Here is a 243793-nt window from a genome sequence, read left to right as displayed (position 1 = left end):
CCCGACCGACCTGTTGCGCTCGCCCCTTCCCCCCCACCCTTTCATCTCTCAGGGGTCTCTGCGCGTGTGTGTTTGCGCGGGGGGTGGGTGGGACCCCCGCAGGCTCCTGGCGAGCCCCGTTCCAGCCCACAGGCTGCGCGTTCGCTTTGGCTGCTGTTGCCCCGGCCTTTTCTCGTCCCCCTCTCAGACTGGAGGAGAAGAGGGAGCCCCACCGAGCCAGAGCTGGAGCCCCGCGAGCTGCCGGCCGGGTGTACTTTGTGCGCGGCTCAGAAAGCATTAGTGTAAACATAGCGCGTGTGCTGCAGGCAGGCAGGCAGGGTAGCGAGCCGCTCTGCGCTCCCAGGTCGGATTTGGAGCCTGTTCAGAGAATGACATCTCAAGACTAGGCTGGCTGGGAGCAGCCGTGGAGCTACTGGAGAAAGGGGGGGGGGGCTCTGTGTGTCGTCCCCCCCCCCCCCCAACTTGGTCTGTGCCTCCGGTTGCGGGATCCCTTTGAAGGGATGGATGGCGCGGGGGGAGGCGTGGCGCCCTGTTCTTGGCTGGCGCAGCTGGTTGCTTTTAACATGCTCTGACGGGACCGGGGCTTGGCCTTGCAGGAGTTCTTATTCAGAGGAGGACTTCCCGCTAAGCACAAATTTTGGATACCGCTGAACCGCCGGTTAGCTTTACATCTTCCCAAGATGGGGTAAATAGCAAAAGAGATGGAATCAGATTTCAGTTGATGGGGAAGCACTCTCTTTGAAGACCTTCTGTTCAAGCTTAAACGAGACAGAGCAAAAACTGTAGATGAAGAAAATGTTTCCCTCATTGTAACAGTGCGTGCATATTTTCTTCTAGGCACATCTTTGGCATGCTACAGTTAGTATTGCTTTCCCCGCATTCTGTTCAGGAAAGAACAGGATAGTGGAAGGAAGGATTTTTCTGTAGAATACTGTCCTACTTTGCAGGTTAAAACAAAGCCACAGTGAAATCTAGACTGTTGTTTTATAATATCTCAGCCTGCTGTTTGAATGTAGAGTGCATGCCAGCCAGAAATTAAGTTTTTATAAAACTCAATAATTTTTATGGGACCATTGCCTTTAAATCTCCACTGGTGACATTGCTGGGGTCTGAACACACTTTATTTGACTGCATCAAGCCCTTGAGTTTCATCTTCTGTAAGAGCAACTGTGGGGAAGGTCTCTTTTGAGTGCTAATTTTAAGATTACAGGCTAGAACCAAAGTTCAAATTGTGCAGTTGTGCATTCATGTGTGCTGGGTATGTGCATGGGCACACTTGGTCCAAAGGAGTTGCAGCACATTGTATTGCTTGTTCAAGACAAGAAAAAGGACATTGGTTTTATATACAGATTCAGGGGTCTGCAACCTGCGGCTCTCCAGATGTTCATGGAGTACAATTCCCATCAGCCCCTGCCACCATGGCCAATTGGGAATTGTAGTCCATGAACATCTGGAGAGCCGCAGGTTGCAGACCCCGGCAACCCAGTAGCGTCTTGGAGACCGACATCTTGGGATATAAGCTTGCAAGACTCAAAGCTCATTGTGTCAGACACTTCTACTGCACACTAGCACAGCCTCCTGAAACGATGCAGATTGTTTATCTCCCACTTACACAGATTTTAACTATTAAAATTGAAATACTTTTACCTGTTGGTATAAAAGTGGCACCATACTCCAGTCTATCTGCCTTCCATTTTTAAGGCTCACAAGATTTGTCCAGAGATTGCTTCTTTCCAAAACTACCAGGCCTGCGCTACCACCAGTGCTCCCTCCAGGCTAGATGTCAGTCAGCAGGAGGACCAGCTGGAATTGTGAAGCTAGTGCACTGGTCCTGCCCAAACAACCCCTATCAGGGCTGTGATGCGGGAGTAGGTTGAGCTGCTTTGCCCTGCCTTACAGTTATTTCAGAAGTTGGATTGTGCTCCACAAACCTTGTAGGAAGACTCGCAAGGAGCTGAGCCATTCCCTGAGTAACAGAGCCCCAGGGCAAGTTGGCTCAGTACCACTAGTATGGCTTGGAGTACAGGGCTTGCTAGAACAGTACTAGTCTCTGGTTGCAAAAGCTCATTCCTGAGCAGCAAAAACATTTCTCCGTGTGTAAAGGGGCAAGCTTACGGGTTCCGCTAACAAATAGAGAAGCAGCAGCTGACTCCTAGCTCAGCTCTTGGCTGAATCACAGTCCAGTTCCCCTGTATGCAGATGTGGACAGAATACACGGGGCTCTCCCTTTATCCTTATAACAACTCCGTGAAGTAAGTTTTGTAGGACAGGAACTGGACACAGACACTCGGTGAGCTCCATGGTTGAACAGGGATTTAAACTGAACATTTCCTGGCCCAGCAGTGACACTGTAGCCGGAATGCCTGCATTTTTTGTCTGCAACAATTCAGCTTTGATCTCAGGATTTTGAGACCAAGGAAGTCAGAGATTTAAAAAATGCTATGAAATTTTAAAAGTACAAAGTAAAAGTAGCAATAATAAACCAAAGATCTGCATTTGGATCATGGTACAAATTAGCAGAAAGCTGCAATAGTTTGGGTTTTTTTGCTTGTTTGTTTTTTTTCCAGTTTTTATTGAGTGAAAATGTCAAACCTTGCATCAGTCATGCAAAAAAATCAAATAAATAAAACACATATATTAAATTTCTAATAGCACTAAATTCAAGTGGAAAAATATTCAGTTCTTAATAACGTAGGTGCTGAGGAGACCAAATTCAAGTAAAATCAGAGCACACCGTCCTGTTTTAGGATTTTTTTTTTCACTTTCTGCATTATTTTTTTGTCTCAAAAACCTATATATAGCTATATATCTATACATATAGGGTATATACATATAGATATATACACACACATATATATGTGCATACATATTATTTTATATTTATATATATATATATACACATACATATTTATAAAACATTAAAAAGAGCATTGGTAATTCAAGCATCACTTTTTTTTTCTCTTCTCCCCACCCCTCATCCCCCACACAGAAAGAAAATAAAATAAAAACGAGAAGTAGACATTTAAAATTCAAAATGAGCTAGCAATGGCTTATAGTCCTAGTGTGCAATATGGATTTTACAGAAGGCTAGAATTCTCCCTCGTAAGTTGTCTCTGTTTGTGTGGTTTGTTTCTCTTTTCTAAATCTAGGGACTTAAAAAAAACTTTTGCTACCCTTTTAAAAATGTTCTTTTTTTCCCCTTTACAAAACCATTTCCTATTAACTTTATAACTTTTTGGGAGAGTGGCTAACTCCCCCCCCCTTTTTTTTTCAAGAGCAAGCAAATAGTTAGAGCAGGGGGTGTCAAACCTGCGGCCTGGGGGCTGGATCCAACCCCTTGAGTGCCCGCTGCGGGCTCACCAGGCCAGGCACCCCCCCCCCCCAGTGCTGTTCTAGGGCCAGCTGAGGCTGCCACGTGGCAGCCACTTTCCCGCCACATTTATGTCATATCTGGCCCTCATAACAAATGAGTTTGACACCCTTCAGTGGGCGGATCAGGCCGATGGTTTTGGTGGCTGGAAACGTTCTGCTCTCTTCCTGCCTCCCTTTTAAAGCCAGTGCGTTCCTCTGCAGTCCACTTATGCTTTGCAATCTCATCCTCCCACTCTATTGCCTTCGCCAGCATTGTAAATCTGCTGCTTGAAGGGTGGCCATTGGCGTGCGAGACCCCTGCTATGGCTGTTGCTTCTCCTGGCGTCCCTCCCAGATGCTGTGCCTTGGGATGTCATGCATCCAACCAGGTGACTGAGCAGCATGTTCACATGATGCCCCTCCCTTCTGATGGCACAGGATGGGTTTGTGGCCTGCGAAGTCAATCATGCTACGTTCTCTAGGGCCAAAGGACATGGGATGCAACACTGTGGGATGCAACTCCCGTGGGATGCAACTCCCGTGGGATGCAACACTGTGGCCAGGATGGGATGCAACACTGTGGCTTATTGCTTGACAACGTTAATCACCCTTAAATGCCTTGCTGTAATTGGTGGCCTGCTCCTCCTTTGCAGAGATCCATCACACTTGCTGCAGTTTTTAAGCATGTTCTTAATTTCACCCTCTGAGCCAAGGACTGTTAAGTGCTTCTTCCTAAATCAGGGCCCTTAGAGGGCAGTGGATCATATTTTTAGGTAGACTCTTAAAAACACTTCATTTCATTATTTTGGAAGCGCAGGGGGAAAAAACAAGCAGAAGATTTGGAAATGGGGGAGGAAACTACTGCATTTGTTTTGACCGTCAGGTGTTTTGGATGGGCAGAGTGGTTACTTGAGAGGAGAGGTTGAAAAAACCACATGGACCCCCCCCCCCCCCCCCGATCTATATGGGCCTCTGCTCTGCCCCTCTCCCTTTTGTTGCTAGCTGGGAGTGATTGGATCTGAGTGGGAGCTCCTAATGCCAAGGCTTATGGGTCTACTCGTCTGTTAAAGGTGCCAGAGAGTTGTCAAGTCCCACCTAAACACAAGTACAGCCAACTCTTTAGCCTTGTAGGTTGTCAGATGCTATCCAAGTGATGCCAGAACATCTACCAATATACACCCGAGGCTTAAGTACTGCCTCCTGCCCCCAATATTTCCCAAACTTATTACTGCAAGGTGGTGCAGTAGAGCCTGATAGCACCCCTATGCATGGTACCTAAGAAACATGGGATGAAATGTGCTTTGAAATCTTGCTTCGACTTCCTCCGCTGTTCATCCCTATCCTCTCCCAGTTTATTTTATTTATATTTATTACACTGTTTATAACAAGTCTTTCGTTTGGCTCCACTTTCAGCGAGACCAGGGTCCCTCTGAGAGATTAAGGACATGGAATAAAATCTCATTAACTGCCAATTCTCTCCACTGTTTTTGACATTGTGAAGTTGGTGACTTGATATTTACCCCCTACTTAACTGGCATGATGTCGAAACCTCAGTAGTTTCTATAAAATCGGAGGTTGCCATATGCTGGAAGAGAATGGCGGGACCTTTGCCAGACATCAGAAAACCACTTCCCAATGCCAAAATTGAGGAAAAAGTCAACTCTTGGTGAGTCTATTTAAACTTTTTTTTAAAATTCTGCCTTTTTGTGTGCACAAAGTGGTGGCTATTGATTCACCCGGTCAAAAATGATCTTGAGATTCATCCTTAGTTCACTTTTGTTTATTTGTTCTGTTTTCAGCTATGGAACTGGGAGTTCAGGACATTTCCAGCTGGTGCCAGAAAAATAGATGCCCCACCGCCCCAAAACAAAATTTAGAGCAAACAGAAATAGCACCCTGTGCACATAAAAAGCCACACGGACAAATCTATTTGGAATTTGGAGAGGGAGAAGGTCATGTGATTAAGTGGCCATCAGTGGCCATTTTTTTCTTTTCTTTTTTTCAAAAAAAGGGTCTACCTAATTAAAATCTGAATTCAAAATTGCTTGCTGCTCAATAGTGAGAGCTGTACCAAGTGGACTGGACAAGACCCCCATAGCTATTACTGCTTAACTGGCTTGGTTAGGCATTAACAACTCAAAACTGAAACCACCAAGTACTGGAAAGCAAAAGAACCTTTGGGGACCCAGGGAGTCAATTTCTCCACAACTACTTCTTTGGAGATCTAACACATTTCCTATTTAGGACGTGCCTGGATTCTGTTTGTGGCCGTGGGATTGAGCTTTCAGCCCAGGGATTCCTCTTTTGTTTGCCACACAGCTGTGTTTACAGAGGGCAACCAGGCCTCTCACTTTCCATGAACTGCAACTTGGGATAACCGCCGCCCCACAAGGGCAAAGGAGCATCTCCATCCTTGGATTCAGAATGGTATAGTGTTCAAGTCCCAATTCTAAAGAAAGAGGCCCAAGTATGCCCAAGGAGGGGATCTGGAAGGTTTGAACCCCCCCCCCCTGTTCCTGTTAAAACAGTGCAAGGTTTTGCTTGCTTTTTTGACTTCACAAAACATACTTAAGCGGTGTCCAAAAATTGAGACCGCAGCCAGAGACAGAAGGATTGCTTCCCTATCATAGCTACATAAAACCATCATCAGGGACAAGGGCCAGAAAAGCCCACTATGAGGTACTGCTGCTCTCTTTCCTCACCTTTCGTTAGCAGCAAGGCAGAGCATGAAATCCTGAGCACTCCGCCCCCCCGGCCCTCCCAATCCATATCCTGCCCCAAGTACAGAATTGGAGGGATTTGGCTCTGAAGCAGGGAGAGGAAAAACGAGAACATGCTCAGGGCAATGGTGTTTGGGCTGGGGTGGGTTAAATCCAAACCGCTCTGCAAGGAATCTTTTCACTGTTACCCCATACCCCTTCTGCCATTACCACTAGGTAGAATACTCCTCCACCCTGTCAAACCCCCCCCCCCCTCCGGACTGTTCCACATGGATGGGAGTCTGGCAATATAAATAGTTTTCTTTCTTTAAAAAAAGTTATTATTAATTATTATTATTATTTTCTTTAATAACAAAGAGGATCTGGAAGAACAGAGAAGTGTCCCCATTCCCAGCCCTGTTCAATTAATTAATGCTTTTTTTCTCTTTCTCTCTCTTTTTAAAGTTGATAATAAATACCCCTTCCCCAACCAACCCAAACTGCCTGAGACCCACATTTCTCCTGTTCATTTGATGCTGGAGAAAACAAAATAGAAGTATGAGTGATACTGACACCCACCCCAACCCTAATTTCCCCCCTCAGGTGGCAAAGAACTTAGCTCGTAGCTTCAGAGGAACCAAATCCTTATTTGCAAATATATATTATCATTATCCCTAATATTCACCATCGGATGCTAGCTGCCCCCTCTCCCTGAGAATGGGAGGAGTGTTAAAAGGTCAAATGAGAACAAGAAAATAAAATAGGAGTTGGAGGGAAATAAACAACTCTGCTCCCCCCACCCATACAAGCATTGGGAAGGGGGGGGGAACAGTTGCCCTTATGGTTAGCACATCAATCTTCTCTATGGCCCACCCTATCTGCATAATAGTAAAGTGATTTGCCGTCTGCCACCCTGTAAACACGTGCTGCGTCCCAACAGACGGCTCCTCTGCCCCCCTCCACCCCTCTCATGGGCACAAGGCTTTCTTCATCTGGTCCGAGGCTTTCTTTCCTCCCGCTCTTGTGCGTGTTCTGGGGTGACGTTGGGATGTCTCTTTTGCCATCCTAGCATTTGTTCTTGCCTCACATAGTGGGGTCCACTATCAAGTCAGGTGTTTTTTTTTTAAAAAAAGACCCAAATCCTGCTGTTGCTGCTGTAGGTTAGGTGGAGGCTTCAGGGGCAGCCAGCGTTGGGGCTTGCTCTCCAAGGGGCCTGGAAGAATCGCTGTGGTTTGCAGAAGGAGAAACGGCCTCTCCCAGTTCCCTAACGTCTTTAGCAGGCAAGCCCTCTGCGTCAGGAAGCGACTCTTCGGAATCTGTGTTCAGATCCTCCTCTTCATCATCATCTTCGTCGTCGTCGTCATCGTCGTCGTCTTCCTCCTCCTCATTCATTTCCTCCTCGTCATCTTCCTCGTCATGGGAAGACTCTTCCTCCTCCTCCATGTTGCCACAGCTAGCTGGTACCTGATCATGCTCTCCGGGGGCCATGCGCTCTCCTGTGGGAGAAGGCGTGCCGCTTCCTACCTCTGGTGGTTTCTGACTAAGGTCCAGGGAGTCATTGAGGCCCACACCAGCAGCATTCTGCAGGAAGAAGAGGGAGGTGTTTGCATCGGTGCTGAGGTTGAGAGAGCTGTCCAGGTTGACAGAAGAGTTCTGCGTGTCATACTCCAGCGTGGAGTGAGGGAGGCCCTCAGGGCCTGGAGAGATGGCCGGCAGCTCTCCTCGCTCCTGCTTCTCATGTTTGCGCTTGTGCGAGTCCATCTGTGACATGCCCACCACCGTGTGCTTGCAACCCGGGTAGGTACAGTGGAAGTGGGAACACTTGAGTTTGTATTTGCAGTCAGCCACCTCGCAGTCCACACTGGAACTGAACTGGCAGAAGCCAGCGGCGCTGATTACATCCTGCTTGCCATGATGCTTACGGTGGGCTGTCACTTTGGTGCTGTCGGTGCAGCGGAAGCCGCAGCGCAGGCAGTGGAAGTGCGTGCTGTTGCCCGAGAACTGGCAGTCGGGGTAGTTGCAACTGAGGGAGGACTTGAAGCGCTTGAAGTCGTCCAGCACCAGGTTGTCGACACGGTCGTGGTGCTGTGCGTGCTTGTACATGTGAGTACGGCCACAAAATTTGTAGCCACAGTTTTCCCGGGTGCAGTGGTAGTGGGTGACCTTCAGAGAGAACTGGCAGCTGGAATCCTTGCAGTCCTCATAGAGGTCATAACGCCGGAAGCCCTCCAGCATCATCCCTTCGTCCAGCATCTTGCGGGAGGATGCGGTTTTGCGTCGCTTGCCAAATGGCGACATGTCCTCAATGATCCAGAAGCGCTTCTTGGCCCCAGCTGCAGTTGGCATGGTGATGGTGTTCCCTGCAGAAATAAAGGGAGAGAGAGGAATTCAGGACTGAGCTGGATCAGGACCGTTTCTCTTTCCTGTTTGGCTGGATTCAGAGAAATGGTTCTCTCCTGACATACCTTGGTGGCTGCTGTTGGAATGAGATTGTCTCTCTGAAGGGGTCTGAAGTACAACAATCCACAGCTGAGCTATAGGAATCAAGTTGCATCCAAGGAGTAGTGCAATGGACCCCTTCAGACAAACTGATCTCATGTAATGCTTAGGATGTTACCATCACAAAGTCAAGGCATCCCTGAAGAGAAATGGACATTTGAACCCACACTGCTGTACCAATCAAGACTTTCAGTCATTTATCAGATCAGACCCAGTAGGTCTGCTCTGTGTATCCCATTGGCCTTCCTCCAATTCTGCATGTTGTGAATGGCACTGGAGATGAAGAAAGGGCTTTTTGCTAGCTGTATCACCCCCCCCCCACTTTTGGGAGCCTTTCGTGCTACCATAGCTAAATATTTGTACTCTAGTTAGAACAAAGGAGGAGGATAAAACAGGCCACCTCAATGAACTCCAGGCTCCACCAGGGAAGCGGACAGCCTGAGTCCAGAACACAATCTCATTTTCTAAATGTTTGCTCAGAACACCTGCCTTTGTGGAGCTTCCACACACACCCACTCTGTCTGATAATCGGTAATGTTTTATATGTACTCTCAACTCTTTCCCCATTTCCTGGTTAGTGCTTTACAGCCCAATTTGAGAGAAGGACTCTAATACTTTTTTTAAAGACTTGGCATATTAGAATTACAGCTGAATCCAAGCTGGAACCTCAGTGGTTCCCTTCTGCCTCCCAAGCACGGGTTGGCCACTGGTGGACACAGATATGAAAAGGGGCTCATTCAATTTGCAGAAAAAGTCCCAGACAAGGTATTTCTTCATTCTGTGCCCACATATGTACTTTTGAAGCCAGATTAACACACATCCCAAGTACCTCTGATTTATACCCACTCAGAATGTCATCCTGCATTAATCCCATCTCCACCCCAGTCCAAGACCATTATGGGGCACACCAGAAGAAGCACTTTGAAGCAGACAACATATTTATCCAGGTGCAGACAGTGTAAGTCAAGCTGACCGCTTATGTCTCAAACAAACTAGTACTCTTGAAAAGAGTTTGGATCTCAGTCAAATGAACACATGAAGCTGCCTTCGGTAGAAGTAAACCATTGGTCCAGTCTAGGTCGGCACTGTCTACTCCATAGGTGTCAAGTTCGTGGCCCTCCAGATGTTATGGACTACAGTTCCCATCATCCCTTGCCAGCATCATGTTGGCAGGGGATGATGGGAACTGTAGTCCATAACATCTGGAGGGCCACGAATTTGACACCTGTGGTCTACTCTGACTGGCAGCAACTTCCAGGGTCTCGGGTAGAGATTCTCCATATCACCTGGCCCTTTTAACCAGAGATGCCGGGGACATGCAAAGCAGAGGCTCTTCTGCTGGACCACAGCCCCTCCCGAGAAATGTAGCATCTTGATTTTAACAGGCCACATAAAAACTGCTTTATGAAGGGCTGAAGATCCCTTTGAGATTCCCAGGCAGATTTTGTCCTGGCTAGGCTAGTGTTTCCAGCTTACATTTTAAAGAAACTGGTCATTTTGCTAACTTTTCTGCCCTATATCCCCCATTATAGCAAACCATTTTAACTCCGGTGTGCCCTGACATGCTAGGGTGTATTCAGACATTTTGTTCACCACTTACTTATATGTAAATAATCTAATTACATGAATCTACTTTTCTGGAAACTCATTTCCTAGCATAATCTAAACTGACATCTGTCTTCTGTTAAAATCTATCCTCTACTTTTTAAAAGCCATCTAGTATTTTCGGTACATGTTGGAAATTCTGCAGTGGGAAGATGGAGACAGGGTGAATGGGGTGGGGGGAGTCAACTGCGAGAGAAAGCGTAGAACGGTTTACCTGCCGCATCCTGAACTAGAGGGACATCGCTTTTGACTGGAGCTGGAGTGGCCATGATGGGTGAGAACCCTGTCGAGCTGGTGGCAGGCATGACAATGCCCCTGCTGGATCCCAGAGTGGCACTTAGCAGAGAGTATGAGACGCAAGATGGAGAGAAGAGGTAGGGGAGGGAAGGGAGGGGAGACCTGAGCAGGGCTTGTGAGAAAGATGGAGGCAGAGGTGGTGGTGGTGGTGCATTGTGGCTAACGTCATCGCCAGCAGCGGCAGCAGCAGGAAGAGGAGCAGCCAGGCAGCCTGGAGAAATGTGGAAAGAAAAAATAGCAGGAAAAAAAGAACCCAAAACAAAATAAAAAGGGGAACAGAAAAACAAAAACAGAACCAAAATGAGAACCCAAGAGTGTAAGCGATACAATGAAAATGGAGAGCACGTTCACACATACGCAACAGAACCATAACACAGAAGAAGATGGAGGGTGCGTGATGTACAGCAGTGCCAGCGAAGTGAGCGTTACCAGAGAAAATAAGGAAGGAGTGAGGGGGGGGCACAGGGCCTTCTGCATTGAGGGCAGACATGACTCTTGTATGAGGGATGACTGTCATCTTATCCTCATGTTGTTGGTAGCTGCGGTCAAGCTAGGTCATCCTTGGAAGGTACTGCTGAAGAGAGGGCTGTGGGAGGGGCTGTTTATCTGAGCTTACTCGGATCAGGTCTCAGTTCCTATCTTTCCCATCAACTCTCCCTGTCTAGCATAAGGCAGGAGACGTTAACTAGAACGTCAACATTTTGGCTGCGTATGTCCCTCGGGCTTATCAAATTGGTTACAAACAACTGTTGTCAACTGTAACTGGACTAGGAGGGATTCTTATTTTTAAAAACTGCCATCATCCTCCCCGGAACATTATTAGGCCACATTACACGTTAATCAAATACCTCGTGGGACCATGTGGCTACCCTGGCCAGACTACTGGTCTTCTGGTCGTGGCAAGCTGTGCCAAAGAATTCATAAGATCTTATTGATGGCATGAAACAGTCTTCCAAAAAGAAAACATAAGAAGTAATTCAACTCTGAGAAGCAAATGCTGCTGTTCTGAACACCTCTTAGTCTCAGCACTTTGGTATCTGTAGTTCATACCTTACAGACAAGTAAATTCCATTTTGAGTTTTCATATGCAGTGGGGGAAAAGGGCCAGGACCATTTCAGCAGTGCTTCTTAGATAGTACAGACAGCACTTGCTCTGTATAAATGACAGAGGAGATCCAGAATGGCTGGAGAGGAGCTTGGCCCAGTTTTCAGTGGAAAGCATTGTGATTTCAGCCTCTCAGAAGCAAAGAACCTCCAATCACCCGGCTGCCCCACTGGGCCACTTACCTGCCGAAGTGCTTTCGTTGCCCACTGGAGTGCTGGAGCAGCTACGGTCCATGTTGGACGATTCAGAGGAAATGCCGCCGGGGCTGCATCCTGTGTAGTCAATGTACTCGTCCGTTTCTGCATCCATCACGCTTTGGGGTCCCTGAAAGGAAGCAGGAGTCCTTGACGATGCTAGGCTAGGTGCCATGTTACTGACTTGAGGGAGGTTTGCATTCCTTGGAGTGTGTCCAATAACCTGAAGCAAGAAAATCGATATAGGGGATTGGGGCGCAGTGGGAATGACTTCTGCACCATAGCATGGATGCCAGGTCCAAGTGGACATCTGTTTGCACCTGCTTCACTTGGCCTGGGACTGCTCCTAAGGGATGGCTGGGTTTTGTTGGCTAAGGTACCAAGGCTGGCATCATGAAAACCACCTGGCTTTGGACTCTGCGAGTGTTAATCTTGGCAGCGGGAATCCTGCTGTGTCAATACTGATGCCGTCAGAGCCTGGGAGCGTTAATCTTGGCACCAACATCAGGCTGTGTTGAACTTGCTGAATTTAGCAGCAGACAGTTTGAATTTTGGCACTGGCCCTACTCTGTGTGGATAAAGATGCACATGTGTGTGTGTCCATGGGTTCTATTGACTTTGCTGGCCCAGTAGATGCCCAGTATGTCCTGTTATAGTAAGAGAAGACTCTGGGGATCTGCCACCCAAACTCTGGGGATCTGCCACCCAAACTTCTGCCGTTTAGGACTAAATGCACGCACACACATACACACTCTGACACAATGCGGGGGCTGACATGGATTTATTGCTCTAACAGAAATGGTTTTAGAAGTGTGTTTCCATATCGTGTGAGGACTGAGAACCTCTGTGGATTTTATAAGAGTGATCTGCAAATGAAGAGCTTACTGGAATTTTGCATCACGCTTGAGAATCTCTTCCTGGAACATTCACATCGATCTTAAATTCTGAGGTAACATTTTCCATACAGTGCTTCATACGGAAATCTGGGTGGCTCAGCCTGCGCACCCATCCACATCCTTTTAAAGTGCATCAGCTGTTCTGATATGGACCATTATATCATGTACACTCAAAATGACATGTTACGTTACAGACCTGCCCCCCCCCGGGCCCCCCCCACCAGGACATTTATATGGCTGGACCAGGATCAGTTACCTGAGTGGGAACACGGTCAAAGTTCTTCCCCAGCATCCTCCTCATATGTTTCCTAGCATGGGACGTCATCTGATGCTTCAGTAGGAAAGAGAATTGGCAGCCTTCACGAATGCAATGGAAATGGCTGTTCACTTGGTTGTACTTGCAACCTGGAGAGGGAGAATGCAAAGCACTTTAGCATTGTCTAGCGCAGTTGGGGTTGCTGGTAACAAGTGAGCTCCAAGCACTGATTTCTGCAAAGGCTGGGGCAATTCTGGAAAAACTGCTGGTTTTTGCATATCCCCAAACCACCTTTATTAATTGCTTCCTGACGTTAGAGGGAAAGGAAGGATTCTTCTTTGTAAAGGGCAGAATACACAGCTTATTTAAAATTGCTGAAACAATCATTACAGACCAGAGTGTTTCACTGGTTTACTTAAGTTGAGGACAAACCCTGTTGGCTCTCCTCCCCTCATCCAGTGACTGTATTTACAGGTACAAAAGAGCCGTAAATGAGGAATAATACGAGTTTTTAAAACCAGAGAAACTTAAGAAAACTTTGTGAACTCTTCCTGCTTTGGAAACTTTGGAGAACCTGTCTCATACCAAGAAGAATGGGTAAGAATTTTCGGGGATGCCTGTATAACCTCCTAACAGACAGGGAGATCACACAAGCTACAGGGAAGACCCGGCTGGAAGGAAGCTCAGCACTGACCGCATCTTACTACAAGTGGTAAACACAGAAGCCTCAGCCAAAGGAGGTTTGTCAACTTAAGCAAACAAGACCCAGTTGTTGAGTGTGAGAAGATGTCATTTTTTGGATCGGGATGGCCTTGGGCTAATGACTCAGCCTCTGCTTATGAGCTGTAAGACTCAAATACATGTTGGCCTGCCACATGGGAATATGGTGGGATCCACAGAGACACAAAGAGCACTATGTGCTTTTCTATATAGCTGCTGCCGGAGGAGGAGGCTTGGACAGCGATCTGACACTTGCATTTCTTTTTGGGCCATCCACATTGTGGGTGTCAGTTGATTTGTTCCTGGAACAAACCTCTCTCCTCATAGTTGCTGAGGGTCTCCCTCCATTTGTAGCAACATGAAAAGGCAAAAGGGAGGAAGGAATTACCTTTTTAAAAAAAATAAAAAAGGTTGTCCAGTGTGGTTGCTAATAAGAGAGAAACATTAAGCCAGGAAGCTCCCAATTTCACTCCAGTTACAAGCTCACAAGGTGGGCTTAGACAAGTCCCTGTGTTTCTGCCTCAGCCCTTCCTCACTACCTGCAATGCAGCCTCTCTTATCAGACGTCATAAAGATCAGCAAGAGGATGGCTTGAAATACATATGGCAAAACTATTATTGTGGCTTCTCCATCTTTGGTGTTTTGGGGGATGCCACATATTGGAGATTTGGGGGATGCCACAAAGGGCTCAGGGCAATGAACAACAACAGCAAACATCAGTAGCCATAACTTCAAGCAACAAAACATCAATAAACATAGGATCAATAAACACAGCACTATAAACACAGAATTATAAACAACTGTTTTTTACTGTTTCCCCATGCAACGGAAGCATGACGGGAGGATGGACAACACACAAACCATGGATAAATTTGTGCGTTAGAAGGGTAATATTAACAGTCAACACCACTGAACAAAATAATGCCCATAAATTCAGGAGTGTTGTGAGCTAACTTTTCAATATGCCCAAGAATGTACCCCCACCCCCAATAAAAATTCCTGTCCTTGCCAAAAACCAGCTTGTGAATAGAACACTCTGTTGTTTTTTAAGGACAAAATGCAGTTTTATTTCCTCTGCCAAGTTTGTATTTGTTTAGATATTATTCTGCCCCCCCGAAGGAAACCTTCCTCCCCCGCAGCCCCACCTCATCTGCCCTCCCCGTCCCGCTGCCATTCTGTTCATCTTTCAGGAAGAAGAACAAACAGTGCTGGCGGGATTGAAACTTGATCGGCAAAAGGCAGGTGAAGGCTTGCCCGTTGCCGGGGCAGCCGAGTGTCACGTCTTGTAGGCTGCCTTTGTCTGGCCTCATCTATCCCCAAATATCACCAGTTGAGCAAACAACGGCCGCCTCCCAGCCTCTTGACGGTCAGTCGTAAGCCAAGAACCAGGTAGGGGGTGGTCTTACGGTGTTTCCCGTTGCCCAGGTTACCTCAGGCGGCTAGCTGCCACTCCGACATAAATTCTTTATGAAGTAAAAACAGAAGACTTCTGTCACCTCCTCACACCCTTTCAAATATTGGGTGGTTTTGTGTGTGAGCATGTCTTGCTTTTTTGTGCATATTCGCTATTTTTATCCTCCACAAACAGAATAGGTTGCAGGTGGGGGTGGAGGGAAACAATCTAGGAACATAAACGGTATCTACCCTTGTTCTTGGGTCTTCAGGAACCATAACAATATGGAGCGAATATGTTTCAAAGGGGCAAGAGGAATAGATCTGATTAATGGATGAAAGCAGGTGCTATTTTGCCCCCACCTCCCAACATCAGAGGGGATCCAAACTAGCTCGGATGGATGGTAATCTTTCCTTTTATTAACTCTCAGTTTGGCTCAGAAGCCTTTGCTGCCTGAAGAAATGACCTGAATGCTTGCTGTGGACAAAAACTGTTCGTCCAAAGCAAGCATATAATTTTTTTTAAAAGCATCAATCCACCTGTTTGAACTGGGCTGACATCCTGCATGCGGTTGGGCTTTCTGGGGTGCTTCTAGTTCTTGGCCTACCAGAAGCAAGGACAGCAGGCAGCAGCTGGCTTCTCACCACTGGTCCTCCCATTTTCAGCACCTCTCCCTTTCATGTTTTTCCAGCCTCCTTCCTGCTACTGCCCCCTCCTCCTACCTGGCCTTCATTCATGTTATATCTTCATCCAGTTAATTCTGAACATTGGTGCAGAAGCTCTCTTTTATCATGTTCCCTTTTCTCACACTTTTGGCTGCTTATCACACTCCACATCAAGTTCCATCTTCCAGTCCTCATGGTTAAAGGGGGCCAAAATAACCCACCCCAGTCTTCTTGCCAGCTTGATTTTGCAGAAGCACAATGCCACTATCTACTTCTCCTTATTTCATAAGTTGATCGTTGTCATAGGGGCCCAGTCCAGATTAAACTCAGGTTTTTAAACCCTCTCCCCCAGGGCTAAAAGTCCCTTGAAGCCACGCTTCATTCTGACACCTGAGATTAACAGGTTGATTCTTTATTTCGCCAACAGAGAAAAGTGCAGCTCTGAGGGGAGACTGAGTTAAGCCCGAGTGGTGTGGGAGGTGGGGGTGGGAGTGAGTTTGTTTTTTAAACTCTGTTTCCATATGTTGAACCCAACAGAAATCTAAGTCCTTATGTTAATGTTTACTGATAAAAAGTACTTGGTAGGTCCATTCACAAGTGTGTGTTTATTATTTTCTTTATACCTTGCTTTTCTTGGCAATGGGGACACAAAACCACTTGCAACCTTCTCAGTTTTATTCTCCCAACAACCCTGTGAGGTAGGTTAGGCTGAGAGTGTGACTGGCTCAAAACACACTTCCATAGCAGAGTGAAGATTCGAACTCAGTTATCCTAGTCCAACTCTAACCACTACACCATGCTGGTTGGTGCTCATAGGATTAGAAGTTGCCTTCTCTTCTTTCTGTGTGTTCCCAATCAGGCTGGCTTCTAAAATTTTGCAAAAACTGCAGCTGTGATTGTGCAATCTGGGGGCCTGTGCAGATTCCTTTCCATTGCAATTCCTCAGCTAAGTCCATGGGACCTCCTGACAGGCCGGATCTGCTCTGTGCTTTCAGAGAGGGGCTAAGAGACCGAGGCACTGTGTGTGGGTTTGGCCAGAGCAGACTCGTTTTGTTTGCCATTAACTGCTGGAGGCATTTGGGGTGGGGTGGGTTATGATTTCGTAATTGCTTTGGCACTGCAAAGATGTCTGATGAATAGTGCTGCCAACCACACACCTCTGCTCTCTGCCATCTATCAGGTGCTTTGATGTGCTGATGTTCGGCTGGGCTGCTGGCATTAGAAGAGGCAACGTAGTATTGGCCTCCAGCATAGAAGCGGCAATGGGTGCCAGGAGAAAGGTGGGGCAACCTGGAGAATGAGAGGATCCCCTCCCTCCAAGTGGGAAATATCGGCTTCTGCCATTCAAGCATGGCACTGCATATCAAAGGCCTGCCCCTCAAGGGAATCAGGAGGGGGGAAAATGGCTTGAAGATTTCTGGATTGGTTCTCACGCGTAAATATCCAATGATCAGGGTAGCAGAGGTTTGACTTCCCTGATTCTGCTCGACTCCAGATCATGGATATACATTCAGCCCTGCCCTGTCATGGTAATGCAGCAAACTTGTATCCATGATTCTCCATGTCTTCCTCACTTGAGCTCTGGCGACTTGGGGGCAGAACTCACCAGGCAGATGGAACCATTCAAATTGGTTAATGGAGTTTTTCCAAGGCAGATTGTTTGCCTTACAGAAAGTTTCAACAGAGAAGCGAGCTGGATTTTTGGTTGAGATGAGACTATACAGAGAAGCTCCATCAAAGCATTCTGGTGTGTTCTTCACACATTGTGCTCTGGGGAATCTGCCCGAGTACTAGTACTACCCGTATGATTGCTGCTGTATCTCTGTGAATAATGATTTAACCTGTAGATTTTGAGAAAGGAAGGGTCTCTGGTGTTAGCCCCCATCCCCACCCCAGAAGCTGATCCTCCAAAGGCTGGTCCTGCCTTCAGCCTGGCATGCCAAGTTACCCAAGAAGAAGGGATGGGAAGGGAGGCTTACCTAGCCTGCCACACTCCTCACGCTTTGTGAAGTACTTGAAGCCGTTGGCTGCTCTCCGCTCGGCCTTCTCGTGCTTCTTCACATGCCAGGGCAGCTTGGTGGTGATGTTGGTCACAAAAAAGCAGCCGGGACGAAGGCAGTGGTAATGCCCCCGCATTCGGAATTCACAGTGCTGCAAGGGGAAAGCGGTGACCCACAAGACAGGTCAGTGAAGGGCAACCCACTTCCTTCCTTCGAAAGCTTTGACTGTTTCAAACCCAATTACCCATCTATGCCGTCTAGTGACATGCATGCCTCACTCAAGCCTTTAGGGAGCCTATCTGGCAGCTGTGCAGCCCCAGTCCCTGACATCTCTGGTTGATCTCAAGGGGTAATGTTGGGAAAGACCTTGTGTGGTGGGGGTAGGTAAGGATGGGCCCTGCATACCCTGGTCTCGCGCTGCTGGCTCTGCCCTCGCCCTTCTGCCGCACTGGCACAAAAAGGGCAACCCAGTCGCAATCTTGCTGCTCCTCTCCATGGCCCAGTATTCCTCCTTACCCCTTCTCAGCTGAGCTGTGGCTCCGGTTAATTGGGTGAGGGGGAGAAACTCTTAAAAGGCTGAAGTGTGCGTGGGGGAGAAAAGGCATGCTTAGCTCTGCCATTTTGAAAGCAGATCTCATTTCTGCCCTGTCCACAGATTGGTTGCAGGTGGACCAGCCACAAGGAGACTCTGCCTGCAGCCATCCCACCTTTTCCCCTTCAACTGGAGGAAACGAGGTTTTTTCTTTTGCTTTGCCTTAAAGGGTAAATCCCTGAGACCCCCGTGTGACATGCTCAGAAAGACTTCCTACAAATGCAGGGTTATGTTGTGTCCCAGTGGGTTAAAATATCCTCTGGAAGGAGTCTCCCCTTTCACCTGTTCCCCCAACCTACAGCATCTCACTGCTCCATTCTGCTCTTACCTGGTTTGGACAGAGACACTGCAGGGAGTAATAAGCAAACTGGTCTCGCACATTCACCAGGTTGTTGTTGGGGTTGATGTGGTCCAAGCAGTGGGACTCCGCTTTCCCAGAGGTTTTGCACACGTATTTGCAATTCCCAAAGAGACAATGGAAGTGGAATTTGTTGGCATACTTGCAATCTGTTGCCAGACAAGGGTCACTGGGAAAGAAATGTTGACAGAATGAGTCTCTCTTGTCATCCTGCTAATTTCAAAGGCCACAGTTATCCTTTGGGAGACACATGTCCCTTGAGAGCCATGCTCTCAGCCTGTCTCCCACCACAACCTAAATTTGTTTGGGGTTCCTTTAAAATTAGGAAAGAGAGAGAAACTTCATGGATTTGCCAAAGATCTTTGGGTAGCAAATGCCCACTAAAATAGAGCTTTGTTGTTTCCTTAAGAGGTATCACCTGATTATATAACGATCAGTTGATCCATTATTCATTAGTTTTGGTAGGTTGATCAAATCTCTGAATGATACAAGCATTAGCTGTTGACTCAGATACTCTCTCTTCGTGTGAGAGGGCAGAAAGGATGCTTTTCCCAAGATGGGGTTACTTGGCAAGTCATATTAAAAATAATGTAAAATAAAAACTTGCTGCTCAGCAGGTGGGATAAATTGCTATAATAACGGGAGGGAAGAACTACTACATGGGACCAGTTTTGGAGAAGATGGACTCTGCGTTAAAACAGATGGCCTCTTCCAGACAACAAACCAGAGCCACTCACTTCTCCTGGAACTGGAGGAATCCGGGCTTGACCTGAGGCTTGGCATTCTCAAGGGAAGTGGTCGCCAAGGGTGACGTTGCCAGGTTAGGCACTGACGCTGGGATCTGAGACATGGTGGAAGCCAGCTGTTTCCAAGCAAGGAGTGTGGAAGCGGAGGGCACGGAAGCCGCATTTGGAGGGGCCACGTCCAGGGCAGAGGTATTTGCCATTGTGGCGGAAGTGGATGGCGACAAGGGGGCTAAGGAGGTCTTGGTCTCCACAGCAGATGGAAAGGACAACTCAGAGTTGACTTTCACAGCTCCGCCCTCTGTTCGGAAGTGGAAACTGTAGTAAGAGAAAAGAGTAGCATGGCTGTCTTGCATGGCTCACACCTAACCGCAAGCCTCCTCCTGATGATTGCTGCCCCACTAGTACCTCATTAATCAGATGCCAGCTTTATTGTGACGTGCTTTGTTTTTATTTGGACAACAGTCTTGCACCAACATATTCTTTGCACTATTCACCCCTCCTTCCTTACTATCAGGTCTTTTTAAATTAAAGAAATTGCAGGCAGATTTTGTGAAGGAGGCCGGCTCCTCTGCATTTGTGATTGAGGGACTTTATTCTTTGCTTTAGGACACCTTTCATAATCCCAAGAACTGCTTCCCTGAGACATCTATAATTAGTGCTGCTTCCCTGCCCCCATTTAAATAGAGTCACTGGCATGCATAAGGCTTGTCTGTGCACATCTTCATTTTATTTCCTTTCTAAATGTACCAAAACAAACCTAAAATTCTAAGAGGAGGATTTGTGGCTGCCCAGCAAAAGGTCAGGCAAGGACAGCAAGACCCAAACCAAAAATGGGAGACAATAACACCAGCATTTAGAGCCCATAGAGCACACTGACTTGGGATTTTCTTCTAAGGCACTGTATAAATAAATCCATTGCAAGAATTCAAAGCTCTTAGCATGCATCAGATTACAGCTAAATGTTCATCTTTGTGGCTTGTGCAAGCACACATAGAACTGTGTATGCACAGGCTGGACTGTGCATGCGCATGCCCATATGCCCCTGCACAGAAGACCACTCAAAGAACAACTCATTTGGATAAGCGCAACCCTGTTTTATTCCCATATTACAAATTAGGGGGAGGGGAGCTAGGCTGGGAGAAGCAATCTAGGTTGAGGTGAGATCCAAGCTAGGGCCATGTTGCTTTCTCAGCTGGTGAACATCTGAAGCTGTCTTGTACTGTCTCAGACAAATGGTCTGACCCACCAAATAACGGTCCGTTTCCTAATGTGGTGAAGGGTAAAAAATCATTAGCGAGGCCAAGCCAGCATAAATTTTCTTTTTGTGCACAAGGAGATTTCAAGATAGGCCTGGGGAAAGCTGCCCAAGTGATCACAGTAGTCTGACAGGCCTGCTGTGTAATAACGTCCATTGCTTTTAGATGGGCCAGAAGATGTGTCTGCCATTCCCTTGCATACACACGTGGGCTCTTGCATGGGCCTGAGAGCGCCTGTGTGGACTCACTATTGCTGATTTCAGTTTTACCTGTTTTTCATGGTTTGGCTTTATCCTGTTAAAAAAATTAAAGCCAGGGGGAAGGTCAGGCACCAGTGAGAGAGGGCCTGCTTTGTATCACTCGCTGGCCTCTAGCTGGAAGGAGCTCAAGAATCAGGTGTTGGGAAAGACCCCTCTCTGCCTGAGCTCCTGGTGATCCACTGCCAGTCAGAGGAGACAGTTCTCAGCTAGGTGGACCACTCATCCAAGGAGGCATGAACTGTCCCTCATAGATGTTTCCCTTGGGATTTTGTGTGGACAGACAGGGTAGCAGTTTCTTAAATATATAATATAGCAAGAAAGAAAACATGGGATGATCTGTTTGGAGGAACGGATGCCTTTGTCTGCGTAGCTCTGGCTGGAGAAAGTCTCTTTGGGTTTCAGTAACAGTTTCTGCTCCAGATTTTGGGAAGTCCTGGACAGACAGTTTTCAGAGGCTCCCCTTCAGAGGCCCTTACATACCGCTCTTCCCTTTCTCATGAGCTCTCCCACCTCCAGTGATCACAGCCACATGTTCATGCACTTTCCCATTGTGTGCAGCTGCTGTGACCATTAAGCTGAGTTGCCTCTGGGTGAAATGCATGTGGACATGTGGCAGGAGTAGTGAACGGGGGGGGGGGGGTCTGTGACATTGGGCCCTGAGCCACAGCAGCCTGAGGTTATGCTAACACCAGCCCATCCCTGCTTTGTAGCTGCAGCTGAAGAAGAGCACCAGAGAGAAAGGACCCTGCTGGCATCCATGGTCCTGCCATGTACTTACTTGGCATGCTTTATGGCGCCATCCAAGGTGCTGAAGAGGGCTCCGCATTCTTCCACCACACAATGGAAATGCACTTTGTGGAGAAAGTCGCAGTGTGCGTCACAGAAATCCTTTGTACCAAACCTGCCCAAAGGAGAGAATGGGGAGCGTTAGAGGGCGAGGCGGTGATTTGCGAGACAACAGTGACCTCTGATCCTTTTCTGATGCGCAGACCAGGGGGAATGATTCCAGCATCACAGGGCTGTACAGCCGCTAGTGAGTCTGTGGAGCAAAGAAAGTCCTTGGTCTCCTTTGGACCCCAAAGGACGAGGATAGACGCTTGCTTGTGCCAGAAAACAATGGCCTAGATAACTGATCAAACCAGTACGATACAAGAAAGGGAGGAGATCCACGAGAATGGGAGGAAATCAGAACATGATTCCCCAGGAATGTCATCGGGTTAGAGGGTTTTAATTAACTGCTTGACTTTGAAAGGATTAATGAATCAATTGAATTTAAATACATTTACATATTGAAAAACACTGATGAAGGTGTCTTTTTTTTCTTTTTTTGGAGGATCCTGGAGGAGGACAACTGTTTCACTTGTGAGATAACTTATAATCTTGCAAGAGAAAGTTGCTATGCAGAAAGAAAGGCCCTCCTTAATATATTCCGTCTCATCATATTTGGAAAGGTAGAATGTTCCCTGTTACTGCTTTGAATTGATTTTCAAGAAAAGCAAGGTCGAACTGTTTCAAATCAGTATTACGGTAACATACCAAAACGGCTTGAAATAGTTCAAGGCCGGTTCACTATTGGGCATGGTGAAGATTTAAAATGTCTCTCAATATATTGACATTGCTTTCTAAGAGCGCTGCCAGCATCTCATGCTAGAAGAAAAGCCAAGCTAGCTCCAAAGAATAATACATTGTTTGGATACCATTTGAAAAGAAAAGATAGTCAAATGTGGTGTCGTGTGATGGGAGCAGACCCATCTCTAGCCTCCACTGTGGTGGGATTTCAAGGACCTGAAAGTCCTGATTTTTTCCAGAACAATTCTGAAGGTCACAGAGCATTTTATCTTTTTATTTATTTAAAACACTTGTATGCCACCTTTGCGCCCAATTTGGGGTCCTTAAGGCACGGAAACAAGCAATAATATGTATTCATCATCAGTAACGAAAAAGCATAATTCAATATTAACAAGAGCAAAATGCCAGTGGCGGACAGTTCAGTCCTAAACAGAGTTACAGCCTTTCATGTCCATTGAAGTCTGTGGGCTTAGAAGCGTGTTGACTCTGTTTAGGACTCTGTAAGAAACAGCGTGGTTCTGCTGTGTGTGAGTGAGTGTGTGAGAGAGACAGTTCTACAGTATGTTCCTTGAGTTACTTTGAAAAATTGCATTACAAAATGAGTAGAAGAAGAGGTTTAGTATTTCAGTAAATATTTTCCCCAGAGTAGTCTGAATGGGCTTGGATGCAAGGGACACCATATGGACCTATCGAGAGCTGAGAAAAAATGAACAATCTAAACACCGGTATTGAACTGGGAGTGGGTGCCCAGCTTGGATTATTTCCTAATTCAAGAGAAATAGTGAACAGTCAGACCATGAAACCCACAGATTATCGTAGTCTGAAAGGAGCTCGGAATAGCTGAAGAGAGAAATGACAGCACAGAAGGAGCATGCAGGTAATAAAATGATAAACAACTTGGACACACTGTAGCCCACCCACTTAGGGAAGACAGAATGTGCAACAGGCCACCTCAGTGTGAAATATGTGCTTTTTTTATAACCAGAACAGTTTTCTATAACTTGAACATGAGCAGAACAACAGGAGTCAGGAGTGAGATGCTGGCTGGCACCCTGAGGAGCAAACAGCAAGTCGCAGGGACATGGAGCTCTGTTGTGAGACGCATGCTCTCTCCTTCCAAGCAGGTCTGCTCCTGCCCTCACCTGCGCAAGTACATCTTCCAGGGCTCAGAGAGCTTCTCTTGGACAAGGGCCTTGACTGCCTTGCCCAGGTACTGCGAGGCCTCCCCTGCTGCCCCTGGTTGGCTGCCGTCAGCTTCTGCCTTCAAGCCAAGAAGGCTGCCGAGGTTGGGATTAGTCTGAGACATCTGAAGAAGAAAACAAATGTTGCATTTTAGGGAAGGAGAGTGCCAACCCATCGGTGGTGGTGCTGGAGAGCAGAGTTAAACTGGAACACCTATTGCTTGTGGCCTGTTTGTGGGCTCCCTGGCTGGCCAAGTCTGGAAACAGGATTCTGGATGAAATGCACCTTTGGGGTGATCTAGCAGGGCAGCCAAGGAAGTCTGAACAGGGCTCAGGGTCAGATGGATGGATGGATGGATCTTTGGGCTTTCCATGGGTACTCTGAGATGTCAGTCTGGTTGACACAGCAGGTAAATACAACCCACTAAGTTCAATTTTCCTACTTCTGAAAAATCTATCCCCAAATGGCCAAAATCAATGATGGATTTAAATGGACAGCAGAAAAATGCTGCTGTCCATTAAGTGCTAAACAAAAAAAAAGTTAAAACCCAAATGCAGCGGAAAGCAAAAGACCCTGGTGGGACTGACAAGGGATGAGAGAGGTGGAGGAAGGGGGAGAGCATCAGACAAAGTCAATTTGCCTTTTCTGGAGGGGGCCGTGGCCTGGTTGGACTTCATGCGCTGAGCCCCCCAGGGAGGCATCAATGCCTCACAAGCCTGACATACAGCAGCATACTCAAACATGCGCTGACATAACGGATGAAGCCAAAGTTGCATTTATTGTTTAAAAGGACAAAAATCTTTGTTTCCACTGGGCATGTTATTTAAAAACAATCGACACCATCAGAAAGAATCAGAGCAATGAACTTGGCAAAGAAGACTTTGGCTCAAAACTTTTGAGTGTTTTTCCTCCTTCCAGTTTTCATATAAAAGACGCACAATATTCCAGCTCATTTTTTAAAACGTAGGTAAATAAATAGAATTAATATCAGGAAACAAAAGAGTCAGACATCTGAGGGGAAAAAATAGAGTTGTCAGGTTTGGAAATGAAGAACAAACCCTTTTGGAGGCCCTCCTCCTTCTGAAGGGATAGAGAAGAAAAAAACAGGGGATGTCAGAGGCTGCGATATATTTCTTCAGCCAGTTCATTAAATTAATTCATAAGCAGAGGCTCTGAAATTATACCCGATGAAAAATGGTCTCAAAATTTAAATGGTACAAACTCATCTTATTAGAGGCAAAACATTAAAAAACAAATGCATCGCCCCCTCCCTCCCCACCTCCCCACCACGGCTTTAATTTCTCTTGGTGGGGGGAATGAAAGGCCTTTGATGGATGGCTCTTACCTTATTCATAAGCGAGGATAAAAGAGATGAATTTGCCGAGACTGTGTGGCCATTTGATTCATTACTGGAACACACAAACCAACAGGGTTTCGTTAAGATGTGCATAGGGGGATTGCAATTAATTCTCCTTTCAAACTGCCCCCACCCCCACCCCCCCGGCCATTCTACCTGCGACAACAAAAGGACAACATGAAACCGACTTTTGCTCCAAGAGGTCTAGCCAATATAGAGAAGACTCAGTGGAGATCCAGTTGGAAGACTTTTAGTGGACCTGTTTGGTTCACCCAACAGCCAAGACAACTCCTCCTATTTCAGCCCTTGCTCACCCCTCCTGTTAGCCATGCACCAAAGTAATGAATGAAGAATGCTGGGGATCTTCCAACAGTTGAGGAAGCTTACTGGGAGACCTTTCCAGCCTTCTCATTGTCTATCAGCAGGATGCAAGCCAACTTCCAGACAAGGAGACCAGGAGATGAGTTTGGCTGAACCAAGATGCCAGCTTTGTTCACGTAGGAGAGCAAGGCAGGAGGTGGGTCCAGGTGAAGGAGTGTGACACTGAGATCAATTAAAAGCTTAGCAAACAGTGCCTGTTTCCTGGAGGGAGGACCTAGCTTCTGATGCCACAATTATAGCCTCCATTACCATTCCTGAGTGGATCCAGGTGGTTGTAACAATGGGCCTAATGCACGCACATCCCCACACCCACACAATGAGCTTTTCAGGGACTGTGCAGCTGCCATCTGAATGCACCAACACAACGCCTCTTTCTCTCGCTCCCTCTCTCTTACCCATGATCCTTCACGCTCAGGTCCAGGCTGTGCTCCTGCAAGGAATCCTGGGTCACGGTGGATGAAGACGGTGGACTTTCTGTGGTCTCTGGTTTTAGCTGAGCGGGGTTAAATCGGCCAGGGATGGTCAGCTGCCCGTTCCCTGTGTTGGAGAGAGTGGCACAGGTGGAGGTGGATAAATACACAGAGTGGGGGGAAAAAGTAAACCGACATCAAGAATAACAAATAATGGATAGGAAAAGTTTTTGAGAACCAAAAAAAAAAAAAAAAGGCAGTCGGGGATGGAAGGGAAAGGTCTGGGATTGCTGGTCAGCATTTATCACCGGCTTGATGTGATGGGTTCTGACGTCCACCCCAGCGTGGAAATTCTTCAAGTGATAATTATTGCAAAATTATGTCAAAGTTGTCCAGGCTGTGGGCCCTTTAAAGGAGAAGGGCGGAAGGAGCGAGGGGGAGCTCTGGAGCTCTGCACAAACTGTCATAACTAATTTGCGGGGCTGCCTCTTAAGCGTTTATTAAAGACTCTGTTAATGCTGAGGCAATGTGGCAGCTTTAGACTGCTAGTCAAGCCCCCTTTCCATTCCCCAATCTCGACGTTGCCTTGGCGACCGCTCCTGCCTTCTCACTGAGCATGCCCAAAAGGAACATCTGCTGTGTCAGGTCTATCGAAACTGACAACCAATCAGATTGGTTCAAACTGCATGACCTCTTGCCCATCATGTTGTCTGGACAAGAAAGTGCTTTTGGTCCCCCCCCTTCCCATTGGTGTGGGGAGGTGCAGTTTGGGCTTGCCCTGACTTTGATATTGGAAAATTCCCACCCAACCCGCCTTCCCCGCCCCCCACAGATGACCTCAAAGGGGGGGGGTACCTCCCAAAGTTAAAAAAAAACAGAAAATAATGTAACAGAGAGAAAAGGATGAAGAGGAAAAGTTGCTGACAAGAACATGTCCACTGAGCTTTTATCCACTATCCCCAAGTGACTAAAATATTAATTTACCCGGAGGCACTACAGCTGATGCTGAACTGTTTCACCGACAGCAAGTGGCATTTTATTAAAAAATAAAGGAGAAACCATTCCTCCAACGACCTTTCAGAATACCCCCTTAAAACAATCAAGGTAGAATGGAAAGGTCTTTTGAAAACTTCAGCAGGTTTCTCTTTTCCCTGCTTTGGGTCCACTTCCTTCATCCCGCTGAGTTTTTAAGGATGCAGAAGTAGCCAGCTGAGGTGCCCCAGTCAGATCACCATGTGTGAAGGGCATGCAAACCATCTATTGGGCTCTCTCTCTCTTGAACTCTTGGGAGCGCCGTGGGAGAAGGGAGCCGGCAACTTGGCAAGAAAAACAAGGGTCTCAACTGCTAGGATAGACAAGTAAATCTGAGGGAAATTCACTGCTTCCGCTGAATGCATGGATGCTCACAGTGTCAACAGAGCACTGAGAGAGGCCCAGCAGCTTGGCTGCATATGCCGGATTCAGGATAGAAGCTGGCAACGAAAGGAGCCCTCCGCCTTGGCAGGACAGCCTTTCATATTTTGCTGCTAAACCATCATGTCGCTGCAGCGTCGCTTCCCAAAGCTGCCAGGTGACGGAGTGGGGAGAGAGCCGCCTGCTTCTCAGATCGAGAAAGCCAGAGCAACTGAGGCGGCGGTTCCCAGCAGACTCAGTGGGGAGCTAATCTGGGAGAACCCACAACGGGATGGCAGCGGGCGAGAGATGAAGCCGTGGACTGAAATGGATGCTTACAAGGAGCTGGCAAGGAGCCAGGATTCATGCTGGTGTGTGGAAATAATAGAAGGGGTGAGCCAGGGCGTCATTTGATACAGTTCTACTCAGCAGAGGAAACAGGCATAACACCTGGTCTGAGAGGCCGCTAGATATAACCCTCTTGGCCATTCTCAACTTTATCCTTGAGATCTTACTTGCTCAACATTTTATAGCTCATCTTTTGGCCTTTTCACGTCAACCTATTGCTAACTAGTTGCATATTCATCAAATGCCCACAAACGGCAACTTGCAAAAGCCTCCAAAAAGAATGGTAGATTGAGAGCATCGGTGGACTGAAAGGAATTGGGGGCGCGGTTTCACCCTGCCGGTGCATTCAGCCCTGATGGGCTTTGCTGCGTCAAAGTTGAACTAAAAACAGCTGTGTGAATGTGTGTTCAATCCTATGCCAAATAACTGGTGTTGCCCTAGGTCTCTGCTCTTTGTTCTCACAGGTCCTTCATTCCTTACTGAATGTATCATTAACAAGGTGGAACTCTGGAGCTGGGTTTTGGGGTTGGGAAAAAGGATGGAAGAGGATTGGGAAAGACTTCATGTGTTTCCAAACCAAACCTGCTTTCTATCTTGGCAGCTGATCTGGAAGGCAGTCAACAGAACAGGAGGTTCTTTTCCTCCCCACTGCCTCGAACCAACATGTCTCCCTCCCAACTCTGTTCTGCACAGGAGCCTCAAACAATGCGCTGTTCCTGTTCCCAGTATCCAGTAGCTGCCTCCCTGAGGAGCACTACCCAGTCTCCTTCCCCATTCACAAATCTTGCACTCTGCAGGCTGAACGAATTCCCTGCCAATCAGAGCTTCCTCAATGGGAGATAATGCCGTTGTTCAACTTGAAGGAGAGGCAAGGAACTCACCTGCTTCCACGGCCACGGAGGGCTTAAGTGCTGCTGCAGCCAACCTGGCCATCATGGGTGAGATCAAGCCTTTGCTGGCAGAGATCCTCTCCGTTATGGATGCCCCTGGAGTCGGAAGAGAGGTGGCTGCTGCCTCGCTGGAACCTGAGATGGCCTGGGAAGGGGAGTTGGCAGAGGATGCTGAGTTGGTGTTTGACGGACCGGCAGCTATTAAGCTAGCGGAGCTGGTGGGCAGCGGTGTGGAAACGCGGCTAGGGATGATGGGAAAATAGGAGCCTGCCGATCCAGGAAGCGCTGCGTTGGAGAGTGCCAAGGCCAAGGGTATATTGCTAGGAAGGGTTTGGGACAGCAGACTAGATATTTTAGAGGCCGATGGCATGCTATTGGTGGGTTTGCTGGAGGCCTGAGAGGGGGCCAGTTCTGCCGCAGTGGAGGGGGCCCCTGGAACAATCAAAGAGACGGAAGACTGCTGACTGGTGGGGGAGGCACTCAGGCTGGAGTTCTTAGAGCTCATGGCTGAGAAGTCAATGAGGTCGTCGTTGCTGGAATCTTCCTGCTCATTATCCTTGGCCCCCAAGAGGGAGGCAGGGAGGCCGAGCACCCCCGAGCTGCGGATGTGCCGGCGCTCGTGCTTGCGCTTGTGCGAGGTCATCTGGCTGGTGGAGGTGAAAGTGAAACCGCAGCCCGGTCGGATGCAGTGGAAGTGGTTGGTGGCCTTGCTGTAGACGCAGCCCTCGTACTTGCACTCCTCGTACTTGTAGAACTTCTTGAAGCCGTCCTTGGCATAGGCGTCATCTTTGATGTGGTAGCTCTTGTGCTTCTCGATGTCGCACTTGTTCTTGAAGGTGAACGTGCAGCCAGGCCGCCTAGAGGGAGAAATACAGTAATTTAGAGAGAGGGCAACAAGCTACTTGCTTTTCCTGCAAAATGGCAGCGAGCTGGAAACCAGTGTACAAACACCCCCACCCCCACAGTAAAATTCTTGCTGGCAACACTGAGTGTGGGGTCATTCAGTCAAAACAAGCCAATAATAAAGGCATGCCAAAATCCTATGAACTGAAACATTCAGTTGTGCATTTTATTCCGTGTATTTCAGTGGACCTTGGGCTACTGAAATCTCTGAAGCTACAGCAGGATTGCGCAGGGTTTCCTGAAGTCAGGGGTGGAGCCATACTGCATGCTTTCTTGCCCTCTCCTATGGCTACTAGCCCCCCCCCACATATTTTGCGAGTCTCCCAGTCTCTTCTGTCTTTTCTTCCTCCTCCCCAAGTCCCTGCCAAAGCATACTCTTAGAGAACAAGGTAAACGTCACCCACAAAATACAAAGAAAAATATATACGGAGTAATTTGGACTCTTTCCCTGGATGGGGAGGAGAGAGAGAGAGATGCATAGGTCAACCTGCAATGGAAGTGGGTGGTCTTCTGTCCATAGAACTGACAGTCCACAGTGCCACAGTCTTCCGTGGCCCGGAACCGCTGGAATCCGTCATTAATGAGCTGCGTATTCTTCTTGTGAAAGTTTTCGTGGGTCATCACATCAGAGGTGCTGGTATAAACTTTGTTACAGCCCACCTGGCATAAGATTTGGGGGAGGAGGGGAGAGAGAATGGGATAAATAGAAAGAGAGAACATGTTGTGAGTCCATCTAAGAACAATGGCATCACTTTTGAAACTTCACTGCCAGGGTGCGGAGGGTGTATTTATTATTCGACACAGGAGAAAAGCGTCACTGAGAGGAAAACATCTGAAGTGGGAGGGTCAGGAAGAGCCTTACAATTATGGCGTTGGCCGCTCAAAGTGGACCTGTTGGCAAGTCAGGCTGCTAGCAGCCAGGTAAAGGTAGTCCCCCTGTGCAAGCACCAGCTCATTACTGACCCATGGGTGATGATGCCACTTTATGGTATTTACTAGGCAGGCTGTATTTACAGAGTGGTTTGTCACTGGTACCCCCAGTCATCTACATTTTACTGCTAATCAACCTTGAGCCAGCTACCTGAAACCAACTTCCCTTGGGATCAAACTCGGGTCATGAGCTGGGGTTTGAGTGCAGCACGGAAGCTGATCACTCTGTGCCACTGGGCAAACCAACATGGACATCCGAACACAGCCAATGGAGGAACTACCAAGGGCCTTGGAGGCGGGGGCATTCACAGTTTGTGCAGAAAAGTGATTTCTGCAAGGACAACCTTTCTCCCCAATGCCTGAAAGCCCACAGTAGCCAGCTGCTATGGCTTCTTCCCTTGCACAATAAGGAAACTGTCCTTTGTGTCTGGTCACAGGGATGCAATGTCCTTTCTCCCTGCTTCAGGTCTGTTGTTTGCTTTATTTTAAACCCATCTGCGTCCTGTACAACAAAAGCGGAATGCTGAAACTCACTTCTCAGCCCCCACCCCCGAGTAAAGAGGGTGAATTTGCCATATTGAGTAAAATTCCAGTGGAATCCGACAATGCCATCGTGCTGGCCGAGAGCGCTTTGTTCCTTCCTGCCGGCTTCTGTGCCTCGTGTGCCAACGCCTGCACCATCTCAGAAATGAAGCAAACCAAAACACCTCCTGTACCCCCCCCCCCCTTTGCCCGGTTCAACTTGGGCTGATTCAGAGGTAATAACAAAACATCTGACAAACACCCAGAAAAGGGAAAAAAAGGAGAGATGGGGAGAGAGCAGCGGGGAGAGATCTGCAGCTATTTCCAAAAGAAAAGGGCTTCTTTCCACCCTGACACCTTGAAAGAAGACAGACCCGGTGTGGTGTTAAAAGAAAAAATTAAACAAAAACCTTCTAGTGAATCATTTGCAATGGGGCTCTTTGTGTTAAAGTATGAAAAATGTCTATTTGTATAAACAACTAACTGAATTTTGTCCACACCAATTATGGACATAAAAGGTGGGGAAACACCACCACAATTCCTATGGCACAAATACCACTGTTTGAAAGATATTTTTCTTTAATTGGGAATTCATAATGTTCGGACGTTTTTCTTCTTAGCACAGTCACTGGGCTTGGCCCAGTGCTTTTCAACCTTTCTGCTCTCAAGGAATCCTTTCTGTTTCATTTATGAAAGCTGAGTGGAGGCTCCACATCTTGGGGCAGCATACCCAGGAAACAGGGGGGAAACCTGCTTCATGACCAGACTGTGGGTCTCCCAGGAACTTCTGGCTGGCCACTGGGTGAAACATTGTGCTGCATTATATGGGCATTTAGTCCCGTGGTGGCGAACCTTTGGCACTCCAGATGTTATGGACTACAATTCCCATCAGCCCCTGCCAGCATGCCCAATTGGCAGGGGCTGATGGGAATTGTAGTCCATAACATCTGGAGTGCCAAAGGTTCGCCACCACTGATTTAGTCTAATTAGTAGTGCTCTTCTTATGCTGTTCTGGCGGACCTGGCGGGCAGAAGGTCTGTTCTGAGAATGCACACTCAGCTCAAGGAGGATATGAGCTTGACCTTTCAGGTCTGCACAGCAACCTTGGCATCTGACGGGCCATCCCAGAACACACACAACTTCCTGGAGAGGAAGATCAGTAGTGGCAGGTAAATCTAGATGTTCTACTTCAGACTAACCCCGGCATTTTCTCATTGTAAAATCCCTAATCAGTTTCCAAGGAAAACCAGGGTCTGAAAAATCATTAACTTGGTGGAAATGAGTATACACAGGACCAAACTGTGACCTTTCCTACGTGAGCCAAGAGTTAGGGGGTTCTGTTTTCACAATTCAGGGTGCAGAAGTAAGTGGCTACAATTGTACCAGTGCTTTGAAGAGCACCAGCCTGGTCATTTCCAGGCACACCACGCCCAGAGACTTTCTGTCCCATCTAGCAGATCCTTAAAAGACCATCTCAGGGCTCCAGGGGATGGGGGGTTACAAGCTAGCTTGCTCCTGAAATTTCTGAAACCGCAAAGAGACACACCATAATTTTCAGAACCTTCCTTCTCCTATAACTAGCCTAAGAGAATTTATCCCTCTCTCTCTCTCTCTTTTGACACTGGGCCACGATTAATATTTGATTGACTTAGCAGCTGGCTACAAAGGGATAGACCCACTGCTAAAGGGCAGGCATTGCACAGAGAGGCTGCATATCAAGGGGGAAAACAGCAGTTCTGATGGACTTGAGGAAGGAGCATCCTGGAGAGAGACCTCTAGAGTTTGAGCCTGCCGCAACTCTACAAAGGATCTGCCCGGATGAGTCACTGAGGGGGGAGCCCGAAGCAGGAAATATCAGTTTTCTATTCCAAATCCCAGTTCTGCAGTTCTTGGGTGTTTCTACATGCAGAAAAGTTTGCCCAGATGTAAGAGAGGGTCTTGTCAGAGGAAAGACCCTCCAGGGACAATTTGCAGAGAAAGGAAGATTAGTGATTGCTGACTGCAGCGCTTATCTTCTTAACTTCCCAACGCTTTTAGGCTGGTTAGAGAGAAAATTATACCTAGAGTCTATCTCTGGGCTTCCTGGTTCAACAGATATCAGAACATGGGTCTCACACAGCCATGCCAATGATGTATGTTCAGCTGTGTTTCCGGATAATCCCCTGATCCCACTCTGAATTCTTTGCTCAAACATAGCCACAGTGCTATTCTTTGCTAGAAGAAGTCATCCTCTTAACACAGCTGATCTGCTGGAATCCCATTATAAATCCCCATTGCAACATATTAGCCCCACAGGGTTGTGCAGAGGACAGTGGCTCTCTGGTAGCACTTTGGATGTGTACCACACAGGAACACAATTCTATCAGCAGACACAAGTCGATGATGCAGCTCCTAGGCCCTTCTCCACAGTGGCAAAAAGGGGACTCCCTGGCTGGGTATTGTTACCTGCATGCAGTGGTAGTGTGTGCTTTTCCCATTCAGGTGGCAGCCATGATAGTAAACGCTGCAGTCATCCAGGGGGCTGAAACGCATGAAGCCATGCTGAAGGGAATTGTCGCGCTTCTTGTGCATGTTGTAATGCCGGATCACGTCTTGCTTACTTGTGAATCTCTGGTGGCAAGATGGAGATGCACAGTGTGAGAGGTGCCAGAACTAGGGGAGGGGGAGGGGTTGTCTCAGAGCAAATACTTCTTTGCACATACTCAGCAATGACATGATTTCACCCTGTTAAAGTAACCACTAAGAAAATTTTCACAAGTGTCAGAGGAGTGCTCCGTGGTATCTCGTGTTCTTTGTGTGCATTTGTGAACAGTGTAGATGAGATGAGAGCCAATTTCAGGTGAAATGAACTAATTTTGGTTGAAAAAGTCTTATGTTGCAAATTCCAGGCCTGGGAAGTTCCAGAAAGGTTGTGATTATTCTGTGTGAAAGCAGCCTAAGTTGGTAAAGTTGGCTTTTTTGAACTGCAAATTCCCATTCTTGGAGATCTCCCATGACGGTCTCCACATCTGGAGAGTCAATTCCCAATCAAATGTTTGGGTTTCCCAAGCCTGATCACAGGGGCTGCTGGCTGTTTTCAGCCTGGAATGGGAGTGGATCATCAGGACGGGAAGACTCTCCTCTGGACACCTTGGGGGAAATGGATAGATGAGTCTTTCTAAGATGAGAGTGCAGCTAGAAGGGAATGTGCTATGGCAAGAAATGACTGGAGGGTTTTCTCATCCTGCCGCCCCCACCCCCTTGTGCTGGCTTATAAAGTAGCTTCACTTACTGTGGCCAGTGAGAAAGGCAGGGCAGGAATGGGAATGGGCACATCTGGATGGGGCAGAAGGTCTCTGTCCTGCCTCCAAGGCAGGCTTGTCACATAACTGACCCACCTACAGTTCAAACTGAAATATGTCCACAACTCACTTTATGCTAATCCTCTCCTTCAGTTTCCCAAACAAGGGAACTATCACTGCCCATACAAAACAAAGTGTCGCAATGTTGACTTTGACAGAGAAAGGAGTGATAAACACAGTATGAAATCACTTTTTAAAATGGTGACCGTTTGTGAAACCCCATGTACAGAAATATTTAAATATTTCCGTAACAAAAGACAGATGACAGGTTGCCCCCCCCCCCCACACACATTTTGCTTTTCCGCTCAAAAAATAAATCCTGATTGCTTTTATTAAACTTCGGGATTTACATGGGAACTCCAAAGAAGACCGGAGCACTGATTTCCCTGAGGCGTTATATTATAGGAATTCCGTTGCCAATCACCCTTAATTTGCGGTCACTTATTACTGAACGCCGTTCATTATAAAAATATATCTCAACTGCAGGATAATTTGCATTTACAAAAAATCACCCTAAAGCTGTCTCCCCTCCTGGGATCAAGCATATTTCTTCCCCTCTTCCCAAGCCAGGACAGCTCCTCCCTTCATCGCCACAGAATCCTTTTTCTCTCTTCTTGTTTTACTTGTTCTTCAAGGCCTGCCGTGCTATTAGGGATTGACTCCTCAGACAGTGCATCTCCTTTCTAATACTGACTGGTCACTCCTCACATCCCTGATTTGATCAGTGGGAGCCAATGGCCTGCTATCTTTGGAAGAGCAGTCTGTTTCTGGCGCTGCGGTCCCATCGTTCCTTTGAGGCACATGGAAGGGCAGAAAACCAAGCTCAGCTGCAACAATTCCTGGGAATTCCTCTCCCCAATGAACTAACCACTGAATGAGTGGATTCACACTCTCAAATGTGAGGTGTTGGGTAAACAAACCCATCATGGGATCAGGATCTGGCTTGACAATTCTGTGCTGACAGCAGGTCTAGCCTGGCTTATGCTTTTTTCCTCCTCCTCCTCAGTCACCATTACAATCCAGCTATCCCTCCCCTGAATGAAAATGCAGGTCAAACACAGCTGCTCATCTGACTGAGTGTTTTTCTTTGGTAGCAGCCAAAACATCGCGTGGTTGGCCAGGCAAACGCTGAGGTGAATTAACTAACCACCCCATTTGTAAGTTCCTCACTACAGAAACAAAAATGCAGGCAGATGTCAGCTGGCTAAGGTTTCCCCCTGGCTATGCTGTGTGAAGCTGATTCTACCTGTATAAAAATGGCAGAACATCAAGAAATCAGCCCTTCCTTTTGTAAGAAACCATATATTAATGGGTAGGGTTATATGGTGACTTTCCCACAAGCTGGCATGGTGGGGGTATAGGTGGCTGGACTTGTGAACGCCCATGAGACGTGTGATGGGTGTTGGAAAAATGTTCAGAGCCCCTATGTATGTCACCTTCTGCTTGCTGCAGGAGACCATGTACAATCAATGCCATGTGCAAGATGCCACTGCAAATGGCACAAAATACTCAATGCTGCACATGGGTACGCTTGCAACAACCACGGGCAGACAATGCACAGAAAGTCCTAAGACTTTCTGGCAGCTACCAATGCTTATATGAATTAGTTCTTCAGCTTGAATTAGTTCTTGCTACCTGCACATTTTACAGATTTTCTCAGGACATGGAACAGTGATTCTAGAACACATTGCTGTATTCACAAGATCACGTCCTCAGTGCCAAAAGCCGCCAAGACAGACAACCAAAGATGGCTTCATGGCAGAACGTCTGCCTTAAAACATGTTCAGCATTTACTCTGGTTTTGAAAAGATCCTGCTGCCTGTGGGGAAATCATGTCAAGAGGAGTGTGCAGTTCAAGGTCTGCCCTGCATTCTCTTGGGCCACTTTTCTTTTACCTGATAGTTGCACTCCGGGTCAAGGCAGTGATAATGTTCCCGGTATTGGTACGCACAGTGAATGTGTCCGCAGTGCTGGCTTCCTGAAAACCTGAAGGGAAAAAAAGACAAGGAGGGAGGAAGTATGAATGGAAAGGGCAGCTCTTTAAGGACAGCAATCATAGCCATCTCCCCCCCCCCCCCCCCCCGCGTTCGGATTAGGTGGGCATTAACTTCAAGTCAGTCTCACTCTCAGCGAAGTTTCAGAGAGCAACTGTGTTGGTCTGCAGTAGAAGGATGAACAGAGTCCAGAAGCACCTCAGAGACCAACAAGATTCTCAGGAAATGAGTCAAAACTCCCTTTGTCAGATATGAAATACCTGATGAAGGACTCTTGACGGACTGGCCTCTAAAGGATGGTGCATAGGAAAGGACACCTCAATAAGAAGTGGCGGTGGAGTTTACAGGCATTTAACCTAACCTCTTGCCTGGCTTGTGATGGATGGGGCAGGGGCTACAGAATAGAAGAGGAGGAGTTTGGATTTATATCCCCCCTTATCTCCTGTAAAGAGACTCAAGGGGGCTTACAAACTCCTTCCCTTCCTCTCCCCACAACAGACACCTTGTGAGGTAGGTGGGGCTGAGAGAGTTCTGAAGAACTGTGACTAGGCCAAGGTCACCCAGCAGGAATGTAGGAGAGCAGAAGCCAATCTGGTCCACCAGATAAGACTCCACTGCTCATGTGGAGAAGTGGGGAATCAACTGCTCTTAACCATTACATCATGCTGGCTCTCCTACTTATACCAAATAAGCCAGGATGCAATCCTCTTTGCACTTGCTGAGAACATGGAGAGCAGCATGCTAGAAATTAGATGGTGTCATAATGAGAAAGAATCAATCTGAGTCCCTTGAGAGTTTAGGCTAAGGGATATGAACTCCTCAAGGCATCTCTCAGACAACTCTGCCAACATCTCTCATCACTGGGGAAGCTGAAGGAAACAAGCAAGGTACCATGTCCCCACTGAATCAAGAAGGTTCAAGGTTCTTGGCACAATCACTGTACACTCACCCTTTCTGGGACATACCCAATTAAGCTCAGACTAGGAAGCCCAAATTCTGAACTCAGAATACAATATGAAAATGAGACATGTGTACTACATACAATTTGTCCATCTATCTTGATTTAGATTGTCAAACAATGACAGTGTTTCCTTGTAATGCACAACATGAGCAGGTTCATGACCATGTGGGGTTCCTTTTGGGGTGCTGACAGTCACTGCGAGAAACAAAGGAAGGTGCAGGAGCAACAGAGATGGAAGGAGAGGCAGAGGGCAGTTCATGGTCCGTAGGCCTTTAGACAAGCAGAGAATGGAGATGTTCTACCGACAGTGGGGAAAGGCTTGGAGAAACCAAAATGGTTTGGAGCATATTGTCAAGTAATTTGGAAGAAATGGGAGACTGAAAGGGGGCTCTGAGGGGAAATGCTGAGAGCGCAATCACCATCTGCTGCAGGGTTCCAAATGCCATACTGCACTAGGGGCCGTGCGAGGGCCCTGAGAGATGGGCATCAAAGAGGAGAACATAAGAACATAAGAACAAGCCAGCTGGATCAGACCAAAGTCCATCTAGTCCAGCATTCTGCTACTTCCGTGAGTGGCCCTAGCCCTTAGGAGTGCCTTTTGGAGCTCACACTTTGCAGGATAGTGGGAACCTTGTAATGGCCTTCTCTGGGTGGCTAAGGTTGCTCCCGATCACCCTGGTCTACTAAAGGCATTTTAATCTCAGATCCAAGGAGGATCAAGATTGGTAGCCATAAATCGACTTCTCCTCCATAAATCTGTCCAAGCCCCTTTTAAAGCTATCCAGGTTAGTGGCCATCACCCCCCCTCCTGTGTCAGCATATTCCAAACACCAATCACCATCGTTAGCGTGAAGAAGTAGTTTCCCTTTTTATTGAGTCCCTAATTCTTCCCCAGCATTTCTCAATGAATGCCCCCTGGTTCTGAGAATATTGTGAGAAAGAGAGAAAATTTCTCTGTCAACATGTTTCTACCCCATGCATAATTTTTGTAGACTTCAATCCATATCCCCCCTCAATAGCCTCACCTCTCCAGAATCCTAAAGAGTCCCAAACGCTGCAGCCTCTCCTCATAGGGAAGGTGCTCCAGTCCCTCAATCATCCTTGTTGCCCTTCTCTGCACTTTTTCTATCTCTTCAATATCCTTTTTGAGATGCGGCGACCAGAACCCCCAGGAGCTAAGAACTGAGGAGGAAACCAAAGTTCAGGCCCTAGTCAGATGGCGGGAACAGAGGAGGATGAAAGAGGAGAATGGTGGCACTAGATAAGGCATGTGCAATATGTAACAAGGAAGAGAGAGGTCAATTGTGGAGACAGCCGGGTCTTCAGGAGAGCGAAAGGGGGGTTAATTGACAGAAGAGAGAGACATTGCTGAAAAATTAAATTGCTGCTTTGCCTTGGCATTCACAAAGAGAGAAGGGGACAGATGCCAGAAGCAGACATGCCTTTCCCAGGGGAGGACAGAGGAAAGGGGGTGGGGGAAGAGAAGTACTGCAAGAAATCAAGATCACACCAGAAAGGTGACTGAGAAACTTGAGCAGCAGCATAGAAACAAAGTGGGAAAGGAAAAGAAAGAGTCAACAGCAAGTCTCGGTGTTCAGGGGATGGGCTTGTCTGCATTCCAAAAGGATCAAGTCCCTCCAAAAGAATGCAAGCTCTGGAGAATGGGCACAAGCGCCCTGCTGCTCAGGCAACCGTTCCGCTTCAGCAGAGAAGTGGCACAAACCCTGGGCATCATAGTTCTGCCATGTGGCTGTTTTGCAGAGGGTGCCCTTGGAAAACTACAATTCCGTAAGGGACCTGGAAGGAAACCCAGCTGAAATCTGCATTTCAGCTGGCAATAACTTGTCTGCAATTGGAGTCAACACTCAGATGCTCCAACAACTTTTTATTTCTCCAGGTTCCAAGGAAGTCACAACAGATCAGAGGGCCCACGAGCTCTCCAGACAGAGCCAAGCACTTCTTCAAGCCCCCTTGATTTCAGGGAGACAGTAAAGCAGGCCCTGAAGTCTCTCTGGTTGCAATCAACGAGCCCTTAACTTGGAACAAACCATGCCTTTTCCTTCCAGGTTCAATGGTGCAGAAGACTGCAACTATTTTGGTGTGTCAAATCCCCGGGCACCATATGCCTGATGAGCTTTGGCTGGTTCCCCACCCATCTTTCTGGCTGATGGAGCATCAGGTTTTGCCAGACTTCAAGTGACAACGCTGGATAGCCTTTTCTCTTCCTATTGCATCCCTTCCTCAACCCAGAGGACAGGGCTGGATGCCCTGTTCTCCTGGCACCAGAGTGAGAACCATAAATACTTCCAAAGTTTGCCTTGGAACTCTGCCCTTGAGGCTCTTGGTTCTTGCCCCTCTTAGCCTGCCTGCCTGGTTCCTTTGGTCCCCCTCTCCCAGACCTCCAGGAGAGAGATCCTCGCTTTATCCAGGAGGAAACCCAATCTTGCACCCCTTTTATCCTTCTCTCGCAGGACTGATTTCAAGGGAGGTTGCAGGGCCTTCGTGGGCTGTTCACCTGCTTCCCGACCCAGGGAGAACATGCATGCTTTTTTCCCCACACCCTACTCATGAGCATGGGGAGGCCTAAAGGAATGCCTGAAGTTGGATGAATGAGCCACTTCCTAGGGGCTCTTATATAGCATTGGTCGCATGGTGTTTGTCATGAACAGAGAAGAGAGCTAGCAGAATTCTCATTGGAGTAGAAAAGCAACATTTCCATAGAGAAGGAACCCTTCTGCAACCTTACTGATTTACATTATCATTTATTAATAAATGGCTTGTTTATTATTTATGACATTGGTTGCCTTCCAGGGGCCAAAAAGGCAGGATGCAAACATGAAAATGCACAGGCAAGCCTCGTGAGCATCCAAAGAAGTCCGACTGCATGACCTCCATTGGCAAAAAGGATCCCAGCCTGCTCCAGTGAGAAGTTCATTCATTGTATGTGGCAGATACAGCTTTGCCAAGTCTTACACTAGATGTTGCTTGTAGGTGAGGAGGAACAAATTCATTCAGTTTGTGCACAGAGCTGGCAAGCAGATTCCATTCTCCCTCATAGGTGAATACCAGAAGATAAGAACTGCCTGATGTCCAATATTAAGAGGGTTGAGGGGATGTGTCCTGGGAGGGGGTCTTCAGGCCACGTGTTTAAAAGGTTCCTAAAGGATTATGTTTCTCTCTGGCTTTTCCTGACACTTGAAACAGTTCAAACTTATTAATTTTTAACGGCTAGCATCTGTTCAGATTCTTAAAACAGAAAAGCTCACACACCCCACACACTCGCTGACATGTGCACTCGGGCACACCTGCTAATTCTGCACAAATGCCCACCCCCTCCCTGCTCATTTACATGGAGCCAAAACACAGTGCTTGGGACACTGGCAGAGACCAATTAAATGCATATTTCAGGGTGATTCAGTCAACCACTTCCGGGTCCGATGTGGAAGCCATGAAGATGAAACATACAAATCAGACAGACAGTAAATGCCACTGTCTCAACTAGGCCAGGTCTCTCCTGCCATCGTGGCCATGGAAGGCCTCGCTCAGTTATCCAGGGAACCTAGCAGGAGGTGTATGGGGTTGCCAGATCTCGGGGTTTTCAACTCTTCCTTGTGGCATCTCTGTAGTAAAAGAACAGGGATAGGTGGGCCCTGGGACCCCACCTTCTCCCCTAGAAGAAGAAGAGGAGTTTGGATTTATATCCCCCCTTTCTCTCCTGCAGGAGACTCAAAGGGGCTGACAATCTCCTTGCCCTTCCCCCCTCACAACAAACACCCTGTGAGGTGGGTGGGGCTGAGAGAGCTCCAAGAAGCTGTGACCAGCCCAAGGTCACCCAGCTGGCGTGTGTGGGAGTGCACAGGCTAATCTGAATTCCCCAGATAAGCCTCCACAGCTCAGGCGGCAGAGCTGGGAATCAAACCCGGTTCCTCCAGATTAGATACACGAGCTCTTAACCTCCTACGCCACTGCTGCTCTAGTCTTAGAAATAAGGGTTGCACGAAGCCTTTGTGCCCTGAAAGGATATGAGCACTTCTGCAGAACCTGGATGCGGAAGTGTTGATGTAATGACGACTGAGCTCTGGTTCAGGTTCCTGCTCTGCTATAGCTTCCTGGTGGACCAGGAGCCCACAGCTATCTACCTATTTTATTGATTGATTGATTGATTGATTGATTGATTGATTGATTAAACTTATAGGCTGCCTCATCCCCGAAGGGCCTAACCAACCTCACAAGGTTATTGTAAGGATAAAATGCCGAGGGTCACAGGAGCTGACTTGGGGTCAGTGGAGGAAGGAGAGGATAGCACTTGGACAGATTATTTCATGTGTGAATGATAAAGCTTGGCCTGAGAACTTCCCCTGTTGCTTCTGCTGCCTCCTTCATCCCCCAACTCCTAGTCCAGGGTTGCTGGCCTCCAGGGGGTGGGCTAGAGCTCTCCTGTTCTCATAACTGATCTCCAGGTGACAGAGATCAGTTCACCTGGAGAAAGAAGCCGCTGTGGAAGGTGGACTTTATGGCATTATGCCACATTGAAGTTCCTCCCCTCCTCAGGCTCTTCGCCCCACATCTCTAGGAAATTACCAACCCAGAGCTGATAACCTTATTTCACTCCCCAATCTTCATCCTCCCCAGGCTCCATGCCTAGACTTCCAGAAATTCCCAGCCTGGAACTGGCAACCCTGTCCAAGTCTCTGCTTCTTGCCCTACTACCGTGTTTCCCCGAAAATAAGACAGTGTCTTATATTAATATTTGCTCCCAAAGATGCGCTATGTCTTATTTTCAGGGGATGTCTTATTTTTCTGTGTTCTGTTTGTCAGGCATGTTTCCAAACAAAAACTTTGCTACATCCTACTTTCAGGGGATGCCTTATATTTCGCAAAACTTCAGCAAAACCTCTACTACGTCTTATTTTCAGGGGATGTCTTATATTCGGGGAAACAGGGTAGGTGACCCCCAATCTGACAGGTATCACCCCTGAACTCCCAGGCTCTGCCTCCCTTGTCAAGGTTCCCTCCTCAGGTGACTGAAACTTGGGCTTACTCAATCTGGCAGCAGACATCACGGACTTTTGTATCATGGTCCTAAAAACAAAGGACCCACAGAAGGGGCCCCCCAACTCACACCACTTCCAGGACAGTCTGGGCCGTCCCACAATATCAGGCCTGAAAAGACACCCATCTTGCTGAGAGGGCCCCAAAACTAGGACAGCTCTGGCCCAAATATTAGTAGGCTGAGTCAGCTGGGATGGCCCCCTGATTATCTAATACCTAAACTGAGGGCATTTCAGTGACAGTTTGTTGCTTTTATCAGGATGGAATATGTCCTATTGATTTTTAAATGTTTGATCTCTTATATGTATTCTGCATTTAGGGACCTCGTTGTAAAGCTGCCTTCCGTGAGTTTTAGAGAACTGGGATGTAAATTATTAAATAAACAAAAATAAAGGCAGAAAAATGCACACGTCTGTGCAAAAAGAACATTTTTTAAAAAATGGAAGATTGATTTATTTATAACTTAACCTACTCAGAACAGATAACGGCTTTTTAAAACCAAGAATATCAATAGATTATATAAATATTGTATTATATTGATAATAAAGCCATTGGAAACTTTAAAGAAAGTTTATCTGCAGATCTAGGCAATCTTTGGCTCAGCATCCACCCCCCACCCCCGCACCACAGATCCAACCCACAGGAAAGTCACTACTGTGAGAAGGAAGCAGAGGGAAAGACCGGGCAGGCTGAATGTAGGCCCTGCACACTCTGCTCTGTCCTCTGGTAGAGCAAACACGCTGTCAGTGTTGAATTAGAAGATCTGAGTTCAACTCCCTTCTCAAACATGAAATCTCCTGAGTTCCCTTGGTTGAGTCGCTGTCTTAAGGCAGGCCTACTTCACAGGGTTGTTCTCAAGATAAATTCCACACGGGATTGAGACGGGCATTTATGGATGCACTATTATGTGACACAAATGTTAACAGTACCGAAAAAGACCTCAGCCACATCCCACTGCAATTTTTGCCTCCAGGAGTCGTACACATTTTGTCCTACGTGAACCATCGCAGTGTGTTACAAAAGTTAGCACCGAGCACAGTCAGGGGAGACCCAAGTTCAGATTCCCATTCAACATGACAAACTCATGCCAGTCATTCTGATTACGCCTAACCTGCCTCACAGGATTGGGAAGGACAGAAAGGAGGAGGAAATACCACACTTGCTCTCCTGAGCTCCTCGAAGGAAGCACATTTTACATTCTATCCTAACTAAACTTATCTTATTTACATGGTGAAGGCTTGTCGAAGGCTTTCACGGCTGGAATCCACTAGCTGTTGTGGGTCTACTGGGCTGGGGTGCTGTGGTCTGGTCATTTTTGCTCCTAATGTTTTGCCTGCATCTATGGCAGGCGTCTTCAGAGGCATGCCACAGTGAGATATGTTTCTCTCTGAGGCACAGTTTGGAGAGATTGTTTGGTGGAGTAGATGTTTTCTCCACCTCACAGAGGGGTGAGGCACATTTGCATGTGTCTGGGCGGAGTTCATTTACTGGTGCATTTTATTTATTTATTCATATCTTACAGCCACGGCATATGGACAGGCTACCAAGACTTTAAAATTAAAACTCAATGGCCGTGATCCAGCAAACCTATAAGGGATGCTTCCTTGGGGGTGGCAGAGGTATCCGTGCACAACGCTAGCCGGTTCTTCTAGCTCCTGCGTTAGTTGACGAAGAGGCAAACTAGCTTTCCAAGTGTATACACAAGGGGGACTCCAGAAACTTCCAAGAAACATGTGACTTTCCACCTTTCCCCTAGACTAGATGTCGTTTCAACATCCCCTGCTCTTGCATCTAACTACAGGTAGCATTTCAGGGCATGCTGGCCGGCAGGAGAGATTCTTGCCACAGGTCTTCTTACCATGCCGGGCACATTCCTTCCACCCACAAAGAGCACCTGAAAAGGGGTCAGAGATTTGCTCCCAAATTATTTGCCATCTAGTTTTTAAGTTCATTCTCTGCTGAATTATGAAAAGCTCATCTTGGTTAATGGTTTCGTGCTGACAGTGGTTCACAGTGCGCTTTATTGGGTTTTAAGTTGCTGCAAACCAGACATATTTAGTGTTTTTGAAGCTTTCTGGACTTTAAAGATTGAGGTTGCTGATGCTGTTTTTTTGAAATTTTGCAGTATATATTTTGTGTACTTTTAACTCATAAAGAGGCTACATTCACTCCCAGTGAACTCACTAAGTGCACGCTGCTAAATACACATGCAGCAAACGCTTATGGCATCTGACACAAGTGCGGCAATGTGCAAGATGCATGGTTTGCTTCATTCCTTTGAGCTGCCAGATCTGGCAAGCACCACTGAGAAACACCCAGATAAATAAATACTAATAAAAATAATAAATACAGAAGTCAGCATGCTTCGCAAGTGTTTACACACTCATTACTCTGTAACGATGAAGCGCGTGACGGGGGGGGAAAAACACACACACTTCAACCGTCCCAATTACAACTGAGGGGGGAGAGGGGAGCAAAACAACCCGTGTAAATAAATATTTAAGCAAGGTCTGAAGATGAACCATCTGCTAATTCACTAATAATAATAATTATTATTATAAAGGAGACTATAGTAGAAGTATAAATATACAGAGGGAAAAGTGAGGCCTCCTTCACCCTCAGCTCGCCACAGAAGCTCGGTTTCCTTGCAGGGGAAAAAAAGAGGCTCATCCCTGGGCAGCTTTTGGCAAGGCCTCTTAACGAACTCATTAAGCTAATTGTGCTGCACAGGCACAATCCCCCTCTCCCTCCCTCCCTTTAATTTAGGGCTTTAAAACAGGTTCTCTCTCTTTTTTTAAAAAAGCGCATGTAAATTAAAGCACATGTAAATTTGTCGTGGCTCCAGATGCCAGAGTAAGTTCCCGTCTTTCGGAAAGCGTCACTCGGCAGGCATCTCCCATCCGTTCGTGACTGGTTCAAGGGGCACCGGGGGGGGGGGGGGGGGGGAGCATAAAAAAATGTGCCCTGAACTTCCTTCCGCAGGCTTTCAAAAACAAATATAATGAAAAGTCACCTTGAGAGGCTGTGGTTTGAAGCGAAGGAGTGATGGAGGGAGGGAGAGGAGAGGAAGAAGGCGCTTAGCCCTTTTCCTGACTGTTACTCTTCCTCCTCAAATTCAGATCCTCCAAGCCCCTCAGGCTGCTTTTCAGTTCTGGGCAGAAACTATCCTCAACTAGCTTGCCAAAACCCCATTTGAAAGCCTTCTGAGCCACTGGCTATGACCGCTTCTTGTGGCAGTGATAGGGACAGAAGGACTGAAGTGCTGGATTCAAATCCAGTAGCACTTTAGAGACCAACAAGATTTTTTGGGCTCGAGCTTTTTCATCAGAACTGAAGTGTAATATCCGAAACAGCAGAGCTATCCAAGCCCAAAGCAGTGAGATGTCTCTGGTAGTGAAAACTGTCTACCTCGTGGTTTCTCGGCAGGGGCTGTGTGCTTCATGGCAGTCCAAGCCAATTTGAGGCCATGTATGGCTCTGAGCGTCTACTGCTACAAAACCTGCAGCCAAGTAGCCGCTACTCACCAAGTGGAGCTGACGCTTTCTGACTAGTGGTTTGAATCTAGCCAAGCAGGGCTATTCTCCTCTGAACTTCCCACCAACACAGCCCCCACTGCCTTCTGCCATTCCAGCTCTCCCTCCCTTGGATCTTGACAAAAGATAAGTTTAAATCTAGTGAGCTTATAACTTATAACCATGCGGGCCCATTGTGTGATTTAAGGTCCCTGAGGAGGAGACTTGGAAGAAGGAAAATGAGCACTAAGTAGGGAGAAGACACTCCCCTATACTCATGACGCACACATCCTTTGGCTTAAAGCAACAGTCGGCCTCTGACTGTGTTACTTATTAATGTGGATTACCACAATTTCTGGTCTCTCTAAAAAAAGAGAACATGCAAAAGTATGAACGAACCCCTTTTCCCTTCACTTTATGTCACCTTGTAGTCAGTACAGCCATAAGGACACAAAATGCTCCCGTCGGGCAGACCTGAGGCCCATCCGACCTCGCATCCTGTCTTCAATGGAGACCCAACCAGGTGTTTTTGGAGAGACCTTCCTATGAGGCATAAAGCCAGTGCTGTACCTTATACTTTCCCCCCTTTCCCTGTACTGGCTTCCAGAGATATGCTGCCATTATACCCAGAGGGCTCAGCTGAGCAGTCCCTGCTAATTGCCACAGTGGTGTCTGTCTGTTAAGGGGCAAAATAAATCTATGGCCAGAGAGAGATGGTGGAGGACTGAACAAGGGGTCGCTCTTTGCAGGGTGTTTACACTCAACCCACTCTTGCCACTGGGGAAGCCCCTTTTCTCAAGGAGTTTTCTTGTGTGTCATGAGAGTGGGATAAAGTGGGAGGTGGGCCCAGGCCTCCAGAGCCCCCTCTTTCTCTTCCTCCTAAGAAAGGGGAGGGGCTTCACAAAGGAAGGCAACATGGTGGCAGCCGTGGGAAGTTGGTGTGGATGTCAGAGAGAAATGGAAAGACTCAGTGCCTGTGACTGGTTTTTACATTTAACCCAGACAAATAGAAAGACCCCGCCCCCTCCTCCTGGGCATTTCTGTCCCGAGACCCCCTCCACACACCTTTCCCAAGAAACCCACGGAGGGGAGGGATCGGCCTACCTGGCAATATATTTCTGGTAAATATTTACATCTTCGGTGACAGCTGGTTTGTCAGTGGTTAATCCGTTCCTAATGAGAAACACACACACATGGCAGAGATGGTTAGCGAGGCGGTGTCATGACACAGTCCAAGCCCCTCTCTCTCGATCTGTCTCTCACACTGTCCTCTCAAGCATTGCTCTGTATCCCAGGGCAGCAGTTGGGTGCCCAGGAATTGGGTGACCCTCAATCCACCTGGTCAAAACCAGCCCCACAAGCCTCTGCTATCACACTGGGAAGCTTCCGCTGCTTCCATTGTTCACCAGTGTGCCCCCCCACCCCCCACTACTTCTTGGAATGGTTACTGGTAGCCCAGTTCTAGATGTCACACTCCCTTTTGGTTGTGTACATCTGCACAACATGGCCTGGTAAATGAATGCATTGGGTAGGACTGGAATGTTGCCAAGGAGTTACTATGTACAGGAGATGTTTGTGACAGTGAAAGTATTTGGGGAAGCAGGGAATGGGAACTTGCAGGTACGAAGAACAATTTACAAAAAGAAGGTAGTCTCCTCTGACTTGTGGGATTTCTATGAGGCAACAGCATAGCCTGTGCGACATACACCTTGCCCAGGAAGGCTGCCTGAAGGGAATGGCAGTGGGGATTGCACCCATCTTCTCTCTGCCATCTTCTCAGATACAACCCCCCCCCCCACGGCTGCTTCATTCCTACTCCAAGTACTAGGCTGAGTCCAGAGCAAAGAGCTATCAGCTTCCCCAAACCCTTAGAGGATTCTCGCATAAATGCACAGGCCGCAGAGGAAACTGCCCAAGCAATGCTCAACACAGAAGCCATCTCACTTCCCCCAGCCCAAGGAACTTTTGTGGGCAGAGAAGAAAGTGCACTTGAGGTTCCTCCTCAACCACGGTGGAGAAAGAGAGTGAGAGAATGAAAGGGGGGGGGGGGGAAGGAAACAGAGCTGGGATTGTGATTAACAGCAGAAAACCAAACATGTTGAGAGTCACGCAGCTGGCTTTCCTTGGTGTGCTTGGAGTGGATTCACACAACTGAAAATCATCCCTGCCAAATGGTGAGCTCCAAGTACGTTTCAACAGGTTGCAGGGATGAAGTGCTCGTTGCAATGGCCTGGCATGGGAACAACTGGATTTTTGCCCTGTAACAAATTGGGGGACGACAACATCGAGTTATGGGCTCAGAAGGAAACCACTGGGCTACTTGTGCTGGCATACTGAATGTAGCTGGGGCCATTCTTTTTGTTCATGCCAGTCAAACCTTCAATTGGCTTCAGTCCTACTGCCCACTGTATCTCAATGTCAGCTCTCTTCCCCTCTTCTGAGTTTCCTTTGCAGCACCCAGACTCTCCACGCTCCCAGCATCCATTCTGCGAGATGCCGAATATTTGGGAAGAAGAGCAGACTGTACCAGAAAGGCAGGAGCACGACTGGGACAGCAATGGTGGCCTGTGCCCCACCACCTACTTCTCTCCCCACACAGATAAGAGATAAAAGGCCTACTAACTCAGGGGGGGAATCTTGCGATATTGACATGCCTCACTGATGTCTTCACCTCTATGCAGACCAGTTGGACGAGTGGGGAAGGCTTTCCAGGCAGAGATAACAGGGTGGAACTTACCTGTAACTAGTGTTCATTGACAATCTTTTGTGCAGGTGAACATTGGGACTGCATAGAAGGCTGCAGATTAACTGAGCTTGCAAAGGGGACTCACAGACTGCCCCGAATTTGTGAAACTGCAATTGCCAAGTAGCTGCCAGCCAACTAAATGGGCCTTACTTCTCTCACTCGCTGCCTCTGTCTGCATACTTAGATGGGAACGTGGTGGGGGGAGGCTGAAAGAATGTTGTCAGTGGACCACCTATCCCGGTCACGCAAAATGTGTCCTCAGGATCTCTGAATCTGAGATTGCCCAATAAATATAAATATACACATGGCTGAGGATACACCAGAAATATTCTAAGCATGTACCCAATGCTCGACAGCTGGCTTCAGCCATCAGCTTGCATCTTAATTCAAGGAGCAGAGCCGAGAGGACAGCAATAGAATAACCATAAGTGTCACGGCTCTCTTTTTCCCTGCCCTTCCCCAGTGGAAGAGATGAGAGGAAGACTTACTTAACAGTAGAAACCGTTCCAGTTGTAATGGAGTCCGTCTTGGAGAAGGTAGACTTCAGGTACTCTGGAGTGTTGAAGGGCAACGAGGCTGGCTGCTCTGGTCCGGCCACTGAGGTGGTGCTGGGGGTAGCTGCCAAGGGAGTGGTGCCTAAGGTGGGTGTTGGAGCTTTGACCGGGGGGAGCTTCTGGATGTTCTTTACATCGTACTTGGAAGGACGGCCCACTTTGCCTGTCTTGAAGGCAATAGCCCCACCCATGTCCGGGCTTCCTTCCCCTGGTTTGAAAAGATGCAAGTACTTGACATTCTCCAGGTCGTACTTGGAGGTCTTCTTGTAGGTGTTGCCATTCTGAGGCCTGATGCTCTCACCCGTCTTCAGCTTTTGGATGAAGAAGTCGTACTTGGAGGCCCGGGACATCAGCCCTTGCATCTGGGAACTGCTGGGTGAGGGTAAGGGCAAAATGGTTGCTTTTGTCTCCGGCAGGAGCGAGGCTTCGGGAGCTGGTAACCGAATTGGTTGTCCTAGACCTGGGGGAGCTTCTTTGCCCAGTTTGCTGGTTATTTCCTCGGCCTTGGCTTGGTGGATTGGCCATGGGACTTGTTCCCCAGCCTTCAACTTGCGGATATACTCCTCGTACTTGGAGAAGCGGGCTCTCTTACTCATGGCGTCCTCGCCGGCAAGGGAGGCGGCGACGGAGGCAGTGGCGGCCTCGGAGGTAGAAGCATTCAGCTTGTTGAAGCTGATCTTGCGAGCCAGCTCATCCCGCATGTTCTGGTCATCGTAGCCAAACATGCCCAAGAACTCAGTCACGGTGTTGGCGGCAAACTCCCCCAGCGACGAAGCCTCCCCTGGAGGAATCAAAAGAAAGCAAGAGCTCGTCACTTGAGAGGGTGGGCTTCCCCTTCCTTCCTGTGCCAGCTTCCGGAGTGGGGAGAGGGGAGAGAAGGGAACATGATCTACTGACGTTTGGCTCACTTGTTCGGTTTTACGACTCTTAAATTAATTTGTTTTTTAAAAAAAGTAATTAATACTGGGGTAAAATAAAAAGAGTTCATCAATGCCAGGAAAATCAATTTCCTAAATGTTCTAGCCGATGGCTTTTCAGTACATTAAACAAAGTTTCATAAATGTCTCTGCACTCTCGCCTTGGCCTAATATGAAGAAGAAGTAATTTTACTGGAAGTGAGGCCACTGCCAAGATGCCACGGGCGTCACAGCTTCCCTTCTGTGTGTGAAGGTGGCAGCCAGGAGGCGGCTGGGGGGGACAGGAGCGTGGTGGGGAATGAGGAAGAAAGATGGCAGAAAAAGGCACAGGAGGAAGAGTAAAACACAGGTGAAGAAAAGGTTGACGGAGGATTGGCGGGGAGATGGATGTGTTTAAAGACATCATTGGCAGCACAGCGTGAGGAACAGTGAGAAAGGAGCGAAAAGGAGAAGGTGATGCAGTAAGGAGAGATAAAGCAAAAGCTGGAGACGGCAGTGAAAGGAAAAAGGGGAAGATCCCCTGTGAGGAATGGGGGAGGGGGAAGAGAAATATGAATGCTCTGTACGGGCAACCTTTTAAAGCTGCAATTTGAGCTTTCAGAATGACCGAGAACAATTTTGTACAAGTCTGGTATTAGTTTCTTTGCAGAATCCATCATTTTTCTTGGTGATGTGTGGTGGGCTTTTCCCCGAGTCATTTTGGCAAATGCTATGCCACACATCCCACTGGTGTATTGCAAAGTCATGCCTCCATGGTCTTGTGGGCCTCCAACTGACCTGGTGTTCCTACTCTGTGGCCACCTTTTGCAGTCTCTCACTGTGCACGTGAGTCCTTTAAGACTCACTCACTATCACAGCCAGTCATTCACTTTTTACTTTTGATAAAACTTTTTTCCCCCTTTTCTAAGTCAGAAGGGAAAGGGAACACGCGCAGAGATAAAACCTGAACCTAGGTCTCCTAGAACCAAGTCCTGCTCTCCATCATGGCACCAGTGATAATCTCAGACCATTTCTAATTGACCCTGTAGGGATGCAAAAGAAGAAGAAGAAGAAGAAGAAGAAGAAGAAGAAGAAGAAGAAGAAGAAGAAGAAGAGGAGGAGGAGGAGGAGGAGGAGGAGGAGGAGGAGTTTGCATTTATATCACCCCTTTCTCTCCTGTAGGAGACTCAAAGAGGCTTACAATCTCCTTGCTGTTCCCCCCTCACAACAAACACCCTGTGAGGCGGGTGGGACTGAGAGAGCTCTGAAAAGCTGTGACTAGCCCAAGGTCACCCAGCAGGCGTGTGTGGGAGTGCACAGGCTAATCTGAATTCCCCAGATAAGCCTCCACAGCTCAAGCAGCAGAGCGAGGAATCAAACCCGGTTCCTGCAGATTAGAATGCACCCGCTCTTAACCACTACGCCATTGCTGCTCCTATAGAGAGGTTCTGAAACTACAAATGCTGTCCCATGTTTTTACAGTATCCAAAGACACCTGCGGCATTGTGCAAAGTAAAAACGGGACAGATTCTCTTCTGGGGAAATTGCAAAGACCGGACTAGCATGGTGTAAGACTGACCGAAAGTAACAGGGACAGGTGAGGGCAGAGTGGAGGCCCGTGAGAAGTTGAAACACCTTTGCTGAAAGAGAGCAGGAGGGGGGCTGAGAGGCTGCTCCAAGAGGGAGAAGGTAAAGGGAGGGATAAAGAGCCTGACAGACTTCTGCCTCAAAGCTGGGCTGTCGGCCAAATGGTCGTGTGCCACCAGAAGAGCTTTTCAGTCCTGGTCCTTGTGCACATGTGAAAAAAAAGAGCCCGTTTTAAAGGCACTTGTCCCAGGTTTCTGGATCCATTAATGGCCATGCAGTAAGGCTGAGTGATGCTTCCACCTCTCCCCCCTGCTCCCAGTCATTCTGGCTGGGCTTACGATGTGTCAGGGTTTAGGAAGTCTGGCTCTGCTTGTGCCTGCTGGGGTCTCATAGTGCATTGCAACGGGAACTGTGCTGGGCGAGGAATATGGATTCACCTGCAGCACTTCCTCCCTGGTCACCCTGGTGTGCCGCAAGCGTTACGTTTCATGTTCCATGTGCCGCAGCACTAAAGCGTTTCCTCCCGCCTCAAAGCTTTTGCCCTTTCGCTGCCTTTCCCTGGTGTAACCCTAGAGCCTTCAACAAAAGCGATTAATCCCCTGCAATCCTGCCTCTCCCAGGTCTAAGATTTCCCTGTTCCTGCTAAATCCGTCTTCCCGCTTCTGCTTTTCATCTCTCCTCAGACCTGTAAAACAATCCTTTCCCGATCTCCCCCCCCCCCCCCCACACACACACATACTCTCCCAGTGTGGTGAAACCCCATCCAGGCTGGAGTCAAACCACACAGAGAGAAAAGGGGAATCTGAAAGGGGAATTACATTGAAGTCTCCTTTTAACAAGCACAGAAGACGAGTGGGGTGGGGAAGGAGAGGGGGACCCCCCCCCACCGCACATTCTGTCAGTCTCTTTCGCAGAGGAATCTTGCGGCAATTGTCAAGTCAGGCCATGCAAAGGTTAAGCAGCCGAAACAATAACAGAGACGGGAAGTAGGAAAGCTGTGAAGTACAGCATGGCCGGCCTGCGCAGAGGGCAAAACAGCTCTCTGCCTCTCCGGGCTTTCTGGACTCTTGCAGGAATCTCCTGCTGGGCTGTCCTCCTGGCTTCCTAATCCTCAACCTCTGCTGCAAGGTGCCAAAAGGGCTCCCCCCCACCCTTTGGATTTTGCTGCTGTCCATTTGTGGGCATTGCCAAAGAGCAGAGATCTGTGTACGGCTCGGAGCAGCTATCATATCACAAAGGGTTCAGAGTTAGCAAAGAGAGGAGAGAGAGAGAGAAACCCGAAGGGGGCTAAAAATAGCCGACAGCACCGCACTATATATGGAAGGGAAAGCAAATCAGCCCAAATGGAGCAGAAGGTCTGGACTCTGGGGGACAGGGAGAGGGTCCCAGTCAGAGTCTCATTTTCTACTCCAACCAGAAAAGCAAGGCGGGGGAGTAGGGAGGGGCTGGAAGAGGCAAGCAGCACTGATCGGGGACATGGCTGTGGGTCTCTGAGGCACACATGGGGCTAACAGGGATTCCTTGCGAGCTGTTCCACATTTCCTGGGTGCAACTCTTAGTAATAAGACCCAAGTGGGGGCAAGCCTGGCCATTCCTCACAGGGTGCTCAGGAAATCTGTTCTCCCCCCATCCAAGCCAAGGGGTGAGGGGACGGCTCTTCTTTTCAGAGAGCTGCGTGCATGCATTGGAGCTGCTCCCTCAGGCGGGCAAGACCCCGTTTTGCAAATGCAGTGACAACAGGCCTTCCATGTGGGGATCCCCCGCCATGCTCTGCTCTTGCACCACCACCACCACTCCCCCGTAGACTCTCTACCATTTTTAAAAAATAGCTGTAGGAATATCCAGGCTTTTTAAATAGCCTGCCAGGGTTGGAGGAAGTGGCAGGTTCTGGAGCGTGGTACTAGCTGTAAGCAGGGCATGAGAAGAAATCCTCAGTTGGAAAAGAGACATCCATCCATAGGGGTGCAGAGGGAAAACAGTGAGGCCCCAGGCCACGAGACACAGGAGGTGCAGAGGATGGAAGAAGAGAAGGAAGGCATTCCACACAACTCCGTTACTGGGAGCCAGACATTTTCAGCAAGAGCCCATTACTGCTACTTTGCTCCTGCTCCCTATGTGTGAGGCCAGGGGCTCACCCTGGGATCTGCAGGTAAGCAGTCCAATATGCACCTTTACAGGTCTGTCTCCCTCCCCAGGCATGGTTCAGAGCTGTGAGCCCCTAGTCTGCCAGTCAGAATACAAGCCTGAAGTTCTTCCTGGCTGAAATCAGGCAGGGGGAAGAAACTCAACTGACCCCTGGAAGAAGCCATAGCTTGGAAAAGCCATGGGTGGAGGCTGGCCACTCTCTTGCAGCCCCACTGGCATGTCCTGAAGACAAGCAGGTAGAAAAGGGCTTGGGGCCAGGGAACAGTCAGCTTTGCCCCCCCCCCCCCCCCCGCCATGTTGTCTGACTGTCGGCAGAGAGTGACTAGGGGTTTGACTGTTGCCACCACCAGCAGAGAGGAGTGCAGGGGCAGCAGAGTTGGAGGCAGGGAGAACTTGGCCCAGAAGGCCTTGGCATGGCTCACTGAGACCTACAGGCTACCTGGGGAGGGATGAGGATTTAAGAACTGTGTGCCTCTCCAGAGAATGGACTGAAAGCAAATGGTGCTGAACCTGTGCAGGGCTGGAAGGGAGGCTGCCTGGGAACCAGATGCAGGGCGCTTTGAGCCAGGGGGAGCAAAATGAACAAGCGAGCAAAAAGATGCAATGGCAAGTTGTTCCTGCTCTGGATGAAGCTGGTGCCTTCGGGGGTGGGCGGTTTATCAAATTCAATAAACAACAACAACAACAGCAACAACAGCAACATTATTAGTCTTCAAGATGCCAAAAGACCCTTTGCTATTTTGGTGTCAAGAGACTCACATGGCCACTCCGGCATTGACAGCTGTGTGCTTTACGCAAAATTGCCGTGGAACCCTCCCTTCAAGAGGCAGCGCCTTGGGCTAGCCATGCAGGAAAAGCCCAAAGGTACAGGGAGCCCAGGACTTCCGTGGGCAGATGAGTGTCTCCTGGTCTTTGCTCTCATCTTGAAGAGGGTCTGTTGCTCAGTGGCAGAGCATCTGCTTGGCCCACCGAAGGCTACAGGGTCAATTCTCCACATCTCCAGTTAAAAGGATCAAGGAGATGGTGTGAAAGACCTTCAGCCTGATGTTCTGGAGCACTGCTGCCAGTCTGAGCAGACAATACTAACAGTGAGGGACCAGTGGTCAAGTTCTGTATAAGGCAGCTTCATATGTGACGAGGGTGTGGAATCCAGAGGCTCCACGCTGAGTGCTCCCTCTTGACTGGCCCTTTGTGAATTTCCCTCCAGGCTCAACTCACCTGAAAACTGCCTCACCGTTTGGGTGGGATCCTCTGTCAATCTAGACTTGCAAAGAAAGCATGTTGCAAAAAAAAAGAGAGCCCTGCCATCTGGTGCTTGCTCACTCCCTGCAGACGGGCTCTCTGCTTTTAGTTCCTTCCAGACTTCCCCGCTCTTCTTAACTGTATATTTTGTGGGTGCAAATGCAGATTCCAACCGAGGAAGCTGAAACTAGGAGGGGAGGGGGCAATTAAAACAAACTTAAGCGGGGAGTCCGAGCTCAATCACCTTGTGCCAGTCAAAGACAAGGGCTTTTCTATCAAAGGAAGCTGAAGGTCACACTTTTCCTCATTGATCTTGCAATGTTTGTTAATTACTCTGTCACTGATGTGGCGAAGGATAATTAAACAGCTCTGTTTATATCTTATATGCATAATTATGTGCGTTGCCACTGAACTCACGAAGGCTGGAAAAGAGGGAAGGGACAGATGAACGGAGATGAGTTTCGGGTGCGTTATTAACGGCAAAGGGTGGGGGGGGGGAGGGAGAGAGGCTTGGCCCAAATGCACAAAAGGCAGAAATGTTGATGAAGCTTCAAGATATGGGGGGGAGGGGGGGCACTGACTTGTCAAAGATGGAGGGCCAAGGAGGGCCAAGTGTTGAGCAAAGTTATTAAACCTGAATGGAGTCATGACTTCGTTTGAAGATGCCCTTTCCTCTGGGGTTTCTGAGGAGTCAGTCCCGAATGGGAGCTGCCTGCCATCAAAAGCTTTCTGGCTCTCCTATACAGTTCCCTCTTGATCTTTCTTGCAGTGGGGAGGTGGGTCCCCACATCTCACTTCTAGTTTCCTCCCAGGTACTTCCCAGAAGAGTCCAAATTGCTGGACGCTCTCCCTCCTTCTGTGGTCCTCACTGGAGCCAGGTTCAAATTTCCCATTTTCAGCATGACAGCTGGAAGAACATAATTTTCAAGGAGTGCTCTGAAGTGTCTAGGAAGGACGAGCAACAGCGTGGGACTCAGTAGCACTGAAGTCCACTTTCCACGTATCCCAGTGGCTTGCAGAGGGCTTGGAGCAGGCTGGTTTCTCCCTCTTCCCCACCTGGCCTATTTACTTCCCACATAACACTTCAACCCCCCCCCCCCCAACACAGAGCCATCATAAACCAACCAAATTACCAGGCAAGTTAATGTTAACACCCCACTCCCCATCCTTGCAAACTGGGACCCTCGGCTTTCCCCATCTGTGAGTAGGCTCTGTCGGTGAGTTCAGAAAAGGAGGGCTTTTGGAAAGCCAGGGTATGGACTTGATAGCAGAGAGAATGGGACTGCCCTTAAAATAGAAGAGGTATGTGCTCACTGTTCCAAAACACAGAAATGGACAAGCAAGATCTGTAAATCAAAAGAGTGGGGAAATCAATGCAAGGGGGCTATAAAGAGAAAAGAAAATGGTTCCTAAAGTACATTCAAGGAAGGGAGGGAGGAGAAGGGAAGAAAGGAAGAAAGAAAGAAAGAAAGAAAGAAAGAAAGAAAGAAAGAAAGAAAGAAAGAAAGAAAGAAAGAAAGAAAGAAAGAAAGAAAGAAAGAAAGAAAGAAAGAAAGAAAGAAAGAAAGAAGCTTATTTGTTACAATACGTTTGCTTTGGCAAGGCCAACCCAGTTTGTCTACAGAGTCCAGCCAAAGCAGCGGCAGATCGAGGTGTTGCTATATGAGCTGCTGCTGTTTGTCAGGGAGGCAGTGGCAGGCAGCGGAATGTCTCCCCAGGGACAGAGGGGCAAACCACCCCCCATCTCCCACATGCCAGCTAATCTCTCCCCACCCACCATGTCACTCTCCCTTCTTCTTTCACCTTCAGCAGGGAGCACAAGCAGCCAAGGGGCCTGCAATGCAAATCTCTCTCTCACACACACACACACACACACACACACACACACACACACACACACACACACACAGAGAGAGAGAGAGAGAGAGAGAGAGAGAGAGAGAGAGAGAGAGAGAGAGAGAGAGTCTGCTTGCTGCTGTCTCCCCGGGCCTCAGGAGTTTGCACACATATGCACTGGCACACTAAGGCTGCACATATTGCACACACGTGACTAACTACTTTCTAGCCACTTGGATTTGTGACACACTTGTGGAAAGTCTAAGGGAGAAAGAAAAAAGATAATTTGATAATTTGGTTAAGTTGGTGTTGCACATGTTTGGTTATTTCTGTTTTATTTTATTTTGATATCTGTGTTGATTAATTGCAAAGATTTACATGCCACCTTTCTGCTTCAATAAAAAAGTTTCTATGGGATTTTTAATGCACTTGTCCTGTTGCACTAAATGTTATAGCTACAGTTATTTTTTTAAAATCAACTTAATTTTATTACTATATTATTCCTTCCTCTACTATCAGTGTAAGGAGCCTGCTATCATGTATCATACACATTGGAGGGGATATTTGTTGTTTTAATACTGGTTAGAGCATCAAACTAGAATCTGTGAGATTTAGATTTGAATCGCCTCTCTGCCTGGAAGGCTGGCTTGGGTGACCTTGGGCTCTCAGCCTAACCTACCTCACTGGGTTGTTGTGAGGATATAATGGAGAAGGCGTGAAGATTGTAAGCAACTTTGGGTCCCCACCAGGGCAAAAGGTGGGGTATATATGAAGTAAAATTTAAAATCCTACCCATTTTAAATATTTCTACACTCATGTGTGCTTTAAGTGAGCGCTACACAGTATACAATATGGGTTTCAATGTCGGTGTCATTATACTATCTAGTCCAGCCACCTGCTCCAAAGATCCGGATCAAAATGTGCTGAACATCTGGATCCACAGCCAAGGAAGCCAAGGCACTCAGTGCAGAGAAGGGGAAAGAGACACACCCCAGCTGGGTGATAGGCCAGCATTAACAGGGGTGGGGGAAACTGGAGTTCCTTCCTGATCCCAACTCTGTTGATCAGTTAGACCAGGGGTCTGCAACCTGCAGCTCTCCAGATGACCATGCTGGCAGGGGCTGATGGGATTTGTAGTCCATGAACATCTGGAGAGCTGCAGGTTGCAGACCCCTGAGTTAGACACAAACCCACCCATCAAGTCATCCCCTGAAAAATGGCATTGCCCAACATTCTTGCCCAATTATGGCACCTCTTGATGGCTCAAAAACAAATAAATAGAAGAGCCTACTGGATCAGAACAGAGCGGGTCCATCGAGTCCAGCATAGTGTCTCATACAGTGGCCAACCAGTTCCTCCAGAGGTGCAACAACAGGTTACAGAGGCCGAGGCCTTTCCCTGATGTTGCCTCTTGGCACTGATACTTGGAAGTTGATGGCCTCAGAATATGGAGAGTCTAACGCCCTGAACACCACTAGCAGTAGAAGGCAACTCCAGTCAACAGGGATCTCACCACATGCAGCCTTACCCAAGGGAGCTCCTCCACTGAGCTTGGCGGCCACCTCACTGCGGGAGGGGCGGAAGCCTTCATCCTTCAAGGGGGACCCGTCTGAATCCCGCTCATCCAGGAAGCTGCCATCTTGCGTGCTTCGCGGTGGTTCAGCCTCATCCCCGTTGTCCTCTTCGTCACTGCAGCCTTTGGGCTGCACCATGTACACGCCCTCGGGGGGCCCCTCAGCACCCTCTGAGACTTTGCCTTCCTTCCTCTCGATTCGCCCCAGCAAGGCCTCTTCGCTGTACTCCCCATTCACCCACTTCTCAATCACCTCCCTCCGCTTGTCCTCCTCAATCTTCTGCACGCGCTCAGCACCCTCCGGAAACTTGGCCCCCGGCTCCTTCCCCCCAGGTTGGGGGAGCTCCTTGCTGCTGCCACAGGTGCCACCCTGCCCCTGGGGAGCCTTGTCGGTTTGCGCTTGCTCAGGTCCTTTGTGGTCAACGACAACCTGGCGGCTGAGCTTGGCACAGATTGCGTTTAGCTTCAGGCCGCCTTTGCGCTTGGCAGCCATCTTGGTGTTTCCTGAGGTTGCGTCAGTGCATATAGTTCTTTCAGCTGAAGGTGACGGACATGCGGAAAAAAGAGAGAGGGGAAGAACTGATGTTAGGAAGACAATCCTGAACATGCAACAAAGTTTACACACAGTCCAGCTCAAACAGTTTTAAAGACAACTGGCTCTCTCCAGATTCACAGGATCAAAGCAGGGTACTGAAAACGTGGGCTGAGAAGATTCGTGGAGTGTTTGTTGGGAGTGGCCACAGAAGGGGCCCCCAAATGCTTTTGAGCCTGCGGTTAGCTATGCAATTCTGACACAGGCTGGTGGGTGCCACAACTAAAATGGCTGCCACAAGAGGCACGGTCACACACGCAGAGGAAGCTCAAATGCAGGTGGCAAGAGAAAAAGGGTGTGTGAGAGAATACAATCAACACCACAGGGGCAGCTGCCACCTAAAACAATGTTATTTCAATCTGCACATCCCATCAGTTTTTCAATGGCCAATCAGATATCTTGCTTGGCAAGAGGGCCACCTGGCCCCATCCGCTTTCTAAAAACATTTGGTGGGTGCCAGGAAAGGTGTCAGTAGGTACCATGATGCCCACAGGCACCACGTTGGGGGCCCTCTGCGTTTGATTAATAGGTCTGGGATGCAAGTCGCATCTCTGCCTAAGACCCCAAATCTGAGTGCCATGGCACTCACAAGACTGGATGAATTAATGTAAGAGGGACAAGCTCTCTAAACATCTGTTACCCATAACACATAAATAGAACCTGCATGCCCTGAGGCAGTATACCCCTAAGTTTCAAATGTTGGATGAAAGTCCAAGGAACAGAACCTTTTCAGAATTGTGGGCTAGATGAGCCTTAGGTCTGAACAACTAAGGCAACTTTCTAGTAATCCCTGCAGAGAGGGGCTGTGACCAGGTACCTCTCCTTTGATAAATAAACCACTCAGTGAAGGTAAGTGGAACATAAAGAGCCACCAATGTCACCTTCCACCATCTCCCTCCTTTTCCTCTTGAAAGTTCTATCCTCACAGGCTTTTTACAACTGTTCACAAGCGAGTGAATAGATTTCCAAGAGAAGTCAAGGAACAGCAGCCAGACAGACTTTTAATGTTAAGTGAACAGCTTAAGGCAGCAAAGGCTTCCAGCTTCCCACAATTCCAGCACCAAGAGAGCTTTAGAAAACGATTAATGTTCACAGTGGAGGCTGGGGCCTACCAGGTTCAACAGTTAAAAGCAGAACCTCCATCGCCAGAGGCAGGATACCTCCAATGACCAGATGCTGGGAACAAATAGCAGGGGAGGAATGAAAAAGAGGCCAGCCCCGCTTCGATTCAGCGTTAGCATGGATCCAGAGTGTCATGTGATGGAAGTGTGCCAATTGCAGCTGATTGCCACAAGAAGATCCTGGTTTCTGTCACATGGCACCTTGTGGCGAGACCTCTTTTTCTGCTCCTAACATGACATGCAATAAAACTCCCACACAACAAGGGCATCGGCATCACTGCCCAAGAGGAGACGCTGGCGGGCGGCGTGAGTCAACCCTCCGTCTGTCCTGGACCTGCTAGTTGCATATGTGAGCACCCCTCCCCCTTCATACTTGATCAGACCCCTGGCATTTGCTATGAATGCCCCCTCAAAACCCCCAATTGTTTACCCAGGTTAGCTGCAGAGGAAAAACAGATATGAGGAAAGGGGGGCAGTGAGAAAGGCGCCTTTGCCTTGCTCAAGAGAGGGTCTTAGTGCTGCTCTGGTAAAAAGGCTCCCCCCCCCTTGCAGTCCCTGCTGATCTTTCTGGCCTGGGCCCCGAGACATAGAAGCGGGTGGCTCTCCCTCAGACCCCCAGCAGTGCTCCCAGAAGCAATTGTGACAACCCCTAATCCTCTAACATGACAGCCCAATGCAAACAGCCTGAAACTTTAGACTTGCTGCTCAAAAGCCAGCGCAGGCTGCTCAGCATTAGCGGCTGACAGCTTCGGGCAGCTCTCCCGTCAAGAACTGCACAAGGAAACCAACCGGCTACATGCTGCCCACTGAATGCGGGCCAGCGAGGAACAAATGCCTCTCTCATCCCTTCCAGCCCAGCAGGAAAAGGGAGACGCTTAAAAGCTTTCTAGCCGACAGCCGCAATGCTTGCGAATCATGGCAGGTCCAGGTAGGGACGGCTGAGAATAAGCCTGGAATCATGTTTGAGATGCCGTTCTGTTGCTCTGGGCAATTCCTGAAGGTTGCTCTTCGTATCTGCGCTTGCTACGGAGACCCCAGTACTCAGGCAAGGAGCTGATTGATTGCAACACATTGTACATCTTCAAATCAAAGTTGACCAGAGCTGAGGCAGCTGAACAGCTTTGCCAAGTGACAGGGAGACAGATTCAAACCAACAACAAGTCCCACTCCAAGTGGGTGGTCTGCAATCTCTGTCAAACTGAAGCACCCACTTCCTTTTGTTCTTCTCACCCACAAACATCAGATGCCCAGATAAAGGCAAAACAAAAGCACAGACACCTGTGTTATTTACACACCCACCCATGTACTCACACAAGAGCACACGCCCAGCACACACCCAGGTTCCGCAGAGATGGGGACACACACACTCGCTCCCCAGCTCTCACACCTGCTCGCATCCTTGCCGACTTGGGGTAATCCAGGTCACAGTTTCGTCACCACTTTTCCCGGGCTGAATTGATGCAGAAGCTCAGCCAAGGCCTTTGAAACTCAGGAGTGCATCTTTCCCTCGGCTACAGCTGGGGAGGGGGGGTCAAGTGAGGTTAAGGTGGGTGGAAGCGAGAGCTAAAGCTGGTCCCGCCGGGCAGGCAGAGGGGGATACCCAGCCATGTGCTTTGGAGGAGGCCTGGCTCAGGGAGCCTAGGTGAAGGAGAACGGTTCGGACAGCGCCCTCCGAGGTAGCCAGCGGGCCCCTGATGATTCAGCACAGGGAGAAGAGAACACCACACACAGGCCTGCCGATCTCTTTTGCAGGCCTGGCCGTGCCCTGCTGGCCAGCGGCAGCTGCAGGCAAGAAGAAGGTGTCGGATCCTATCAGCAGCCCCTAAAGAAGGCGCCCTCTGGCCTCGGTGCAATCAGACATCTCTTGGCTCTGCCGCTTCTCCGTTTGCCAGCGCCGCATTCATTCCAATCCCTCTCCGCAGTTTCCCCGGGGAGAAGGCCAGGCCCTTCACTCCAAAGGGGATCAGCCAAGCACGTGTGTGTGTATGTGTGTGTGTGTGTGTGTGTGTGTGTGTGTGTGTGTACACACACACACACACACAAAATCCAGACAGCCAAGTGATTTTATAAATATTTACCAAAAGGAAGAGGGGACCGGACAACGGCAAAGCTCCACGTGCTGCTGAGGAAATGAATGGCCCTGCACAGCCCGTGTCTCGTCCCTACTCCCAGCCCAGCTTTCAGACTTGGGGGGTTTGCCCCCTTTCAAAGCCCTGTCTTGCAGCCAGAGTCTCTCACCCACACATAACCTCCTTCATGATCTGCTCCTCTAAAATGGGATTTCAAAAGGCGCTGCTTGGAGTTCCCAACCCTGTGACGGCCTATCCTTTTTTCCTCCTGCCAATGGTGATGATAATCTGATATTGTGCAGAAAACAACAGCAGGTCCCTGCCATGAAGAGCTTACAATCCAAACAGCTGGGTAGTCAGTCGGCAGAGGCCAGGGCGATGTGGAAAGATCACATGCGAGTGAAGTGAGGCAACACACACCGCAACTTAGCTCAAAGACAGCTGACTCAGCCTGCTCCTGTTTTCCAGCACCAAATTTTCTCATGGTCTGCCATGGTCCAAAGGAGGAAAGCCAGGGCTGATAAAGAACAAGATCCCTAAAAAAGCTACATGGGGGGTGGGGCAAGGAAAAATGCCTGCTCCCCTCCCCACAAGTCTCCACTGGGCATGAGGCTTCCTGGTGATGCCGTTTGGGTATGGGAAGCTGAAAGACTACAGCTCTCTATTTGCAAGGGGTGCCTTTTGCATTGGGGAGCATTTGGAGGTTCCGTGGCTCAGTGGCAGAGTATCTGCTTAGCTTAGAGTGCAGAAGGATCCTGGTTCGATTCCTGGCATCTCCAAGTACAGGACCTGTCAGCAGGTGACATGAAAGAACCTCTACCTGAGACTCTGGAGAGCTGCTGCCAGTCTGAGTATACGGTGCTAACTTTGATGGACCAAGGTCTGCCTTCAGTAGAAGGCAGGTTCAGATGTGTATCTGTGTGTACTCAAGGTTATAGTGACTCGGAACCTAGGAGCTCTACTTAGCTTAATGGCACATATTTTGGTGACAGAACAGCGCTTCCTACGTCCATGAGCACTCAAAAAAGGCTTCCCTGCCTGCAGCCTGAAGTGGTACCACACACACTGTCTGAAGACTGCCTTAAAGTACAGCCAGTGTAAAGCTGGGCATGGATTTTGGTTGAGGAGACCTCCTCCCTGGAACCTAAAAGCAGCAAACCCCCACCCCACCAGGTCAAACCCCCCTTCCCCCCTCCACCCTGGCCTTGATCTCCATTAAGCACTATGTAAAGATTCCAGGCTAAGTAAACATCCCCCTTGATTTTCTTCTCCCAAAAAGAAATGTTTTGATTTTCCATCAATCTAAGGAAGCCGTTTATAACCCAAGCTTGTCACGGAGGCTTTTTCATCTCTGCCCAGGACAAACTCTCCCACATGCTGTATTTACACTGAATGCTTCCTGTGAAAACAATACCACAGAACGTTTACAGCCCCACGGTAAGGAAGATGTTGGCTGCCCTGCCCTGTGTGGCCGCCACGGAGGCGAAGGGGAGTCCCAAAGAGCCTGTAATCCTGTGCGTGTGCAAAAGCCCCTGAAAACTTAAAGAACTCCCAGGTTCCTTTCTGTAAAAGTAACATCCTAGCTCTCATTGAGAAAAGGCAGGAAATGCCACGGTAGAAATTGCTGCCTGTGCCATAGAAGCTGAAATCAGTAGGGGAGGCATGTCCAGAGATAGCCCCTGGCATGCCTGAAGTTGCCAGAACAGATTGGATCATCTCCTCAGGTCAATTTATGTCCTGGGGTTGCTCCTTGCGAGGAAGAAGCACAGAATACAGCATTCAGAGAATCTCTGAGGGTTTTTTTTTTTAAAGCAAGTTTCTAGTCCCCAAGGCTTGCAAGCATGGAGTTAACAGCTACAGGAATGTCAAATACTTTGTGTGTGTATTTAGGTGTTGGGTGGGAATTCTGAGCAAGAGTTGTGAACAAACAGGTGACACAATTACTGGCAATTATGCAAATATGTGCAAATGTGTTCAATTTGCATAATCTATGCAGGTCACAAAATGCTGATTTCTTGGTGTGGAATTGTTATTGGAAGTGCAGAGCATAAACAGCCTGAAGCCCAGGGCTTCAACAATGCTGATCTCTCTGCCAGAGCACAGCTTGCTTGGTTACTTAAGAGCAAATGTGGTTTAGTGGTTTAGGTGTTGGACTGGTTTGGGAAACTCTGATTTGAATTCCTCCTCTCCCATGGAAGTTTGCTGGGTGACCTTGTATATTGGGTCCCCACTGGGCAGAAAGGCGGGTTATAAAGAAAGTAAATACAATAAACTAATACAGTACAATATCTAAGAACTTTGCTAGTATACAATGGAATGTTTAAAAAAAACTATTTCTGAAGGGATGGATAAGACCAAAGAGACAAACTGGAGCCGTGGGGATCTTTCTGAGGTGGGGATCACGAAGAGGTGCATTTTGGCTGGACGTCTGGGAAAGGAAGAAAAGCTCTTTGAGGGGCACAAGTAGGGTTGCCGGGTCCCCCATGGCCACTGGCAGGAAACTGGGGTGGGGGATTTGGGTTGCCATATTCAGGTTGGGAGACTCCTGGAGGTTTGGGAGTGGTGCCTGGGGAAGACAGAGACTTCAGTGAGGAGCAGTGGCCTGGAGTCCCCCCTCCAAAGAATCCACTTTCTGCAGACAAAATGATGTCAGTAGTCCTACCTGGCACAAACAGAAAACTTGCCCAGGGATTCTGGAGAAGGCTCTGTAACTCTAGCCTGGATGAATGGGACACTAGGGAGGGCGAAGGACACCCCAAGTATGGAGGGGGCCGGGGGGGGGGGAAGAGAGCTTACAAGGACTGTCACTTCAGAGGGCTGAGAAAAAAAAATACAACAACAAAAAACCCCTGAACAGATGGATCTTTCATATTCTTATTGAAGAATTTTATACCCAGCTGAGTAGCTCTGCTCTGGAGGGGGGCCTCCGTGCCAGCTTTCCAGGAGCTGCGAGGGTTTCATCCAATCAATTATTTACAACATTGTTTGGGGCGGATGAGGGAGGAAATGGCGAGGGGGTGGGGTGGGGGGAGAGAACCTGTATGCGTGTTTAGATTTGGAAGAGGTGCACATCTCTGCAGCTTCTGAGACGCCCTGAAAGAGGCTCCAGCATGACTCCTTTTTAAGAGGGAGGCAGGTTAAAAATGTTGTCAATAAATAAGTACAAATAAAAAATGCAGAGGTTGCTATTAGTCATCAAGACCAGAGGATCCAAAAGGCCACCTGGGCCACGCTGCATTTTGACTCCTGACGTCAGGATTCTCTGGCCACACTGTGCAACACACAGAATCTGAGGTCGAATCCCCACTACCGTCTTAGCCAGGTTTCAGAACACAAACTAACCAGGTTTGAGGGACGACCTCCCTGGTCGAATCCCCACTACCGTCTTAGCCAGGTTTCAGAACACAAACTAACCAAGGTTGAGGTCGTTTGTGTTCTGAAACCTGGCTAAGACGGTAGTGGGGATTCAACCTGAGAGTGCATTCAGAATATAGTACCCTGACAATTGCTGCTTTCAGATTTTGTAAACAATGCTTCTAGTCCTCAAAGCAGGGTGGAAATTATGTGGTCAGGTTTGAAAGCCCGGGCAACTGTTTAGTACTGACTGGGGGGCAGTTCTTTCTCTTCTTACCTCATTGCCCCCCCTGCCCCAGAGGAACAGAAAGGCCGACAATACTGAAAAATCAAGTGTATGTCCATCTGATTCACATCATTTATGGAAGTAACAGACTTCTCAAAATGAAAACGAACGTGATGGTCCTGCCATGAGAGAGGTGTGCTATCCATTCTTTTTTAAAAAAAATCTAAATCCTTGAATTCAAGCCCTGCTGGTGCTGAAAGGAAGAGCGAGGCAAGGAGGCGAGGGAAGAACAGGTGAAAATCTGACGCCACGAGAGAGGCCTGGCTTTCCATGAGACGTGTCGAATTCTGTTAAACCTTAAACATAACTCACACTTCCTAAAGTGAACCCTTTCCTTTCCGGAGGAGAGCAAAATCAGCTGGATTTTATACCTTTTGGTTTGGGCGGGGGTGGGTGGGTGGGAGGTGGCTCTCAGGAATGTCAGCTGTGACCGCTCAACAGCATTCAGGCCACAGCATGAGAGAGGACTCTGTATGTTTTACCCCCCCCCCACCCAGTTTATCAATAAAACATTTTATTGCTTTTAGCTCAAGAGATGACCTCGGCTTAGTGGAACACTGTCTCTTTCGACTGACCTTGGAGTGTTCCACAGTGGAGTCGCCAGCCGTCCCCTCTGCTCGAGTTGTTCTCATTTTCAAGGCTTTTTGAAAGGAGCAATGTGGACAGCAGACAGGAGAGTCCACAGCTCAAAAAGCACAAAAAAGCCTCTTGGCAGGAATGGGTCTATTCTACAATTCCACCAGATCCAAGGACCAAACTGGGCTCAGAGCCCAGTTCCATGAGAATGTCAGGTTCTTGCTTCTTTTTCAAAAAGCAGGCGGCTAACCTTTAAAGCAGGGAACACCAACCTTTTGGTGGCTTTTGAAAATTCTGAAAGACTTTGGTGACTTTTGAAATTCTGACAGAGTGGTAGGCACACCCACAAGATGGCAGCCACAGGAGGTGGAGCCCAGCACAAAATGTCAGGGATTGAGGTCATGCATAACTCTTAATAGCAACTTGTCAACATTTCAGGCAAAATCTCTGTTTAACAGGACACCTTTTAAAATGAACATATTGCTTACAATATTTCCTTGCATACAATATTCCTTGCAATATTTCCTTGCAGGACTGCAGTCATGCAGACAAGATCCTGGACTGTGGTGGCAGCTGCCGCCAATAAAATATCTCATGACCAATCAGAAAACTGCTGGGCAAAAGCTCTATCTGCCCCTGCCACTTTCTAAAAATACTTGGCCAACACCAAGAAAGGAGGCAGCGGGCAGCGTGGTGCCCCTGGGCCCTGCATCGGGGAGCCCTGCTTGAAGGCTACAAAGACACCCCCCGACAACAGGGCTGGGTAAAATGCAGGCAAAGGAATGACTGAGGAAGTTTTCCTGTGGTCTTGGAGGGGGGGGAGAGGGTCAGCTCCCCTTCCCCAGACTCACAGAAGTAGAAAACTATACAAATAAGCAGAGATGTACAAATGATGTATAATCTGTAAGCAGTTGCAAAATCCAGCATTTCTCAAGTGCACAATTTAACCTTGGTCATACATCCTTTATACCTGACACTAATGCAGCTAGACAAACAGCCTTCTGATTCCCTTTCGTCGCCTTCCCTAACAATTCTCCCAGCTTTCCCCAGTCACTTTTGCAAGAATCCCAAACGTACACAAAACACGGACACACGCTCACAGATGGAAACCCTCTTGCTACAGGTAATAGACATTAAATCAAGGGTCCTTTTGATGCTCTTTCCCGGCTGTGCAGCACAGAGTGGCAGTCCCTTCTTGGGCAACACCAATAGTCTATCCACACAAACACACACCTTCTCAGCATCTTCTCTTGCCCTTGCACAGCTCCCCCCAACCCCAATTGCCAAGCTGCAATCTGTCCGAGAGAGAGAGAGAGAGAGAGAGAGAGAGAGAGAACGAGAACGAGAACTCTAAAGTGTTAACGGCGATTGGCGAAATGGCACAGCAGATTGCTACAATAAATAATTTACTGATATTTATAAATATTCAAATCAGGAGGCTTCAGAAATTGAAAGGGGGAAGAGAGAGAGAACTAGTAAGTTTGTATGTGTGTATATGCATTGGGGGGGGGGGGGATTGACATTAATTCCCGACTCTCCAAATTCATTTGAGAACTGTTTCTCATTTCAAACAAATATTAAATCTTTTGGCGTCGGGGAAAAAAAGTGGAGTTGAGAAGGGGGAAGGATGGGGTTTCCCAGGTTGGCATTTTCCATCACCTGCCTGCCGCCTGGTAATCTTGGACTATTCAGCCGGGGGGAGGGGGTCCCCATCTCAGGTTCTGTTCAGGGGGAGGGGGGCTTATGCTTCCTGGATTCCTCAGAAGGAACCAAAGCTAGAGAGATCTCCTTTTGTAATATATACCTTGTGTGGGGGAGATGGGGTGGTGGTGAAATGCTGGCAAAGGTAACTTGGGGTAGAGAGGTGGAGTGGGCGTCTCTGCAAAGGTCTTTTTCAGAGAGATCTTCATCCTTCAGTAGGAGGTTCCATGTTCCTTGCAAGAAAAGGCCAGGTTCTGGGAAAGGAGGCCAGCAGGGCAGCCACTGATTCCTCCCCTCCCCCTCCTACTTCCTTGCCTACAGTCAATTGAGGGGCAGTCTTTGAGGACAGGTGAGGAAAGGCACATGGTACTTGAGTCCAGGACCACAAGGTCATTTTGGTGTTCAGAGTCTTTGCACGCAGCACCAGTGAAGCCCTGGCAGTACGGCACTGTTTTAGTGGTCTGGTCTGAGTAATTTATAACCCACCCACCCCCACTATGATTCGACTATGTGACAGTCAACTGCCCAAACTGTTTATTTCCTTACGTCTTATTCTGGCAGGGTTTGGGAATGCCTTGAAAAGGAGTACCTGGACAATGGTGGTAGAGGTGACCACTCTGCCAACTACTTCTACAAACTGGCATGTTTTAAGATAGCAGGTAGATGGGCCACTCAAGGATTACCCTTCATGGGTCAGAGCAAAGGATTCTGGGAGTCAGGCTTCTTAAGAATTACCTTTATGACCTATGAGTTGGAGCAGGGGAATCTGAGAGTCCTGTTCTGCTCTTGTCTCTGGAAGGCAGAGAGGCCAGGATTCTGACAAGGAGATCAAGACTACCAATGAGGTTGAGATGTTCTGTCCTTCCCTCTGCTCTTTTTAATTCCTTGATGCTCCCACTTCACTGCCTAGGCACAATAGGGGTGAAAATAAAGCTCTCTGGGGAGACTCTGTCCTCATCCCCATAAACGTTTCTGCACAAAATGAGACCAGAGGACCCCCTAAAGCTCAGTTATTTCCGAGCCATATCCTTGCTGACAGCGTGGCTTGTGGACCCCAGAGATTGTCTCTGATTGAGTTCCTGTTCCCAAGCTGGTCGCCAGGCCCAGAACACCCACTGGTAAACCCCAGGCTCTGGCGTGGGGCGAACTTCCACCCAGATGAAAAATGGTTTTTCTAATGCACGGGTAAACTGTCAGCTTCCTTACTCCCAATGTTTTATGAGCTTAACTGAACGGCTCTGAACTCCCTAGTAAGAAATAAAGTTATCCCTCAGCGTCCCTTCTAAACATTTCACTCAGTGCAAACGGTGTTTAAGAAAAATGAGGACATATTTCTTCTTAAGGATGCAGTATCCCCTTTCAGAGGCCTAATTTATGTCATATATCAACTGGCCAAGGGAGAAAGAGGCAGGCAGACTGCGCTGGGAGTCGGCTGGCCTGAACACAGACCAGTTCACTTTCGCTGCGTATTGCCCCGTGTGGCAAGTGCTCCCTCCCATGAGAATGGAGTGATGAGCAGCTAGTGAGGAAGAGGGCTGAGTAGGTGATGGGCAAACCTCTCATGTGCACTAAGCATCCCACATTGTCTGCACTGTCAAATCTGCCCTGAGTCTGACTTGCTGGGAAAGGCAGGGTATAAACCGAATAAACCAACAAACCAACAAGCAAGCAAGCAAGCAAGCAAGCAAGCAAGCAAGCAAGCAAGCAAGCAAGCAAGCAAGCAAGCAAGCAAGCAAGCAAGCAAGCAAGCAAGCAAGCAAGCAAGCAAGCAAGCAAGCAAGCAAGCAAGCAAGCAGCTTACAAACATCAGGTTCTGGGAGCCAGCCGGGGTGGGAAGTGCCTGTCAGGTTTTAAGGGGATTAGGGCCCCAGAGATGAGGTCTCTCTGGGCCACCACAGGGCAGAGGCCTGGTCATGATGCAACTCAGAGGCGTCCTTAGGGTCTGAAGGGCCAAGACCATGTAGATTTCTGAAGCTCTCCTGCTTTGTTTAGGGCTAACTCAGATAAAACTACAACCTGGTTATAAGCCAGGGGAAACAATAAGGGGAGGCCGAAGGTATCAGAAGCACTTCTTGAGTGGCAACTGCAGGGATGGAGGCAAACATGGAGAGTAAGTGCAGAACCAGCTCTGGGTGCCTTTACTTTTAGAAGCAAGGTGGGTGGCTGCTGGGAGCAGGGCCTTGTCTGAGTGCCTGCCCACCTGTGGGACTCCTTAGCCTACTTTGGCTAGAGTGGCCAGGCGAAAAGACTTCTTCTGACTGAATGTCTCAGTGGCCTCTGTTATTCAAAGAGTCTGTGCTGTTTTGATGCTTGGGTTTTCCCTCGATTTGTCTACTGTTTTCTTATGTCAACAGGTTTTCTGCAGCGTTGCTGTGAAGACCAGAGCCAAATGCTTGGAATGGGTGCTGAGTGGGGGCTGTTCATTCTCAGGAGGGAGCTTTCTGGGCCCAGGTTAGGGGTGTTTAGAAAGTGTAACACGTTCCAGCGATGGGAGGGAGGAATGGGGCAAAGGATAAAGGGGAGATATTAAGAGAGACCAAATGTCTGAGGCAAGACCAATTCTCTCGAAAGAAGGCTATCATGATGGCCACAGGCACAGATGGCTTTAAAGGGGCATTAGATCCAAGGAGGGGAGATCTAGAAGGAGTTACTAATCATGGTGACTAAAAGGAACCTCCACGGTCAACCTCTGAATTCAGTGCCAGAAGGTGACATCAGGGGAATACTTTGGCCTCTGTGCCCTGTCACTGGACTTCCAGACGAACTGTCTGGCCACTGTGCAAACTTGGATGCTGCTCTAGATGGACCCCTTGATCTGATCCAGCAGGGCTCTTCTGATGTTCTTCTCCCAAAATGCCACTGAGAGAGCTGGAGTCAGGAAGTCCGGTGCCCTACAACCCTAATTGCAAACCAGCCCATAATAAATAGGCTGGCCAAGGTCACTCCTCTGCCCTCCCTCTCCATCCTAGTGCCCCTGAAAAGCTCCTGCCAGATCATGCACACTTCAGTTGCCTATTCTATCAGGGTTTCCCAGGGCCCATGCAGAGGACCACAATCGAATTGGCTGGCATCTTCAGAGGATCTGCCAGCCACAGCTGGCGAAACGTCAGGAGAAAATGCTACTAGAACACGGCCATACAGCCCAGAAACCACATAACACCCCAGTGATTCTGGCCATGAAAGCCTTCAACAATAAATCAAATTATTGTTATTTATTATATTTATATCCTGCCCTGCTCAGGTGGTGTACAGTGTGAGAAGGCCTGCAGGGCTGTCCTGTTTCGAGGGATCTTCCTGTGAAAGTCTGCAGTATCAGGCCTTATGTAATGTTCGATCTTTTGATTAAGTTTTAGAATAGTTTTCTGTTGTATTTGTCTACCATTGGGTTTTTTAAAAATATAATCGTTATTATAAGCTGCCCAGAGCTTCCAGGAAAGGTGAAATACATTTTTTAAAAACAATAAATAGATTGGGAGGGAGTTTGCTTAGCAACCACTTGTGTTTGGCTGGCTTGCTGGCAAGGCCCCGCTCTGAAACGGAATTAAATGCTTAACGTCATTTTAAGAACATAAGAACATAAGAACAAGCCAGCTGGATCAGACCAGAGTCCATCTAGTCCAGCTCTCTGCTACTCGCAGTGGCCCACCAGGTGCCTTTGGGAGTTCACATGTAGGATGTGAAAGCAATGGCCTTCTGTGGCTGTTGCTCCCGAGCACCTGGACTGTTAAGGCATTTGCAATCTCAGATCAAAGAGGATCAAGATTGGTAGCCATAAATCGACTTCTCCTCCATAAATCTGTCCAGCCCCTTTTAAAGCTATCCAGGTTAGTGGCCATCACCACCTCCTGTGGCAGCATATTCCAAACACCAATCTGCGTTAGCGTGAAGAAGTGTTTTCCGCTTTATTAGTTAATTCTTCCCCAGCATTTCAATGAATGCCCCTGGTTCTAGTATTGTGAGAAAAGAGAAAAATTTCTCTCTGTCAACATTTTCTACCCCATGCATAATTTTATAGACTTCAATCATATCCCCCCTCAGACGTCTCCTCCAAACTAAAGAGTCCCAAACGCTGCAGCCTTTCCTCATAAGGAAGGTGCTGCAGTCCCTCAATCATCCTCGTCGCCCTTCTCTGCACTTTTTCTATCTCTTCAATATCCTTTTTGAGATGTGGCGACCAGAACTGAACACAGTACTCCAAGTGCGGTCGCACCACAGCTTTATATAAGGGCATGACAATCTTTGCAGTTTTATTCTCAATTCCTTTCCTAATTATCCCCAGCATAGAGTTTGCTAATTTTAATTTTAATAGCTCCTCCCACCCCCTTTCCTGGACGCTTTTGTTAACAGGAAATTTCATCCCAAACCAGGACTGTCTTGTAGGATGTCAGCGAATGCTGTTCAGTTTCCCCTGTGTGTTTGTGCTTGTGATGTGCATGAAATTGTGGCATCAACACCTGCCCACCCCCACAAGCCTGAATATCCCCCTTTCCATTCGCCAGGTTATCTTCCTCCTTCCTTTATTTATTATATTTTATCATATATTTTTTTATCCACGTTAAAAGGTTTACTATCCAAAACGAGTCTAAGTGGTCTCACTTCTAGGCTAAGTAACTCAATAAATCAGACGGGAGTGTTAACGTCTACACCACAACCCCAGCCATCAATCTCACCCCATTTTACTAGGGAAAACAAGGGTTGGAGAGAGCACTTGAAGCTGCCTTGCAGGAGCCTAGCAAGGTCAGCCTTGCCCACTCTGGCCGGCAGCAGCTCTTCCAGGATCTCAGGCAGAGCTCCTGCTCATCGTCTGCTCTCTGACCCTTTTAACCGGAAACACCTGACTGTTGCAGAGCTACAGTCCCACCACCCGGAGCTCCAGTGGTGCGTGTGTGGGAAGGGGGCCACGCAAAGGGCCAGAGGAGATGCAGCCACTGGTCTCTCAGGGACTGGCAGTTTCGGGGTGGGTCTTGGAAAGTTTTGCTGGCAGCCCAGCACGTTGCCAAGGGAAGAACACTTTCAAGTTTCTCCGTCTCAAATGCAAAGGCTCCAAAGAAAACAATGCAGGCCTTGAGAGCTGTGTGAGTTGAGAGCGCACGTGGGGCTCGCCTCCTGGGGTGATCCAGGGCACCGGGCAGGAAGGAAGTCCTTTCTAGGCAAGCAGAACCCTAAACTCCTTTCGGGCTTGATGTGGAAAGGGAAACCTGGCACGGGGACTTAAATCAAAGCTGACAACAGAGAGGTCACGGATAATCCTGCAAGAGGGGCCGGAGTTGGCCTCTTTGGTGATCCCTTAATCAAGCCCTTCCCAAATTCCTGTTTATCCAACTGCTGATGAGTTCCTTGGGCGCTGGGCTCCATCTTGCGGGATAACATGGTTCGTTTTAATTGCATGCCACCGTCAGACATGACATTTATACATGCTCAGGTGCATTTTGCCAGTAATCCATACAACATCCCTGCAAGGTAGGGCAGTACAATTATTTCCACACTGCAGATGAACAGAGTCTGTGAGATGTTTAAGGTCCCTGCGTGAGCTTGTGGCAGAGGTGAGACTCGAACCAGGAAATCATTCAGTTCCTGTGTTCACACACATCACAACCCAAACGCAGCAACTGAGACAACACGCGTGCAAGTGCATGGGACAAGGGGTGGGTCCCAATAGGCAGATCCCCCCAGTTTAGAAAGTGTGTACTCCAGTCCCCGCCTCCCCCATCTCCCCCCTCTCTTGGTGCATCTGCACTGGACAGGGGAATCTCTTTCTCGCTCCCCTCTCTCATCTTTTCATGAACTCTATTTCTCTTTCCTTTCTGAAAACAAGTGAGCTGTAAATACTGTTTAACCTTCTCCCCCCTTCCCCCCTCCCCTCTGCACTATAAAAACACAAATATGCCATAACTCAGCGGGCCCAGCCGCCGCGCCTCCAACATGCCCTGCTCCAGGCCTCTCAGGAAGGTCATAACAAACGACTTTCCGATTCAGTGCTCCTGAAATAATTTTGTGTATTAAAACCTGAATCTGCACTTTCTGGACCGAAAGCCGCTCTTAATTACACCCGGCGTCCTTGGGGTGGACAGCGATCCTTCACTGCAGCTCCGCCAACCAACCAAAGAGGTGGCAGGCCCCCCTCCCCGCTCAAAAACCCCACCAGGACCTCCTCCTCCTCCTCCTCCTGCCTGCTCCCCCCTCCAGCCCCAAACCGCCCCCCCAGTGCCTCCCCCCTTCCCTTTGCCCAATCTGTTTTCAAAGTGTGTCTGTCCTTTATTAAATTGTTTTCTTTTCCACATTATCAGTTGCCATGGAGACCTCATCTCTCGGATTATTTGAATTTCATTATATCTATTGATTTGGGAGCATTTCATCTTTTTTATTGTTTTTCTGTCAATTTTCAAAACGAATAACCATCTAATTTGCGTCAGCGCTGATTATGTTTGTCCCTCAATAGAGGTCGGCAGCTGCGTCGAGGAAACAAATCAATGGGAAACCATCATAAACCTCCCCAGTACGATCTCCAAGATGTGTGGGTGACATTCCGCACTGGCGAGAGACACTCATCACGGCCAAACTTCTTTCTTTACCCCCCTTTCCTTCACTCTCTCTCTTTTTAACAAACCCCGTTCTAATTTCTGGCTTGGAAAAGGTGTGTGTGTGTGTGTGTTTTAAAATTATTTCTGACATAGACCATCTCAAAGGAAAGTATGAGAAAATTTCTCCATGTAGGAAAAAAAGGTTTTTCCCCTTTTCTTTTTTGCTTAAAAAAAAAATTATATGAAGAGAAATTAGGGAAAGAAGGGAAAAAAGTAAAGTGCCATTTGCAAATTGCTTACTATGTTTTTTTAAATAATTTATGCAATTTTAAGCATTTACGTATAAATTTTTTAATAAGCCACCCCGGAGCAAAATGGCCATTAACATCCTAACGTCCTTCTGCCCGGTGGACTTGTCTGCAGGATCAATTTCCGAGAGTACTTCCCTCTTTTTTTATGACATGATAAAACCCTTTTAAAGCAACTTACACAAATATGGAATTTTCCCCCCCCCCCCCCCCGCTTTTGTAACAGCCTCTACTTATTCGCTAGGGAGGGAGCGGGGATGCATGCCTGTGTGTATGTGTGTTGCGCACTTGTGTGTGTGTGTGCAGGGGAGGGCAGCTGGCAGCAAGACAGGCCCAACCCTAACTGGAACGGACCTGGCTGTCCTTCTAACAAGGGCATAAACTTTCATTAGCGATGCACACAGTCAAAGGCAATTTAGGGAAACGCGCAGCACAGAAAAGGAAAACCTCAGCAAAAAAAAATCCCCCCCCCCCCCATACTGTGGCTCCTTGCCTTCCTTGGGGGCTCTATCCTTGAGGAAAGCTGGGCAGCCAAAGTGACTCCCACTGGATACAGGAAGGGGAGGAAAATAGAGGGCAGGAGAGGGTAAATGATGGTGGGCAGGGATAGGGGTGTCCTCCCCCCGCCAGATTCAGACAGTTCTTTGCCTTGTTCAGCTTTATCCATCTGGAATCCCTCCGGCAGATTCAGAAAGAAACAGTCAATATTCGTTTTCACAGGGAGCTCGGTGGCCCTCGGGCATCACGACCGAAGAGAGAGTTTCTCATTGAAAAGCAAAGGGTTCTCTATTTGCCACAGTGTCTAGGGGTGCCATCTGCCCCTCTTTTCCCTCAGTGTGGGATGGGACACGCACACACACACACACACATCTATAAGAATGTTTTGCCTAAGCCCATAATCAGACCTGAGAAGTGGCTGTGCAAAGAAAATTGGTTGCTGGTGCCCGGGGTCTCAAGTTCTTGTCCTAAGCTTAGTTGTTAATAAAAATCAAAAGAAAATTAAAGAGGAACCCCAGAAGTGGTCATGATCGTACAACCCATTCAAGGTAATCTCACAGAAAGGTTGTTCTCTCTCCAAACATGCTGTCCCACAGACCCCAGAGAAGACACCTTCCAATTCGCTCTCAAAGGGTCCACGGAGCCCTAGGGGGCCAAGGCTCCTTCTGCGAATGCATTTTTACTTCAGGTAAGCTACCAACTCAAAGTCTGTCAAAATCAGTAAAAGCGATTTCTGAAGGGGAATACGAGTTAATTTTCCTTCTCTGGCTAATGAAGAAATTAGTTTTGTGCCAGTCAAATATACATCAGAAGACACTGGCTTCCATGAACTTGGCTTCTCCATTGCAAAAGCTTTACACACCCCACTGGGTACATGTATGTATTTCCTCATATTGCAAACAACAGTGACACAGGAGGATACCAGAAGTGAAAGAAGAGCACCTGGGCAAGCAGCTAAAGAAGTCCACCCCCTTTGTAAGATTTCTATAAAAGCATATGGTTAGACTGCTGGGACCAATTGGGCCAACCAGAGTTCAGACGCCACTCAGTCACGAAGCTCGATGGGTAATCTTCAGTTCGTTACCCTCTATCAGTCTAATCTACTTTGCAGGGTCGCTGTAAAAACGAAATGGAAGAGGAACAAAATACCGATGCTTTCCTGAGCTCCTCAGAAGAAAGACAGGACGGAAAGGCCTCTCTGGCTCAGGATGCAAAGGGAATATGGGAGTCAGGCCATAGGACAGAGGTAGTCTTTTTTGGAAAGGTTGCTGTAGGGCAAGTCCACAAAAACTTCATGCCTCCTCCACCCCACCTAGTCTTACAGGTAAGGCTGTGAACCCCCATGTAGGGTTTGGAGTTCTCCCAGAATTACAACCAATCTCTAGAAAACAAAGACGAGTTCCTCTGGAGCAGGGGTCTGCAACCTGAGGCTCTCCAGATGTTCATGGACTACAAATCCCATCATCCCCTGCCAGCATGGCCTTCCCATGTCCCACCCCCAACTGGCCATGCTGGCAGGGGCCTCAGGTTGGAGAGCCTCAGGTTGCAGACCCCTGCTCTGGAGAAAACACCTGTTTTGGAAAGTGAACTCTACGCCATTACTCTACCCTGCTAATGCCCTTTGGCAGCCCTTCCCATGCCCCACCCCCAAACCTCCAGGAATGCCCCAACCTGCAACTGCCAACCCTCAGGGCGACATTGCTTCCTGGTCTACCGCTCTGGGCAACAAAGGAAGCCCAGAAGGAGCAGTTCAGAGGGAGGGCCCACCATGACCCGACCAAGCAACTCAACAGAAGCAACCACACTACAAAGGGCTGAACTTGTGTACTAATATGTGGGAAGTGTCTCTGTGTGTGTTGAGGGGGTTACCTGTGTCCTGCCCAGCGCCCCAAGTCTCCACTCCCCTCCACCCTCAATTCCAGATTTCTCTGATTCTGGCCAATTTGCTTCAGCGGCTCAGAAAGGTCAGCCAAAGTTGAAGGTTTTCAAATCATATATATCCATTGACTTTACTGCCTAACTATAGCCAGGGGCTAAAAATAGCCCAGCCCAGCATGGAGACAACCGCAGGGATGCTGGGAGCTCTGGAAGATCGCGAACAGTCACAAGAATCACTCAAGGAATAAGGTCTGGATTGACTTTGGGAGAGCTGGTCACCTTTTGGGGAGGCCCCACAGGTACGATCACCCACCCTGTTCGGCTTTTAAGTTTTCTGCAGATTACTTGGAAGGTGGGGGGAGGTGAGTGCTGCAGTCTCCTTAATTGGCTGGGGAAGCCATGCATGGCAAGCCAAAGAAGAGGAGGAAGGCACAAAGCAGCTGTTGCCCACTTAACCTGAAGGCAAGCCAGCCCACTTCCTGCCTTGATGGCCTGCATGTAGTGACAGCTACTCCTGCTTCTAGACCAAGGATTCCCAACCTCTTTGAGCCCATGGGCCCTTTTGGAATTCTGACACAGGGCGGAGATCACAATCACAAAATGGCTGCTGCAGGAGGTGGAGTCAGCCAATAAATGGCTGCCACAGGAGGCGGAGACACAAACACACAGGAAGACCAAGTGCAAGGAGGAGAAATGGGAGCTCAGGAACCCTGATATGACCAGCAAGCTGCATAGTGTGAAACTACTGGCAGGTTTTGTGCATAGTTGGAAAGCCAGAAACCTGTTTAGCTGGCACAGTATAGGGCCAGTGAGACTTAGGTGCTCATTCCCACTCTGCTGTGAAACTCAGGGGATGACCTGGGCCCAATGGTGCATTCTCAGCCTAACTGATCCCCTAGATAAAATGGAAAGCTGATGGTCAGACATGCCGTCCTGAGGTCCATGAAGGAAGATTGATGGGAGGGACAGACTCCCAGATCCTTTCTCCCACATCCAAAGTGCCAAGTGTGAAATGCAAGTGGTCCCATTTTCACAATTGTCTTTGGTCAAGGCAGAGACAAGCAAGTGACCATTGCAGAAGACATAGACTGCGCTAGGGTTGCCAACCTCCGGGAAGGGGGGGCCTGGAGGACTTTCAGAATTTCCACTGATCACCAGGCAACAAAGAGGGTGGACTCAGTTACGTTGCACGCTGCTGAGGTCCTTTCTCTCTCCAAACCTTGCCCTCCCCAGCCTCCACTCCCAAATCTCCAGGCATTTTCCAACCCAGAGTTGGCAACCCTAGGACTGCACAGATCCTGGATGCATCCAGCCTCCCCCCTTTTCTAACGAGGATGCACACAGGCAGCAATTTGTGCCATGGGAGGAAAGAAGACCCGTTTCAATCAATATCCGCCTCAGGATACAGGGAGCAAACCCCTTCCTGAGCAGCAAGCGGCTCGCTAAAGCCAGGGTGTGAAAGCGCCAAAGAGAGCGAGAGAACGAGATGAACCCATTCTCCCATCAAATCCACTTCCTCCTTTCGTTTGCCTTTCCCCCTCTTTGCTTTAACTGTCATTAAAATAACAAGTTTCTGTTCCAGTCTAAACATTCCCACATTGTATAAAGGGTTATGTTACACTAGAGTCACCGTTGGGCCCAGTGTTTGCACAGAGATCTCCCTGCAAGGCCCCCTCCCTTCATGACAAAGTGACTTATTAAAGTTTAAACAGTAATTAACAGAACAATAAAAATAAAGAGATGTTTGGGGAGTCGTAGAGCACACAGGGTTTTTTGGCAATCCCAGCAAAATTTTTGTTGTTGTTGTTGTTCCCAATGCCCTGAGCTGGCAAAAAAAAAATGGCAGCGAAACCAGAGGGGGCAGATCGAGGCCTGGCAGGAGAGAAGCCCCCCAGAGCACCTTTGGCTGCTTGGGCAAAGCACAGAGGAGGGAGGGGGTGGGAGGTATGAGACACCTTGTGTGGAGACCAATGGGAATGACAAACACCTGGGGGCACCGGTCCAGTAACCACAACAGTCCACTTCCAAACGTCCAAGGCTGAGCTGACCTTCAAGAAGTGATGAGACTTCCTGGCAGGGTGGGGATCCGGAAGTACAGATTATGGTGCCCCCAACAAAGTGCTTCAGCAGCTGTTTGCAGCAGTTCCAGGACAATCTTATTGCCGGTGGCAAGGAGAGAGCACACCGGCTGTCCAGAAGGGGCAAGGGGAAGGAACGCCACCTGAGCCACTGGCTTTTGCCAACAGACCACTTTGGGGAGCTGTCAGCTGAGCTTGTGGCCCCCTCCCCCCCTAATTCCTTCCTCTGAGTGCCCTTCCAGCAAAAAACAATTGCTGACCAAGGTAATTAGCACCACGCAGACAGCCAACCGCTGCTGGGGTTATTCTGCTATAAACTCCTGCAGGGAAGCAAATCCACAGCTAGTACCTCTTGATGATGACAACTCCTAACGTCCTCTGGAATTCTAAGCATGCTGACTTATTTCCCCGGAAGAGGTAACCTGAACCGCAACAAACAAAATGCCGCTATTCCGTCACAGCCTGGAGTAATGGGTTGTCTCCACGGCACAGCTCCAGGGCTCTGCGGGCCTCATTGGTTCCTATGTTATCAGAGGGGAGGAAAATGGACAAGGAGAGGAAGCACATGGGGTTCCCCTCTGCTGATGGGACCTGAGCAGCATGGAATGAGACTGCAGAGAAGAAGAAGGCGATCCTTCAGGCCCTTAAGAACAGCTTTCCAGAATTGTCTTATTTGTGCCCTTCAGCAGCAAGACAGATGCAAGTTTGACCATTCCCAAGTGACATCCAGATGAACCTCAATAAAACAGATTGTAAGAAGTGGGGAGGAGGATAAAGCAAAACCCATCCAAAGTAGACCACAACTTGTAGGTTAGCCTTTTTATCCACTAGCCAACGTTCCTGCAGGCCACAGATCACTGGCATGCGAATGATGCACACAAAGGATTGCCACATGAGACAAAACACTGACACGCATGGATGTAAATGCCCTGTTGTATGCCTCCTTGATTCGTACAATCTGGCCTTCAGACGGCCTGGAAACAGCCCTTGATCAAGCACAAAAGCTGGGTTGGTAGACCCAGGGATAGAAGCCATCCTCTTTAGACAAGGTCTGAGGAAAGGAGCTACATCACAAGGAAGCCCATTCTCTTCTGGGAGTGCTCACACACTCCTCCTCTCTCCCTGCAACCCCACATAGGGATTAAGAGAATTCTGTACACTGGAATGGCAAAGGGGCTGGTTTTTGCAGCTTCCATTTTGGAAATCAACCATTGCCTACCGTGAAGGAAGGACCACTGCAATTAAGCCTTGCAAAGTCTCCTTTTCAACCATGACGAAAAAAAGAGGGGATGCAAATTCTGACAATAAGATCTCGCAAGGTTTGCTGCATGTTTCTGTCCTGAGGCTGCGCTCTCATGAACAAAAAGTGGTATTTCCACTGTAGCAATTTAGGGCTAGAAATCCAAAAACCAGAAATGCCAAAACCAGGTAGGTGGAAAGACAGTCCACACAATCCTGACTGTACCAGAGCCAACGCCCCCCTTCCCTCCCCCCCCTCTCTCTCCCCCTCTCCCTCCCTCTCTCTCTCTCTCTCTCTCTCTCTCTTTATATCCCACTTTCCTCCCCTGCCGGAATTCAAAATTGTGTTTGGAACATTGTTTCCCCCTCCACTTGCCCACAACAACCACCCTGCGAAGTCAGCCAGGCTGAAAGTTTGTGATGGGCCCAAGGTCACCCGATGAGCTTCCATGGAAGAAGCAGGGATTTGACCCCAGGGGGACCAGAATCCTACATTCCTCTGTCCACTACACTAGACTGGCCCTCCAGTTTTTCTTCCACTTCACCTTATTACGTCCCCTTCCCTTTATGAAAACACCCTCATGAACAGGTCTGATTTACACACTCTGTGAAAGGACAGAAGCCGGAAGCCTTCCTGACCTGTTCAGGCAGAAAATGCTCGGGTAGGGAGAAAGAAGAAGGGGACTAAGAAGATCTTACACTACGTCTAGTGAGAAAGCAGGGACATTGGGCTCAAATTGAGCTCTGCCCCCCACCTTCCCGATAAATGCAACCTTTCTCCTTCTGAGACTTCATTCACTCCAGAGGAAACAGACTTGGGCTGGGAGTTGACAAGCAGCAAAGGAAAAGGGGAAAGTAACACACACAGCCTTGCAAGCAAGATTTTTTAGAGCCATCCAGCCCAAAAGATTGATTTCCTAGAGAACACATCCTTATCTTAGTCATTTGTAGCACACACACAAAAACCAACTGCCCCCCTCCCAACGGCAAATGTTTCTCTGCCAGTTAACTGGACGCAACTTTAGCTACCCCAGGAGACCTGATATGTGGCTAGTTAGAAGCTTGAAAATAAAAGTCTTTTTACTTAGATGGGGAAGTAACCAGAAGAAATTGTAAAACAGTATTAAAACGCTACTTCCTAGGCAATTACCAGTGGAGGTTTTCTTTAATAAGCTATCGCTCAACACAAGGGAGGGGGGGAGCGCAAATGTGGGGGGTGGAATTTGCTGTTATGAATCTGAATTCACCTCAAAGGTTCTGAAAGGTGCTGATTTAATAAGCCACAAGACAAGCCCATGCTAGCAAGACAGTCTGGAAACAAACCTTGGAAAGGGGAGGTGGCAGTGGGCGGGGGGGGGGGATGATGGCAGGAGGGGGGGGGAGATACATGTTTAGAATTAATGAAGCCGAGATCCTGGTCTTACACAGGCTGCCAGGTTCGTCTGATGCTCCTGTGGAAGCCAGATCCGAATGGGAAAGGGTTGTCTAATAAAAGCATAGGCTGGTGTTTCACTCTGCCCAAAAGTCTGAGGTGTGCGGCAGGAGGGGGATAACCTGCATTTCCAGTAGCATTTAGTGGAGCATTAGTTTTGCCACCCTGGAAGGTCAAAATCAACCCCGGCTCTCTTCATGGTCAGGGACAAACATCACCACACCTCAGTTGCCCCTCTGTACAGGCAAGAAGGAAGTAACCACCAGAGTCTTGGACTGGGATCTGAGAGAGTCAGGTTCAAACCCCGACTGAGCCATGGCAACTTACTGGGCGACCATGGGTATATGACACTCTCTCACCGCAACCTACCTTATAGGGTTGTTGTGAGGATAAAACGGAGGAGAGGAGAATGATACTTATTTCTCCCCATTGGGGAGAACGATACTTATTTCTCCCCGTTGGGGAGAAAGACGGGATACAAATAAATTAAACCAAAGTAAACCATTAGTTTGAAAAGCAAATCCTGCTTCCACGAAGAGGGATGCTGGTGACATGAGAATCCCTCTCACAGCCACCGCTCACGCACGAAATCACAGCTGTGTCCCCCTCCTCTTACTAAGAAGATCAGATCTCGAGAAGGCCCAGGGAGAAAAGCAAAACCTGGAAGAACTCACCCCAAACCACAACCCACAAGTCTTTGATCTGCAGCCCTGCCATCTAAAATGGAATTGTGGTTAGTGCAGGATTAGTATCTGGACAGTCCAGGTTTGAATGCCTCATGCTGCCACAGAAACTTGGACCAGGCACATGCTCATAACCTAGCCTACCTCACAGGATTGTTGTGAAGATAAAATGGAGAATGACTTATGCCATTTTGGATTATCATTGGGAGAGAAGGGCAGAATATAAATGTGCCCCTTCCTGATTAAAATTATTCTTTCCCCGATCCATTAGCTAAAATCTGATCAATCCACCAATAAAAAATGGAGCCCTACTTTTCTATTGACTTATCAGTTCTTTTAGAGTTAGGCCAATGCTGAATACTTCTGTGAAGGTGATGAAGCCACCAATTCAGGCTCCCCCACAGGGTAGACCCGCCCCACGGAGCTCCACCAGGGGACGTGGAAAAGGTGGCTGTGATGTTGCCGAGGCTGAAACAAACCAGGAAAAGAACATCTGGAGCTGCAGGGCTGACCTCTCCTTTGATAGGTTAATGGTTCAGAATGGTCCACTGAGGTTTCTTCATTTGGAGCTAATTGTTAGGGAATAGTCCCCAGACAGCTCAAGAGATTATCCATGACCCTTCCTGGCTGATGGGAGGAAACAGCAGGTTTAAGTTTGGGAGAGGCAGAGAGAAGCAGAGAGAGGCTGGTGTGAGCTGGCTGATTGGGTGGTCTTCTTTTAAGGGATTTGATGCAGGGCAGCAGATTTGCCACCCTCTAAAAGTACCTCTTTTGCACTTCCCCATGCTTTTTTGTGCCTGACCTTCAGGCCTCACCTGGAGGTTGGCAAGGCTTGAATCACATCTTAAAATTTTCGAAATGGGTCATCCACTTAAAGACTCAAATTAGCATTTTGCGGATGGGGTATTTGGAGACTTCTTTTTGAAGTTTCATAAAGGATCTGGGTCCTTTTTTGCTCCAAACAATAACGACCTCAACTACTCATCATTTCAGAAATATGGCTCCGTTTCTCCACCCTGTTCAGGCTCGCTGAAGAATTTCTGGGGTCTCCCCAGGGAGGCAGGGAAAAGATCATAGAGGGAGGGGTGGAACACCTTGCTGACTTCGGTGGGCCAGAACTGGAGACCCCTTGCTTCTGCAGCTGTTCAAGGAAGACTGTTCCCGCTCAGAGCCCGTAACAAAAGGAACTAATTTGGATGTCTTTTTAAAATAGAGATATTTGTGACAGTAGATTTAGCTGCCGTCGGCCATCTGGAATACAGAATTACAGTCCCCTCCCATAATCCTATATTCATTAAGCCCTAAAGCTGGTTATGGCCCAGGGATGAGGCAGGAGGTGAGGGCAGAGGGAGAGAGACAGAAGGGACTCGCAGGACTTCCTCAGTTTTTCTTTCTGCACATCGAAGTATTAATTTGTCAAGCTAAAAATGCAAAAAGAAAAGAGAGGCAAAGAGATGCCCTCGACTAGCACATGCCTGTGCAAGAGCACACATCCACGAGTGTGTGAGCACACCTCGCTCGCTCGCCGTCTCTCTCTTACAGGCATTCTGCCCCGCGCAGGGCTGTCAGGTAAATTAGATCTGAAAGCTGACAATTTCTGACCATATTTCCTTGATTATTTCAAACAAATGCACACCAGCCGCTGCAAGGAGATTACAGTGACATAAACGTCCCGAGCGAGAGGGAGGGAGGGCAGAGAATTCAGGTCACCCCCATCCGTCCCCCATTTGACAGCCGCTATATCGCTATCCAATCCAATAAAAAATCCCCCTTTTGCTTTAATTAATTTTACAGCTAGCTTGCTTAATTACTTTCAATCAAAATCCTCCTGCCATCGCAAAATTAGAGATGGTTGAGCTCCATTAGCCTAAATTCTTCATTTCCATATAGAAAGGGGCTCCCTCGGCAGAGCCAGCCAGGCTCTCCCGCCTTCCTGCGCTGCCAGCAGACGGACGGATGTCTGCCCCTTGGCGAGGCTGGAACCGGGTTGCCAGCACATCCCTGGAGACAGCAAGCCTCTCCCCAGCCGGCAGACAACAAGAGGCTGGCTGCCAGGGACACCGGAGAGTAGGTCATGGAGCTGATGTGTCCCCTTTGTTGCCCTGGACCTGGAAGCCCCCCCCCCCCCCCTGTCAAGGACGCTGCCTTTCCTGGCACGGGAGACTGACTGCTGGCAGTGTAGCCAGTACATGCTGTGTGATGCTGGCAATTCCGTCCTCATCTCTAAATCAGCTGAGAAGAGCTTGCAGGCAACCAAACAGCTCCTGTTAGGGGCACAGTTGGGCGAGTCACGGGACCAAAAGGTGGCTGTCCCAGTGCCAGCTTTGGTCGGCAGACTGGTAGGTTGCCCGCTGCTGGGAACCTCCTTGGCATTATGGACTGCCTGTGGCCAGGAATTCAGGAGACAAGAGACTTTCGGATGAGAGCTTGAAGAAGCGCTTCCCTTGTGCCTTCCACTATCTTTGGCAAAACTGGTGCCAAAATAAATACGCTGCCATTGTAGTTCTTCATCTACTTGGCCTCTGTAACTCAGGCCTTCTTGCATCGCCTTGAAAACAAGCACTAAAGTGAGATTCAAAGCTTTTGCTAGGTATTCCTGAGCTCCGCTTTGGTACCATCTGAACGGCCACTTGAGTGAGAATTCTACTCCTGCTAGTGGCTCTGCCTCCCAGCTGGAGAAGACCTAGCCAGAGGTTGCTTTGCATGGAGCACAGGGACACAGAAGATGTTGCCTTGGTCAAGGGCCACTCTCGCCAGTCCTTTTTGCCCAGGAGGGAAATGCTACTCTAAAACTGGCTATGGAGTTTCTTTCCAGAACCCTAGGAGGGCCAGGTGTGTAGGGGGGAAGCAACAGGCCCTACAGACTTGGGTCCTGATCCAGCTGAGAGTCCCTTTCCTCCAGTTTCCAACTGCCTCTGTTGGAGCCCTGAGTGGCAGGACAGAAAGCAGAGAGCTGAGAATCCTCTGCCTTTAGAACACTCCTGCTGAATCCTCACATTTATTCCGATTCCTGAGAGCTGATATTTGGCTGATAAAGGGGATAACAGCCTAAGAAACTATTAAGTATATATGGTTAAGCTTTTCAGCAGAAGTTTCAGCACCACCAACACAGGCCAGGAGAAAGCATAACCGCCATGGGAATGCACCTGTGTTTGCACTGAGTGTGTTTCCAAGTTTAAGTTGTTGTCTTTTTTAACTGAACCTGCATTTCACCTGCTATCCTGCTTTTGGCACTGCAATGTCTGCCAGGGAAGAAAAAACTTCCAACAGCTTGTTATACAGCCTTCTCTACTCCATCTCTTTTTCTTGGGCTCTTATTAACATGGAGGCGAAGCTGGATTGCAGAAGCACGTTGCCCTCTTGGTTTCATTTGCCCCACCACAACTACTGCTCAAATAAGAGTGGCAGGTTTTTGAAGCACTACAAGAAGGGGAGGAGCTGTGGCTCAGGGGTGGAGCATCTGCTTCGTGTGCAGAAGGTCCCGTGTTCAATCCCCAGCATTTCCAGTTAAAAGGACCAGGCAGTAGGCAATATGGAAGACCTCCAACTGAAAACCTGGAGAGCTGCTGCCAGTGATCTAAATGGCCCAAGTTTCATGTGTAAATCCTGCAAAAACCTCTTTAGTCAGAGATGACGAAGGGACAAGCAGGCACACCTCCAACGGAGCGAAGTCTCCAATAGGCTGCCTGCACAGATGCCTTGCAAGGAGGCCCAACTGTGGATTGTAACTTCTGAGGCGGAGCCTGGTGATGACAGAGATCATCTCATCTGGCCTCACGCTGAAATGCCCAACCAGTCACTGGGCCCTACATGGATTTACATAGACAACAGTGTCCCACCAATCAGAAAACGTCTGGACTTCAAAAACAGCAGATGACTCAGGCCAGTGAGCCAAACCACAAGGAAATGGGCAAAGCTGGACCTCTTTTCCCATTTCTCCCAGTCTACGGCTCATGTTCTAGACTTCAATTCTAGCACTTTTGCACATTTGGCATCTTGAAATCCTTGTTTGCCGCTGCTCAAGTAGAAGTAAAAAATGCCGCTAACTCTGCCCCATGCGTGCATGCTCCCCCACAACTAAAACCTTATCCACCAAATTCCTGTCTCCAACACTCTGAGAGGCTGAGACAATAGAACACAAGCAGCCTTAAATCCCCCAGTCTCTCCCTAAATAGCAACAGCCTATAATCACGCCTGACATTGGGAGCCTGTTGTTCTTTCCCCTCGTCGCCTGGCTGGAGCTGTTCAGACCCATCAGCGTTATTCTCCTGGTGGTAAACGGTGCCTGTGGGAGACGGCTGGAGGGGCCTAGCCAGGAAGGCCCACTGAATCACCTCTCCCTACTCTTTGCAGGGCCCAGAGGAGGCTCCGCATCAAGCGGCAGATTCTGGGTGCCTCTAACAGCAAGGGAGTGGCAGCTCAATGGATCGCTTGGAGCACAATCCACCAGAAAGTTATTTTGCACAAGCCCCACTTAAAAGGACTGGGGCAATTCCAAGACATCATTTCACAAATGAAAATGGTGTTGATGCAAAACCTTTGCTCTCACACCCAAGATCGCCTGAGTACTCCCCCTGCCCGTCCCCCCACCCACCCCAGTCACATACTGCTGATGGCTCTTCTCTTGCTGTGCAATGTGGCTCAGGCTATTGGTGCAGATAATAGTGTCCTTTTGTTTGTAAGGGAGGTTCGATCTCACAGCACATCTGACTGTCTGCCTTGAGTCCTTTCTGGGGTAAAGATGAGTTAAAATGCTTTAAATAAATTATAGAACAGTTGCAGTTCCGATGCAACAAGCAACAGTTATCATCTGGTCAGGTGGTTCTAGGTGGCCCGGGAAGAGAATCCAGGTGTGCATGCTTGTATTTTTTTTTTACAGCACCCCCAATATAAGGTTAGGATTTACCAGTGACAGATATCAGTAAATAGGGCCCATGTCTTTACTGTGATCTTTCACAGGAAGTAGGTATTCTCCAAAACAAGACCACAATCACTGTGGCTAAATTGTCTGGAATCCCCCAAAGTGACCTGTGCATTCAGGTACACCTCCTTGAAAAATAACATTGAAATTTTTCCACTGAATGTAGAATCTCTGCTTTTTGCAAGACAGAGGAACAGGTGCCAAGTTCCCAAGAGGAGGGAACTAGACTATAACTTTCAGCATAGAAGTCCCAACTAGAAAATGTAACCTCCTCATTTGGAGTCTCTTTCAAAAGCCCATGCTGAGCTGCAGAATACACGAAGGGGGAAAGGTACCTCTGAGCATGTAAAGACATCCTTCCCCACAACCTTGACTATCTACCTACCCCCTTCATGGCTTCTCAGAAACAGTCCCCTGTTCATATGTCTGAAATGTTTGCACTGACTTGTGAAGGTTTTATCCACCTCCCCGCCCCCCCCACACACACCAAAAGCCATCTCCAGCTGATTAAAGATTTCTAACAGGATGTGGAGATTTGCAGTAAGACCTGGCTCCGGATCAGCCAGGGCATGGAGCCAAAGGAGAGTATGTGTGAGGATTGCCCCTGTACCTCTGCTGCCAAACCAGCAGTTGCAGCTGCTGCTTTTTCAAGGAGGTTTCTGAATTCCCGGCCACAGCAGAACACTGACCTTTTCCAGCCAGCCGTGCCGGAGAACGGCCAAGCTGGGACACAGGAAGTCTCAGGCCGTTCCAGAGGTCTCCAAAGCCAACGGGAATCGCCAACTCAGTTATTTTGGGCACTACTGTGGCCCAACTCCAGCTGTGCAGAGTGAGCCATCTCTGCTGACATCACGCTTGCCACTGTTTATGGTGTGGCTGGGCCAGGACTTGGCAGTTCAGTTGAGCAGAGCCCTGCAAGAGGTCTGGCTCAGTTCAAGGGAGGAAGAAACACACTGGGCTGCGATCCTGGGGGCGGGGCTGAGCGGGGTCTTGCTGTTGGCAGCTTTGGAGTGGCCCAGGAAATGAGATGAAAGTTATAAGTCAGGTTTGGGGCACAGCTGGCTGTCAAATGTTTCCCGCAAATGCTGGATTCATCTCTGGGTCCAGCTCAAACAGGGGCGGCTCACAGGTTTCTGCAGCTCTGTGTGAATTAAAATTCCACATGTCTTTCGATGTATTAAACTGTTAAGAGTTGGCTGAGTTACTCTTGGTGTTTTCTCATTTTGATCCCCCCCCCCCCCCGGGGGGATCAAAAGTGCTTGTCCCCCAAGAGGTCAATGGAGACTGGAAAATGTCTGCCTTGTCCCCTGGACTGGATGCCACCCGGCCTTGAGTTACCAAGCCGCCTCTGTACAGTCCCTTAGAGGTGTGACCCACGGCTGTCTCTCTCTCCAAGGCAGCCACACAGCTGGGATTTGGCACCTGAGGTTTCTGTTTGGGCCAGCGCTGTGTTGGAGGAATGCACTGCCTTCTCTTCTTCCCCACCCTCCACCAAGGAGGGCCTCTGGTTCCCTGACTGGGGTTCTGCACAAGGGGCCAGTACCCATCCCAATCCTGGCGTTAATAAGACTGCAAAGCTGCTCTGAGCAGCCAGAGAAAAGGGGGTGGGCTGAGCTGGTGCAACTTGTCTGGCAGCAGCAGCGGCCCAGAGACACTTTAGAGCTGCCCAGCAGAGTAATCGTAGCAGGGAAAAGTCTGGAGTCAGCTCCTGCTGGCCCAGTGCTGAATGGGAAGAGGCAGGAGTGGATATTGCTGGCAGAGGCCACAGGGATGCCGTTGAAGGCTGCTAAATATGACCAGGTTAGCACTTTCATCTTTTAATGGCAGGTCACCATTAATAAGCCCTGGGCCCGAGGGTGCCATACACAACTTCCACTCGTCCTCCCACCCCCATCCCGAAATACTCATTTCATTAACTTTTACTGCAAGGAGAGGGATCGGCACCTGCTTAGAGAGCGGGAGAGGGGGCTAACAGGTTAATGGGGGGACTGGAGAATGGGCTGAGTTGGTAGAGAACAAAAGGCCGCGTCAAGTCCTATCCTCCCCACCCTCCGAATGCACTGCAAAATCAGTCACACCCCATTTTGGACTAAATGCCTGCAATCCGGACACAGCGCTTTGTCAGAATGTAGACCGTGCAAACCGAAAAGTGAGTTTCAATCCCAGGATCCTTTGCAATGCCTCTGAGGAAGCTGAGGCACAAATCCTGGATAACACATGGTGGTACAGGAGACCCAAAGAATAGCCAAGCCCTAAGGGACTCTAGTTAGGTTGGTGCTACTGCATAGCCATGGCGGGCGGGGGGGGGGGGGGCAGAATGAGGTCCCTCATCCACAAGTCAGTAGTATTTTGGCAAGTCCTAGGCTAGCCCAACGTTGTCAGATCTTGGAAGCTAAGCAGGGTTGGCCCTGATGGATACTTCCATGGGACACCACCAAAGTTGTCCAAGGTTGATCCCCAGACACAGGCCATGGCAAATGACCTCTGAACATCTCTTGCTTGAATACTAGAATACTAGAACCAGGGGGCATCCATTGAAAATGCTGGGGGGAAGAATTAGGACTAATAAAAGGAAACACTTCTTCACACAATGTGTGATTGGTGTTTGGAATATGCTGCCACAGGAGGGGGTGATGGCCACTAACCTGGATAGCTTTAAAAAGGACTGGGACAGATTTATGGAGGAGAAGTCGATCTATGGCTACCAATCTTGATCCTCCTTGATCTGAGATTGCAAATGCCTTAGCAGACCAGGTGCTCAGGAGCAGCAGCAGCAGGCGGCCATTCTTTCACATCCTGCATGTGAGCTCCCAAGGGCACCTGGTGGATCACTGCGAGTAGCAGAGAGCTGGACTAGATGGACTCTGATCTGATCCAGCTGGCTGGTTCTTATGTTTGAAAATCCTACTGGGTCACCATTCTGTCACCACTGAGTACAGGGATTCTTGCAAATAAGAGTAGACCAAGACTGAATAAGACGCTTCTGTTGTAAAGTGCGAGTGCAGGATCACTTAACGAAGGCTAACCGAGTCTTAAAGTGTTTAGACATCCTAAGAATTCTGTTGCTTTGGAATTTCAACACTGATGGACCCCAGTAATTCTAATTTTTCAAAATAGTGAGCCTTACTCTGGCCTGGGTAACTCAAGCAAGTGAGCAAAACCACAAGCTCTGAAGGGAAACATAAAGCTCCCTGGGGTGTTATCCATTTGGCTCAGCAGAAGAGTCCTTTCTGACAACATCAGGACTAGAAATTCATTTCATTTTTATTGTAATTTGTGGAGGGTGTCGGACAGGCAGGTGGACATACGAAGCTGCCTGGGACTGAATCAGACCGTGGGTCACCCAGGTCAGTGTTGTCTACACAGACTGGCAGCGGCTCTCCCAGACCTCAGGCAGAGGATGGAGTGGAAGGTTTGCAGTTTAATTTTAGAGGTGAAGGACACTGTTTTAAAGGCAGAGAACAGGAGAGGGTCTGAGAATGCCGTCCTCCAAGTCACAAGATGTTTGCAAACACGCACATCATTCTCATATACGTCTAAGACAGGGGTGGCCAACCTATGGCGCTCCAGGTGTTCATGGACTACAATTCCCACCAACTGGCCATGTTGGCAGGGGCTGGTGGGAATTGTAGTCCATGAACATCTGCAGCGCCATAGGTTGGCCACCCCGATCTAAGAAAACTGGAGTCCCGAGTCAAAGGTTCTAGTCACAACCTGAGAAATGAGTTTCAGGCTTGCTCCACTGTCAGGGAAAGAGCGGGAGGGGAAAAGAATGCCGATCAAATGAGATGTCCCAGCTGCCAAAACGCCCATCTCAAGACTCCTATTGATCTGACCTACTTGGCAGCTTGCAATACAGTCCCAGGATCAATGAGACCTAGTGGGTGGGAGGGAGGGAGACTTTGACTGGAGGGGCTTTGAGGGGCCTATGAGGAAAGGCTGGAGAAAAAGATAACCAAAGTCTGGACAGAAGCTGGACGGAAGTAATTTCCTTTCTTCTCCCATTTGGGGCTGTCGGATGTAACTGGGAGCAGACATGGCGGATCATCTACTAATGGCTATGCTTCTGATCAGGAATTTCCTGAGAAAACTGGTTTTATGTGGGAAAGGGGATCTCCTCCCAATTTATTCTTTCTTCAGTGTACATAAACATATGCAAGACCTCTTGGGGGGGGGGGGACACAGACTGGTTAGGAGTGGAGATAAGAAAACTCACATTGCTTTGGGAGATTATCTTCATCTGGATACACCCAGGCTACAAGTGGAGGTGATGAAGCCACTCCAGAGACCCAGAGGAAAGGGGCACCAAAGCATAAGTTAGTTTGGGAAGCAGGCTCAAGTAACAGAACTTGTTCCAGTCCTAACTCAGTATTTTTCTAGGGCCTTGCAACTTGTCTTCCAACAAAAGAGTCCGCTAAGGGGACATGCTGGTAAACAATTGTAGACATCCAGCTCAGAGTGGCCCATTCCGCACACGCAAAATAATGCGTTTTCAAACCACTTTCACAACTGTTTGCAAGTGGATTTTGCCATTCTGCACAGCTTCAAAGAGCACTGAAAGCAGTTTGAAAGTGCATTATTCTGCATGTGCGGAATGAGCCAGTGTTATTTATGTTGCAGACCAGGAAATGAGTCCTAGTCCATGCCTTCTTTAACTGCCAACATGGCAAAATGATCTGCTTGATTATTTCAAAGCAGAGTCTGCCTTACATTTTATTGACTTGTTCAAAATTCTTTGACCCCATTTTTAAAACAGTTTAAATAGTTCAAAAAGAAACCCCAGAAGTATTTCTGCTGATGTGTGTTTCTGACAGGTTCAACCACCACCTAGTTCCTGAAAAATCCCAGCCTGACACAGACGTTTTGCTCTGAAGCTCAGTTCAGACTGTCCAGTGGGGTTGCCAGCCTCCAGGTGGGGCCTGGAGATCTTCCAGAATCACAACTGATCTTCAAACTACAGAGACGAGTTCCCCCAGTGAAAATGGCTGTTTTGGAGGGTGGATTCTTCGGCATTATAATCCTCTGAGGTCCCTGATCTCCCCAGACTCCATCCCAAAATCTCCAGGAATTTCCCAATCCAAAGATGGCACCCCTACATGTCCAGGAAAAAAATCCCTATTTTCATGAATGTTGAAAATATTAAGAACATCATGACCCTTGCTGCTGCAACAGACAAACAAGCCATCACAGCCCAAGTCTGTTTCAACCACAAGATGATTCTGAGATGCCTGCCGGCTGAAGACCACAACCCACCCCCTTCTGCCTATCATCAGCAGCTAGTCCTCAGCATGCTGACTCTATACATGGAGGCTTTGTTGAATTTCCATGACTCATAGCTGCTAATAGACCCTTTTCTCATCGTTTATTTGCCTTCCACCCCAGTCTCCTCTCCTACATTCTACCCTCACAATAGTCTCGGCCAATTGGCCATGCTGGAAGGGGCTGATGGGATTTGTAGTCCATGAACATCTGGAGAGCCGCAGGTTGCAGACCCGTGTTAGGGTGAGACTGAGTAACTGGCCCAGGGTTACCTGGTGAGTTTCCATGGCAGAGGGGGGGATCAAACTTGCAGCTCCTAGAGCCTGAGCTGTCCCCATTCTAACCACTACATTCCACAACACTACACTGTCCCCTCTCTAACCACTCTGCTGACTACACTACACTAGAATTACCTGGATTCAGATATCTGCACCCGAAATCTACACCCCTCCTGTGCATGGGCTGTGCTTATGAGACGCTCATTCTATGCACAAACTGGATGTGGAATTTGAAAGGCAGCACAAAAGCCAGACCAGCTGCAAGACGGGGCTGCAGCAGCGACGGCCGTCACCTCCAATCGCCCTTCCCAGAGCTCTGGAGAGAATGAGAACAGCGCTCTGCAGTTGTCCGGCACCTCTCCACTGGCACAACTGTTGCCTTCTTTTCAGAATAAAGCCAACAACTGTTACTCAAAACTCGGCTGAACTTGAAAACAAGAAAGAAAGCTTTGAGAACACCGGTTTCTGAGTCAGTCCCAAAGACTGTACAATCCCCACACACCCCAAACCACCACCCCGCAGCGGCAGGAACCTGCTCCCTCGAAAACAGCTGTCTCAGCTACGGATGGTTCCGGCACGGCCATCAGGCCCCCAGGAAGAGACAAGAGCTGGCTCAGGGAAGGGGCAACCTGAGCAGGGACAGAGAAGGGAGATGGGAAAGAAGGGACTGAGAAAGGAGATGGGAAAGAGGGAGGACTAGCAAACAAGTGAAAGAGAAACGGTAAGAGAAAAGCTAGATTCAAATCTAGTAGCGCCTAGAAATCAACAAGATTTTCAGGTTAGGAGCTTTCAGAAGTCAGTGTTTTCTTTTTCAGATATGACTCTTGAAAGCTCATGCTCTGAAAATCTTGCCGGGGGGGGGGGGGGTGTCGTCTCTAAGATGCTACTGGAGTTGAATCTAGCTGCCCTGCTGCAGACCAACACAGCGCCTCTCTGAAACTATCTTCAAAAAAGAGAAAAAAGACAGCAGCTGGACCACGAAGCGAGTAAAAAAGAGTGGTCTGCTTGCTAGGGAGGGAGCGATTTTTCCCTCAACAGTGAGTGGCAGGAAGTTATCTTAGTAAGAGAATAGTACTTTTTGACCCAAATTCTGCCTCACTGACACATTTAAAAGGGCCTTCTTTTTGGAGAAGTGTCTGCACTTTGCCTTCTTTCCACAAACGTAACTCCTCTCTCAAGGAGAGCAATCAAGAGTTCCAACACCTTGAAAGGCTGCTTGTTCGGGGGCGAGGCAATTCTTTGGGTGTCGCTGAAACGGGTGGAGGGAGGCAAAACCCACTCAGGGTTGTGGCACAAAAAGGGACTGCAAAAACTATCCAAAGTATGGAAGGGGGGATGAAAGGGAAAAGACATGAAAAGGGAAACGAGGAGGAAGGGTCGAGGCATTTCAGTGAAGGTGACTGAGGAGTCAGAATCCAGAGGGAGAAGCAAGCGAAGGGACGGAGGAATGAGAAGGGAGAAAAAGGGGGCAGGTGGCGAGTGAAAGAGTGAAAGAAATAAACAGGGAGGAGGGGAGGGGAGGAGGGAAGGCTGTCTATTAAAAACCTCAGTGCATAACACAAAATGTCAGCCTTTATAGCTTCATTCTTGGCACTGCTGGTACAGAGAACCCCACACAGAAATGTCACTGCTTGTCATGTTTAATCACCTGCTATTAGTTAACACCTTTGCTGCAAGGAGTCTGCCCCCTCCCCCCTTCGGGCTCTCTACCACCACCCATTTAGATCACAAACCACACCCATTCCTCCTTCTCCCCCACCCCCACCCCAAACATTGATGGTGGAGGAGGTGAACAAAGCAGGACACCTGGGCCCCTGGAGCAGGAGACCTTTGCGCTGCCTGCCTTCCCAGAACAAACTCTGGGACAAGTTACTGGCTTTGACGGGGCGTACAGCTGATTGTGAGTTACACGCAAAAGCCTGCTGGGGTGGTCTACAATGCTAAATTGTGTGTGTGTGTTGCTGGGGGTGGGGTGGAGCATCTCCAAGGTCTGGTGAGACAAAACGAGTCCATTTATTATGGGATGGAGAAGACTTTGAGGGGAGGGTAAGCTCAGAGACAGGGGAGCACTGCCCATCCCGTGAGCTCAGTGGCAGCTTATCTAATTGGCCTGCAGATGGTTTGGCCGAGTGCCTGTCATCTGCAGGTAGTAAGTGATGGGGAAGTCCTCTGTGTGCAAACTTGCAGAGCGGCTGCCGGTCTGAGCAGACAATACTGACCTTGACGGACAAGGATCTGATTCGGTATAAGGCAGCTTCGTGTGCATGAGCAACTAAAAGGTATAAAAAGGAAGTCCTCCCCCCCCCCCCGGCAACATGTGCCTGAAACCCTCCAATCTGTTCACTTGAGCCACAACTGTCGCAGCAGAGACGCACGCATCCAAAGACATTAGCACAAGAGTTACGTTTCCCCGCTCTGGCATCTGCGCTGGTGACTTTGCTTCGGCTCCTCTCGCCTTTTGACTTTGATGCCAGACGTTTACGTTTAAATTAATGATGTACACACGGCGGATTTCGATCTTGTCCCACCAACCCCCACCAGAATACACTACACAGAAAAAAGGAAGTCTGCGCAAATTTACTTGATTTGCATGGTTACACAGGTCACCGAGCCTCTCTTTCCTCAGCAGAGATTTCTGACAATTGTTTTTTAAAGCTTGAAGCATATCTAGCCCTGCCAAGTAGCAACATGATCTTGATGCTCAGCAGAGAAATCTAAGGAAATAAGAAGCACTTGGCAAATCATGCCAAAGGATAGAGCCATGACAGCCGAAGGGATGTGGCTAAGTGGGAAATCCTTCAGTGGGGAGCCCAGTCCTTAATCTCCCCCTCCCCCTGCTTAGGACGACATGGATCTCAGATAGGGTTGCCAACCCCAGCTGGAGAAATTCCTGGAGATTTTGGAATGGTGCCTGGGGAGGGAGTTCTGAAGGGAAGTAATGCCATAGATTCTACCCTCTAGTGTGATCCAGGGGTTAAGAGCAGTGGGCTCTAATCTGTTGAACGGGGTTTGTTTCCCCACTCCTACACATGAACCTGGCTGGGTGATCTTGGGTTATTCACAGTTCTCTCCGAACTCTCTCGGCCTCACCTACTTAACGTGTCTTTTTGTGGGGAGAAGAAGGGAAGGAGTTTGTAAGCCTCGAGTCTCCTTAAAGGCTGAGAAAAGCAGGGTATAAAAACCAATTCTTCTTCTCCAAAACAGCCACTTTTGTGGAACTGATCTCTGCCAGCCTAGACTGAGCAGAGGAGGGTGTTTCCCCCAAACTGGTTTTCTTACGGCACCCCTAATCCCTGGGTGTTTCCCGCCTCACCCTGATCCCCCCTATGCCGCGCGCTGATCTCAGCACGCAGCATCCCAGGTGCGCGCCCAGGCGTCCCCACGACCCCGTGTTCTGTGTGGGGTCATCAAAAGGCGCCCTTTGCAAGAGCACCTGGGATGCCGCGCGCGGAGGGGGCGCGACAGCGGCAGCGTCGGGGCGGCTGCGCTGTTGCCGCCCCTGTCGTGGGGAGTGCCAGGGGACCCCACGCTACTCTCCTCAAGTAGCGTGGGGCTTAAAAGGTAAAAAATGAGAAAGGCCCTGATTCCCTACCAAGTGAATGGTAGAAGTGAAAAGAAAAAAAACCCGCTTCATTTGCATGGGGACCCTGGGTGAGAGGGAAGAGAAGGGAACAATCCATCCCTTGCCACAGATCATGTGATACCCCAGAAGAAGAAACAATACCCCCCCCCCGCCCCCATTGCTTTCCCCATTGCCTGGAGCTCAACAGGGTCTGTTTAGCTATCAAGGGACATGTCCTTCATGAATCTGTCCAATCCTTTTAGAAAGGCATCCTAGCTAGTGACAGTGACTACACCTTGTGCCAGTGAGTTCCATAAGCTCATTAAACCTTGTGTGAAGTCTTTTCTTTTACAAGACCTGAACCTACCAGCAAACAGGTTCAGCTGGGTAACCCTGAGCGTTATGTGGGGGGCATCCTTCACCCTCTGCTCTGGCTCCCTGAGGTTCACAAGCCAAGGTTCCAAGAGAATGAATGACAAGAGAACTCCAGCCATTTGGGGCTGCTAAAAATTGCCACTTGGGTAGTATTTTGCTAGCAGCACTAACACTGTATATGTATTTTAAAACCCTCTTTGACACAAGGCTCTGGCAGTGGATGAAACAAGCTGTACATCTGGAAGGGGCAAACCGGACAGGCCTTCTCCTGATCTTGGGAGCCTAATCCAAAACTGAGCCAGCAAGCATGATGAAACATTTCCACTTTGGTGAAATATGCCAAAAGCATTCCCTTGTGTCTGCCTTTGAACAACCACTGGGATTTTCTTTTGTTTGATTCATTTTCCAGGGTGACCAAACAAACTTTTACTCAGATTATTTTTTAAAAAAAGATTCCTCAGCCACTGAAAACTCTGAGGACGTTTCTTTAGCAAATTATATTGAGAGAAAAAAAATCAGAAGCATATTTTGTTTTTGCTGCTTACCTATGTATGCAGACAGATCATGAGGGTAAAAGACTGGAGCCCCTTTCAGAATGACTGTTCCAAACTGGATACCATCTACTGCTAGTCCAAATCTGAGCAAAACGACACAGGGACGGGCATCTCAGGCAGCACCCTTCAATCAATCTATGGCCCCTTCCGCACATGCAGAATAATGCATTTTCAAACCACTTTCACAACTGTTTGCAAGTGGATTTTGCTATTCCACACAGCTTCAAAGAGCATTGAAAGCAGTTTGAAAGTGCATTATTCTGCATGTGCGGAATGAGCCATAGAGCCATCTCTAAAATGCTGGGAAGCGCTCTGGCTGTTTCAAATACTGTCGCTATTTTCCCCCCACCTTTTTGCCCATGCCATTTTCTTTTCCAGCTTGTTCTATGTTCCAAGATTTGCCCAACAGCACTATAGTGCTAAAGCAGCACCGCTGACATGCCTGTAGCTACTGAAAAAGAATGTGGCACGGGAGAAGGCGAGGAAAAAATACCAGTCCTTTTGGAAGCACTTCAAACGGTTGAAACCACATACCAGAGCTATTCAGAAGCACAAGGAAAAACTGAAAATAGAAGAAAACAGTTTTCATTATAAAAAACAACAACTGCTGAGCCCTGGGATGCCAGCAGGGTGCTAGTGGCTGGGTCTGAACAGGTTAAAAAACAAAAAAAACAATCACAGCCGGGAGCCAAAACGGTTGTGTCTGAATTGACATTAAAAAATCTGTTAGCAACCGGTTGCTCAAACAGATTATAAGGGCAGTTTGAAAAGGGCCTGGAAGTGGGGAAAGCAGGTTTGAACGTATCTGCCGGTTTTTTTTTTTTTTAAAAAAATCCTTCCTGCCACTGACAGCTAGCAAGTGAGGAAGAAGACTAGGTCAAAACCTCACTGATCGGCCCCTTTTCTATCAAAGGGTAGAGTTTGACTTGGGGGGGGGGTGCATAGAGGTGAGTGTGTGTGCAGCCTGATAAAGTTGCTGGGAAGATCTTGGACAAAGGGGCCCCTCAGCCTCTGTCTTCCTGATTGTCCCGTGGGTCTGTGTGTGGCTTAGTCACACCAAGCAGCTGTGAGGATGGGAGAATGCAAAAGAAGGATCTCGATAATTACGAAGAGTATACCTTACAAATATAATACATATACAGCTCCTGACAAGTTACTGGTTCGGCCCTGCGAATTACCCTTCAATGAGTATTAATTTCAGCAAACAGTTTTTAAAAGCATTGTGCAGATCAGAGAACTCGATATACATGCAGAGAGTCTCTTCCAGACTTTGCCTCAACATTTCCTGGCCGATTCTCTGAATATTCCCCACCCCCAATGCCCACTGCAAACACAATCCCCCTTTTCTGCTTTTTTTTAAAAAACAAGTTTTCCTCTTCTTTCATATCTGTCCCTCTCTCCCTCTCAAGGTCATGGTGCTCATTTGCACGTTGAATATTTACTCGTGGCTCTGGCTCCTTTCTTCTGCACTTACCACAAATATGCTTTCTGATAAAGTCAGAAGAAAAAAAGCAGCTATAAAACCCCAAACAGCACAAGAAAATAAATAAATAAAAACTAACAAAAAACACCTGTAGCTTAACCGTCACCAAAATTAACTCAACAGGGACAGCTGGAAAAGGGAGCAAAGGGCGGAGGAATTCCTCCAAACCCATCTCCTCAATTCCTGCTAGGACGTTTTCCTCTCTCTGTTGTTTCCTCCAGACAGAGCGACACAGCCCAGAGTTTGGGAAGGAAGTTCTCTTTCCCTCTTTCTTCCTTCTGCCAAGGTCCCCTGGCTTCAACCAATGGGCCAGTCCTCTTTTGCCCTTGCCAAAGGTGTTTTCTCCCTCCCTCATCCTCCTTCTTACCCCAAAAGCAATTAATGAAACATCTAAGTATCTCAGTATCTTTTAATTAACCTCTCCTCGAGCCAACCCAGGGAAAATGGGAGACGTCATTCTTTCCATTTTACAGATAGGAAAGAGGTAAGTCGGTATCTGGGGCAAACTCCAGCTGGCATCGAAACATGAAACTAGAAAAACAAACACGTGGCCCCACCCTTGCTGGGATCAGAAGTAAAAGCACTCCCCAGGAACAGGGGTTGAACGAGGCTCCACCTTTCCCAGCCCATTTACACGTGGGCAGAATTATTGCATTTGACCTGCACTGGCTATCCGCAGCTGCTGAGAGTGTGAAAGAATCCCCCACCATGCCCCCCAAAAGTGCAAGACAGTTTTTCCGTCAGGCAGAGTGAAGAGTTCTCGCGTAACTCTGAATCCTGCACATTCTGATGCACACAAAAAACATGGGCCAAATTGATACTACAAAGTGGAGAGCATGGGATAGGAAGCAATTTAAAAAATAGCCAATCCCACACCGAAGACATGTAGAATAATAGAATCACAGAGTTGGAATGGGCCGTACAGGCCATCTAGTTCAACCCTCTGCTGGTTGCAGGATCAGGCTGGAGCACAGGTGTCAAACTTGCAGCCCTCCAGATGTTATGGACTACAGTTCCCATCATCCCGTGCCAGCATGATGCTAGCAGGGGATGATGGGAACTGTAGTCCACAACATCTGGCTGTTCGAAGACTCCCAGTAAAGAGACGTTCACCACCTCCCTTGGCAGCTGATTCCACTGCTGAACCACTCTGACTGCAATTCCTGCCCCCCCCCCCCATGCTCTCTTCCCCGCATCCACAACGTTTTAATTTTCCCCACGAGAATGTATGGCACCTATTAATTTACCTATGAGTAAACAGAGATCTGAAGCTTGAGGATTCCTCTGGGACAGGGACTAAACTTTTCACCCACCCCAAGGGCTACTGGATCAGGGGTCAGCAGCTATCTTGTGCTGTCTACCAGATGGCAGCTTATTTATTTTATCCTATGAAACGTCAGTTGCTTCCACACGATGTTTCCCTGCAGAGCTCTCATTGCCACTGCGAAGTGCAATTTCCACTTAGCTCGATTCACCCCCACGGCTGCCTCCGCCCCCCCCCACACCACCAGAGGGCTTTTTTCAGGTTTTTAAACAAAAATCAGTAATTGACATATTGCAAAACATTAAACTACAACAATATGTCAGTTACTGATTTTAAGCTACAGTGATATATCAAATTACCAATTTTTTAAAAAAACCCTCCAATGGCTCAAGGGTGGGGAAACAGCAGCTGCAGGGGCTGAGGCAAGGAAAATGGCACCAGTGTGACTGAAACTTGCAAAAAATGTGCACCTTCACAATCACAGGGCCAGGCAAACATACTATGCCATCTTTCCGAAAAGGCAGCATCACACTCAGTATCACACAAAGACTGGAGCAGAGCAAAAGAAAGCCTAGGCAGTAGACAATGTGTTGTGTGCGGATACTTGAAAGAAAACTCCTTGCTCCAGGCTGAATTTCAACCCACAGCAAAACCTACATGTGGAGGGAAACTGCCAAAAGTCGCTTAACGGGAACCAAGCTTGCTGCTATTTGCATAGCCCCACCCACACCTCCACACAGGCTGTCTTCTTTTTCTTGACCACATCACACCACCACAACCCAACTTTGTGGGCCGGATGGACACCGCAGTATTCTGCTTCTGTAAAACTTTTCCAGAGTTTACTGAAGTTGTCCTCCTCATTGCTCCCCGCTCCCAGTGCCCCCTCCCCAGTTCTGACCCCACTGTCTCCCCGGTGTGGGTCCGTCGCGTCTCACCGCACGCCCTCCCCTCCCTGCCGATACGCACATGGCTTTAATGTTTTTATTACCTGTTTGACTCGCTGCCTTATTGCTTCTCCCCTTAATGGGGCCGTAACCGTGGTAACGAGGAATAAACGGCCACCAGAAAATGAGATGATTAAACAGGTCACCCTGGCAAAACAAACTGCTCTTCTCAAGGCGGGATGCAGCTGGGGGGGGGGGGGCATATAGAACTGGCTGGAGGGGGGGGGGAGAAATGACCCCATCCATTCATGGCTCAGCCAGATTGCATATATGACTGGTTACACACACCAAGGCCTACTGAAGTTATCTGGCCACGGAACTGCAGCCATGTTGGATCCTTCGATGTGGCAGTTTTGCATGGGATAACCTGCAGGCTGGGCATTTCCAGACATTCCTCGACATGTGGGGCCAGCCGAACAACCAGCTTTCTTGGGCATAATAGCTTCCACAGCTGCTTTGACTTATTTAGGCAACAGGTGGGGAAATCATCACCCTAGAGCACAAGTGTCAAACCTGCAGCACTCCACATGTTATGGACCACAGTTCCCATCATTCCCTGCCAGAACGATGCTGGCAGGGGATGATGGGAACTGTAGTCCATAACATGTGGAGTGCTGCAAGTTTGACACCTATGCCCTAGAGTAAGAGAGAGGGCACATCTGGCCTGCTGGAACTTCTTATCAAGTCTTTGAGCTGCTTATCGATTTGTTTGGTGAGCTAGACCTGCTGGACCACAGCATTTAGAGGACTAATGCTCCTGACCAAAAAAGGAAGAGATGCTCTAGTACTGATGATGTGTTCCTGCATTACAGGGGGTTGGACATGATGGCCCTTGTGGTCTCTCCCAACTCTATGATTCTATGATTCGACTGAGCTACACCTGCTTCCCAAAGCAGCTTGGCACGATCCCAGGGAAAGATGATGGGGGAAGCAACATGATGGCTATAGATCAGTGATGGCGAACCTATGGCACAGGTGCCAGAGGTGGCACTCGGAGCCCTCTCTGTGGGCACGCGCACACAGAGTTCCTCATGTGGGGGGCGGAAAATCACCCCCCCCACGCACACACATCTAGGCTGGCCTGGGCCACTGAGCATGACGTGCGCACACCGCGGTGAGCAGAGGGACTCGGCTGGTGGGCCTGGTGCTTGTGCTCTGGGTGGCTGCTGCCCAAGGTGGGTACACAGAGGAGGCAGAGATGCTAGAGAGGCACAGAGCGGTGCGCGCGGGGCTTGTGGAGGCTAGAGCAGGCTGGCCCCTGCTCGAGCAGGTGAGGCGGAGGAAGAGGGAGCATACCGTTTTTTTCTAAACTAAAACCTCAGCATTCAGGTTAAATTGCTGGGTTGGCACTTTGCAATAAATAAGTGGGGTTTGGGTTGCAATTTGGGCACGCTGTCTCAAAAAGGTTCGCCATCACTGCTATAGATCTTGGTGCAAGAGAAGGATTGTTTAATTGATGGGCAAAAATAAAGCACTACTCAATTTACGAAACTTGCATACATTGGCTTAGATGACTTTCAGCTAGGCAGATTCATGGAGGATAGATGTGATAACTAATTGGTACCTCCATGTCCAAATGCAGTGTATCTCAGGATATCTGTGGGAATCAAATAGCAAGGGAAAGCCTTCTGCTTTCTAATCTGGAGGAACTGGGTTTGATTCCCCGCTCTGCCGCTTGAGCTGTGGAGGCTTATCTGGGGAATTCAGATTAGCCTGTGCACTGCTACATGCCAGCTGGGTGACCTTGGGCTAGCCACAGTTCTTCGGAGCTCTCTCAGCCCCACCCACCTCACAGGGTGTTTGTTGTGAGGGGGGAAGGGCAAGGAGATTGTAAGCCCCATTGAGTCTCCTACAGGAGAGAAAGGGGGGATATAAATCCAAACTCCTACTCCTCCTCTTCTTCTTGTGCTTCCCAGGAGCATTTGGCTAACCTTTTGGAAACTGAATTCTGGACGAAATGGACCTTTGAACTTATACCGCCTATAGTCCTGGGAACAGCAAGGATTTTTACCCTGCACCAGCACAAATCTGCTCTCTATATGAAAGTGCAGAAGTAATCAAAAGTGAATTTCCTAACAACTGTGGTCCACTATACATCACAGGGACCTCCAGGGGTTCCTAGGCTGATAAACGCCAAAAAAGGAGGTCATGTGGGATTAGTTTAGAAGTTAGGCTGAAAAGTGGGACGTCACTCGGGGACTCCTGAGCCAGTGAGGTGTAGTGGACAGAGAGGCAGACTAGGATCCTCAGCAACTTGAGTCCCCAATTCCACAGTGGAAGCTCACTGGCGGACTTTGGGCCTGTCACAAACTCTCAACCTGGCTTACCTCATGGGGCTGTTGTTATGAGGAAATGGGGGAGGGAGAAGGATCTTCTAAAAGCTGCTCTGAGTCTCATCTGGAGAGAAAAGTGGGACATAAGCAAATAAATCCGTGTGAACACGTGAGCAAGGTCTGGATGGGGAAAACTATTTTAATATTCTGGGGGGCCCGTAAAAGTGACTGAGGTGCAGGACTTGTTTCTACTGTCTTTCTTCCTCCATCCAAAACCCAGAAAGCAAGGAGGCCAAAACCAGTTCGGAGCACCCTTTGTCAGTCGCCCTCTTCCACCACTTAGCTGGTGCATCTTGCAGCACAAAATGTTCTCGCAAAACAAAGCAAAATAAACGAGGGGAAAAAAGCAAACAGGTGACGTCACAAACCGTCGTCGGCCAAAGACGCTCTGAGCATTTGCCAAGATCCATATCCTGATCGTACCTGTCTCAAGACTGAAGATTGCCAGCTTGGGGGGGGGGGGGGGGGGGGGGGGGGGGGGGTGGGTGTGTGTGGGGGGGGGGGGGGGGGTGTGAGTGTGTGTGTGTGTGTGTGTGTGTGTGAGAGAGAGAGAGAGAGAGAGAGAGAGTGAGTGTGTGAGTGAGAGAGAGAGAGAGAGAGAGAGAGAGAGAGAGAGAGAGAGAGAGAGAATGAATGAATCTCAAAAGGGTGTAAAGAGGGAACCAGTCAAGTGAAAAAGCTGGTACTGGCAACTCTGAAGTTTTCAGATTGTCAGCGGGGACCAACTACTGGAAATCTACACTCAGTCTGATGAGCCATAACCCATATGGGCTGATTCACGCACATATATTTGGTTTTTAACCCTTGAAGTCTTGGAGTTGAAAGTAAGAGAAGGCGGAGGTCTGAAAGATCAGAATCTGCAGTGGCTCATTCATACATGCAAGCCCCAGGTGATGCTGGAGCCATAAATTATTAGTATGGTTATTATTCTTATGTTAAAACGTCTAATGCTGGGGATGGCAACAGTGCTGAGTCCCTTTCTTACCAACAAGCATGTGTGAATCAGCCCTCGTTGTGTATCCTTGGGCAAATGAATGCGCAAGGAATCTAGGCATTAATTCAAGACAGTGGTTTCGCTTGTAAGGATGCTACATTTCCTCAACGTTCAAATCACAATATTTGTCATTTCTTCTTCCCACCACCAGATAGCACATCACTTTCAACAATGTACAGAACGCAGACCCCTATTGGACAGTGCCTGTAACGTCACCTGCAACAGGCAATCACCCCCACTCTTGCATAGTTTCCTGGTGTTTTTGTTGCATTAAAACCTTTATCCTTTCATTAACTAATTGCTGGCCATTTCCATGCTAAAATTATCAAGTGCAGAAATGGTTTCTAACAAGTGCCCAACAAAAGCCACCTTGTACTTCTACAGGAACGGCAGAAAAAAGGAAAAGTATAAAGTCAGTTTGAAGTCAGTTTAAAGACAAAGCTCCTGTACCCATCCATATGAGAACTTCAGTGTTTTATACGACTGCTCAGAACCGATGCCTGAAATCTCCCATAGTGTCAACGTGGCATTAGGGACACACCCAGAAGAATAATACAGAGAAAACAAACTTTTTGCAAAGTTAATAAGAGTACATGGATGTTTGCTGTAGTTGAAACAAAGCTGCATATAAACAGCGTCACTCCCACGGCCTCAGTTCGTTCCCTCCTGCCTCCACAACAGAAAACAGAACAAGCCCCATTTGAGCAGATTCCTATCAGCGGGATAGGGACCCTCCCAGACCTTCTCTGCCTCATAAAAGACACCACTTGCCAGAAGGATAAAAGCCGGTGGACGATAGGGACCTCGGATGGAGCTAGGCAGAATTATTTCCTTTGGTGGGTTCTTAGACAGTCAACCTCTGCCCCATCCGCAAAAGGGGTGGGGCTTAGAGAGTATAAACAGCAGCTGGAAGATTGTAACCGATATTCACTGTAGGGCTTTCACTTCTCTCACCCACCAAGGAAGAGCACTGCTCGGAGATTGGAGTTTGACCACACTGAGACAGCATGGCGATTTAGTGACACAGCATGCACATGGCCAAATGGCACAGTGCGTAAGTGCTTGTGCACACATTTTGAGGCACACATGCAGCGTGTGTGCAAAAGTGTGCCCTCAAGGTTGAGAGTATGCAGTTCCACCCACTCTCTGGTGAGTGGGAATGCACTCTTTTTAGCATGTTTCAAGGAGAAGTCTTAGCACCGTTTTTGACGCTTGGAAGAAAAGCACACTCATTCATTTGAATCATCATTTTACGCTCACAAAAAGTAAAAAGCAGCAGGAGCAGCAAGAACAGGTGGCCAAACCCCACCCCGTGGCAAGGAGCCCACAGGGGAGCCGAGCCTGGGACGGCCTGCCATCCAATTGTATTCCCCGCACTTTGAGCTCCCAAAGCTTTATCTCTCCACCCTCACTCTCACTGAAGCCTCCAAGGGCTGCTCACCTTTTATCCCAAGCATGAAACTGCCCCAGGTTTGGAAACCCAAACCGCTTCCCAGCCTAGGGAATGCTTTCTCTTTCTCTCTAGTTCTCAACAGCTGACACACGTTCAGCTTGGCAAAGAAGGCCAAGGAACCAGGGCACCCCAGGCAGAGGGATTCCTGAACTGGGCTGGAACCAGGAGATGGAAACAGAAGATGCCACCAGGCTTGCAAACCTAACAACTTCCAAACTGGGCACTGAATCTTACGTGTCAACTTCACTATCTATATTATAAAGATACAGGGAGTCCCCCTGTACAAGCACTGCGTCATTACTGATTCATGGGGTGATGTCACATCACAGAGTTTACTAGGCAGACTTTGTTTATGGGCTGGTTTGCCATTGCCTTCCCCAGTTGTCTACACTTTACCCACACCATTAGCATTATTCATCCTGAGCAACATTTCCACTTAAGTGTGCAAAATACTGCAACATGTTACTGCAACTCAGCTGCTGCCTGAAGTCAACCTTGGCTTTGACTTTATCTGGGAAGGTGGAATTCCCTCCCAACACACTTTTTTCTTGGTTCTCCTTGATTGGCTCCAATACCAACATCCCAACTGGCTGGGAGCGCCACTCCTCAGCTTAGCTGGATGTGAGAGACAACATAGAGGCATGGAGGTCCAAAATGTGTGGAACACCGGAAGTTTCCCTAACCAGGTGAGACCAGCAATCCGTCCAGGGCCAGCATCCGCATAGCCCAAGTTGGAACAACAGCCAGGGCCCAGGATGTCCTGTGGTGCCCACTGCCACCACCCATGCACCTCCCCGCCACCACTTTGTACCCACCTTCCCAACATCTTGGAGTCACTGAGGAAGGGCGGTACCAGTGGCAGAACCTGGTAGCAATAGTCAGTGCAGTCAGGGAAAGGACGTGCAGGAAACTGAGCATGTGCAGTGAGAAGCTTTCAAGTGGGAGAGGGATGCATAGGCAGGTGGAGGGGCTGGAAAGGAAGGCATGAGGGGAGCCCTGGTGGTGGACAGAGGGGGCCCTGGACTTTCCAGAATCTGGATCCACCCAGCTCAATATTGCCTGACCTACAGTGGCAGAGAAAGGTTTTGCTCCTTTAAAAGGAAATGCCAGCGATCGACTGTGGGACCTTCTGCATACAAATTGCATGTCCTACCACTAAGCCATGGGGCCTCCCCAGAATGTACACCATTGGAGCTCTGTATGGTTTATACCACCTGCCAGAAACTCCTTAGGGGTCCCAAGCAGAAAATGGTCTTCCCCAGCCCCTGATCCCCAAGATCCTTTAGATCCCAGGTCTGAATCTGGAGGTTTCTGTGTGTAGAGGAACTACTCTAGCACCCAGCCACAGCCTCCCCCTAAAGTTGGAAACCTGCTGCCAATAAGTCTTGGCTTCTTTCTTGTCCAACTGGCTTTCCCTGCTTGGATATGAACACTGACTGCTATCAGGAAAGTTAGCCTCAGTTCCCACACGATCAAGTGGAATCAGATGTGGGCTAACTCATAAGGATGAAAAGCCAAGAGGTCTAGCAAGATCTCTGTGGAATGTGAAGGCCATGTCAATGATTGAACAACAGCAACAAGAAACAGGTCTTCCTGCATGTGTGCCTCAATACACGGTGCATTCCACAATTCTGCAACTGGACCATCCATATTCCACAATTCTGTTATTGGGCCTTCGAAGTGCGGGAGCAGAGGACATGCAGCATCTGGCCCCCTTATATTCAGCCTCTGGATTCAGATGAATGGGTTGGATCCAGACTAAACTGGCAATTTACACTGATTCCCCTTTCCTGCTGCAGACCCTCCTCGTGTCATTCCTCGGGGATCTCCTCTCCACCAGGAACAGCACTTCAAGAAGTCACTGAAGTGAGGTGGGAGGGGAGAGGCAGGAAAGTTCCATTCAGCCGCTGGAAAACTGATTCCGAATCTTATTCGATGTGTAAACAGAACTTCTCGAAGTTCCACAGAGCCATCTCAGACAAGCAGAACCGTGCTGGCTTGGTACCAGGGCCTCAAAACCCCATTCTATAGACAACCGCAAAGGGCTAACGGCAAACCATCCCTTTGTTCCACGAGGTACTGCCAGCAAGGGTTCCATTGTGCCACGTCAACCCAGAATCTGGGTGAAGAATTACCAGCCTTTCCACACGCTGGACCTCAACGCCTTTCTGGCAACCTCACCAGGCAGATGTGGGCCTTGGGGGAGAACAATCAGGGTAGCCCCTCTCACCCCTCCCAGTCCTAATCTTGCCAGGACTCAGTGGGATAGTGATGCAAACACAACAGCTAATAAGTTTTCCCTCCTTAGCTGTCCAAGTGTCACATTCCTCTGGGAGGGGTCCTGGTCTGAAAGAACCTTCAATCCTAAAAATTAATGTTACCTGTCTTTGAAAGCTCCCTCCCCTCTCCATTAGTTTTCTCCAGGGAAATCAGTCTAAAAGGGGGCAATAGAACAATGTCCCCTCTTTCTTTCTCTCATTCTCCCTCTCTTTCTCTCTCTCTCTTTTTTTATTAGCATTTGTGGAATTTATTCCCAAACTCTCCTAATCTTTCGTACACAACCATTTGATTTGCATAACCCAGCCCCCTCTCATAAAAACTGGCTGCTAGTTTAATTAAAAAATGTAAATTTGCTGTCATCTCGGGGCCTGGTGAATTAGGACGACATCGGCATTTTTTATTGCTAAAGACGTCCAAATTGATCCGGTCCACAGCGAACCAGAGGGTGCGTGCGTGTGTGCGTGCACATGCGTGGCTGAACAGGATTGTGACCTGTGGGTCCTAACCAAGGAAAATCAAATTTGCCATTCCCTCCTTTTCTGATTCCCTAATTGGCAGCCAGGGTGCAGATGGTCCCTGTGACCACATACTGATAAGGTGGGTGTCCACTTTAATGATGTCACCTTTTGGAGCAGACAACTTGTCTGGTGCATTGAGATGACAGCACTTCCTTTTCTCTTCACTTACATTTGCCTCTGAAGGAAGATGGGGTCAGCGTGGTTCACACTTGAGTTCCCAGAACAGAACCTTGGTAAAAAAAAGTTTCATTCTGTTGAGAGAGAGAGAGAGATGGGCAGAATGGAGTGCTGCCAAGTGCATGGAGCTCTTTCAGAGCCCAGGGATAAAACAGGAAGGAAGATTCTGGCCATTTTCCCTCTCTTCCTAGTGGGGAGCCCTCAGAAAAAGATGACCCCTCCTTGAAAATACATGGCGCCTGGATCACCAGAGAAGAGCTCAACAGGACACAGGTCTCCTGACCTGAAGCAGAACTTTTCAGGGTGAGAGGAGTTTCACCCGGCCTCAGACATTCACAACCTGCTTTCCACGTTTCAGAGAGAAGTAATATTGATCCACGCTCCCACTGGACCATTTGTGCCACAGCTTACAGACATGGCAGTGGCAGACAGGTGGGTAGAAGGATGCTGGCAGACAAAAGCGTGAGACTCTCCATTTTTAAAAAGCCCTCTAAATTGTCAGTATGGACACACCAGTCCAGAAACGAACAGAGAAGGATCTTGGGTAATATGCAGGCTTCCTGGGCTTCACATCCTCCAATACCACCTCTTCTGGTAACAGGTTCCAGGGTAGTCAGAAAGTACAGGACACAGCAACAATTGATGCAACAAATAAGCCCTGAGCCCAGTCAGTGCCTGGAAAGGAAACCTACGTAGCGTTGGGTTAGATCTGGGGACACCCCAGTTTGAATCCTTGCTCACCAGTGGGCAACCTTGGGTCAGTCATTCTTTCTCAGCCTAACCTACTTCGCAGGGTTGTTGTGAGGACAAAACGGAGGAGGGGAGAACCATGTATGCTGCTTGGAGCTCCTTAGAGGAGTGGGATTAAAATGTAATAATGAGTAAATAAATAAAGGCACTTTGAGTTCCATGGTAGAGGACAAGCAAGACAGAACTTTAAAAAACTCATCCAGACTACTGCTCTCTTCTGTAGACCAGCTGTGCACCAAATGCAAACAAGATAGGCTATGAGGAGGATTATTCTGGGTAACAGCCTTCTGAGAGAAGCAGAGTTTCTGGAAGGTTACAGTGCTGGTCTGCAGTGGAAAAGCTAGATTTGAGTCCAGTTGCACCTTAGAGACCAAGAAGAAGAAGAAGAATTGGATTTATATCCCCCCTTTCTCTCCTATAGGAGACTCAAAGGGGCTTACAAACTCCTTGCCCTTCCCCCCCTCACAACAAACACCCTGTGAGGTAGGTGGGGCTGAGAGAGCTCCGAAGAACTGTGACTAGCCCAAGGTCACCCAACTGGCATGTGTGGGAGTGCACAGGCTAATCTGCATTTCCCAGATAAGCCTCCACAGCTCAGGCGGCAGAGTGGGGAATCAAACCCGGTTCTTCCAGATTAGAGTACACCTGCTCTTAACCACTATGCCACTGCTGCTCCCAGAAAGGACTTCCAGAAGCTTATACCCCTTGTTGGTCTCTCAGATGCTTCTAGACTCAAAATGAAATAGGAATGCCTCTCCACTTTTGGATTGCTAAAGTCTAGCCATGGGCTTTATCCAGATGAAAGCTTTTTGGCTGGACTAAAATATTCAGTGGGTAGAATAAGGCAAGAAAGGTAATACTCTTTAGCCCTGTGCTTGAATTCAAAGAAATCCACATGCCCAAAATGGATTTCTTTTGCCCTGACTTTTCCCCACAGAAGTGGAAGAGAAGCAGAACCATTTCAGGAAACCTTTCTTGCCTTAAAGAAAAGGGATCCGAATAAAAGTTATAATAGCTTATAACTAATGCTACCCTGTGTAATTTAGTGCTTATAGGCATCTTCAGATTTCCCTCTTTTAATCCTGTGCTAAGGAACTTTAAAAAATTAGTGTAACAGTCTGAAACTGATATCTTTGGATTTTGGAAAAAAAGAAATTCACGGTAGTCCATGTCACCGGAACAATTCACCCGTTCCTTGTGTGACTTTATTTGTGCCTTTGCTAAGAAAACAGCAGAATTCAACTCCTGCAAAGCGTCCCTGATCACATGATCTGGAGGAGATTCTGATATCCCATGAGCAAGTAACTATTTCAAGCCAACTTTGGACCTCCTGTATGCAACCCGCCTGCTCAGTGGCTGAGCTGCGGCATGTTCCACAACTATTTACAGTTTGGTGTTTGAACCTATGACGCTGACTTCTACGGAAGGAGACCGGACTGTCTCCTTTGACTGACAGCAACTTTCCAAAAGATTGTACAAAGGTCTTCCCAACACCCGCTTCTCAAAATCCTTGAACTAGAAATGCCAGGGGGAACCTTCCACACTGTGACTGAACCAGTAATCCTTTCCTCAAGTGACAACCCCTAAGAGACCAAATGTTATCCACAGAAAGGCTTCAATTGTGCTAGGAAGAAAAAAGATGGTTTCCTATGGAAAAGCTACCAAGAAAGAGAAAGGAGAAGCAGGACAGTTCAACACTCTCAAGGTGACCCAAATCCTGCCTTGGCAAAAGGTGGGTCCTGAGTCCTACAAAATTTAAGAAAAATTATTTATTTAATTTACATAATTTATTCTTGCTTCCCCTAACCTTGGGGTGAGGCAATAAATTTAGGGCCCTGAAGCACACACACACACACACCCCAGAGATTCTGCAGACCACACTGCAGGCTTCTGAGATACCACCAAGAGTTGCCCAGACTTCCATGCCTGTTATGATAGCCATAAAGACGAGAAACTCATCGTCTTCTCGATGGCACTTTGGCACCCAATACACAAAGAATCATGGAATGAAGAAGGAACTTCAGCAGTCTCCATGGGAAAGACAGAAGAGATGCTGCTTGCCTAGTATGTCACTCCTGGAAGTGGTGGAATGGATTTTATCTGGCCTCTGTTTACATGACTTACTAAAGATAGGTGCACGACACCCTGCATTACAGCACTTGTATCATCGACAGAGAAGAAGACTACCTTGCCTCTTCAAGACAGAGAAAACGTGATGCTTCTTGTGCAGAAAAAGCAAAGATCAGTCACATATAAGTGTGCCTGAATTATTTCCACAGCAGTACTGATGCCTCCAACTGTCAAGATGATGCTTGCACAAGGAAGCCAACAAATTCGACATTAAGCAATCCTGACTATCTATGAGCCCTACATGCAACCAGGACACTGCAAGGTAAACACTTCTGACTTGCCTTCTCTCACCTGGCACCTTTTCAGGTATGGCTCAAAGGGTATTGAGAGAACTTGTGTCACAATGACTCAAGGAGATCGGCAGGTCCTGACGAGAGATAAGCGTTCCGATTGAGCGAGGCCATTGGCCCCAGAACACAACTGACGGGTTCACCCACACGGAGACTGTAACGCTGACTTAAACACAATTCTCAGGTGCTCATTTTCATGGCTTAGCCAATGCCCCAGACTTCCCTGCATGAGTAGAGATGATCCAAGTTGCCTGAACATGCACAGAGGAGGCCCTCACGTGTGTGGCGGCTCAGCTGGTGGAAGAACAAACAAACTTCCGGCCTTTCCTAGCTCAGAACTAAATGCCAAAGGATGACGGCGGCAGCCAAGGGACAGCAAAGGAATTTTGCTGACCCCATTCCCCAAGAGAGAGTTTATTGGGGAGAAAAGTATAGCTCCCACCAGGAGAGGGAGCTGCTTTCCCAAAGTGGGGTTGTAGTGAAATGGAGAGACTTTAGGAACAGACCCACTGGGGGAAATGGTTAGCATTGTTTTGAACAGGAATAATTAACTTTTCCCAATAATGCTTCAGAATAGAAAGTCTTTTTCTCCTTTTAAATTAAAACTTCCAGCCTTCTACAGGAAAACAGAACACAGCCACATCCCTAACAAATACATGTCAAGCCTACGCATCTAAAGCCCTTGACCTAATAAAGAACAAAAACACACCCAAGACCGGATCGTTCCAGAACCAACATTTCAGAAGAAAGCACATCAAACCCTTCCTGAGGCTTTTAATTCCAGGCAGAATAAACCAATAATTTTTAAAACCCTAAATAAACCCCCCCCACAAAACTTTCATTCTTTTAAAGATCAAAATAACAGGTGCAAAGTTGAGGCCAGTCAATCATCAACTATTTTATTACAGCCACAGAGAGGGTTTCGAACATGCCAGATTTCCAGTGGGGGCCAAGTTGCCCCACAGACAACAACTGTTACTTGTTTGTGAGGGTGAACATTCATTGTGACGAGAAACTTATTAAGATCACACTTCGACTCCCCTTTTCCTGGCACGTACATTTAAAAAGGGGGGCAAACATTTTTTTTTCAGCATATGTCAATGCTCAGCCAGGAAGCAGGAAGTGGTAGCTCTTCTAGATTAATTAACACAGTGTGAAAAGGTGAAATTTTGTAATATGGAGGCAGAAATCCAGTCCTAGGAGTGTGTGTGATGGGGTGTTTCTTCTTTAGTTGCTAGCTCTAAAATTCCAGGAAAAGGCAATGAAATTCAAGCTCCTTCCTTTGAGCTTACAAATGCCCCTGAAATCCCAAAAAGAAACCCAAACAAAAGTCCCAATAACCCTTATGTGGACTCTAAATCACTACTCCACCGATCTTGGGCTGTGAATACATAGGCCTAAATTACCCTGCCCGACGTGGTCTGTTGGCAGGCCACAGACCCCCCCCCCCCTCAACTCCAGACCAGACCTCTAGGCCTTGGCGTGGGAACCTTAGCTAGAAACAACCCCCTCTCCCTCCAAGCTCTCCTGTGGCCTCTGATGCCCCCCCTGCCCCATACACAAAAGCAAAGAGACGAGGTGGAGTCTGAATGGGGACCCCCCCCCCCAACAATGGATCTCACAAGGAAAGGACGAAAACAATCCCAACCCACATTACAGCCAAGGTGCAAGAAAAGACTCATTAAATGTAATGAGCAGCCTCCTCATCCGTCACCAGCTTGTCCCAAATAAATTAAAATTCCTTTTCATTTAGACAGCGCGCCGGGAACCTGACAGGCAACCTTTATGCATAGGATGTAGTGGAAGTTTCATGGAAAGAAGGCAGCACCATTAAGGGAGGGAAGAGGGGAAAAGGGCCATTTGAAGGTCGTTCAAAACATCTCGCATTTTAAGGAAAGACAAACGCGCAAGCGATCAAAACCCCTCTGCAAACTTCCTCCTTTTCTTGTCTGCTGGTACCCCCCCCCCCCCCCCCCCCCGCTTTGTGGGGCCAGCGCTCACCCTGGCCAGGTGAAGAGAGCCCCAATGTGAGCTCAACCCCTCAGGCCCCTCTTCAGCCCTTTTTCATTTGCCCCAAAAGCACAGAGCTGGGGGTGAAGGAGGCGGCCAGGCAAGACAGCCACTTCACTTGACTTGACTTCCGCAGAACCACCAAAAGAAAAGTGAAACCGGATTCGGCTGTCACCTAGCGCCACACCTGACCCCCCCTCCCCCAGTCCCTGCCTGCCAGCCAGCCCCCTCCCAGCCATCCGGTGACAACACTGCTGGACTCTCTGGGGAAGCCCTTCGGGAAGGGACCAAGAGCCGGCAGCGTCCCCCTCCTCTTCTGCTTCTCCAAGTGCCAAGCCGTCCATCGCAGATGTCAAACTAGCTGCCCCCCCCTCCCCCGCACGCACCCCTTGGCAAACTTCTCTCCCAGACCCCCGCCACGCAAAGCCTGGGAAGTTTCTCGGGGAAAGAGCGGCAGGGAGCTTTGTTGGGGCGCGGGGGGGGGGGGGGGGGGTGGCTTCGCCACTTTCTTGTGTGTCTTTTTTCACGGAAAGGCGGAAAACCTGCCGGCCTCGGAGCCGGAGTGAAACCCGAAGCGGGTCAGCTGCGCCTGCTGGTTTGATTCAACTAAAAGAGAAACTATTTATAGGCGAGGCGGCCGGAGCGCGGCCGGGGGAGGAGAGACCCAGCCCCAAAGCCCGGGCGAGCCGCGGACTCTTCCTGCCCCGCTCTCTCGGGGTGGTTGCAAAGTAGACCCCGCACGACAGGCGGCAGGAGGGGAGGCGGGCGCGGGACTCACCATAGTCGGAGAGGCGGCAGCCGAATTCGCCCCGGTAGTCAACTTTCATGCTCGTCCTCGCCGCGGCCCCGCGGGCTCCCCGACCGGCCGGCAAGTTGCTTGGGCGGCCCGCCCGCCCGCTGGCATCACCACCGCCGCCGCCACCGCCAGCACCACCTCCCCGGCCCGGCCCGGCCCGACCTCCCCGGCGAGCGGCGGGCGCAAGTGGGCGCCCGGCCAGTTCAGTGGCGGAGAGCGCCCGGGGGGCGCGGCCTGCTGTCAAAAGGCGGCGTGATTGGCAGCCCGCCCGGCCCCCTGGCCACGCCCCCTCCCTGCCGGCCTCCCCTCCGACCGGCGGCGGCAGCGGGGCAAGGAAGAGGGGCGAGCGGGCGGCACGGACCGCGGCAAGACGACCGGGCGCCGGGAAGGAGCCCCCCCCCCCCGCACTCACTTGCCCGACCGGGGGAGGGGGCTGCTCTTGGCTCTTTGGGGAGCAGCGGCGGCGGCAGGACTCGCCACGTCCCCCCCCCCGCGGCCACAAAGATATTAAAGGGGGGGGGGGGCTGCGAAGCCAACGGGGCTGGAGAAGAAGCGGCGCGGGAGGGGCGCTCTTACGGCCCCCCACAAACTCTTCGGGCCGCTTCGCAGCCCGGACAGCCAACGCGCCCCTGCCGCCGCCGAGCCAGCGAGCAGGCAGGCAGGCAAGCAGGCCGGGGAGGGGGGGAGGCGCAAAAGTTAACGAGGGGAGGGAGGGGGCATTTCCCCCCCACCCTTGCCGACGGCGGCGACCGCCGCACAGCCACGGGCGCGCTTGAGTCGAGTTTGAGCCACTTCGGCGGCGCGTCCTGCTTTGCCTCTCCTCCCTCTGGCGCCTGCAGAGGTGCCCCCAATCGCCCCCTCCTGCCTGCCCCGGGGGTCCCCCACCCCGCAGGGCCCACAGGCAGCCAGGCTCCCTCACCCCCGCCCCCTCCTGCACAGCCGGAGCACAGAGCAGCCTCTGCGCCCCCCCCCCCCAGCAAGAAGGCTCCCCCCCCCACTCCATCTCCCATCATTATAACCCCCAGGAAGGCGGCTGCTGCCAGTCCCGAAAGCGGCAAGCCCAGAGGCCCCTGACGGCCAAGGGCCACGGAAAAAGAGATTTGGGAAACTAACAGGTGGATCAGCCCGTTGGGGACCTGCAGATTCCTGAAGCGGAGAGTAGGGGGGGCTGTTTGTGTAGGGGGGAGAGGGTTCCTTCCTTCCGATCCTCCTCCCAACTTCGCAGGAGCCCAAAGCTTGTCAGCCTTATGAACAAGTTTGCACCTGTTGCCAGCCCACCACGTTTTTACTAGCCAGCCCAAACCTATTTATGCCCTCAGAGGAAAAGAAAAACCCAACTACTGCAGTTTCCCTTGTTAAAAGCCTGGAGGGAGGTCCTCGCTTGGCCCAGGCAACCAGCTGCTTGGCTAGCTGAAAACCTGGTGGGGCTAGCTCTGATTTCTCATACAGCAAAACTTTTAGGACAGCAGTATTGCAATTCTCTGCTCTCCTTCCAACCATGACCAAAACTTTCATCCCTTTTGGGGCAAATTTCACCCCTCTAGAACAGTTCTCCTCCACTCCCTCGTCTTCCCTTCTCCCGGCCATCTACACCTGGCATCCATAGGAAGTTCTGCTCCTTCCTCCAGTTGTTTACAAGCCAGCTGTGTTGCAACAGCCCTGCTGCATTAAGTCCTAATCTCCTGCCTTCTGCTATCTTATTTTCCTGACATCTTCAGTTCTTGTAGCTGCTGGGTCTGTTTCAATCTTCCTCATGACAGGAGGTATCTCAGTTGTCACTAAAGACCTCATTTTATCCTCGGGCACTTTAGCGCCTTATTCTGAAAGGCGGAACTCATTTAAGGCGGCGGCTTCCTCACTGGGGCTGTGGGGCAGGTGCGGCATCTGTTTGGCAGGGAGAAGGCCCCACATACGATCCCTGGAATCTCTAATTAGAAGGATCAAGCAGTAGGTAGCCCCAGATCCTGGAGAGTTGCTGCCAGTTAGAGAAGACCCGATGGAGTCAGAAGAAAAGAAGAGTTTGGATTTATACCCCCCTCCCCTTTCTCTCCTGTAAGGAGACTCAAAGGGGCTTACAAACTACTTTCCCTTCCCTCCCTCCCCCACCCACAACAAACACCCTGTGAGGTGGGTGGGGCTGAGAGAGCTCTGAAGAACTGTGACTAGCCCAAGGTCACCCAGCTGGCATGTGTCGGAGTGCACAAGCTAATCTGGTTCACCAGATAAGCCTCCAACAGCTCAAGCGGCAGTGCAGGGAATCAAACCCGGTTCCCCAGATTAGAGTGCACCTGCTCTTAACCATTACACCACAGTTAGTTGCAAGGCAGACCTTCCTAAGTGGTTGGTCCTTGAGGAAGATCAGAGATGGTGGAGATCCTTTTGAGCGACATCCTGCCGCATTCACGACCCGCCGTCCCCTGCAGTGTGTGGGGCTGCCACCAACCCTGTCAGGCCGCTCTCCACAGGTACCCATGGGGAGGAATGGAGAGGTTCACTGCTCTTTAATGCCTCAGGTATTGCAGCACAAGGTGGCTGTGGAGGCGACTCATATCACAGACTGTGTCATGTGCAGTCTCTGTCCTTTCCTCACTAAAAGCATGCTTGACTCTTCCTTCCCTCTTTCTCAGCATTACAATGTTGATCTGTACTGGGCCGGGGGCTGCAACTGTTTGCAGTTTTTTGCACATCAGGAGACCAAGTCAGGAATCACACAGGTAGGCTGGACCTTCAACAGAATCCTCTGCTCTGCAGCATATAAGGTTCTTTGTTAAACACAGAGCGGTCCAAAGACAGAACAATTTGAAAATCCATGACTTCAGGTATGCACTGTAGGGGAAATGCAAAACTAACTTTCCATGCCTAATCCCTTGCTCACTAGCAAAACTGAGGGAAAATTGGTTGTTGTGGGCTTTCCGGGCTGACGGAAAATTCCTTCCCATCCTGCAATAAAGTCCCTGTCCTGAGAAACATCCACATTTTATTGGGGGCAAGTAGGCAATCTGGCAAGGCAACTTGTCCGCCATGATTAAGAAACAAAAGTCTAACAACACGTGGACTTGGGATATGCCCAGATCTGGTTTAAACAAAGGTGGCATCTCCCCAAAGGTTTGGCTTCAGATTCAAATCAGAGTAAACAAGAGAACTGAGTCTTGGCACACGGATGGACCAAGCAAATGCGATTGTTAGCATTTCTTAAGATAAAATTTAAAAGAAGTGTAATCCCATTTGCCAAGCATTTTACACACAATAAGAGGGGGACTTGACTTTCCACCTGCATTCTTTGAGGGAGGTATAAAGGGTGGGGAATGAGTTTTACTTTCTGTTACTAACTTACTGCATACCAGAACGACAAAACCAAATAGCAGGGGGTGGGGGTGGTGATGCGGGTGGAATATTATTTTATTATTTATTTACTTATTTTTTGGATTTGTAGACCACCCCATCCCCAAGGGGCTCTGGGCTGTGCACAACAGAGTCAGCATATATACAATGTATAACAAAAGATCACAATAGTGACCACATAAACAATTGTTACATTTACTAAAATCCATTAAAATCCATTAAAACAGCGGTCAAAACAATAATAACAGGTGTCCCATAACCCAGTTCATTAAAAGCCTCCCCAAAAAGAGGGAACGGCCGGACTCCACCCTAGGAGGGTAACGAAGATGTAAACAAAGATAGAATAGTAAAAATAAGTGAGTAAAGGGGGGCGCCCTACTCAGCGACTGGACACTCCAAAGGCCCGGAGGAACAACTCAGTCAGTTTGCAGGCCCTGCAAAAATGCACCCATCCTTTTCCCTTGCACCCGAGTTCACAGATTATCCTGAAAGCAATGCCAGTTCATTTTGTCAGAGAGCACTGAGTCCACACATTCACGGATCTTGACCACATCATTCCTCACTGTTACTTTTTCTCTGGTTGCACAGCTGAAGGGAGCCAAATTTTTTATGAGGACTTAACAATAGAATAAAAGAGGCGTAATACCGCAATACAATCTTTCCTCTGCTATGAGCCCAGTGTGCAAATCAGACAGACACAAAAAGAGCCACCGAGTCCAATCTCCCAGCACATGTTAGGACGATGCACCAATAGGCCACTTTAGACAATTCAGACCAGTTAACTAAAATGACAGAGACTAGATGGTGTGCAAGACACCTGCACTTGCAAAGATGGCTCAAGTGAATAAACCAAGGCATGCATTGAACGGGAAGCAAAACATTACATCTGTAAGAGAATCCCTGGTCAGCTTGATATTCAAGGGAAGGAGGATTCCTTCCAGACCTCCAAGTGGTGAAATCCCAGCTTTACTTGTGGAAGTCTCGGAAAACATTTAATAAGGATGAAAATCCTGCTTGAAACTGATTTGGAGGCAGGGCCTGAAATCCTCCTTCTTTTGCCTCAGCAGCAGGAACGGAATAATTTTTTTTGCTAAGAGCGGCGAGTGCCAAAACTCCGTGATTTATCTAAACGTAAGTGGTGAAATTGGCACAGCAGAAATGCTCATGTTGCTGTTGGTTTCAATTTTGATACATTTTGTGCTGTTGAGGCATTTTAAGCAAATGTTTTACTTGAGGGAAAGGGCGTGACGTGTCTTTTAAGACATTAAAATAAAACAAATCTCCATTTTGCAGGTAGGGGAAAACAGTGGCGACTCAGGCTTGAATTTCTCTCAGTTGACGTGATCCGGAAGTCAAAACTCCGAATGCCTGGCTTCAGTTTGTACTTCTGCAGAACTCCCTGATTCTGATCGCTAAGGAATCCCCTCAAGGTCTTTGGCAGATTATTCTTTTCTGCAGTTGGGAAACTAGCTGCCCCATTTCTCTTTCAACCCCCACCCCTCCCCCCTCCCGTGAGGAGAGCCCCGCCTTCACAGAGTCCACCCAGTCAAGTATAGGATGTTTAAAGTAACCTCCCCCATCACATACACTCTCAATCTGCACAAAATACCTATTTAATCAGGTAAACAACTGTCCATGGAGCTCTTTGAAAGAAAAGGCGTTTAGGTCTTGGCTTCATCTAACAATACCCCGCAACCCTCCCTTGCATTCTTTCCTTCATTTATAAAATAATAAGAATAGCAACAATTTTTTGAACACTGTGCACACCCAGGAGAAAATGAGCAGAGGAGTGTTGAAAACTTTGGCGTAGAAGCCATACAAGCACATACTCATTATTGCTGTTATTCTCCCACCTTCGCCTCCCGTGCTGTCGAAGGAAAAACAGTCTAGATTTATGCTGGGGGGCTGGAAAGCTGGGCCTATATGTTTAATTAACAGTTGTGGATTGTGACAAGGCCACATAAAACTCCATAAAAATTCAGTGCAAGATGTGCCGCTCTGCTCTGGATCTGCCTTAGCTCATGTGTGGAAAAAAAATCGAAAGGACACTTATTCCCCAATGCGGATAAAGTTCAGCTTCACACAGCCTTCTTCGTTTCAAATTCCCCACCCTATGACATACACACATGCCCCTACCTTATTCCTATCGTGCCCGTTTAATTACAGGCTGCAAAATTGGGGACCACAACTCTGCTCAGTTCTGTTACAGCACCTAGCACAGATATATGGGTATCAAAGGGCTGTCCCTCTCTCTGCCCACCTGTCTCTGTCTAGCAGGTCCAACTGGAGGATGGACATTGCCAAGGGCCAGTGTAACTGGAGGACGAACCAGGATGATTATGCAATACTCAAGAATATGGATAATCATGGGGAAAGGGAGCTCTCCCAAGATGAGAAGGGGCTCAGCTGCTTTCCATGCAGGGAGACAACCCCTAGCTGCTCTGGGTAAAGGGTCTCAGGCAACAGACCCACGATTCCTCGCTCCAAACGGCCTTCTCCAGCGCCAAACCTTCTGTAAATCACATTTTTCTTAAAAATCCAATATGCCACCTCATTCCTAGGATTCCAAGCAAGTTGCGAAACGAATGAAACAAGCTGTCAAAAAACTACCCAGGAAAACCCCAACACACCCTCACACACACCCAGGAAAAGGAGTAAATCCCCCCCGAAGTCCAGATGAGCTGTTAAAAGGATCTAGGTCATCTTCTGCAGAGTTGCTTGGAGGTTCTTCCACAGGTTGCAAAACACAAGACCCGCTACTGGGAAGGAAAGCAACTCAGGCGCGAGGTCAAGGGAGTGGAGGAGCCATTAGTGGAACAGTTAGATTTCAGCCTGACCCCGCCTGCACCTCGACACATCTCCTCACCATTTATCAGAACTGGCTTTCTGTTGGGTTTTTTTTTTCAGACTTGAAACCACATCTCTGATTATTGATTTGCTTCATCTACACACAGCTTTTCTCCTCAATGGAGATCCAAAGTGGCTCACAACATTCACCCCTTCTCCACTTTATCCTCAAAACAACCCTGCGCAGTAGGCTAGGCTGAGAACGTATGGCAGGTCCAAGGTCTCCCAGCAAACTTCCAAGAAGAAATGGAGATTTGAATCTGGGCTCCTGAGAACCTAATCCAGCCCTCCAACTACTACGCATGCTGGCATTCCTTATTGAGGAAGGTCCACAAATCTGGCTAGCAGGAGTCTCTCCCTTCCTCTTTCTGTCTTGATCTGGAAATCCATTAGGCAAATAGAGTCACTCTTTTCTAGCTTTTTTTTTCCGTACTTTGTATTTTAGGCCAAAGAATGCAGTAAGGCCCTCGGGGAGGTAAAGCCTGGGCGTTGGGAGTAGCAGGTAAACTGCACTCTCTTTTCCTCCAATTCCTCCTCTTTCCCTTCTTGATTTGGTTTCAATTGCTTCATTGGCATGACACGGCAGATGAATATTGCTAAAGCATGGAGCACGAAGTATCTGTATACAGGGCAGGGCCCCCTGGAGCAACCTGGCAGGCAAGATTGCAGATTCTTCGCTCACAGCACCTACCAGGCCTTTCCTACAATCACATTCAATCACTTCCTTCCCTCATTTTCCTAGATTTTACGACCCTTGTTAAAGGCATCCTCCTCCTTCTCCTCATATGACTCGACGCCATCTCTCCCAGCAGACCAACAGAAAATCTGGGAAGCCCTTTTGCTCTCGCCTGTAGTATGACAGAGACCCTTTGCTCAACACTCCGTGTGAAACCGGAAGGTGTCTGCATCCACCCAAATGCCATTGGGGTGTAGTGGCTGGCACGTCAGATGAGGACTGGAGCTATCTGGGCTCAAATCCCTGGCACCGCTCACAAACTCCCAGCCTAAGGACGCTTCTGAGGATCAAACAGAAAGGAGGGGACCATGGACTGCCCCTTGGAAGAAGTGTGGGATAAAAGCAGAATTCAGAAATGAGAGGAAGTGATGGAGAGGGAAATATGAAGACAGAGGCCTCAGTTGGGAGAGCCCACCCGACTCCTTCGCCTCTGGATAACGGCCCCTTTTGCACATGCCAAATAATGCACTTTCAATCCACTTTCAATGCACTTTGCAGCTGAATTTTACTATGCGGAATAGCAAAATCCACTTGCAATCCATTGTGAAAGTGGATTGAAAGTGCATTATTCTGCATGTGCGGAAGGGACCAACAAAAGGGGCAGAAAACCCCTCCTTGGTCCCAGGGCTCCTGTCAATTAAGGCCCAGCTTCATTACCTGCCTTGTTACTCCACCACCCCCCCTCATCAGAAATACGGGTGCTCAGACTTGTGCTTTTCCATGCGCTTCCATTTTACAATGTTTCTGGATACAACGCTTTGCATTTTGCTGAGTGGTTTTTTGCCCTCTGAGATCTCTGAACAGGATGTCAGGAACTGAACCCCAGGAATACAAATTCTAGCACCGATCTCCAAGCCCCTCCCCAAAGCAAAAGGGCTGACTTAAGATGCTTCAACATTGGGAAAAGGAGCAAGAGAGGAATGAACTACAGGACTCCAATGAGACGGGCTGCCAAAGGAGAGATTCTTTATGGGCCAGCTACCTTGCAACAAAAGGCGAAGGAACAGGAGCAATGCGTGTCTCCAGGCAAAGGAACGTTAGAGCAAACTATTTTCAAGCCTGTGGAAAGACTCTCCCTTGGGTCTATCCAAATCGGGATGGAAATGATGGCCTGAAAAGTGTTAACGTGTGCATATGTAAAGCAGGTTGCACAAGGAAAGGGATCTGGGTGTGCGCTTTTGAGCAAATGGTACTAACAGTCGGCAAAGAGCACATGTAAGATGGCACCTCTCAGACACTTGGGTGATGTATATACAGGGAAGCTCAGGTCAGGTACTTGATGCTGAGAATTAGTTATGCTGAGAAAGAGACCGAGGCTAGTCCTAAACAAGGCTAGTTCTAAGATCACTTACTTCAATGAACGTAGAAGAGGGTAGCTCTGCTTAGCACTGCATAGTCAGTGAGCTTCATAGACATGTATGAAGTGGATCCCAGGCCTAATGGGTCCTGCTGCAACATTCTAAAACAGGGGGCCCCTCACCTGTAACTGACATTCACCCAATGGTAACCTGTGACATTTCACGTGGCAACTGCACAGGCACAGGTCGGTGGGAATTGTGCATGCATCATTCCCAGGTGAGACTGCACATGAGCCACTATACTACACTGGCTCCCATAGTATTATGAAAGAAGGAGGAAAAAACCTGTCTCTCTAGGACAGTGGTGGTGAACCTTTGGCACTCCAGATGTTATGGACAACAATTCCCATCAGCCCCTGCCAGCATGGCCATTGGCCATGCTGGCAGGGGCTGATGGGAATTGTAGTCCATAACATCTGGAGTGTCGAAGGTTCGCCACCACTGCTCTAGGATACATCTAGAAGGGCAACTAGCCTCCAATTTAATGTCCAAGGAGCTGTCCAACCCAGGACCTGACATCTGCAAAAAGGGCCCTCCCTAGGCAACCAGACTTGACCAAAGTTCTTTGCCCTTTCTACTGCTGCCCCCCCTCCCCCACTCTTATGGATTCTGCCCCTTGCAGGAGTTGAGAGTGAATCCATCCTTGAGTGTTCACTGGACTAATTTAACACCTACCAGTTCCAGAGGGGCTCTGCTATAGACTGCAGGGTTGCTAAGTTAGCACTGCCGTTAGGCCAATCACTTATGTTTTTGTGTGTGTGTGTGATTTTTCATTTTGTGTCATTCGGTTTTAAATTGTATTGTGAAGATATGATCAAAAAGCTGTTTAGAAGTACAGTAAACCAACCAACCAAGATATCTATGACAACTGCATCATGTGCTTCTCCAAAGGTGTTCTGAATGGTGTTTTGTCTCCAGTTGTGGTCAGAGATAATCATCTGCCCAAGGAGCTGTATAGCTGAGCACACTAACTTTTGTGGGGTTATGCGTCCTCATTAGCCTGTGGCAAGCCACACCCACACTCCTCAGGAGTTTATTTCTAAAAGCAGAAAGAGGGGCTGAAGTCTCTTGGAGGTTCTGCCCCCCCCCCCCCCACCCTTTGCCTTCAGAACTGTGAAATCTGGACAAGGCTGCTCCAGTAACTTGTATTCTTCACATCACGTTTTCCCTAATGAACTCATTCAAAGAAGGTATCAAAAATGGTTACCAATAATAACTTTAAAATACCCACATTCAGAAAACTGCCTGACCAAAATCAGGTTACTCAGTGCGGGAAGGAGAAGGCATTCTGCACATGCCCAGGAGAATTCGGAAGATGCCATTCTTTACTGCTCAGATGTGCTTATGGCGAAATCACTCCCAAGATATATTGCAAACAACACGAGATGAATGAACTCGGGCAAACAACATGTGTGAACGGCAGCGGGATGTGGAAAAACCAGAGAGGTAAGGGCAGCCCCAGAGATCCTGCCGAGGGTCTGGGGAGAGGAAGGCGGCAGGAGGAGGATGCAGGGAGAGAAGTGTGAGGCAGACGCAGCGATTGCATTACTGAAGGAGCCTGGCCTGGCACTGCCGCGCAATCGTCTTCGTAATCCTGTTAGCCAGCAATCTCCATTCCGAAAGAGCTTCATTTCTTTGTGAATATTTGTAAACTAGATATCTAATGGAAAATTATAGGAAAATTATAGTGAAATTCATGACGAAGAAATCCGATTAGCCCTAATTCAATTATGCCATCTTAGCCCACACTGCACATTTCCCATTTTTTTCCCATAAATACCAATGCCAGGGGTCCGGGTAATCAAATAAAATTGAAAATCATCTTCCCATTAAATTCAATTAGGTGCAATTTCTAAAGCCTATCAGAGATTTTAATTACTAAATTATAAAATTCTCCAATGCTAAATTGAAACAAAAAAATGACACATCCTTATGTTTCAAATGAAAAAGGGGGGTTATCAGAAAAAACCTTGAAAAATACCCTTCCCAGTCTCCATGGGATAGGTGAACAAAAGAGGTGATAGAGCACTGGGCACGAAAAGGCAGCCCCTCCCCTTTCCTCTGTGAAACGATGAACAGCAGCTTCTGAAATGGGCCATCCCTTCTCAACATGATGATTGCTTAAAGCAGGGGTGGCCAACCTATGGTGCTCCAGATGTTCATGGACTACAATTCCCATCAGCCCCTGCCAGCATGGCCAATTCCTGCTTCCCCCACAGCACAGAGGCTGCTGGTCAGAGGAGGGACGCCTGAGCCTGCTTGCAAATGCCATAGACCAGGATCTGTCCAGGGAAGCTCTCTCGCTCTGCCTCAGCTCCAGCCACTTGCCACTTTTCTAGCTGGACCTCCTCAAGACAGGGCAGACGCAACCCAGCACTCAGAGAGACAAGCAGAAATCTCACCTTGCTATCCTGAGTTTCAAAGTCAGCGAGAAGCCACTCTGCTAACGGGGAGATTGCTCCACTGCTAGCAAACTGCCTCTGGAGTGATGCTACTGTACCTCAAACATTTCTCTGCACCATCTGTTTATTGCAGGACATGTCTGGGGACATATTCCCTCGTGGCCTCTTCTTAATTTGAAGAGGGGTCCCGGGCTGGGAATCTAGGTTTTGCCTAGTGCCTCACTGGAGAAGCACTATCTTTCTCACTACAGTATTTACTCAAACGTTAAGACTGGGATTTTTCCCCCCAGGTATGTCGTCAAAAATGGAAAGGGTCATGTTTCCTTTGCATACAAGTTAAAGCTATGCCCAATAATAACTTTGTGTGTGAATAGCATTTTGGGGGAGAAGCAAGGTGGCATGGTGTAGCCTGATCTCATGAGATCTCAGAAGCTAAGTGGTTTCTGAGAGGCTACCACGGAAGACTGCAGAAGAAGGAAATATCAGGCCACCTCTGCTGATCACGTGCCTCAAAAGCCCTTTGCTAAGGTCACCATAAGAAGGTTGCGACTGTAACATTTTCAGGGGTTGTCTTACATTCAGGGTCACCGTCCCTTTGAGTAAACCTGGCTGGACAACTAGTAGTTGTCTCTCTCTTCCTCGGTGTTTCTACTGTAACTGACACCTAAAACAGCTTCCAGGTGGTGCCCTTAGGCCAGACCGGCTTAAATTCAGTAGAAGAGCATCAAGCTTTTTTTCAGGCCATCCTACATTGTGACAAACCCTGTCTCTGCTAAGCTGGCTGCTTCTAATAGAAGTCCTACTCGGAAGTAAATTTACTCATAAGAAGGCTGCTCTCCTTGTGGGTAATTGGTGTGAGTAGGTGTCCCTGCTTGCATCCTGAACTGTCCTTCAACTCAAGTTTGTTCCCTGTTTTTTTTTCCAGCTTGGCTGAACTTCTGTGTGAGCACTGCAAATGTGCAAAGAACAACAACATGGGAAATGAAAGATAAGCAGGACAGTTCTAGATGCCTCTTCTAAGAGTAACAGTAGCCTCAAACAGGAAGCCAGAAAGAAAAGGAGGAGACACCAGCTGTTACGGCACCTGGAACCACCGCTGCTGGTTTGGTATGACACTTGCTGTGCTGCTGATGGTTTTTTTAACATAATTTTTTTTTACAAAGCATAACAACATAGCAACAAAGAATAGAAAAAAGAACAGAAGAAAGAGAGAAAAAGTGAAAGTAAAAATCGAGAGACTGGAGGAATGAAAAAGCGGACGGCAGCTTCTAAGCACCAAATGACTGACACACACGTTCCTGATCCTGGGTTGTGTCAGGGCTGGTGGGTCAAAAAAAAAAAGAAGAGACCCAAATCAGTTCACCTGTCGAACTGAAGGTTTCCCAAAGTTGCTGGAGAGCCTAGGACCAGGCTCTGCCTGCCCTAATGCCAGCAACTGGCCAGCAATCACTCCTTTCAGTAATGGGTGGCAGAGCTCCCGAAGACTCACCTGTTCAAAAAACCATCTTCCCTCAGAACCACCCCCTGTACCACTGAAGATGATCAAGCAAGTCCATCTGGACCAGCAATGATCGTCATAGTATTCATGGGCAACATAAACACCATCAACACATCTGCTCATCTGGAGCCAACTAGGGCCAAAATAAATAAGTGTTCACCCCCCTCAAGCCTACCCAGGACACTTTTCTAAAGCAAGGGCCCAGCAATGTACCTAGGTTGCCGTCTCACCCTGGAATGCTACGCTGGCACCATGGAATTCTTAAGAGTCTTGCCACACAGTCATCCTAATCCTTTATGGAAAAGACAAAAAAAAAATCTACCACTCAAAAACCAGTGGGGCGAGGAGATTGCCAGCCCTTTTCTGCCATCCCCAAAGGAAAAAAAAAAGATGGCATTTCTTCCTTCTCCCCAGCGAACGTACCCTGTTTCCCCAAATATAAGACATCCCCAGAAAATAAGACGTAGTAGAGGTTTTGCTGAAGTGCGAAATATAAGGCATCCCCCGAAAGTAAGACGTAGCAAAGTTTTTGTTTGGAAGCATGCCTGACGAACAGAACACAGAAAAATAAGACTCCTATCCAGAAAAGGACCACTGTGAAGCCCTCTTACAAGCCATCAACAGCAAAGACACAGTCCCCTAAAGACCCTCCTTCCTTCTGAGGTCATGAACACAGCCCAAGTTATGCTGTTTTCTTGCTTGGCCGCATAATGCCAAAGGTGGGGGGAAAAACTGGAGTTGCCACCTCTGATGTGAAGAACTCCCAAGGGCCTCTACTCTTACGTTGCTGCAGCAGCACTATGACTAGGAAATAATTCCCCAGTTCCTGAAACTGACGAACTTGGGCATATTTTTTTTTTTGCTTTAGTTTCGAGGCAGTCGTTGGGCATAGAATCCTGCTTGCTGTGCCACTCTGGCAGAGCTGATACCAAGCTTCATTTGCCAGGCGCCCTGGAGTTGCCAGTCTGGGGAGTCGCCCACAAACAAAACAAAAAAGTTAATTATCTAGGCCTTTTTCTTTAATAAATAAGAGAAACTGGCTGAGCCGGATTCTTGGCTGAGCTCCGGCTCCCCCTTTATCGCCCATCAGTTTCTGTGACACATTATTCAAAGGATGAAAGTTTTGCAATTTGCAGGATTGTTACCAAATCCTTTTCTGATTCCCACTTTTCCTCCTCTTCTCCTTTGCAATGCCAGGGAAGGGATAAATTAATAAATAAAACGAGTCAGAAAAAAGCACAGAGCTAGAAGATGAGAGAACAAGGCAGGTTCCTGGTTGGTTGGCTGGCCGGCGCTCCCGCCTCTGCTGTGGCACAAGGCCCAGCAATGCACAGCAGATTGGCACAAGGCCCAGCAATGTACCTAGGTTGCCGTCTCACCCTGGAATGCTACGCTGGCACCATGGAATTCTTAAGAGTCTTGCCACACAGTCATCCTAATCCTTTATGGAAAAGACAAAAAAAAATCTACCACTCAAAAACCAGTGGGGCGAGGAGATTGCCAGCCCTTTTCTGCCATCCCCAAAGGAAAAAAAAAAGATGGCATTTCTTCCTTCTCCCCAGCGAACGTACCCTGTTTCCCCAAATATAAGACATCCCCAGAAAATAAGACGTAGTAGAGGTTTTGCTGAAGTGCGAAATATAAGGCATCCCCCGAAAGTAAGACGTAGCAAAGTTTTTGTTTGGAAGCATGCCTGACGAACAGAACACAGAAAAATAAGACATCCCCTGAAAATAAGACATAGCGCATCTTGGGGAGCAAAAAATTAATACAAGACACTGTCTTATTTTTGGGGAAACACGGTAGCATTGTCTCCTTGCTGTGTCAATACCAAGTGATGGAAAGTTATTTCAGAAGTAACCAAAATCCATTCAGTGGAATTATCACCAGAAATGGTTGTGTTGAAATGCCTGAGGATTCTTGCTGCTACCAGCAAAGCAATCGCATCCACACCACTTAAGGTTGTTTTTCTGTGGATCTGGTTGAAGTGCACCTTTGGTTTGGACCAATCAGCATCTCACAGTGTCTGTGAGCTCTACGGACAGCATTTGGGAAAGGAACTCAGAGCCCCCCCCCTTGCCCTGCTCTTTGAAAGTGCTCCCATTGCCGACACGCACAGGACAGCATTCACCCCAAGAGAAAATAAGCAAAACAACAACCCAGCTCCATCTCTAGGAATTTCAGGAAAGTCTGCAAATTAGACTCGAGCCTGACACTTAAAGCCTCTTGTGGGCGGTGTGCTTTTTTGAATCAATCCAATCTTGCAGGAAAAACAGTGTCTGCCACCAGGTAGGAAACTACCTGGGAAACTGACCTAACCATAAGTGGCCGCTCAGTTCATGCGCTTTGACAAAACAAAACTCTCGTGCCCTACTTCATACATGGAGGCATTTTACTTTCCCCCCTACAAGATTAAATCTGTGTAGGTGTAATACCCTGTTTCCCCCGAATATAAGACATCCCCTGAAAATAAGACATAGGCCCTTTCCCCACTTTCCTTAAACCCCGCGCTACTTTCCTCAAGTAGCGCGGGGTCCAGCTGCCTTCCCCACTTCAGGGGCGGCGAGAACGCAGGCGCCCCGACGCTGCCTCTCTCCCGCCCCCTTGACGCGCGGAATTCCTGGCGCCTTTTGAAATGGCGCCTTTTGACGACCCCGCACAGAGCGCGGGGTCGTGGGGAAGCCAGGGCGCGCGCCAGGAATTGCGCGCGCCGGGAATTGCCCGCAGCAACCCTCGGGCAAAAGTGAGTGGGGAAAGGGCCATAGTTGAGGTTTTGCTGAAGTGCGAAATATAAGGCATCCCCCGAAAGTAAGACGTAGCAAAGTTTGTGTTTGGAAGCATGTCCGACGAACAGAACACAGAAAAATAAGACATCCCCTGAAAATAAGACATAGCGCATCTTTGGGAGCAAAAATTAATATAAGACACTGTCTCATTTTCAGGGAAACACGGTATCTGCAGCCGGTTGCTTTGTTTGTTTATTACATTTCCACAATTGACGTTCTTGGAAACATTTGGCAAAAGGAAGGGGAACCGAGGGGAAAGGAGGGTCCGGAGATACTTCTAAGCTGTTATGCAGCACTATGAAGACTAGTCACAGGCTGCTGCTTCTTTTTTGAGGTTTTCAGGATGCTCAGATCTGTACCAGACTGCTGGCACATGCGCTGCCCAGCTCACCCAGTCCTTAGCAGATGCTGATGTCCCCATGCCCTGCACTTGGCTTCCTCTGGAGCTTCAGTGCTGCTATTTCCCACTCCACACTCTGCCTGTCTAGAGAACTCTCGTATTTTCAGTGCTCACCAGACCATGAATTCACCTTCATACCAGTTACTGGGTTATTTAGCTTTTCCTGACACCAATAAGTTTCTACTGGCAAGTCTGCCAGTCAAATTGTCCTCTGTCTCTGTCTCTCTCCCCACCCCCTCTCAAACAAACACACACACACACACACACACACACACACACACACACACACACACACACACACACACACACACACACACACACACACACACAGAAATAAGCTCACATACAGAACTGTTGTACATGCATGCACAGAAATACCCACACCCTCCAGAACACCACGGGTATGAATGAATGGCAAAATTGAGTAGAGGACATTTCATATTGGCTGCTGTCGAAGACCCCCCAAACCTGAGGTGTCTGCTGGGGAGCAAGGAAGTGGGATAGACTGAAAAGAAAAAAGGTATATAAAATGCAGGTAATGATGGAGACGAGGACAGAACACGAAAAGGAAAGATACAAAAAAAAGAAAGAAAGCATCTTCAGAAGAAAGGGAAGATAAAGAATAATTAATACAGAATATAAATGGGCCATCCCCTTTTCCTGTATAATGCTCTTCTCTGACCAATGGGCACCAATACGTTTTCACAGATGAACCCCGCCCAAAGTTGACCCATCTTGAAAATCTACTCCCAAATAGCCAGCACTGGCACTGAAGATCCAGACAAGAATGAGCAAGATGGGTCTGAATAAGAATCTGTGAGACAGTGGATATTTTCCATGCTGCTGTGACCCACCATACAAAGTGTGACATGGGAGATTTGATGCCAGCTCCCAGTGCTGTCTGCAAGACTTTCACCAGATGGGGGCCGGGTACAAGTTTCGTCAATCTGTAAAACTGGTATAAGTGAAGACATCCTTCATACTGAGTTATTAGGAAGGAGGGCTGTAGCTCAGTGGAAGAGCCTCTGCTTTGTGTACCGAAGGCACCGGGTTCAATCCCCGGCATCTCCAGTTCAAAGAATCAGGTAGGAAGTGGTATGAAAGAGAGCCACTGCCATTCAGAGTGGACAGTATTGATATGAGTGGACCAATGGTCTGATTCCGTATAAGCCAGCTTCACATGAAGCCAAAGAATATAAGGAGCATAAAGAACCCTACTTCTAAACACGTGCTTTTTGCTCCTGTTGTTATCAGGCTGCTCCTAAGTTAGACAACTTAGATAAAAAAGAAGAGAAAAAAGAAGCTGAAAACCAGCCTGGGGGGTGCCATTCTTCCAAGATCTGGTTTCACACAACTAGGGGAAAGTGTGTGTTTGTATTTAACCCGGGCTGCTGATTGGCTGACCATAAGGCTCTCATCTTTCTCAAACCTGTACCAGACTGCTGCAAAGTTTGGGAAAGATCTGTGGTTGGCTTCTGAATGGGTCTGGAGGATGATGATGATGATGAAGAAGAAGAGTTTGGATTTATATCCCCCCTTTCTCTCCTGTAGGAGACTCAAAGGGTCTTACAATCTCTTTCCCCTTCCCCCCCACCCCCACGACAAACACCCTGTGAGGTAGGTGGGGCTGAGAGAGCTCAGAAGAACTGTGACTTGCCCAAGGTCACCCAGCTGGCGTGTGTGGGAGTGCACAGGCTAATCTGAATTCCCCAGATCAGCCTCCACAGCTCAGGCGGCAGAGCTGGGAATCAAACCCGGCTCCTCCAGATTAGATACACAAGCTCTTAACCTCCTACACCACTGCTGCGCCACTGACTTCTGAATGGGTGGGAAAGTTCGGATTTTCCCAGTCCCACCCACAGGGCAGCCATTTTTCCTGCCCTCATGGTAGACATTCCCCCCTGCTGCCGTGAAGGGGGAGCTTTTTCCTTTGCAAATCAGCTACTGAATATCATTATAACAAATATGTGTATTCGGTATTCTGAATTTCCTTGGACTTTTTTTCCTGGAAAAACTAATCCTCTAGCCTCTTTCATTGCGAAGATAAACCTTTCTCCTTATATCTCTGGGGATGGGGGGTGGGGGTGGGAGGAGCTAGAGACTTGCTCTAAAACAAATGAAAGATGGGAATTCCTAGAACCTAACTGATAGATTGTTGTAATAATACAATGATGTGACAATATTTAGCACGCAGTTTCAGCATGAGCAACAGGGAGACTACACAAGCCTGCCCCTGTTTGGAAAACAACAGAGTTAGTAATTAAATAAATGTTGAATGATAAAGAGAAGTAAAAATGAGACATGGAACTTAAAGAAAAAGGCCAAGCTTTTCTTTGATAATTTCCCCCTTTATATCCAGATATTCCATCCCCCTAATCTACCAAGTAAACGAGACGCTTAACTGAATTTCAGAACAGTTCTACAAAGCACATTTGAAGCACCCTCCTCTTGGCAAAACACCCCCTCCCCAACAAGAGAGGTGAAGCAAGCAAAATGCTGTTATTTTCTCACCTCCGCGGCCTTCGTGATGAAACCAAGGTGTCTGGAGGAAACAATCAACATATTCCCCCCCCTGCCTCCAACCAACTTTGATTTTTTTTATCGTATTATTATAAAAAACAGAACGAGTTTTCTGAACAAACAATAGATCCCCACCCCCCTCAGAAGAAAAACAAACACCAGGATCACCACAAATTAGACAATGTTTCGCTTCACTTCCTCCAAACAGGCTGACAATTTTGGGGGGGGGGGGTTGTTGCCACAGAGACAGAATAACACAGTGCTCAGCCTGTTGCGGAGCAATCAATTAACTTAATTCCGCCCAGTGCCTGTTTACTCTTCCGTTCGGAGGTGCTGCCCTCTCTCCCTCCCTCCCTCTTCTAGTCTTCAGCTCATTTCCCCCTTCCAAATAGGGTTCCCAACCTCCAGGTGGCGGCTGGAGAGCTCCTCGAATCGCAGCTGGTCTCCAGGTTACAGAGATTGGGTCCCCTGGAGAAAACGGCTGCGGCAGAAGGTGAACACTGCGCCATTATATCCCACTGAATTCCCACCCCCACCCAAGCCACCCTCTTCAGGTACTCCCCCCCTCAAATCTCCAGGTATTTCCCAGCTCAGCTGGCAACACTACTTCCAAACCATCTCTAACTGGCAAACCACCTTTTTTTTGGGGGGGGGGGGCAACAAATGTGGTCTGCTGGGGAAAAGGTCTGCTTTTCCATGCCTGTCAGCATTCCTTCTGCAGAATGCTGCCTAGAACCAAGGATTCAAGGGTTCCTGTTTACAGTTTTGAGGGACACTTTGGAACTTCACTGGAAGTTTTGGACAGATTAAATGCCTCTGTACCTTTCACCACCAGATTGAAAGGCTTTCACCACAATTCATCCATAATTATTAGCCATGATGGGGAAATGGAACCTCCATGGTTAGAGCCAGTATACCTGTAAATACCAGTTGCTGAACATCCGTAGGCAGTAACTGGTGGGGGCTTTTGCACTTCCATGCACAAAGGATAGGCCTCCTCTGGCATTTGTGTGAGATTTGATACTGGACTATATTAGCCACTGGTGTGAGCCAGCAAGAGTCTCTTCTTGGGGGGATAAGTTTTTAAAAACATACAGCATGGCTCTCTTGATGCGCTTGAGAGAGATGAAATAAAGCTATGATTGGTACCAAGAAACTCAGTCAGAAATGGTACAAATAAGTGTCTCCAGATTGGGTTTCTACATCCACAGCACTCCTAAAAGGAATGAATGGGGGCACCGGGGCCAAAGGTCTGACAGCAAATCGAATCAGAAACTTACATTCTCAAACAAGTAACAGGGATAAAGAAAAGCAAAAACCCTGTAACATTTACTGGACATCTCGGCCAACTTACCGTCATATTGGCTTCCAGTCACTTTTATTTGTTCTATTATGTTACAAAATGTTGTCAATAAAATCTCTCTCTATTGGTGCCAGTAAATATTCTGGTCATCACGGTGAACCGTTCAGGCACTTTCCAGATGGAAACACAACGTGCTTCAGTCCAGAGCCCAGTTTTAACAAGGATGAACGAAGCCTGTGCTCTCCACGCTTTCTGCCTGCGGTTCCTTCGCCCAATGAAAAACAAGAGGAGGAATCAAAACTTGGCTGCCTCTTGGAGCTCAGTTTCATTTTCCCGGCTTTGCCTGCTCAAAGAGTGGCAGAAAGCGATTCTGGGTTTGTTCCCTGCAAATGGTTGTTCGGTTTCACAGACCCTTAAAAGCATTTCATTGAGAAGAGGATTTAGAGCTGTATCCAGGCCTGGAGTGACCACTAAGCAGGGCATGAAGGCAATGGCCTTTCCCTTTCCTTTGTCCACAGCATCTGGTAATTAGAGGCACACTGCCTCTGAACACAGAGGTTTTAATTTTGGCTCATGGTTCCTCTGAGTTTTGTCCAACCTTCTGAAAAAGCCTTTCTAAACTAGAGGACTTTATCCCTGCCTCTCATGCAAAGATGTATGCTTTATGGTTGGTCCCAAACCTTCCGCCAGTCAATTTCACCAGGTGATTGTTAACTCTAGTATTACAAGAGAAGGAGAAAATGTCCCCCTTGCCACAGGAATTGTCACTGTTATGCATTTACCAGTGGGAGTGGGACGTGGCTCAGTGGTTTTGCATGCAGAGGTCCCCTAGAACTGAAGCTAGAAGAATCAGGTAGGCAGAGATGAGAAAGAACCTCTGCTAAAGACCCTGGAGAATTGCATCCAGTCTGAGCAGACGATACCTTGATGGACTAACGGTCTGATTCAGTATTACGTGTTCATATATTTTTTTTAAGTATGCCAAAATCTCCACTGAAAATTCATATAGCACAGCAGCCCTTATTGATTAAAGAATGGCAATTCAGCTCTCTAATACTAACTCACCATTTTCAGACGCCCCAACAGCACTTATCTATCGCTTTCTCGATACTTTATTTTGGGTGCCCTCCTTCTCCCTTGCCTCAAACCTCCCTCCTCTCCTTCTCTGAAAGCCAATCTGTCAGTGGGACCTCTTGGCGAAGGGGGCTTGTTGACTGCTCCCTGTCCATTATGGCCCAGATTATAAGCATATTGCACGGCACTCTCCACACGATGCCGGGGAAATCCAATACGCTGAAAGGTTAATGCAATCAATTAGGGTGACAGGGAAGTAAAGTAAAGCTTCCGAGTAGATGAAAAAGGAAGAAAGAGAGAGAAAGAGCAGAGACCAAACGGGCCTTGCCAGAGGCTGAAACCCCTGCATTTCTCTCTCTCGGACCAGACTAGTGCCTGCACTGTTTCAATGCCAGTAGGGCAATAAACCGGTCCCGTGTTTCTGATGTCTTCCCTATATGGGAAAGAGCCATTCTCCAGGTTTGCGGGGGGGGGGGGGGGGGCAACAAACCAGGAGAGAAGGTCCAGCCTTTTAAGAACCAAGGATAAAATTAACTATTTAACAATGTAGGAGACAGGATGTCATTACTATGGGGTTCCTTGTGTATGTGTCTTATAAAGCTAACCTGTGTTTCCGAGCTAGGTGGCTTATAAATTTAAAAAATTATAAATTATAGCCAAGACTATAAAGTCCAAGGGACACACTTGCTTTGCAGTCAATTTAATGGTCCAGAAGGTGGAAGAGGCAACAAGGAGATTGACTCTTTTAGCTCTGCTCCTAACCAACAATGATGACCTGGTTAATGGGGTGGAAGTGGTAGGATCCTTAGGTGGAAGTGATCATGTTCTCCTGGAGTTTGTTATACAGAGGAAAGGAGTTGCCAAGCATAGTCAGACAAGCATTCTAGACTTTAAGAAAGCTGATTTCAGTAAACTTAGGAAACTACTTGGTGTGATGCTGTGGTTAAGAATGCTAAAAGAGAAGGGAGTGAATGCCTGATGGATGGGAGCTTCTTAAAAGTGAGATCTTTAAGGCACAATTTCAAACAGTTCCAATAAGGAGGAAAAATGAGAGGTGTCTAAGGAAACCAGGATGAAGAGTCTCTGATTCTCCCACCTGCGGGCTCAGTACCTAGGAACCTGAAATGCCTTTTCAAGCCCTGAGCAGATCACATGACCTTCAAACTGGAGGCCAGCTCCTGAGATCTAGCATGGTCTTCACAGCTGCCGGCTGTGTCTTGGGGGTGCAGAATTCCTATCTTCTCCGTTTCTGGTTTAGCACAATGTTGCGCTACCAAAAGGCCAAGTAGCAAGTACCTGGGTAAACCTTCAGAGGGAGGAAAGGCAGGAGGAAGAAGACGGGACAAACGGAAGCAGGAAAATGTAGCTGAGCAGGAGTGTGAGGGCCAGTGGAGGAGGGAGGGGAAACGGAGCCTTGCATGGGAGGAAGAAAGAGCTGTAACCAGGGCTGTGAAGCATGCAAAGGGAAGCATTCGCCGGTTCCTTTGAGTGCTCGAGGCAGGGTGCTCCGAGGGTGACCTACACCGAGCCTGGCTGTGATCATGTTTCAGGGCCACTGCCTGCCGATCCCAAGACAACAAAGGGGAGCCTTTGAAGTTAGAAAAAGAAGCCGAAATGCGAACTGGAGAGAGACTCTGGAAGGGGGGTATCATGCAAAGGGCCAAGAGGGTGGGTGGAGAGGTGGTGAGGACAAAGCAAAGAGTCGGGTGCCCAGCAGGGCACCCCAAAACTAAAGAGACAAAAAGAAAACAAACAGTTTATGAGCCGGGCACATGCTGCCTCTGTCTGCAACCCCCCACCACAATTCCTACTCTCACAGAGGCCCCTACCCCAAGCAATGATGGATGGGCGTGTAAGCCCCGCTCATTCCTGCCATGTTTCAGCTGAAAATATTTACATAACATTGGCCTTCCACCGGTCACCTCTGACACCGCTGGGCCCAGCCCCCTGCGTTGCTATGTCAAGAAGCAGGGGCCTTCCTCACTCTGCTAACACCTGGCTAAAAATACGTCCCATATGGGAGGGACATCCGTCTGGCTAATCTTTAAAGGCACCAGAACCTGAGATCTTGTTCTCACACACAGTGACAAAGTGATAAACTTGTGACTGGGTAACTCCTTCCGATGCCCTGGCACAGATTCTGAAGTTGTACACAGCAAACTCATGAAAACCAGGCCTGACATTCTTCACTGGCTACTCACTTTCCATTGTCTTGGGAAAGGGGCAGCCCAGTATTTTATCAGATGACAATTCCAAAATGTTTGGGTTTCCCTTCTCAAGTGCTGGCAATCCATTAAAACCTTCCAGAATCTCCAAGAGAAAACTTGCAGATCTAAGTCAGATTCTTGAACAGCAGACAGACAGAACAAATGACATTTCTTCAATTTACTTTCTTACTTTGCTTCCTACAAAAAGGCATAGCCTGGCCCCACAAGAAACCTGTGGTGGGAATGGTCCATTTTAAGACAGTTCTCCCCAATACCAGCTCAGTTTGACAAAACGGCAGCATTGTTTCAAAGATTATCTGCCAGCTGGTAAAAGGCTCTTCTGTTTCATCTGGCATTCCCCTACTCACCCTCTGTCTTGTTTGTTTTTAATTGCTGGTTTTATATATGCATATTGCTTTTAAAGATAGATTTTAATGCTGTTTTAATTGCTCGCTTGATGGAGAGCCTTAATAGGGCAGAAAGGCAAAACACAAATGTTTTAAGTACAATCAAGAAATGCCCGAAAACTCTCTCCTGCTGTGGCACAGTAGAAGACCTGACACAGCAGAGGTTTCCAGAAAGCCCAGCAATTACACACGCAACAAAGCAGAGACATGCATTGGCTGTATGTCTCTACTTGACCCTCCCCAACTGTGGTTCTTTGTGACAAGTTCTAGCATCACCAGAGGGTGATGGTAGAGTTTATACTCATAAACATTGAGAGTTTATACTCATAAACATTGACAAGAACAGCCTTGCAAAACAGATATCAAAAAAATCGAAAAAGTGAAAAAAGAACCCTCATTGGGGGACGTACCCATTTGCGATCTTGGGAGTCTCTCCTACCTTTCGGCGATCAGGAATCTGATTCTTTAATAGGTTAAATTTTTTAAAGCTGTGAAGTCACTTCATCCTGAGGTGCAAAGAAAAGAGGGGAGGGGGATGAATACCAGAGGCAGGATGTACAGACAGATGCCAAAGTACATGGTGTTTGATCTGACCCATAGGTACGCTGCTCCTAAATTACAGACGGGCACACAGTAGTGTTTTACTGCTGATCCACTGGGGCTTAGAGGTGGAGGGTCTGCTTTGCCTGAGAAGGTCCCAAGTTTGGTCCCTGGAATCTCCAGTTAAAAGGATCCTGCAGGAGGTGATGTAAAAGACCCGTGCCTGAGAGCCCAGGCAGGTGCTGCCAGTCTGAGTAGGCAATACTGACCTCAACAGACCAGTGGTCTGACTCAGTATAAGGCAGTTCATGCATTATATGAGACTTGAAGGAGACCGAAGAGATGGTTCTGGAGTATGCCTTAAATTGGTTCTGGTGAGTTTTCCGGGCTGTGTCTGATGGATCTTGTTCCTAACGTTTCGCCTGCATCTGTGGCTGGCATCTTCAGAGGTGTATCACAGAGGGACTGTGATACACCTCTGAAGATGACAGCCACAGATGCAGGCGAAACGTTAGGAACAAGATCCACCAGACCACGGCCACACAGCCCGGAAAACCCACCACAACCAGTTGAATCCGGCCGTGAAAGCCTTTGACAATACATATGCCTTAAATAAATCTGAACCCTTTCGGAAGATGTAGCCCATGGGTCTTCAAACTATGGCCACTCGAATGTCCACGAAGTTCCCATCCTGGCCTGCCAGCATTTGCCAGAAGTGAGGTAGGGCTCGTAGGAGCCATTGCCAGTCTATGAAACATCTGGAGGGCCATAGTTTGAAAGAGCAATCATGTTTCGAACCAGCATCCCTTTCTCAAAGAGCTAATAAAACACGACTACACTCATTCAATGTTCCCATTTGATAGCTACCATTTGGGTGGGTGGCTGGTCTGTATTGCAGTTTGCCCAACCACTCTATACCAGTACCTTTATAGCCTAGCACTGTTTGCCACCCAAGTGGCTGCAGGAAGTGCACAAGTGGAACATTTTGCTGCTGAAATTAGTGCAGGGATAAGATTCTGTTGCATGAAAAGATGGGTATGAATGCTTAATTCCAAACCCCACTTTTCTCCTCCATCCCCTCCATGTCCTTCAGATGTTTTCTTGTAAGGGATCACCCTGTGCCCTCCACAACTGGTGGCAGACCTGAGCAGAGCAAACTGCAAAAGGACCGAGAGTGTGAGGCCTGACTTCTCTTCCACTAACCTCCACCTGCTCTTCTGACCCCCCACAGGCTAGCTTTGGCAAACTCAAAGCAAAACAAGAGCGAAAAGAAACGTGCAGAAAAACAACAACAGTTGCAGCTAAAAAATCATGCAAAGTAAATTGAATTATTTAGAGCCATATGTTCCAGAACTGTGATGGAGCATAAGAAAAAATGCACCGTGAGACTTCCGGACAGGGCCCTCCCTATAACTGAGGGGAGGGAGAAGGTAGAAACAGCTGCTATGAAAGCAGCTGCTAAAGGGCTCTCTTCTCCCACTGACAGCGGGAAGGGGGAAGGCATACCATCCCAACTATGTGAGGCAAAAGATATGTCCGCCACACCTCTGTGCAAAACAACCATTTTTCATGGATTGAGCTGTGGGCAAGACTGGAAAACTTTCGATTCCTGTTCCAGGTTCAAACTCTGCACCTGTAGCTAAGGGGGGGGGGGGCAATCTGGGAGGGCTGGGGAAGCACCTCACAGCTTCTGCAGTGGGAGGGGCAAGAGTGAGTGAGTTGGTAGACCCTGCTGCCCCCCCCCCCCCCGGTCACCAGACAGCACACCTTCGGGGAAAACCCAAACCACCTCCAGTGTTGGAGATGAAAAGTAGACATCCAGACACAATGTGGGGAGTTGAGGGAAAGGCACTCTGCACATGATCAAAGGTGCTGCCACCTTCTTTATTGTTGCTTTACACCTTCCAGCACTGAGCTTGAACCAGAAAAGAAGGTAAGTCCACGGACTCCAGTGTGGCTGAAGCTGCCGCGTCGCCTGTTTTTGCTCACCTTTCTCCCCCCTGCTTCTCCTTTTTGTCATGTCTTCCCTGCCTGCCCTCTTCTGGCAGGCAAACACTTTATTCCCACGTCGCCCACCCCAGGCCTCCCCCAGCGCTAGACTTCAAAAAACAACAACAAAATCTGCTTCTGCAGCCCCCTCCAATGCCCCCCCCGGGGTCTTTTATTATTTTGACCACAGCTTATCAATGATGCAAGAGGAATAATGCCAATTTACTTAGAATGTGTAATCCCCCAAATCAGATTGGGGGATTGCATGAGGCGGGCTGACCTTGCATGTGTCTCCATTAAAGCCACCCAGGCCTCCCCTTGTATTCTGTGTTCCCAGCACATATTTAGACAGATAACGCTAATTGTACTTGACATGTCCTCTTAAGGATGGACTCTCTCCTCCTCCCCCAGCTCTGCCAGACAATGAGCCAACACTGAAAGCAAAGATCTGCGTTGGCTCTGCAGGGCAGGGCACAGGGAGGCTTGGATGAGGGGGGTGTCCCCCTAGCAAGGATCCCCCCCACCCCGACCACATCTCCAGCACACAGCCTCCACCAAAGCACTCTGGACCTTTGCTTAATGCCTTCAAAAAGGAGGCAGAAACTACCCAAAAAGAACTCCTTCGGGGGGGACGGACGGACATGCATGCGCAACGCACGTGTGTTCCTTTCTAGGGCAATGTTAATCAGGGATTTAAAAATGTGCTATTGTGGCAGACTCAGGTTCTCTAAGAAATGCACCCCACGGTCCTCTGCAAGATTAGGAGACTGAAGGAAATGCCATGTTTGTGTCATTTTATTGTATATGATGCAAATGGGGCCACGGTGCTCACAAGATGGGTTAAGTTGCTTGTTCTCAGCCTAAGATTCCTACGAGAGTTCTTAGAGAAGAACAGGAAATTTGCCCACACACATGCTGGGGCCCAGAAACACAGGTCAGCATGGGGCCCTCACCTAGTCTTGAACCTTAAAACCTCTGCTCAGCTCTAGGGCTTGTTGTGAGAACAAAACTTTAATCACAGAACACCTAGAGTCGCAAAACTGGAGTGGAGTATCTGTGAGCATGTACAAAGAGCCTCCCTTTTTACTACAGAATAACTAAAGCCAAATTCCCACGCGAATGGGACGAAATTCTTCTGGATGTATATGCTCAAGTATCAGCACCCTCCCTTTGTTTGAAGTCCTAGGTTCCCCAAATCCCTCAAGGAGCAAGCTGGTTTGAGTCTGATTTTATGACGCTGATGGGAGAGACCGAAAGGAGAAGGAAAGCTATTTACATAAGGTAGACAATTTAATCGTGGGTCCGTGTACTGTTTTCTATTGATAAATTAAATCCTGTGCTGAGAAAAACCAAATTCTGAAATGTGTGTCAATTATCCAGTGTGCAACGTTTTGCATAATTAATTCTGCTTCGATTGATTGTGGGGTGGGGCAGTGTGCAACTAAAGCCACACCCTCTGACACAGGACATTTTGACCACACACAGATGCCCAGAAAAGTTCATTAGACATTATACATTCAAATGTCTCACTGCAGTCTTAATTAATTTTTAAAAATGTACAACCTATCTGATCCTGCTCTCAAGGTGGCTTATAACAACAGTATGTGCAATAATCAAAGAACTAAGGACTAGAAACTTGGTGTGTGTAGGATTTTCAGGATGCTGAATTTCTGTTCTCAGGACCAAATCACAGAATATGCCCAACACAGGTTATGGGTCCTCTTGAGGAGAGGCGTTTGTGAGATTCCATCGCCACCAAAGAACACATGGGCATCCCCTCCTGGCTCCGGTAGCTGCCATAACTAGCAGCAAAATATTTACAGTATCTGTATAAATATTTATATCTGGCTGCCCATCTCTGGACCCCCGTGCCAGCTCGCTGGGCACGACATCAAAGCCACAGCACGTCCCCACCGAAGGAGTTCCACTCCAGACAAATTTGAGCAGAGAAAGAGAAAACTTTCCTACCAAAATGAACTTTGGGCCTTCCTTTCTCCCCTTCCCGTCCCGCTACCTCCTAATTTGACTTTTTCCAATATCTTTTCTTCAACAACCTTTTTTTCTCTTCTTCCTCCCCAGCAACTGCGCATTTATTAATTCATGAGGCACTAATTAGTTCTTTGTTTAATTTTGTGTTAAACAGACTGACCGGAATGATAACGACTTGCAGCGTCGCATTACGGTCCCCAACCGCCCCTGTTTCCTGACAACAAGGGAGTACAGAGAGACTGGCATGATGAACCCCAATTCCCACTTCAGTTGCACTTCATTAAGTCAAAATGTGACAAGAAGCTTAGAGAGTAACTTTCAGATCGGATCGCACATAACAATTGGGCAGGAAACTTTCTGAAGGGGGGTGGGGAGGAGGCTCTCTGAATGAAAGCTGGCACCGGCAGGCAATTCCCCCACTGTTCTCATCTTAAAGCAACGGCAGACATACGCACAGGCAAGAGGAAATAACTTCCTTGAATTACAAGCTACAAAACTTTTTTCCACATGATTTTAGTTGCTTGCTTTGGCTTCTGCCATTTGGAAACACAGATGAGAACACATGTTGCTTCTAGGAAACACGTGAAGAAGAAGAGAGGAGTTTGGATTTATATCCCCCCCTTTCTCCAAGCTCCTTTCCCTTCCTCTCCCCACAACAGACACCCTGTGAGGCAGGTGGGGCTGAGAGAGTTCCGGAGAACTGTGACTAGCTCAAGGTCACCCAGTAGGAATGTAGGAGTGCGGAAACACATCTGGTCCACCAGATAAGCCTCTGCCACTCAGGTGGAGGTGTGGGGAACCAAACCCGGTTCTAAAATTGGAATCCACCTGCTCTTAACCACTATACCATGCTGGCTCTCACCAGGTGCTTGCATGTTCAAACATAACCTAGTGCCACTGGAGCTTGTGCGTATTCTGAGCCACAATATATCAAAATGCTGTGCATTTGAGTGAGGCAGACTTGTGAGAGTCCCAGAATGGGATCAGGACACAGACATATTAATAGGGTTGCCAATCTCCAAGTGTGGCCAAGAGAGCTCCCAGGATTACAACCGATCTCCAGATGACAGAGATCAGTTTCTCTGGAGAAAATGGTAGCTTTGGAGGACGGACTATGGCATTTGTACCGCATTGAAGTCCTTCCCCTCCCATAAGCCCATCCCTAGAATTTCTCAACTAATTGTTGGCTACCCTACATGTTATCTGAGCCACGGATTCTCAGCCCAATGTATTGACCTAGGATGGTTTGGAGAATGTGTGGCTGATTCTATGATTCTATAAATCTTCTTTCCATGAAGCCCAAACCCAACAGAAATGGATTACTCATGCTCCACCACGAAGAGCAGTTCTGCTGACACAACATAAAACAAATGTATGTAATTTCACCTGGTAAAAATGAGACGATATGCCTATATCTGCACTTTCCTTCATCAATGTATTAGTTCATTTTCTGTATTTAAAACATTTTAATGCCACCTTTTCAACAAATCAGGGTTCACAAGACACACTCAGTAACGGGAAGCCAGCCCATAGGTCCTGATAGGGAAGGGAGAAATAAAGACAACTTTGCCACAACATGCATCAAAGTGGAATGTCAACTGAACACAACAGTCAAACAGGGTAATGGACATTGCAGAGGACTAGAAGGCTATTGTCTAGAAGTCCCTTTATGTCCTAGCAAACTGTAGATCATAAACCCTCCCCATACAATCTGGCAACCTTGCGCTAGCTCCTCCTAATATGCATTTGGGTTGCCCAAGCAAACTTAAAAAAAAAATCATTAATAATAAAAATAGGAAGGATGTATAGGAAGAGAAAAGAGTGACGTTAGAGAAGGCAAGGAAGGTTAGACTCTGGCAAGGGGCACACCCCACACCCAGTTCAGAGCCGCCAAGACAGAAAATCCAATTGCTCTAGATGGCACTTTGCAACCTGGAGACCACTAGGAGACAAAACGCAGACTGAAGCCCACCCACACCAGCAGGAAGGCTCTCAAAGACTTCCCACCAGGACTGGTTAGGTTGAAAACAGAGTCAGCGGCAAGACAAGTGGGTCCTCCTGACCCAAAAGGCAGTTTAGAAGGAAACAGAGCAGGATCGAGAGATTAAAGGGGTCAGAGAATGGAATGCATACCAGCACCTAGGAGCACTCTCCCTCCGTGACAAGATGACCAGTTCTCCGGCGTAAATGCCTTGAGAGGAGATGAAAAATTGACTCTATTTTTTTTCAAAGACCCTTGATTATGCAGAATCTAAAGGCTGACTAAATTACTGTCTATCCCACCGGCTTCCTAACGCGTTGACACCCCCCCCCCCTTACACATACAAGAGCTTGCGCAGCTGTCAATGCATCCAATACTTCCTCAGCCCCCCTGGAACCTCCAGTTCATATTTTTTTTCTTTTGTGTGTTTTTTTGTTTCGTTATCCTTGCTGCACACACGCATGCTCCCCCACCATTATTTTTTTCCCTTCAAAAGTTTCAGGTCTGTGTCAGCCCGATGGACAGTGGGGGGGCCAGGAAAGCGTCATGGAAACCGTCCCTTTCCTGGAGAAACATTCTGTTTGGCCCCTGTATCCCGAGTCCCCCTTTTAAAGAGCTGTCAGGACCCCGAGGGAGTGTCACACGACCCAAAGACCAGGCGTGACCGAGCCTATTTTCTGCCTGAAATTTGATTGATTAAAAAACTTTTTAGGAAAACCATGTTAAAGGGGGGAAAAAGGAGGAAAGGGGGAAAACTCCATAAAACAGAAAAGGGACGCAGGATGCAAGAGGGGGAGGAACGGCAGAAGCCTAAGCGGAGAGTTTCCTTGGCAATAGCGCCATGGGACGAGTGTCAGTGGTGGTTAAACAGCATAACCGGACCGAAAGGAAAGGTCAGAAACTTTACCACAACAGTGATTAAGATAATGAAGTAGCAGGGAATCCATGGAAGGCGGGGTAAAACGGGGGGGGGGGGGGCGCTAAAACATTCTCTACACGCTCCAGGTGACAACGGGCTCCAGAAGAAAACCCTTGCTAAGTGTGAGACGGCTGAAGGAGGAGGAAGGGAGTTTTGTGGGAATGGTGTAAACAGTTCAGCAGGGGAGGAAACAAAACTACCTCTGCAAAGTGTTGGTCTTCCGTGGAGTAGGCCACCCTGAACTTATTGGAAGGGTAGGATATTCAAATAAAAAAACAAGAGACTGCCTTCCTCTGCTCTCTGTTTCATCCTACCTTCTTGCATCAGACTGACAATCTCAAGCACAAGAAGGGCGGGGAGGGAGGGAGGGAGGGAGACAGTCTCAGGATATCTTGGTCCTACTTATACCCTTGATTTGGTTTCTGTGAAGGATGGAAATCATTTGATCTGGAGGTGGAGGAAATTAATTTAACTTGGCCATCATAGTCGGATTACCTGGCAGGTTTAACTTTTTTGGAGTCTCAAAACCCCTGCATGTGTACATGTGGGGAGGAAAGCTGTTAAGATAGTCTGGCCCTGGGCCTGAAGGAGGATGGGTCCAAATGGTGAAGGCTATGGTGGAATTCCTTGCAGATGCGGCTGGCAGTCAGTTGAAGAGATAGCTGGCCTCCGGATTGGCCTCTTCAGCTTCAGGAATGATTGCTCCTAAATACCCTCGTCCGTGTACAGTCCATGATACACAAAAGAGGGAAGGAATGAAGGCAAGCATGTTCACTAGTGGAGGAAGACTTGTGTTGAGATGCCCACACATTGGCCACAGTCCACTTTTCCACTTCCACTGCATCTACCTAGTCCTACCCAATGATGCTATTAAGGGTAGTAAGAAGCTTTCGGGGTCTGAGGCCAGAGACAGAATTAATGGATTCTTCTACAGTCTATTGGAGCAAGGTGCCTTGAAAGGAGGGTATAAATGTTTCAGTAACTAAATAATGTTTGCAAAATACTGTGGTCAAAATCACTTGCTTCCCATCACACTTGGACTTCACGGTAGCTACATTCATACCTGGGCGTACACCTGAGGTTTTGCCTCTCACATTCACATGCATACCTTTAGACTTTTGTAATTTATGTGGACAAGATACATGGAGAAGCGAAGCCTACCACCTGGCCACATGCACGGTTGTGAAATCTACGAAGGGGTGTGTGTGTGTGTGTGTGTATGTGTGCGCGCTCTATGATTATCACCTATTATAAACACCTCATGTCATAATCTGTATTAAAACTAACCAAAAACAACACAGCATGCTGTGTGAACTTGTGACTTTTGTAACACTCTTCAACAGACTGGATGCACTGAAAAAGAAGCAACCAATAGCTGATCAAATGTCAAGCGGAAAATGAGTGTCTTTTAACAGCTTTGACTGGTTAGTCAGTCATGACCTTTCCTGAACAGAAAAGAAAGATCTGGTCACTTTGGCCACTTCAGATCCTTCTCAATCTCATCTCCAACCTGCTTATAATTTGAAAATAATCTTGGTTGTCTTGTTGCGTGACATATATCAGCCTACCAATAGGAGGGGTGTTCCTATTGATTTCCCTGGACCTTCCAATGGTGCTCTAGCTCTGGGCCACCTGGACAAGGTGGGCCAGATGGTATTATACTGCATTTCTTTGGTCTTTTGTGTTTTTGGAGGACAGGTGCCAGAAGGTGAACTGGTTTGTCCTTCAAGCCACTGGTCTAGAAGGGTCTTTCAGTTTCACCTTGCTTTTTAACTTCTACAGGAAATTGCTGGAAGATGTCATCTAGCAATTTAGAGCACAGTGTCACCGATATGTAGGTTACACATGATCGTATCTCTCCTTTCCATCTAAATCCAGGGAGGCGGCAGAAATACCGAAGACACTAAGGAACTGGATGTGGGTGAATCAACTGAAACTACATGTAGACAAGATGGAAATGCTGTAGGATGGTAATAAGTATTATACAGCATGTCACATACCCCTCAAAGGAACAGGTACCCGGACTGGCGGTATTCCTGGTGATCTCACTGTCCTTGAAGAGGTAGGTGGCAGGAACTGTTCTGACTACCCTTTTCCCATTTAGGCTAGTTCACTGGCAGCGGCTGTTCACACAGAAAGCTCATCCAACCCAAGTCACCTATCCGGGGCTACCTTGAAGACTGTGGAAAATTCAGAACAGAGCACCATAGGTCATTACTGAAACTTGCTGTGATGAGTATACAAAACCAATTTTCCTACAGCAGTGCTAGAATTCACATTGCTACCAGGCTCAATTTAAGGTAATGTTTTTGAACTTTAAAAACATAAACATTCTGAGTCCACCCTGCCAAATCAACCCATCTGATTGCTGAGATCAACGAGTATCTTGTATGTGAACCAGTCATGTGAATAAGACTGACAGGGCTTGTAGCAGGCTGGGTCTTTCCAGGTGCCACTTTCAGTTTATATTTAAGAAAGTATAAACTGCAGCACGCTTAACAGTATTAAAACTGTAAGTTTAACTCTGTGTCATAAGTCAATCTATCGTTCAAAAAAAAACCTTGAAGGCATTCCTGTTTTGGATGGATTGACTGTTTGACAGCACGATGTCCTCTTCACTGTGCATATGGGGTTTTCTAAAGGTGTTTTACAATTATTGAGAAGCGTTGGGGGCAGGCTGCTGGAGGCCAAAAGGTGGTGTAAAAATTAACTAAAAATACTTTAAAATAAACAGGAACACCACCCTGCCTAGTTCAACTGGTGACTTCAGGCAAAATCTGGATCGCAGGACAATTCTATCTGGTCTCTAGTGGCCCAATCAATTTTTGTTTTTAAACCAAGATATGGCAAAAAAAAAATTTTTTTCTGCAAACTTTTTAAAAGGAAAAGAAATATGACTACATATGGGAAGATATTTCACACCTTTTGATTTTGAACAAAGCATGTCTGTACGTTATTTTTAAACAAGATTCCATAATCACCTCATCTGACTCTTGTTCCCAGATGGAGTGAACTTTATTATGGATCCTGACCACGCATGAAGGTGTTCAGCTGGTGCAATAAAATACGCTTCAGTGTGACCTGTGGGAATAAAAAGGTGGCGCTCATTGCCCTACTGGGAGAAGATGTCAGTTCAATTACAGCCTGCAGGTTTCTGATGGCTGGACGGCCTGACAGCTAATGATCTGCTCTGCTCCCACCCTCCACACACTTCGCAGGAAGAAGACTGGAGCTGGGTGTTATGACTGTTCTCCCCCCCCCACCCGCCTTGCTCTCAAGTTCAAATCCCCCCATCTGTATCCACCAACAGCAACCACCATGCAGCCACATCCTGACGCAGATAGATTGTGGCCTAGCCACAATGCAGTTTTTTCCCCTCTCTTGTTGTCTTTCCCACACAGCACCAAGGCAGAACGTGACTCTAAGACCAGGAGGGAAGTTTCATACATGCTGGGAGGGGACATTTTGGACCAAGCTTTATAACATCCTCCCTCCCTCCCTCCCTCCCTCCCTTCCTCCCTTCCTTCCTCCCTTCCTTCCTTCCTTCCTTCCTTCCTTGTTCTAACCCAGAGCTCCTGACTGCCACTGAAATTAACAAAACGTATCGAAGCAGAGTACTTCATATTGTCAATTTCAAAGTACTTCATATTGTCAATTTCAAAGGTTTCCTGCACAGCTTAGGGAGTGACTGAGCCTGGTACATCTAAGAGAATGAGCTATAACTGGGAAGGTCCCTGGTTCAAGTCTTACTCTAACAATAAAAAGGGGAAAGAAAGAATTAGCAAGAAAATTACAATGAGCCTCAAAGGTTGAGCTAAAAACTGTAAAATCTAAAACAAAATAATTATATTACATGGTACACACAAAAAAACAGGGCCTGGAATATGGGCTACACATTTTTTTCAAAAATCAATGTAAACTGTTACAAAGATCCCAGACACTGTTGATGATATAATCATTATGAATCACTAAGATCATTTGTATTTTGGCCTATGCAGCCTTCCATCGTGGTCATAAATACAACCCAATATTATTACAGAAAACACATCAGGAGATATACCATACAGGTATTTTTATCTGAAAATGGGAATCCCCTATCTCTTGTGTGGCCTGATGTTGCTTAGTCACACAAACGATGGTCTAAAATATATGACAATGTTTCTTGATGTGTGTGACATCAATCACTGACATCATTGAGTGATGTTACACACATCCAGAAACATTTGTAATCAAATATGATATTTCAGTGTGAGCCAATGTCAATGGTGAAAGACCCATCATAAGGTGTATTTCTGTATTTGAGATCTTTGTAACAGTTCATACTGATTTTTAAAGGTGTGGGGGTCTGCAACCTGCGGCTCTCCAGATGTTCATGGACTACAATTCCCATCAGCCCATGCTGGCAGGGGCTGATGGGAATTGGAATCCATGAACATTTGGAGAGCCACAGGTTGCAGACCCCTGGTGTAGCCTATATTCCAGGCCTTGTGTTTTTAACAAACCTTTTTGTGTACACCATTTAATAAATATAATATATATTTTTTAGATTTTACAGTTTTGAGGCTCCCTCAAGTCTTACCTCTACCCACAACTGAATGGCTTTAGGCAAACCACTAGTCCATCTCCCAGCTGTTTATCAGTCACTGCTGCCCATCTAGTTAAAAAATTTTTATAGTCTCCTAAAACATTAATTTCCAACCCCACCCCAAACCCTGGTTTTGAATGTTCTTCAGATGTGTTGGTTCGAGACGATGCCTCCGCACTTTGCACTTTGAGGGAAAGAGCTCACAGCATTGCTAAGCCGTGAATCAGCTTCTTCCCCAACCACAACACTGTGATGCAAGCCGGCAATCAGATTTAATTTGCGAGTGCGCGCGCACACACATTAAAATGTGGTTTATTATTTTATGTCATTTCATTTGTTAGGTGCAGGAAAGGAGCTCGGTGAAGACCAGATAGAAAGTATTTCTTACCAGTGGTTCTCAACCTTCCTAACGCCGCGACCCTTTAATACAGTTCCTCAGGTTGTGGTGACCCCCAACCCTAACATTCATCCATTTTACAGATGGAGAACACTGATGCAGACTTTGGCGACCCCTGTGAAAGGGTTGTTCGACCCCCAAAGGGGCCCCAACCCCCAGGTTGAAAACCACTGTAAGCCAAGGGGTGGTTAGCAACTTATAACCCTCTAAGCCACATCTGTCCCTGGCAAAGCTCCTCTCGTGAAGACCTCCCTGAAGATTCTCATTCACAAACGCAGCCTTGCTCTTGGACCTCTCTGTCTGGGAGGCATTGAGGGGGGCTGTGGCTCAGTGGAAGAGCCTCTGCTTTGCCTGCAGAAGGCGCTAGATTCAGTCCCGAGCACTTCCAGCTAAAAGGATCAGGTAGCAGGGGATGTGAAACACCTCTGCTAGAGGCCTTGGACAGCCACTGCCAGAGTAGACAATACTGAGCATGACGGACAGATGGCTGATTCAGTTTGAAGTTTCATATGTGATTATGAGTTGCGTGGAGCAGGGCCTTCTCAGTATTGGCGCCACACCAAATAAACAGCCTCCCCAAGTACATTCAACAAATCTCTCCATGGAATTTAGAAGGGCAGAACAATTATTTTAATCCCTGAACTTGATGGCTTTGGTCTTTATCTCTCACGTGTCACTGTGATGCTATTAAATTTTTTTCTTTTGGCTTTTCTGAGTCGACTGCATTTATCGTACAACTTTCTTATCGGGGCTGTTAGTCAGGCATTTGGCCCAGGGCCAAGGCAGGCTCTTTGTGCAAGCAGGCGGGTGGCAAACAGGTAAGCCAAGGTCAAAAGGTAGGCTGAAGCCATGCAGGTGTCAGGCAAAGGATAGCTGTACTGTGCACAGTCCTCCCAAGACGACCAACCTGATAACTTTGGCTAGGGGCTCCTGACTCAAAGAAAACCAGCACATCAGTCTGATCAATTTATCAACCAGTCGATAGAAAACTGGGTTCTTTCTTTGGTAAGGCAGCTGAGTCTATCCCCTGCCCCAAATGTCCCCCAGCTCAGTGACTGACCCTCCAGGACTTGTGATTGATGCTGGCCATAAGCTCAGCAGATGCCACCCCTTCTCACAGGGGCAAGTAAAATGCACGTGCGCACCGAACATACACACGGAATCCCCCCGCCCCTCCCCGGCTGCTACTGCCACGGCCCAGGAACTGTCAGGAGAACACGAGCAAAAGCTGTTTCTTGACAGCGAGTCATTTATATTTTAGCTTCGTTCCATTATCCTAACGAAGCCTTCATCAGCAGATGCAATATTAACAGCAGAAAACCAGCTCATTACATCCAGGGGGAATTCATCAAGTCGACAATCATGCATGCTGTCTCCCTCCCACCCCCCCACCCCCAGCCTTGGAAGAGACCACTGCCTTCATTATTTTTTCTATTTTTCTAGAAATTTCACAGCTCATCTTCTTCCTCTCCCTTTCTAAGATCTCTGAAAGAAAAACGACATGTGCCAGGTACCTCACATACAACTGGTAGCATAGTGGCTTGACTGTACACAAATATGAGTTCAGCTCAGGAAGACAGCTGTAACTGTTGTTGTCCCAGGTATTTAACACCGCAAGTGACTCAAAAAACTTTCTCTTCACAGACAGAGGCCCACAGACCACGACCTTAGTTGCTGCATACACTGCGGCCCATTGAAATGAGTCCAGTGGTCAGCAACTAGAATGGTCACTGGGCCAATTCAGGGTAGAGTACAAGACAGAGGCCAGGAAACTACTTCTGCTCTTTACTTATCTACTTGCTACAACCAGAATATTCCTAATAGCTGATCTGGCATGCTTCAGACTGGTGTTCACACCAATAAAATATGTGAAAATGAAATCTCCAAAACAGAATTTGGTAACTGTTTGTTGATTATATGTTTGCTAATGTGGGGTTTGCAATTTCATCTTTGGTTTTAGCTGGGAATATATTAACTTTTATTGTAAGCCACCCTGAATCAAGAGGAAAGCCAGGACATAAATGTTTTCATGAATTAAATAAATAATACAGAAGGAGGTTCCTCAAAACCATTATGGGGTTTACAAAAAAACCAAGGACAGCGGAGGAGGGAATTTTTGGTTTTGGGGTGTACAATTTTCAGAGGCTGTTAAAATAATTTGATCGTTGGTACCCACCCCTTCTTCCCAGAAGTTTAGGGTCACAGGCAACAGTCAATGCACTAAAGTGGTTAGAGTGTCAAACTAGGTCTGGGGAAGACCACCTTCATGTGATCTTTGGACCCAGTTACTCACTCTCCCACCTTAACCTACCTCGCAAGGTTGTTGGGAGGATAAAATTAGGATCACATTCAGTGCCTTGGAGGCACAGCTGGATAAAAATCTACTGAATAAATAAAATTGAAACAGTTTGGTCATCTGAGTCTGTGCACACAGCGCTGGGCTGCACAAGACTTCTTATTCATGTTTCATTTATATCCCCCCCTTTTCCCCCAACGAGCCCCCAAAGCAGCTTACAGAGTCCTCCATTTTATCCTCACTACAACCCTGTGAGAAAGTTTAGTCTGAGAGAAAGTGACTGGCCCAAGGTCACCCAGCAGGGTCTTCCATGGCGGAGTACAGATTCGAACCTGGATTCTCCAGATTCTAGTGGAACATTTTAACCGCTAAACCACACTGGCTCTCCACTCCCGGCTAGCCACAAGCTTCCTACCATTGTCTTAACTCCTGGCTAGCTCTGCTCCGCTGTTCCTGAGCTGCCTGCCCCCAAGTGCCCAGGGCCTCCCCTGCGCTACGAAGTCCCCTTCCAGGCTGGGCAGCTTTGACAGGAACCGGCCACCCTGGATTCTGAAGTGGATTTTGATAAGCCCTTATTCAAAAGAATTTCTTCTTCCCCAGCAGGGATGGGGATTTTTGTTTAAGAAGGAAGAGGATCCTGGGATGTCAACTCCAATCTCTCCTGTGCTCTGGCAGAATTAAGGAAGCCCCTGTTTTGTCCAACAATGTCCCCAAAGTATAAGGAACTGGGCGGGCAAGCTCTAATCAGGCCGCAGGGACAAAGGCCCCGGCTGACCCTGTCATCTCCATTACGCCGGCTGCCTGTCTGGCTCTCACACCCCTCTTGTGCTGGGGCTAGCCCTGCTCTTTCAGCGTCCAGATCAAACCCTCCTCTGGAGAAAACATATCCTGGGAATTTTGTATTAGATTATCAGAGGCTCCCAAGCTCTAGACTGCTCAGTGGACTAATTCTGTCCCGGATTGATTCCGATCAGCAGGCTTCGTCACGTTGCTTAACCATCTAAAAGGGTCTCTCTCCCCTTCTCCCTGGGCCCCAGTTCTGTAGACAAGACAAGAATTCCTGGCTCTACATCAACTGAAAAACAAACCCCAAACACAAACCCGCAAATACTGTGTCATGATCTGGATTCCCAGCTTCTGTTTTGTATAAAATCAGCAGTTTCTAGCCCTCATGACTGTGAGAAAACAGCAGGTGTGTAAATACCGGTGTCTCCCTACCCCCCACCCCACCCACCCCATCATAACAATCCTCAGTTTTTCAGTGGGCTCCCCGCAACTGCTCACACTGTACCTCTTTAATTTGGCCCCACCCTGACTTGGCTCTGAATGACACCCGACTTTCCCAGGGCCGAGCCTGCCAGGTGCAAGCAAAGTGTGACTCAATATCACTTCCTTGAAATGATTCGACGCAAAGCAGCAGAGCGGGGCTGCAACTGTCATGCCTGCTGGATTGGCCCAAAGTCTACCCCATCCAGAATTCTGTTTCCCACAGCAACCAGGCAGGGGTCTGCAACCTGCGGCTCTCCAGATGTTCATGGACTACAATTCCCATCAGCCCCTGCCTGCATGGCCAATTGTAGTCCATGAACATCTGGAGAGCTGCAGGTTGCAGGCCCCTGAACTAGGGAGATGACCTTAGAAGGGCTGCAACTACCACAGCATTTAGTCTCCCCTCTCCCAACATCTGCTATTCAAAGATCGACTGCCCCTAAATAGGGGGGTTGCATTTAGGTGTCACAAACTCTCCCCTCTGGTCATCTTAACCAGCAGCCACTCTAGGGTTGCCAGGTCTGGGTTGGGAAATTCCTGGAGATTTGGGGGTGGACCAAGTAGCAGGAAGTTTGGGGAGGACAGGAAGCACAGCGGGGTATAATGCCATATAGTCCCCACTCTCCAAAGCTGTCATGTTATTCAGAGGAACTGATCCCTGTCACCTGGAGATCAGTTGTAACTGTGGAAGTTCTCCAGGCCCCATCTCTGCCAGAGGTGATGCTGCTCACCTAGGTTACCCCCACATCCTGTGGCAGTAAATTTCATAAATTAATTGAGTACTGTGTGAAACAAAACGGAATCCTTCCTTTTGGCTGGCCTGTTCCCAGTCATTCGGAGACCCCAAACTAACACAAGAAAGAATGACAATTTATAGTTGTATAGATGGTTCTCCCGAGCTAGCCCCCTCTCCAAAATGAAGCCCCTTCCTCATTTGTGGAGTACGGCACAGAATCTCGAACACACTGCACCCGTGTTCCAGATTCCAGCAGATGGCAGGGAAAGATCCAGGCTGTCTCATGTGATAAGAAAGCTGCATGTCAACTCTTCTCTGTACCAGTCCCTGCCCTTCCCGCTAAGAGGTACAGGTGGCTTTAGAGCAGTCCTACAGTGCCCAGTTATGTATTTTACAAATTCAGCACTGGGTTGCATTGAAAGAGGAGGCAACGGATTCAAAACTGGGAGGGGGGAATTCTCCTTTTCACGCACCCACCTTTTAAGGCATTTTCCTCTTGCGAATAAAAATAGGAAAAGCTGAACAGAGAGCAAATCCTTGTTATCAGCTGTCCCAAGTGCGAGCGCAATCTGGGAAAAGTTGAGGCTTTCCGGCCGGCCTGCACCAGCTCTCCCTCTTCCCTGTGCGTTTTTGCCATTTATCAACAGATTGTGTGGAGCCGAGTGGCACTTGCCTCACCCTGCTAAATAAGGCATTGGTATTTCTGATAAAGCCATCAAATTCCTTATCAAGCTGACACAAAAAGAACATTTAAGGCGGGGGGGGGGGGGTTTGCACACACACACTCTCTGCTGGGTCCTAGTGCCGCCTGGTCCTCAGGGCCACTCAGCACTCCTAGTCAGCCCACAGGTCCTTGTCTTGCAGACTGGTGTGGTCTCCCCTGGTCTGGCCAGCCCACGCTTCAGCCTCTCACACTCCGCGCTTGCTTATTTTTATTTACCTCATTTATACCCCACCTTTGTCCTCATTGACGACCCAAAGTGGCTCACATTTTTCTCCTCTCCTCCATTTCAACCTCACAACAACCCTTTGAGGTAGGTTAGGCTGAGACTGTATGACTGTGCGAAGGCCACCCGGCAAGATTCCATGGCTGAGTGAGGATTCAAACCTGGGTCTCACAGATCCCAGTTTGACAATCCAGCTTCCACACCATGCTGGAGAGATTGCAGGACTCAAACAGGCTGTGTTCTATCTAAGCGCTCTACAAGAAGTCACTTCCAACAATCTGGACAATGAGGATAAAGATCCTGGCGGCAGCTGCTCAAGCATTTGGGCACATAAATATTTTAACTTAATTTTATCTAAACAGTCCATTCATTAAATAATGGCAATTGTGCTGAACTGATGCTCCATCACAGGTGTCAAACTCGCAGCCCTCCAGATGTTATGGACTACAGTTCCCATGATGCTGGCAGGGGATGATGGGAACTGTAGTCCATAACATATGGAGGGCTGCAACGCCCCTTCCCCCCATCATTGCAGTCACAGTTCTGCTAGGGAAAAGGGATGCCCTGGGCATAAATAACACCACGTCTCCAAAAGTGAGTCTTTGACTGGCCAGAGTGATCATCTAGAGAAGCCAAGATAGAGAGGCATAGATTATTTTCCCCTGGATTTGAACCTGAGGCTCTGCCACACCAAGGCAGTTGTGAATCACGGCACAAGCTAAGCCAGGGTGGGCCACCTATACTCTGGGTGCCCCAAAGTGGCACAGAGGCAGCAGTGCTTGTGGCACTCCTGCATGGAAGTGAGGGAGGGTGGGCCACTGCTATGCTCTCGTGTACCTCCCCTCCCCCCCACTACTGCCTAGCCCTGCAGTCAACAAACACCCTACAGACTCTCATATGAAGACAGGACAGCACTGGGCTCAAGCACAGACAGCCCAAGGAATTGCACTTGCTGAAAACTGGTGAAATATAAATTCCGAAGGTTTTCATGGCCGGAATTATGGGGGTGCTGTGTGGTTTCCGGGCTGTGTGGCCGTGTTCTGGCAGCATTCTCTCCTGACATTTCGCCTGCATCTGTGGCTGGCATCTCTGAAGATCCTCTGAAGATGCCAGCCACAGATGCAGGCGAAACATCAGGAGAGAATGCTGCTAGAACACGGCCATGCAGCCCGGAAACCACACAGCACCCCAATATATATTCCGTTTTGGAAAGTCTCTTGGGCCCCTTCTGCACATGCAAAATAATGCATTTTGAAACCACTTTCACAACTGTTTGCAAGTGGATTTTGCTATTCCACACAGCTTCAAAGGGCACTGAAAGCAGTTTGAAAGTGCATTATTCTGCATGTGCGGAATGAGCCATGGATGAATCTGGGGTGACCAGAGTTCACAATGTGACTATCAACTTTCACAAATGGCAAACGTACAGCAAGGGAGGTGAGAAGGCGGGGATTCTTTCTGGAGAAAAGAGCATGAGGATTCAGGCAGATTATTTGCAACCGTATCTCTCAAACTCTGAGTAAATGACTAGCTCTTCCTTTTCTAGGTTCAACTGCATTTTCTTGGCTCTTTGTCCACCCTCCCTCCACCACCACCCTCCCCAAACTTGGTGCAGTCCTCCATGCCCTCTAAAAAGTCTGATGGGTTGCTAAAGGCCAATGTGAATGTAAGCAGGGAAGAAGGGATACTATACCCTGCAGACGGGCACCAAACAACGTATTCACCTACACCATACCACCTCTTGCCTTGCTTAACGCCCCCCCCTCTCAAAATAAAAAGCCCCCCTGCTCACTTAGTGAGATCCTTGCGAGCCTGCCTCCCTCTCTCCATCAGACCCTTCCCTCCGTGCCACAGCACAAGCTGTTGTTTAACCTTCAAATTTATTATTTTTAATTATTTTGATTTATAAAAGCGCGAGGCAGTTAAACCCACATTAAATAAACACTGCGTTACGGCGCTTAACAAAACACCACAGAACTCCGGACGTCCGAGGACTCCATAAAATAACCGCCGAGATGGATGGCTGGCATCCGAGCAGCCTGCCTGCTCGTAACCCACCACTTGGCAGAACACGCAGCCATTCAGTTTGCCCTTCCACCACTCCCCTCCCCTGGTGGGTGACAGCGGACTCATTAAAACGACAAGGCAGGCAGGCACAGCTCCTGGGCCACCGAGGATTTACAATATCCCAAAATCTTTCTAATGAACAGCTTCCCCCTTTCCTGTCTCTGTGGATTTTAGTCTAAACATGATTATCAGTGTTCCTCGCAGGCACAGTGCCTGCCAACTGGGGAAACACATCTTTATTTTGAGAAATTTACAGAAATTCAACTCGGTGCTCCCAGAATTGATCAGGGGATGTGATCGTTCAACAGATTCTGTAACATACGAAACAATGAGGACTGGAAGTTTGAAATGTATTTTTGGAGGAAACTTGAGCGCTCGAGGATTTTAACAAACATTCACTGGAATCCCAACGAAAGGAGTTTTAACTCTCGAAAGTTTAAGCCCCCAAAATCTTGTGGTCTCTAAGGTGCTACTGAAATGAATAAATATTTGCCACCTGCAATACATCACCACCTCTTGCTACTCCAACTTAAATCCATGCTGGCCCCTTCCGCACATGCAGAATAATGAACATTCAATCCACTTTCACAATTGTTTTCAAGTGGATTCTGCTATTCCACACAGTAAAATCCAGCTTCAAAGTGCACTGAAAGTGGATTGAAAGTGCATTATTCTGCATGTGAGGAAGGGGCAGTTATTAGCTCACATCCAATTTACAGGCTAGACAAGGATAGAGGGGCGTATATCTGAGAACTCCTCCTACCCCTGACTCACCCCTGCCCCAAAGATCAGGCGGGTGAGTGACCTCAGGTGGGCTTTTCCCTTGACCTTTATCATGGATCTCTCAGTACACACTACATCTGATTTGTGCCTGTCCTCTGCTCACGAGGGCACTGTGGTCTTGGCCATTTAGGAAAATGGAGCCGATTGATGGAAGGTCTTGCTTTGGTTGTAGGGGCTGGATCCAATGATCTTCTATAGATCCTCCTGGTCCCACAAATCCATGGCAGAGGAAGTTGAGGGTACAACGTCTCCAATCTCTCATTTCCTCTTGCATTTGCCATTTAAAAAAAAAACCCTAAAGTGATTTACACAGGAAATAGGTAAAGAGCAATTATAATTGATTGGGAATCATTTCCTGATGGTGCTGGTGCATGATTGATAGCATCAGCTGGCTGCTAAGTGAACAGTGTTCCCTCAAGAGAGCCCATTTTTAGCTCCGGCCCACCTAAAGCCAAGGATGCCACAAATCACCAGATCTTCTCTTCTGCTCGGCACTGCAGGCGTCCATGAGCAGTTCCAACCAAGGAGGGAAGGAAGCTGCCCTTCTTCCAAGCTCAGGCTACAGACAGTGCTAACTGCTCAAAGGCTTTCCTGCCAAGATGACAGGTGTGCTTTCCGGCGTGCCAGGATAACCATTTTGCTTTGAAGACTGTTCCATCACTATTGCCAAAACGACCTCATGCAAGAGGGGAACACTGGCTCTTTCGCCATGTCCAGAAACTTCTGAGTTTCAAGTACCGTTGCACTGAAACATTATTTTCCCTCAGCGAGACTCTAGACAAAGATAAGAGAACTTTGAAACAGATGGAGGTAGCTATGGGTCCTCAGTAAAATTGAATAACTGAACCAAGGCCAGATTTAGAAGACAGGCACATGACTTTGCATAGGCTCAGGATCCTGCCAGAGCCATTCCACAACCTGAGCAAAGTAACTACAAGTATTTCACTTGTATACCTGACATTGTCGTGTTGTGATAATGCAGCGTGTCTCGTGTCTTTGGATGAGTTGGAGCCCATGTTAAGCAACTGGTTTCTGGACTGCCAGTATGCCAAGCGCATACACAAGGGCCCTCAACGTGGCGCCTGTGGGTGCCATGGTACCCACCAAAACCTTTCCTGGAGCCCACCAAGTGTTTTTAGACAGTAGACTGGGCCACATGTGGTTTTTGCCCATGTGATCTGCCTTGAATCCTAGTGAGAAAGGCAGACTATAAATAATGCCAGCTGCAGATTTGATTGACTGGGCAGATTTTTTAAAATATTGCTTTGGCTGCAGCTGCCACCTGTGTAACTGAAAATACACCGTGGGAGCCATATTGTGGCTGGCTGTGCCTCCCGTATGTTTACTCTTTGTGGCTATGTTCACTCAGCTGCGCTCACAGTAACTGCCCACTGGCTCAAGAATAGTTGGTGAACCCTCACATAAAAATGGGTCACACAGTTCTTCCTGGCTTTGCTGGCCTCATTTAAGCTGGAGATGAGACCTTTTATAATGGAAGATCTGTGGGAAGCTCAGCGCGGGTGGGGAAGGCCGATGGCAGAATGCTGCAAGCCCCTTTGAACCTATGGGATATGGGGTGGGGGAGATCAACTGAGAGAGAAGCCCGTGACACAGCTCCCCCAAGAGGGGCCTCACTTGCCAAATGAGGACATGAATTCCCATGTAAACATCAGAGACTGGGGCCAAGCTACCTTGAAAGCAGCAGAATGCAAAGACTCTCCCATTCCAGAGATGGTTTCTGGACTGCCAGTATTAAAGGGGGGAGGGGGGAATAGACCCCAAGCTGCTGGCAGTCACGCCAGCCTGTCAATAAATGTTGCTTTCCCTTTGCCTGAGCAGGGGATTCATTCCCTAATATGGGGCTGGCAGCTTTCTGGGTTATTTCAAGTGTGTGTGATAATGTTCCCTGGATACCAGTGGGCTGCCCTGGAGAGGGTGCCAAAAGAAAACATATAATAAGGAACACCTCTATAATATTGTGTGGGCTGGTGGGGTGTGGGGGGGGGGAAGGCTGATTTTTGCCAGTTTGCCAGCTGCAGTTGGCATGAGACATTCTGGGCATAAAAGGGCCCTTCTGATAAGAAGAATCTCTCCTGGCAATTACAGGATGGAATGCAGAGCTGTCACCAGCTGCCTTTGATCACGCACAACTTTGCTATTATTTGTATTTTGGGAGGCCCAAGGTGGAAATCACATTTCTACTCAGTCACTCGACTCCAGCGAAGGGTATATATAGCATGGTCTGTGCAGCATGGCAAAGAAGAACATCAACATTTTGCAGCACAGCGGCTCAAATTCTGCATAAATCCTCCTCTTGGTTGGGGAATTGCTGAGTTTCATCGAGAGGCGCCGCAAACCCTTGCCACTGTGGTGCTCCTGGTTATCACTGGCTTAACGGAAAATATCTTTCTTATGCAGATAGGAACTGCTGCATTCTACACAGGCCAAAAGGAAGACCTCCCAACCTTCTACATCCCTGTGGAGCACCTTAGATGGGTCTCTGGATGGGTCTCTGTCCCTTGGAGCTGCCCAGCCAGGCTGTTTGCCATTATGAGTCAGCCACTCACTGGAGTGGAAGGCCACTCTCATCATTTCCAAGTACATATTTTGCAAGGAAACTGCAAAGACCAACCTCCCACCCCCCCATGCCAGTCCCACAGTCAATGGTCCCATTTTATTTAATTATTTCTGCTGTTTTCTCGCCCAGTGGTGAGTTTGCACTGGACCACATGGGGTTAAAGCTGCCAAGCTGCTTTCCTTGCCTTCACTCCACCTCAATTTCCACTGCTCCCATCACCTTCCTCCCCCACCCCCTGATCTTATGGAAAAAAAACCCCATCAAAATAACTATTTTATGTCTCCAAATATGCAGATCATTTTCTTTAATGAAAGATGCTTGACGTCTCCGATCCAATTAATATGCAAATGCAGGCGAGGATTTATTTGTGACATTCTGTCTGGGTGAGAGAAAACAAAAAAGGCCTGTTAACCAAAACACTAATTGCTGTGACTGATTGTCACATATCATCATTTTCATAGGGTCTCCTCCATCCCTGGCTCGCAGGAAGCCGTGATCCAGGACTCGGAGATTAGCAGACAACCAAGGAGAAACAGGGCAACGCGCTACCTGCCTGGCACGCTCGGATGAGTCCACATGCCCGGCTGCGGCATCTGCCAAACCCATCGGGTGGAGCACTTAGTCTTCCAACCCTGCTTGCTGACCTCTACTTTGCAATGACTAAGCCAAGGGCTAGCAACAAAAATAGTATTAGCATCTTCCTCATTTCACTACCATTTGCACAATACACTGGAGGTGCCCTCTAGGCCACATTGGCCAAGGGGGTTTGGGGTGTATGTGTGTGTGTGTACAAACAATCAACTTGTCCAGACATAAAGTCCTAAGAAAATGCAGTGGCTTCTGTAACCCACAAACCACTTCCAAACACACCCATGTTTAAGTTTCATCCAGTGACCGTCTCCGTCACACATTTTCCGACCCATGTGGTCATCAGGCCCAAATTTCTTTAATTAAAACAGGATGCATGCTTATATACAAAAATGTTTACTTTATGAACATAACAGATAAGGACTAAGCACCTATACAGAAGTCTGTTTTTCAGCACTGAGTTACAATCCTGGGCTGGTATCCTAACTGGAAGGAGGCCAGACCGAAGCAGTGACTCAATTAGGCACGCAACAGACAGTCTCTCCTGAGGGCAGTAGTTTCTGCTCCATCTTGGTGCTGGGAGTGACTGGACATTGGGAGCAGAGGTGGAGCAGAATTGCCCACTCCGAATCAGGGCTGTCTGGAAAGATGCGGCGCCAGAGAAGTGACTCATGTAGAGATGCAGTGGGCAATCTCCTCTGTTGTGTTGCATCTCTACACTGGGACTAACTGGATGACTGAATCATTACCTATGCAGTGACAAGGGGGAATAATATCCTTCCCCTCCCCCCTAGTGTGGAAGGAGGCAACGCGGAACAGCACATTATGGAGAGCTGTAGTGAGTAGCCTATTCTGGGTCGGCAATTTGGACTCCAGGAACTTCGACTGAATGCATTTCTTGCAACACATCAGCCTTTGCCTGCCCCACAATTTGGGTTCATTCAATTTTAGTAAAGGTACTGGATCCTCTGTTGAGGATTGCCGACTCGATTGGGAAATTCCTAGCAATTTAGGGGTGGAGTCTGCAAAGAGGAGGGGGTTTTGTGGGGACTTCAGCAATCTATAATGCCATAGAGTGCACACACCAGGGGAACTGATGTGTGTATTCTGGGGATCAGCTGTGATTCTGGGAGATCTCCAGGCCCCACCTGGAGGTTGGCAGACTTGCCCCTGTTGCACCAAAAGGCCTGAATTCCTCACTTCCCCACACTGTGTAGCAAGTCCTTTGGCCTATGAGAAAGAGGGGGGTGGCGAGTCTCAGCAAAGAAACCCCTTTCCGAGTTCCTTGACGAACTGTATGTTTTTAATTTAATCTTGATTTTTCTCAACTTCAGCAGATTAAAGTTGAAATAACCTACAAATTACTTAATGTGTTGTAAATCTTCTGAAATTAAGGCCTAATGGGGAACACATGTCGGCAAGCAAAAGGAGGAGAAGGGAAGCGGAGTTTTTCTCACAGTGAGGGAGGAACGCCAGGGAGATGGGAGCCAAAGGTGGAGAGTGCGAATGAAGCCGCTCTGGCTCCTTTCCCCTCTCTGGTCTTCACCACGGGGGCGGAAACACAAGGAGCCTACACATCAGCCTTGAGGTTGGCAGCTTCAGGGCTGCAGATTGGCCCACTCTCAGGGATGGCACCGGCCAAACTCAACACTCAATGCAACAGCCAAAAGTAAGGCTGGAGGGCACCCAAACCAGCCTCTCTGTCGATGGGCCAGGCCTGCAGTTGCCAGCTTCAAGCTGAGAAATTACTGGAGAGTTGGGGAAATAACATGGGGAGGCGGAACAGAGTTTGGGGAGAAGATGGAGCTCAGCGGGGAAGTGCTGCCATAAAGCCCACCTTCCAGTAGAAGTGATCTATATAGGCCACTTCCGCACATGCAGAATAATGCATTTTCAATGCACTTTCAATGCACTTTGCAGCTGGATGTTACTGTGCGGAATAGCAAAATCCGCTTGCAAACAATTGTGAAAGTGGATTGCTTATTAACACGTTGTTTAACAACAACAAGAAGAAGCCTTTATTGGCATGCAGAAAGTGGATTGAAAGTGCATCATTCTGCATGTGCGGAAGGAGCCCCAGTCTGGAAATCAGCTGCAATTTCAGAACTTCAGCCCTCTCCTGGAGGCTGGCAACTCTTGTCAGGCCAGCAGCGACCAGACCTAACAATGAGAACTCTAGTGGGGACTGAGGAGGGGGCTCAGGCAGGTCATACAAACCCCAGGGCGAGAGTGATCCCAAGTGGGGCGGCGTTTCGACCTCTCCCAGTATTTGAAAACAATAATGGAGCCCTGACCCTTGCCCCACTAATGCTGAGGTTAGGATGACGAGGTGCACCCCCCCCCCGTCTCTAAGGTTGACAACACCAGGTTGGGAAATGCCTAGAGGATCTGGGGGGTGGACCCTGAAGACAGTGGGGCATAGGGAGGGAGAGGCCTCAGTGGGGTACAACGCCATGGAGGTCATTCTCCAAAACACCCATTTCCCTTAGGGCAGGGGTATCCAACACTGGCGCCCCAGACGTTCGTGGACTACGATTGGCCAGGCTGGCAGGGGCTGATGGGAATTGTAGTCCAGGAACATCTGGAGCACCAGAGTTGGACATCCCTGCCTTAAGGGAACTGATTCCTCTAATCTGGAGACCAGCTGTAAATTCCAGGAGATCTCCAGGTCCCACCTAGAGGTTGGCAGCCTTACATCTCACCCCGTACAGAGCTCTGTAAAGTCCTGCCAAGTCTGTTTGGAGAGGGGGACAAGATCAAAAAGTGCTCAGATGGATGAGGATATACTCTGATATACCATCTTCAGCTCTGCCTCTTTGGACACACAGGCCTAATACCTCCCTCCCTCCCTCCCTCCTTCCTTCCCTCCCACTCGGACAAGCAGCACCCACCTCCCTCCAAGCTTGTCCCTTCCCTCCCTCCCTCCCTCCCTCCCTCCCTCCCTCCCTCCCTCCCTCCTTCCTTCCTTCCTTCCTTCCTTCCTTCCTTCCTTCCTTCCTTCCTTCCTTCCTTCCTTCCTTCCTTCCTTCCTTCCTTCCTTCCTTCCTTCCTTCCTTCCTTCCTTCCTTCTCACTCGGACAAGCAGCACCCGCCTCCCTCCAAGCTTGTCCCTTCCCTCCTGACCCCCTCCCTCCCCAAACCACCTGCGGCAAGCCTTGCCTGTTGCCTCTGCCTGGCATGCCGGCTCCCCTTCCCTCCCCCTTCCCTTTTCAGCAGATTTCTCTCAAGTGCACTGCCATATGGTTCCAGTTAAAGCCCATATTTTTTTTTCCTCTCACCAATTGAAAAGACACACTTTCCTCCGTGCCAGACAGTTTGCAGATTGCTCCACTGGCTCAAGTTCTTATTGGATTTCTCAAAAAAGAAAGAAAGAAAAGGGGGGCGGGGAGGCAGGAAAGAGGTCCCCGACATTCTAAATTAATTTACAGCCACAACAAAACAAAACAAAAAAGAAAGTTCAGAATTTTAATGATCCTGTAAGTAATTTTTAGGTAATCCAAGCCAGATTTTTATATTAACCTTTGAAACCAAGTTCATCCAGCTACTGTATTACTGGAGAAAGGATTTTAAAAGGGGGTGTGTGAAAAAAGAATAGCAGAAAACCATCTGCTCAGTCAGACCAAAGGTCCACCTATTTGTTTAATTCATTTATATCCCGCCTTTCTCCCCAATGGGGGCTCAAAGCAGCTTACATTATTCTCCTCTTCTCCAGTTTACTCTCACAGCAACCCTGTGAGGTAGGTTAGGTTGAGAGCATGTGACAGTCGCAAGATTTCCCAGCGGGCTTCCATAGCAAAACTGGGTTTCCAGATACTCATGTAACACTCCTAATTGCTACACCACCCTGTCTCTCACCAGTGGCATTTCCAGTAGCATTTGGCTGGTTGCCTGCATCCAGGAAGACCAAGGCCAGAACTCAAAGGCAACAACCCTTTCCTGCCAGAGGTCCCCAGAATCTGGCACTGAGGTGCACTGCCTCTGAACATGGATGTTCCATTTAACCATCATGGAAAATACCTGTTGCTAAACTTCTTCTCCAGGCATCTGTCTGATCCCCTTTAAAAGCCAACTGTGACACTGGCCCTCAGGACAACACGGGCTGATGAGTTCTGGTACAGTAGTTGAGGACTGTGTGCAGAACCCCCTCCAGCTGCCCTGAATGTGAGCCCAACAGTTTCACTGGGAGGCACTTATGTTATGAGACATGAAGCAAATCCATGAGCTGCAGAAGAACTAAGTGCACATACAGAAAGGTGCTAATCCTCTATGACGGAAGTTTATACTACTGCTTGGCCTAGGGGACTGACTGCAGTGTTGAGATTCAGGTCTCCATGAAGCATGCAAAATGACAACGAAAATCAAAGTACTCCTGAGCATATGACAAGTGCATCCAATTCTTCCCTCAATTTCCTATCCGGAATGAGGGAGAAAAATCTGCATGGCAAGAGAAGGAACACCTGGGCAGCGTAAGCTTTTGTTCTGGGCATTAAGAACTGCTCAGTGTCAATTCACAAGAAGAGAACAGAGGATTCTTCGTCTTTTATGGTCCAGACGTTTCTGGGGATTTCCCATCTTCTGACAATGATGGTTAAAAGGGCTGGCAGTGGGAATAATCATCTGTCTCAATGATTACCCTATCTGGGATTACCACTGAATTATCTCCCAGGTTGTGATGCACTTGGCAGTCTTCTCCCGTGCATTACTTTCAATCCAAAAACATGCTACACATTTTCAAGGGTTTCCATCACACCATGGTTCTGACCTGGAGAGCCCAGGATAGCCTGATCATGCAGGCTCCCAGAACCTAAGCAGGATCAACCCTGGTTAGGACTTGGATAAGACACTGCCACTGAAGTCCAGGGTTGCAATACAGAGGTAGGCAATAGCAAACCATCTCTAGCCATCTCTCCTTTTGAAAACCCTAAAGGGTTGCCACAAATTGGCTGTGACTTGACTGCAGTTTGCACAGCCATGAATCTCACTAATGTCCTCTGGGGACCAACTGGGGCGGATTGTCCTTCCCTTCAATTCCACCACAGCATGTAACCTGGCAAACTTGCTTGAGCTATCTGCAGCTATTGCTTCAAAATAAACCCTTTCAGTGCTGCCATCTATACACTACGGTTGGGAGGACATACGTTGAGGCTTTGGGCTAGATATGTCTCTTGCAAATCTGCAATTCTACAAAACTAGTGGCAACCACAAAAGGTAAAGTGATATATGTGGGTGCACTTGTGTACCCAGAGTGTGACCTAGAATCAATAATATTACCTACCGTTTCTAGAGCTCACATATTTAATCATGTGATTCGTATGAGAGTATTCTTTTGAGAGATACTGACATAAAGTATGTCAGTATCACCAACTCCCCGCTGCAGATGGGGAAAGGAACTCTGCCTGAGAGGGAGATTAAGGCGCACCAGAGGCAAGACCTGGACAGGGACTTCCCAACTCACTCTTTAGCCACTTCAGGACACAAAAGCTGGTGATGCTGCATATAGCTGTTGCAAGGAGGTGGCCCACAGTTTGCCATCTCTTCATGCAACATACTTTTCTCCCTCCAGCACTCGGCATGGCACTCCTCTGAGCTTTCAACACGCCCAGAAATTCCTCATCCATCTATCCGGGCAGCATTCCCTCTGTGCCAACCCAGACATGCAAGCTGGCAGCTCACAAACAAACAACCCCCCCCCCACAAAGGAGGAGGGGGTGACGGCAGCACTGGGATTGCAGCCCTGCTAACAGCTTTGTTAAGCTTTGGCATGGAGCGGAAAGAGGACGAGGACAGCGCCAGCTCCTGACACAAGTGGATTTTTAAGATTCTTGCCCTCCAGGAGTTTTTTTTCTCTGGTTGCTGGGGAAGCTGAAGGAAGGGCAGGGAGGCAAAGGAGATCTCAGCAAGCAGCAGCAGCAACAAAGGAAGCCTCGGCCCAAGTCCTCCTGGCTGAGGTATTGCTTCCAAGGGCTCAGAGATCTACAACACCTTCCATGACAAAAACAGCAAAATCGCATCAGGGAAACTTGCCAAAATGATGCAACTTTCTGATTTGCAGGTAAGGCTAAGCAGGGCCCCATTTTCATTGATCCGGGCCTGGTACAAACTAATAAGGTTGCCCTTCATCTGCTCCCCCACCCCATAGATCATTTAGGTCAGGAAAGAAAATGTTCTATTTGATTTCTGACATGACTGTATAGATCACGGGAAGGCGCTCGCAGCCTGGGCAAGGCCCTGCTCCACCTTCCAGTAAAGTACACCCACCCTACATTTTTGGCACCTAAGAATAAGGGGCAACAAACATATCTACACTTTGATAGATTTTTGTTCACCTTTACTAACTTGTACAGGTCTATGTTGCAATAGTTAGCTGATGTAAATTCTGGTACATTTCGAGGTTACCCTCTCCTGTTACATAAATAAAATCCTTGCATGTTTAATGTTCGTTTACTGTGAGATTATACATGAGTTTAGACCGAGGAACTAATGTGCATCATATATGAAATTCACACGCATACTTTACTTGCACATGATTTCCCAAAACATACACAGAGAGAGAGAGACAGAGAGACTTATAACCTTTACACATGGTAACATGCACAGGATTATTGGTCTCCGTCATGGAACGTAAAGACATGTAAAAGGGCTCTTGAGTAGAAATTGGAACCTGACAGCTTAGTGGCCAACTGTGAGCCAGCCATCCCACGTCAGCTTCAGTTTCCTTGTCTGCGAAATGGGACTATAATTTACATATCGTTCAGAGCTGTTGTGCAAAAGAGCTATACACCCAAACTCCACTGTCTTGCAAAAGGTTCATGATGATGACCAGACCTTTGGTTTTTCCCTTAGAAGCAGAAGACCAGCAGGGTACAGCTGCCTGGGGATTTGTTGCGTACAGGGAAGAACCGGTTCAAATCTTTATGCACAAGTGGACTTTACAACCTCAAGAAGTGAGAACTGAATAACCTGCTCCCCCCAAAAGTATTTTAATACCCTGAAAAAAATGTGGGAGAAACAGGGATGGTTGATATCGCCAGTGTGATGCTACAGGGGTGTTCTGAAGCCATTTTTCACACAGTGACCTCTGCTGAGAGGGCTGCTCTAAACAACATCCTGGCACAACTTGTTTTGGGGTGGTTGTGTGCCCCCCCCCCATGGGAAGCCACAATCAGAAATCACATTCACCAGGCAGGGCCCTCAAACACAAAAATGTAAATAATGACAAAAGCGACAATAACAACGACACAGCGGTTTCATCAGTGCCAGCACCACCATGAGAACATGATTGCACAGGAGTATTCACTACTCACAGGTTATTCACTTGCTAGTAGCCCAACCACTGGGATAGGCAGAGGAGAGACACCTCCCCCACCCCCCGCAACTCCCATGGAAAGCCAGTGATCTGAGGCCAATGCAGGAAACCTGTCTGGGCCAAAAGGAAACATCAGACTGTGGCAAGGATGGGAATGGAAAAGGAAAAAGAATGAGGCGCAGTGTACAACTGACAGCAGAGACTGAAACCACTGCATCCTGGTCTGCTGAAAGATCACACTAAAGCACAGACTCTATAATGCTGTATTAAAGTGCGAAAATATGAAAGTGCAGTGCAATAAACTATGTACAAGCCAAAGCTGGTCACCCCTACGTCACTGTACAAATATGGCAGCGTACATATATAAAACTGCAAAAACACATTTAGAAGGTAGTTCGATTAGACACCATCCATGAACCAAATGCTGCCAATCTCAAGTCCAACCAGTAACGTCCCCATACACACGAGATGCTTCAACCAATATGTGTGCACATCATATCCCGTATGGAACTCCCCCGAAGACTCTCCAATGTACATAGGATGAGAGAACGCCATCAAGAGACCCGCAGGCTACAAGATGGGGAAAAAACAACAACCCATAGTTATCTACAAAGTCGTCATGGTCCAGAACAGGCTTCTGCAGTTACAATCTTCGTTTTCAACAACTTTCTTCCTCAGTGGAACAATATATCGATATACAGTGGAACTTTGGTTTTCATTGCCTTCGGTTTTCATTGGTTTCGGTTTTCATAGATTTTTTTCAGTGAAAAATTTGTCTCGGTTTTCATCGATTTGCCTCAGTTTTCATCGGTTTGCAGTAAGGTACAGGAGTTTGTGGAGAAAAATCACCCGGACAAAGCTGTTGCGGGTCATGTCTGCAACTTGTTTAATGACAATGTCTTGCCCCATTTCAGACAAATCTTAAAGAGGCGTCAGAAACAGACCTCTTTGGACAGCTTTCTGGTGCGACATTGGTCCACTGGCTCTGAAGCTGGTCCTGGTGTTATTGTTTGTTACTGTTTACTATGTTTATTCACCCAAAAATGAGTTTTTGGTATGTTTTTTGGAGTGCCTAGAATGGATTAATTGGATTTGCATTGATTCCTATGGAAAAGTTTGCCTCCGTTTTCATCAGTTTCGGTTTTCATAGATTCTTTTCAGACGGATTACCAACGAAAACCGAGGTTCTACTGTAGTTACTGTAAACGCTATGACTTAATCCTGGGATTTTTGCACTTTAATATAGCATCACACAGTCTGTGCTTGAGTGTGATCTTTCAGCAGCCTGGAATAAGGATGGTAACAGACAAGCAACTGTGGCCACGAGGAAGTGGAAACTCTATCCCAAAATGGGGCTTCGTTTACGAGGGCTCAGGTGCCGGCCTAATATGGGGAGGGGGCATCACAACAGTTGCCAGAGAGAGAAATAAATGCTACCGCTACAGCAAGATATACTGTACACTGCACCTTACAGTTTCAGATAACCTCTGGGCACCACTCCAGGCAGACTGAACAAAATCAACCCCCCCCCCTTGGGCATTCTGCCCAGTGACAGGGAAGGGTGGGCCTCTGGGTCTCTATGCCAGGCACCAACAAGGAATTGAGACACGTTCTCTTTCTCCTGCACCTCCCCTTGGGCACTATGCCAGGCGCCGGACGAATCCAATTGTCCCCCCCCATAAAGCGCCAAGTGTGTCTGAGAGAATGCGGTTCATGCTATGGGCAAAGGGCCAAGGAGGCACACAGAGGAATCTGGGGGCAACCTGCCAGGTGCTCGGAGGGGTGAGGATTAAGAATCCTCCTGGTTGTAATAGCAGGACTTCTGCCAAGCCAGGAGGGCTGTGGGAACAGGTGGCCCACAGGTCTGGCTATTGACAGGAGGAGGGGGCAGGTGTTTGTCTGCCATGTCCCCCCCCCCATGTGCTTTAACAACAAATTAAAAGGGGGTGGAAGCGCTCCCAAAAGGAGACTCACAGGAAATCTAAGTGAGTCTTCAGGGCCCTGACTTGGAAACACACTCGGCTCCCTCCACCTTCTCTTTGTCGCTCCCAACAAGTGACTGACTGGGCAAGTTGCTATGGGGACCTGACAGTTTTTGCAGGTTGCCAACTATGTGTGCTGCCGTTTGACTACGGTGTCCACATGAGCAGGAGGCGGCTGGAGGGCGGTGGGGGGGGAGAGCCAGCACAAAAGGCAAATGGCTTTTTAATGGAGTGCCCCTGCCAGCGCTTGAAGACTCAATAATGAGCGGCCCGAGAGGCCAGCCTCGTCTGCCCCACCCACCCCACCCCTATGAGCAGTGGGGTGGGGGCTTCATGTGCAGGGCCAGGAGGGACCCCTTTGTAGTGCCGAAACCACTGCAGCAGGCAGGATGGGAAAGTTTGCAAGCGGCCAGGAAAGGCTCTAGACCTGCACGCGTCACACCCTCGAAGGCCTCCCTTTGACAAGGCTGCAGGCGGGCATGAGCCGGCCCCATCAACAGGGGGAACTTGACAGAAGTAAACTGTCTTTCAGAGGTGGGGGCTGCCTCTGCCCCTTCCATAGCAGTCTTCAGGGCCCTGACTTGGAAACACACCCGGCTCCCTCCTTTATTGAAATGAAAATACGGCGAGGGGAACAGCTTCGCCTACTTCGTTTTGGGCTTTTGTTAAAGGCCAGGAGGAGGGCTAGAAAAGAATGTGGTAACTCAGGGAAGGAAAGATGCCGCACATTTACACCTTGGATAGACGCCATCCCTGGCACCATATCTAACCAGCGACTAACGATTTAGCTCCTTTGCTGTTCTTAAAGGCAGTGGTGTTGCCCAAAAGTCAGCAACCTACACAGTCCGCAGGCGCACCGCCCCTCTAAGCTGTCGACAAGGCTGACGCATTTGCTTTGCCGGCAAGGCTCCAGTGCCCAAGCAAAACCTGCACAGGCAAGAGATCTCCAGATCTCCTAGATCTCTCTGGCCAAAAATGTTGAGCTGCTGGGATCCTGCCTTCTGAGTTTAGTGACAATTACATCAAGAATTCTGGCCGTGTTCAGGGCAACCTTTTGCCCCAGCACGGCAGAGAAACCTTTAAAAAGTGAATGGAATGGGACTGAAGAACAGGGGACCCGGCCTCTTGGTGTTCTGTGATAGCACAAATTCTGAGTGGAAGGCAAGGGGCAAGAAGACAGTGTGACTCCTTGGCTGCTGCTCATATAAAGACTAATTTCCCCCGTTTTTAAAAAAGAAAGTTAAGCTATAGGGATATCCTTTCTAGTGAGTGAGGGGGGAAAAATTCCCAAGGCCTCCTGCATTCCTTTGTAACTTTTAATGGGCCGGGGGGGGGGGGGACACAAATAATTTCAATTAAGAAATCCCACCCAGGCATCACAGGTTTACCAATCTGCGCCACCAGGTTCCCCCTTCTCACCCCAACAGAGCCCAGGAACTTATTGTACGGAGATGTGGAATTTTCCAGGAAAACTTGAAAATCAGCACCAGGCAGGGAAAAATACTTCTCTTTGCTCTCTGTATATTTCTTTTAATTGAAAGATTTGTATATGAAAAAAAAAGATAAAAATAAGCTGGGGATAGATAAAAGGAAAATAAAAAGATTAGATGATAGATAGATAGATAGATAGATAGATAGATAGATAGATAGATAGATAGATAGATAGATAGATAGATAGATAGATAGATAGATGGATAGATGGATGGATGGATGGATGGATGGATGGATGGATGGATGGATGGATGGATGGATGGATGGATGGATGGATGGATGGATGGATGGATGGATGGATGGATGGATGGATGGATGGATGGATGGATGGATGGATGGATGGATGGATGATAGTGTGTGTGTTGTATGTATGTATATTATGTATATAAAGAAGACATTTCTAATTTTATCTATGCCAAACACAAGCAAAATCACAAACCTTCTCAAGGTGAGGGAATCTACACAAAGGAGCTGGGTGGAGCTGACAGGGTTTCCAGCCTCCAGTGGGGCTTGGAGACCCCCCAGAATTGCAGATGATCTCCACAGAACTAAGATTAGTGCTGCTGGAGAAAAAGGCTGAGGTTCTGTCCTCCCAAAACTCTACCCTTCCCAGGCTCCACCACACAAAATCTCCATGAATTTTCCAACCCAGAGGTGGCAACTCAAGGGATTCAGTTAAGGACCCTATTTCCTCCCTGTTCTTCTAACTAACACCTGGTACTAGGGAAGGGGGTAATGGGAGATAGGGAAGATGGCTTGTAGCGGTGCTCTGTCACCTTAGACCAGCACAAATCCCTCTGCCAAGGGAACGCCAACAACTCTTAGGGTTCTTTAGTAATTTCATGCAGATTCCTGCGGGAAAGGGGGTCATCCATGTTCAAGTGTTGCTGGATCAAGGCAACAGGGCACAACATACAGGCAGAAAATAGGCCAAAAACCAAAGAAGGGCAGAACATCTGAAACTTGCTTCTGCACTTGACCAAGAAGGTGCTTGGGGCTATCGATGTGGGGAGGAAGGATATTTGCATAAGGCCTCCAGAGTGAGCCATGTTCAAGTGTAAAGCAGGAGGACAGAGGTACAGGGTTAAGCAGGCAGAGGATGTGGAACCTCTACTAACTGCTGCTTCCTCCTTGCAGGGTTCTCCTTGTACAGGAGCCTGGTTGGAGGAAAAATTACATTAGGAGATGGAGCAGAGGGAAGAGAAGAAACTGGCGCTCATCCTAGGAAGCACCAGCAGCTCTTTTCTGGCTAGGAACACAGGACTCCTTGGTCCTCTCAAGCAGTCCAGGTATCCTGGTGGCGAGGGCTACCAACTCTGCCTGGGGAAATTCCTGGAGATTTGGGGGCGGAGCCTAGGGAGGGAGGGGTTTGGGGATGAGAAGAACCTTTCAACCTGCAAAGCAGCCCATGTTCTCCAAGGGAACTGATCTCTGCATTCTCCAGACCTCACCTTGAGGTTGGCAGCAGTTCCTTTGGTATCTCTTAAAACAGCACGAGACAAGGACAGGTTTATTTTTTAAAAAGGATGTTCAGACATGGGGGGGGGGGGAATGGGTTTGCTCTAATTTGTTCTTTTTGTAGCCAACAACAGAGCTGCCTTGAAAATGACGACAGAGCCAGATCCGGGATGACGCAGGCAAAAGATGGGGTGGCTCCTCCCAACTCCACCCTCTTCCCTGCCACCTTGCGGGACTGGAAGCTCCTCTGGGTCTTGGCTTTGTTACAGACCATCTTCTTAGCAATACCCATATCAATAAATAAATAAGTAGAAACCCGCCTCGCAGCTGAGAACAGAAACTACTTGGATTTTAATTTCTAGGCACAAAAGTTTCGGGATTTTCAAATAAATAAATAAGGGGGACATTGCCAGCTTTCCATCGTTTGACAAGACAAATAAATAATTTAAGCAGCAGCAACTAATTGTGAAACGCTTGCCTGGAAAGCGCGGGAAAAATACCAAATTACATATGTATACAACAACACGCTTTTAAAAAATATTTTCTTTAAAAAAAGAAAAAAATATATCTCTAGGAAAACAAAAAACGCTCCAACATCTTTTTATTTTGTTTTTTTTCCGGTAATTATACTAAAGATGAAAAACTCATAATAAACATCTCCCAGTCCCCACCTGCTAACAGTAATTATAGTAGACTCAACAATAAATGGTAAAGCAGAACAGAGCTGCATCTCGGGAATTCTCCAGGGTCTGTGGATTAGCTCGGAAAGCCTGAATGATTAAAATACACTAATTAAAATTTTGTGTTCCTTAGTAACTCGTCTGCCTGGGCCCCTGGTGTTGGCAAAATGGGAATTAACGTGACAACAGCAACACACAGGGTTTTTGTTTTAAATAAAGAAGGGGGGCAGCAAAGAAAAAAAATCTATATAAACAAGTTCTAGATCTGGAAGAGGGAGGGGGAAGGGAATCAGAGAAAAAAAATTCAGAAGGATGGAAAAAGTCTCCGGACAGAGCAGAGGTTCATGCTTAAGGCTGGTGGGTTAAAAAAACAACAACTCGGTGGAGCATTCTGACTCTCTCTTGATGGAGTATGGGATGCCAGGCTGGGACGAATGGAGGGTCACACGCCCAACAGGGGAGAAAGCGTTTAAAAACAATTACAGACGCCAGCAAGCAAAAAGAACGGGAGAGTGGGAGCAGATATCTGGGGAGAGGGCCCTCTCTGTTTTCTTTCTGCTCTCTGTCACACACTTTTCTCCGCAGACGCGCGGCCCTGTTCTCTTTCCCAAAGAAAACAGGACTTTGGGATAACGGCACCAGAAAGCTTCTGCCCCACTGCAGATACACAAAAGAAATTGAACACTTTTGGGTTGCCCTTAGCAACCTAATTGCATCAGTACATTGCACACAGGAGCCAAACTAACTGAATTTTGATGAAAAGACGGCGGTAATTTACGGCATCACGAAATTAGTTGTCATAGCGACGGGTTAATTACATCTCAAATTAACAATGCAAGTGTGGTGAAATTAAATATAAATCATATTTTCTGCATAAATTATAGGGGTTGATTAGACCGGGGCTCAGGGAGAGGAAAAGGTTGAGCCGCCACGGGCCTACGTAGCTTTTTGAGCCGACGAGAGAGTCTCTTAGAAACACTGGGAGGAAGATGGGGAAGGGGGAAGAAAAGAAAGTATCAAAGAAAGGGAGGCACATGCTGCCTCCTCGGCTCAGCACATTTCACATATTTTCTTGAACCTGCTCCCTCGGCAGTCCCCAAGTTTCTACCTGTGCTGAATTTAGAGGTGGCAAGAAGGCCCACTTGGTATACCTCAAGAGATCCAAGGCCTACCTGCTCTGGAAACTTCGCCAGAGACAGGATCTCTTCCAGAATTTCACCTTTATTCATTTGGAGACTTTTCATCTCTGGGAAATCCTAAAGAAAGCAGGTCAAGTGAGCAGCCACATCATGCCAGAGGTGGCAGAACAGAAAGCACCACTTTGAAGCATGGGCTGCGATTCTCAGGGTACTGTTGCATGTAGAACTCCATGCAGATAGAAAACAAGCACAATGGGAGGCACACATCCTGCCTTCTTCTCTTGGTTTGCTAAGTTGCTTTCTATTGGCAGGGAGGTTTTTGTTTTTAACCTACGGGAGCATCACAAAGTGATCTACCTACTGAAGATGTGGGACTCTCCCACCTCAAGCTTCTGAGAGTAGAAACAGGGCTGTCAACCTCCCGACGAGGCCTTGCGATTTCCCAGAATTACACCTGGTCATTGGACTACAGAGATCAGTTTCCCTGGCGAAAATGGATCCTCTGGGGTTCAGATCCATGGCATTGTACCCGACTGAGGTCTCTCCCTCCCTTTCCCAAATCCCACCCTCTATCCCCCATCTTCCAGGAATTTTCCCATCTGAAGTTGGCAACGTATCTGTAAACCACATATAAATCCCTGGCCTCTGCACTAACTACACTGCTGACTGGAGCTGCAAACTAACCCCTATTACCCCAGTCCTAAAGAGTTGCACTGAATAACTTGTGGGATGCAGTTCTGATTGGCATTCATACAATACAGTCTGGGCTGTGTCTACTGGAAGGAGCACCCTATCCCCGTGGTGGCGAACCTTTGGCACTCCAGATGTTATGGACTACAATTCCCATCAGCCCCTGCCAGCAGGGCCAATTGGCCATGCTGGCAAGGGCTGATGGGAATTGTAGTCCATAACATCTGGAGTGCCAAAGGTTCGCCACCACTGCCCTATCCCATATTCTGCCATGAAGGTCACTGGCAGCCTTGGGCTGGTCAATCTTTCTCTCAGTCTTACCAACTTCACAAGGCTGCTATGAGGTCAAAATGAGGAAGGAAGACTGTTCCTAGTGCACATGTGTTCATGTGCATGGACATTATACAACAGCTTGTAAGACAATTTTTCTTTTTGCTAACACATCACGCCTAAAGAACAAATACCTCCTTGATTTAAAATGAGTACAGAACTGCCTGTTGCAGAGTAAATTATGCCAGAGTAAAAATGGTTGCAGTTACCCTTTCAGAAGCGTGTTACCAGAAAGAGAGAGTAGAGCAGGAACATTTAATAGAAGAACAACACTATTATAAACACAATGCCATTTTCACCTGTGAAATATTGAGCGGTACAAGCTTCTTTCTTCTATTGCTTTTATTTATTCCCTTCATCGTCTTGGACCCCCATTTTCCAGAGTCAGGACGCAGGCCATATTATAGTGAGGAAATGACAATAAGTCAGTGAAGTGGGTGGCACAAAGACCAGACAAGGTGGCAGTGAAAGCCCAGCTCGCTCTGCATAACAGAAACGGGAGCTATGTGCTTCCAAGGGTCAAACACATCCCTTTCCCTACATCTGTTCAGAGCACATTCCAAAACCTAATGTAAAGAACTGGATGCTGGAAGCATTAATTAATATGGACACAGCAAGTCAAGGAACAGCACTTGTTCAACGTAGCAAAGAGTAATGCTGAAAGGCACACAGCTCAGAAAGGGGAAAGAAGGGGAGTTCCTTTAAGGATTATGTCTAGTGAACAATTTCCTTCAATGTTGTCACTAGCGACCTTGGAGTAGGTAGGCGGAATAGCATAAACAGGAAGTTGGTGAAATTTGCTGACGATACAGAAGTGGAAGGAATCATCAATACAGATGACGATCAGAAAATTAAACTGGATAATCCAGATGACTACATGGAAGTGGTGTAACAAAAACAGGATTAAATAAAAAGAGGCCAAAGTTTATAGGCTCAGGAGTGTTACAGGTTCCTACGTAGCATTTGTCTTCATGGAAAGTGACATATGGAACACACCTGGGCAGAAAAACTGGCTACCCATCTTCAGTGGGTGCGGTCTTAGTCATTGTGGGTCCCTGGCACAAGTCCAGGATGGTGTCCCAGAATCAGCCCCCCACCTCCCCACTAGGATCAAACAAGGCAAGGGAATGGCGGGGGTGTGTGCACCAGTCACTTATGGCACCAAAGTTGCCAACCTCCAGGTGGTCCACCCTACTGCAGTGAGTTTGTGGTGGGTGCACCTATATTAAGCAAAACAATCCACTCGGCCCCCAAGGTTAACTGCCGCCTGAGCTGTGGAGGCTTATCTGGGGAATTCAGATTAGCCTGTGCATGTGCACTCCCACACACGCCAGCTGGGTGACCTTGGGCTAGTCACAGCTTCTCAAAGCTCTCTCAGCCCCACCCACCTCACAGGGTGTTTGTTGTGAGGGGGGAAGGGCAAGGAGATTGTAAGCCCCTTTGAGTCTCCTGCAGGAGAGAAAGGGGGGATATAAATCCAAAACTCTTCCTCACTCTTGTTACCAAAAAAAGCTCTGTTTCTTTAAATTTCTTATAAAGTTCAAAATTCATAAATATTCAATGGTACAGATTCTCTAACAAACTTTGACAAACAAAAATCAGCTATCCAGCTTTGTATTTAAAGTACAGATTCTCTAACAAGCTTTGACGAACACCAATCAGCTATCCAGCTCTGTATTTAAACTCAAAAGTAGCACACTGCTTACACAGTCTGTCCTCAAAAGGAGAGTCACGAAGCAAGACAGAATGCAGCATTTTGAGATCCCAGAGAGCAGGAGCTAAATATTGCTAACATGGAGCTTCTTCAGAGACTTATAAGCTGTTTTGCAGCTAACTGGGCCAAGCTGAAGGATTTCCGAGGCCAAACTTACCACAGTTTGGTTAGTCTGTACAAAAATCATACTGTGAAGGTGTAAGCAAGACTATGTTTAGAAACATTTAAAGTGATCCAGTCACAATTGTGTAAGCAGTGTGCTACTTTTGAGTTTAAATACAAAGCTGGATAGCTGATTTGTGTTCGTCAAAGCTTGTTAGAGAATCTGTACTTCAAATACAAAGCTGGATGGAGGATTTTTGTTTGTCAAGAGTTTTGTTTGTCAAAGCTGGATAGCTCACTTGTGTTTTGTCAGAGTTTGTTAGAGAATCTGTACTATTGTATATCTGTGAATGTTGACTGTTGTAAGAAATGCAGAGAACCAAACCTTGTTTGTTGTAAGAAGGAAGTTAGCCTTGGGTGTAGAGAGGATTGTTTTGCTTAAACTGCAGGTGGGGACTGGTGATCTCCCCGATCTGTAGCTGATCTCCAGATAAGAGAGATCTGTTCTTCTGAAGAAAAGGGCATGATACCTGCTGAGGTCCTACCTCTCCTTGAAACCTCCCCTTCCCACCCTCCACTTCCAGCATCTCCAGAAATTTCCCAACCCAGAGCTGGCAACCCTAAATTTGTCACCAGAAATCAGTTGCTTGAACTATAGACAGGACAACTGGAATTGGTGGGAGGAGCCTGCTGTTCTTATCCCCCTTGTGGGCAGGCTCTGAGTGGTCAGGGCCCCAAGCTTGGGGCTCAGGCAAATGCCCCTGTTGCCTATTGGTTAAGACTGCCCCTGCCACTGGATTTCGCCAAGAGATATTATGAACAAACACCCGGAATTCCAAGCCTCAGATCTTTCTGAGACCTGTGGTGGGTAACAGATTTTAACACAGCATCCGAAAATGGCACGGCACGATTTTCAAGATCCCAGAAAAGCAGGAGGTCAGCAGCTGCCCCAATAAGGAACGACTGGCTGCTCCATTAAACTCTCTATGACCCTTATGGAACGCAGGAACGTTGCGACTTTAACAATGGAGGCACAATTAACCACAAGAAGAAAAGAGAAACGAAAAATAACACTATTGAGCACACACCACAACCCCCCTCCTTCCACCCTATGAACTAGGATGCACAAAGGGCAGCCTTTTTCAAAACCCAGGATTGGTCCCAAAAACGGCTTGATGAGGCCAACGATACAGAAGAGTCTCTAAATTTGGAAATCCAACCAGTTAGATTATCACAGTGTGCCATTGGTAGGACTCATTCCCAATTGGCCCTTTCATCTGGCCTTTCAACCAGTGGGTAGATTTGACAGCAACTGTTGTTATAGGGCTGGCCATGTACTATTCCCTTCGCAAAAGGGACAAATTCTAAAGCAAGAATGCCATCCTTGACAATTTTGTAATAGTCTATGTTGTTGCATCTGCCCTTTCACCTCTGATCATCAGGAGGCAACTGAAGACGGTTTTAATTTAGGATGGTGTTCAGGTTCAGTTTAGCAGCAGTCTGAGCAGTGATTTTAAATTTTAGCTTTATGCTTTTAATGTATTTTATTCTATGTTTTTAATTTATATTTGTAAGCTGCCCTGAGCTCTGTAAGGAAGAAAAGCAGCTAACAGAGGTTTTAAATAAATAAATTACATGCACTTGTTCCTGTCAGACTTTTCAGTAAGAGCTGCTGAAAAACTTTTTTAAAATTACATTAAGGACTTCCCACGTAAAGAGCGATAAATCATGGCTACTCCTCAAAGAATCCTGGGAGACCTAACTGTGCCAGGGCACAGAAACATACTTTCTTAAAGCCCCCCCTCACACACGCACACACGCACACACACACACCGTTTTTGAACTACAATTCCAAGGGGGGAAATCACACAGAATCAACACCCATTTTTCCCGGTTTCCCAGCTACAAGTGGAAAGATGAGAAACAAAGGCATTGTTTGGTATGCTCTTCCAACGTTACAAACTTCCCTGAAAGAAAATCTCAATCAGCGAAAACCAGGCCCTGCCATTTGGAGATCGGCTGCAATCCCAGGTGGCTGGCAACCCCACCAATGCCCCTCCTGACAAAAAGCACACTTTTTCTTGACATCATCAGCATTAGGGGCTTGGGTGCCATCATGCTAAATTCCATGTTGTCTTGGAGACATTTCGTTAGATGAAGAGGGTGTCTTGCATGTCCCCTGCCCCTCCCTTCCTCCCTGACAACTTTTTCCAGATGTCTAAAGGAAATGAGCCACTTAAAAGAAGTTTCTAAAATGAGGGAAAAGAGGGGGAAAAATACCCCCTGGTTCAGGCAGCCGTCATGATCGATGGCGGTGGATGTGCGTGCCCATTTCATTAATTTTTCAGTATGCATTTTATTTATCTATGCGCCGTACATCTGCTGAAGTTTATACACTCTATCATATATATAAATATAGACACACAGCAATCAATACGACATCCGTTTCGACTGAAACAGCTTCCATTAGAGCCCCCCCCCCCCCAGCCCTTCGTTTCCACAACCTGATGGCAGAGCACCTTGTGCCGTTCAATCGGTTTCCGATCCTCATTAACGGTGAAGGATGGGCTCCCTCTTTCTCCCATCCCCAAGAGTTTTCATTCAGCCCAATATACAAGGCCACAAACTGTACCCGGAGGGGAACAAAGACCCTATTCATACAAGGGGGTTTTCCCCACCAGTCTCCTGGGTCAGTAACAGTCTAGATATTGCGGGATGCATCAGAAAAAAAAACATTATGGGCATGGGACAGAACTAGTTCCCGAGGGCTGGATTCAAAATAAGATATCACTCCAGATCCTCTTTTCCAACAAGAAAGCCTACACCCTGAAATATGTGATGTAACAAGACACAAGTACTTATAAACTGCGCAGAGTTATTTTGCCCTTAACAGATCTAGCTCCTTAAGACTACAAGGATGACGGGCAGCTGTTTCGAAGGGAAAGGGAACTCAAGCTGCAACATCTTTCTTTTGTCACTGACTGGTCGAACTGGGAACGCTGCTCAACAATTAGATGAAACAGAGGGACAAATGATATCAATGCGAAGGGGTGACAGACCTCCGTATTCTGTCTTTCCCTGCCCCTGTGTCCCCTTGAAGTTAAAATGCAGAGGTTACTATATCCCACAACACTGTTAAAGAGCACCGAATTCAGTGTGCCACTTTTAGACCACTTTTCTAGCCCTGCCCCTCTTTAAAAAAAAAAAAAAAGCTTTTAGGCATTCAAGCTGGGGAAAACTTTTGCCTACAGCTGAGAGTGTGGACTGAACTGTGCAAACCTGGGGATGGTTGGACTTTTTTCTAACTTCCATCCGTATACAAGGTGTCCAGAATTCTTGCACTGGACACATGCTTGAAAAAGTCAAAGAGCCTACACTGACCGCAAAGGACAGCTAAACACACAACATTTTTTTCCTTTTTAAAATTAGGCATAGAACCACCAAACAGCTGAGCTGAGTTTTCACCCAAATAGACAGAATACTGGCAGGAAAATATGGCAATATTTTCTTTAATGGGGAGACTGTGCCTTTAAAAGATTTTTGATTTATAGGTTCTTTGCTCATCCACCATTTCAGTGATCTATATGCAAATATGCTAATGCATGCAAATTAAGACACCACTTTTAGTCCCAATTTAATAGAAAGCATTAAAATACCATTTTTTTCACAAAAAAACTCCATATGCATGAAGGAAGTGCTCCCCACCCCCACGGTCCCTTTTCTCGTTGTTGCTGTTGTTGTTAAATTCTGGCAGCACAACACAGTTTGCAGGATTGGAAAGGAAACCTGACTAGCTTTTTTTTCCCCCAGGTGTCACTTTTTCTGTTCATTCTCCCCAGAGAAACTGCCACGTATCTATTTTTTGTTGTTAAATTAAAAAGGACAAAAACCAGAGTGAACTTACACTTGACTGGGGCTCTCCTCTAATGTTTTCCTATCCTTCAAGAACACCACACAGAAGAAAATAAAACAGAGAGTCTTCAATGTCTTATACTCTTATAATTAAAAAAAAACAGGACCTTAAAAATAAATGTAAGGGTTATAGTTCCTCCTACCACCTCAGACTCCATCCCCTGTTTTGATGTTGTGAAATTTTCTGAAAGACAGGGGTTGTACAAATAATCATTCGTCTGTTCACCTACGGTGGATACAAACATCCTCCTGATTATCAGGAGAAGAAGCCAGAAAACGTTCTCATGAGCTCATTTATGAGAAAGAAGTCAGGAACTTGCATTGGTATGTTCATGTTCAGCTGAGCTGCACCTCTGAAATGCTTGACTGACTGAGGTCTTTGCAGCTGCCTCTTCAGTTTCCCTGCCAGTAACCTGGAGCAAACTGTTTCTCCAAAATGAAAAAAAAATTCTGTGCCAAAGAGAACCAGCAGAACTGCTTGGATGAAAACAAGACTACCACGCTTATCCCACATTCTGTACCCATTAACTCACAATTCCCCTGACTACTTTGCAGCAGAACTATCACCAAGTTGTTTCTGTAGTAAGAGAAACTTCACCCTGAGTCGCACGGGCATCTCTAAGGCCTTGGGAGTAATTTCTGGAATCAGAGAAAAAAGGACTCCCCCAAGACCACCTTTCCCAGTTATGAAACTAAGGCAGCCTTGGCACATCTCTGGAACTTAGCTTCACCTACCTCACAGGAGTGTTGGTGAGACTAATAAATACATAGCTGCAGTCTCAGAGGAAAAGGAGGCTGCAGTGTCAAGCTGACCGCTATTCCAAACAAGCATAGGGAGGGGATGCAGGTCATGGGGTCTGGTGAAACCCAGGAAGTTGTGAAAGACTTGCAGGACCAGAGTGCAAGAAGCAACAAGAAATAGCACAAGAAGATCACTACAGCTACATACTGTTGAACCAATAGGTATAGCAGGTTCTCTGAATTCCTGGCTTCCCTTCCAAATAAGTGCCTTTCCCCTTATATTTCTGCAAAAAATAAGGCTGAAGACTTACTTTTTAACATACATACATGAAAATTCAGAGAACCTGATATGCCTTTTGTTCAAATGGTATATTGATATAACAATATTCTAGTGCTGGCTTTTTTAAAAGCCCCCCAGTGGTGGGGGGAGGAAATGGTTGCCACAGGGCCAAGGTCTGGGAAAACTGCTGCCACGCGGGGCAGGAAGTCCGAAGTTCCCCACTCATACCAATAAAGCCACCATTGAGGCTTTACTGTGATCTTTTCCAAAACTTCACCGCAAATTAGGTATGAGAAAGATCAGCCACGGAAACTATGGGAGGCCTGTGAATTCACCATGATACTGTGGGGAAGCAGAGAGAGGGAAAAACGCTTCCCCAAAGGATTGAACTTGGGGCAGATAACCCATGCGGAAGACCCTCTAGTTAACTCTCAAATTACTCCACAGCATTGTCTGAAAGGAGCTACAACCACAATCTTGAAAGACGAGGGTTCGAGGTCACTTGTCTCAGAAAACCCTGACAATAAATACTTTTTAAATGTCTAATTTCTATGCAAATACCCTGCAGCCAGGGTGTACCTGTGTATTCCGCAGAGCCTTTAATTTGAGTGTAATTCATCTTCATGACAAAGTTGAGAAAGAAATTGCTAATACTCCCATTTTCCTGACAGGAAACTGAGACTTTATAGGAAGTCAACTTTAAAATATGTGCTTGAAACCTCTCATGGTTTCTCTGGAGTCTATAGCCTAGACTCTCATGGTACTCTGGAGTCTATAGCCTAGTTCTGAGTGAAGCGGGCAGGACTGTAAAACTTTAAACTATAAGGGTGAGTGTGTGCTCTTATTTGACTACACGTTTACTGTACCAACCTCCAGGAGGGACCTGATCATCTCCCAGGATCACATCTGATCTCCAGACTACAGAGATCCACCCCTCTGGAGAAAATAGCCGCTTCGGGTGGACATTATGGTGCAATATTCTGCTGAGATACCTCCTTTCTCAAGGATCCCCTTTTCCAAATCTTCAGGAATTTCCCAACCTGGATCTGACAATCCTAAATTATTTTCAAAAATGCGTCACACATAGAAAATCAGGACATCGGGGAAAACAGCTCTAGCCCAGCCGTCTCCTCGATGTTTAACTTCCTACATGGAGGCAATTTCTCCTCATGAATGAGAATTCAATTGTGCCAATCTTCACTCTTAAAGGCTGGGCTTTCACACACTGCTTCAAACTGCATCTGTTAAAATGAGCTCTGATTCACAAAACTTTATTCATTCACTTTGCTTATAATTCGCCTGCTCGTATAGTTCTCCTCTCCTCCATGTTATCCTCACAATAACCCTGTGAGGTAGATTAGACTGCAAAAGAGGGCCTGGACCAAACTCACCCAGCAAGCTTCCAAGGCAAAGTTCGGATTTGACCCTGGGTCTCCCAGAACCTACTCCTTTGGCATTCTAACCACCATACTGCCTCTCTTGTGTGCTGCAATAAACTTTGCTAGTCTTTTGAGGGTCCATGGACGAAACTTGGAAAGTCACTGAATTATCTTGGGAACTTCTGTTTTAACCAGAATGTGTATTTCTTTCCCCAGTTATAAACAATACAGCCAACATTCTAAAAAGCACCTGGGTCCAACGTGACCTGTAACAACACGACTGGGCAGATCATTGAATATAAAATGGCACAGAACAGATATTTAGATATCATTACGATGAATATATTTTGGCACTGCATTTTATTGTTTGAAAGGGGAACACACATGCACACACACACCCAGTCACCGAAACTCAGCTGCCAATGGAAATCCAAGAGAACGATTTCCCCATCAAACTTGTTTTATTGGATATAAATACCTCATTATTTGTAGGTTGCTAGAAGTTTCACATGCTGCTTTTGTAACGCTTGTGGGAGTCTTTACATAAGATCTTTGTTCTCATACATTCCCGAGCCTGATTTGAATGTCTTTTGAAAGATTCTCATCTTTCTGTTCTCTTTCCTCCTTATTCAGATCATTCAAAGCCTTCAGGAAACTGAATGATGGGAGGAATGGTTCGGGCCTCCATAGGCTCAGGTTTGCACACTGAACACACAGCCATGTTCCCATCCTCTCAGGTGGCTTTTTAAAAGATGGACACAACCTGTGCTTTTCTGAAGGTGCATCCCAAAACAAAACTGGAATTGCTGGTTCACTCTCAGCCGAGGGCCTGATTAGGACCTCGCTTCTGAGTTCTGTGGCTAGGAGTTCAGTCCCTTCATGTATATAACCTCACACAATATCTGCCAGTATGGCAATGCACTACAGTATGGCAATGCACTACAAATCCCATCAGCCCCTGCAGACCCCTGGTCTAGACCACCATCCCCTGCAAGTTTTGCCCTTGAGACTGCTGGCTGAAGGGCTGTTTGCTTTGCTTCAGATGGAGGACACACCACCTCGCCATGAGAAAGTTCTTGCCACCTTCAACTGGCAAGCCAGCATGCCTATTAGATGTTATTCTGGTGCTTAGAAACTAGTCGTGGAAGAAACACAGCCGCTGTCAAGCCACGTCCCACTCCTGCATCTGCCTGGTAAAAGGAACATGTGTCATGATGCCGCTGAGTTCAGGACACAAGGAGCTGGATTGGGCAGAGACAATGAGATTGTGTTACACATTTCTTTCACTAAATGTTACCAAGGAGATGGAGGGACAGGGGTGAGTCAGTAGCCACCTGTGTCCAGTTCCTTGCCATCACTGCCTTTAAAGAAAATAAACCCTCAGCTTTTAATTTTGAGAGGCAGGTTGGAGCATCTATCCACGAATATTTCCACAAATGTGGGGAAAAAAGGACAGGAACATGCTGGGGAGGCAGCAAATTAAGAAGAGTGCTCTGCCCCCCCCCCCCCCCAATACTTTGAACCAGGTGTATTTACTTGTAGCAGCTTCAGTTATACACAAAAGACACATAAGAATATTCAGACAGGTAGATGTGTGGCAAAATACATAATGGTCAGTGCCTTGGCATGCTCAGGCATTAAGGGGTCATGGGTAAAAAAAAAAGTTCCCAGTTCTAATGTTGCCTCTGCCACAGATCTACAAAACAGGCAAGCCACCATCTCTCAGTCTTAGCAGGCTATCTGTCACGTGAGAATGAAGTCGACTCAGTTGACAGGGTGGCAGTTAGGGTCACCAAGATAATGCATGCAAACATTTAAGTACGGTTGCTCTATGTAGGCATTGTTATGGTTAAGCTTCAAACACACACACACACACACACACTGTCTGTGTATGTATGTAACACACGCACGCACAAGCACACACAGAGAAATGACTTTAACAAAAAAGATGCTAGCAAATCTGCATGACATCTCCTAAAATGCTGCCCCATGTAGTTATCTTCTATATATATATATATAAATCTAACAGTGTGATTGTCCCTGATGGTCTCCCTCAGAAGCTGCTGGACAGATCGCCCCCAATTTTTCACAGGACGTCCTTCCCTGTTGCGGGCAGGTAATCGAACCTTCAAATCGCTGCAAGTCCATACCTGAGCCAGGTAAAACATTTTTTTCCTGACGTACCAGGCCATGAAGCTGCCTCTGTTTAACTGTCACCCTTAGAATGTTCGTGCAGCCTGTCTGTGGCCTGAGGGCTTGGTATGAGGGCTTAGGATGTTCGTGCAGATGGGCAGAGATGAGCAGTGAAAACAGTAAATAGGTAATACTGGTAGGTAATACAAGTGGAAGTGAAACACATACATACTTTGCCGTGTGAGACATCAGGTGGGGTTTTCCCCCCTCGCACGCAGGTAACTTTCACCCTCTGTGCCTCACCCACTACTACCACACAATACACATCCAGTTCATCCTCACACACCTCACTCTGCCCTCCCTCACATCCAACCACCACTTACCCACTTCCTCACCCATGTTCGCCACAACTCTCTTTTACTAAAAGTGAGCTGGAATTTGCCTTTTTCTTCTAAGAAAATCCGCGGGATGGGGGCGAACCAACACTACTGTCTCCGCTTCTTTTGCACGTGGCCCTTTAAGAACCCAGAGAGCTGGCCTCGATCTGAGCGCCTCACCACCCTGCCTCTGCTGCCTGATTGGGATAGCCTGCTTGCCCCAGTTCTGCCTTACCCAAGCCAGGACTGTGCATGTCAACCAGCCTCGTGGACAGTGGGAATTTGCACTCTGGACAGTTCCGTTGTAGAATGGGAAGGGTTACCTTATACTAAAAAAACAAGACAGCAACGATGTGCATTGAAAACCTGCATGGACATCTGTGTGGGTTGCGGACTGTGATGAGAAGGACAATTGCCACAGCAACGCGTGGCCAGGCCCGCTAGTTATACAATAAATAACCCACCTGTAAAAATGTGCACATACCTCATATACCTTTGTATGCAACTGGCCTCCAGCAGGCAAAGTGCTCTGAGAGTACATGCTGAAAAATGTAAGTCACTTACAGGGCTATCCCCTTCGAAGTTCACTAAAATGGGCTTAGAAAGGTGTTACTGGCTTCAGATTGCACTGCAAAACACATGCACTCCTCTGATATTTCTTTATTTCTCTCCCACTTTACATACTTGAGCCAGGAGACTCAGCCCAGGTCTGCCCCCCAACCTATCACCCCTCCAAAGCCACCCCATGATCTGCCAGGCACAACCTTTAATACAAGAACAATGTAAGAACATAAGAGCATAAGAAAGAGCCTGTGGGATAAGACCAGAGTCCATCTAGTCCAGCACTCTGCTATTCGCAGTGACCCACCAGGTGCCTTTGGGAGCTCACGGGCAGGATGTGAAAGCAATGGCCTTCTGATGCTGCTGCTGCTGCTGTTCCCGAGCACCTGGTCTGCTAAGGCATTTGCAACCTCAGATCAAGAAGGATCATGTAATATGACTTCGTTAGGACCACAAGAGACAGCTCTTAAGATTCACACAACTCTTCCTCAGTCTCGATGATATTAGAAAACATTGCCACTGTTAAGAGTGCCACAGTAAAAGCAATACACTAAAGCAGTAAGGGCACCTTAAAACTGTCAAGCGGAAGATCCCAAGTTCCATCTCGACAGGGGTCCCCAACCTTTTTGACTCTGTGGGTCCCTGCCCTCTCCAGGATCCACCCCCTATAATCTGCAATTCTGACACAAAATAGGAGGCTAGCAAAATGGCTACCATGGGGGCAGAGCCCGCCCCCCCCCCCCCGCCCTGAGAAAGCCCAAGTGCTGGGGCCCAAAGTACTATTTTTAAAAATGCCCTGGGGAAAAAGAGAATAAAACCACCCTGTGGTGGCAGTTGCCACTGAAACAATATAATTGCAATCTTCACAGCCAATCGAACTCCAGCGAATCAGAAGCTCTGCAGGGCAGGAGCCCCACCCACTTTCTGAAAACTCGTGGCGGCCACCAGGAGAGGGTTGGACCCGTGCTCCAAATCATCTCCAAGGAAAGAACCTCCAATTAAAGGATTCCAAGTCGCTGCCGCCTTGGGGAGCCATGCCCAGTTAGTACAGGCTATAGGTGTCAAACTCGCGGCCATCCAGATGTTATGGACTACAGTTCCCCTCATCCCCTGCCAGCATCATTTCCACGGACTAACAGCCTGGCATGGCACAAGGTAACCTCATATCTGTGGATGGAATTCCTACCATGCACTTGACAAACAACAGTCCCACCCCCACCCCCCCTTTTAATAAAAAGGTTTCCTGTACAGTCTGAAATCCAGTCCACTGCTTTGCAGCGTTTGGTAGCACTGAACAAAGGTACGAGGATACTAAGGTGTACATTCTACAAAATTTCCTTTTACCTTCACCTATCTATATAAGGGGAGGGGGGAAGAATGGGAGAAATTCCATCGCTACGGACACTTAAAAGTTGAAAATCTTTGCCACAGCAACTTCTCAATTTGGAGGGAAGCAGGGAAGATGACAGACGGAGGGAGGGAAGGGAATGGGAGGAGGAGAATGGAAGATGTCTTGCGGGGAAGAATATGGATCAGGCTGTCATCTGGAGACCCATCTTCATCCAGAATTAATGCACTAAAGTTCTTTGTTTTCCCTCTAAATGGTTTTAAAGAGACAGTTGGGGCTCCATTCCGGACGCACCGCGTGGCGAAGGTTCAGCTGGCTCAAGCACTTTGGAAATGAGAAAGCAGCACATCAGAGGCAGCCGAGCGCTGAGATTGTAACAAACGAGGGGATCAAGACAGGAAAAAGGCAGAGGGGGGAGAAGACAAGAGCACCGAGAGCGCTCGGCATGATGTGCCGGGCGGGAGAGGTGCGCTAATTATTTAATGCTACTTTGAAAGGCGCTGAACGGACTCTTGGATCTGCAATTTCCTCTTATCGGCAAAGCAGGGGAGCGGGGCTGCAGGACTGCACACGCTGCAGAAGCCAGGGGAAGAGAGAAGGAAGTCCTTTGCAATCTGCAAGATGCCACAGCTATAGAGGCAACTGCCCTATTAAGCCTCAGAGGAAGGCAGAGAGGAAGCAAATAGGATTCTGATTATCTATAAAGGCTGGAACAGGGAAAAGAGGAGAGAGAGAGGACTGCCCAAACCTCAAGGAGTTCAATGCTGGTGTGTTTGTCACCTGCCCCCTCCAACCCCCCTTTCCAAGGCATGCCACCCCTCCTTGAGGAATTCACTGCCATGGCGTCAGGTGATGGTCACGAACATGGGTCGCTTCAAAAGAAAATTAGACAAATTGATGCCATAGACATTCAACAATAGGTGTTAGCCATAATGGCAAAATTGAACTTCCAAGTTCAGAGACAGTATACCTCTGAATACCAGTTGCCCACAGGCAACTTTAGTTTCTAGAATTCATCTTTATTATTAACCTTTCTTCTATCTTGGGCAACTTGCCCGTCTCTGTTTACTCTCTTCTCCTCTTCCTATTGACCATTTATCTTGTTCTTCTTCCATGCAGCTGAATGTGACATGTTTGGTTCTCCCCTCCCCCATTTAATGCTCACAACAACCCTGTGAATCAGGTTACTCAGAGGAAGACAGTGTGGTGCAGTGGTTAGAGCACTGGATTAGAACCATGGAAACCTAAATTCAACTCCGCACCCTGCTGCAATGCTTGCTGAGATATCTTGGACCAGTCACATTCTCTCAGCTTAACCTACATCACAAGATTGTCAGGAGGATACAACAGGAAAGAGAGAACTATGCAAGCCACCCTGAGCTCATTGGAGTTGGGGATAAAAATGGTTTCTGAGGGTAGCCATATTGGTTTGCAGTGGAAGAGCTAGATTCAAGACCAGTCTTAAAGTCCAACAAGATTTTCAGGGTATCTGCTTTTAACCCTAAGACTTACAGCTCCCTATATGGGATAAAAAGTAATAGATAGATAGCCTTCTAAGCCAGGTAAGAATTTGACCCTAAGTTTTCCAAATGAAGTCCTACGTGGCAATGATTCCATGCCCCATTGTTTCTGCACACTCTTCGCTAATGAGCCAGGTCTCACCAGACCTGCCTCCCAAGTATTCAGTTGAGTGTATTACATGAGTTAGTTTCCTGTAGTCCCTAAGCCCCAACTCAGTCTTTTCTGTCTAATGGAGACATGGACTAGGTCACATTTATTTCTTGTGTAGCACATGGTACATTCTTGGCCATAGCTTTAGAACAAATGTCATAACGACAAGACAGGTGATTTATTTCCCCATACCCAACAAGGGAACGCCAAAGTCTTCCTGTCTCTACATATGGAGAAAAATACTGTTTCTCTGAACAGTAGTTACCATGTTGATTTAAATAAGTAGGAATATAAAGAAGGATGAATGACATCTACTACTGAAGAATGCCACTTCAAGTAGCAGTGCGAGTCGTTTCTGATTTCACAAGATCGTTCATCAAACAGGATCGTCCTTCCATTCCTGAACCCACTCACCCACCTTCTGGCTGTCTCTTATTTCAGACATTATAGTAAGCGTTTCTGGCTGCAAGCACCCAAGACACTGGAGCATCTCGTCGGAAGCCCATCTCCTATTAGGATCCTGCTAATACGCAAAAGCTATTTAGCCTCCTCTGCTCCAAAGGAATCTTTGTTCCTTTACCTCTCTCCCCGACCCCCTTGGGGGAACGCTAGCAAGAATGGGGTGGATTGGAGGAAGAACAGAGAGGGAAGAACAGCAACAGGAACAGAGTTGAGCCATTTCAATTATTCATATGCCAGATGGATTCTTTTCCTGCCTTTTTTGCTTTTAAAATAATGTGTCTGTGACACACACACACACGTATTTTCCTGAAAAATAAACGTAAAGAGAGAAAGATAGAAACCCAAAGGTTCCTCCAAATTTTGACCATGAGAAGAAACTGTCGAGATCCATGCAATTTCCCTGGTGAGCACAGATGTAGCTGGTTGCTTATTTCCTACATTCAGAATTGTGAGAGAGTGAATGGAAAAAGGGAGAGAGGGAAAGATGGGGGGGGGGAGAAGCAGAAGAGGGCTTTGACCTTCTGTGAAGGATATAAAAAATCCACCAGCCTCAGGGGACACCCAACTATCTAGCATATTGCTGTTAAAATGTCTGCAAAATTTAATACTCTTGGCATGCCATCTAATCAGTCCTTGGAAACCAGGAAGGTTTTTTTTCCCCTTCTCCCCCCTCCCTCCTGTTCTCTGACTGCTTCAGACCTCCAGCTTTGGAGTTGGGTTAATTCCCCCCCTCCACCCCCACCTCACCAGATGACAAACTTTGTTCATGTGGGTTATTTAAATTTGAAAGGGGGGGTGGGTGGGAGACAGCTGTTCCTTGTGCTTTGAAAAAGGGGGAAAAAAGTTCGCAAAGACTCCTTTACTCCGCTGAGCTGCTGTCTGATTGAATGGAGGCCTACAAGATGCTGGGGAAGTCTGCCAGGCAGATGTGGGGAAGCGCATTTGCACGTGAACTCAAAATATACAGGGAAAACCTCGGAGTTGACAATATAGAAGCTGCGGTGATGGATCAAAAGTCAATCTAGATCACCACTCTCTGACAGTTACCACGTAATTAACTCTGGGTGCTCAGAAGTAGGAAGCATGGGCTCCTTCCTGCTTGCCCCCCAGTGTTTGGCAGTAGGGATTACAACCAACAAACACAGAGAGGCTATTCCTATCACAGATAATAGCCATAGAGAACCCCATCCACAAGTTGGTCATATAGCGGAGATGAGTTCCATACTTTGATTGCACTGTGAATGTAGTTTCTAGTTTCTTCCCCCAAGCAAATTTGATGGAAAGATTTTTAATCCTACAGTTTCACAGAAACAGAATGATTTCTGCGGCCATCATGCTTATATTAGTGCCAGAACACAGCAAGAGTGTGGCATGGCGGCGAGAGTGTTCAGCTTAGAAATGGGAGGGTCAAATCTTCAGTTTACCAGGTGGCTTTAGGCAAACCACTGGCCTACCAGGCAGATTTGTAGCAAGGCTATTAAAAAGTTGCTTTGAATTCTCTGGAAGAAGGATGGCACGCAAACATTCAACAAACAACAAGGAGGGATGTGTGGATAGAAATCTCCCACCCCTTTTCACTGCCAGGGGACCCACATCCAGAATTTCATCCCTGCTTAATTCTGTTTCTATGCTACAGGTGTTTGAGCAATTTGGAATATGTTGGCACAAGAAGGACGCAGTAAGATGGCAAAACCTTGAGAACAGAAGCTGTTGTTTTCATGATGTCAGATTCTGCACCAGTTACATATTTGCAATGCTATGAAAATGCAACTATTTCTACCTAGGGTTGCTGCAGGTGCACATTCCCAGACCTGGAATGCATTGCTCTGCATGCAACTGATGGTTACCACCCCCACACTTGTACATGCATGTGGGGCATCCACAACCGTGGGCATGCACTGGACGAGAGAAGGCTGGGGATAAGGCAGAAGAAAAAACTAATTGGAGGTGGGAGACGAGAAGGTGCTTCTTCTCTGACAATCCTTATTGAATCAGACAGCTGCCTCAGCTACGGCAGGGCATGAAAGGAAACAGCTCCCCAGAGACACCTCCCCCCCCCCCCCACAACATGTGTTGCCTTTTTGTGTGTGTGTCGTGAGAGCTAGGCTTAGAGAACAGGGTTGAACGTTTCCCAAATTGTGGCTCCAACTCCAACTGTGAACCATTGTGTAGTACCCCCGCCCAGTGTGCTAGGTGCAGTACTGAATATTGAAATGGCATGAGCATGTACACTCATACTCCAGCCAGAACATCTCAGGATCTCAGGTCAGACTTTCTCTGTGTGTGTGTCTCTCTCTCTCACACAGCTGCAAACCAAGCCTATAAGTATTCTGCCCATCTGCCCAACCATGTCATTTAGACTGTGAGTTCTTTAGGCAAGGCTGTTTCTTATTGCCTATTTCATTCTGTAAAACACCAAGGAGACTGAGATGGCACTGTATACACAAGCAAACACTGTATACCCTGCTATGGCATCTCAACCATCTTTAGCAGTTGTCAAGTTTCTAGCCCTTATGAAGGAAGTACGTGAGCAATGCTTGGTAAAGCTCAGAAGGGAGGGGGCGTAGGGAAATGTAGGATTTCGAGCAGCCAGGAAGTGAGGTGGCAGAGCCTTTGGGGATCCCACAAATGTAGCACAAAGGTTTTCTCAGGTTGCTGCCCCCTTCCTACTGATGGCCAGAGGCACTCCACCTTTGAGCATGGAGGCTTCAATTATCTGGCATGATTAGCAGCCATCAAGAGACCTCTGCTTTTTTATTTCTTTAGTTACCTTCTACCAAATACAATCTCCCAAGCCACTGGAGAGGTGTGTAGCTGAGTGGCTATGAAATCATAAAGTCCTTAGCACCTCCAGTTAAAGGGTCACATATAACCTGTTGAGGAAATCTCTCATCTGCTCAATATCTCAGAGAGCCACTGCAAATTAGAGTGGATTACATCAAGCTAGAAGAGTTAAGGCAGCTTCAAACATTCACCACACTCCACAAAGCAGATGGAAAGACCACGGTACGACGGGTTTGATGGAGTGAAAGGAAAGAGGAAGCCAAGAATATAGCCAGCCCAAGACCGATCATACAGTTATGGGGAGAGCTGGGAACTCATCTCTGGAACCATCCCAGTTCCACCGAAACTCCATGCAAAAGTTAATTGCAGAGGAATCCAATAAAAGTAGAAAACCCTATAGGGTGTAAACTGCTCAAAGTCTTTAATTATGCCTAGAAAAAAAATGTATAGACATATACACAATGTTGTTACAGAGAGAAGGAAAAGGAACCAGAGTGGACTTCCTTGAGCTATCTTTCTTGCTTAAAAACTGCAACTCAGCTCCACCCCCACCCCCCGCCCAAACCTGCAACTTGCATACGTTACACCACACTGATTCTAAAATTCTACTTCTATGAAATTCCACACATTGTACAGCAGAGGAATTACAGGTAGCCTTGACCCTCAAGTACAGCTCAGCTAGTCTGAGAAGCCTCTGAGTGCTACCTAATTTTTAAGCAGTCCCTTATGAAGCACCACTAAAGTCCTCAACGAACTGGCACTAATTGCTGCACATATTCTGTTCAAAACATCACCTCATGCATTAGACAGCTCAGGACAAAGTGTAGTCAGCAATCTTAAATTATTGTGAAATTTAGAAATGGGCACAGATTTTAATCTGCTAAGAACCGTAGCTTTCCTTTTTTAAAAAAAAATAAAGTTTCTAGTTCTTAAGGCGGTGATGGCAAACCTTTTTGAGACCGAGTGCCCAAATAGCAACCCCAAACCCACGTAACGCGTGCCAACATGGCAATTTAACCTGAATACTGAGGTTTTAGTTTAGAAAAAATGGTTGGCTCCGAGGCACGCGTTACTCAGGAATAAGCTTGGTGAAGCAACCAAAGCAGCACTTTGAACGGGTCGTGCCCATTGGCCCAGGCCACCCTGTGTGTGTGGGTGTGTGTGGGTGTGTGTGGGTGTGTGTGTGTGATTTTCCGCCCCCCACATGACGAACTCTGTGCACGTGTGCCCACAGAGAGGGCTTTGAGTGCCACCTCTGGCACGCGTGCCATAGGTTCGCCACCACTGTCTTAAGGACTGTCACAATAGATCTGAAAAAAAGTACAGGGAATATCTGGTGAAGATAATACTGCCTGTTATCTGGGACAGGGGAAGAAAACATGCACAATATTCCTTGTGACAGAACCAGTTCCAGATATGGAATGGTTGGGCACCTGCTGAGGCTCACAGCCTGACACAGGGCCCAACTCCACCTGAAGATGCTGAGTTAATTTCCCACTTGCTGGTGAGAGAACTGACATGAGGCAGCTGAGGAAGCAGAGCTCGGGAGAACTGGGCTCTGCTGCCTCCTCCAGGCCCCCTTCGCAATCAGCCCCTGCAGAATTACAGGGACGCCTCCTAGTCCCACGGGCGCTGATGGGGCAAAAAACTGTCCTTTTCAGTGTAGCCACAGGGAGAGCAAAGAAAGTAAGACTGAGGTCATATGGGGGGGCGGGGCGGGGGGCAGAAACAGGAGAATAGAGACATGCTTTAATCATTTGACGGCTCACGGTCAAATGTGTGCACACTCTCCACTGAGAAAACTTTTGAATGGTTATGGGGAGATGGGAATTTCTGGCTATTCCCTTCCAGCAGATCGTCTCACATACAAGTCAATGCGTGATGTTAGAAACAACAAGCAATGGACATGTGTGTGCCAACTGGTCTTAAGGTTCTCGTTCCAGAAGCATCAAACATAGGGAAATTCAAGCCACTTAAGCAACGGTTATCAATTTGGGATGCATCTTTAAGCCCATTTCACCCAGGAGGAAAATATTTGACAGGACCCACTGTGGTCTCTCAAGAAGAGCTGATTTGCAGACTTTCAGCTTAAATCTTCTGCTTACACAGTAGACGCGAAGGATAAGGAGTTTCTCAAATGAGGGGGTTGGCACCTGAGCCAATTCCCCTCATAACCAAGCCCGCCTGTTCTTTCTCTCCCAGGTAGAACTCTAAAGCTCAAGACCTGATCGCCAGCTTAGTGAGAAATGGTGTTAGAGAAAGAACAAGGCAGAAGGGGAGTGAAAGATATGAAGAGTGGGGCAGAGGGTAAACAGAGCCATTTTACGCAAAGAGAAATGGACAGGAAAATATTTCAGTGGGCCATAAATTTGGATTTCTAATTACTTCCTAGTGTTTTTCAGCACTCCTCAGTCAAGTTTGATTAAAATTCCTTTCTGAAAAGGAGTTGGCGTGGGTGATGTCAAGTCAAGGAGCAAGTGCCATGAAAGCCGCAGTATTGGAGAAGGTAGATGAAAGATGCAGAAATGGAGCCTGAGACATGATCGCAAGGCCAGAGTTTCACTGGATCTGGCCTGAACAGCAACTTGTGCTCCAACTGCCAGAAAAGGAAGACATAAAACGAGAGAGTGCCTGTGTGGTCAAAGGCCCTTTTTGCCGCTGCTTTGTTCCTTTGTAAACAATGCAAATAATAATAATAATAATAATAATAATAATAATAATAATAATAATAATAATAATAATAATAATAATAATAATGAATCCGGGCTGTATTGTCGGCTTTCACGTGTTGAATACTGGTGGAGCTGGCACAGGTTTTCAGAAAGATACTCCTGGCGTTTTGCACTTGCCTGCATCTGTGGCTGGCATCTTCAGGGGATCTTCAGAGATGCCAGCCACAGATGCAGGCGAAACGTCAGGAGAGAATGTAACTGTGAACACGCAACCGCTACAGCCTGAAGGCTCACAGCACAACAATAAATGAATATGTTCAGGACAGGGCAGGGGTGGGGAGGAGGACTCTGCAGGCTTCCCATTGTGTTTAAAAAGCCAACAACTTTAATCCTTCTTAGCAGCCTGCAGTTCTCAAAGGTACTCGGCTTAAGAGGGCAAAATGCCGGCAACTCCCCCCCCCCCACCCCTTCATCTCACTTGCTGCCACTCCCTGCCCGTGCAATCCAGTCAACAAATGCCAATCCAATACTGCCCCCCACCCCCCAAAAAAACAAAGCATAAATTTGTTATGACACGTTCAGACCCGCAGGCATCTGGAGATCAAAAGCCAGTAGCCACTGGGATCAGCAGCTGCATGAGGCTGGTCAGCTTCAGTGGAAGACTGCTGGTCTTCAGGATGTCTCTACGGGGGAGTTTGCCAGTCTCAAAGCAGAGCAGTTCCACTTGTGTGCTTGTTTGTGCCAGCTTGCCTTCCACTGATGGATCCTCTTATCACACATACCCAGATTCCCAAAGGACTTGCACGCTCCTCCCTACTGCTGTCTCACAGGCTCCTGGGCTCTTTTCTACCCCCCTTACCCTCTGTGATGAAACTGCTTAGTACTATTGGCCCACATAAGCTACTTCTGACTTCTAAGGTCTGGAGTAGAGGAAAGTCTTCTCCAACATCTACCTGAACTCCTCAGTTCTGGAGGTGCCCTGAGCTTTCCCTGTAAGCAAAAACAGATGCTCCATCCCTCAGCCAGAGGCCCTCTCCGCTTCTACTCTTCCTTTATGTCTTCTTCTTCCGTCCCAGGAACAGGCAGTCTTGTTCTAAGGAGCACTGGCTGTGCATGCCCCCTGCTGTCTTCCCACAGGTTTTCTCTCACACTAAGCCCCCTGCCCTTCAGTCTCTAGGGGCAAGCCTAAGGGGTTGAAACCGGCTGCCCCGACTGTTCCAAAGACCTCACGCGCTCACGCTGCTGCAGACTTCCTTCTTTATTAATATGCTATTTATCACCAGTGTTGGCTTTTAATACTGTTTTGGCTTAATGTCGTTAATGAAATATAAATACCCAGTGCTAATGATGTTGGTCAGGAGGCAGGACGGGCAATTGGCAAGATTGCAGGAAGGACGCCAAACCGCTTGAGCGTGTGTGTATGAGTGTGTGCGTGTGTGTTTGTGTGTGTGTGTGTGTAAGAAGACGCAAGGATGCTGCTAGAGGTCTTGGAAGCAAAAGATACCCTCCAGAAACATCTGCTGCCTATACCTCACCTTTCTCTCTTGAAAGGAGACTCAAAGGAACTTACAAGCTCATTTCCTTTCCATTTCCCACAACAGACACCTTGTGAGAGGTTGGTGGGGCTGAGAGAGTTCTGAAGAACTGTGACTGGCCCAAGGTCTCCCAGCAGGAATGTAGGAGTTCGGAAACACACCTGGTCTGCCAGATAAGACTCCACTGCTCACTTGGAGGAGTGGGGACTCAGATCCCATTCTCCAGATTGGAGTTCACCTGCTCTTAATCGCTACACCCCGCTGGTTTTCTACATCACGCTGGCTTAACTGGAGACTCTGTCCTATAGTCAGAAAGGCCTTCTGGCACTCGCTTCTCAGCACCACCTCGCTTGGTCGAAGCAGAAGTCTACACAGTGAATCTTGTGGGCAACCAGATGCCTCGGAGAAACTCCCAAGCAAAGCGCAATGGAGAAGGAGGCTTCTCCCAACCTACAACAGATGCTGCTTCAAGGACAGTCAGGTCCTATAGGGCAGTGGTTGCGAACCTTTGGCACTCCAGATGTTATGGACTACAATTCCCATCAGCCCCTGCCAGCATGGCCAATTGGCATACTGCCAGGGGCTGATGGGAATTGTAGTCCATAACATCTGGAGTGCCAAAGGTTCGCCACCACTGCTATAGGGAGTCAAGAGACCTAGTGTGGCAGACTGCCACTTGCACCCATGCTTGCCTATGCAGCTCCCAGGGGTAGCCTGTGGGCCAATCATCGTCTCTCATTCAAAGCTACCTCACAGGGAAGTGGTGAGGATAAAATGAGGTGATAACAACATCCTGAAGTGCTTGGTGAAAGGCCAGGCAACAAACGTGAAGTGTAAGTACTAAATACAAATGAAGGTGTCTTTTGATCCCGTGCAGCCTCCTCACACCCACACTTATCCCCGGACTCCCCCAAATCCCTCCGGTCTGTTAGTTTTCTTCTCTTATACCGTCCCTCTCCCTCCCAGGAGCTGTAAATCCCTTTCAGACTTTCCCCACCCCTGCCACGACCCTCTCCCTCCCGCCCCTCCTTCCCCAATGTCACCCCCAGAGCCTCCAGGGAGCACGGGACTCATTTGCTGGGGGTTTGGCCTGACTCATCTCAGCAGCTAATCCCTCGGGTGTCTCCTGTCAGATTATTAATTAGCTAAAGCGGATCGGCCCTGGAATAACATGCGGTGGGACCTCAGATAAAACAGGACAGCATGAGGCCGGGCGTGTGGCTGCTTAAAGAGACAGGAAAGCATTTCTCACACTTGCCTCCAGTCAGGGGTCAGAGGGATCGCCTCTCCCTGCTCCTTCTCTCGTTTACTCCAGAAATGCAGCACGTGGGTTTGTGTGACAGAGAAGACTCAAGCGCAAAGAGGGCTGGAAGGAGATAGAGTTTTCGAGGGGTTGCACCAGATCCATTTTTGAAGATGCACAGGATCAACTTTTGTTCGTTTCCCTGCCTCCAGACCAGCTCCCAAATCCTAGAGGTTTGTTCTCCCTTTGTCCTCTTCAACAAATGGACATTTGTTGCATTCTTCCAGGATTCAACCTCCCAATCTGCACGATTCAGTCCTGTGACTTGCTTTATGTCTCCTGAGCATACACAGAGTGTGTTTTCTTCACCACAAAGCCAACTCCCTCCTCCCTTTAACACATCAAGAGGCTGGGTTCTTGTTAAGCTTTCAAGGGCTCATTCCACGTATGCAGAATAATGCACTTTCAAACTGCTTTCAGTGCTCTTTGAAGCTGTGCAGAATAACAAAACCCACTTGCAAACAGTTGTGAAAGTGGTTTGAAAACGCATTATTTTGCGTGTGCGGAAGGGGCCATAGAGGACTGGTTTCTAGCATCCCTTTAGGTTAACTCACAATACAATTCCTTCCTTAATTTTATTGTCCGTTGACACAACAGATCCACAGAGCCATACACTAACAAAACAGAACAGATTTCTTATTTTGTATTTGCTTTCTCTGATTGCTTTTATTAATCATAACTGTCCCCATAAGGCAATTAGAACTACAGCACTGGATCTGGTCAACTGACAAGTGAAATCTTCCAAAGGAAGGCTGTTATCCCTACTGAAAAACACAGGGGGCTCATTCTTAAAGCCAGCTTGCCATGGACCAGGGGCCCACAGTGTATAGCTGCAAAGTACCTGGACAGTTCTTGGCTAGCCTGATATCATCAGAACTTGGAAACTAAGCAAGGTCAGCTCTGGTTAGTACTTGGATGGGAGACCACCAAGGAAGTCTGGGGTTGCTATGCAGAGGTAGGCAATGGCAAACCACCTCTAAATGTCTGTAACTTTGAAAACACTATGGGGTTGCTATAAGTTGGCCGGAGCTTGACGGGATTTTCCACCACCACCATGCATCCAGTTATTGCAAGAACAGGTCCCAACACTTTCCTATCAAAGTCAAGAGAGCCCAAGAATAGGACTGAAGCGTGGGCATGTCAATAAACCCACCAGCTTTTCCCTACCTTCTTTTCAATTCCATCGGCAATACTTGTACATGATTTTTGTGAATCTTTAGAACGGGGTAACAAACATACAGGAAAGACAACAGTTGGACAAAAGATGGCAAATGAGCCATACAACAATGTCAGAGGGCATAAATGCTTAGCATCTCCCAAGTTGCAATAGCAGTGGAAGCAGGAGGTTCTGCAGCTATGCAGCGTCCCAAATACCACAGCATCTGGTCTGCAGGAAGATCAGCTCCAGGGTGATGGAGGTTGCTTCTGGGGATCAGATCCACCCCCACCACCCCCACACACACGCTCGCTTCCAATTTTGGATTGCTTCTGATTCAAACTGGCAAAGCTGAAATATTGCGTCACAATGGCACTAAACCTTCATTACCAGCTCTTAGCACAGATTACTTAGAAAAGGGGGAGTGTAAAGGGGGGGGCACTTTAATTGCTTTTCCCCATTAGCATTTCTGGAGAATAACACACTGATTAATTTGAAGAGGCACGTTCTGCCACCAAGACCACCATAACCCTATCCCCAAAGCACAGGACAAGCCAGTGAGACTTTCTCAGACACCATCATCCTTAATGAGAAAACACCTCAGGGTCCTTTTCTGGAGCTGAAAAGCAAGAACATTCTCAGAGAAGGAAGGGGGTCAGTTTTTGTGGGGGGACACAAGTAATGGGCTGGAGCAAGGATAGGGAAGAGAACCTAATTTCATTTCCAGAAAGTTCATAAAGGACGAAGAAGGACCAATTCTGAAGGGAAACAGATCAGTAATCACAAGAAATACTGACAGGCCAGTTGGGGATGCTTTAAATTTTCAACTTCTACCCCTGCTTATCAACTGTGGAACTCTTGCATGGTAGAGGATTCTGGGGGAAAAAATTGTGGCGCACACTTATGCCACTCAGGGCACTATCCTGGCCCATAGGACCTCATTTTTGGTCCACATGAGAAAAAGAGGTGCCCTCAAATTCATCCAGGCAAGCTGACATCCAGAATCATGTGTCCACTATGACCGATCTTCCTGTTGGGGAAACCCAGTACTCCATGGAACATAGTTTGAAAACCACTGCCTTAAATGTGTGTGTGTGAGCGCATATGTGTGCATGCATTTGTGCACAGACAGGGCCCAAGCAGGAGCAGATGGGAGAATGAATATACTTTGAAGAGGTCTGGGGTCCAGCCGAATACATAACTTCATTACCATCACACTGTTTTATTTCAGAAATGGAACAGACATTTCTTTTATGACTTATGAGATTGTATCATAGGATGGGTTTCTGCATGGAGGAGGGGCATATTACAAATTTGTACTTGATCCAGAAAAATGATGTGCTGCATATGTGAGCGTGTGAGTGATTCTAGCACTGACATGATCAGATAGACTGATATTCTACACCACAAAAATGGAAATCCTGCCTCTCCTTGTAGCCATTCTGTATTTCTCTAGAACAAAACAGGAGACTAAGGACAAGTTAAGCCAGAAGGCATAAGAAGCCCTCCATGTGAATCTTCACAGCTAATCCAGAAAGTCTACCAGATCAGAACAGCTGGGCTGATTTATTCCCATTTTCACTATGGCCAGATCTGCTAAAATTAAAGTTTTGGGATTCAGCCATCTTGACTGCAACCCCCAAATTAACTCATGCTGGAATGTTGCAGCGAAAGGAATACATAAAAACATCAAAGTTAGTCTTTCTGTGCTTTCATCATCAACTGACTTCTCAGAATTGCACTTTTATAGGTGTTACGTCCGGTAATATGTCTTGCACATTTCACTCTCAGAGGTCCAAACGATGGATGCTTTGAATAGTTAAAGCTAATTGGCAGAAACACTGAATGCATTTGTGTCTTTATAGCCAATCCTCACTTTGAATGCTGGTCTAAAATGTGCCTGTGCTTCAATGTCAAAAAGCTGCCCTGGTCTTTTGTGGGGGGGGGGGGGCATGGACTGTCCTAGTCTCAATGGACCAATGGTCAGTGTTCACCAGTCTGAACAAAGGGGGTCTGCCTATTTGAAGAAGGCCTGCTACTTAGGTACAGCTACCAACATTCTGTCACTCACTGGTTCAGGGGTAAAGTGTGTAAATAAGTTTAGACAGCATCAAGTTGATTTACATTTTATACTCTGAACTTGGGTGCAATGTCCAACAGCACCCCCAAAGATTTAAAAATGGCACAGTTGTGTCAATAGTTACAAACTGCAAGGAGATCTATGCAGTCCAATTGCCCTCTGGAAGTGATCATGGAACCCATTCTACAATTCATCATCAGAAGAGCAGCAAAGGAAAAAAGTTGGCTATGAGCAACTCTGCTTTCAGCAACTAAAGCTGATACCAGACCTATTGCATCACTGCAATTTAAGGTTCATCCTTGCCTTTTTGTTTTGCAATAACTCAAGCAAACATTCAATACACAGTCAAATAGGCATTAATGTCTGTGGGAAGGGCAGAATTTATAAATAAGGTTCCCGGAACACAGCTGGGTAGAACTGACACACAAGTTATGTGGCAAGAAAACTAGGACAGATACAGAATCTGGAAAAAACTGCAATGGCACAGCCTTGATTGGATTTTCTGAATCAAGATTCTAGTCCTTGTGGGCAGAATCGGGAGATTTTAGGACCCAACAAAGGCCTTGGGAAGTCTGCCTTTGTCAAACTCTCTGGTTGTTTTGCACACTAATCCTAGGTCTGTGAGGGCTGGCGAATTAATTAAAAGAAACACACTCTTTGAATTCTCAGAGGCATTCATACCTCCTCGATATAAAACCTAACCATAGCAGTGAATCCAAGACCATAAGAAGGATCCTGCTCTCAATGAACTACCATTGGAGAGTCTGTCCTCCTCCATGGTTCAAGAAGTCTTGAGACTGGGACACAGAGACCAGACATTGCAGGGTCTCAATGAATACACTGTCATCTCTCTCTTTTCCCTCCCTCTGTTCAGCTCTCTGCAGCCGTCAACCAAACATCTGATCGAAGGCCTGGGGGAGGGAGTTTAGAACTGTCCAGTCTGGTTATGAGTGAAGGTCACTGATCCAACGCAGACTAGGGATGTGGAAAAACAGGGGAGAGGAAATAAAAAAATAAAAAGGCTGGGGCAGCGGAAGAGGGAGGGAGACACACACACACACACACACACACACACAGAGTGCTCACAGCAAGGAACAAAGAAATGGCTGGACTGCAGTTTCACACTCCAAGACCCAAGGGCTGCTGTCAGCCCCGTCCTTCATGCTCACATCTTGTCACACTAGAGGTCAGGTCTCGCAAGCGTTCCTGGAGAGCTGAGCTGATCCATATGGCAGGCAATATGTTAACAATATGGATCGGTGGAAGGCTGGGGCCTGAGCAGATGGATGCGACAACCCAGAGCTCAGGCCAGAGAATCTTTCAGGGGATCCTTCTTTGCAGACACATTTTTTAAAAATGAAACTATGAAGCTCAAGTGGCCAGAAGCAAAAGCACTTCACCCACCCATGATGCTTCCTTCTACTGAATCAGACCCTTGGTCCACCGGGGTCAGTCTGGTCTACTGAGATTTGCCATGCCTCTCCAGGATCTCATTTAGAGGGATCTCAGCTAGCCCACCACCTGATCCTTTTAACTAGAGATGTTATGTAAGGGAGGGGAGTGAGTGAGGGGTGGCATGCAAGGGAGGGGAGGGGGCCTGGCATCTGAACCTGGCCCACCCACCCTAGTGGAGGGAGGGAGAGGGGAGAAAGGGGTGACATGCAAGGGAAGGGGAGGGAGGGGTGGCATGCAAGGGAGGGGAGGGATGAGTGGCATGCAAGGGAGGGAAGGGGGCCAGGCATCTGGACCTGGCCCACCCACCCTAGTGGAGGGAGGGAGAGGGGAGGGAGGGGTGGCATACAAGGGGAGGAGGGGTGGCATGCAAGGGGGGGAAGGGGAGGGGATTGAACCTGGGACATTTTTCCTGACAAACAGATGCTCTGCCACTAAGCGATGGCCCCTTCACTTGGTGGGTAACAAGGCAGCCCTTTTCATATGCTCAGTAACATGGCACATACAGCCGTCATGACCAGCAGGCTGTGGGTGTGAGAGAACAAGCAGGTAAAGCCAACCTGCACTCAGCAGTGCTTGGAGAGGGCATTTCAATCATTAAAGGCCCTTCTTCTTCGAATCCTTACAACAGCCCTGCATCAGTGTTATTACCCCCATTCGGCAGATGGAAGAGCTGCTCAGGAAACTGGCTTGGCTAAGTCCGGAGGGTAAGTGCATGGCTGAACTGAGACCTGAACCAAAAGAATTTCCAGCTCACATATCTCAGGTAATCACAGCTACTAGGAAAGAGCACAGGGAATTGTTGTGGACCCCAGAATAGTTACTTCCTATCTGAACTCTCAATCCATACGCGAAATTCTGTTCAATCACTTGGGCTGTGCTACAGGATAAGCAGTGGTAAATTAATCAGATGATATGAAAGTTATCCCCCGAATGGACTCTTTGTTTTTCTCTGCTTCTCGTCTGCTGGGACACAAACATCCCTGGATGAGCTGACAAAACCAATCTCCCTCCCCAGGTTGAAGAACATTTACCATCAAGAGAGACGAAGATCATGGAGGTATACATGTTGCCCATTCAGGCGCCCCATTAACAGCTAGGAGGTTCAATTGCTACAAACAAAATCTCAGCATCTGCATACCATTTGCTAAGAACAAAGTGTCTGGGGAGGTCTCCTTTCTCTCTCACCTTCGTTCCCCAGCCACTCAGTGCTTTCACCAAGCAGTCCCATTCATCTGCTGTCCAAGGTGATGAGATCCTGCAAGAAGACTGCCCTACATGCCAACTGAACATTAGAATCAGCTCAGTCAAGATATTTATACTGAGAGTTTTTCTACATGCTTTGGAGCTCAGTGAACAGACTGGAATCTATGGCTTGGGCAAAAGGACCAATTACATACTATACCCTGTTCCACAGAAAGATGATAGTACAATCAGTAGAGGTGCAGCGGTGAGAAAATTGTACACTTCCTCATGAGAATACAGTCCCAAAAAAATATGAGAACTACTATTAATTTCTATGTGCTGCCTTTGTAAAAATCATTATTTTGTGCATTACTGAACATGGTACTTTGATACAAGAGCATTTATACTTCGTTGAACAACTTGCAAGGGATGCTGGTGGGGGGGGGGGGGAGGGAGCAGGGCTAGGTAGGCACTAGGACCCAGGCAGAGCATTCTACAACAAAGAAAATCCAGCACGCTTTGTTCTGTGGCAGAGAAATATACAACCCTACTATCATCTTTCTGTGGAACAAAGTATAGAATGATCTACAGCATAGCTGGAGTGCTCAGCAGAACTCAGAAGAGCTCCTCCTTTGATTTTTCGCAGCCAGCATGGAAGAACAGCTTGCCTGAAGAATTTTCCACTTTGCTCAAGAGATTGGAAGACAAGAAGCGATAAATTCAATATGGCACTTCTTTATTGACAGCAAAAACCCCTCTTACAACAAACCAGTAGTGATAAAGATGTCTGATCCCATCAGATCTCAGAAGTTAAGCATGGTCAGACCTGGTTAGTATTTGGATGGGAGACCACCCAGGAAGTCCAAGGTTACTATGTAAAAGGCAGGAAATGGTAAACTATCTCTGAACCTCTCCTGTCTTGAAAATCCTACAGGGTCACCATCAATTAGTTGTGTGTGTGTGTGTGTGTGTGTGTGTGTGTGTGTGTGTGTGTGTGTATAGTGACATATATAAAGATAGCAATAAGAATAAGATAAATATATAAAAGGTAGCAACATATATAAAGATAGCAATAAGAATCCCCTTGCTATACCAGAGTAAGGGCTTATTATGCCATAGGTGTCAAACTCGCGGCCCTCCAGATGTTACAGACTACAGTTCCCATCATCCCCTGCCAGCATCATGCTTCTAACAGCCAATCAAATGCTGATGGGTAGCCACAACATCATCTCTGTTTGTTCCAAACATCTGGCCTACAGTCAGAAATGCAGCACCTGTGTACGTGGAGGATTCATTAACCATCATAACTAGTAACTGCTCCTATACCTATACTCTCTGAACGTGTCCTAAAGGTCATCTTAGATAAAGGACATCATACATCTTGTGCAGATGGATTCTGCAAGTTAATTACACATTGTGTAAAGAGGAAGTGCTTCCTTTTTATCAGTCACGTGACTGATGGGAACCTTGAGCAAGAAACGACTGCCAAAGTGCTAAAGATGTTGCTTCACGCATGGATTAGCAGGAAGCAACAGACCACTTTCACTCTCACCTGAAAAGTGAATGAAGCTGCTTGATTGACAGGGGATTGAGGGTAAAACCCAAATGGAACTTTGATGCCAGCTTGAGAAAGTTTAAAAGTGAAGGCTATGGAACAAACCCTCAGCAACAGCTACAGGTACATAACTAAACAAATTTAATCATCATGGCTTCTACATCCTTTCCCCAAGAACTCCAGATACTGTAGTTTGGTAAGAAAGTTAAGGATCTAAAGGAAAATATTATCTGCATTATCACAAAACTACAGTTCCCAGAGTCATGATATTTAACTTGGTTTAAATAGGGGCCAAACTGGAAGTGCTCAGCTGCTACTATAAACATCCCCTGCCCATCTCCGTCACGCATCTTTTCCACAATGTCTAGCAGAACTTCTCTATGCTCTGCATGTATTATTCTGTGTTTGCCTGAACCAGTAGGCAAAGATATAGGGAGTAGAATAAAGCTGGATAGGATATATGTAAGTGTCACTCTGTTTACTCTGCAAGAGGGACTAGATGCGTGTTACGGTTTTCAGTGACAACAATGTGTTTAACACCATATTTAGTTTGTTTCTTGGTGACTGCAGGAGTGGCTGCAGCTCAACATTTCAGAGAAATGCAAACTTTCTTCCCTTGGAAAAAAATTCAAGTTGCTTACAAGATGCTACTCATGCATAATGAGTGGACTTTTTTGCACTCAAGACAACTTATTTATTTGTGTTGGGTAACAAGATTTCTAGCTTGAGCTTGACTTGTGACTTAAGGTGGGGAAGGGATATGTTTGGACCCCAAAACAGAACTCATCAAAGCTATCCAGACCACAAAGAATGGCCATAAGAAAACCAGGCTGGTACCTTATATCCAGAGATTGCTGGATCTGAAGTCCATTCCAAACCACACTTTAAGGAGAAGTGTCAGGACGTACTGCTCCTCACAAGACACAGCCAGAGTCAATAGGTTCCCTATAATTGGTGATGTCTCTTTGCCCTGAGAGAAAAAAAAACCCCCAAAATGATTATTTTGATTTGATTGGTTAGATTTAAGAAGCCACCCCTCCCCTTCTGGGCTTGGGATCGCTCATAACATATATAAACATTTAAAGTGTCTAGTAAAACAACCAACACAGTATAAGAAAATATCGAATAATAAAGTATAAGGAAATATCTAACAAGGAAATATAATAAACATCTAATAATAAACATCTAAAATATAATAAAATCCAAGTGGTGTATTAAATTCTAATTCAGAAAAAAATTAAATAAATACACCCAACAGTGTATTTATTTGGGGGATGTACCAGGAGAGATGGTTCCGCAAATATGCTGGTCTTAGACCATTTAGGACTTTGAATGGTAGTACAAAAACCTTGAATCTTATTTGGTGCTCCACCCGAAGCCAGGGCAGCTAGCGAAACACAGGTTGACTATGCATCCACTACGAAGACCCTGCAAGTCTCACTACCGCATTCTGGATGAACTGGACAACTTTTTCCAGATTGGGCCTCCCTACCATCTTCCAGAAAATGCCCACTTCTGGATTCACGTTGGCGCCTAAGTCCCAAAGGCTAATTACGACATGTGGAGGCAATTATACCATGCAGTAGAAACAATACAGAACTCCAGTGGTATAAACAAAAAAACCTGATGTGATTGCTCCAGAGATAAAAGGCGTGGAATAAAGAGGTGGAATTATCTGCTATAGCATGTGGCAAGAGTCTGTGGTCTCTTTTAGCTGTGAGATCTAAATTGAAACTCCATGTACAGAAGCTATATAGCTCTAAATACCAGAAACAAATAAAGGCTTCATGTCCTTCACATGAGATATGTGGCACTGCTACAAACAAAATCTTGAGTTACAGGAGGGCTCCCCAACCTTTTTCAGCCCAGTGAGCCCCTTTAGAATTTTGACAGGGTGGTGGGAGTAGCCACAAAATGGCTACAGTGCTGTGGTGGCAGCTCCTGCCAAAATAATATTTTTTTAAAAAATCTTAATAGCCAATCAAATCTCCTCTATTCAAAAGCCTCATCAAGTCCACTTTCTAAAAACTCTTGGTGGTGTCAGAAAAGGTGTCCGCAGGTACCCAGAGCATCCATGGACACCTTGCTGGGAACCCCTGAATCAGAAGGACCTTGGGTCTGATCCACCAAGACCCTTTCGATGTTCTTTAGATATGTACAAAGGTGGGAGGGGGGAGAAGTCTGGGAAATGTCCAAATACACTCGAACTTGGGTTAACCTTCCAATGTGCTTCTTTCCCATTTCCAGTACTGCTGCTGTGTTAAAACACACTTCAAGCTGCATTCTATGGAGTCAGGCCATTGGTCCATCAAGGTCAGTACTTCTTTTCTGACTGGCAAAGGCTCGCCAGGACCCCAGTTTAAGAGCCTTCACATCATCCCCCAACTGATCCTTTTTTCATGGAGATGCTCCCTAAAGTAATGGCCCTCTGATTTGTTCCCTCTCCCTTTGCCAGCACAAGTTTCAACCTTAAAAGAAAAAAGAAAGTGTCTCAGAAAAAAGCAAGCATTTTCCAACGTCAGGTTTTTTTTTCTAGCTCAAACAAAAACCGGGCTGTTGAGATTAATATGTGACAGGTGCCAGGCCAAAGAAAACGCAGCCTGGAGAAGTCTCGGCCCTACAACTATCAACCTCCTTTGTGTTTAAGAAAATATTGTGGTGTTTCCATGGCAATTCCTGTTTTGAATATACACGACACTGACTTTTTTTAAAAAAAAAGGACTTTTCCTGTTTGCACTTCCGCTATAAAACCTGTGAATATTTTCTGCTTTAACACATGTATCATTTTTTAAAAAAACTGTAAAGAAGAAAAATAAAGTGAAGCACTATCTCCCTTTCACTAGTGTCGAACACAAAGATATCCCATCTGGGGCAGCTCGGAGTTGTGAAAATGCAGAAAACAAAACTATAAAGGATTGGTTTTCCAACCTTCTTTTGCTTGGGAAATTCCAGCTCTCCAGGACAGATGGACATTAGGTCATAAGGTGACATTAGTTTCTGTCTAGGATTTCCCTTTTGACAGCATGGTGCAGTGGTAAGAGCAGCAGACTCTTGTCTGGATTTGTTTCCCCACTCCTCCACATGAAGCCTGCTGGGTGACCTTGGACCAGTCACAGTTCTCTCAGATTTCTCTCTGCCCCACCTACTTCACAAGGTGTTTGTTATGGGGAAAAGAAGGGAAGGTGTTTGTAAGCTGCTTTGAGACTCCTTAGAGGAGACAAAAACAGGGTATAAATCCAAACTCTTCTTCTACTACTATACACCTAAACTGGTTTTAAGGTTAAAAGCCAGTTTATTGCCTCGGTTTCTCCTTTTCTTGTGGCAGCTGCCTGTTAGGGATAAAAGGACATATTAGTTCGCCTATCTGCAGGTAGGGAAGATTTTCTCCTTCAGAAGATGGTAAAAAGTTGGTTACCTCCTTCCACCAGGGATGCAGACAGAAAATGGTCATTGTGACTATGACATTCCTATGCCGTGGGCTTGTCAATCACAGATCTGGATCCAGAGAATCTGGGAGCAGCTGTTTTATGTGGATGCTGACTACCACAAACTCAGGATATAAATTCAGTCGGGTGAAACACACTTACAATTTAGTTTCTGTACAAGTCAGTAGGTGCACGTTTGCCTCAAGCTCTAAACAAAAAAAGAACAAACTCTGCTTATACTATAAAATTAAACAGAGTTACAACACATTTATACCTTGAATTGTAGCAGTTGAGACATTCCCTTTTATAAAAAAACACATAGAAGAATCAGTCTCTCCTCATCCTTCTTAGGGGGATGATAATTTCAGAGGTGGGTGAGAGGTAGCCCCAGCAATGAAGCTAGCTGAAGTCTCCCCAGTAGACAATGATCATTTTCACACACCAGAAAGCACTTCTCTAGTACTCCTTGTGATCACGCTAGTGTTCGTATGTCAGGACAAAACTTTGGTGAGTTGTTTTTTTCAAATTAAATGGACAAGGAAGCTTACACAGGGTTTAGGTGATAGGCCCATTTCAACTACAACAAAAACACCCAGAAGTGTGGGAAACCTACAATAACACTGAGCACTGGAAGATATTAACTACTGCAAACTACTTAGAATGAATGACCTCATGGCACTTCAGTAAGACATACTCAAGTACTCTAGCATCTACCTTTTGACAAACTCTGGCCTAGGATTTCACCAGCAGCAAGGCAGTGGTTAAACTCTGGATTTCCTGGCTGTAATGGGCTGGCGCCAGGCTCCAAACATTAGTATAAAGTGTAACTTTGGGGAAGTCGGTTTCCTTTGGGATTTTGTTTCAGTGTTCTCTGGAAATGTTGTGTCATCTGATGGGATGGTCTGAAAACTCTAAATGAAGGGGAGAATTCAAGGGATATATCACACATATCTATTTTATTCCAGGTTAATTAATTTGGCAATGAACTATTATCCCACGGCTTTTTGCAAACAAATATATTTGTCCTAAAGAGAAACCATCAGCAGTAAACTGTTACAGCAAATTCTAAATATCACCTGCTCTCATGAACTCAAAGAGTTCTTGCCTCCAAATATTTGGGCCAGATTTACACACTTACTGAAGAGAACTCATGTAGTTACGACCATCTTCTCCACACTAATTTTTTCTTTGTGTGAGAGTCGTGAACTGAAAAGTACTAGAAACATACAGGGAGCTGCTCCTATACATGTCCCTGTGGAGACCAGCCTCCATGTGGTTGTGGCATGCCACTCACTGGATCTGTGGATCAAACCTTAGAACTGGATAAGTCCAAACTCCTTAAGATTAGGAAAGTTCCCCATGCTGGATGCTGCATTAAAAGTAGGGGAGGGGCCATGTCTGACCAGCTGGTTCTCTTCCTCTTAGACTTAGATGCACAAGATCCACCTAGCAGATCCCTACCATTATCACCTCAGCGAGACACGTCAAGCAACAACGCAGAGGGAGAAATACTCCAACGGAACTCTGCAAGCAAGTTTACTCTGGGCTGCCTCCTTCTTTCCAGCAGACAATGGGGAGGAAGAAAGTCGGTGAAAGAGGAGGATTTACTGTACCCCCTGTGCTGTCCCTGGAGGGACAGCCTCACCCAAGAGAGGCTCTGTTAAAGGAAGACAAATAAATCAAATAAACCAGCCCAAAGCAGATTTAGAGAAATTAAAAAAAAAAAAAGGGGGGGGGGGAGTCCAGGCCAATCCTGTTGACTGAGTTGAATCTGGTTGCTTAGCTGAGCTGTGGTTTGGTTATTTGTTAGGTTAGCATGAAATTACCTTGGTAATCTTCAGAAGGGAGAATGCAAAATTACTTGCAACTAGAATATAAACAGGAACTCCCACAGAGTCTAAACAAACAGCAAAAGAGAACAATGGCATTCATTTCAGAGACACGTTCTTCATGGTTGCAAAAATGCATTTTGGATAATTTTTATGCTTTTTTCATGTTTTATTGATTTGATGGCAGGGTCCTAAACTGTGAAAGGTGGGGGGGGGGGTAGGGGAGAGGCGGGGTGACAGGTTTCACGATTGAAAGATACTGTGACATCTAGTAGCTTGAAGGATTTTGGAGAAATGGGGGACAGGATGTGAAAAATCCATGGAGGAAGAACATATCATCAAAGACACTTAGGCAGGATAGCTGGCACAGAAGAGCAGTAAACCTTCAAATATCAGGTGCAGAGGACAATCCTGTCTGGCATCTCAACTCCTCAGAGGCGTTCAAATATCTGCTCCCCAAAACAAGAGTGCTGGATTAAACCAAAAGTTCAATGTATTTGAATTCTGTTCTGCCTTTACTGATCCAGAGGGATCCTCAAGATGGCTCACAAAGAGTGAATATATTCCATTCATGTGGAGATGGGGAGGCTTCCATCCTTGCTAGCATAGCAACACCTTGGGGTAGCTTTCCACATAAACCCAAGCTTTCATTAAGCCCTTTCGGTGGTTCACAGTCTATTTTATCTGTTCCCATTCCTCTGAATGCTGGCAAATTGGATGGTCAGTGGCCAAACCTCCCTCCATTCCCCGGGACTTTCATATACTCTGGGGTATGATACAGACTGCTATCTCCTGTTTCTCTTCAGTACACTGCAATCAGAAGTGTACCACCACTAAACACAGGAGAATCCATTCTTTCTTGTTTTGGCAACTAACCACCAACAGGTCTATCACCCAGGAATCCACCCAATCTTTAGCAGCCATCTGCCCTACCGGCCACCAACATTCTGTGGCAACGAATTCTTTAAGATGACTTATGTATGATATGAAGCCCTTGACAGAGGATAACTTTTGCAGGGTTCTGGTGAATGCCCCAGGAGAAATCAACATTTATAGATCATAACATTCCTTGAAAGAAAAAAAAGTGGGTTTAGCCCCAGAGGTGGCAGGAGCTCTACAAGCAGGAACATTCCCAAAACCTGTTCACCATAATGAATTTTTTTAAAGTAAATAATCTCATAAAATACTAACCATCTCTCTAGAACCTTCCAAGAGAGCTTAGTAGGTGTAAATACTGGCAAGGCAGTTAGGTTTTGTTTCAATATTGAATGATGGAAACGCCTTTTAGATGAGCTGATAAAAACCAAACATTCCTGGGAACTAAAGATTCCATAATACTTCTAAACAAGGGCTGTTGCATCCAGCCTTTCAGACAACTTCTCCCAGCAGTTTCACCCAGCAGCAGGTACCCTTGCTTCTTGCTTGTCCAAAACTAATGGTTTTAAAGCAATATTATGCATTGCCTGAAAACAGACAAAATGGCCCTCTCCACTTAAAAAGTGGGCAAAATCAGCCTTACAAATAGCTATTTGCTTGATTGTCTGGGACAAGTAAGAATTCCCTCCTGGTGACCAGATAGAAAAGATTTTGTATACCTGGAATAATTTGGTTTTCTCCTACTTTTTATACTCTCTGCGTGCCACAAATAGCAACATATTTTGCTGGCTAGGTGCTTTTTTGGACTCTCATTGCCACACATTATTGCCCAAGCTATTAAGAGTGCCTTAAGAATATGAAGAAGTAAGCTTCAGCGCATGAGATAAAATCAGATGACTTTTAGATCAGGGTTGCAAACAGCTACTCATCTGAACACTTGTGATGAATGAAACCCATCTAGTGGACCAGCAAAGGAGCTTTTTATGAACTGAAAGAGGGAAGGGGTTTTTTTTTCGTTTGAGGAGGTATGGGGACACAGATCACATGTTGAGTGATTGTAACGACTGTAACCTCACTTGCAAGTCTGGGATGAAAGTTTGGGGTGTCCTTAAAAAGGAAAATTGAAGTCTTAAAGGTCCCAACACCCACCAACACCTTTCCTGGCACCCTCAATTGCTTAAAAGAAAGTGTGTTGGGCTAGGTGGGACTTTTGCCCAACAGAGCTTCTGACTGACTGGACAGGTTGGAAGGTGTTCGACAGAGCTTCTGCCTGAAACACTGAAGAACTGCTATTAGAGTTATGTATAACCTTGCTCCCTGATAGTTTGTCTCCTGTGACAGCCATTTTGTGACTGTGCCCACTGCTCTTTGTCAGAATTTCAAAGGCACCCACAGGTTCAAAAAGGTTGAGGACCCCTTCTCCAACTGATTTGGAGTAAAGTAGGATTCTTCCCCCAGATCAGCTTGGCTAATAACCTCAGGTATTGGCCTCTCTTGCATGTTCCCCTCTCTACGCCTGCTTGAACCATCTGACAATTGCTTTTTGGTCCATTTTTAGAGCGATGGTATCTATCTGCTCTCTGCTTGTATAACAGTGTTGTTTGGTTCGCATGGACTGATCTGTGGAATGGTAGAACTGATGCATAAGGCACTCTCCTATTGCAATTGGGGGGAGGGGGGGCTTAAACAACAGAATGTCTTGTGTTGCCCAACAGTACCATTCAAGGGTAACTCGTGGACTTGGAAAAAAGACAGAAGGGTTGTGGGGGGAATCATGTTTTTGTTTCCATTTTTCAATCTTTCTAATAGAAAAACTGGAAATGTTAGGAAGCACCGAGAAAGATCTCCTATGAAAAATATTCTGGTTTGGAATGAGTAAAATGCTTTTTAAGACAAGGTTAGTATGAACTGTAAAAGATTTTTTAACAACAATCTACAACATTGATTATGGGAAGTGCTGTCAAATTGCAGCCAACTTATGATGATGATCCCATAGGGTTTTCATGACAACAGACGTTCAGAGGTGGTTTGCCATTGCCTTGTCTACGCATAGCAACCTTAGACTCCCATCCAGCTACTAACCAGGGCCAATCCTGCTTAGCTCCTGAGATCGGATAAGATCGGGCTAGCCTGGGCAATCAAGATCAGAGATCTATGCCATTAGATAAGGATAATTCCTGTGTGCTGTAGACATATGCAACATATATTCAAGCATACTGTGGAACTCCTACAGCTCTGGCACAGAGACCCACCCTTTGGTAAGGTCAGCATACCTCCCCAGGGTCCACAAAACCTGAAAATTTGGGCTCAGCCCCACTCTCTCAGTGTCAAGATCGCCAACTGCTTTCTCCCCGATCTGCTTCCTGAGCCCACTTTAAATCCACTTTAAAGGGAATCATGCCTCCCCCTGCCCCTGATTGCTCAATGCCTTTCCTCCTCTGCTTCCCCCGCTTTCATCCTCATCAGGCCTTTGGGGTTCCAGGACTTTCCGTTTGGCTGGTACGGGCTCATCCTGGCCAGCCCATGTGAGGCACCCAATAAAGTCTGGGTGAGGTGCCACACAAGAAAGTCTAGGTGAAGTGCCACTGGACACAAACATTTGTTATTTGAACATGGCTAATTTTGTCCACAACTACTGATACAGTGTGTCTGATAAATCACTAATGAACACACTGATTCCCACCCACAAAAATCCCACAGTCCCTCTGAGAAGTTCACAGTGGAATAGACTATGAAGAGTTAAAGGTTCTTCATGCTCATGGATATAAATGCTGCTTAACTCCCACACAGACCTACCCAGCTACAGCCACCTGCTGCTGAGCCCTGCTTCAGGCACCACTGCCTTCTGAGATTTGGCAGGTGACAATCAGAGAAGAGGGCCCTCTCCATCATGGTACCAAAACTATTTCTCCCCTAAGGGATATTTGTCTCTCCTTTTCTCCCAATGCTTTCCACCAGTGGGTGAAGACTTTTTGTTTCATCTGGTGTTCCCTCAGTGGTCCCACCTTCCTGCCCTGTGTTTTAATTATTGTTTTTATATGTTTAAGTGTGTATTTGGGTTTTAATTATTTTATAATGCACTTTTATAATGCCTTTGCAGCCCTGATGAGGCAGAAAGACAGGTTACAAATTTTGTAAATGAATACAGCATCTAAAATGAAAGGAACTGGGACTCAACTGAACATGGAAGGCAGCCCTTTGAGACTGTTTCCATTCTCTGATTCCCATCTGGGCAGAAGCAAATGTGGATACTCGGTGGTCAAAGAACTGCAGCCCACCAAAAGTTCAGACAGGCAGCCATGTTCTGGGGCCCTGCCTCTCAGCTAAAACTAATGCCTGGACAATCTGTTTCAACACTGGTGAGAGGAACAGCTCAAGATAAACCGAACCTGGTTGCTTTGCCATTCTTTTCTTCCCCTTGGAGGAGCTAACTGCTCCAGGGAAACAGTTAAAAGGATTTCCTGTCCTAAAGGCCTATCTGTTTCTGTCATCACGAACTCTTATCTGGGAGAAGACCACATGCATAAAGATAGCCCACTGGCATGTCATCAAATTAAAAAAAACAAAGCAGACTAATTTAGGAGCTCACTTTACTTGGAAGAGTTAAAAAAGCTTACTGTTAGAATTCTTTTTTAGAATTCTTTTTTAGAATCACTACTTCCCTGGACCTCAAAAGAAATATCTTATGCAGTGGCAACTTTGCAATCGCTCCTCTATGCCCGAATAAATATCAAGCTATGGCAAGATGACTATCTTTCTCCTTCTCAAACCAAGCTTCATGACCCAATTTTCCAAAGCTGGATACAATGCAATCTGGGCCCTGGAGCCCTGGAGCTGTCCCAAAAAAAATAGAGAGATTTTGTAATGATTACAGCAACTAAGAGGAGAAATAGAAAGGTAATAAGTGATCAAAGACGAGGGTGGAGGAGCTGGAGCTCTTGGGCAATTCTGTAGAAAGACTTCCTACACATTGGGATTTTCTAGGGCCGCTGAAACAACAGCACTCCCAAAGCATTGTTGACGCATGTTGGCCTACATTTCTGAGAAGAACAGGCCAGCTGGTCAACACTGGTCCACAGAGCACATCCCCATGCACACCCCCCCCAAAAAAAGAAATGATCCTCTGCAGCAGCAGCTGAATTAAAGCTCTCAGGTAGCACAAAGGGCCCTTGCTTGAAAGATACTGGATTGACAGAAGTATGCCACAGGTACAGAAGGATGCAAGTATGCCACAGGTACAGACCAGTTTGAAAGCTGTTTATGTGTCATGACTCCCACCCATGGAAGCTGGAGCTCTATAAAGGGGTCCATGGACTCAAGCATCTAGCAAAAAAATTCAGTTCCTCTGGTTCTTTGGAGGAACCTGTGACTATTAAAGTGACTCATGCTTGAAATGCTCATGTGTTTTAGAGAATCTTAAAAGGAAGCTATCCTTGGCTCTGGCCAAATTTATGATGATACAAGAAGAAGAGATGGCTGGAAAGATTGAAAAGATATGCAGAGTAAACTCCCAAAAAATCCAAAATCACAGGGACTGTGTAGAGATATTGCTGTCGTCTTCTATGCAAAAGACACTGAAGAACAAATTATGGAGGCCCAATACAAGTCTAACTTTAAGATGGACGACAAAGACATTATTATCATGATGGGAAATTATTTTAGGGTCCTGAAGAAATGAAAGGATTATACAATTTTAGTAGATGCTCTGAAGAAGAAACAAATCAGGTTCATGTGGTTGAAACTGGAGGGAATCCTTTTCACATACAAAGGCCAGCCAAAGATAATCACTTCTGCAATAAGTGCCAAAGAGTTTTGCCATAAAAACATTAAAGAGTTTTTTAAATCCAGTAAAATACTTGAAATGTAGATAAAAATCAGTAAGACTAAGAAGAATGTTAGCTATTATTTTTTAAAAAGAATGTCAGATAGCAGTCTTAAGTATTAGGTTGGTCAAAATGTTTCAGAAAAGCTGAAGAATGTACTGTATATGTAAGTTGCCTTCAAATTCAAGAAAGATAAAAGGTAATAATATTTATTTATTTATTTATTTATTTATTATTTGTCGTCCATTTTAAACCGCCCACCCCCAAAGGGGATGTATGTTCTCTATATGAAAAGGATAGAAATTCAAACAATTCACTTTTTTAAACAGCTGGTCTAGATACCAATGGTAACAGCATAATATTAAAGATAGATTCTGCAATGGGTTCTGGATGGGAAGACAAGTAGTTGTTTTGTTTGTTTGGTATTATTGTTTAACTAGTTTTTTAGTATTAGAATTGTATGTATTGTATGTATTGTTTCAGTTATGATATTTAGTTGTTAAAAATCTAATAAAATCATTATTTTAAAAAGTGTTCATGGGTTTTGAAGAACAGCATAGATCTTCACATACAGCCCACCCCCACCAACACCTCTCCAAGTGCCCAATCCTTAGCCAGCCCTTCTAGAGTAGGACAATTGTAAGATTCTTCCAGTTTTTTTTTTGAGTCGATGGAACTCAGAGGGGAGCTGCCAACTGTAGGATCAAACTACTAGTTCATGAGAACAGTCCTGCTAGATCAGACCAGTGGTCCATCTAGTCCAGCATTCGGTCTCACACAGTGGCCAACCAATTCTTCGGGAAAGCAGGGCACAGAGACCGAGGTGGCCTTCTCCTGATCTTGCCTTCTGGCACTAGGATTCAGTTTCCCTTTAGTCACCATGACTAGTAGCTGCTGACAACCAGGTAACCAGATAAGGGTTTCTGTTTAGACTAACTTAAACAAAAAAACTAAAAAAACTTTTCAAAAATTAAAATTTTCCCTGTTCCATAGTTAGATAATGACAGAACTGCAGTTTATTATGAAAAGTGATTTCCACCTCCTTACAATGTTAAATATCTAATTTTTTTAAAAAAAATCACAAGTACCAATGTTGAGCTCAACACATGGAGTGAGAAAAAAAATACATATCTTTGTCTTACTACAAAATCCCGTTTGATGTGTTGTGGCATGAAAGTGTTTTTCATTGCATTTTTACAGCATGATCTCATGTACCCTGCAAAATGGGGTACGCCCAAAACAGCAGGTATTTTATGGGATACAAGCAGAGCAAATATATACACAATTAAGAGCAAAAAAAAAAAAACCCACAGTGAGAGAGGTGGCAAGAAAGGAGTATTGGTAAATATTTAAATCAAGACACATCTGTGCCAGCTCCACTCCCTAGGAGAGGTTTGCAACATTAATATTATAATGTATATTTTTGCAAAAGTTAGGAGCCAGCAAAATTTTCTAAGAACCACACAGGAGGAGAAACTGGCTTATGAGGCTGCCTGATAGAGGCAGAAATATTGGTCAGTTTCACTCTACATCAGGGAGGGGCTGTGGCATCCTTCTCCTTGACGTGCGGGATCTCCCAGATTCAATCCTTGACATCTCCTGTTGAAAAGACCAGGCAGCAGATTATGTGAAAGGCCTCTGCCCAAAACCCTGGAGAGCCAGTATGAGAAGACAGACCTAAATGGACCGATGGTCTAATTCTTGTGTACTCTGACTGGGATTGAGACAGAGAAGGGTCTTTCCCAACTGTGCCACCTTGAGATCTTTTGATGGGAGACGCTGGGGACTGTACTTGGGACTATCTTGAGGATCAGATATGGACGCAAATAAATCTAGAAGTATATACTTCTAGATTAATATATAAATATCCTACTATGTAGACATGTTCACTGCCATTCATCCTGATCTCTGAAGCAATCTGAAAGGGCTCTGAAGCTCATCTAGCCCAGCTCTCTGTCCCAGACAAGATTCTTCACCTATCAGCCACACCAATTCCTGTCTGTGCATGTTTCCATGCTCTATATATTAATAAGGCCCTAGCACGCTTCTAAGCATATTTACTCAGAATTCCCCAGTCTACAGCCAACTTTATCCCAATTTGACTCAAAAATGGAGAATCATGGCCAGTTCCTAAGGGGAGGGATCATGGCGGACCATCTTCTTGGGCTGAAGCAAGCCCAGGTTCAGTCACCAACATCTCTAGTTAGAAGCATCAAGTAGCAGGTGGTCTGCTGAGGACTAGTAAGGCACCCATCCCAAACAGACAGGGAAGGGCTTTTCTCCCCCACCAGTACAGGGGCTTGCTTTTGTCCCATATAGCAGTACTTGGCACAGGGGCAAGGTACCCAGCCTGAAAAGGGGGGTGGGGGGCAGGGCGGGAATGGCCACAGTGGATGGCAGCTTCCCTACAGCCACAACGATCTCCAGGCTGCCAAAGTTAGCAAATGGCCAGTCAGAAACCCCTGCTGGGCAATGATCCTGCCTTTCTGAGGACACTTGATGGGTACCAAAGAAATGTGCTGATGGGTGCCAAGGCACCTGCAGGTCCAGTCCCAGGGAATGCTGCTGAAACCATTCGCTTTTACCTGCCAGGCTTAGGTCCTGTACAGTTGGGGTGGGGCGACCTTCCTATGGGTCAGGGATCCACGGGCACTTCTGGCATTTGGGGGAAGGCACTAGAATGTTCCCAGAGCACATTTTTGTCCTGACTCTCTCTTGGCTCCCTATCTGAGGCTGTTGCTTCCTTTGTCAAGAGCTGAGTGATGGTGCACATCCCAAACCCCTGTTTAATATCCCTCAGGTTGCTAGTTCCAAACCAGCAACAGTCATGTGTTCTGACACCACGCAGGGTGGGTGGCCGTGAAATTGCCTTGCTGAGGAAAAGAGAGAGAGGATGTCAGATATTTTGCAACAGCTGAACTGAGCAAACAAAATATTTCCTCAGGATCCCATCTGATCAGGATGGGACCAACACTATCTATCCAGTACGTTTTATTCTACACTTCCTCACGCATAACACACATCTTATACTGAATCCCACCATCAGCCCATCAAAGCCAGTACTGTCTACTCAGATTGGCAAGGGGTTTTCACTGTCTCAGGCAAAAAAAGTATTTCCAATCACCTCCTACCTGATTGATTCAACTGGTGATGCAGAGATTGAACCTGAGATTTTCTGCATGCCAACGCAGAAGCTCTACCACTGAGTCACAGACCCTCCCCCAATGAATCAGGAACTCCAAGGAACATACACAGTTTGTCCCAACTCTGAGACAAGTTGGCTGAGAGCTAATGGGTGGAACCAGATCATCCAGTGAGCTTTCAGTGGCACATTGAGGGTCTGACCCTGGGTCTCCCACCACTCCGATTCCTGTACCACTCCAGCCTCCATGCTACCAGCCTGTCTCTCTTGCTTTCTCCCCAAATCCCTCTGATCTTTAATGGTTTGGAGAACTTTTATTTGCCAGAAAGCCAACCTACTCTGAGAAACTGGCTTGCACAAGAAAGGGTGTGTTGCTACCTGGAGACCTGGCAGCCATGGAAACAGCTAGCCTTCAGAGTTTGCCCAAGTGAAATCCAAGCTTTATGGAAGAAATAACACACAAAAAAAGCCAATGAGATCTGTCAGGAGCAAATGCAGAGGAGTGCAAATGCAAAGATTATTCTTTCTCACCACCACCCTGTTCTGAGTATGCAAAATGGCTTTGTGTAAATATGGCTACATGCTACAGGTGTTGCTACTGATCCTTCCATCCACAAGTATAAACACATTACTATGTGGGAAGGTGAGGACACAGAAAGTGAGGGTGAGCCCTTCTGTGCTTTCAGTGGTAAATGGAGTACCACAACCCCATTGAGGCTGAAGTTTGAAATTTTGTTCCCCTTACGCTTCGGACTGTGAACTGCTTCATGGATGCCCTAAGAATGGAGTAAAGGCAGTTTAGTCTTGACCCCTTAAGAGGGATACAACTCAGTGCTGAGAACTGTGAAGACCGAAAAAGTGCTACAGGCATCAGATCAAGCACCAATCTAATCTGGCACCCTACTTTCCACAGTTGCCAAACAGATATCTCTGGAAAAATCTACAAACTGGGGCACAGAGGTCAGAGTCCATTTAACATCCCCTACCAACTCATACGCCTCTGAAGATGGGGGTTTCATAGCTAATAATCCAGCTAGCCTTCATGAATGTGTCTAATTTTCTCTTTGAAGTTACCCAAACTAGTGGCCACAATTACAATAAGTTGTGTTTTTACTCGCCTTCAGACACTCCAGTGAACCAGTAAAAGGGGAAACCTGAATGGTACACAGGTCCCTTGTCTACTCAGCCATCCCTGAACCTCAAATGAACAGACTGAAGAATGAGAGCACACCACTAGTTGCACTGAGTCATACGATGCATTCCAGACTGGGCTTACAACAGGTGTCTGCAACAGAGCGCTTGCATGACGCAGTTGCAAATGCATACCTACCCCCCTTCATGCGGCAACCTGAGCACACATGTATCCCATCAAAGCAACACAAAAAACGGGCTGAGAGTTGCATGCCCTAAATACACAGTGGGCCCAGACGATTGCAGGTTCTGGATTACATTCTCCAAAGCTGGGGGGATGGCATGCCTTCCCTTTGGACTCTGCTGAATGCAGCAAACACCAGTGGAACAACAGAACATTCCTGAGAGGCAGCAGCTGCCCGCTTGACCAAACCAAAAAGTTATCAAAACAACATACAAGTGGAGAAATAAAGACATACCATGCTTTTGTGTCAGTTCTAGGGCTCCCCAGTCCTCCAGAAAAACAAAGCAAATCAAAACAAAAGCCAGGGCCAATTTGAAAGGGCTACAAGAATTACAGCTTTCTTTGAAAAGAGAGGCGGCTAATTGATGCATACACTGGTTCAGACATGTACATCATTGTAGTGATGACCTACATGATCCATAACGACTCATTCACACAACACTTTACACAGAACTTTCACAGCACTTCAAACAAAATTGATTTTCAAAGGAACACACATTCAGACACCAGAAATCAAACTAATCTAGCACTTAGAAATGCATGTGTGAACCAATCCTAAATTAAACCCAGTGTGGCTTAAAGCCATTATAATTAAGATGCTTTACAAAGACCCAGCTCCAGTAACTATCTTAATCTTTGACATCCAGATGCTAAGACACCACAAAAAACTTTCAAAGTCTTACAGAACAGCTACAGCCTGTCACAACCAGCGGGAGGAGAAAAACCACACCTGTTGAACTTTCTATGTAACTATTAGGGCCACAGGCATTCCATCTTCCCTTGTATCTATTCACTTATACAAGTTGTGCAGATCCGAGGGGACAGTGTCTGTATTGCAATCTGTCCCACCTCCTTGGTTCCACCTGAGCTCCTGGGCCCAGAAGAAGGACAGAGAAGAGGACTAATTCCACCTTATTCCTCTTCCTCCCCTCTTCTCATGCCTCTCCTCTGCAGCATAGAGAGAATCTGGAGCCATCGTCTTAGCCGGAAGTTTGGCCCTTTACACAGGCCATATTTACCGTGTTTCCCCGAATATAAGACAGTGTCTTATATTAATTTTTGCTCCCAAAGATGCGCTATGTCTTATTTTCAGGGGATGTCTTATTTTTCTGTGTTCTGTTCGTCAGGCATGCTTCCAAACAAAAACTTTGCTATGTCTTACTTTCTGGGGATGCCTTATATTTTGCACTTCAGCAAAACCTCTACTATGTCTTATTTTTCGGAGATGTCTTATATTAGGGGAAACAGGGTAGTTAAGCACATGCCCAACTGCCCTCCCCACCCTACCACACCTGATGGCTTGGCTGGTCTGGTCCAGCCACAACAGCCAGTAACAGTACCTCAAAGGGTAGTGCTAGATTTCACCCAGTCAATTGGTGGTGGTCTGCAAGCAGCCAGCAACCCAATGGTCACCAGTCAGTGCCATGGTTACCAGTTGTAGCCAGGGTGAGCTCAGATGCTAGGAGAAGGTCTGATCTCAGACACAGACCCTTGTCAGAGTTATGGAGAGGCCCACTTCTGCCGACTGCCCTCACTGTCTACCGACCCCCTCCATGCTCCCACCTACAGGCACTGCCCAGTGCAACCGGGGAAAGCATTAAGGGCAGTGCAAGTGCTGTGAACATGGGCCGTCTCACTCATAGGAGATATGAGGGTGGGTGGGAGGGAAGGAGGGTGTGACTGAGGGGCTGGTGTAAGGCCGAAGCAGCTCGGGGAACTCTCTGCCAGTGTCTGATAGTTGCTTTACAGTGTGTGGGGAGCGTGTCCTACCTCAACTACTATCCTGATGGCTTCTCCTCTTTCAGAGGAGTAACTGCAGGTAAACGTAAGCCTGGGCAACATGAAAACATCGTCAGCTGGCCCAGGTCATGGGTCTCAAAGCCCTGGAGGCTGCAAGTGCCGGTAATGCCCAGCACATCAGCCATTCTGGCATCGACCTCCCAAACTCATTCAAATATTTCCTTTTCTTTTTTTAATTTAATGTCCCCCATAATTCATCTGTCCCCAAAGGTAATCAATAGAGCCCGTAATGAAAATTTGAGCCATATTTTACGATTCGCTTGCAGTAGAAAGGACCTCATCAGCAAGACTGGCCTTGGCTTCCAGCAGCGTTCCCTCCGACCAGCTCGGGGGGCTCCCGCTCTCTCACTCCTTCCGCCCCCCCCCATCTCTACAGAAACTTCCAGGATTGTCTTAGTACGGAGGCTCTTGTTTCACCCCCTCCTTTCTCTCCAAGTTTCTCTCCAGCCTCCCATTTTAAAAATCTGCACAAGAGGATGATTTGAAGATTTTGCATATGAAAAGCCCCAGTGGCCCCCACTAGTTCCAGAAACATCACTTCCTTGGTCTCAATGAAAGAAGTAGCACAAGCAGGGAGGCATTAAAACAGTGATATCTCTCTCTCACACACACACACACATACACACACACAAAAACCCCATTTTTAAAAATTCCGAATCAGATAACTTGAATTACCCAACACACCCGTAGCTCTACCCTCTGAATCAAGAACACAGATAAGAGTCCATTCAAAACATGCACCAAAAGAGGGGGGGTGGGACGTGCTTTTTTGTTATAAAGACAAACAAAAAGCAGCAATACTTTGCCAAAAGCTAGTCATATGAAAAAATATATCCTTAAATAATGAAGAGTTAACTACAACCCCTTATAATGGCCAAGGGCAGGACATTGGATGGTGTTGAACTCGGGCTAGGGTGGGCAGTGGTAGAAAGTGCCATCAAACTGCAGCCACCTTATGGCGACCCTGTAGGGAACAGGTGTCAAACTTGTGGCCCTCCAGATGTTATGGACTACAGTTCCTATCATCCCCTGCCAGCATGATGCTGGCAGGGGATGATGGGAACTGTAGTCCATAACATCTGGAGGGCTGAGAGTTTGACACCTATGCTGTAGGGTTTTCAAGGCAAGAGACGTTCAGCAGCAATTTGCCTCTGTGAAGCAACTCTGGACTTCCCCTGGTGGACTCTCATTCAAGTAGTAACCCCGGCTGACCCTGCTTAGCTTCTGAGAACTGACAAGATCAGGCTAGCCGGGGCCATCCAGGTCAGGGTAGGCTCGGAAAACCTAGGCTCAAAACCCTTCTCACTCTCAATGACAGGACTCACACCTACCCTTTCTCCCCCCTCTCCCCCTCAACAAGCTTCATCTTCCATCACCTCCTGCCCCATAAAAATCCGCCACCACGATTTGCCATTATAGATGTGGCTGATGAAGTAGACGATGACCCACAAATGCTCATATTGAAACAAATGCTGTTCGTCTTTAATGTGTCATTGGATTTTTGTTTTATTTTGCTATGACCTTTTGTAATCACTGAAGAACTCCAGGCCAGCTAGAATTCCCTTATTACCCCTGAGCACAGAGTCAAGGGCACACCAGGGATTTGGGTGATGTCTGGGATATAAATTTACAAAAACAAACACCACTCCCCAAATTAGTACAGCTTTACGTCAAACGCTGTCACAGCCAGAACCAACTGGATGTTGTGGGTTTTCTGGACTGTAAGGCTGTGGTCTGATAGGTTTAGCTCCTAACTTTTTGCTAGCATCTATGGCTGGCATCTTCATAGGCATGTCACCATAAATATTAGGAGATAGAACTGCCAGACTGCTGTCCAGAAAACTCAGTACTGACACTGTTTAAAAAGTAGCAAATTTGCAGCCCGGTTAAAAGAAGCGAACTGTCTTTGGTTTATACGCTGGACAGGCATCTTCTGCTCTGAGTGGCAGCTGCTAGTCATAAAATCCTTTCTTGGGAGCAAGCTTCAGTACCCCTTTCTGAGACCCAGCTTCCTTACATCCTCCAATGGCAACCAAGTGAAGACGTCAGAGCAGTTTCAAGCCCGTTCTCCACCTACCTTCCCATATCCACCAAAAGCTCTCAAAACCAAAAGAAGGTGACCCAATTCACAGAGCCTTTCTCTGCCTCAGATTCCCAGAATGTGGTGGCCCTCTCCAAAGGCCAGAGCGTATTTCACTATCTGAACCTGCCGACATCCAGAGGGAGCCGGAGATAACACAACAGGATTTTCGTTTTGCTGAAGTAGAACAACCAAAGCAAGGCAGCAAGGAGTAAAGAATTTATGACTGTAGCGGCCACAGCAGCAGAAACTACATCACTGAATCCCAGCTCAGCAAAGCAGCCCAGCAATGTGGAAATTGCACAGCACCTCTTCTCAGGGGGAGGGAAAATCTCCCCCCCCCCCCCCCCGTCCACACACCTTCCTGCAAGGTAACTTGTCATCAAACCACAAGAAGTGAACAGTGTTTTGGGAGTGGGGACAGGGGGTTGCCCGTGGCATCCGAAGACAAATGAGGGCTTTGGAAGTGCACCATCGTACAGTAGTTACTGAAGGTCTTTTCACAGGAATACTGGGCACCTGCTGAGTTTGAGAGGCAGGGTCAACTCTGTGGTGGTGGTGCCTCTGTGTTGGTAACTCCCCATTTGGCATGGAGTCTGCTTAATAACCTGTTAACAGCCTTTCATAACCAAAACTTAAACAAAACTCACCCAGGATTTAACTAAATGGCTGCCCTGTCCAATATTGTTTTGATTAGCTGGTGTCTTTTCTGGGGTTTTTACAACCTCTTATATTTTAATTAGTAGCATTTTCAAATGGTTTTGAAATTTGTCGAAATCTTTTGTAAAATGCCTCAGGAGGCTTCAACTAAGAACAAAGCCCAGAAGCAAGCTCAATAAATAAATAAATGGGGACTACATGTGCTCAAAAGCGAGACCTGCAGGTGCATGTCTAAAGCAGAATTCTGCATGTGTTAGTAGCGAAGGTACCTGCTCAACTGAGCATGAATGCAATGCACACAGGATTTTTCCAGGAATACCACTTTCCTACTGGTGGTGTAAAGAAGCCCTACCATGGGTCCTTTTTCAGACCTGATCAGTCCGGATTTTCAACTGGGGGCTGGGGAGGAGCTCTGGGAGTTCAGTGGTAAGCAGACCTCTTTGCGGCCCAGTTATACAAACACACAAACCTTCAGAATTACCTGGCAGGAACAGAGTTCGCCTAGTCAAGCATTTTGTTCCCAGTCGGATTCTCTGGAGAAGCTTACAAAACTGGACAAGAAGATGACACCATTCCTCCATTGTTTGACCCCCACCCCTGAATCTGGAATTCAGATACGTACTGCCTCTGAATGCAGAGGCTTCATCAGCCGTCACTCTAGCCTCCGTGAGCTAAGACATCTAAGACAGGGTATTGTATCCCCATGATGCGGGGGTGACGATGACTAATTCGACTTTCCCCATCCCCACCACAAACCCTTTGGAGGGGCACTGAGGATCAGCAGCACTTGGCGTTTAGATGGTCCCAGATTCATTCTTCAGCACGCCTGTTAAAAGTCTCATGCAGGAAACAGTGTAAAATACTTCCATCTGAAAATCACTGCCAGTCAGAGCAGACAGTACGGAGATACAAGAGTCTGTGTTCCCCCTCCTTGGGGTAGGGAGGGGCTGTGTGGAGGGGCAAGAGCCTCTGCTTTGCATGCAGAAGGTCCCGGGTTCAATCCCTGGCATTTCCAGTTAAAAGGACCAGGCAACGGGTGATCTGAGACCCTGGATAAAAGCTGAAAGTCGAAGGAGAGAATACTGACCCTGATGGACTGATTCGTAATAGCGCAGCTTCGTGTGAGTCTTGCCTCTGAAAGACACTGCTTGGTATGATTTCCAAGGTTCTCCTTCCATCACTAGGCTAGAATGCCACAAACACTACAAGCAGTTGGCTGGGTCGTCTTTGCGTGGTTTTAAACAAGCCGTGCTCTCCAGCTGTGGCTCATAATATACAAAGCTGCATGCTCTACGCATGCAATGACATTAATGCAGAACATGTTTAGCAGTCCTAGAAGCACAAGGCAAAGGTTCCCATTTTGTTGCTTCAATATGCTGAAGATACAGGTTTTCATTAGGCACAGCTTCCTTCCCGTAGAATGTTCCAGCTCAAGATATAAAGCCTCAGAGATCAATGGCAACAAGATCCATTTTTAAAAGTGACAAGTTGGCCATGATTTTGGTCCCCAGAGCCAGCTAATTGCTTTTGCTAGTCTTAAAAGCCAGAAGACATCTCATTGAGAAAGCAAATGAGGAACCAAGAGCTTAAAAACATCTTCCCATTTCTGGCACAGCACGGACAGGTACGCTCTGGCAGATGCACAGGTGTGCCACTTGGAGAAGGACCCCACTGCCAAAAGGCTGTAGACTGGTGCTTCTGGTGGTGAGCCGCTCTAGGAAAAGAGCAATGCCACCAAGTCTGAGCTGAGTACTACTTGGGTCAAAGGTAGGCAACTCTCATGAGCCCTCTTTTTCCCTGTGCCCAACTGTTTTCTTACACTCTTGCTGCTAAAGCCTCCTCCAGTTTGGACCTGGCCTCTGGGCTGCCCTTTTGTATGGAACTGCTTTCTACACTCTATCAGGATTTCTCCTAGTGCTCCACCTGAATGCTGACTGTGGCCTTACTGGGAGTTGTAGCCACCTCTGCCAAAAAAGAGACAGACATCTTTGGGGAACAGGTGAGAGACATGTACATGTGGAAATGCTGGGGCACACCTGGCTGAAGCCCCAATTGTGTTGGCAGAAATAAATACAACAGAGAGGCAGGAAGTTCCTAGGAAAGAGCTTCTTCGTCCTTATACCTGCTGGGGCGAGTCCAAGTGACCTCTTTCGCACCTTAATCCTTGTTGGGCAAATTGCTGGCTGTCTTGATGGTGCTTTTCATTTTCACAGGGAACTATTCTCAGGGAAGGCATTAGCGTGGGCTTTTTCTGATATTATTAATTTTAATGTTTCAATCACAGAGCATCTCTCTCTTCCCCCACCCCTGCCCCCACCCCCTAGCTGAGGTTTGCCTGTTACTCTAAAAATACATTTATGGCCCATTGGGGATGGCCAGTTTCAGTGGAAAATCTTTTGTAAAGGAGAAACAGGCTTTAGTTTTACAAAATCAGAAGCAACACCCTTTTCACCACACAAAACGAACGTCCACTTTTGCAGTTGGCACAATTTTAAAACAGGAGGGAGCCAGTGTGATAATAGTGAATTACAGAGTAGGACTACATCTAAGGAAACCAGATTCAAATCCCCACTAGGCATGAAGCTCAACAGGTAACCAGCAAGATGCGGTAGTTAAAATAGGAAGTGGGAGATCCAGGTTGGGATCCTCACACTGCCACGGAACTTGCCGAGTAGCTCTGAGCCAGTCACTTTGTCGGCCTTATCTACCTACAGGGCTGTTGCGAGGATAAAATAAAGGAGGGAGAAACAACGATTCTGCCTGAGCTCCCTGGAGGAAGGGCAGGATTAAAATGTACAAAACAGACAGTTAAAAACCATCCTCCTGTTTCTAAGAGTATGAATTAATTCCTGGAAAGCACATTTCTTGAACCATTTCTTTTCATTAGGCTGTCTTTTTTTTTTTATTTGGACAAACAAGCAAAGTGGCTGAAATTATATCCATGGTATGTATTCGTCTTCTCTTGGGTTTCTGCAATCTCACTGCACCTGTACAGAGAAGCTCTTCTGGGGAGATAATTCAGCATCCTTACAACACTGGTTTTCTTCTCATAACAACATTGTTCAAAGAGATTCATTCACATTACCTTGTAAGCCTTACAACAGGCTGAAAAGCAGCTGAATGTGACTTACAATTTGGATAGGGAAGGGGCTGAGCCTGCAAGTCACTGGCCTAAAGCCCCAGGATAGGTTTGAGGCAGAGATGCGATTCGAATCTGGAACATCCTGGATCACAGCTCTTAGCTATTAGGCCAAGTGTCAGGTTTCTAGGCCTTAAGGTAATAATAAAAGTGATTGGCAAAAATTATGGCTTCTGAAGAGGTTCACAGTACCATTAATTCAGAAAGCAGAGAGGGTACAGATTTTTAAAAAATATACATTCTGTTAGCATATTCAACCTTTGATACATCTAGAGTTGTCAGCAGCAATCACAAGCAGAACCTCTAAACAACTGATTTTCAGAGCCACTTCAGTTTTCTGCACTGCACTGTTTGCATTTACTTTAAACAGTAACGTTGTTTGGTGGCTGTCGTTTAAACAAAGTTTTGCCACTTCTTAAAAGTGAAAAATAGCAGCTGGCATTCCTATTAACGGCACTTTGAAAGATGATCTATATAACCAGAGAGAACGCTCTGCAAACCCTCCATACTCAAATCTGCTCAATTTGGGAGCAGCACATGAGCTTCGCTATGCTCTTGAGCAAGCCGCATCAAAGGGACTTGCACAGGAGACGTTCCCTTTGGATTGTGCACCACATTCCTGTTCAGGTTGGAGGAAGCAAAGCAGATAAATAAAATAAAATAAGAGACCATAAAGTCTTGCAAAGACACACCTTTGAACTGAGACTTCTAATCTCGATCTTCTGAAGATCAATCAAATGATGCGAGTGCGCGTGCGCGTGCGCGTGTGATCTGCTCCCCATAAAGGAGCCTTTGAAAATGCTTGTTTGCCAATTTGTTTCCCTTCTGCTCCTTACGGTGTTCCTCTCTCCCCTGCCCCAACCTTTTTAACAAGCTGATGTGATATTTGATTCCCCATTACAAGTCTATGAGGAATCATAACGATGTACACTCAAGCTTCTGAAGAGATGCTACTGCTCCTTGAGAATTTAGGGATTTGGGAGGCAGTTTCTCAAAGCCTCTATATTGCTCAACTTTGACAGAATGTCACACAAGACTCAATAGGACCATCCCAAATTATGTGTGCTTTTAAGAGTTGCTTTGGTTGAAAGTTTTCAGAAAGGATCCATTTTAAATTATAAATTCAAGAGAGGCTGTAACCTAGTGGCTGGCCTGCAAGATAGAGAGTAACTTGTTTGGTAGGTTTAGAGAACTCTCGATGCCATAGTGAGGGTTACAGCAGATAATCTGTGTGAGGTATTCTGAACACCAAAAGGGCAAAAATACATGCTAAGTATTACTAACAGTTACCTGTTCCCATAAGTCTGTTAATCTTTGATATGTCCTGGCTACTGATGGGTAGATGACTGAGGCTGAGACCAGCTCAGAACAAAATTTGTAACTATCATGAAAAGTTTTTAAAATTTGCTGTTAATGTTAAGAGAGAATAAAAAACAAAGCCCAGTCAGTAAGGCAAAATGTTTTATTGAAGCAGCTTCAACTGAGCATGAAAGCTTTGAGATCAGACCAAGTGCTTTTTCAAGCAGAGTAGAAAGAACAGTGAAATTGCAGGTACATATTAAAACACAATAAGTAAAAGACAGCTGGCATTACTCAAATTTAGCACAGGGGAGCAATTGTTTCACTTAGCTCCCCAAAGATTGCGTCCAGAGCTGTGTGTATGCAGAAAGACAGTCAGGCTCATTCCACACATGCAGAATAATGCACTTTCAAACTGCTTTCAATGCTCTTTGAAACTGTGCGGAATGGCAAAATCCACTTGCAAACAGTTGTGAAAGTGGTTTGAAAACACATTATTTCGCGTGTACGGAAGGGGCCTCAGACACAGACACACACACACACAATGTGGTACTAGGTGTCAACTTCTATGCCTGAAGAATCTCTGTTTTTATTGTTTTTAAAAGCAATTTTTCTAGCCTTCATGGCTGAAAAGATGTTTGAAAGAGTTTAGTTAAACCTCAGAAGTCAGACACATGACTGACTAAGCTTCCCTCATGGGTGAGGTTTAGTGCCCTGTGCTGGTTCTTGTCCCTCACCATGACTAGAAAACATAAAATAAAATTATGCAAGTTTGCTTAACTTGCATAATTTATGCAGATTGCAGAATTTAGCTCTTCTTGGCACAGAATTCTAATTATTTTTTATTCCTGACTATGTTGTATGGTAAGTTACGGGAACAGAGTGAGATGAGTGGCAGAGAGAGCCGACTGATTAAGTCACCTCAGACTGACCGTTCACCTCTACTTTGAATAGCAATAGGACAACAAACAGAGCCACCCATAGACAAGTGGAATGCCCCAGGTATGCAGAAAAATATTACTTGATAAATTTGGAAGACATCCCCCCCAAAAAAAATTCCACTGAAAAAAAGCACGTTCACTGATTCCTACAAACCACTGGCTGCTGAGGACAGTGAACAAAAAAGGAAGTCAGACAAAGAGGAGAAAAGGAAACTGCTCCGGGCATTAGGCGTCTATATCATCTTGCAGAGGATGAGTTGGGAAATTTTCCATTCAGTTATTTATTCCCCTCACCCCATCCCATGATTCCACACAGTCTCTCCCCCCCACCCCACCCCACTCAACTTATAACAGTGTTGCAGTGGAGACATTTCACACTTTGACTGAAAGTAGCCTAGTGATGAAACACCAGGGACATGCACGTGTGAATCAGCCCTAAGACAGACACTCTTTGAATGCTCTCCTCTACCTTGATGTGTGTTACAACAGAGTCGTCAAGTGGGAAAACCTGGTTTTCAAGAGCCTGTGAATAAAGCAGCAGTTTTTTGGCCCAGGATGATCCGAGTACTTATCAGAAATCTATTCTAGACGGCTGGTATTTTTTTTTTAATATATATGTATATGTTTGCAGATTTCATGAGTCATCAATTTTCTCAAATCTCAAATTCAAATGTAATAAAGAAAAAAAAGTTTTGTAAAAACAAAAACACCTCTCTCTGTGAGCCATGCGGGGCGTTTCCAGAAGTTACACCATGTAAAAATCATGCAATTAAACTGTAAGGGAGGGAGGGGGAGAACAGAAGGGAACCTGTTGCTTAATTTTATTTTTTCATATTTTAATGAGCGGCTTATTGTAGAGTTTGAAACCGGGAGCATCTCAGTGACTAAAGCTATGCTGTAAACAAGTTTTCCCAATGAATTCCACATCCCTACAAAACCAGAAGGGCCAGATGGAATTTGAAAGGATGTATTGCTAAAGGGATCAGCCAATATTCAACAGGTTGGCATTTCTCTGAAACTTACATACATCAGAATCTCAGTTTACTGAAAGGAAACAAAGCAATTTGGTTTTTGAAGAGTTTAAGAGAGGTTAAGTCGACCCATATTTAACAACTTGCTAAGACAGGGGTCAGTAATGCCCTCATCCAATGCTGACCAAATCCCAGCCACTCAACTAAAACAGGGTTATGAAGTGGTGGCATCTATTGCCAAAAGTCACCAAGCCCCCCTGGAGTTTAGGAGAGGGCCTTCAAACCCCAGTTTCATTCACAAAGAAGCCCTCTAATGTGGCTACTGACCAGGATCCGGTATAAAGTCTTTTGGCCTGCTACTCCTGGCACCTGATCAAGACTTCCTGCTGACCTTTGGATCTATAAACACAGATATGAGCCTCCAATTAAGTCTGTTTTGGGTAATATTCCCCCTCCCCCCATCCTATTTTCTGGTGCGGAAGAGCACAAACAAGAACTCACAGGGTAAAACTGTTAAGGGAATGTCTTTAAAAATTCAGGCAAAATAGCGGTAGAGGAGTTGAGGTACAGCAAAGGAATGGGTTCACACGGAATGTGGACCAGGCAAGACAGACCTGGTTTTCTAGTGCAGTGCTTAAATTTCTGTGATTTACCTTTAAATGCTTAAGACTGTAGGCCCTGTTGGACAGAGGGCAAAGACCAGTACGGCAACAACAACAATAAAAAAAGCAGGCACCAACCCACCCTGCACCCGTGTGGTAAGGCAGGCTATAATAAAGAGATTTTGCAGATAGGAAGAAAGGTGTGGGTGGCTTGGGCCATGAAGCATGTATAATTAATACAGCACTTAATACAAATTTCAATCATTAACTCCACTCAGCACTTTTGCAGTTCTTAGCTTGTTTACCCTCAAACCACCCTGTGAAGACGTTTCCCACCTCCTCCTTTTTCTTCAACTGACAAATGCATTTGTGCCTTAACACCACAGAGCAGGCAAAAACGGGACAGGTGCAGCTTCTCCCCCACCCCAACTGCTGGGTGGAAAAATGCAATTCCCTGTTGCATTCTGACCACACACGGACAGCCGGCCAGGAGCCGACTCACAGCAGGTTTCTCTGGACTCAGCCCAGCTCTGTAGCCACTGCACTTCTGCTGAAGGAAGAGCAGGACAGTCATGATAAACCAAGGGAAACTATCCACTTAAGTAACTGGATGTCCCCAGATGTGCCACTGAGGCAGCTTATCAAAGACAATAATCCGCAAGAACTAAAAACGGAGTTCCTGTTTTCATAGGGAGACCTGCCTCCAATCAGAAGATGCGGAACCAGACAGTAGATGCTTAACTCCAGCATGCTTGTTCCAAGGACATCTGGAAGAGTGAGATGGAGGCTGCTGGAGACCAAAGCACTGGGTCGGACAGGCCTTTGTTCTGACTCATTAAGGTCATTCTTACACTAGTAAGAAAAAAAGTCAAGATGCTATACTGTGTCCCACCAAAAGATAAAAATGTGGTTCGGCATTGTTCAAAGGAAGTGAAAGCAGTCAGGTGGGCTTCCGCTGTAGAAAAAAAAATCCCTATATTAAAATGGCTGCCAGGGATAAAACCATCTGTATCTCTTGAATCCCTTGGCCTACCTCAGCGGTTTTTTACTGCATTCTGCTTGGGGCCACCTAGGGATTCTTCTCCACACATTTTTTTTTTTCAAAACTCAAGCTTTTCAATTTCATCATTTTTTTCCTGATCCCCTAAGATTGCTACCACCTCCTTTCAATACAAAGAAGATCCAGGAAGTGGCTGAGAATTAATTCAACATTTAGGTTCTATCTTTCTATGAGACAAAGTATCAGTGGCAAAAGAAACAAGGACTGCTAAAAGAAACCCTACAGAAGGTTTAAGACCATGATAATATCTAGTCCCTGTAATACAGAAATATGCAAAAACAACTTGGGTTTGAGATATACAGACCCACACAGCTGAGATGCACTTATAGATAAGAGCATATCAAAATGCAAACAGGCAGTTTCTTCCCCTTTGGTAAAATGCTGGTGTATAAAAGTTGCTGTTGGCCACAGATTTGGTGAAAACTGCTGCTACATCATAGCAGCTTCTCTCAGGTTGGTACAGCTTCAAAGCTCAAGACGTCTTCCTGTCGCCTCCATCGCTTTGGCAGGAATTCGCCGGGCAAGCGGAGGCGGAGGGGTCACCGCTCGCATGCACGATAGCGGGCTGGCCTCAGCAGAGGCCGGGTAATGGCAGGCGGCTCCGCGATGGAGCCGCTTTTCTCGTTTCTTCAGGCCTTGTTGCCGCCTGTTGTCGCCGTTGAAGCCTGCCTCACGCTGCCCTCCGACCCCTGGAGGTCAGAGGGCAGCGTGGGCGGGGCTTCAGAGGCCAGCAGGCGACGACGGGGACAAGGTGAGTGGGACGGGGAAGGGAGACAACCTTTAAAGGGTTGTTGTTTAGGGCGGCCTGACGCCGCCCTGGGGGAGGGGGAGCGCAGTCAGGTGGGCGCTGCTGCGTTGCAGCAGCGCCGCCTGTGTGAACGGCGGCCTGGGGCAGCATTTTTACCGCCCCCAGGCCATCGTTTTTGGCCTGTGCGGAAAGGGCCTCAGACTCTGTCTAGCATTCAATTACAGAGATCAAGCCTAAAATGTTCAAAAAATAAATTTTAGAAAAATCTTCACAAGCCCAGTAAATAAATAAACAAAGTAAAGTAAATTAAATAAACAAAAAGACTCATGTGGGCCTGGTGCTTGATTGGCTTTCATCTGCTGTCACATTTTTCAAGCCTTCCCTGACAAATAGTGAGGACTAGAACCAACGCTTTCCCTCCCCCTCTGAAACAGAGGCCCCTTCCGCACACGCAAAATAATGCGTTTTCAAACCACTTTCACAACTGTTTGCAAGTGGACTTTGCCATTCCGCACAGCTTCAAAGAGCACTGAAAGCAGTTTGAAAGTGCATTATTCTGCATGTGCGGAATGAGCCAGAGTGTGACCCTTTCAAGCCTTTTGAGTTTCAGCTCTATAAAGGAGCCACCCTTCAAGAAATAAATAAATCATGTGGTATGATGAAATTGGCAGCCCTGGCAAACCCTGGGTGAGAATGAATCAACATGATCAAGGGTATCAGAACCTGACTCAATTTGACTTGACAGACCCCACACCCTGCCCCTAAAGAGAGGAAGCACCTAAGTTCCTGGAGAGATGCAGCCTCATGCAGCTCTCATCATCTTCAAGGACAGGTGCGGGTACATTTCTCCAAAATCTTAAATACCAGCATGTTTTCTTTCTTTCTTTCTTTCTTTCTTTCTTTCTTTCTTTCTTTCTTTCTTTCTTTCTTTCTTTCTTTCTTTCTTTCTTTCTTTCTTTCTTTCTTTCTTTCTTTCTTTCTCCTTCCAACTTTATCCAGACATTTTTTTTTAAGTTAAAGGTTGGATATATGGTAAAAATTTTTAGGAAAAAGCATTTCTAGCCTGTATTTCCAACATTAGTGTCCAATTTGGGTCAAAAATCTTAAAACCAACACAAACAAAACACAAGACACAACAACAGAAAACTGAAAAATAGCAGCAGGAATTGAACATGAAAAAAAGTATTTTTCTGAAAATAATCATGGCAAGAATTTGCCTGATAAAACACCTGAACAGTAGAAATGCAAGTCCTGATCAAACATCCCTTGGCAGAGTGAGGTCCAGAGGTGTGACATCCTCACCAAAAAATACTCTCTTTCTAGCTGCTGGATTTGTCAAAGTTGATTGGGGAAAAGCCTTTGAAGATTTAACGGAATGTGCAGGCTGAAGACCTGGCTCCAAGTGCCCCCCCCCCCCCGCTTTGCTCCCTGTGTCTCTTCCCCACGCCCCACTTACGGGAGCGAGCAGGGAGGCCAGGGGGAGGGGCTTAGCAGCACCCATCCTGGGAAGGGCAGGAATCAGCCTGCAGGGAGGCCCGGGTGGGGGGAACTCAGCGGCTCAGGCAGGCGCTACGGCAGTAGGCCAGTTTCTGCCCTCCTCGGCCTCCCTTGGTGGTGCAGGAGCCAGCCTGTGGCTGTGCCGACCAACTCAACCAGTGAGCGGCACCCTGACGCAGGGGGAGCCACCGGATGCCGGCCAGGTCGCTGTGCTGCGGGAGAGGCACCCCCCACATGACGAAATGGTGTGTGCCTGGGGGCATAAGATACCCCATGTCCCCATTAGCAGTACACCACTGAGGCTCACACATATATGGCCATAATTTCATGGCTGTAACATGGTTTGTAAACTTGCATTCTATCACTTGACTCCAGGAGCATCAGTGCCTTCAAGTACAGAACAACACAAAGCAAAAGACATTCAGTGGAGGAATTTCCCATGTTCAATGGCAACATATCTGTATGTATGAAATCAGCTTGACAGAGCATCACATTTTTAACTTGCACGTCACTCGATCCTCCAACTCGGCCTCTTATCAAATTTAAAATGGATCTCAAGTGTCCAAACCACCACCAGTGATGGCGATTGTGAAAGGAAAGGGAAAGGGGGGGAGGAGGGGGGGGTACTGCTTTCCAGCCTCTGCATGCTGCTGAACTTCAATTGAGAAAAAAGGACTGCATCAAAACGGGGATCAAAGGAGGGCTGAGCTAGACAGTGGGCTCCAGGATTATGCATCTGGAAAGCCATCAGAGGAAGCAGGCCTGGGAAGACAGCAGTGAGGGATTTAGAACCTTATCCCTGCCGTCTGGGGGAAAAAACATCAGCTGCCCCAAAGTAATTCTGACTCTCAGGTAAGCAGCTGGACAGGTAGAGACACACCAAGACCACAACAGGAAGGAAGAGAAGGGAGTGGGGAGGAAGCAGCCATGAGAATGAGGCGTACAGAAAGAGACCACAGACAGGGCCAGCAGGCAACAAGAAAAGAGGTGAGACTAGCCAGGGTCTACAGCCCAGGAAGAGGGTGTAACAGCAGCAGTACCATCCAGGCCAGGGATTGCCAGCATCCTCCAGAGCGATTCAATGATCCAGGCCCCTGAGGGATGGGAGGCTCAGTGAAACATAAGAGTTCCACATAGAAAAGGAACATCCAGATTGCTCAAAGTCCTTGAAGTAGGAGGGAGATCCCCTCCACAAGCTGACAGGTTGTTCTTTCCCAGAATGAATTACAATGTTCAGATGAAAGATGGAGAGTCCCACTGCTTCTTTCTTAGAAATAACCACCATTTCACTCATATTTTTGTGTGACCCTTAAATAAAAAAAACTTTGCAGGAAACTGTAGTCCGGATAAAGGCTCATTCCACACATGCAGAATAATGCACTTTCAAACTGCTTTCAGTGCTCTTTGAAGCTGTGCGGAATAGCAAAATCCATTTGCAAACAGTTGTGAAAGTGGTTTGAAAACGCATTATTTTGCGTGTGCGGAAGGGGCCAAAGAGTCGTTAGAGGCAGAGACTGCCCTGTGGAACAAAGTGTGTGCATGGGGGGAGGGCTTGGGAGCTCTGGCCCAGCTTTATAAGAGACCCACACGTTCTCCATAGTCATAGCAAAGTGGGGCAGCATCGACACAGCACAGCCCTGAGCCAGTAGGTGTCTCTTCTTTCCTCTCTTGTATTGAGGGCATCAAAGCTGTTGCGGTGTGAGAGGGAAACCCACAAATGGATCCAGGAGATGACAGAGGCAGCAGAAGACTGCCCGCACACCGACCCTTGCACCAGGGAGGCACGGAGTCTGCTCAACAGCTAAAGCAACTCAGAACAAAATTTGTAATCCACTTTTCTTTCTTCTTCACCCCGCCCCCATTTCCGCTTACTGTTTCATGTAATTATAGTTTTTGATTGAAATCCACCTGGAGTTTCGCTCTTTTTTAACTTAATGGATTGTCTAAATCCTTCGGTACACAGGCGCACCGCTCTTCCCTGACTCATGCAGAATAAGAAGCAAAGAGTCAGGAAGCAAAGGCTGGGTTTGCCGTGAAGGCTGATACAGCTGACAACAATGGTCAGAACTGGAGTCATTCAAACTCAGGCTATGAACCAAGGACCACGGCCCCCAGCCTTCATTGGATGTGTGTGGACTCTACCCTCCCTGCAATACGAAGAGCAAAATTAACAGAACTTTTCAAGCCTCCCTCAAAATTCCTATTTAATTATTGCCTCATCAGGTCTTTCCAAATCCTTATCAAGATTTTCTGCTCTGATGAAAGGAGTGGAATAATTTCAATATATTGCATTTTAACACTCACACTGTACCCACCTCCCCTGCAAACATGTGCACGTGTGTGTCTCTCTCTCTCTCTCTCTCTCACACACACACACACACACACACACACACACACACACACACACACACACACACACACACACACACACACACACACACACACACACACACACACACACACACCACTCATGGGACTGCTGTTTCTTATTCTCCTTTTACAACTATATCAGATTTTCCATTCTCCAACTCTATCTCATACTCAGCCCCAGCCATGCCCCCTTATTATTTTTTTTAACCTGGAGCTCACGACACTAATTTATACCCTTCCAGGATTTTTTTTTTAAAAGCAGCATAAATGAAAAGTCCAATTTCTTTAAATTTGCATTGTAAAACCATCATTCAACTTCCTCGAAATAAATTTTACTATTTTATTAGAGCAAACAAAATGGTAATAAAACACTAATACAGTGCCTTGTATCCAAGGGAAGAGCTAAAATTAACATAGCCTGCGCTGTGTTTGCTATTACATTCAATTACCTTTTTACTTAAGATTTACATTCTCATCCCCCTTAATCTCCACATTGGTGGCTTTGAAATCACTCTCCTCAAGTCAGGCCTCTAACGTCCGGGATACGCTATTATGAAAGATAGCCTCTCCCCGAGGGCCGCTGCATTTTCCCAGTATGGAAGATGATGCACAGCCAGTCTTCTGCCATCGGTTGCAGTAACCAGGCTCCAAAAAGAACCAATTTGGGCTGAATGGCCCCTTTTCACATCGGTCAAGCCAAAGACAGTTGATGTGGGAGAGGAGAAGGCAAGGGATGAATGCATCAATGGTAAGGCTGGACTAGTTGGGCTTTTTTGTTCAGCTGATTAGGAGCAAATATCTGTAAAGCACCAACAAGAAGCAGCTTCTTAAAAACAGGCTTTTTTGAAACTGGTTGGATAAGTTACTAGGAGCTTTGGACTACCCACAGCTTGGGGATGCCAGCCTCCAGGTGGGATCTGGTGATCCTCTAGAATTCCAGCTCACCTCCAGACAAGAGAGATAATTTCTCCTGGAGAAAATGGCTGTTTTGGAGGGTGAACTCTATGGCACTGTGCCCCATTGAGATCCCTGTCTTTCCCAACCCCAAATCTCCAGGACAGTGTTTCCCAACCTTTTCGAGGTCAGGGTACCCTTGACCTCACTCTTCATATCTCATGGTACCCCTGCCGCCACCCCCCACCTTCCCCTCCCAGGGTGAAGGGAAGCACGGGGGGGGGGGGTGGCTGCTGACCTTGCGGCAGGCCCTGCCCCATGGACCAGCTCCATGTCCTTGTTGGCACTGGTGGGAGACACCACAAAAATGAGAGGGGGGGCGGTAGTGTTGCCGCAGTACCCTGGGACATGCTCACGGTACCCCAGGGTACCACGGAACCCTGGTTGAGAATGGCTGCTCCAGGAGATCCTCAATCTGCATCTGGCAAGCCTAACCCTTCACCACCCATCAGTAGCTAGGTGGACTTGGCAATCCTACCACAGCTTTCAGTGGGAAGCTGCAGACTCTATAAGGCCGATGCTAACCTTCTGCCACCCAACTGAAATCCTTTTCCACTCCTCCTTTCCTTTCACCCTGCCTTTCCACATCTTACTGTGACTTGGAAGGCCCAGACTAACCCAGTCGCGTCAGAAGTTAAGCAGGGTTAGTATTTGGATGGGAGAGGTAGGCAACGCCAAACCACCTTCGTTTGCCTCTTGTCGCCATAAATTGGCTGTGACTTGATGTCACTTTTCACCACCACTCACATCTCTAAGAGGTAAAACTCCCCCTCTAACCCCCTCCCATAAAGTCTAGATTTCCATAACTAGATTTGATTTCAGTAGACCATCAAGACTTTGGGGGTATAAGCTTTCAACAGTCAAAATTCCTATTGAAGGCTTTCACGGCCAGATTCAACTGGTTCTGGTGGGTTTTCTGGGCTGTGTGGCCGTGGTCTGGTGGATCTTGTTCCTAACGTTAGGAACAAGATCCACAAGACCATGGCCACACAGCCCGGAAAACCCACCAGAACCAAAATTCCTTTCGTCAGATACAAGTTGGAATAGACATCTGAGTCATTATATAAGGGGATAGAAGAACTGAAAGATCTTCATTCCAGCTTACATTTGTTGAACGGAGCTTCGACTCTTGAAAGCTTATACATTGAAAATCTGGTTAGTCTCTACACAGTGTCACTGGACTCAAAGCTAGCTCTTCTACTGAAAACCAGCAATGATCCCACGTGAAACTAGATTTCCATAGTACTTTTTTAGTGCCAGTTTCTGCTAACAACCACATATACACATCTATCATCCCCGCCTCCCACTGCCACCAACAACATGAGAAAAAGCCAAGGGAACATTTCACTTCCACAGCAGTGGTCCATCTGAACGACAACATTTACACAGCAAGGAGCTTTGGCTCATTGACAGAACACTGGCTTTGAATACAGATGGATCCACCATCTCCAATTAAAAGGATCCCAGGCAGGAGGTATTGAGGAAAGACCTTTCCCTCCCCAAAGTCCCCAAAAGCAAGATGAATCAGTAGTCTAGCTCAGCATAAGGCAACCTCAAGTGGGGCCTAGAGAGCTCTTGGAATTACAGCTGATCTCCAGCCAATGAACATCAGATCCCCTGGAGAAAACGGCTGTCTTGGAGGGTGGACTGCATTGTCTTATATCCTGCGGAGGTCCCTCTCCTCCCCAAACTCTGTTCTCCCCAAGTCTCCACCCAAGAATTTCCCAACCTGGAGTTGGCATGCCTAGATGCTGCCCACCTTAGGCTGCACGAACACAGCAGCTAATTAGAAGCAGCAGCTACAGTCTAAGAGCTCATTGGCTCTGTCCTTTGCATGATTCCATTTTTATCCCTCCTCTGTCCTCCTTAACAGCCAATCACAAGAAAGCTCATCTAGGCTCCTAGGTTTCTTGGGCTCAAGTTTCACCTGGCTTTCCCTGCCTTGGCTTTCTGCCCCCTGCCTCTCTGTCATTTTTGCTGCCCCACCTTCAATAAATAAAGGAGAAAAACCAACTGGCACCACCACCTGCAAAGGGAGGGGGGAACTTACATACAGCAGAACTTTATCTTGTATTTTAAGGTAGCCTTTGCTCAAAGGACAACAGGTGTTAGAAGCAAGAACAAGTTCTGAGTCATTCCAGCAAGACCAGCAACGAAAGACAAGCAACTGGGCCAGATTTCACAGGCTGAATAATGCACTTTCCAATTCACTTTCAGTGCACTTTAGAGATCGTCTGCAAGTGGATTTTGCCACTTCATATAAGAAACCTCAGCTGTAAAGTGCATTTCACTTCCATAGCAGTGGTCCATGAGAGTACTTTATTTAACACTTGTGAAAGGACTCTCCAATCAGAAGTTTATAAGTGAGTTTGCCTGCATACTGTACAATAAAAAAATAAAAAGCATAAAATGTGGAGACAGTATGTGTAGTGGTCACAGTGTTGGACTGGGATCTGAAAGATACAAGGGCGGAGCAAGGGGAAACTGCACCTGGGGCCCACGTGCGTCCTTCGCCCCTGCCGCGGTGCTGCCCATGCCCCGCAACGCCCCTACCATGCCCCTGCCGCTGCTCCGCCCGGGGCGTCACCCCCCCTGCCCCATTGGCGCTACGCCACTGGAAAGATACAGGTTCTGATCCCTACTCTGCCTGTTGCAAAGCTCATTAGGTGACCTTCAGCCAATCATTCGCTGAGCCTCAGCTACCATTCAGGGTTGTTGTGAGGATAAAATGAAGAAAGGTGCTGCTGTCACCTCCTTGAAGAATACATATGAACATACAATGCAGTCTTATATGGAGTAATTTGTCTCACCAGTTCAGTACAGTCTTAAATAGCTGTGGTCCTATAGCAGTGATGGCGAACCTTTTTGAGACCGAGTGCCCAAATTGCAACCCAAATGCCACTTATTTATTGCAAAGTGCCAACCTGGCAATTTAACCTGAATACCGAGGTTTTAGTTTAGAAAAAAACGGTTGGCTCCCTCTTCCTCTGCCCCACCCACTCGAGCAGGGGCCAGCCTGCTCTAGCCTCCAGCAAGTCCCGCGTGCACCGCTCTGTGCCTCTCTAGCATCTCTGTCTCCTCTGCACCCCCCACCCCCTCGAGCAGCAGCCACCCGGAGCACAGACCCACCAGCCGAGTCCTTCCTGCTCACCGTGGTGCACGCACATCATGCTCAGTGACCCAGTACAGCCTAGATATGTGTGTGTGTGTGTGTGTGTGTGTGAGGGGGTGATTTTCCGCCCCCCACATGACGAACTC

General features: G+C 47.3%; 1 protein-coding gene across 7 annotated transcripts; it reads right to left on the bottom strand.

Annotated features, from left to right (window-relative positions):
• Positions 1 to 2533: 2533 nt before the first annotated feature.
• CASZ1 (castor zinc finger 1) lies at positions 2534 to 207911 on the bottom strand. Of its 7 annotated transcripts, XM_048518932.1 has the most exons (20): positions 207782 to 207911; positions 138213 to 138308; positions 58171 to 58752; positions 48871 to 49717; positions 46741 to 46809; positions 36013 to 36103; positions 33222 to 33386; positions 29812 to 29984; positions 28413 to 29278; positions 25777 to 25918; positions 24989 to 25052; positions 23604 to 23767; positions 21671 to 21793; positions 19368 to 19691; positions 18601 to 18799; positions 17660 to 17831; positions 12903 to 13051; positions 11739 to 11973; positions 10369 to 10662; positions 2534 to 8410 (listed from the first exon to the last, which is right to left on the bottom strand). In XM_048518932.1, the coding sequence occupies exons 2-20, from the start codon at positions 138214 to 138216 to the stop codon at positions 7212 to 7214; spliced, it is 5862 nt and encodes a 1953-aa protein (XP_048374889.1). In that variant the 5' UTR covers positions 138217 to 138308; positions 207782 to 207911; the 3' UTR covers positions 2534 to 7211. The 7 variants fall into 7 exon arrangements, with proteins under 7 accessions (XP_048374889.1, XP_048374888.1, XP_048374891.1 ...); XM_048518931.1 differs by lacking the exons at positions 138213 to 138308; positions 207782 to 207911 and adding an exon at positions 114905 to 115096; XM_048518934.1 differs by lacking the exons at positions 138213 to 138308; positions 207782 to 207911 and adding an exon at positions 114905 to 115096 and having other exon boundaries at positions 11739 to 11880.
• Positions 207912 to 243793: the final 35882 nt, after the last annotated feature.

Source organism: Sphaerodactylus townsendi, linkage group LG16, assembly GCF_021028975.2.
Source record: "Sphaerodactylus townsendi isolate TG3544 linkage group LG16, MPM_Stown_v2.3, whole genome shotgun sequence".
Classification (NCBI taxonomy): domain Eukaryota; kingdom Metazoa; phylum Chordata; class Lepidosauria; order Squamata; family Sphaerodactylidae; genus Sphaerodactylus; species Sphaerodactylus townsendi.
The sequence above is the reverse complement of the archived record's forward strand: the minus strand, read 5'-3'. Positions and strand labels throughout refer to the sequence as shown.

What these genes read in the sequence shown, in the direction of transcription:
- CASZ1 (XM_048518931.1), bottom strand. Translation starts at nt 114,953, where the DNA reads ATGAAAGTTGACTACCGGGGCGAATTCGGCTGCCGCCTCTCCGACTAT. An exon ending in CAGTGGAGGAGCTCCCTTGG is followed by an intron (nt 49,718 to 58,170) that starts GTAAGGCTGCAT and finishes TGATTCCTCCAG; the next exon opens with GGGAGGCTTCGTCGCTGGGG. An exon ending in ACCCGGAGTGCAACTATCAG is followed by an intron (nt 33,387 to 36,012) that starts GTAAAAGAAAAG and finishes TCTTGCCACCAG; the next exon opens with AGATTCACAAGTAAGCAAGA.